The following is a 288,358-nucleotide window of genomic DNA, read 5'->3' as shown; positions in this document are numbered from 1 at the left end:
AGCCATTTTTTAAATGTGCGTATGTGTATACGAGTGTATGTAGTCGCTGGTCGAATTGAGAATTGCAAATGAACTAAAAACGTCACTTTCAACACAGAGACCGATAAATTTAAAGATCTCCTAGAAGACAACGTTTGTTACTAGCCAGCGAGTACGATAGGTAATCGTTCTTTTCGGCCAGCAACATTAGAATTTCGAGCGCGTTTATTTTCCTAAACTTTCTGCAATATTAGCGATTCAAATACCTTATACTATTATATTACAATATAGGCTTAGCTATGAAAAGCAAAATACAGAAAAAAAATGTATAATGTTTATGAAAATAAATAAATAAATGTGTATACTATAGTATTATTATATGATGTGTAAAGACATTTTTCTTAACTAAATCTTTTAACTTTAAAGGGATATGGATAAAAAATTAAATCAATCTGGTACATCAATGTTATAAGACATATGCATATAACTATGTTATATTAAATATATATTTTAAGAAAGAAAACTTTAAAATCCCCAATTTATTACCATGATATAGAGAGTTATGTACACAAAAGAAGTTATGCATTTTGAATAACTTGACTTTAAGTTTGAGCGTACTTATTCATAATGTATTATAGTATATAAAATATATGTACACAATATTTATTTTTATGCATTAGAGTCTATAGAATACTTATTTACTTAAAAACGATGTTTTTAGTTATAAAATTATAAAAAATTTAAAATATATGTATTAATATTCAATATTTGTGTTACTACTATCGGTACCGGTGTAACAGGCGATTTTTACCCCCCTGTAAATTTTACCGAGGGGGTAAAAATCGCCTGAGGTAAAAATCGCCTACCGTAACAGGCGATTTTTACCCCCCTGTAAATTTTACCGAGGGGGGTAAAAATCGCCTGAGGTAAAAATCGCCTACCGTAACAGGCGATTTTTACCCCCCTGTAAATTTTACCGAGGGGGGTAAAAATCGCCTGAGGTAAAAATCACCTACCGTAACAGGCGATTTTTACCCACCTACAAATTTTACTGAGGAGGTAAAAATCGCCTGCGGTAAAAATCGCCTAACATAACCGGCGATTTTTACCCACCTATGAATTTTACCGTAGGAAGGTAAAAATCACCTGAGGTAGAAATCGCCTGTTATACTTAACTTAAGTTAAGTAAGTAATTTTTACACCCTAGCCACCCCTAGGGCCTAGATAGTTATAGCTCCTTTTCTTACTTGAAACAGTTACTTTATTATTTTTAAGACTTCAATTTAAGGTAACTGGTAGGTACTTATAAATCGTTTCATCAAACTTAAATTGCAATATCGAAAATATGCCATCTTAGTAGCCTTTATATAGTAAAATAGGTACCTATAAATTACATTTATATTATTTTTTTACATATGAATAATTCTTTTGAAAAATGTTTACCATACGAGTATAATCATAAAGTATTTTACCTTTATTACCTTATTAGTTATTAACAGGGTTCGGGACAAAATTTGTCCCAATAGAAAATTGGATATCCAATATCCATCATAGATTTAGTGAAACATTGTAGATTATTATACAAATGCGTTTTATAGTGCGGGAAATTCAACTGTACAATTTTACTTTGTTTATTTTTGATTTATTTGCTATATTGACGCATATTTAACTATTTTTAACAATTTATGAATACCTAATAGAATTGTTTAAAATATATTAATTAAACTGTTGAACAATTAATTCCAAAAATTTGTTTTAAGCATAGTTATACTATTTGTTAATTATCTGACGCAAAAATATTACACATTAATGTGATCTAAAAATACTCAAAAAAAGCAATTTGAATTAAACGATAAAAATAATGTAGTTATCCGAGCTGGATATAATCTTAATAGGAGAGCTTTCCTGTTTGAAAACATTAGAAAACATCGAATACTTCAATACAATCACAAAGGTAAAAATTGTATTAATAACAACAAATTTGTAGTTAATATTTACGCACATATAGTAATATTATATTATAACAAATTATGTAAAACAAGAATTTTAAAATTAAATAACTATACATAAAATTATTAATTATTGGAAAATACATCATAATAATATAATAGATATGAATTGAAAATAATAAAATAACGAATATCTCTTACATTTTTTTTAAGTTTGATTTTTAAACATCTAATTAATAAGCTTACTTTAGCATATTTGTTCACTTAATAAATTAATTACAAATTTTTTTATACAACACTTAAAACCACATCAAAGTGTACGTTACCTATATTTCTTATATATATACATCTTTCTGTATGATAAATATTTTTTTTTAAACTAAAGTTTTTGTTAAAAAGTTGCCAAGTGTTCGTTGCTGTTGTATAAACGTAAATTGATGTTTTTAATAATTGAGTTGCAGCAAAAATCTCTACATCAGTACCCCAAACACCTACGAAAATAAAATTTACATGATCCATAATGTTATATTATATATTTAAAAAATGTATATCCATAAAACATAAGTTCTCGATAATTCTGTTGTATTTTTGGTTGTATATAATACATTAGTAAAATAAATCTTACCATCATTATATATTTTATTTTTTTCTAGATAAATATCAATTTCATCCTCCTTGCCAACGTATTTATGGATATTTGTATTAGTCTTGACCACCTAGAGTAATTTAGAAACAAAATTGCTTAAAAAAATATTATTTACATAGATTTTTTCTATTAAATTTGTACATTACATACCTCAGCAATATGTTTACGTATTTCTTTATGGTTTTCCTCTGTGCCTGTTATCCAATATGATAATGCCCTGTATAAACAATTACCATCTCCTAAAATGTTTTTTGTTTCTGCGGGTTCACTTAAAAATTTTCCTCTTCCTTTGAATTTCAAGACTTCAGTTAGGTTTAATTTTAATTGTTCGCATTTTAAAATCTGCCATGGTTTTGCAATTGGATTAAAAACTCGACTTTTATTCATTCCTGAAAGGCTCACCGTGTCATTATTTAAAACCATTTGACTATTTTCTTGTTTTTCAGTATCATCTTTATCTTCATTAACTTCTGTATTCATATTTTCCTCTAATATCTGTCCTTCTAAATTATTTTTTAAATCAACTTCTTTCATATTATCAGATTCTTTAAAATGTTTTAGGTTACTAAGATGTTGTGTTTTGGCTAATGTTTTATTTTTGGATTTTAATGTAACTGTATTTCCGTTGTTAATTGACACAATTGTATAAGGTCCTTCCCATGGTACATATTTCCAACCACCCTTTCTGTCATCTCTCTTTAAATTTCTTACCAAAACTTTGTCATTTTTTTTAAATATTTGACCTGTGTTATGCCGCTTTGAATATGACAGTCGTTGACGTTTTTGGGCCTCTCCGATATTTTTATGTGCGTGATTTTCCATAACGTTCCTCATGTTTATCATTTGATTTAACGTCTTATCAAAATCGTCTTTATTGAATGGATCTTCTGTCTTACATTTATCTTCTTCTTTTCCTTTTTCAATACTATCATCTAAATCAATTGGTAGTATAGCTTCACGTTGGTATAGCATTTTAAATGGGGAATAGCCTGTTGAGGAATGCTGAGCAGTTCGGTGAGCAAATAAAACTCCTTGTAAAATAGAAGGCCATTTATTTACATTGTCTTGTAAAACTTTGAGCAAGCAATTTTTAATTGTTCGGTTTTGTCGTTCGACTAGACCATTTGCCTGTGGATGGTATGCAGATGTAACCCTTTGTTTAGTTCCTGTAAGCCGAGATAGCTCGATGTTAAGTGAATTCAAAAATTCCCGTCCTTGATCGTTGATTTGAATCCTGGGACACCCGTGTCGACAAATAACATCGTCATACAAAAATCTTGCTACCGAAACCGCAGTTTTATCATATAACGGCCTAGCTTCGGACCATTTTGAAAAATAGTCGATAGCCACTATAACATATTTATAACCGTCCACCTCAGGAAGTGTCATTAGATCGACTCCAATTTGTCGGAACACCTATAATAATATTAAATTATAAATTTATATTTCTCAATATAATTAATTTTTAAATTGTTGTTTTGGATTAATAATGTATTATTGTTATTTTTTGAAACACTATGCAATAAAAAATAGTTTTATTTTAGTGTCGAACTTATAAAAATTTCAATTTACCTATTTATTGAAAATAATATTTTCCATTTTTTAATGGATACTTAGGTATAATAATAATTAATCATTAAAATATATAAAGTTACAAGTTCAACAAATTATTTACTATAATATATTTAAAAATTATTTTTCTTCCAGACTATCATATTATTGGGTCACATAAATATTGAGTTCTCATGTGAAAACCACAGAATATAAAAACATAAAACAACCAACCAAAAATATTATTATACAATAATATAATACCTAACTATCACGGTCCGAGATTAAACATTTTTTTACATATTATTTAGTGGTGACCATATGTTTTCATTTTCCAACAAGGCTTTAAATTTCATAGTTTAAATTTTGAGTGAAATGATGAATGTATTGATTATTTTAATGATACCTATGTTTTTTTCTGTTATCATATTTTGGGGCAGTAAAATTTTTTTGATTTTCTACTTCAACATAATTTATGGTAAAAAATTAAACAAAATAATGATATTTAGGAATAGTTAAAAAAATTCCTATGAAATTTGTTTTAACAAAAAAAATTGTGTTTGTGTTTTAGTATAACTAAAAAAAAAAAAATTATATTAATAATACCCATAAATATATGACATTTTCTTCAAATATTCATATTAGCTGTTTATATCTACCATGAAATTTTCTAAATATTTTGACTCTTTTTGAGCTAGTATTGTACATAATCAAATGTTTTTATTATTTTATTTTTAATTTAATTATTATGATAAAACAAAATTCCACTTGGTTATAAAACATGAAAATTTAATACAAGGTTTCTAATTAGATTTAATTTACGTAAAAAAGTTGAACGTAAATCCATAATATTTTTTATGATCATCCGAAACTAGAATTTTAAAAATATTCGCCAAAATCGTGAAAATTTGTAATTTATTTTGAAGTTGAAAATTTATAAAATGTACAATCAATTTGTATAACCTAGGATTGAAGAATTAAAACAAGGTTTCTTATAAAAAAAAAAAATACTGCAACCAATAAATCTAAAAAAATTGTTTACACAATTTTTGTGTAAACAAAGTAAATATAATGTATAACTAAAAAAAAAAAAATTATATTAATAATACCCATAAATATATGACATTTTCTTCAAATATTCATATTAGCTGTTTATATCTACCATGAAATTTTCTAAATATTTTGACTCTTTTTGAGCTAGTATTGTACATAATCAAATGTTTTTATTATTTTATTTTTAATTTAATTATTATGATAAAACAAAATTCCACTTGGTTATAAAACATGAAAATTTAATACAAGGTTTCTAATTAGATTTAATTTACGTAAAAAAGTTGAACGTAAATCCATAATATTTTTTATGATCATCCGAAACTAGAATTTTAAAAATATTCGCCAAAATCGTGAAAATTTGTAATTTATTTTGAAGTTGAAAATTTATAAAATGTACAATCAATTTGTATAACCTAGGATTGAAGAATTAAAACAAGGTTTCTTATAAAAAAAAAAAATACTGCAACCAATAAATCTAAAAAAATTGTTTACACAATTTTTGTGTAAACAAAGTAAATATAATATGATCGGTGGCGGAGAAATGCATTATTGCTCTCTTGTACTCCAATGAACCTCTGCACCAATAACTACATCGAGGAATATTTTAAAAATATTATTTTGTCTACATTCAGGTCTGACAATATAACTTATAAATTTTTATATGTATCATATAATCTTAACTTGTTATCACATTACCTGTTTTGGAACTTCGATGGATTGCATTTCTGGAACAACTTTCAAAGTAGCTGGATTTACTTTCTGACAAGCAGCACATTCTTGAATGAAAGTACGAACGTCTTCTGCCATATGAAGCCAATAGAATCTAAATATTTATGTAATATAACAAAAAATTACATTAAAAATAACAGATTATGTATTAAAATATGTAGATACATACTGTATAAATATGCATTAAAACTTAACACTAACATATTTTCTTTAATATTTCGTAAAATATCAATTAAATTATGCGAAAGCAAAAATTGCTTATGTTGAGTCGTATGTAAAAATTAATTAATTTAATATTTCAATAAAATGTTAACCTTTTTTTTATCAAGCGTTGTGTTGTGTCTCGTCCTCTGTGAGATGATAATGCAGATGATTCTTCACTTTCGTTGGATCCGCAATGAATCATTTTAATTATTTTAATTTTTTCGGTATTATCGAATACAACACGTGCTTTAGTTTTCTTATAAATTAATATTCCATCTTCAATAGCATAAGGTTTGCACTGTTTCCGAAAATTTGATTTATCATTCCGTTTCTGTATGTACGGTGGATAATTATTATTTATTAAAAATTGCATCACATCTCTTAATTCGGCACGCTTATACTTTCGTTCCGTGTCAATATCATTATTCTTTGCAGCATCAATGTTATCGTCAAATTCTAATAAAAATACATTAAAATGTTATAATATACGGTATTATATAATTAAACTACTTTAAAATTTAGCAGGTCACGTGGGATAATTAATAACATCTAAAAAAAAGTAGAGTGTATATTATAAATATTTGGTAAAAATATCAGGTGTATATAACAATTAATATTTTCTGAATTAAAACAAGAAAACTAAATTTATTTTATCGAAAACCGATGTTGAATAAAACAAGGCTGGGCAAGTTAACGATTTTTTTTAACTCGTTAAGTTATTTTAAAATAATAAAGTTAAGTTAAATTAAAAGTTAATCATATTTTTTTCGTTAACTCGTTAAGTTAAAAGTTAACTTTGAAAAAAAAAGTAACTTAACTTAGTTTAAAGTTAAAATTTTCTAATTTGCAAAAATAAAAAATTGCACACATAATATTAGTTTTTCTACGCTCAAGAAAATTACTGGGGAAATTTTGTACAATGAATAATATTTGATACATAAAATTATTAACTAGCTATCAAAAAACCTACTTTTCCAAAATAAACCTCATTAATAATTTGCATTATTCTTTGCATTAAATCTTTAAACAAGACGTAAGTACTTACTTTTAATTCATCTAACCTATAGAAAACGAAAACACTCTAAATAAATAATATTTATTCCCATTTTTTTTAGTAAAATAATTTATCGATATCTTCTACTTCTACATTATTTCTATTTATAATTGCATATTTTGTATCTTTTTCCATGAATACACAATTATTATTACCTTTCTTATAATTGCAATCTTCTAAATTTCCATGTAGCACATCACTATACATATCACAATCGACAAAATCCAAAGAATTTAAATTCTCCCCTTCATTTTCATTTGTTTGTTTGATATCATCCCATGGACGAAACATCCTGCTGAATCTTTATAAAATTAAAATAGAAATTTTTTGTTTTTTCCGATTTTTTTAAAACTATCGCAAAATTTTTACTTTTGACCTCTGTAATGCACCAATGATATACACTTTACGTCTTTACATAATTTTAAAATCTCAATACATTCATCACTTCGTTTGAATCTAAAAATCAGTCTATCCGAATTTGGTATTGAAAACACCGGTTACTATTTAATCCAAATTGTATGGTTTATGCATTTACCGAAAGGGTTAAATATTTGAAATTTATTTGAAAAGTGTATTTATATATCATTAGCTCGTAAAAATATCGATTTATTCCAATATATTTCGGCCGAGAAATTCAGTGTTTCCGAAATTATTAGTGAACACTGCGGTATACTATGCCTATAGTATAATGTGTACAAGTACAATTCTATAAGCCCCAACTAATAATGCCTTTGAATTACAACGATTACTTTCCATTAAATATAATATAAATTTAACACTTATGACTTTTACATACATAATGGTAAGGATAAATATGGGCTCGGGATAATTTACGTTGCTATAATAATTCACTGAATAAGTGTATAATTTTAAAATTGTTTATTGAATACCTCATAGGTACTATATTATTTTTAAAAAAAGCCAAACTGTTGAATTGGAGGTCTTTGGATTTTTTTAACATTCAGCATATTCTATACGACTATACCTAGCAATTAAAATTTTTACGTATTAAAAAATTATTTTACTAAATAATTGATTTAAGGGTAAATAATCAAAAACTATTTTAAAATATGCAATAAAAATCAATAAATCTTAAAAATATGCATTTGTAGAAATAAATCCCAAAATATGCAAAAATATGCACAATAAAGTTTTAAACTTTAACTCCAAACACCACAACACAAATTTTTACTAGATCAGATTTATTCTTTTTACTTCCCGAACAAATATACAATTGCATAAATACCCGATCCCTGGTTATTACTTATTTTATTTAGTTATATTAAAAGTACATTAATTATAATATAATACCTAATTAAAATATTTTTATTTAGGTACTTACCCTTTACGGAGATTATAAATGAAGATTCTGATAAAAAAAAATCGATAATTTAAATATCGTACGCACAACACATATGTTTACATTAAAATATACACATTAAAAATTTGTAACACCGTGTTGAAGTCTTCAGAACGAAGGTGAATACGGGAATGAAAATAATAATCTGAAATTAGTCTAAAATGTCTTTAATGGGTCCTATATTATTATTTTTTGTCCCCTTCTTCCCTCATCTCTAAGATATCAGATATTGACATTGCATTACTTTTTTTTACCAAGAAGTTATAAGCTGTTAACTATAGTATAGTTGATATGGGTATGGGTTTAATGTTTATCAACATTTTTTGGTATGTTCTTTATGCATACTAAGCGCGTCTAACGCGTATGGCTCTACTTACTGTATAGTGTATTGTCACAAGTAACAATACATAACAATAGTCTATCTACCTGTCTAACTATTACGAACCGTTGAGTAGTATACGTATAGTAACGTTTTGGTTATCGCCAACCGCCATTATCGGTTACCTTTGACAGACGGGTCACTGTGACTCATAGAGTATTCTATGCTGTGACTGCCGTACCTTTAATATAATCCAAATTAAATTTTAACCTTATACTATTCTTTGAATTCTTTTTCGTAATTTATTTTATTGAAGTAGTATTTGTGGCGATTTTATTATTATAATACAGGCACATAGCATTGCATAATGTTTTTCACTTTTAACTTGGCTTTCAATGATTACATTCTTTGACAAACAAGACTATAGATTTCTGTTGCGGTTCTCCAAAGTGTCTTGGACTGTTGGATATTAGTTAAAAAGTTATCTAAAACGTTTGCATTTGTTATATATCAGCTATAATACATATGCTTTTCCGGTGTACAATTAGTACACACTAGATCAGCGGTTCCCAATCTTTTTCCCATCACGACGCATTATTATTAGTTATTATAAGTCACGGCACACTTTGGATAAATATTAGATCGTATATAATCAAGGGTTAAGTATTATCTACTTATCGAATAATAAGTTCAAATTGTCACGGCACACCTTTCAAATTTCACGACAAACTAGTGTGCCACGGCACGCCCTTTGGGAAACACTGCACTAGATATAGGTATTATGTTATGCAGTTATTACAAAAGCCAAGGGATAACCATGTTAAATTTGTAACATTAATATGAATATTTATTTATTTTTTTTTTTTTTATTATGATCAATTTTATTTTATGTTTTAACAAATTTTATCATTTTTTTATCGGTAATTACTTACCTAAGTATAATATATTATTGTAGGTACCTAGATACCCTACCTACATAAAAAATCAAATTAAAATGTAACTAAATGGTCTAAATGTAATATTATGAAAAAAAACCATAAAATATTAAGCAAAATGTTAAAATATTAAGTAAAATTGTGTTCTTAATTTTAACATTCTAAACTTCAATAATTGATGTTATAAAAAAAAATTAAGTACATGAAATATACTAAAAAAAATATTAAAAACGGATAAGTTAGTTATAAGTTATAACTTTATAACATAAGTTGGATAGCCACAATAATAAATTTAAGTAGTTCGCTAATTCGATAATTAGGTACCTACTATTATTAGTATTATTCAAGTATTTGGAACACATTAATTAATTTTTGCAGTTTTGTATAATTTCTGGTAAGTAATTCAAAAAGAAATGATCTATAAAAGTAGGTTTTTCTCATAATCTTCTTAAACGTTTAAAAATTAATCGATTAAGAAAAAAAAATTTTTCCAGTGTTTTCAAGCTTAATAAGAATAAAATCGTCAAACATAACAGGCGATTTTTACCTCCTCAGTAAAATTTTACCTCATGTGATTTTTACCTCCCTACGGTAAAATTTATAGGGGGGTAAAAATCGCCTATTACGGTAGGCGAATTTTACCTCAGGCAATTTTTACCCTCTCGGTAAAATTTATAGGGTGGGTAAAAATCGCCTGTTACGGTAGGGGAATTTTACCTCAGGTGATTTTTACCCACTAGGTAAAATTTATAGGGGGGGTAAAAATCGCCTGTTAGGGTAGGCGAATTTTACCTCAGGTGATTTTTACCCACTAGGTAAAATTTATAGGGGGGGGTAAAAATCGCCTGTTAGTGTAGGCGAATTTTACCTCAGGTGATTTTTACCCACTAGGTAAAATTTATAGGGGGGTAAAAATCGCCTGTTACGGTAGGGGAATTTTACCTCAGGCGATTTTTACCCACTAGGTAAAATTTATAGGGGGGTAAAAATCGCCTGTTACGGTAGGGGAATTTTACCTCAGGCGATTTTTACCCCCCCGGTAAAATGTATAGGGGGTATAATTCGCCGGTGACACCGGTCTTAGATTATATACCTGCAACTATGGATTACGGCTTACGCCACAACGGATTGGAATAATTCCAATAGAAAATAATAAAGCCGATATTATCGGCGAATCACCGAATTTGGTGTTCGACATGTGCATGTACGATGTAATTCGTCGCTTATTTATTCACATGTTATATTGTTATATTTTGACCTTGGTACGGTCAATGGATAATTATGTGACGAAATTAATTACATATCACCATATCGAACAACTAATTCAGAGACTTGTCGCTAACATCGGCTTCAAAATAAAGCGTAGCTCCATCCATAGTATATGATCTAAGTTACAGAGTCTCGCTACCTACTCTATATCGGTAATTGTTATTCGAAATGTAGCAGCTATAGATTATTTCACATATTTGACTGTAAATGTTTATAGTGCTTATACATTTACAATATTGATTTAAATTTAATAAATCATATTTGACTTCCAAATAATAGCGTAGTATAGTAGGTACTAATATAACTATTATTATATCTATATCTGACTAACAATCGATATGTTGTATTAACTCAAAATAATATCGAAAACGTAAAGCGCAACTGATGGTTAGGTTAGGTTATATTTATTAAATTTTAATAGTTTTTGGGAAATGTGGCGATTATTCGGATAGAAATGGGTGCTGAAATCACTGTGATCCTCAACATAGCCACTACCAGAAGTTTTTCAAAGCGAACTGCGATGTTAAAATGTAAGTGACTTAATCATTTTTTTGATTTTGAGTAAGTATTGATTTTTATATTTGTTGATATATTGAATTTTAAAATCGTTTAAAAACATACACTGTTTTCATTTACATGGCATAAAATCAAAATGAGTGTCATAACTATGTTCAAGTCGTAATAAAGAAAATAATTCAAGTTTTATTTTTTTTGCAACATTTTACAAAATTTTTATTATTCTGCATAATGTAACTTTTATAAAAAATAAAAATTCTTATTCATTTTAGATTCTGAGTGGAGCGATGAATGTATTGGTTTTACAATGATGTGTGTTTTTTTTTTTTGTGTGTCTGTGTACAGCATAACTAGTCGAAATAATGCTTCAATTCAAAACTTCGGGGGTGGTTTTCTATGGAAAAGTGAATATCCTTGGTGCATTATAGAGGTCAAAAGTAAACATTTTCCAACAGTTTTCAAAAAAATCGAGAAAAACAACAACAAAATGACAGAAAAACCGTTTAAAAATATTAAAAATACATAGGCACGATTTTTTTTTTATTAAGGATTATATATTATTTTAATTAATCCTATAGCATTCAAGATTGAATAAACTTACTTAATAAGTTATTAATTTTTAAAACGTTTCGGTTGTACATAGCTTCTGAATATTAAAATCTTAAGATAGTTTTGATTTCAGAAATGCAGACATAAGTTATTTAGAAGTCTTCAATATGTATTTTAAATATCAATAAATATTTCATAAAGTTAAAAATATATTTATTTTATTGTCATGATTTGAAGCACCATCAGTTTTAGACAGATTTTTGTTGTACCACTCGTACCACATTAATTGAAAATTTAAATTATTCATCAATTATCGTGTCATAGTTGAGTTTTAGATGGCTTTGATATAAGTTAACGTCATTATATTTGTATAATACATATATGAATAAAAAAATATGATAAAATAGTTAGTACCTATCGAGTTTCATAAAACAGGAAGACATTTTTATTTACATGTATACAAATTCTGTACCTACCTATAAAATATAATTGAAATATTTCATTAAAATATAAACTTATCTTGATTAATCTCTTGATATTTGATATTATCATGCTGTAGATATTATTGTATGTAGTTTATTGCATTCATATAATAGAAAATTGATTCATAAGACATTTATACGATAAAATATACTTATGCTATACAGATATTAAATAAATATTAAAAATACAATGCGAATAAAAATTCAGTTGATATCTGTATGATATGATTATATTACATTAGTAGGTACTTATATACTAATGAAATATTTGTAGTTATTCTCGTATATTGTGCACGAACTGTTGGATAATGTTATATTTTTCTCGGTTGTATAAGTCTTACAATATTGAATTTTACTTTCGAAGGTTCAATCACGATTTTCCCTTTGAATATTTCTGTAATTTGTCCCGGAGGCTTTCAGAGGGGTATAAATGCAAAATTATTGATTTTAATTTCCCAAGTTGTAATTTGTCCATTCTCGAATAAATTTAAGTTTTGATAACATTCAAAACATGCGATTCGACTGTTCGCAAGACATTAACAGATTTATCCAAAAAATAAGACTTATCGAATACCGAAAAAATATACAAAAGGTAATAAAAGACCAGCGTGTAAAATATTTCGCACACTCTAATAGTTATTTAATGTGTCGTCGTAAATAAAATATTTGATCGTATGTAGGTCGGCTGTCGTTTAGTGTTTCGGATGCGCTGAAATCGTTACATTTTCATTATTTCACGAAAATCGTTAGATTCATAATTAAAACCCACCATGGTAGCCACTGCAGCGTAACGAGTTCCACTCAAAAGTTTTATTTTTTTATTTATACACAATACACATATAATACAATGAGTAATTACTTTAAAATTTTAAAAGGCAACTCATTTATAATGGTCGTCCGAGTATAATATAAAACTGACCCGAAACAAAATTCCTCAGAGACTAATCTCGGATGCGACGAGGGAAACGAGATAAGTGACCGAGACCGGAATAATTGACCATTTTTTTTTTTTTTTTAAACCATTTTTCATATTCCGTTTAAAATTAAAAACGTTCCTTCTGTTGCACGTGCGTGCACATATCGTTTTACATCGCCGTTACAAATTATCTAATATATTCCTCTTTTGCAGTTTTTTTTCACGTGATTTGATTATTGATTGATCGACTTTATCGGCAGCAAGCCAAGAACACGTAATTTCAGGATTTTTGGGTGGAAAAAATTTACCGATTATTATCCTAAAATCAGAGTTGCTCACAAAATAGTTGGATACCCTTAGATTTAAAAATTATTACTAATCATCACAAAGTTAGAATATGATATCGAGTTTCAATAGAAATTGAGTACTCAAAAAGAAATATTCAGATGATAATAAATTATTTAAGATAGTTATTATCACAGTTCTTCAAATACTCAATAAATACAGCTTGGGTGTCCCGCGAGGATTTACCCATTGTGATATCTCATGAAATAATAGAGATATCAAAATTCTGGTTTTGTCATAAGACTCATAGGGATAAGAACTACAGTTATTTTATTTTTTAATTTTAATTTTTTTGTAAAAAATTAAAAAAATATATTTTTTATTTATTTTAAAAAAAATTTAAAATATCTATATTTTATAGATATATATTTTTTTTAACAATAATGACGTTTTAAAATTTTATTTTCATTAATGTTCTGATTTTTAATATTTTTTCTAGTTTTGACGAAATAAAATATGATTGTAACTATAAGCACACTGAAATCGTTCGGCTGGCCTTTAAGCACGCGCGGGGAGCAGCGTTTCGCATGTTTGATAGCACTACTACGGTGTTAAATAATTCACAATTTTAATTTTCGCAAACTAAAAAAAATAAAATAAAAATCATGAGAATAATTTTAAAATAATACAATTTTAAAATATCAAGATTTTCAGAAAAATAATTTATAAAATTGCTATATTGAATTTTTTTGGAAATTATTAAATAAAAAAATATATTTTTAAACTCTTTTTACTAAAACATTAACATATGAAATTATCGTAGTTCTTATCCATGTGAGTTTTATTACAAAACAAGAATTTTAATATCTCCATTATTTCGGGAGATACCGCTATTGATAAATCTTCGCGGGGTACTTAAAACTAAAGGTTTAATTCATTAAACATTTTTAAAACTCTCACCTGTTATTGTTTGTGTCATGAACTGCTTCACTAGTTAGTAGTTACTCATGATTTGCGTTTTAAATTTAAATTAAATATCTTTACTAATACTATAATAATATATGGTGCTTAACATATAGATTGCAAATTAACAGCCTTGCAACCAGAAAATTGTCATGAAATATTTTTGTCCCATTTACAAGCTTAGGACTGGCTACGGTGAGAAGAAATTCTCTGTAGGCGTGGTTAAAAATGTTGGCGTTTAAAATAAAAAATTGTGATCTTTTAAAAAAGAGTTTAATAGACTTAAAAATTTGTGTTGTCTTAAATTTTTTTTTGTTGTTTTAACTTAGGTAAGGTTAGGTTAGGTTTACAGATTGTAAATTGTCTTTCTTAATAAAAAAAAAAAACTTAGGTAAGGTAAAAATTAAAAAAATTGTGGTTTGAACTTAGACGCACTACACTTTGCAATAAAACGAGAACTAACATTAAACAATATTTTGTAATTTCATATAACTGTATATATGTGATTAACTAGCTATCAAAAAAATTGTTATCGAAACCGGACGCAATACGGCCATTCAACGGACCCGTCCTAGGAATAACGACCCGGAGCCGATACGGACTTATTAACGTCCGACGGGAGCCTATACGGTATCATCCATTTAAACGTATGGAATAATAACGGTATTGCGGCTACCTGAGATCCGTTTTGCATTCAAATCGTCACACGTCTGTCAAAATACCATAGCAATAATTTCTTACATCACGCCATGTCGCAAATATGCGTATTTGAATAAACCATTGTCATCGAGTCCCAATAAAACAAATACTAATGTTTTAGTTTATTTGTTTTATATACTTCAAAATTTGGTTGTTTGTTTGTTTGTTTGGTTTTTATTTTTATTTTTTAGTTTATCAATTAAGTTTTTAAAAACTTCAACACTGTTTAGCTCATTACTCTTGATTTACAAAGTAAAAATAATAGACTTTAAGAACCTACTTAATACATTTTCCCGTTGGCTTACTCAAACTTACAAAACGTCTTCACAACGATAACACACATCATATATTTATTTTATATTATGTTATTATATTGTTGTAAATTCAGTGTGAACTTTTTAGACGTAAGTACATAATGAAAAAAAAAATTAATAACTTGCATGTCAAATATTTTAGTTATTTTATTTAAACAAAAAAATTTAAAAGTTTTAAAAGTAAGTCAATGTTATTAAATAATCAATACTTTTACCATAAAAAACATTACTGTGTAATAAATAACTAGGTTGAAAATGCATTGATCTATGAAATAATAACGAGAACAAATGTCTTACATTATTATAAATAATTGGCAAGAGTTTTGTAATTAATTTATAATAATTAGTAAATAATAATATTGCATTGATAGTTTTTAAATTGTAAAAAAATACAAAAATTGATTGCCAAAAGGCGAAAACCCCTTAAAAACTACGTAAATAAATAATAATGAGAGCGATGCACGTTAGATTTGCTACCGACGATATAAATGGCAATCATAAAGTGATCGCATCACTATCCTTCTACCGGAAAAAACGATCATAAGCATAAAAACTAATGTAACGGATTTTACTTTGTTCAAAATCTTTTCTTTTTTTTTTGAAAATAAATTCTCAGGAAGTAAGTAGTGCGAGGTTATAATTATAATAATAATATATCGTTTTACAGATATTTTTTGTTTTGATCGCCCACCAATAAATCGATCGTTTGGATTGAATATACTATACGTAATTATGTGTAACGATAATATGCTAGTATGTAATAATTTATTGGGGTAAATCGTATAATCTATGTATTATATCCCACACGAGTACAAAACGGAAATGGAGTTATAAACCCTTTTGGATGACAAAAAAATGTGATCGATGTCTACAGATGAATCATTTCGATGCAGAAGTCAATGTGCACCTATGTAAAAAAAATATATTTTTGTTCGGATACGGTGTTATACACAATTAAGTTGTCGTTTGTTATTAAAAAAAAAAAAAACAAAATGCGATTCTGCAGAGTAGATTATATTATGTTTTTAGTTTTTATGCGGAAAAATCGGAAATCAAATTATAGTTGAATATAAGTTCCTATATACGAGTTACGATTTTCTACCTTCTACGTAATATACAAATTGATATATTATGTTAGTTCATATACGCAATAATATATTATTATAAACTATTCAAGATCTTACTTTTTAGAAGGTATTTTAACGGTAAAATTGTTTAGTAAGTATACTTGGTATTGCTATATTGGTATATTCTCGTGATATGAATATTATATATTATGCAATGTTAATGCTATTTATCAATATTATCATGATGTGCAGTGTGTACTCTGTACACAGTATTAGTTATCTCTGTACTTCTGTATTTCTATATTTCACTGTATTACTTATTCTGTACTCTATAAATAAATAGTTATATAATTATTATATTTACTCTGCAAGAATAAATAATAATAATTTAATAAAAAATCTGAAATACGTCTATATTACGTTTATAATTACTCACAATTAAGGGAATTGAAACAGTGATTTTCTGTATTTGACTAACACATTCGAAGCTTAGGATTTTAAACGTTTTATTGCAGTGTACCTACTTATTGATATAGTGAAGCAAAAAGAATTCTTAAACAGATTTAAATTTGTCGTCAAATCTTCTTATTCCTTAGAATCGACTTTCCAAAATGTTTGATCTCATCTCCCTATAAATCCTAAAAAAACATACTACAAAAGTCGTGATTAAATAAATATTTAAAATTGTTGAAAAATGTTATGTTAAAATCAAAAAATCATAAATTTACAAAAGCCAACCTCTAGTAGACTTAACGAAAACATCAAATCTGTTCTCAGAGTTCTTATCGTTATTCGATCATTGGATTGAAAACGTGTTTAAATTCTTATATCCGTATGTAATAGACAAAGGCAAAAAATCACTACTTCCAATTCTCTTGAAAAATTATTTTTTTATTGTGTAACAAAAAATAAAACCTACAGCTATAGTGTAGCTATACACAATAGTGTGAATAATGTCAAATGTCAATCATAATAAGTCTGAATAAAATGAAAATTGTTATTTGTTGTTAAATTTGTGATATTGATGTGCTTATACACACGCTTATAGGAAACACTATACTTGAATACATATCTAAATATCTCTTGTATGAACTAAATAATATCCTTTTTAGATTCATTCTAACTTATCTCATACTACCAAATTATAATTTCTTGCCATATTTTGGTATTTGTTCATTTGGAACGTTCTATTATACACCACACGTTTTTTTTTTATAGGATGATGTTTTATGAAGTCTATAATATATAAAAAAATATATTCAACATCTTGAGAAATGAAAGGAATTACTTAAAAAATGTTTTCATTCTTTTTTTTATTCTTTTTTTTAAACAGTTATGAGCATATGATTTCAAATATTTCTATGATTATCTTAAAGCATACAAATTAAAAAAAAAAATCCATTAATATGCCTTTTACGTTATTGAATTTGGTATAGTATTTTAAATTATCCTCTGAGACATTTTTAGTGTGTGATTAAACTGTATGTATATAGTTATGTGTATAACATGGCCCACAAATCAAATGAACTTATAAAAATTATATTTCGGTTATAAACTTAAAACTTATTCTTATTTTTGCATAAGCACAAACATGAGACAATAGGAAATAACAATTGGTTATTTATCTACACACAAGGTGTTTATTACGGTGGTTGATACCGTAACTGCGGTCACGTTGCATAATGCAGACAATGGTGTTGATATTCTGATTGTTCTTGGGAAGTTATGCTATGCAATTATTTATTATTTTAATGGTTTCCGGAAGGTGAATATATATAAGTCCATTTTTACATTAATATTTTATTACTAATTAATAGAAAACTGTGACTGTTTTATAGCTAGTATGGTAGCAAGGGAAAGAACTATTATTTCCATGTAGACCGCTAGAATGCGCTGGTCCATGTGTCTTGTGACGATTTGTTGTTTTCAACATCATTTCTCAAAAGTCAACATTTCAACAGAAAAAAAAACACTTAGACACCCATCATACATAATAATAGTATAACATCTGATCTCCTAGGAACGTATTTTATATTTTAAGTGCGTCGACCGTTTCGTCGGCAATTGACGTTGAGGGTGCAACATCTCGTTTATCACCCGTATTGCGTGCAGTGATGTATTTGAGTAAAATATATTATATCGTATTTTTAACAGTTTTATAGTATATTTTTTAAAGGGGCGTAGTAACAGTTATATAAAAATAGGGTTTTTCGATAATAATTGCGTAAGATAAAATTACGTAATTACTAATTCTAATTAAATATTATTTGGTAGCTTAAAAACAATTTGCTTTTTTTGTCATTTAGTAAGTCGACGTCCGTCCGAAATTACTGGTACAAAGTTAAAGTTGTTGATTTGATTTGATTAGTTTTTCTTTTGCTTTTACAGAATTATGGTAATTATAATAGTAATGACTAATGAGGTTTTATGAAACTGTTAATCGCCTATAAAAATAAATTAATACAAGCCAGTATTAATAAAATAATATCAAAATATTATTATTTAATACAAATTAAGTTTTTTACTATTTATTATTATTATTAATCCTCATATTAGTTAATTGCAGTTATCAATATATGTATCTGTTGTAACTTGATTATTTCAGGTCCTTGTATTTTCCTTTAGTCATATTATATCCTTTATGAATTGGGTCAGGTATTAATCCGTTGGCTCTTTTCCGATGTATCCTTCAACATCTCCTTCTATTATTATTGTCTTTAGTAAGTTGTCATGCTTCAATAAAATGGTAGATACTATCATCTTATCCTTTCTGGATTGAATATAATTCTATAATGGCCGCTATTCTTTTACCTTGGCTAGTAATTCTTCTTTTGTGACCATTTCGATCAAAGAAATCTTATGCGTTTCCCTAAAGCACTATATTTTAAAGGATTACAAATTATTTTTTTCCGTTGAGTTCTACAGATTATAGTGTTAATTAACCTGAAATTAATTAAAATGTATATTAGCCAACACCAAAACACGTATACTAAAATATTATAAGGTCTTCGAGAATTTTTAAAATATCTTGTCCGTTATTTATAAATTTAGATATTTAGTTTATTTATGCTTATATACATAATAGTACATATACTTTTCAAATTGTATACGGTATTCTAGTTTATAATTCAAAATACGTTAAGAAACCTAAAAATTAGCACGCTTATAGAATTGTGACTAACTACCTAAATGTTGAAATAAACTACTGATTTAAATTTAAGGCAATTTGAAAGTTAATAAAAATTAGTAGGTAGATACTAAATCAGGTTAACTGTTTTTAAAATAAATAATTTGAAATACAACTGAGTAAAACCTTAAAAAACTAATTGTCCAGTCAATTTTAATATAAAATAAAATAAAAATATTTGAGTTTGTTTTTAAATACTTCTTAAGTACCAATATTATTATTATATTGTATCCTTTTTTAAAATGCTTTTTACCAAACACAAAAATTACCTGTCGTTTTTTATTGTAACTGCGTCTATGTATAATGTTAGCAAACGACTAATGACATTTGTTTGTATATCGTGTAAACAGACCTGATTTATTTATTATTTATATATCGTAGCTCCAAATGAATGCATACCGAACGGAAATATTCTCGGGAAAATAAAGGCGTGGACGTGAATCGTTCTCTCAAATAATAATTATTAATTCACTTATGTACTTCGGGAAAAAAGGTTCAGCCGAGAGTTCGTTTTGCACAGTTCATTGATTATCTTATTAAATAAATATTTATTTTTTTAAATAATTTTTCCGATCGTTATGCACAGTTAAACCCATTACGATAATAATAATTATTGTTTCTATAGGCGTAAAATATAAAAGCGATTAAGCGCATACCCAGCAGTACGGTACGGCTATAGTGTAGTATACATAGTATTTATAGTGTGCCGTTCGAATTTAATCGATAGTATTGTTAAAAACACGATAATTTGTTATTTCCTCTCGAATGACCCTTAAAAAAAAGTATACTAATGCGTGAAACCTTTTGTGTTTCGACGTCAATGATGAATTACCACAAAGGTTCAGACGACACATTTCTATGAACCTATACATACTGATATTATTATCACACGACTTTTAAAAATAATAATAAAGCGATTTTGTAAGACACGTAATTCGGTTTTTACCATATCTACTGGGGAACGACTATATAGGTTTTTTTCCCCACAACGATGGTTCCGTTTTTGTAATGTAATTTTTGTAATTTTGTTTTGTTTTTTTGTTTTTCTAATGCAATTACTTTGGCCGACTAATGATTGCACGCGTTTCTCGTATCATTCCAAAGTGAAATAAAATAACGATCGCTGTAAAAAATATTAATATTCATACACAGTAGGTACGTCGTATCTACGGTGTTCGTTTTATTGTATTATGTACCTACATTATAGTTTAAAACGCGTTCATGGTGAGAAACGTTCGAATTACGAAATTCTACGTTCAAACAAAAATAAATCGGTCCGAACTACTACGCAAATGGTATTACTCTAATAGAGGGATGCACATTTGGCTTATGAAATTAGCGACGCGTCAGTAAGTTATTTGAACGCACGCGGAGACAGAACATTTTTCGAAAAAAAATTTCATGCCTCGATAGTCAAGCGTGGACTGCCCCTGCAGGAGACTGTCTATGGTACTTAATACCTATATTAAGAGGATTTTATTCTTTTTATGTTTTGAAACCTTTATGATATTGACTGACTTACTGTTTATAACAATATAATACTATATGTATGGAGATAACTTATTATCATTTAAAAATACAATTTTGTACGCATTTAAACAAATCTTATTACAAAACTATAATTTGCATGTGTAGGTAAGTATACAATACGATATTATTGCTTATTTTAACAGTCTGTAAACACATTGTTATTGTGTTGATACCTAATAATCAACGTTTTAAAAGCCATATCATTGTATTATTTTATTTCTCACATATTTTTATCATAATAATTATTTTAAGTTTTTATTTTATTGTTACTGTACCTAATCTAACCAATGAAATATCAAGATATTACTCAATTATGACTATAAAATAAGTATTAGCTATGACTAAAACTAATAAACCATTAATATAAAAAAGCATGCAGAGGTCAACAATAGGAATGTGGAGAATAAGATATAAAATTGATTAAATTCTAAAAGTGTATTCACACGTCTCTTCTCAGAAATGACTATAGATCCATGTGAAAGAATACGAAACGGTCAGCATATTAAGTTGAATCACAAGACTGAATTTCAACATGCAACAAGAAAGTCACCATTAAATCAACCACCACTCATAAGGACCAAATTATATATAAAAGAGACGAGGACAAGAGCTCATCAGACGGTTTTTAAAATGTGAGCCAGACGGTTCTTAAATGTGAGCTAGTCAGTTAGGACTAAACAAGATATTTAGAGGCAGGTCGTAACACCATTCACAATCTTAGCAAATTGCACCTTAGAGGCAGGCCGTAACACCGCTCACCACACTATTTAACTGTAATTCATTTTTGTATTAAGTGAAATAAACAACATTGTAACTAAATAGGTACATCAAGTGTTCATTACTACGATGATATATGAATTGACGTCAATTGGGACGCAAAATTATAGTTTTATCTTTTTTTTCTGAAAATATAAGTATTTATTGAACACAAACATTTAAAAATTTTTAATTTATTTTTATTCTTATTATTTTTAGGCTATGCTAATGTATTTTCATTTGCACGAGCAACGTCATGTTATTTTCATATTTTTTTTTTTAAATAAAGACTTTTCAGATATTATTTAACAAATGTATAATATGGTTCATAAAAACTTCATAAATGTATAATGCATTGTACTAGGTATGGCCGTGGTTGAATTCTCGCACGGTATTGTACAAAGTTTAATATAAACATGGTATTTTTACACCACTACACGTCACGATACATATATAGTTATTATCATCATAGCTAGGGACCGAGTGTCGTGGTATAAATACGTAATTAACTTATTATATTATTAATAACGGTTTCGTCGAACATATGAAAGTGACACCATAATATATTGCTTTACATTCGGTGGCGGGCCTAAATATATATATTTTATTATATACACGTGTTTGTGCGGTCACGGAACTATATTGCGGTGGCGAGCACCTGCTTAATATTATATTATTATACACTGTGAAATATTAACGTTTAATCATTTTGCCGCGCTTTTCGCATCGCTCTTTCCGCTACTGTATTACACGCGTGTTGGCGTATAATTATTTACTTACCTATCTATACGATTAGAATGGTGCCTAACGCGTGAAAAATAATGTGTCTGCAGCAACTGTACCGACAATGGTTTGTCGATCATTTTTACAATCGATATTTTTACGAAATACGTAATTTGTATATCATCATATTATCGTAGTCAGTAATCCGTCATCTACTCCATTTATAATGAATAATGATTAATGACCAATTATTTGAATGAATTATAACCAAATGAATTAAAATTTCTACAGTTGTCGGTGCTATGTTTTAGATACAGCTTCGCTGTTAAAAAGTCATACGAAGAGTTAATAATTTAAAGAAAAATATTGAATTTTTTTTAATTTTTTTTTAAAGTTGATATGCCTGCCTAAAGCGAGGACACTCGGTAACTAGTATAAAATCTTATAAACTATTTAAGTTTAATGGTTTATTATTGAATTAAAATTTACCACATCTATTACAGCGACCTTATCAAGGTGTACAAAATAATATTATAATAATATTATACATCAGAATTAGATTTGAATAAATAATTTTAGAAATTCGTAAGAAAGGTACCAAATAATAAAGTAAATAAAAATATAAGTGTTATCAAAGTATATATGTAGGTGCTATAATAACAAATTGACTTTTACGTAAAAAACTTATTTGTCTCTTGAAATAAATTAAAATTTGAAATTGACTGTTTTCTGTTCTAATACGTGTTCTAAATTTTTTTTATAGTGTCCCAAGTTCATAGTTGCTAAATATTGATAGATAAGATATAATATTTTTTTAAATTAAATTAACAAATTTAAGTTTATTTGATGTAAATTTTGTAAATTTTATATTTAAGCCTGATTAATATCCCTATACAAAATTTCAGTTGTTACGATTGGATCAATTGAATTAATATTCGTCAATTTGACCGACCTTCCAGCGTTACCGGTGCGTATTATTTCAAAAAGTATAGCTAATCCTATGGCGATAAACACAAATAAATTATTACACTGAAAGTTATGTATTTGTTAGCGACAACGATTTGTTGTAAAATATATTGCTCAACAAGATGATATATGGTCGTGGTATAATATGTTTTTTTCGTTAAAATGCTGAATTAGCATTTTAGATTTGGAAGAAAAAAAAGATGAGACGGCCGTCAGAATATAATATTATACCTAATAATAGTAATAATATATGGTTTTGTTTAAGACGGCGTTTGACGATTGTAAATGCAACGAATAATATTACTATAATATTATAGGATGGAACGCGATAAGTGATCTTATTTTGTTATTTTACAAGTCACAAAATTCCATATGCAAATTAAAAAGCTACCTATTATTATACTCACCGAAATTTTTGCATATTAAACACCAATAATTGAATGTTAGATGTGGATTAATATCACGACATTTTGCTGTGAAACTTTATAAAAAAATTACGCTTACATGATATACGATCGACCCCTCTTGTGTAGTGGACTGAGTTCCACCCTTTTGTTACTCAGCAGCTTAGGATAAGATAATATAAATTATAATCGCTTGAAAAGACTGCGCACGTCCGACCAGGCGGGAGTGACCGTCCCGAAATACATTATTTTTAAATAATTTATAAATTTGACAACCGACCATCATCGAACAAATCGTGATGAACGGTTTAAGAATCGCATTACGGATGACGCCATCTTCCAGATTTTAGACGTAATTTACCGGTTATTTTTCGATATTTTTGGTTTGCCAAAAAGCAACTAAAATAGTATTCAAAAATAAATATCAGGGTGTTCCACAAGTGATTTGTTGTCACCATCTAACACACGCGTTATATAGTGTATTAAATACGTGTTCTTTGCCAAACATACCGATTGATCTAATGAATAAGTGATCGAATTCTAAAAATATATTTGAATTCATTGTCAAAACTACTTTTCCTCATTTTTGATTTTAACTCCTACAACAATTTTAATTATGAACATTTTTTAATAACTCCTTTTTAATATAATATTTTTTAAGAGTTTTAAGGATAATATCAAAAATGTCTGGAAATAGATCTTAAGTATATTTGACATAAAATTCAAATCTGTTTTCAGAATTCTTATCACTTCACTAGGTTTATCAATTAGTGCGTTGGGCAAAGAACAAATCTAAAATCCTATGTCGTGCGTTTATTAGACAAAGATAGAAAATCACTGGATGGAATCCCATTAATTAAATAATTAATTTTTTGAATTTTAAAAATATTTCCACATTTTCTGTGAAATTAACAAAATCAGAGGCCAATTTCACGTAGGTACATCGACCACGTAAACATATAAATGAACAAACTACTATTAAATTGTAGTCATAATAATAAATAATGATATCAGCCCGTCTCCCACGATATATAAGCTATCTGATCGAATTAAATGTTCGCCGTTATAAATATTATCCGTTTCATCGTTTTTCAAGAAAGACACTTGAAGTACAGCCGTACGACATAATGTAGGTTACGGATTAAAATAAAAGGATAAATTTCATAACGAATTAATTGCTGGAGTACCCACACTCATTTATTCTCATAGGTGGAGATCTATTAACTTTTCAAGGGGAGGATAATATTTAATAATAATAATAATAATAATAATAATAATACTAATAAATATATAACTATAAAGAAACATGATTTTTTGATAAAGTATATTATTTTGTATATTAATTTTTTTTTAATTTTACATCGTTACAGAAATATAATTGTATTTCATTAAATAGTTGCTTACAAATATTATCTATTTTAAGATTTTATATTTAAAATATTTGGTATAGTATTAAAAACATCTCAAACAATAATATAATTTATTATACGATTATAATTTTGAGTTTTATTTTCAGAAAACTTTTAATAACATGCGTACGACAGCCTTCAGACATATTATTGGTTCGCGTTTGACGATAGCTGATGAGAGTGATGAGACGTAGGTATATATTACTTATTATGCAATGTGTTATTCAGATTGAATGCGGTCCACACGTCCTATTTGAGGACGCCATTATTAAAATAAAATAATATGATTCATATTTTGTCACTTATCACTATCATTTCACGCAGCACTTATAGCCATTATACGGTTTCGAGCTATGGATAACATTTTTGCCGGACGACTGTCACGAAACGTTGTCAACTATACTGCTCTCAGCCTGGAATGCCTAATACATTATTCTAATACGTAATTTTGTCAAGAAATTTTAGGTATTTCATAATATTATTATTGCTCCAAAGTGTACATCATATAATTCAAAAGTCTTCCATATCACTATATCCTGGGATGGTGAACCATAGATTTCAGAGGTAAGAGAAAGTAATTTTTTTGACACCTAGGCTAAATTTTAATGGCATGCAAAAATATTCATATTTCATTGTTTATGAAATAAACAACTTGTCTTTGAGTGAACGAGTATTTAAAAATTCCAAAAATCATTATTTGAATAAATTCGATAGGTATTATAAAAGAAAAAATGTGTATAAATGGTTGATGAATCACTTTGTAATGTTGAAACAATTCTCAATTATTTCTAAAAAATCTAGCAACTGCAATTATAAAAGTTTGTAACTCACTGCTTTTAGACATAATATTTTGTACTCTGAAAAAAATATGGCTCATCCATAATAACTCGACATATTAAGTGCTTGCCTGAATGCTTATTTTTTACTGTAAAATACTTCAAATTAAAATAGTAGAATAATACACTGCTATATGAAACAGTTGTATGTCGCTAGTGTTTTGTTAGAACATTAAACACTTACAAAATACAATAGAATCTTTTTAGAATACCGTCGACCTGGAAAAAATTGTAAATCGGTACATTCATCATAACATATTACTACCACTTGATTTTTTTTAAGCTTTCATTACATGTTCACAGAATTTTGGCACGGGACCAAAAAAAGTTTGTCTATACCATATGATACAAACTGTAATGTTACACGTGGGCCGTTGTCGATAAAGTCGCAGACTTATTTGTAAGTATAATATGGTACCTAATTTACACGACTCAATAACTCACGTTTTATCTGAAATCATTGTGTATCGTCCACGACGTAATATACTACACCCAGTTGGTGCTATCAAAATTTATTTTTTATACGATTGGGAAAGTTACGAATTTAAAAATATTTTTTTTCCGGCTGACATTTTAGGTTGTTGAGTAAAATCTAGGCAAAGTGTATATCATGCATGATTTTTTGCTTGATTTTTTGCTGTATTTGATATTCATTCTATTTTATTTGAATCTCAATGCAACACAGTTATGTCTTACGTATAACTCCTAAAAAAATATTAGTTATGGGGAAAGGGTTTTAGTGCTAACAAATCCCTTCCATAGAGTTTCTAAAGTAGAACCCTATAAATGTAGACGTAAAAAGTTCAATCATGTATCTACGTAAGTATTTTTGTTGTTATTTTAGTGTTTTTGAAGTAAAAACGACAGTATTTTTATTAACCTAAACATAACAAATTTTATGATGTTTTTACTATTATGAAAATAATAATTGTGGTGTTATTTGATTCAATCGTAGAGGTAGGCACTATTTCCTACGGCTTAAGTTCATATTCAAAGTGAAAAGTGAATAATTAAAATTAAAAGAACATTTATAATTATACTCTTGTCACTCAACTAATTAATCACTGAATGCATTAAAAACTTTTTTATTCATATAAAATTAAAACTCTCGAAAAACTTTAAATATTAAAAGTGTTGATTCTTATCAGCGTTGGTTCGTGCTTTGGAGCGATAAGGTTAGGACCATTTCTATGAAATATACTGTAATATTATATTACAGTAATACATTTTTATTTTTCACATTTGATATTATAATTAATAGGAATAATTCGGTACAATGAAGTACCTAATTATTATTATTGTTAAATTTTACACTAAAAAGTGTCATCTTTTAATAGTTCTGAAAATAAATCCGACAAATAAATTAATATTAAATTTAATCGAATGAAATAAGAATGAATGCAAAATGTACTCAAAAGACTTATTCGTTATGTACTACAAATGCTACAATTATTGCTAAAAGTACTTTACGTTCAATCAAATAAAATTATATTATTTACATAAGTACCTATTCCTAATAAACAAACCATTTAAGTATTTTTATTTTTGAAAAATTTTTTTCTAAAATCTACCTATAACTAAACCTATCAGCTTTCCGCTAATTTGGTAACATAATATTATTGGATTCCTATCATTTAATTTTGTAAAACAAATTGTTTTAATGTGTTAATTGAAGATAACTGTTATTGTAATACACTATTAAATTATTAAATTGACATATAATGATTACTAATAATTGTAGAAAATATTGTTGTTTTAATTATTCATATATACATAATATATATTCACAATATCGTCTTTTTTTTCTTTTCAGCCTGAAAATAAATGGCATGGAGACATTGGAGACCAATTTTTTTTTTCTAACTACGGAACTTCTGTAATAATGCAAACTAACTTGAGGAGTTCCGTCGACTGACGGTTTTTGTCCACTCGTCTACGCATACATGATAAATCATCTACCAATATATTAATTAATCATTACATATTAAACCTACACTGGCTAAACTGTTATATTATACAAAATGTTTTTGTATAATATGTAGATAGTAAATATTTTTTAATAAAAAAAAGTTCTTTTTATGTTTAAAACATTTTTGTTACCCATGTACATCGTTGCGATAGGTGTAGGTACTACATTTATATTATACTGTCTCTTTTATTTTTTAAACGTTTTAATATGAATAATGAATATATATATTGAATATTATTATCCTGCAAGATACTCATTATAATCGTATTTAATTATGCTACATAGACATAATAATAATAATATATTACACGGAAGACTTTTTGAAATTTTTCCTGTTGCTGTTCAGTGTTTTATACTATATAGTAAATATATAGGTATATATACGTACGAATCCAATTAACATGTACTTATATATTATGAACGTTATTCGTTTTGATTTTAATAAATTATGATATATATTATAATTCGTAATAATGCGCCATTGTGCGAGGACATAATATTATAATATATGCACACGATGTGAGATTCATTATAATATTCCGATGTTGTTTTCAATATTGTTACGTTTGAATAATGCGCGTCTCTCGCAAACATTTTGCACCCTCGCATTCCGGTCATAAACGTTCCAAACAGCGTAAAATAAATATCTGCAGCTATGGGGTGCGAGCACCCCTCTAATCGTCGCGGAAAAGCTCACTCCCCTATATTGTATGGACATACGAGCCTCGCGGGTACTGCTGATTACGACGACAATGACTGCACCGACAACGATCATTTGATTCATAATATTTCTGCATTCAAAATGATAAGACTCCCAGATTTTGTTCTCCGTGCGCATTGTTGTTATGTTTGTAATTATTATGATATTATTGTTCTTGGATTGGTTCGACATTTCTTTACTGTTATACAACATTTTCGCGCCAACACTTCAAGGACAACACTGAAATATAACAATAATTAATAACACCAAATATGATGCCTATATATAGCTAGTTTTGAAAATCATATACATAAATGAAAATAATTTGTTCACACAAAATTTTTATAAGTATGTTACAACTTACAACAGTCAAAAATAATAAATACAACAAAAATCGTTTATAATGACACCGTTTGTAGTGACGTACTGGGTTTAATAATTACCTAATATTAAAAGCCTCGGAAAAACTTTCATGTATTATAATATGATAATTTGTTGCATTTGTACTACGTTCTTGTAACAACCAATCACTTACTTTGGAAATATTTAGACAGATATTTCATCTATAATAATTACGCAATATGAGTATTATACTATCGAAACTTTATGAAGAGAGAAAATATTGAACAATCGTGTAAATGAATAATACAAATACAAAAACAACTTTGAAAAAGTAGAAAAGAAAATATAATGTACTTAATATATATATATATAATATGTCATGTCGTAACCACTTCGTGAAATCCATCTTTTTATGAAAAGATAATAATTTCATGAAACACGTTTTTTACACTTTGTGAAATTCAAAAATATTTCACGAAATGGTCACTTTTTCATGAAACGGTCACTCAAATTTAACATTGCGTAATTTTTTTTCACAAAGTGGCCGTTCACTTTGTGTACTGAAATACAACAGCTAACAGGAAAATGAATTGTGACAACGACTGTTACATTTTAGACTACCTTTAAAACAAACACATCTTTTGGTTTGATAAGCACTTTTACACAAACAACTTAACGGAAATGTCTAGTTTGATTATATCCATATTAACCTCGTGCCTAAGTCAAATAATATAATAAATGTTTAAATAATATCTAAATTATTCTATACGACTATTATACTGCAATTACCAGACTATCTGAAATGTGTATATGATATTTATTGGTTTTGATAAAAGTCATAATCATAATGATGATTATAGAGAATTAACCTTGCATGAAACTGTCCAAATTTTAACTGGAGGCCAGGAATTTGTAATTTTTTCATGTAAAAGTGTTTGTCAAACTAAAAGATGTGTTTGTTTTAAAGGTAGTCTAAAATGTAACAGTCGTTGTCTCAATTCATTTTCTTGCTCTAATAAATAAAAAATGTTCACAATACGGTCAATAAATTAATATGATATAAATAAACTTTATTACTATACATAATTATTTAAGTTAAATCTATAAGGGTAGAATAAGTTGTTAAATGTTGTATTTCAGTACAAAAAGTGAACGACCACTTTGTAAAAAAAAAATTACACGATGTTAAATATGAGTGACCATTTCATGAAAAAGTGAACATGACTAAAGTTAAAATATTTTTATTAAAGTCATAAAATATTATATACGTGTTTAATATTATGTACACCTTCCATTGATAAATTGAACTTGTAAATTGGCAAAGGAGATACAATATGGAGTTATGTGTTATTATGATGAAACTAACAATAACAAGTTATGTTAAGAGTCAAAGGATTTAATGACTAGGCCACATAATGAGCAGCGAGAAAACAAAACAGTTTAGGCAGTAATGGAATGGAAATCTCGAGGAAGAATGCTTAGGGGAATACCAAGGAAAAGATAGATTGCCACGTTAGAAAAATATTTCAAAAGTCTTTGAGTTGAAACATGAAGATGAGTAGTTCAAGATATAGATGAGTGGCGTGTAGTAATAAATGTAGTAGAGGTGGCAAACTCTTAGAGAGTTTTCATGCCATTATAGAAAAAGAAGAAGAAGAAAAAGAATATAAAATATATTTTATTATTCTGTTTTGTAATAATTTTTCTGTATTAGATTTTGACTGGCGGTCAATATGGCCTATATAATTTCTCTAGTCCATTGAAATTCATTTTTAAATGATTTCAATTGTATAATATAAAAACGTTTTTTATAAGTCATCGTCATTCGTCGTGTATTTTGTTTTTATTATTTATGATGTATTTTATAAACAAATCGATATCACGAGCCAATGGCGTATAACAGTATAGGTAGTATTGTATTAATTCCGTATCCGCCGCACCTATTTGTACTACGCAAACTTTACTGCTGTTTCCACAATTTTGGGTCAGGCATTAATGGAATTACTTTTAAACTATTGAGATTTCATTGATTTAGCCAAACATTTTTTATTAGGGCCAAAGGTACATTGATTCTGCAACATAGGGCAACAGTTAATTAACCCATTTATTACGCCAATTTCAAGTTGTAAGTTTTTGTAATTCGATATTGAGCTGCTGTTTTTATAGTACCAAACAAATCAACAACCAATCAAATTAGAAAAATATCGGGGGGATGGATCTTTCCAAACGTCATTAACAACAAAATGCAATTTCACCAATGGTCCAAATAATATACAGAATATTTGAATATTACAATTTTGGAGTAACTGCTTAGAACCATTGATAGAGCCGTGCAAAAAGGTGGTGGGGACAAGTGTGATAGGGCGGAAAAATAGTATCATTTAAAAGAGCGACTAGTGTTTAAATTTGTACTTATATTTATCAGGAGTGTCAATGAAAGTTAAAACGACAATGATTATTTAGTATAATAACTATGTAATATGTAAATAGTATAGTATTATAAATATGTAATTGTAAAAATACTCAATGGTAGTATGTATGCATTGTGCAAACATTTAGGAGTATAATGTATATTATGTTGATTGATGAATATTTTACGGTAAATAATTAAGTCAAATGTTCCTAAATATAATGTTTGATTTATTAATAATGTTAAGGGGATTGCAAGCGCCTTACATATTTCATCAAAACAACTCAAGAAACTGACAAAAACCAAGTTACTTGATCACAGTGGTTCGATTTTAAAGATGTAAAGATGTTTGAATCGATAAACAAGTTTAGTTTAGTTTGCATCAATCGAATAATATTTTTAACACAATGTATTTTTAAGATGTTTTTAGTATATGTATTTAATGCAAAAAAATCAAAAAAATCAACAAACTTATACAATTTAAAATATCAATAATTCTCGTCAATATTTTGCTAAACTTGAAAAAGTACTCAGCCCGTTGCAAAATAAATTTGTTCATGTATTCAGACATTTTTAAATTTTCAAAATAGAACGAATGGAAGTACTTAAATTGTTATCGGTCGCTTAGCTATTTCATATTCATGATTCATAAGTTGGTTATGAATGTGTTATATATTATCACTAAAATATGATGGTACGTAATATGGTTGATGCTAGTGATTGGTGAGGAGTATGTATACACTAATGATGATTTACTACGCATAAACTTGTACAACTCAAAATGTAAACACCAATAATATAATTGAACACCTTAAAAATTGTTCGTTAAGGATCTATTGAAATTTGAGGAGTAACCAAGATGACCTTTAAAATCGGTAGGTTGTTTTAACTTTTGAACCTAACCTGTACAGGTGGAATCGATGCTATAATGTTGCCAAAATTGGTGGATCCTCAAATCATTATGATCATAATGGAAAACGGCGACGGTCAAAAATAGTTTTCATTTTATTTTTTGATAATAATCAAGATATGAGATAATGTGCCATCGGAGTTTTCATAGATACGATTTAATTAATATCCGCCCGTTTCGCGCAAACAATGGTAATTCATTTTATTTAGCTACACTAATCCTAATTAAATATACTGAATATTTATAAGCTCTCGATCTTCGTTCGTACAAGCCATAAGAAAATGGCGCATCTCGGCGTCTCAGATCTCCAAACGAACAGAATAATATATAGTTCAATACATCTTACAGTCACAATCGGAAATCAGAATAATGATAATCATCATACTCAACTCCGTTTGTTATTTGTTTAAAATACAAATTATAACTTACCATGCAAAACGGTTGGTGTTCAAATATTTAGACGCTCGTTAATTTTCTGTTGATTCAAATTTAATTCGAACCGTCAAACACAATGGTAAGTCAATTCAAATGCCAAATACATTTATTATATTATACGGGATGCGCAATATTATAAACAGTAAAAACTCTACTGGATTAATTAATCACCCGTCAAATCCACAGTATTATTAAAAAAAAAAAAAACCTATTAAATTTACGTATTCAAGTATTTTGTAATTTTATTGTTCAATAAACCTATTTATTTATAGAGGAAAAAGTGCTTGGTAAATAATAAAATATCGGTTGTAGGTACCTATATCAATATATATTAATATTAGGTACATCACGCGTACAATATCAGTTAAACGTCGACGATGATAAATTAATATAATAAAATCACGCCTCGACTATAAAATAGCGGGCCAATCAGTTTTTGTTTACAACGCACAGTGAAAGAAATCGTCTAAATTTATTTTTATATTTTTCTGACGATATTCAGATAACTCGAAAAGAGTTTATTCGCCGTAAGAACGGTTATTGTGAAAAGTCAATAAAATAAATTATAATAACCGAGTTAGGAAAAAAAATATATAAGTTTACTCAAGTTAAGAGTTTGCACGCAATACGTATATATGTATATATATATTACCTATAATCTATATACATTAAGCAGATATTATTAATTTTTGAAATATATCATAGCAAATACGAAATATATCTATTACGGAGTCAATGATGCGTTGGGTATTTTATTGCTATTCGAAATGAAAACTTCGGGTAAACGGTAAAAGAAATGTGACAGGACCAAAGTCATCGATATCAGTCGTACATAATATCTAAAATAAATTTATGTTATAAAATATTATTATATGTATGGCGTAAAAACGAAAATTCATATTTCTGATTTATGCTTTAATTTCCTGTCTACATGCTCACGATACGCGATCTATTCGTGAAATGTATCTTCAGTTATTATACACCAATGTCGATAAACCCAAGGCAGGGGAGAAAAAAACATTTGTTTAGAAATTATTATTCTTCAGCTGTATACGAGCCGATATCAGTTTTCATCGGTCATTAGTCCATAAACAATATTTTCGGTGAGAAAAATATTTTAAATAAACAATATTTTAACAATTAACTTTGTTATTGTTAGTTAAGAATACAATTTATATATAAATATATAATTTTTTATATTTTAGCATAATATTATATTAGATAATAATATAATTGCATTTACATTGAAGGCCGTGGTTCCTAAAAATAGTTTATCTAATAGAAGTTTTCGTTAAATCAAAGATCACAACGATACGGAAGTTTCAACCTATTATTAAGTGTCGGATATATTTTATATTTGTCAACACTTGAACAACTATTTAGTGTCGATCAAATCGGATAAAAGGACCGCAGCGTGACTTAAACAGCGTGTAGGCAGATAAAATACTACATCGGTCTGAGCATAGCAACTATTGATATTGGAAGTTTAGTTAAAAGTAAAGTAACAAAACATAACAACATGAAACCTAACAAAAGAAAACCGTATCGGCGTATCGCAGCCATGTCCGATACTCGCATATTGCTGCAGTATATTATTGTCGTGCATATATAGACAAATAAATACAGTCACGTATACATAGTATGTATTATATATGTATATAATATGTATGTATAAATGTATGTATATAAATATGTATATAATAAAGTTACCATGATCGCGCTAATATTTTAAAACGAAATGCTCGCCGAACGTAAACCGTGTATCGCACCGTCTAGGTTTTAAAAATGCATTCACCACTCTCCGGGGTGACTCAACCCACACACACCAGCTGCACATCCTGGCATTGCCCATCCGATTTCTACGCGTTCGGAAGCAATTTTTTGTTTTGGCGCGGTCACAACACACAATGGCCAATGCCCGTTTCAGAGAAATCGAACATGGGTCTTTTTTTTCTTTGTAAATCAAAATTTTGCCGGACCCCGCGTGACTTATGGGAAGGTCCGAGGCGACCCCTCTGCGGTCATGTGAATTATCGTCCTAAAAGGTCTGTGCGTAGAATAATATACAGCTCGGCCACCAGCAGCCACCATAGGAGGCGAGAACGCAGGGCAAATGTAAACTCCCCTAAAAAATAAAATAGTAAATTCCCCTAAAACATTTTGCTACCGGTATTACACTTACGCAAATTCCCCTAAAAACGTTTTGCTACCGTATTACATTTACGTAATTTGCCCTAAAACATTTTACAAAAAAATTAGAACCATTTAGCGTAACCCAGAAGACACCACGTGGAGGCGACTCTAGTAATCCTCTAAAAATATTTATTTTTTTTTTAATTGCATATAATATTATATTCCTTTATTTTTATTGATTTTATCCTGTTGATTATTTTTTGATTGAGTAATAATGGGAAACTGTTTTTATGCAATGAAATGTAGTAATTTTTTTTTCTTTATAATTTTGTATCAGCTGATTTAATAATTTTTGTCGCATTTTTAATTTATTATTGTGGCAACTATTTGGTTTATGTATACTTAGTAATTTTCAAGAGCATTCGAAGCACACGGATTGAGAACCGCTGAGAGTTAGAATCTTAAAAATATGTTTTTAGGGGAATTTACAAAATTGTTGGGGAGATTACAGGTGCCCAGAACGCAGACGGTAACCGATAAAACACGCCCGAACACTTTCAACCATTATTTGGGGCTCCGGTTTATACCATAAAATCCAAATAATGACGTAGCAGCGAGGACTCGCGAATCGTTACGATTAAGTCGATCTAAAGATCCACAATTATGGGTAGGTATTTATACTGTTGTTGTGGCTGTAACTACGCTTTTCCGCAAAATATCGTCTACCTATATACACATATATTATTAAGAAATCAAAACTATGGAATCGCGAAGATACGAGTATTTTACACGATTTGGAAAACGTCAGTAGGTACAGTCGATTGTGCGTGGTTTTAAATGCGATGCGTTGGCATTACTGAAGTACATATGTAGATCGTAGGTATATACAATTACATTATTTAATATTATTATCTTAACGTGTAGGTAGGTACATAACTACATACCATTTTGAGAATTAGAACAATTTGCTGTTTTCGAAAAATATAACTTTTAGAAAAACATGATTTTAATTTACACTTGAGAAATTGTTGGACACTAATCGTATTTGATATGATGACTTATATTCATGTTTTTTGGGTTTATTTCTTTATGATTAAAGAAAAGTAATATTTTTGTATTACAACAGATTTCTATGAAATAATATAAGCTTTGATTTGATACAAAAATGTGGTGTTTTTTTATATGGCAACGGCATTATGAGCTGTTCAAAGTTCATAAATGTAATTTTATTGTAGATTTATTGCTATTATAATAATATTAATATAATATATTATAATGAGAGTAAATTAATGTGATGGCGATATACATTATAAACTTATACATTTTATAAATTAAATTTTGAGAGATTGTAGCTAAATAATTATTAACATCTTCAGGATTACGAAAATTTGATTTAATAGTTATTAACAAATTCAAAAGCTTGAACAAGATCAAACGCCCCGAGCGAGAAGTATAGATAGATATAGTGAAATTAAAGAAACTTTGGAAAATGGTTGAAAATAAAATATCTTATCGGTCGATTTAATTAAACTTAATACTTATACGGTGCCAGTAATAGAGCTGTTAAACATGGTGTCTTGTTCAAAGTTTATACGATTATAATCATTACTTTTATTTATAGTTTATAGGCTTTAAAATATAAAACTTTGTTTCTTTTAAATAGTTTATTAAGGGTCAAGAATATCTAAAAAAAAACAGGCACTAATTAAAAAAATATATTATTTGAAGTTCAAATTTGGACAAAAAATAATAATTTTGATTACTTTGTTGCAATTAAAAAATATTATTCTTGGGGACTTGAAATTTATTCGTAAGTGTATTATTATATTTTATACACACAATTGAAATTTTCAAAACATTTATAATATTAGCTTTCGCCTATTTTTACCACGAATCTATGACTGTGGATAGCCACACCATTGTACCTTATTGACTTAAATGTTAATAGGTGACAATAAGAAATTATATGAATATGTTAAAACAATTATTTAAAATAATTAAATATTTATAGTTTTATTATACTAGCCGATTCTCGGAGGCCGATTTTCGTAAAGTACTGCTCCTAACCATAGAAACGCCGATTAATATAATCAAAAAACAAAAGTTTAATATTGAATCTCTAAAAATGTAGCGCGCTACTAAATATTTTTCCATTGCACCATACCCAAAAACATATTACACATAATTCTTCAATTTTCTTTCCAGGGGAAAACCATCTAGTATAGCTACTTATAATATTATATTCAAACATTTTTTTTTCTTTTATGTAGATAGCATTACGACACCCTTTAATGTGAAATATGGAATTCCCGAGTAAAAAAAGTGTACAAATTGGTTCTCGAAAAAAATTGTTCGTCATCACTCATCATACACAAGTGTTTGAATTGGTTATGGGACATATACATACAAATAGGTATAATATTGTATAGAGATCCGACGTATTGTGATTTTCCACCAGCAATTTGGGAAGAATTTTTATCAGCTACTTAGTTCAGCGCATAGTTAACGAACTACTTAATTTAGTATTTTATTCTGTCCACCTGAGTATTGTTCAATTTATCTAAGACCGTGGAGTACAATAATTAACTTAATTAGAAATAAAACCGTCAAAAGGAAAAGTTAATTGGTGAAAAAATGAAAAAATCAAACGACTGTTAAATTTCGATTTTACAGTTCTTAAAAATTGTGTGTCGCAACGATTGTAGGTACACTAAATCAATCGAAGATGCTGATTTAGAATATCATACTAAGTATTCGTTTGATCTCGTTCATATAACTATAGACATACCAAGTTAATTAATTATTGTGCCATTATTTTTCTGAAATAATTTGGAAACAAAACTCGCTCGTTTATATACCAACTCACAGTGGTATAGTTAAGTCTGTACAACATGTCGTTTGAGTTTGAAAAATCACATGTAATAATATATTATTGCTGACGAAATATAATGATAATAAACCGTACGGATTTCGGTTCCAGTTTCAATGGCTGTTTTTAGTTTTAAATGGTTTTTCTATGACTATTGAATTCACAGCCGAACGTTCGGTTCGCAAAACTTTATCCATAAACTTTCAGCGTATATGGGTAGTTATTTTTAAAAACGAACGCCGCCCGACTGAGCCGTTTTCGAATATCCTTTTGAGTCGTTATTATTCGGTGGGGTTTCACGACTGATGTGCTGTGTAGCGACAAACATTGTGTGGAATACTGCAGGGTCCATTAAAAGGGGAAAACCGCATTTTGTTTTCGGTTCAACGTTAAGTCCTGTCCCATTCCTCAGTGAGTGAGCTTATACCACTCGTGGTGTCTTTATTTTATTTTATTTTTTAAACGTCTCGAGCATTTAAAAAAATAAAAAATAAAAAATATGAAAACTTTTCTGCCGAATCGGAAAGGGTTTTTCCGGACAGGGCTAATGGAAAGTTCGACGATAAACGTTCCGGCCGTTTAACACTTAAAACGTCCAAAGGTTTAAAAGTGTATTTTTTTTTAGTCTTATAAAGATGGTAAACCAGACAAGTAACGCATAGAATGTATGTATACGAAACGTTCAACTTTTTAAAAAGTCGGATGGAAAACATAGCTCAAGTTACTGTATTAAATTATGACGAGTTAGAACACGAGCAATGTTATGTTAGGATAATACATATCTTGAATGTTTAACGATTTAAAACAATTGTCAAAAATTTATTTTCTGCACAATCCATGTACGCATATATAAATAATTGAAATTTTGATTCTTTTCATTTTTTAGATAATAAAATGATTTAAACCTTTTTTCCACTTAAAAATTAATTTTTTAATATCTTTGTTTTTAAAAAGTCTCATAACAGTTAAATTATATAATAATAATATACTATTAGCCTAACAGTTTAGAAAATACCCTGTGACTTAATATTATAATGTCTTTAGATATATTTCGGGCAATTCGACAACTTAACGAACCAGTGGATATAAAGTATATAATTGTATTATTTATTCATCGTTTATTAGAACGAATAATGTTGCTTAAATAATTTCCCAAAAGTGCAGTTAACGAGCACACGACGGTCGTGGAAATTTCGTTCGTTATGCATTTTTCATTCACGTCAAACATTAAACGTTTCGGATAAAAATTATTACGTTCGTGTAAGTATAAATATAGTATCTTAATAAGCAAACTTTAAAACGTAGACATTTTTATCAAGAACATAAAATATTATATTCACGATTTCGTTTAAAACTAACCCGTCCCGTTTTTCGATGTTCGTTTCAATTCCTTGGCTCGGGTCCTTCTGCTTTGCTCTGACGTACATTAACTAACTCACCCGACCACGAACGAGGGGTAGATAAAAAGAAAATTCGTTAACACGCGTGTTAGATGGAATTAAAACCGCGAAACATTTGCCGGGAGCTTTCGACGAGGGGGCGTTTTCACAGTTGTGCTTGAAAATATAGTATCGTGTACGACATGCACATTGCGCGTGGTTCAATGGTTATGAATTCGCTTTTGCTATTCCAGCGGCTTAAGCCTGTGTAGTCCTCGTGCGTATTAATATAATATTATAATATGGTATACGGTCCACTTGAAATGCGTTTGACGCGTGTAAGCGAGCGAATTTGAGAGATGATGACTGTACTGCTCGCGGTGTTAATAGAATTCATAAGGACGAAAGCGAAATGAGAACGGTGCCTTTTGTCCCGGTCATCCAAACGTTAAGCCTAGATATGCGTATAACCATATAATAATTACGATGTGGTTCAAAAATAACGGTCCGACTAGACGATGACGACAATATATACCTACCTATTATAATATAATAAGCACTAAAAAGAAAAGCTCGTGAAAGTCAACGCGTTTGAAAGGGTTTGAGAGTTAAAGGGTACGAGGGCGTCGTAGAAGAAATCTTTAAAAATAAGCATGACACGACTATAGAATAGTTTTTTGTTGTAAAATATTACGAAAACTCGGCTCTTAAACCGTGAGTCGCACACATATTATATTTTTTCGTGTCAAAGTTTAGTGAGAGATCCTTCCGGCTGGGTCTAACCTTTTTTAAGTGTAAAATGGACGTATATAATTTTGTTTGGCCGTTCGTTGGACGAACTGCTCGTGAAGTTGCGGCGATGAACTTTCGACAAAAGTCAGTATCGGACCACTCAGCTAACGGGGGTTTCCTTAAAATATGAAATTCGTGTAACGTCGAGCCTTTCTGAGAATTAAAGTCGCAAAGATTAAAATGTAAAAATCGTGCAAGATGTACTCGCTATGTATACACATACAGCATATAGCTGATAACATTATATGACAATCAATTTTCTATTAGAATGTATATCAATCGCATTGGTTGGTGTCCATTTCAGAGGATACTAGCGCGCGTGAAATCCCAAAACTTACAACTTCATTTTACTTTTATAATGATATTGTAACACAATAAATTTAATTACATGGATAAAAATTATTCTGGTGTTGGAGTTTAACTGAATAATAATAATCGAATTTAACGGCGGAATCGAATCGCCTGGCAGCTACTTCCGTTATGTGTGTGTGTTTTTTTTTTCATTTTTATCCACCGACAATACAAACACTTTTGATCGCTTTTATTATATTTTTATTATTTTTACACAGATTCAAGCAGAAAATAAATATTGTTATATTTAAACTACACTTGAAAATATCTATGATTTACCCGGTAACCTTTATCTACATTGTTATGCATTTGCATTTATATGTGCAACTTAACTTTAACAACATTTTTGTTTGACGAAATATTTTTTAGGAAAAAATCTAATTTATTTAGGTAATTTAATTTAACAAATTTCTCTATGATAAGAATTTTATGTTGTCATCGAGACGTATTATGATACGTTAGTTTTATGATTATTAGTTTCACGTCCACTATAAATTATTATGGGTGTACCTATATGTATACAACAATAACAGTACCTAGTTATCATTTTCTTATTTGCGTTACACAATAATTATTTAGTCATCTATAATGACCATAAAATATTATACTTACAATTTGTTGTACTTTGCTGACTTGAGTAAAGAATTGCTAACACACGTTAGCTTAAGTCAAGTTAAGAAACTATTATGTAGTTTCATATAATATTATCCCGAATCATATTTCATATAATATAAAATAAATAAATTATCGAAAAAACATTGTTTATTTATACTAAATTTACTTTTTTTACATTAGGCATATAATATTATGATTACTATCTTAGTTGTGTGTGTGTGAAGAACTGAAAAACTTTTTACAGAGTTCCAGGACACAGAAATTTGAAAAGTTCCTACCTTGGCATGGTCGTATACAGGATCTATACTAGGAGGTTAAGTAAATTTAACGAGAGCTCATTTCTTTTGAATTTAAAGACTCCATGCAACTTTCTTAACTCTAATGTTATAATTTCTAGTTAACTTCGTGTCGCTAATATTTTCATCTATAGGTTTAGAGTTACTTATAGGATTTCCTATTAAATCAAATTAAATGTACCCAATGAATACGATCATTATCGTCAGAACTTTCAAGCCATACTCTGTACTCAGTATAAATTGTAATCGATGTGTTAAAAAAAAAAATGCTTTTCACAATTCAACAAATGAAAATGTTTTGCGAAATAAATTGAGATCTCTGACTGTTGTTCAAATAATATAAATTATACTCATGTGTATTGTGTATAAACATTTGACAAGGGGCAAGGGGCACAGGGTACTCAAGGTGACTAATTTTCAGAAAAAAAATTATCATAACTCTTCGTTCTTCATAGTTTGTATGAATTTTAGAGAGACGGATTTTTTATTAAGTTGTTAAATAAGAAAAATATTAATATATTAGGTATCTTATTCAAAATTTTAGTGCCAACGATATAATAAATGTGTGATATATCAAATAATTGTTTACACAGTATAAAAGTAATTTTAAAACGTTTAACACAAAATTATAAAATACGTAGGTATTTGATTATTTACCATCGACAGTCAAGTATAGACAATTATCAATAGTTATTAATAAGTATTTAGTCTTAATTTTAATATTTAAAAAGAGATAAACGATAAACGTATTGTACCTATGCATAAATAAATATATTAAACAGAAAATTTTTACTAATGCATTTTACATACGCATTATCGTTTATAAATGTTATTCGATAGGTAACACAATGTTCATTATTTTACAATAGGTAATTATTGTTATTTTAATACTTTGATATTATTTACCATAATTTCAACCATGCTGTTTGTTATTATAATTTATTAGGAATTATAATAATCACATTTTACCACTCAAAATTGTGTCATACATTTTTGACCGTTGGCCATTCAATAAATGTTTATATTATAAAACTTTAATTTGAATGGTAAATAATTTTTTTTTTTTTGAAAAATAACAATTATGATTTGATTACACACAATTATTATTACTGAATTTGAATAACTAATACATTATAGAATTAAAAAAAAAAAACTTTTATTTTTACTATTTGTAGAATATTTTAAATGCAATTTATAAAATTTTCAAAAAATTATATTTATTAATTTTAAGTACGTATTAAACATATTTTAAGAGTATTACATAACATAAGGTTAACATTCAATAAAAATATTAAAATATTCATGATTTACTATATTTTTGGTAAATTGAGAACGATCATTTTCTTTTTTAAAAATAATGAAAAAACCATCTTATGTCTACTTGACGTGTTGATGCAAATATGTCATTGATATTTATAATATTTAATATTATTATAGAAGACAATCTTTTGTAGAAAATTTATTAGTCAGATGCTATACATACATTTGTAGTTTTGAAATCAAGGAAAAATTAATATCTTTTGAATATCTATAAATATATTTGAATTAAATTATTAATTGTTGTGCTTGATTAAAAATTCATTGTATTGGTTGTAAACGTTTTCAATTAGAATAAATAAAATAAGAATATTAAATTAAAAACGATTTATTTATAAAAGTTCCCTGTACATATGGATATATTTGAGGCTTAATTTATATTACATCGTATAAATGATAATATGGACAGACTGCAAAGTTTATCATGCTGATAGAGCATTACAATTAACTATTGTGTATGATATAATAGTTAAAAATTATGATGGATAATAGAAGCGTTTAGTAGCCTTAACGAAAAGTTCTAATTCATTATTTGATTACAATAAATAATAATCACATTGACAGTATAATAAAACTAAAAAAAATCGTATTTTTTGTACGAAAATAGAGTTTCCCACTTAAGACTTTAAAATTTTAGGTTCAAAATGTTATAGTGTTCTTGCATGTTACAAGCAAAAAAGTTATTTAATAGAATAAAAAATAGAATGGCTAAAAGCTTTAATTTAGTATAACGTCATGACTTTATTAAGTAACAGAATGTACTTTGGTCATTATAAATGTGATCGTTTTAAAGTTCATATAATATTTAAGCTGCAAAAATCATTTATTTAAATTCTAAACTGTATTTTGTTTAAGTTTTATATTTTTTATACAGAATGTTATTAATATTATCATCATGATATGTAGTCATTTTTTTATTTCCCATTTTATTAAGAGAGAAACCGATTTTGTTTTGTTTGTCGAACATATTTATTTTAAACTTAAATCAAAATAATAATATTTTTTAGTATATTACAAACTTGAAGAGAAATCAAATTTTCATCATACCTACTGAACTATACCTATTCAAAAAGTTTTATTACGAATACAGTAACTAACCACCGTATTTTTGGATTTAGTATGGGTAATACAAGTATAGATATATATAACAGAACCAATAAATACTGGAAATAATCATCTGTCGAAATAAAAATTTCCTCGCGGCTGAGACCGAGAAGTATAAATACCAAAATAAGAATCAATGTCAATTTTCTAAAACATAAAAATATAATGGTATTGACTATTTGTACGTGTAAAGAATATGTGATATAGACTATATTATTGATATTCCAAAATATAAAACCCTCGAATTTCTTCCTTTCGTGGCGCAACCAGAATTCGTTTTTAATATAAAATAATAATATCCTAGCGAGAATTATATCATAACAACGAAAAGATTAACGTCCATTTCCATAGCTTCTCACAAATATAATACAATCATTTTTGGTATACGCATTTCTGGCTCGAGACTTTCTTAAAAGAAACAAAAAAATAAATATTATCATAACAGACAATTCATTTGAATATATAAGTAACAACAATATATATTTTTAAGCAGTACCTACGCACTTACACTGCATCGATTTATTTATTATTAAAAAATCATCTATCTATTGCTGAATTCTAAGAGTTTATTACTTTTATTTTTAATCAGAATTTCGTACAATAAATTAATGAGATTATAGTAGCGTCTCACTTTTATCTTATCTTATAATTAATAAAACGCCACACATTGTTATGTCATTAATTTCAGTTTGTTTCATGTTTCACGAGGGACAGAAACCTAAAAGTCAACTTAGGACATATATAGCCAGGAGAGCAGAAAACATTTTTTTTGTGTCTTAAAATGATCAAATGCCATTCATTCTTCGCATTATATGTATTTTATTTTATTAATGACAATGAAACATGACGTAACAATATATAATATAATTCAGTAAAAAAAAAAAAAAAACGGCACTAGGAATTTTAAATAGATTTTTTTTATAATTTCATTTTTATTTGAAAAAAAAAAAACAATACAATGGTACCCACATTACTATAAAAGTCAATTTGCCATTTTTCTTTTTAGATATTTATGTATAGGTAACTAATTAAAGACAATATTTTAAATTATTTAGTTTTTTTTTACACAAATTAAGTAGGGTCCAGTAATGATACCAATTTATTTGTCAAAAAATGACAATCACTCTTTATTTCTGTTGAATTGTTAGGTATATGGATTAGTTTAAAGTGTTGGGTTATTATAAATCGAAATACGAATGGGTAGTTTTTGGGATATATAATTTGTATAATAAGAATGAAAGGTCCAAATCTATCTACATTTTATATTATTTTTAAAATTATTTCAGTATTATAATTATTACTAGAGTAATATAACATCTATTTTATAGTTTTGTAAAACAACTTTTAAGGGCTATTATCCTTAAAAAAGTATATTATATATTTTAATAACTAAGAAATGATTATTTGTAGTTTTTGATTATGTACATCAAGATTTTGATAAAACCATGTTTTGAGTAAAAAAGGTCGTATAACCACAGATAAATTACAGGTATGCAACTCCTTACGTAGTATGAAAAAAACTAAATTATTGAAAATACAATTTTTGAATATACTTAAATATTATCAAAATTTGAATTTGAATTGATTAATTAGTAATAAAACCAAAACTGTTGAAGTTAGCGTGCTTGGGAATCACCGTGTATAATTGAAAATTATTTAGAAGTATATTCAAATATATTTTAATTACTTGACAATTATTTATTACTCTAATTATTTTTAAGAAATTTTCTATATAAACTCTCTTTGAAAAAGCAGTTAAGCGGCGTTCTCTTTACTGTAATCTTGTATGTATAATTATAACATGGTATAATCAAATAAATTAAAAGGCAAGACCCACTTTATTAGTGTGACCTGACTCAATGACATCGTCTTTCTTCGACCTTGAGACCTAGAAACTTCAAATGAATCGTGAAGGTTCCTTATTAAGCTTAGCATGCGAGAGTTAGTAGTACAGTGTTTTGTCAAGTCAAAGATCACGTAACAAAAACCCATGAATGTATACTTAATTATGCGTTGCCGCTGCAGGAAAATCTAGCAATGTACGGCCGGTGGGAAATGATGTGACCAACAACAATTAATTTCATCATTTAATAATACGTAGTTTTATATTAATTCAATTTATGTAAATAGAAATTCTGAGAAAAATATTTTGTTTTAAAACATTGTATCAAAAATGTATATTGTGATGCGTCGTCTATCATTTGAAAAAATAACATTTAAAAAAATCTTATCCATGAAAATAACAAAAAATTAAGAATTGTATAATGACTACAAATCGTGTAAAAGATCTACATAGGTTTGTTTACGAGTTTATACTTTTAGAGAATATTAGTGTTTACCCAAATAAAACAATTATCATACCTTTTTACAAAAATAATATGCCGTAAAGGTCAATTATTAATTTTCATCATAAATTATTTGGGGATGACATTTTTAGTTTTATTTGTAAATTATTATTTACATACGATGCCCAACCGGGACGGCGTAAAATTTAGTTTAACGAGTGGATAAGTATCAAACGTTTATAATTTTTTAATTACTAAGTCACATTCCGTGTCCCCGCAGCTATAATATTATGAGTATAACCGTAATCTAATTGAAGCACAACGTTTCAACGGTATCCCATGACGTGGCCTCGCTACGGTTTGTTAGTCGCATTACCATAAAAGCTTTAAGTTTATTTTTTATTTTTATTTTTTTATTAACAGCCAGTTTGTGATTTTATTACGTCGGAACGGCACTGTAGAAGCGTGTCCCGATCAAAATATTTTTCGCGTTAATATCCGAATAAGCTCGATTTTTCGAAGCTTCGGAATCTAAAAGAATATTACGACTATCATAAATATTCGTTTTTTAAAATAATTTATTTGTATTATTTTTTACTGTTCATAAATAGGTATGAATATAACGTCATAATGTTCCAAAGAGGATTTTTGACCTGTCAACCTCAACACGATGGCGACGACAGAATCGCATAATTTTATATTATTATACTCTGAAATCTATTGCGCAATACAATTTTATACAAACTATAATATTGCATATTAAATAAACGCCAAATGTCAGTACCTACCTTTTTTTCAGATGTGTTATTAATTAAATAATAATACGAGTATAATATGTTATAATTACACTAATATAAATTTGTATGTAATATTATATTTTAATAATAATAAAATTATATCATAGGATATTATTTACATTATACCACTTAATAAAATAGTAAGTAGTTACTGAAGAAAGAGGAATTAACTAATATTTTGAAGTAAATAATATATATAATTTATTGAAGTCGGAAATATATTAAAGTCTGTCATATTTTAAATAGTTAGAACTTATAAAATATAGTTAGCCAGTGTTACCATATATTTATAAATTATAATTTCATGTAATATTATTAAAAAATTAATAAATAAATATTTGGAATATACGCATTTTAATATTCCAAGAATGGTGAAATATACATGTTAGGGTTATTTTATATTCATAACCTTACATTTTTTATACATTGAAATCCTGAAAAAATCTCTTCCGGAGTATGAAATTAAAGATGTACGATGGTATTATTTAAAAAAGTGATAACCTTAAAAATTATATCGGTAGTAGAAACATGAAGTGTTACATTTTTAAAGAATTTTCCGATCCATTAGGTAAAGAGTGAATTACCAAACATGAAAATCTCTTTTTACCTTTTAATAGTACATATTTTTCGAATTCTGGATTCTGGAAGCTTTAAGTTCAGTTAAAGACCATACTATCAAATACGCCTAGTTTTATACCACTCGAAGAGTATCCTGCGATGATATGATCTTACAAGAAACAAAAAAGTTTTAAAAAAACCACTTCGATTAAAAAGTAATGTTTTTTTAAAATTTTTTACTTTTGCTAGGACATAGTTTTATAATATACTTGTACAGCTACTTATAGTTTATAAGTTAATAACGCATAATATATCATTTTCAAAAACACAAAAAAATGAACTTTGACAATTAATGGTGGAGTGGTGTAAATGTATAATCCCATATACCGTATTGTTCTGAATTCAACCTTTAACAGAGGGTTGTAAGTTTATGTCACAAAAAAAATGTTGTGTTGTTCTTGTTATCTGAAACCTTGTATTGTAAGTATAGCATGATCTAAAATTGCATGATTATCATCTTCGTCAGCATGTGCATCTGATGTTACGCGACGTTTGATAACTGCATCATATATTTTTAATCTGAGTGATTTTTGTAGAAATAACTTTTTTTCCGACTGCCGAATTTTAAGCATTGCAAGATGATAACTATTGATAGTTAGGATAAAAGTGAAACAAGTTGAATTAATATATAGTTTCTATTATTTGTACGCTTATTTTTGAGACAGCAGTTCATTATTGATGCTATCTGAACAAAATGGTAGAGATTTAATTTTCGTTAATCGTGTACAGTGAAAAGTTATTCGTTCTAGTCAGACGTTTTTTTTTCTTTTTACAAGTACAATGATGTTTGACCGGTCTCAAAAAGATCCAAAGATAACGTTGGTCGGATATGGCGAATGAAGAAGGATGATGGAAACAGATAATGCAGAAAGTATAATCAATGGACAGAGAGAAATGGAGGAATTACATTGTTACGGGCTTGCGGCGGAAGACCTTAAAGTTTTATTAAAAATCAAATGCACCCACCCAAAACATTTATCACACTATGATTGATTTTACAATCAGATATTTAAATATATTGACTGTGGTATTTTACTAAGTATTTTGATACTAAAAGTATTCTGTTGTATGTAATTTTATTTGAATCCACGTCATAGTTATAATTGACAATTAAAGCCATCAGTTATGACCCCTCTACCCCCGTGACTATTATTAAATTAAGCTTATGTGTTTTATTTTCGATGAAAGGAAAAGAATCTCAAGATGCCTTGCGTTGTTGTTATCTTTGATATTAAAATTACTATAATACTATACGATTATTGACATATTTTAATTATACAATTTCTGAAACAATACCCATCCGTTATGGTGGTTATAAGCTATAATAAAACATAAATAATCCACAATTCTGTAACTAATGGTTTGTAATATAATTTATATATATATATATATATTTTAGAACTTTCAGTAAAACTATTATAGTTCAACAATTACAATATTGATAGATACAGTGATACAATAAGTAATAATTGGTATAATTAAAATAATGAGCATATGATAGAATGATAAATAAGATAATGATGTCAGATAAGAATAAACAGAACGGAATATTAGTGTATATAGTAACAGCAATTATATGTATAAAATGTAAATATCATAATTATAATTAATTGGTTATTATTATAGGGGAAAGAAAATAATTAACTATGGAGGTTAAATCGGATAGGAATTTTGATAGAGCTAATTTTAAATCAGAGTTTTGCGGATTGATGTTCGGTTTTGAACCAGAAGTAGCAGCCGCATATGACGGGATGGATTGAGAGGGGTCAATGGGGAGGGACTCGGAGGATAAGTTTTTTTTTGTAAATGTGATATTTTTTTTGGAGTTTGAAGACTTTAATTTGTAGCGATTTAGAATGTTTTGGTAGAACTGGCAACCCTTGAAGCTGGCCGTATGATTTTCGGAATAGTGGACGCATTTAGCTGGGCTGGAGTGATCCTTGAAGCAGCTTTCTGAATCACGAGCCTCGCCGCATTTGATGCAACGTGATGGATGATGGCAGTAGTTTTGCGTGTGACCATATTCTTGACAATTGAAACATTGTGGCGGACCGTGTGTCATTTTGTTCGGTTTTTCAATCACTACTTTCGTGTTTAGTAATGAAGTAATGTTGTAGATATGTTTATTATTAACATTGGGTTCGATGTCGACAAAAAAGATTGGGAGAGGACGTTTATTTTTCCTAATATTGCGGACTTGCCTCACTATGTGTCCATTTTCCGACAAAGCGGGCGAAATGTCAGCACTGAGAGTAGAATGATGGAGGTTTCTGATAACGATCCTAAAAGGTCGTTGAGAGCGAGGACGAAAAGTATGGAAACTGGCGTTAGTTTCCATCAAATAATTTGCCAATGCATTGAAATTATCGCGACCATTGGAATGGACGATAAGGTATAAAGGAGTGGACTTACATGTAAACCCCTTGGGGCCGACGGTCTTTATTAATACATCCTTGAATACGGAAATGTTATTGATGTTCCTGATGTAAAAAGGTTGAGCCAAGGGCTCAACCTGATCAGAAGAGAGAGATGAAGGTACAACAGTTATTTCGCGGGAAGGTGGCGCCGCATCAAAAACATAGTCATTGTTAGTGTCAATTGGGACGAGAACAGAGAAACGGTTTGGTGAGGTGAAAGTTTTGTCTTTTTTCCCTTATGAAGAGGAGAATTTGGAGAAGAACTAGATAATATTCTTTTTGATGACGTAGGCGTACGAGGTGGACTTTTACCGGAACGAATCATAATAAGATATACGTCGAAAACGAAAACGCAATTTACATAATTAAAATACAGATAACGGAGCGAACATAAAAGCGTGTGTTCATGGTAAACGTTATCGCCAGACTGATAATTTCTATTTCTATTATATAAATGATACGAGTAAAATAATATTAATAATTTTATTGTCCTTCGCCGTTGGTACTTGTGATTTAGATACATAAATAATGTAATCAACATTGAGAAAATATTATATAAGTAAGTTAGTAGGTTAAAAATATATTAAGCTAGTAAATATATTTTATTTATTTATATATTTACTAGATTGTAGTTCATTCTTTGTGCTTCTTCAGCTTTTTGCCAACATTTCTTATAATGCTGTATAAAATAGGTACCACACTCAACTATATCCTGTCATTAATTGTAAAATAATAAAAATCAAATCTCTTTGAACTATATTACTTATATGGACGCTTAAAAAAAACTTTTTATAGTTTTTTTTTCTCTGAAGTATTTAATATGAAAAAAATGTATATCGAATGTTTTATCACCTACGACCTATCACGCACAGCTTTTAGTTTTTTTACTGCTGACCTATTTCTCTTTTTGAGATCTTAAGCAATTCCCAGATTAGAAATCAAACTGAAGTGATGGTAATAGCTTATACCTACTTATTCGGAAAAACGGCGATTTTAACCCTCGGTTTGGTTATTCACATGGAACACGCATAGTTCAATACAGTGATTGTGATATTGCGCACCCCACACGGATTCTGAGTGTTCGATTTATTACAATACTGAACGACTGTCGATAAACACGAGAAATAAACGAGAAACATAATGTATAAATAAATAAATAATAATAATATTGTCGTCAAAATAAAGTATCTGCTATAATATAAAATTGTTCTACGACTGCTTCCTGTATTTTTTCGATCTATCACGCGTTTAATGCATATTTTCCTTTGTTATAATTTTTTTTTTTACAAGACATTGTAGTTTTCCGGATTTTTCTCTCGAATATCACCTCATTAACAATATATCGTTTAACGATGATCGTTGACGACACAAATAACATAACTACATAGTTGCGAGTGAGTTTCTGTCGATATCTAGATTTGACTTTTGGGGAAAGATCTGCGACGAGAGTTCCTCATCGTGGGTCAGTGATACAGAATGGTTGTATTCACTGTAGGCATGTATGCGGGAATACGATTTTTATTTGACTCACGATCTGAAAACGTTTACGCGACGCTACCACAGTCTGTCATCGTTTGTTATTATTATTAATATATTATTATGTACACGACAAGCCGTTTTATATTTATGATCAAAGTTTGTAAATACTTTGTATGCTGTTGGACATAGATATGCCGTCCAGTATGGCCATAAATTATATACGACGTACGCATTTATTATATAATATTATTATAGAATAATAAAGTTATGTACCACGTATCTTACGATCTATAAAATATTACATCACATAGCACTAAAATAATATTATACTTAAGTAGTTAGGTATATAAATTAAAGTCAAGGATAAAATACTATTTATCACGTTGAAACCGTGTACAGTTTAGAGTTTCAGATGTTACAATAAAACGAATGACTATATCATAATATTCATGTTTAATATTTTATTCATTATTGTACCGTTTTTCATGTTATTTTTATCTTAAATCATTTTTGTAATTTTAGCCCTAATCCTTGCCCGTTTGTATTTAATAAATAAATGTTATGTCTATACAAATATTACAATTAGAATACCTGTCATCTTGTTGTATCCCTGTTGCCAATGTAAGGCTTAACAATTTAAAAATGGAATTGTCATATTTCATCCCATTAAAAAAAAGAAAAAAAAACCAATCGCAATAAGAATATTAAACTATACATTGTTATGCATATTGCATCACTTTTATACTTGTTTCTTTCATCAGTTTAATTAACGCTTGGGGCTTGGTATCTGAGCACATTTCACTAGCTTCCTGAAGGGGGTAAATACAAATTATTATTTTTTTAATTCCATGTGACTTCGTTATATTTAAACGACTTAGAGAAGAATACATACTATTAAAAATTGTATATAAGATATTCTATTATATTCTATAAGTATTATATATGATAATATATAATATGTTTATATTGTCGCACTTCCAAAAATGCTTCTCCTGTCCTTAATATTGTATATTATTAAACAATGTCATATAGTTTAAAATGCTTAAGACACATGATGTCCTAAATGCCAATATCTTTTTTTTTATGATTCACAATTAATTAATGTTAATTAGTTTGAACATATTCAGAAAATAACTTCGAAAAAATAATATTTTTAATTTATGATTTTTTTTTTTTTTTTATTCGGAGTGTATTGGGCAAATGCATATAATCATAAAACAAAAAGAAGTTACGAGTAAAACGAGTGACACTTAAAACCATGAAATCATCTAAAAAATCCACACTATAATGATACACACTATCCAATTGCTTTCCAAATTTGTATTTTAGGGGAGGGAAGAGAGCCACGAGAATGACTGACAAAATGTACGCACACGTACCTACAGTCTTTTAATATTCCATGATTATATGATAATCCGGCACGTCCAGTAATCGTGTCCCTTAAAATAACAATTTCTGGTGAAAATATAAAAATGAATAAAAAATAAATCTAAGTTTTTTTTATAGAAAAAGTACAAATAAAGATGATTTTTAGTTATTTAGATAAGTTTAAATGACCTATAACCGGTGAAAAGCTATATCGGTGATGTGGAGCCATAAGAAAAAATACCTAGATATCAAGTCTATTAAATAACGCAGACACGTTATGTATTTCATAATATTTTGTACTATAAAAATAATATAAATGTCAATACTAAAATAGTAAAATCAGTTTCTAAAACAAAAACTAAGGTTCGTTATTAGCTGGGGGTTTCAATCACCAGATCTTAATTTTAGTCATAGTCTAATAACTGTGGAGTTACTAAGAGTTTTGTTTTATTCTATGATACGAAATAAATGGTGAATTAAATTTAAGTAAATGATATATTTTATAATATACCTTGATCGAGGTGTTTTAGATTTCACTCCAAAAACAAGTAGACGGACGAGACACGTTGACAATATTATTGTCATTGAATCACGTCACGATCGTTGTTAACGGCAATAATATCGGCTTAAAATATTGAATCGAGTGTCATTTGTATTAAAATAAAAAGACTACTTCAAAAAGGTACGACAATGTAATTCATTCAGGAAAATTAAAACTTATTTCTTTTCAAAAATGTTTTGTGTTGTGAATCTTTTTATGAATGTTATAAAATAATAATGAGTCAACACCATTAATCCTATTTATAATCAAGGTATACGTCTGGAAACTGGAGCTAACAGGACTAGCACAGTTGATAGTATCTTATACAATGCTGGTAAACTGTCTCTTGAACTTAGACGTCATAGTAAGATACTTAAATACATATCAAGAATTAAAAGCATGCCTCCTTCATCATATATCCAGCAAGATACTCCACAATTTTCTCTCCTCCAACATATTTATTAATAAGTTATACCGTTAAAGATACATCGTAGGAGTAAACATTATTAGAATTACATATTAAGCAACCAACCGATACACACGTGTATTCTTGGTTTTCGTTGACTATCGCATTTTATAGCTTCCGATAGCAGAATCAAACACCGCAATTAAGAAGTTATGTTATTTTATTTCGCCCCCCTACAACCATAGTAGGTACCTAAGTAGGAAACCTCTCCTGCCAATATGTCCATCGATATGGACACTCTTAACTTAAATAATCTTAACTCAACTTCCTTACAACCACAAACAAATGCTCTCAAATCATCCGCAGAAACAACCTCAAACTCACTATTTCCAAAGAAAGATCAAGCCATAGTATTCAAAACAATTGATGATGTTCCTCAAATTGAGTACATAAAAAACATTCAGTCAAATCCAAACAATATTAAATTCGCATGGCGTATTTCTAACAACAGGTTTTGCATATATATTTCACTAGCAGAACATTGTTGAGCAGATTATCACCAAACAACCATACACTGTCGTAAATAATATAAAAATAACGTACCGCCGTCTTATCAATCTGGCTAAACAAATAATCATTATACCGCACGATATAACCACAAAAGCAATTACTAATATCCCGATTAGAATTCTTTCTTCGATTACATTCATGAAAGCTGGTTTTGGTAATGAGGAGTATGATTATATGAGCAGTTTCGACGACAATTATATATACACCCGGACGACAACGAAAAAATGTTGAGTTCAATTCTAATAAACTTCGACCAAATAGATGATCAGATATTTTTCTCCGATGACACCGTAATGTGTTATCTTTGTAAACAATCAGGTCATACGTCAAACCATTGCAAAAACATTATTGAAAATAAAACAACTTCCAGTCACATCAACAATTACCCATCTCCAGCCACCAGAGAATACGATACAGAAAACCACACACAGATAATACCACATAAACAGAATATACCGGATGTCTCCACCAACTCAAATATTATTACTGAAACCATTCCTCACCCAATAACAAATATAATTACTCAAATCAAGTCAGTCGATCACTGGAAAAGACTGCCCCCGCCTGAATCGATTCATAGTAACCCTGATCGCGCACAGAATATAGTGAATCCTGAAAACAATTCACCTGATACGACGTTAATACAAAACCAACAAACTAACAATGGTACACTCAAAACCATGATATTAAACTCAAATAAATTCAACAAAACCATACAACCAACTTCTAAAAAACCTAAACGCTCAAATTCTATAGAACAAATTGTAAATAAGCTGAATGAATCACTAAAACCTGCCAAATTCGTTTTCAATCAAATACCGAACCTAAAAATAACCTTCTCCAAGCTCAAATATCTTATAGAAAACACGCTTTGTATGCAACATATTATTATCAGCACACTCAATCAATTTAATATTTCACCAATGGAGATGATCGAAATTATTGACACCATTCATCTGGAAATCAATAAACTCAGTATTAAAAACAGGCTCACGAGACTAAACAAAGCATTAGTCAACAGTAGCCTTCCAGAGGACCCATCTCCTCTACAGCAATAAATAAATACCTAAAAAGATAATTTAAAAAAAACAAAAAAACAAATTTGGCTAACATAAACCCTGCCCTTAGAATCCAAACGGCTTAAAAAAAAAAGTTGAACTTGAACTAATTATACAAGATCATAGTCCACAAATAATATGCCTCCAAGAATCAAACTTCAAAGAAAATAAACAGCTAAAACCGTTTAGAAGCAGGTAGAGCTAGTGGTGGTGCGTCTATCTATGTTAAAGATTTTATATCAAGCCAAACCCGTCCACATCCACAGTGAACTAGAAGAAAAATTAGAACACTTAAAGATTTAAATTGTGACCAGGAAATTCATATAACTGACGAGTTTGGAACAACATCCAAACCAAATGAAGTTGCCAAAAAAATAGGTATTTACTTCCAAGACAACTTCAGCGATAAAATTTACAAACAACAATTTATTGAAGGCATAAATACAACAGCAGAAAATATACGCATAAAATCTGATGTAAATCCTCTTTTTCCAGACCAGATAAGCTTAAACAAACCTTTCTCTATAAAGGAAATGGAAGTAGCACTCGTAAAATGTAGAAGTAAAAACTCCAACCCTGACAGAATACCATACTGCTTCATTCACCAGCTAGGTAACAACGCCAGAAACCACCTACTATACATATATAACACGATATGGCGAATAGGAACACTTCCAAATAAGTAGATTAGCGGCATAATTATTCCAATCATTAAACCTGGTAAAAATAAACACTCTGTTGACGGCTACAGACCAATAACTTTGTTAAACACTATTGCGAAAATAATGGAAAAAATTATAAACACTAGATTCATTTGGTTCCCAGAAAAAAAAAAAAATCATAAATAAAGAACAAAGTGTTTTCCGTCAATCAAGATCCACAATTGACAACTAACACATAATTAAATCAGAAATCGACCTAGCTTTCCAAAACAAACAAACACTAGGTATGGTACTATGGTAAGCCTTGACATGCCTAAAGCCTACGACTCAGTATTGAGGCACAGAGTGCTCATACTACTAAGCAAAATACTAGCATACGATAACATGAATAACTACATAAAAGACTTCCTAATTGACCGGCACTTTTAAGTAAAAGTATCCAACTCACTTTCAAACCTCACAGTAAAATGGTATACCTCAAGGATCCTCATTGGCAGTAACTATCTTTCTATTAGCAATAAATGACATCGTTGAAACAATAAGGACCCAGTAACAGCCAACCTATTTGCAGATGATTTTAACATCTTAATAAGAAGCCAAAACACAAAGACGGTAAAATACTTCCTACAGTAAACCACAAAGTGGTAAAAAAACACTTATTTCAAGTTTTCCAGTGAGAAATTTCAATATATTTTGTTCTCAAAAAAAAAAAAAAAAAAATAAACCATAAGATACTACAGATAAAAATAGATAATCAACAGATTCCAAATAAAAATAAAATAAAAATCCTTGGTACGACATTTGATTCAAAACTCAGTTGGTTACCCCAATTAAAATTCATCAAAACGTCTATATTACAAAAACTTAATATTTTAAAAATCATCTCACATACATCTTGGGGTGGTGACACATGATCTTTATTAAAGATTTACAGAGCTTTAATCAGATCTAAATCAGAATATGGATCAACTATATTTTGGACTGCTTACCTAAAATACTTAAAAATGTTTGATACTCCTCTTAACACTGGTATACGTCTCGCATTAAAGGGCTTTAAATCCAGCCCCATTGAGAGCTTAAGAAACTTAGCGAACAAACTACCACCAGACTTAAAAAGAACTTACGCCTTTTTATCTACACAGCCAGAACACTAATAAACATTGAAAACCCTTCAAATAAATATCTAACAAAAAATATAACAGAATCCGAAGATTATCAAATATACTTACAACGCTTAGTAAAAATAAAATCCCCAAATTTCCCCCCTTAGAAAATGTACTTCAATATAAACCTAGAAATATCTGAATTTAAAAAAAAACACCAGTAATATTATGTACAGAAACATTTTTAAAAACACTTTACAAAAATACCCCAACTATAAACACATTTACACCGATGCATCAAAAACAAACCAAAACGTAGGAATATCTATAGTAACCAAAGATTCCACCACTACCTACAAACTTTCTCCAGAATGCTCTATAATATAGAGTCTATATATATAGCCGAAGTAATAGCTATTTACAAAGCAGTACTACAAAATAAGATCATAAACAAAGATTCGTTACATAATAAATATATAATACTAAGTGACTCTCTTAGCAGCCTAACTGGCATAAATAACCTGATAAATCCAACAGACATATCCATACTCATTAAAAAAAAAACCTACGAAGCACGTCAAAAAGAATAAAGATTTCCTTTCTTTGGTTACCTGGACACTGTGGAATAGACGGAAATGAATATTATCAGATCAAGAAGTACATAAAGTAGCCTCATCTAATGACACCCAAATGCTTAATTTACGTACGTTTACAGATTTTAAAAAACTTACCCAGAACATCCTATACCTAAAATGGCAAAATCACTGGACAAAACGAAACACAAAATAAAATAAAATAAAAAACAATATCCAAGTATGGAAAAACCACAACCTAAACAAGAAAGTATTTTAAATCGTCTTCAAATTGGCCTAAAAACCTAATGGCTAGAAAAGACTCTCACATATGTGAAACGTGTGGTGTGGAGGTCATAGTCAAACTTCACTTTGTCATAGATTGCTACAAATATTCAAACTTATGAACAAAATATCATTTACCCAACGAAGGTTAGCGAAGCTCTACAACCAAATTTCCAATCAAACGTCAAAAAACGTCAACTTCTTAAAGGAAATCAAATTATATAAACTTAATTTAAGCCTTTATTAAATGTTAAGTACATATAAAAAAAAAAAATGTAATCTACAACTAATGGCCCAGCTGATGTTTATATTACGTACAGTAAAAAAAAAAAACATTATTATAAGTTAAAATGTGATTTTTCAAATTAATAAACTGAAAATGTTAAACTATTTTAATGGATAAATTCACGATTAAATTCAACTATAGTCAACTACAATTGTGAGATTAATTTAATTAGGAAATTAATATTTTTTAATCGACTTTGAGTTTTTAACTACCTATATAGTATATTGGATAGTTACTTTACTTGCTAAAAGGGCTAAAGATACTTCAAATTTATGTAATAATATATTTTATAGCGCAGTGTAGGTTCCTACAAAACGTAAAACAAAAGCGCCCGTCAAAATTACTCATAAAATTATTATTATATTATAATTTATGTTTTTTTACGAAGGGGCAGCTATGCGAACGCGCATTAAACGATTATTGTGCGTATTATGTACGAACCGGACGTTGCGAAATAGTAAAAGAAAAATCTAAAAAGCTACCACGTTGAAACTGCCCTCTTTTTCGAGTAGGTATTGGTAGGGAGGTACACTCGAGTTTTTAAGCGATATAATATATTATTATTATTATATTTGCGAGAAAAACGTTCCAAACTCTGAAGCTCTGAAGCGGTCGTTAAATACAATGATAGAAGGTAATATAATAATAATACCCTACTTTAGCAATCAATTGACTGAATAAGGTTAAGTGTGGTGAACTCTGTGTAGAAGTTTGACAAATATCCTCTAATTGTGACGGTGAATTATGTATGATGCAACGGATCAACGCGGAAATCACACAGGTCATTTATGACATTTGGAATTTTGAAACATTGACAAATTGAATGAAAAAAAAAAATGTACGTCTAAAATATTTGAAATCATGTCAACTTTGAATTCAATTCATACTCCATTAAGAATAAAAATTATGAAATATTATATGTTGTGGAGGTGACTAATGCCCCAAAACTTGCATATCCGCACCCAAACGCATTCTCGTATCCTCTACTCGTGGTTTTTTGTGTCTCCTGTCCGGCTGTTCGATGTATATTATTTTCTTATTTAATTTTGTAATTATCTTGTCAATATTTTTGCTAGTTTATTGTTTGTCTCCCCTATTTGTGGCTATACAAATCATTTACATATGAACATATTACCTATATTATAGATATTTTGTGTAAATTTTTCCAAAATTATTTTTCCATTTGCATATTTAATAATCATGCTGTACTCAAACACTTTTAATAATAGCCATTTTGAACTTATTTTTTTAAATAACTTATCTCATGCCCCCTTTTTTGAATAAAAAACGCGTACTTATAAATTGTTTATTATAAAAAATTTACAACACTTTTTTCCAATATTAGGTACCTATACATTTTTTTTTGTTTTTAAAGTTTGTATTCACTTATTTGTACTTGAATCATGTATCATCTAAAAATGATGTATTTATAAAATGTTTATGACTGAGCAACTTTAACTGTGTGTGACGTTCATTTTGTTTAATCTGTTATTAATTCATGATATTTTATTATATTTCACCATTTGAAAATCAAAAATTGATAGTGATTTCAAAAATAAATATAAGGGTGAACAAATTAAAATAATACTATACGGATTTAGAAAAACATAAATCTTAAAATTCAAAAATTCAAAATTCATAAAAAGTTAATGCCCTTAGAGATAATTAGTGTACCCATACCCTATACACCTAACCTAATCATAGATTGATCACCTTGTACAAGTCGCAATTTACTCCTGACGTTATAAAATCACACCGTCCGTATTTAAAATAAATGCGTAGTATTTATTTATCATGACTAAAATAACTATAGGAAAAAATTAATTTAAGGTTTAAGTAATTTAAGTGCATTTACAAAAAGGTTATACATTTTTTGAGATGCTCATTTCATTTTTATAGAATTAAAATTTGACGACAAATATATATAAAATATAATTTAATATTTATGTTTGCTATTTTGTATATTTTTGTCGTCAAATTTTAATTCAATAAAGATGAAATGATCATCTCAAAAAATGTAAAACCTTTTTTATAAATGCATTTAAATTACTTAAACCTTAAATTAATTTTTTCCTATAGTTATTTTAGTCGTGATAAATAATTACTACGCATTTATTTTAAATACGGACGGCATGATTTTATGGCGTCATGAGTAAAATGCGACTTGTACAAGGTGATCAATCTATATGGGTACACTAATTATCTCAAAGGGCATTAACTTTTTATGAATTTTTGAATTTTAAGATTACTGTTTTTCTAAAACCGTATAGTATTATTTTAATTTGTTCACCCTTCTATTTATTTTTTAAATCACTATCAATTTTTGATTTTCAAATGGTGAAATATAATAAAATATCATGAATTAATAACACCATTTTTTTCATTAACATTTTAATAAATAAATATATAAAAAAGTAGCACAGATTATAAGTGCACAAAGTTAATATTAATGTACAAATATATAAACTATCATTTGAAGTAAATACCACGCATTTATTTTAGATACGGACGACGTGATTTTATAACGTCACGAGTAAAACGCGACTTGTACAAGGTGATCAATTTGTATGGGTACACTATACATATAGTTCAATATTTTTTAGTTGTGAACTGAACGACAAGTTTCAGTCAACATCAATTTATGTTACATACTAAGTCGAATTTTTGTAATGTATGTAATGTTAATAGCTGTTGAGTGAAATTGGTCATTCAGTTCCTAAACTACTGAGATAGAGTGATGAATGTATTGAATTTGAATTTAATTACAAATTTTTACAAGTGAAAATAGATAATGGGCGTCAGGAGCGTTAATATATAACTTTTTATGTAATGCTTATTTTATTTTATTCATATTCTTTAAAGTAGCTATAATAAACATTCAAATATAAACAAATAATTAAAACATATATTTCCCATATATCAATTATGTATAGTGTATACAATTTGAAAATATAATAATAATATATATATGTATACAAAAATATTGAGCTATAAGATGAAATGTTAATATAGGCATTAAGTGATAACTTAGTCATTGAGACTTAGTCAGTGTGTATGAGAAATATATTTTAATGTAAAAAGAAACAATGCGATTGGTGAATTGGATATTTGGTTTGTGTACTTGTCGGATTCTTTTGAAAGATTTAAGTGGAGGATTCCATCCATTTGCTGCACAAATTACATGATTATATCTGAAATTAAATAATTTTATGTATGTATCGTAAATAAATCATACCCGTAAAAATAATATAGAGCCATAATACTGATTAGCTTTTTTGCATGTTTTTTTGTTGGTCCTATAAAATATAAATTATTATTTTAACCCGTGGTATACTGCAGATATCTAATACGATAGATTAAATCTCTCCTTTCGACAAAATCTCAAATATGCCACTGTCCAGTGATTATGAATGAATATTTCATTAAACACGAAAAATACATAAATCCAAATTTTGACTTATCTAACTTGGTTAGTTTTTTAAATTGAAAAAAAACTTTTCAGACTAATAATGTTTTAAAAAAAATATGATATAACAAAAAAATATCAAAGATTACTGAAAATTTCTGAATTAGTATACTGAATAAAACATTCAATATGGTGTCACGTTATTTACATCGTCGCGATTTATAACGGTATGTTCTTTTAACAATGGTTTTTTAAGTTTCTAATATATTTTAATGATTATTACCTATTTATATTATAAAACCGTACACTTATTAAGTGTAATAATTTATGTATAGTGGCTTAGTGAGGCTCGGTCTTAGAACTAAGGTCTAAGTTTAACGAATATTAATGTTTTGCTAGTATGTACTATGTTATTTTGATTAAATAACTGCTTTGTTTCTATGGTATTTATAAAATATTTTAATTTTATAAGTCTAATTGAATCAGGACATGAAAATATGAATTTTTCAGACAATATGTGAAGCATACTTCAATAGAACTTCCATAGGTCAACTAAAGTAAAAAGTTCAAATGTTTTTAAAACTGAACATATTATGTGCATTTACTTAGGTACTCATGTTATGTATATATTTTAAAAACTATCTTTCATACATTTTTAATACACCTACCTACGCATTTCTTTGCGCATAACATTCAAAACACGTACAATAAGTACTGTATTATACACTATATTTAAATTTGTTATTCTTACGAATTATATTCCAAAAAGGTTTATCTTCGTCCTTTTCAGTTTCTTCAATTTTTATATCAAAGAAGTTACCTATATTTCGTTATATATCAAAACGATAATTTAACATTTTGTTTAAGGCAGAATTAATGGGAAGTATTATATATTAATCCGAAACTATTTCAATTAAAACATAAAACAGTATTGCATTAAAGAACTTAAATACAACGATAAAACGTAAAAACGCAAAAACTAAATATCAACCATTATACATATTCCAATATGTTAGTACAGTAGTATGTACAAAATTAGAACTATATTTTTTAAAAGTCTGACTCTCACTTATAAACAAGTAGCCAAATTTAAAATCAAAAAATGAATAAGCTTGTCTGTAAAATAATAAAAAATATTTGATTACAATATATTTCTTGAGCTTTCGTGTAAAATTGTATTCCTTATTTTTAAATATAACTATGTAGGATTTATGTATTAAAATACATAAATTTATTTATATTTGTTTTATATGTAAGTATTGAGTTAAAATGGGTTCGCTTCAACTCCCAGTAAATAGTATAGGGATACCCACTGTTCGTTAAGGCAAATTTGTTGAGAACTATACTTGATACTTCTGTTTTCTTTTTTGTCATTATTTTTCTAAAATTAGGACCTTATCTAAAAGAAAAACTTCACGCTTGGAAAAATATTGATTTTATGTTTGAAATTGATTGCCAATCAATTTGCTTTAATATAACAGTTATAGGTAATAGGTACAATTTATCTTGCGTCATGTGTGAATAATACAAATATTAAGATGAAACAGCATAATATTTAAACAATTATTTATTTATTGAAAAACTGGACGTGCCCAATTACATAGAATAGTAACCATAATACTAAGAGAATGTTACATAAATTACAAAAATACAAAATATAGAATATTAAGATATAGAGCGAACAGACAATAATCTAATGCCAAGCACTCAGGAATAGTGGGTTCTCATTGGCTAGTTTCGTCATACGGACAATAGGACGATTTTTTTGATAGTTAGTAGTTACAGCGGCTAAGAGGAATTTGGAAAGGAAACGAGTATCTGGAGTAAAAACTTGGAACTCTGAAATTAAGTTTATATAGGAGGGCAGGGGATTCGACTTCATCATTTATAAGTTTAGTAAGGAAATTAAGATTAGCCTGTTTTCTCCTGTCACATAGGGTAGACAATGGAGGCACTGTAACATAGGTAGGTACTCGCGAGGTTGAAATTCAATGTGTAATGCGAAAGCAGCAAATTTCAAAAATTTACGTTTGACTCGTTCTAGTTGACTACTGCCATCAAGTGTGCTAGGATCCCAAATAATTACTCCATACTCTACCACAGACCGAACAAAAGAGCAATATAATGTCTTAAGAGAGCTAGACAGTTTAAATTCAGCCGAAATTCTTTTCACAAATCCTAGAAGCTTCAAGGCCTTACAAGTAACTTTCTCAATATGATTACGAAAAGTAAGCGATTGATCAAAAGTAATGCCAAGGTCAATAACACAGTCACCTGGATGCTTTAGAGCAACGTCATTGATGGTGTAGATAAACATGACACGCTCATTAGAACGAGTGTAGATCATGATATGACATTTAGGGATACTAAGCTCTAAGCCTAGTCCCCGGGCCCAGTGAGCAACAGCATCAAGATCATGTTTTAAGAGTTTATAATCATCAGTGGTGTCGATACGGAGAAAGAGTTTTATATCGTCAGCAAACAACAGAAGTTCGCTGTGCTGATCACATCTTTGATGCCATTAACAAAGAGTGCAAAAAGAACGGGAGATAATAGATATCCGCCTTGGGGTACACCAGAGGTAACACTAGTTGGGCTGGAACAGAAGCCATTTATCTTGACAACCTGTTTCCTCTCAGACAAATAGGAACTGAACCAAGATAATAGAGGCTCACCAAACCCAAGATTATACAGAACGCTCATTAATGCGCGATGGTCTACGCAGTCAAACGGCTTCGCGAAGTCCAAATAGACGGAACCAACCTGTGAATGTTTACTGAAAGCCTCAAAGACGTACTCAGTAAAAATTAAATTACAAGTTGTAACAGAACGCCCAAGACGAAAGCCATGTTGTTCGTCAATAATGATTTTATTAATGGGCCTATGTATGGACTTAAAAACTAATGACGCAAGTAGTTTGGCAAAGTGACTGATGATACTGATTGGCCTGTAATTTATGACGTTCGTAATGTCACCTGACTTAAAGATCAGAGTAACCGAGCTGAGTTTCCAAATATCAGGAAATAAACCTTCAGACAATAATTTATTATAAATGAGAAATAGTTGGAAAACACAAAACAGACCTAAGGTTGTGAATAAAAAAACCTGAGAGCCCATCTGGTCCGACCGATTTAGTAAGACGTAGGCTTGACTCAACATCGGAAAGACTAATATTACACGAAGAAGGAAGATCATATGGTAATCTATATGGACCACGGGAATTAACATTTAAGCTTTGAGAGGAAAAAAAATGAACTAAAATGTTTGGAAAAAAGCTCACACATAGTATTTCTATTGGTACTGGAAATACCATTAAAATTTACAGTAGTAGGCAAGTTGGAACTATTTTTATTTTTCCTCACAAAATCCCACAAAGATTTGGGATTGGTACAAAAGGACGTTTCAACTTGTTTAATGTAGTTATCTTAGCATTTCTTGGAAAGGAACTTATACCAGGCTCGAAGGTAAGAAAAAGTGGAGTAGTCAAGAGGGGACATCGTGGCTCTGTAAGCAGCATGGGCTTTTCTTTTTTGAATGGTCAGCCTTTTAAAGTCATTGGAGAACCACAGGGAATTCCTGGACTTCTTGAATATGACCTGAGGCACAAAATGAATAATACAAAAATGAAGAGCATCATATAAGGCGTTAGTTGCTTCATTAACATTTAAAGAGTTAATTATATTTAACCAATTGTAAGACAATAGAAATTGTTCAATTTTTTCATAATCTGCTTTATTAAAATCAAAGAAGAGATGATTTGACACAGAATTATTCAGAACAGGGGCCAATACAGTATCAGAAATCAAGGTAGGGTGGTAACGATCTTCAAGTACAACATACTCATCAGACCTCACAATAGTCATATTGCATAAGCTGCAAAAGACTAAATCTAAAACGAAACCATAGTGGTTTTTAACCTCATTTAACTGCAAAATATTAAAGTTTTCTGCTTTCTGGGATACAGTGAGCATGGCAACTGGTTGATGTCGAGTATTTTTCACCATTTTCGTCATTTGACCAATCAATACCAGGAAAATTAAAATCACCAGATACAATAAACGAGCAGTCAGTGTAGGTCGTTACGAGATTTTCGATGGTCGATATAGAAAACTTATAGGAATCAACTGTGGATTTAGGATGGAAATAAAAAGTGCATAAGATATAAGTAACTGCATTAAAACAAACTTAATAAATAGTTGTTCTTTTTAATTATATTACAGTGTTGACTCAACTAAGTTGAGTGCAGCTAATTACTACAAATTTATCGTATTTAGAGTAACTAAAGAATAGATAGGACGTCTCATCTTTATTATATTCACAAAGTCTTATTAGGCCTAGGAGATGGGACTCGAGACGTACTGTAGCTGAGTCATATGAAATTATGAAATATACATGGTGCATTTTAGTATAATATAATAAAGTTACTAATACAATTCAATAATACAATACGTTAATACGCTATGTGGTATACTCATCATTTATTTTTAATATTATACATTAATATATTGAAACTTTCATATAACGAAGTCGAATAAGCAACCAAAAAAATTCGTAATATGGAGAAATTCGTTAAATAGAATTACATATATTTATCAATTTTTTTTTTAAAATTAATTATGTATTAATCCCCTACCATCTTATACATATATATTAAACAGTGATTCATCAGGACCAAAGAAAGTATACGAGTTCTAAAATGAGGAAATTAAAACAACTCTCTTGATGAAAGAAAATGTAATAACCATCAGCTGGAATGAAAATCATAATTAAAAGTTATTGCTGAAAAACGGGTGTAAATATAATACAGTGTGATGTTATGATCGAAAATAATGACACGTAAAAATATGTGTTGTATGTGTTGTAATTTGTAGGGCGTGTGAATGATTTTCGCTGATTTATATATATTTATTTTTATTTTTTGTGTTTAAAGCAAAAAAAAAATGCTTCAAATTTCAATATTGAAGTTTAGGTTTCTAATAGCAAAACGGATGTAGTATGTATATACTTTGGGTTGTTGTGATAGTGTTGGTGGTGGTGTAGGGGAATAACACCTCCTAATCCTAAAAAAAATGAAATTCGCTTTACTGTATTGGTTTAAAGTTTTTACCTCATAAGTCGTCATTGACTAAGGTCATTGTAATAGATATGCGTTAAATTTGAATGCAATGATAAATCATTTTTATAATATATACCTAAATAGGGCTATACCTAAGATATGAAAAACAATTCTGACAGTGTGTCAGCTTCTATTTTTTAGGATATTTTATATCCATGCATGGTCGATAAACATTTAGATAAGTACTTAATACTTATTGCATAAACACACTTTCTGAATCAAGCATATGATGACAAAAATAAAAATGTCATCTTTAAGAATAGTCAACTATTCATGTGAAGTTGGAATTCGTTAGTTTTTCTTACAGATATAGATAATATATTACATTAAAAATTTTAGTTATAAATAATATGTATGTATATTATACAGTGAAACTTCCATATAACGAACAACGAAGTCGAATAAGCAACCAAAAAAAGCGGGTAAGTCGTGTATGTCGCTCTGCTGTACAGTAGGTTACAAGTGGGTTACTGTAATGGATGGAATTAAATTTGAATCCAATGATATTATATCATTGTATACAAAAAACGATTCTGAGCGAAGACGGTTTATCTGTCTAGGATATATTATAGATTATTAAAAATTTTCAAATCTTAGATTTAAAAAGAAAATTTTTTATAAATTTCTAGTTTGAAATAATTTGCGAATTTTCGTGATTTTTACATATGTTGTCAAAACTTAAACTTTGAATGCTTAAAAAAAAATTGTGATTATGTATTCCTTTTTCCATTTATTTTGCAACTGCTATTGTAAAAATATGTTAGGAGCCTTGTATTAAATTTTCAAATCTTAGAATTAAAAAGGAAAACTTTTATGAATTTCTATCTAAGATAATTTGAACATTGCCGTAATTTTTACGTATTTAGTCAAAATTTGAACTTTAAATGCTTATAAAAAAAAATCGTGCCTACGAATTTTTAATATTTTTTAACTTCTATTGTTACAATGTGTTAGAAGCCTTGTATTAAATTTTCAAGCTTTTCTACCGAACAAATAAATTTTTATCGATATTTATAGAAAAAAAAACTAAAAAAGTTGAAAAATTAAAATGTCAGTAAACAGCTCAAAACAAATCTAAATATTTTGAAAATTTTATCAAATATATAAAACGCCTATATAAACATTCAGTCAAAATTTCAAGTATCTGCGGTAATTTGTTTTAGAGTTACACCAAAATAAGTAAATCGCTAAAAGTGAAAATCCAATGTTGTAAAAATTTTAATTTCATATGCTCATAAAAATTTAATTTGAATTTCCGGTAGAATTTTTATTTGTGATAAAGATTGAAAAACTTGTAAGGAATCTTGTATTAAATTTTTAAATCTTAGATTTAAAAAGAAAATTTTTTATGTGATTTTTACGTATTTTGTCAAAATTCAAACTTTGAATGCTTATAAAAAAAATTTGTGATTATGAATTTCTTTTATTTTTCAACTGCTATTGTAACAATATGTTAAGAGCCTTGTATTAAATTTTCAAGCTTTTCTGCCTAACAAATAAATTTTTATCGATATTAATTTTAAAAAAAACTAATAATGATCGAAAATTTGAAATGCCTATGAATAGTTCAACTTAAGTCGAAATTTTTTGAAAATTGCATGGTGGATAGAATATACTTATATAAACATTAGGTGAAAATTTCATGTATCTATGGTCATTTTTTTTAACGTTACATCAAAAACCAAAATCGATTTTGTCGAAAAATGAGTGTGCGTAAAATTTCCCGTTTTTCCCTTAATTTTTAGTTTGTTTTTCTCAATTATTTAGAAAAGTATTAAGAATTTTTTACTTTTGACCCCCCAAAGTACCAACTAGATTCACTTTCTGATCGAACGAGGTACTGAAGTCAAAAATCGAAGCATTTTTACTGCACCAAAACGTGATGACAGACACAAAAAAAAAAAAAAACACACACATCATGGTAAAATCAATACATTCATCGCTCCGCTCAGAATCTAAAAGTTGAAAAATTAAAATTTCAGTAAACAGCTCAAAACAAATCAAAATATTTTTTAAATTTTATCAAATATAAAAAAATGCCTGTATAAATTTCAGTGAAAATTTAAAGTATCTGCGGTCATTTGTTTTAGAGTTACGACAACGAAAATCAATAAATGAGAAATCTAGTGAAATTTAAACGCTCATAAAAATTTAATATGAATTTCTGGGGACCATTTTTTTTTTTTATGAACGATTGACAAACTTGTAAGAATTCTTGTATTAATTTTCAAACCACAGATTTAAAAAGAAATTTTTTTATGAATTTCAAGCTTAAAATAATATGCAAATTTTTGTGATTTTTACGTGTTTTGCTTAAATTCAAACTTTGAATGCTTAAAGTTACACTATGAATTTATTTAATTTTCAACTGCTATTGTAACATTATGTTTGGAGCCTTGTATTTAATTTTAAAGCTTTTCTGCCCAATAAATAAAATTTAATTAATTTAAAAAAAACTAATTACAATAGGAAATTCCATATACCTATAAATAGTTAAATTAAGTCGACATTTTTTGATTACTGGATATAATATACTTATACCTATAAACATTCGGTGAAAATTTTATATATCTATGGTCATTTTTTTAAAGTTACATCAAAAACCACAATCGATTCTGTCGAAAACTGAATGTGCACAAAACTTCCCGTTTTTTCCTTAATTTTTAATTTGTTTATGCCGATTATTCAAAAAAATTTACTTTTGACCCCCCCCCCCACCCCCACAAAGTACCAACTTTCTGATCTAAAAAGGTACTACAGTCGAAAATCGAAGCATTTTTACTGCCCCAAAACGTGATGACAGACACAACAAAAACTTTTAAAAGTATCTTTTAATTTAAGTAGAACAAAAAAATAAATAATCTCATCAGAATTGGTCGAGTAGTTTTCAATAGTCTTTGATATTTTTTCGTTATATCATATCTAGCTTAAATGAAAATATAAACAACATAACATTTATAAATACATCACTAAGTAACCAAAAATATAGTATTTAAAAGTCTCCGGATATATTCATTTGACAATTTGACGCTTTCGTGGACAAACCGTTACGTATTTATCAAGCATTTATTTCTTGAATATTGTTATTCACAAAATATTGTGTAAGTACTATTTATTGTTGTGGATTGGAAACATTTGTTGTATTTCAAGATGATGACGAAATCCTTGATAGCTTTGAGTGCCGCTGCGGGGATTGGATTAATTTGGATGGGAAGAAAATATTTATATAAAAAAACAAGAGCTGATTTGAAGGTAAATAATTTATAATTATAATTATGTAAAATATGTTCACGTGTGGTATTTGACTTAGTTTTGTTTTATAAGAGTTAAAAATTTTAAGACCCTTCATCAAATATTACGACATTTAATAATTATAGAGAGTTAAACTTTAAAAGTTAAAGTTACATCTATTTATGGACGTAATCAGGTTATATAAAATATTGCTACTTAAAATTTTAGAGAGAACAAGATCGATTATATGAACTGAGTACTTCGGCTGATGAATCAAATGTAGACAATGAAAAACAAATAACCGATACGGTAAGAAGAACATAATTATTGATAAATGTTTTTTAAATTTAAAAACGTTTTTGAGAAAAACTTATTAATCTCCTATGTATTTATTTTTTTAAATGTTAAAATGTATTGCATACATAATTAAGAATTTAAATTATGTGATTTTTTCAGATTATGCAATGTTCAAGCACTGAGTTGACAATTCCGAATTTACCGAGTAATGAAATATATCCACCTGAGGTAACACTTTATTTAAATATTTAGAACTTACTTCATATATATTTTTTTACCATAAAAATATTCAAATTTTAAACTTACACACATTAATTTCAGCCTCATTCCCCGACGACAAAAATGGAATTAGAAAAACAATCAATAAACCCGGTCGCACTCCTACATCGACTTATACCAGAGATTAAACATGAATATATAATTATTAATGTACTACAATTAATTTTACTGGGAAATATTATTTATGATATTTATTTAATTCAAAACACATGTATATGTTAACATTATACCTACACTGTGATCACGATTTAATATAATACTAAATATTTCAGGTAAATGACCTTATATTGAAATGGGACTTTCAAAATGTGATAGGGAAAACTACCTACATAATATCAGATAAATTTTAAATTTTTGCACTTTTTGTGTGTGTATACATAATACGATTAACATTAATTTAAATTAAAACATTATTTTTTTTCTACATGTTCGATTAGATTATTTTTTTAAAAACATTATTAGTCTGAAAAGTTTTTTTTCAATTTAAAAAACTAACCAAGTTAGATAAGTCAAAATTAGGATTGATGTATAATTCGTGTTTAATGAAATATTCATTTATAATCACTGGACAGTGGCATATTTGAGATTTTGTCAAAAGGAGAGATTTAATCTATCGTATTAGATATCTGCAGTATACCACGGGTTAAAATAATTCTTTTTATGTTGTCTCCATGGTCAAAACATACCGACGAACTTAAGATATGTGCATAATGAAATTATTTTTAAGTCCTTCCATCCAATAAATATAGCTACAAATAATTATGGTAATAAATTAGGCTGTTGGTGAATTGCTGCACGACTTGTTGTTTCCGATGTTGGAGACTTCTGAATATTCAGGTCGGATGATAATAAATTACTCGATTTGCCACTCACCTATCCTTAAAATGTTGTCAGGCCGCAATTATTATCCTATACCTAAAATATTATCGGGCCTGAATTCACCAGTCTCTGACATCGGAAACAACAAGTCGGGCAGCAATTCACCAACAGCCTAATTTATTACCATAATTATTTGTAGCTATATTTATTGGATAGAAGGACTTAAAAAAATTGCATTATGCACATATCTTAAGTTCGTCGGTATGTTTTGACCATGGAGACAACATAAAAAGAATTATTTTAACCCGTGGTATACTGCAGATATCTAATACGATAGATTAAATCTCTCCTTTTGACAAAATCTCAAATATGCCACTGTCCAGTGATTATAAATGAATATTTCATTAAACACGAATTATACATAAATCCTAATTTTGACTTATCTAACTTGGTTAGTTTTTTAAATTGAAAAAAAACTTTTCAGACTAATATTGTTTTTAAAAAAATAATCTAATCGAACATGTAGAAAAAAAATAATGTTTTAATTTAAATTAATGTTAATCGTATTGTGTATACACACACAAAAAGTGCAAAAATTTGAAATTTATCTGATATTATGTAGGTAGTTTTCCCTATCACATTCTGAAAGTCCCATTTCAATATAAGGCCATCTACCTGAAATATTTAGTATTATATTATATATCAATGAGTGTTCTTCGATAAAAAAATCACCCTGTATACACTGGACTAAAGACATACAAAATCATTTAATAAATTATTTATTTATTTTTTTTTTTTTATTAAGTATAAACCCTCGGCGACATCGGCCATTGGGAAAATAATTTATTATTATCATTATTATTAGCATTATTTTGAGTGTACCTATTTCGTTTTTAATATATTTGTTTTAATCAAATTTCTAATTTTCCTCGCATAATTTTACGTTGTTATTTTAACGTTTGATTTGCTCAAGCGAATTGTACATTATATCATATTGTATTTATTTATACACATAATTGTAATTTCTTTGCAAAAGGCAAACAGAATGTGAAATAATTGTATAACAATGTTTATTAATTGATATAAATATTGTAATTTATAATTTAAACTTTTGATGCTAAGAGCGAAAAGCAATTATTTATAGTTTAAACGCTGTCGCCTCTTCTTTAAAATGTACACTTGACTCTTCTTTGCTGTAAGTGACCAATAAATTATCGGTTCAATAAACGATTTAAAATATAACGACACACCAAACTAAAAATGTAAATAAATTCATAAGAAAAATATAATTTTTATTCGAATAAAATGTCAAATATATTTGAATTAATTATACAACTGTTAGAATGAGAGTATTGAGAGTACGATATTATTATACTGTGATGAAAAAAACAGTAAAATGCCAATATGTCTTCCAAGTCAAATATTTCCTTTACCCTTAAATCTTCTTCGTCTTTTCCTTCACCTTCTTTTCCAAATATTTGGGGTCAGCCACCCTGTTCCTCAATTTCCATTTATTACGATCCTTAGTAATCTCCTCAATCTATCCATAAATAGAATTCTTAAATTTTTTATAAGCTGAAGTACTGTGAATTTAAAAATTCAAACATTAGAACATGTTTCTTTCGGATAACATTTACAAAACAAAACTGTGGATCAATACAAATTTCAATAAAATATTACCCTAGATGATTTCAATAGTATTGTATTTTATTAAAAAGTGTTTATAATATGCATATACATATTATACCTATATACAATGTTATTCAAGTTAATATGATTTATCCTACATTTTAGATAATATATATTTTTTCATATTGTAACTTATAAGTATTATGACCAACAAAAATTATTTCTAAGAAAAATATTTAAATATTTAATTAATTATCAAACTCCAGTCAATCCGATTTAGCACAATAAATTGGTCGTATATAATATAATACATAATGTAAGTATCTAAGTAATACTTTCCCAGATAGCATTTTCGTAATGATAATATCTTATTGATATCATATCTATAACATATATATAACATATGTTATATAGTATTTCATGGTATTTAACAGTGTTATAATTTTATTAAATACCTAATATATTCATAAGCAATATCTCAAGGTATTGTATCAGCTTAAACTATACTTAAGTTCGATTCAGTTCTTTCACTACGAGTTTTCACGCTGTGGCCAAAACCCAAAAATATTCGGGTACCTTTGTGCTCAATTTTGTTTTTAAATTACGACCTCTATTCATATGTAAAAAACTAAATGACAATCATATTAATAAAAATATTTTATCCAAAATTTTAGTGAATCTGGTTGGAGCCATGGTTGGTATTCGTAATATCTGGCCGTACCAGTACTTTGAAATGTATTGAAATATTTTGTCAACTGCGAACTACCAACCTGCTTAAACAATTTGTTCATAAAAGTAAAAACAGTGTTGAGTACACCTCAAAAATCTATAAAATCATATCGGAGCATTATTCTGGAAACAATTTATTTCTACATGAAAAATCAAAAATATTTTATTTGTCATAATCCATTGTGTCACGGCAATTTGAGTATATTTTTTATCAAACCAATGTGTACCGTTAATGTGTGACATGTGATATTTTTTTTTTCTCTCTCCGTCTTCATCTATTTAACACATTTTGTAAGCGGTCATATTAAAATAACAGAAGCAAAAACAATCTAATATCAGATTACGATGGCTAAAAAATGTTTTTACAAAAAAGCACTCAAGTTAAAAATTAAAGTGACGTGGTTATTATTTTCCGTCATCGAAACCTGATATGCCACCAGAAAATACGAATATTCATGAGGAAAGAAATGCGTTCTAATTGAGGTTAATAAGAAATTTTTCTTAACAATAAATGTAAAAACGTTAAATAAAATAATTATTGATCATTTTAAATCTTAAATGTTGTACTCGTAAAGAAAATTGTATAAGATTTTGTATACTAATAGTAAAAAATAATATCTAGCGTTTTCAAGCTCAAAAATGTATCATAATATTAACTACGACTTGTACCCACTCATCGCATTTTATTATTCATTAGGAGATTCTAACGACGCCATTTACATTTTATTAAGTCCTAAGTGGCAATCATTAAAAATGCAATTTAGAAGTTTTTTCGTCTCGAATGCACATAGGTATACACAGAGCACATAATAACCATTCGTAGTTCGTTTGATTACATATACTTCATACTGAATACTAAATAATAATTGTATTTATATTATATAAAGGCACCTCTAACATATTTTTATTTTATTTTTACTTTATTTAGTAAAAGTAATCAAAAACGTATTGTGTTTTATTAATTTCGTTAAAAATATTGTTCATCGCCTCATGTTTACATTATTCTTCAGGTCTGTTCAACGATTTGTATGTATTTATTTTTTTGCCGTAGATAAATTTCTTCGAGTAATAATTTAATATAATAGCTACAATCACAGTACGACAACAGTTAAATATAATAATAATTATTATTATTATAGTATAACGACTGCTTTCTGTGTACGTCGAAATAAAAGAGTGAATTAAAATAACATTTGTGTTCGTTCGATGGATAAAAAATATATTATGAATGAACCCATTATATTATATATTATTATTCTTATTCCGAAAGGTTTAATTGCATTATTCGTCCGGTTGCATCCATCAAATAATTTATCGCGTGTGGCAAAAATATTCGTTTTCAGAACGATGTGGGCTTTATATATATATATTTACCTTTACTTAGCTAGCTACTGTACATTAGCTATAATACATTATGTATGTATATTACACGGCGATTGTGAAAACAAATCACTTTTTCGGCGTACATTTATTATTTTTCCACCGCGTACCTACCTGCAACTTACGCTGCAGACTTCGTTTGTTTTTATTAAAACATTTACAAATCGTATTACATATATTATACCTAATACACGGGAATGATAATAATAGTAATAAAATAATAATTGGTCGTTCGCGTGTGTTTATCTGTTGGGGAAATAATAGTCGTCGACTTTTGCATAAAATATTATTATGTTCTCGGGTGACCTATCCTATAGCGTCCGCAGGTGTAAATATATATACTTATTTCTCCGGCCGGGTGTCCGCAAAGGAGTATTACCGAGTGGGTGAGATGGGGTGGACTAGGTGGAGTGATTAATATTGCTTAATGCAAATATCTTGATAACTCTCTCTCCCTCGACGTCCCACTGGTTAATATAATAAGTTATTAAGTATTTTTTTTATAGAAATATGTATAATTTTTTTTTGTCGTATATTAAAATTGTACTATACACGGATACAATAAGTACGTAAAAAATCTTTGATCAAACTACGGAGGAGGAGGAACGTCATTCTCTCATCGCATCACTTCCGTCAAACGTGCTATAGTGTTTATCAGGTTCGTCAATTATTAATTATATAATGTATTATATTACACATTTATATAGCGCGTATATGTTGTTCATATACGTATTATGCAATTACCGCTGCCTTGACTTTTGTGGGCCAAAGCACTGCACTAGCAATCAGTCACTAAAAATTCGTGTTCACATAAAACGAAACACAATAATAGCCGTCACCGTACCTAGGGTAATAAAATGTGCAATAAAACTAACATAAAAACACACTCGTTATATCGTTACCCGTTTACATATTACATAAACATTAAACACACATCTATCCGATCTACAGCCACGCAAATAATATACAAAACAACATAAAGACTTAATTCGACTAAATAATACGCTTATTTATATATACCAAATAATATATAGTTAATAATAGTCCATTACTATATAAATTAAACGAATATTTTACAGTGTTATTATATTGTCAAAGTTTTTGCGTCCATTTGTTTTTCGTATGACAATGGTAACAATAATTATAATATTAACGGCCTCGATTATTTGGTGTAATTTCGTAACGTTGAAGATTAAAATTACGTTCACAGCGATCATCAAAACTTTGAAAACTATGATATTGTGAAATGTGTTCGAAATCGAACAACTTAAATGTATGCTCGTTGCACCAATCGTAATATCAGTAAACATAATATTATAAGACAGTATAACGTTTATGATTTATCGCAATTATTTTTTGTGCATTAAATTTACAGGTTGACTGCTATATGAGACCTTTATGTGGGTCAAATGAAGTTTGCCGAAATGTCTATAAAAAAACTAATGTTTTTGTTAATATTGAGCTGCAGTAAAGCTGTACTTTAACTGCGTTTAAATAATGTGAATTTGTTTCGTGTTCATTATAATCGAACACCAAAAGACATGAAATAAATTTGTATTGAACAGTCCTAATTCATAATATATGGCATATTTTTTGAAAAATCTAGCTAAAAGTTACCACCGTTTATAAGATAAAATAAAAGTATCGTTTAAAAATGAAACTTTGTTGATACAATTTTACAATCTCTGATGATCAAAACACCGCTATAGTCCTCTTAGGCAGACATCGAGATCGAGTCGAATGCGGAATGGTGTCGTTCGCTGTCACATTTTTACATTACCCACACGCTTTGACGTCCGGTTTATATCTTAAACGATCATTGTGCCGTTCAAGTAAACTTTATATTTTGAAAATGTGCATAGTTATTGAATATACGTTTATAATTCTTATATTTTATATGACCAGTACTTAATGGGACCGCTGTGTGCCTATATATTATAATTGTTATGTTACTCGGATAGATGTTCAGCGAGAGTAGTTTGGGCAAAGCAGAGGGTCGTTGTTCACCATTATATAGTTGTTAAATTTATTATACTATAAGAATATAATTTCTAATAAAATTATTTTTAAACATTATGATTATCATCATTGTATAATATTAATAATGTATCCTATAAGGGGTCGGCCAATTAACAATTGTTTTATAATAAACAGCCCACTATATTATATAGAAAAAAATGTAAATTGGAATCAAATTTCCGTTAATGAAGATTATAATATGTGGTAAAATATATTATATTGATAAGTGTCATAATATTATTCTATCAAAGTCTCAACATATTTCCTAGGACAATGCAACAATCCTTATAGTCCGCGTGATTGTTTTAATATAACCTATCAGAAATTTCTTGCCATAAAATTTAAATTGTTTTTGTTTAATAATTTCAAAACTTTAGAAAAAAAAAATGATATCTGTTTATTGTGAACTAACTGCTTAGGACACAAATTTCGGTGCACGTGGAAAAGTCTCGGGAGACCTCAAACCTTCAAATAACCACTCGTGTTTGCGATTATATTATAATACGCTCATACACCGATTAAAAAATAATTTATTCGGTAGGTACATATTATATTATTCAAAGCGAAATAACCACCGAAATGCACGTGTACTATCAGCAACCGTATACCACACAACCGTATACCTGGCCTAGGTTTCTTGGAATATAATTTATCATTGACATTAACGTTGCAATCGTCTTCCCCCTACTGCATTACAGTAATATATGGTTTGGAATTTTTTTCGTGTTTTCGTGAGTATTCTGGATTAAAATCGACGTTTTTATCCCGCGAACCGAAACATTATCGACATTGAAATATATACTATACCAACTTAACGCGTTTTATCGATGCTGGGATTTTCAAATCAAACCCTGGGGCAAGATTTACCGACTTTCGAGCTATACATGATGTATAGTATATGTATACGAGCACTATATAATGAACCTACACCAGAGTTTCATGGTATAAAATGCACACGCGTGGTTAACGGTTAAATGGAGTGTTTCTGGAGAATTTCAAAATGGTATGGGTACCGAAATTACATTTGAACATGTCACATCGCCATCCCCTCTCTCCTACTCATCATACATTGAAGATTTGAAAAATTCCTTAGTTTTTCATAGTTTATTTTTATAGATTAAAATATATCTTATTTTTGAAACTGTTGCAACCAGATTCAAAGAAAATTAAATAACTGTCTGGATGCAGACGATTCAACATTTCCGGATCACAACTAGCAAGGTTTTTGTTACTGTAATAAGTTTTCGAAGCGAATGAACCAAGAACGATCGTTTGCCGTTAAAAAGATTGCCCCATATAATGTTTATTGCAGTCAAACGATTTTCAAACGTTTGCATAATATCTTTGCTTGAGGAGAACTAGTTACGAAAGAATGATGTTTATAAGCAGACTATGGTGTATGTATATCGAAGTACCTATATTATGTAGATCCGATTTGGGACAAACGTTTCATTTTTTTTTTAAATAATAATAATAATAATATGTGCTGTGTGTGAAAAAAGTATAATACAATGTTCACAAACGAGATTTTATTTTTTCTCTCCTATATGTTTTTTTTTTTTTATTATTTGTTTTTTGTCTAGTGTAGATATGTATATGATAATAAAATGAGATTTCTTCTTGTAACGACAACCTCACTCTAGCTGGTCCCTCTGCACGTGTTTCGTTTGAAGTTGAAAAACTTCTATTTAAACGTCGTTTCCGAGTGTGGCCGTTTGTCCGCGCATATACATGCATAATATTACGTATAATGCAAGTTTCTAGCACCGAGTGTTAGAACTTATTTTTCACATTGTCGTAATATAAAACTAGTTAGGAAAGACAAGTTTTATTAGTAGACTAAGCATTGAGTAGATACATTTAAATATTACGTATTTATAATATATTGTGCACAAAATACGAATTGTATGTACATTTTATATAAAAAAAATATTTAAATGATTGTCTTCAAAAAGCTAGGCTTGTGGAGGAGACAACAGTGGTTATTCTATAGGCGCGTTTCTATTTTAAGACAACTACATAAATAAATCTTATCAAACTATTCAAATTAAGTTTAAACAAATAAATAAGTAATAATAAAATAATAAATTATCGGACTGGGACAATATTTAAGTACAGTACAAATGTATAGATTTGGGTTTTATAAAAAAGATTTCTTAATATACTTTTTATAATATTCATAATATTACTATAAAATAATAATTGCCTAGTAGTTATATCGTACTCCATGCATAAATATATTTATGTAGACCTATATTAAAAGGATCTTTTTTTCCCAAATTCAGTATTATATTTATTTAATCTAAAAACATTGTTTATATTTTGGCGAGTGGAATAATTATGTTTGAAACTAACCTTTTAAAAATGTATAAAAATATAGATTTGTTAGTACTTCTTTTGCATGAGATTTCTCCAAATTTAAAATATTATAAGTACCTATTATTTAGTAAAACAGTATTCGAATAAAGTAATTGAAGTGAAATAAAACGATTGTGTCGCTTTAATATGTTATAATCACTAATGCCGTATTGATTGATAATTATTTTCATTCGAAAAATAAAATAATATAATGTAAGCAGTATATTATTAGGTACATGTATAAATGAATTAATTACATATTATGTATGATGTGTGCATATCTATCATTAATTTCTTACGACATATAAATGTATATTAATATACTTCTATATTATATCAAGGAGAAAACAATAAATGTTTTATTTTTCTCTTTTCACAAACTATGAATTACACAAGGGCCACCAAGAGATGTCCTGATAATTTACAGTTATTTTGAATTTCGCAAAACTTGGAAACATGAAATTTAACTGAATGACGACTTTAATACGAAGTATCATCTAAATTTAAAAATATTATTACGTTTTTAATAAACATCGAGGAATATAATATTACATTATTATATTAATTATTAACCTCTGATAATTTTCATACTTTTCAGTAAGAGGAAATTACTATTTTTTTCCAATAAAATATACTGCAAAAAATATAGTTGTACACAATATTATACAATTAATCCCGATGGACTATAGATGTATGAATAATATATATAAATACAAATTTGTATAACCTTTGTTCGATAAATTAAAATACTACGCTATTGATTAAAATGATCCAGGTAAGGCCTAATTCAAAATGTGCACACTATGAACAGATGATAGATTAATAACAATCATTAATAATTATAGCAAAAATAACTTCTAAAGTCTTGACCATCGATTATTACCGTTTTCAGAATCATGGAACACATAATTATATACGTTTTTTCGGATCACAGCCATAAAATAAGACATATTATATATTATATGTATATGATATATAATAGTTTTAATATCAGTATATTAATTAAAAGAAAATAAAATAAGTGTACAGTATAAGTATAAAGATGACAAAACTAAAATTTCTTCTTTTTAAAAAATGTTTTTATTATTTCTATGATATCTGAATTTAAGTCTTAGGCGGGACGATTTTCCAAAGTTCACGGTACCAATATAAATGTTCCGTCTAACACCCGATTAAGTACCACTGTTCTAGATAATATAAAAATCAAACAAAGAATAATGTTATGTGTATAATATTATAATACAATGTATAACTAATAGATAAATATGTAAATTACTTATCAGGATATTTATTTCGTTAGAAATGTTTAAAGTAATTAGTAAACCTTGTAAAGAAGAAAAATAACTTACGTGAGTTATTATTAAATATAATATATAGATATAATGTTAGAGTACTTAATGTAGATTCTAACAATTGATCATAAATAAGCGACAATTTTGTTGAACTTTTTCGTATAATATTTTTTCACAGCCATCTGATAATAAGATCCTAAACGCAAGATTCTGTTATGACATTTAGACGTTTTGAAAATGAAATACGACTTACACTCAGATAACATAGTATTTTCTCTCATTGAGTATTATTTTTTTTTTCACGCTCAAAAGAAGAATCTTGTAAGAAAAAAGAGGAAGAGTATAAATTATATAGTTCAACGAGTTTCATATTCGTTTAAATGGGACTGCCTACTCGGATTTTATGATATTATATATGTATATAAAAAAGTACATTTACTTCGAGCTTACAAAGTGTACATATTGTTCAATATATATATATATATATGTAAGATGTAAGTAGGTAAATACATGGAATACATATTATGTGCAGTATACATATTATATTATATACGCTAGTTGTCAACGTCGTAGAAATAGGAAGATAAGAGTAAGTAAGTGAACGTTTTATTCAAGCATTAAATAGTTTAATACTTTAACTGGCGTTAGGATTTTAAATAAAATATGTCACGATAAATATTAAATACGTTAGTCTTTATTATAATGTTATACCAACTCTTCCAATAGGTAGGTAAGTTTTAGTACTTTATAAAAATTACGCCCAAGCATTAACATATGAAACTGTGTTGTTCGTTGTGTAATTCTTTCGGTAATCCGGATTATATATAACTAGACGCACTTATAACACGATTTGCAAAAAAAAAAAAAATGTTAATATTGTTTTTGTCGCATTATCAATGGATAAAATTATCTTTTTATTTAAAAAAAAAACCTTCAAATGATTCCCGAAGAATGTTTATGGTAGAATATTATGTTAGATAGGTACATATTTGATTAAATTATTAATATTGACAACATTAATGCTTGCTTTTAAACTAAGAACTAAACTATGTATTCTTAGAATGGATATTTCACCATTTTATGAAGTTAATAATATTACCAGCGTATTTTTTTAAACACACCTACGTTTAGTTTTTCGCATGGTATTTACACTTTATTAACCTCATAAATTAGGTTAGGTTAGGTTAATTATATATCATATTAAAAGTGTTCTAATATATTGGATTGTATATTAATATTAGATATATGTCTATCGCATAATCGCATCCCTTTCGAGTCCTGATCAGTAATAACAGTCGTAATAATACAAATTAAACTAATAAAAACGAATTAATTAATATAGTTTACTGGAATGTAGATACCTTTAGTAATAATTATAATATTTACTTATTCACATAATATTTTTATTTTATTTTTTATCTCCTTGTTTCTCTATGCACAATTTAATTTCGTTATGCTGATGTAAATACAGATTACGGAACAAGCTCGGTAGGTACTCCTAAATTATTTTCCGTATCCGTTTCGTGTAAAGTTATCCATATTGTGTAGGTAATTACGTGACGTGTAAAAAATATAGCTCCGTACTTCCGTTTTATGAACTGAATAGAATTTCTATCCCTTTCACTAAACAGATCAGAACAAGAAATGGATGCGACATAGGTACATAATTTATATGATAAAATTCCATTAATAAGAAAATATTCTCTTTATTTGAAAGTTTAAGATTTTAAACATTGCGTAATAATTAAAGTTCATGTTTCAAATTAAGCTCAAAATATTAATTTATTAATAATAGAGTTTTACATTTTTGATAGTAAATATTAACTTTACTAAGATTTTATTTTAGATTCTGAGCGGAGCGATGAATGTATTGATTTTACAATGATGTGTGTTTTTTTATTTATTTTTGTGTCTATGTACATGCTAAGTTGTCGAAATAATGCCTCGATTTTCAAGTTCAGTAGTTTTTCTGGTTGGACAGGAATCTAGTTAGTGCATCGGGGAAGTAAAGTTTTGAAATCTCTAGTAGTTTTCAAAAGCACAGGGAAAAAAAATTTAAATTAAGGAAAATAGGAATTTTTACGCAAAATTTATTTTTGAGAAAATCAAATTTTTATATTGAAATAACTTCATAACAAATTACCGTAGAGACATGAAATTTTCACTGAATGATTATACTAGCATTTTCTGTACTTGATAAAATTTTCAAAATATTTCAATTTTTTTAGTTATTTATAGATATTTGAAATTATTCGATATATTTTTTTATGTGAAAGGGTTGTATGTCTGTAATTATAAAAGATAGTTATTTAAATTATATTAGAATTGTTGTATAGTAAAACTATAGTCAATATTTGTAATTAATTTTAAATAACAATATTAGAAAAAGTAGAAAAACAAAGGTAAATTTACAAAGAGTATTTGAACTTAAAGACTATGGAAAAAGGTTTGAACATTATTAAAATTTTCTTAAAAGATTGATTTTGGTTAGAAATGAAATAATTTTGGAGATGTTTTCGTTGAGTACTTCGATGGTATTGCTAAGTTGTTTTTTATGTCCCGATACTTGATGCAATCAATGATAATTTGTTGAACTGAAAGGTTGGTGAGACATTCGTCACAAGTGGGTGTTGGGTCTTTGCTAATGAGAAAAGAAGTGATTTAGAAATGAATGTCCGATTATGCATCTCGTAATTATTGTAACTTCCTGTCGTCTGTTGAGGTAATAAGGTGCGATCCATTTATTTTTATTTTTCTTTATTGTTTTAAGTTTATTGGAAGGAGAGATTTATGCCATTTTATGTTTGATAGAAGTTTTGATGTCATTAGTCGGTAGATCGGATATAGTTAGGTGGGGGAGAAATCTTGTTGGAAGGTCAGCTGCCTTGTCAGCCATTTCGTTGCCGCACTGAGCGAATCGCTTAAAATTAGAATATCATTTGAGATGATGGTATTGGCTAATACGGTAGCTTCATAAATGGCTAGGGTTTCAGCTGAAAATATGCATGATTCAGGTGGGAATTTATGGAGCAGAGTGATATTATCTATGGAAATTACAAAACCGACTCCATGTGCGGATTTTGATGCGTCTGTAGATATGTTCATGTAGTGTGGATATTTGGTTTGGATCATATCATAGAAAAGAGAGTTGATAATATTAGGGTTTGTATCGTGTTTGATTTGTTATAAGACCTCAGTATTGACATTGATTTGCCAAAGCTAAGTGGGGTAGTTTGGGTATGTGATTTTGTTTTTCGTAGATGTGAAAATATTAAGGTTATTGGTAAGTTTGAAGAAGATGTCATATATGGACGGCAAGGTTTTTTTTATTGAGGCTATTCTTCTTAAAATTTGGTTGTTGAAGAAATTGTTGTATCCTACATGGTTTGGGGTGCTTTTCCTTTTAATTCCAGAGTTTAAGAGTTCCTTTTTTCCGAGTAGGTTGAGGGGAAGTTCAACGGCATAGCATAAAATGCTGACAGTGGGACTGGTTCTGAAGGCCCTTGTTTATAAGTGAATCCCTTCATTGTAGATAGGGTTTAATGTTTTTAGGAGATTTTCTTTGGTTGTAATGTAAATTTGGGATCCATATGGTATTTGAGATAAAATAAGATATTTATAAATTATGTTGAGTGATTTCATACTGGCACCCCATGTATGGTGGGAAAGAGATTTTATGATGTTCATTCGTATTTTGTATGAACATTTGAGTTTTTTTAAATGTGTGGTCCATTTGAGTTTGTTGTCGAATGTCATTCTAAATATGCAAAGAGTTCTATAAAAGGGAATCGAAAAATTATTGAGGTATAGTTGTATAATTGCATTAGGACTAGTGGTAAAAGTAATGCATTAGCTTTTACTAGCAGAGAATATGAAACCAGTTTTGTGTGACCAATCTTGGAGAATATTTAATGAATTTTGTAGTATTTAAACAGATGTTTTGATATGTACCTATTGTCTTCTATTTTTTATATACATTGTATTCAGAAAATAAAGACAACTCTAATAAATTTTAATTTATTCAAAACGAACATTCCACTTTTATTTTAAATTACGTCAACAAAGAAGATTACTTACAATTTTAATTACGAGTTTTTTTAATATTTTATAATATAATAATTAGCAATAATAATATAAAAACATATTTCCCTTCAATGTCTGTATACTTAAATTTGTTTTATTTATGAATAATTATTAGTTTACCTTATAATATCGTATAAGTGATATGCATAGCTAATAGAGTTGTGACGTTTGAGATATAAATAAATAATAATGTACAAATGAAAAAGACAGGTTAGATCTTGTTCAGCGATGTGTCGGATGCATGTTACCAGCAACCTGTCATTACATTTTAAATTCTTATCTCAATTCAATGAAATTCGTATAACCTTTATAGATAACCGCTAGTGGTACTGACGTACACACACCGACTATTTATATATTTCAATGTTGTAAAATTCATAAAAACCAATTTAAAATAAATAACTTAAAATAGTTATCATTTCAAGAAAAATTTAAAAACTAAACAACTAAAGAAACTAATACTATATTTGGAAGATATAAAAATATCAGTGTTGTTACTTAACTCAAAATAACGATTTATTATTATATACTTCTCCAATTTTCAATAAAAATTGTACCTATAATTTTATTCGTATTTTTTGTACCTAAAACCTATATTATTGAGTTATAATGGTAGGTATTAATCAACTATTTACCTATATCTGATTTGTTTTCAAATTTTTATTTTTTTATTTCGTGTAATATGAAGAAGATATACCTACATTTTTTTTTTATATTATGTTTTGTATTATGGGCAGGGTGATACATGTATTGCTTTTACAAGTAGGTGTTTCATTTTTTTGTCATCGCTGATCACTTTTTGGAGCAAAAAAATTCTTTGATATTCAATATTGAGAGAAGTTTATCATGGTAGTAAATTAGATCTAGTTTGTACTTGAAGTAGGAAGGGGGATCAAAAATAAAAATTCCCAGTACTTTAAAAAAAATTGGGAAAACCATTGCGGAAAAAGAGAGAAATATTTTTCCAAACCAGTTTTAGAAAAAATTGATATTGTTCTTTTGATGTATATACAAATTGAATAACTGTAGGCTTAAAAAAAAGTAAACAAATGTTTATCAAATATGATATTACCATTTTTGAATTATTACTCCTCTTGTATACTATTTATAGGAATCTTAATTTTTAGATTTTTTGATATTTTTTGATAAACATTTTTCTCATAAACTAACACAATGTGAGTTCCATAATTAAGATCTAAAGTAATGCCTCTATAGTAAGTAATAATATAAAATAAAATAAAGCACATCTACTTTTAGTTAATAAATAATATGGGAAGGTATATTATGTACACCTAAATAATAATATTATGATATGTTGTGGTATGCATCTTTAATGCAATCAAATATGATTTGTGTGGTATTATATAATATAATTATATATATACATATATATTTATATATAGATAACTTATGTTTAAATAAAGCGAAAACACGAAAACTACTCAAATCAAAGGTTAGGCGAGACTCCATTATATTATATTATTATCGAAAAGAGACTTCATATTATAATGTTACGAAACGACTTAAGAATACTTAAAATATAATAAACATAGGTACAATTGTATGATACGTACAACAGTGTACTAATTATGAATGATAAATAAAAAAGGGGAGGAAACCTTTCATAAAATTGAATATAATATAATATAAAATGTATACACTTCAGTCAAACACGAACGCTCGTTGCAGTAGTGGTGAACAGTGTTATAAAAAAATTAATACACAAAAATTTGCAGTGCATATATATTATATATATATATGTACATTCGAAAACCTTATTATATAATATGGCGAACGTACACAAAGCGCGCCCAATACGCGAGCGGTTTGCTAACGAGAAGTCACCGTTTGCCCTTGTGGAATACGCATCTTGGATTACTGTCAGACGTCTTGAATTTTTGTCCATAGAATTTAGAAATAACGCGGTGGTGGTTCAATCGATATTGTACGGTCGGAATACGAGGACGCCGCCACCACTGGCGATGACATAAAAAACGATTAAATGTTTTATAGGTATAACATATAATATAATATAATACATATATAGATGTATAAATGTATGCATATAGAAAAAAGAAACAAATAAAAAAAGCCATCTAACCGTGTACATATTGTGTAGAAATAAACGGACAGACGACTTAAGTTGAAAGTACTAAAAACATTTGAACTTGCCGAACCCGAATCAGGTTAGGTTAGGTATAGGTAGAGTTGGTAGGGTTTAGGTATAAGGTTGGTACTTTAGGAAGAAGTTATCGGAAACGACTCTACGGTGAATGGATATATCCGGGAATATTGAAAACAAGGAAAAATTAAAAATGTTTTCGGCCATCATTTTTATTTGCTATTATAAATAATCACATCATGTCTTGATGCATATTCTGTATTATTTTCATGAATCATGAGCATAATATTACATTGTTTTATAGGCTTGTTATAATCATTTATAAAATTATAAATGTATTATGACATTCTATTTAATAAAAGATAATTATTGATCACTAAGAACAGAACTATATGTACTAGTAAATGGTAACTAACTGGTAGACGGAAAATCTACAGAGATTATAAGATGTTCCAAACTTCTGAACAGAAATTTAAAAATGGATAAAAATTCAAACAAATTATTTACCGAATACATTTATTCATTGTTATTGTATACGATATAGATAACACTATAGGAATGCCGAAACAATATATTCATATGGTTATATTATGGTATTCACTTTGTGTCCTATAATTTCTAGCTCCTTATTAACTTAATCTATTCGCTAGTTACGATGGATGATATGTACTTAGTTATATATTTTACATCAATAGCCGCGTAGCTATACTTTAGGTGTCGCTTTAAAATGAACTCTTGTAATATCCCGACTCCGAACTTTTAAATTTTGTTGATTCCACCTGACAGACAAATACATATTCAAACCTAATGTTATTTGTTCATATTTTAAGTAGTAATTATACTTACCTAAACGCTTTTTAAATTTAAATTTAGCTAACAACTTGAATATCGAAATTAAATACACAATTTTTTAGCCTTGAGATGCGATAACTTTAATTTGTTGCAGCAGTCAATTTATGATTTTTGCAAATTCACCAGTGCTTCTGGAGAAATGCTCAAGGTACAGGAATAATTTTATAATTAATTAAAATATTATTTTAAAAGGTAGTTTAATTATATTTAAAATTAATAAATAAATTTACGGTACGCTTAAGTATCAGATAAGTTAATCAACACTATTTTTTTAATCTTATATTTACGCATTCAAAATCCCAATTTCATACTTTCAATATATACAGGGTGTTCTGCAAGGGTTTACCAATTGCGATATCTACCGAAATAATGGAGTTATAAAAATTCTGTTTTTGTAATAAGACACACAGGGATAACAACTACGATTTTAGCCCTTTTTGTAGAGTTTATTTTTCTGGAAAATATTGATTTAAATAATAATATAATTTTATTTTCATTAATTTCCTAATTTTTTTAGTTTTAAGAAAAATTGCGAATTTTTAACACCATAGTGTTATCAAACATGTGAAACGCCGCACCGTGTGCGTGGCTGTACAAGTACGTCCGGTCGAACGATTTAATGTACTTAGTTAGAATCAGGTATTTTATTTCTTCAAAACTAGAAAAAATATTAATCAGGAAATTAATGAAAATAAAATTTTGAAACATTAATATTTTTAGAAAAATAAACTCTTCAAAATGGCTATTTAAATTTTTTTTGGAAATAATTAAATAAAAAAAAAATTTTTTTTAATTTTTACCAAATTATAAGATAAATTAAAAAATGAAAAATCGTAGTTCTTATCCGGTCGAGTCTTATAAAAAACACAAAATTTGATATCTGCATTATTTCGGGGGATATAGCAATGGGTAAATCCTCACGGGACACCCTATATAGTGTATACCTACTGGAATTCTCTAAAACTATAATGGATAAGATTTATTTTTGTGAATTTAAGATTCAAAACCGGTCACCTAAAGAATTAAGTTTTTAAATAAAAGTAAGTTCTATAGAAGTCGGAATCCGGACTGAAAAACTATAAAGGTTCCTTCTAATCTTGGGACGACCAGAACGCACGCACACAAGGAATTCCCGGGTTTTTCGGTCTACCAATTCGCTGAGAGAGAGAGGGTATGACATATATATGTATATAATTGTGTGTATAGAGGTGCGGTCATAGGTATATATACGCATATAACATATATATATTTATACTATATGTATATTACATATATATATTTATATGTGTGTGTGTGTGTGTATGTGGAGTGCGAAGAGATTGAGAGACGATCGACGAAATAATTCGACGTACTCTGCCACGAGGGTTCACATCGGTGGAAAGAGCAGGGAGGTAAGCGGGGATGGACTCGATATCTTATTATTCGATCTAGCGGAAGAACACATTTATATATACGCAATACGCATGTATATACATATTCAGCGGAAGTCACGAAATCAAAACTGGAAGGGACGGTAAACACGTACACACGCGTATAATATGCATATATACGTGAATATTGTACGACGATAAAAATCAGACGTTCGTGGGAGCGTGAGGAGAGACTAATGGGGCCTGGTCGGTCGGTTTCGAGTCTGAGATTATTTTGGTGAACGATTTTTCGGGAATCATAAACGCGTGGTTCGTGGAGTCGCGTCCGAGTTGAATATTCCGTGACCGCGGTCACAAATCGCAATCGTCCAAATACCTACCTACCTAATATCATCATAATATACCTACAGCATGATTCAACAGGCACGATGTCCACCACCATTTTTTCATTTGATAATGAATCGATCTCAATATTGATTTTTAATTGTTCTATTATACTTTAGGACCATACCATTGCAGGGCACTCCTGAAATTGTTTGAAAAATATATGCGTTAAAATCATAATTTGAATGAATTTATTACTAAAGAATACTGGGGAGTATGCTTGGATAGTAACCTTCTAGATGTATCGCCACCGCAGATTGGTCCTCATATTGCAGGGTCACGGGCTGTAATATTATGAACAACTTGAAGTACCTATATGAGTAGTTACATAACAATGATAATTTACCGATATGTGATATTACAATGTATAATATGTACATAATTATCCCTGGATATTGCATATGTTGGCATATTTTTTCTTTTTTTCTGATGACCTATGACAGCTGAAGCTATATCAACTAAAATGTTGAGCCATAATTTCCATGTCAGTCGGGATATACACATTATACTAGCATTTACATTAAAATTCAATTTTTTCAACATTACTAAAAATTTGATATACCTCATATAATATAATATTGCATTGTAGTTTTCTTTTACATTTAATTTGTCTTTTATATAAAAAAAAACAACAAAATACGTATAAATATTATAAGCAAGAACTTTTATAAATAATAACCTTATACCTCTTTAAGGCACGGTGTTTTATAATTATTTTGATCTATATTGCACAGAAGAATTTTTTTGGGAAAAATCATAATTTAAGTGGTAAAATAAATTATTGTTCTAATAAATAATAAGACTTTGGTGTTAAAGTAATTGTAGGTGAGATGACGTATGTCCCACCATGCATGAAGTGTATAATTTTATATTATGATATATTACTAAAGTACACAAATATCATGAACATTTTTTTTTATCATAATATATTTATTGGATACCTATTTTATTAGAATAAAATTATGTAATGAATGTATTGTAAAATTTATTTGTATAATTTTGAGATGCAATTGCCATGTAAAATATAAGTATTATAAAAAAAAACATACATATCTTTTAGGAAATTATATAGTATAAAAAATATTGAACAGACTTATAAAATCACAAATTTCATTAATATTTAGATGAGAACTCATTTTTGAAACACTAAAACATAATAAAATATATTTTAGAATAATGCAAATTTAAAAGCAAAAACGGATAATTGTTTTTTTATAAATTACACTGGAAAATTAAATGTTTGGAAAATTGTATTTACCTACACCATTTTAATAATATGCATCCATTATAAAATATGATAGTTATTTATATTAATATTATTATTAAATGTTTTTTTATACATATAATAAAATATAAAATAAATTGTTAATTTATACATATTACGTGTACCTATGTGCTTATACATTTAAATTTCCCAAACACTATAATATAATTTTTATATAGTATAATATTATAGTACACGACGCGCGACGCCCGGATAATACTCACGTCTTTACATGCTGCACGGTGGGAATGGTGGGATATAATTTGTACTCCCGACTTTTACGTCGTAACAGACGAACCGCTATCGATAAATGATTTCATTTGCACTGAATGACACTATAGGTACATATATAGTCCATCATATGTTATAATATCGTTCATATATATATAAACTATATAGTGTAATATAAACCAATAAAAATATTATGAGTGGCTAGCTATTGTGAAAAAAAAAAAAAAGGAAAACCAGCTAATAATAACGATAAATTAATTAATTTTCGATTTATTCTGATACTAATATGTACATAATAGCCTATTAAAGCTATTTATATCGTTTAGTGAAGAAAAATAAATACAAGTAATCGGGAAAAAATATTTTACTAGGTGGGTTATTTTTCGTACCACCGTGCTGGAAATGTGATTTTCGAGGCGGGACAACCGGTATCCCATCGTGCCTGAAAGAGTTCAGGTTTGTAAAAATGGTCACAGCAGCAACTGTAAAATATATTAATATAAATACATTTTAGAAGATGGTGTCAAATGATGGAATTTTATATAATTTTATTTACGAACTATATAATACAAATCATTATAAAAGTTGTCAAAGGCATTTGGATACATGTTTACTGTTGTGTGGATTTTTATAGAGCAAAGACACCACCCGTAGTCTGATTACTATTATCATAAGAATAGCATTGTGTGGGACTGTCGTGCGTGCGCGGAAGAAAAGATTCGGTGGCGGTTATAGGAGAAACTCGCAGATCGGCGGCGAGCGGAGGAGCGTTGTCGGTCGTCCGACCATTGTGCGCGGGCAAGACTGCCGCTGCTTCCGCCGCCGCCGCTGACGTTTGCGGTGACGGCGGCGCAGCGGTGTCGCTGGAAGCAGGGCGACAGAGGGTGCCAAGCGGCTCGGCTCCCTTCGCCGCTATCAGTGTTCAGTTGTTTCGGTCGAGCTTTACGCGTCGCACGCGCACAGACGTTGTGCGCCATCGTCGTATTCGTCATCTATCGTGGTCGTGGTCGATACCGCTCCGTTTTTGTTCATCTTACGTTCATATTTTGCATTTTATTTTCTCCTCCCGTTTATCGACCGACAGCACTATTATCGTCCCTATCCCTCATCTCGCTTACGTAAAAGGTACTAATTATCATCATCATCATCATCATCGTCTGCATTATTAATTGTCTGTAACCCGTTAAACATTATCCAACAACTCTTCGATGTGACGGTCACCGACTAGTTTGATTTTTACTGCAGGTACGGTATTTTGAATAAAAATTATTTAAAAAAAAAAAATGTATATCAACTATAGGTAGTGAAAAAGATATAAAAATGTATTTTATTGATTAAAGACAATTGTGAGTGTCACTTTAGTTTGAATAGATACAATATTTATTTATTTATTGTACCTAGACGTCGAACAAATTGTTTGTATGAACATCTTAACTGAATCACGACATATCGCTTTCGAATCTACTATGCTATTAATCGTTAAAATATCTTACCACCACCAACGTCACTGTCGTTATTTGACATCGGTGGCTTTTGTGCACTGCATAATATATTGTATTATACCATTCACATTTAACCGTTTCTTTAAAATAGCATCACAAATATTTGATCAATTCATAGATTCCTTCCATAATACTGTAAATCGATTTCCATAAATTGTGTATAGTTTTATGTAATGTACGTTTTCTCTATTAATTAATATTTTTGAATAATAATAAAATTACCACCTATCATTATTTTAGAAGATGAAAAATTAAAATGTCAACAAAATATATAAATATACGACCATGACAATTAACACTATATTTTAAAGGTGTATTACAGTACCTATTACTTTGCATATAATCATTGTATTGTATTTAATTTTAATTTTCTATTTGTTATTCAGAAGACATTTAGAGCAACATTTGAATAACAAACATTTTTTTTTTTGTAACATTTATAAATAATATTGTTCAAAAATTACTCTGAGAAAACAATTACCAAATGGCGAATCGTAGCCATTTCAGAAATCAAGAGTTCTCCCCCATATATTACATATGAGCCAATTTAGAGATTACCACCTGGGCGCTGGGCTATTCCCTAATGGGAAATTACTTCAAGTAGCCACTTTAATATTTCTTCATAGGTATTTCTGTATGTTTTTTTTTTTTTTTAAAGTTCCAATTAAATAATATAACTTTTGTTATTTTTTTTATACGATTCATAAATTAACTACGAAATAAATTCTGTATAAAGTTAAACAGTTTTATTGTATGTGATAACATACGTTTAAGCGATAACTAATCAAATTATTCAATTATATCCTTAAGCACCTAATAGTCAAAGTAAATATGTTATATTTTTATTTTAAAATACAGATAGTATACTGTTAAACATTGCAATATTATACATTTTAATTATTGACAGAGTTACGTAAAATAAATTTATATTTATCTGGATACAAGTGAGTTATTGAATATTTATAGTTAAAATCTTGATTTCTCATTATACATTCCAAGTTTTTTTTTAATGAAATTCAAATAATATTAATTATAGAAACTTTTAACAATTAACTTTTACTTAAATTATCATTTTTTGGTAAATTCAACGAAATTTCCAAAACAAAATTATAACTAATTTTAAGTCATTATTGTTTAATATACATATAATATTTTTCTAAATTTATTAATTATTTTTTTATAAATATTGATAAAAAATGTTTAGATTGATAAATATACTTGAAAATTTAATAAAATGCTCTTCATAAATAATTATAGCTGAAACCTAACAATCTATAGAAATATAGACAAGCGCAATCTTATGCTTATATTCATTTTAAGCTAGTGTCTTAAAAAATAAAGAACAACTTTTTCTGATAAATTTAAAGTAGTCTGCTTGTCTAACAGGTTGTCTAGAGTAACACAGTATACGTTTAAAACATTATGTTTTTGGTTTATTAACATTTATGTAGTTTTCAGATAACTATATAATGTATATGGTACTACTAATAGTTAGTAGAATAAATTAAATATATGATAAAATATACTTAGTTATGTTTACACGACAAAATCCTTTTTCGTTCCAATTCATTGACTTGTTTTTGAATTAAAAATCTAACATGTTCATTACAGTAATCTAATAAATGACAAAAAACAGGCTTCTACTGTACCTGTTCTCTGTACAGAGTGGTTACTTTATATACATGGCCAGTCCTAAGTACTTACTTGCTTATCTTTTTGATTTAAAATTGTATTACGTTGCTTGTTATTGTAACTAGTGAAATATAATAATCAAACATTTGGGTTTCTTGGATGATTTTGGCTGGAGTGTTATAGAGATCCTAAAATAATAAATAAAATAAATAATTAACTATTTGTTTTTGTTTTATAAATAAATAATTTAATTCACCTTTAATTACAATATATTAAAACCTTAGATCACATTTAATTTTATTCAGCGTTTACCATTAGTTTTTTTGTTGAACGGAGTTATCTAAATAAGTTACATTTTTATCTTCGATAATATTATTAGGATTTGTATATAATTGCATTAGGTATTGTAATATCCGTTTTTTATGTATCGGTATGAGGAAAAACAAAATCAATATTTGTCGAGATAAATACTGATTGACGCGTAGAATGTACAAATTAAAAAATTAAAATTAAATAATTACCATTATAGTTTTGATAAAAAAAGTATTCTTTTATTTATGTTGTAAAATTATTTGTATAATTATTGTTATGTGTTTGGAAGATAAAAGATTTTGACGGATATCATTGATTGTTGTACCTATGAATGGTTCTCTGAACTAGCATTTATGAAAACAATCCTATTAATATTAAACTTATTAACAACACTTAATAGATTTATGTTAGTAATATTACTATATTATTATAATATAAACCACATACAAAGCGTTGGCATTATTAATGCAATAATAGCAATAAGTTTATAAACTTCAATAGTTTAAGACTTTAATATTAATTACCCAGCAGACTTAATTAGCATAAAATTGAATAATAACAGCTAAAATCGTCGTCGTAAAATAAACGACTATAGTAATATTATGCACGTCATATATAGGTATATGTTTGCATTTGTTTTACAGGATTCAGATTAATGCGAATCGTCTGGCGAGGTATAGATTTATTTTAAAACACGAGTACTTATTTAATAATAATATGACCCATTTGGCTATGTTTTCTATCACAATATCAGCTGATAACAATATGATATTAAAAACTTAAACATTATTCTATTAGACAACACTACTTGAATGTTTGAGATACAGATGACGTTTGTAAACATATCATCCAGTCTAATTACAAACAACTCGCGTGGGAGTTACATATATCGTGTACCTATACATGCTTACCTTTGGCTAACTGATAAATAATAAAATGTTACTACTCGGTTGCGGCAGTGACGATTCGTATAAATCTGTTTACTGTTGTAATATTACTTACCTATATGTAGTGCAACGGTAGTGTTATACCCTTATACCTACGCGCAGTTTTATTAAATATACTTAAACCATAACCATCTATTAATAAAAAAAATGCGTGTTTCGTTGATGAATGTGAGCTTAATTTTCGTTGGAATTGTTGATTTTTTTCTGTTATAAAACTTCGTAAAGAAAAACACACCACTTGAGGATAAATAAATCGCTACCTAAAATAAGCTTGTTTTGGTTGTTAGTTTTCTTCGAATCTATTAAACGTAGAAAATTTTTGTAGCCATTACATTATCACGAAATACGTATTTATGATGTTATACATATTTTATTGTATACAAAATTGCTGAAAAATATTATGTACCAAGTTACTTATAGTGAACGGTATAAAATCGTCTCGAAAAATAATAGTAACTGATATTTTATCAACATCTCTGTAATGACTGTCGTCGGAATATTATATATTACGTATATATATATTATATATACGTAATTACGCGTCACACGATGCTTTGTATGAGCCATTATGCCATTTTGCCAAATTTCTCCTCTAGGTAACCGTCACCAGGGATGATTGACGAGAATAAGATAGATTTTAAAATTATATTAATTATAATCATTGTGTCACGACTATGCGCTTGTACGTGTATATACAAAATTTCGTCTCGCAGTTGCCGCCACGCTGTCTCCTCGCTGACAGCGAGACGTCGGCTTTTTAATGGAGAAATATGCGAATAATCCCTCAGGGGCCCGGTGGGGTTTATCGAAATCATTGTTGCCAAAGCTTTATATAAACCACACTCAATCGTAACACGGCAGTAGTACATTATAACATTATATTAATATTATTATATTATATGCGAAACCGAGGCCGCCAAGTTGTTGCTTCAACCTGGCTCCGAATTATTATTGCACTTAAACCATGGCGGTGAGGAAGATGATTATGATGACGACGATGACGACGACGACGACGACGATGATGATGATTACGATGATTATCAAGATAATATATATGTGTGTGTGTGCAGCGGGGTGCAGCGGCGCCATTGCCCGAGGTACTTTCTGCCCTTCCCCTCGCCACAACTGAAAAGCTGGTCCCGGTTCTCGCTCGTTGTGGGTCGGATGGACGGTTGGTAGTTCACGAGAAGGACATGGGGTGTTTACTGTTTCACATTATCGTCGGTATCATAAAACTTGCCGTTTGGGTGCGAAAGAAAAACGGACCGAGTTAAAGAACAAAATATGCCGCGCGAGGGTGGCAACCTCCTTCACGGGCCGGCTGTCGTACCCTAAACTCTCCGTCGTCGGTGATAAAATTAAAAGTATAACAGTATAATGTATATACGTGTAACGAGGGGTCGTTCTTTTACGGGAAAGGGAACAACAAACGAAATGCGGCCCCGCGACCCGTCATGGATATTGCAGTGCTTTCAAATTGAGAGCGACTTCTGTAGCTGTAGTAAACTGGAAAACAATATTTTTCTTTTAGATTCTTTCTGGCATTAGGTTCTGTTATTTTTTTACTATTATTATTATTGGGGCTCGTTTGGGGATCTAACCTTCTTTTGAACCGCAATAACAATTTACTCGTTACATATAATATATATATAGACTATCATTGTGTACTTTGTTCGATAATATATAGGGTAAGTCTATATAGGAGGAGATTACCATGATAAATTCCATGACAGGATTTAGTGTTATCAATTATGATCAACATAAAACAGGTTTATCGAATGATGTTTGAAAATGCATTGAATTTGGAATTTTGAGTTCATAATTATTTTGATGTTGTAAATATCAAAAACGTTTTTTTATCCCATCCGGTTTCTAAACTACCTAATAATTTATTCAACAATTTAATTTACAATAAAATTTTTAATACTTTTTCCTATTGAAGTATTGATTGTAAAGTTTTAATACATTCTTAATTGTCTTACGTTGTGTGGTTTCTAAATTTTTATGTAAATTAGACATTTAAAAATTAAAAATTAGTTGAGAAATAGAGTTTGTAATTTTTAAATCTTATTAGAATAATTTAAAACTATGTTTAAAAAGAAAATAATAACAGACTAGCAATATATAACGACAATATTAAGAATTTAAGTCCTCAGATCTTAGTTCATACAACTGGGCTATAGTTCTTAGTTAGTATAAATAACTTAGTTAGGTGAACTGCAAGATGTAAATACGTGCGATGTTCACAGAACCGTATTTTTTATTTTTAATAAAGTACTTGATATTTTAGTCTGTGTTTTGTTTTTATGCGTATACATGCGCATAGAAAGTAATCAATGTATATGACAGCTGGTTATTAATTATTATTATACAAAGCACTTTACTTTATAAAATTATTTTCAATTTTCTCAGCCGTTAATATTAAACTTTTTTCTTTTAAAAATTTAGTGGACAGAAGGAGATAACTAATAATAATAATAGTAATAATAATAATGATACAAGTACTCCATTATTTTGTTATTGAAAATTAATTGAGAAGAATCTGCTCAATTTTAATGCACACTTCATTTTCAACAACTAATTATGAATTATGATTCCTTATAGATATAATGATAATTAAATTATTATCATTATTATTATTATTATTATTATTATTATTATTGAAAACCACAGTGTGGTGTATCTGACATCGCGTGTCTATAAATCTTTCAAACTTCCGTTCGAGTAATCCATTCGGATAGTTATAGCCTATAGGTCTCATAAACACTGTAAAGTTTCAATTGATGCACGAAACTACGAAATTAAAAACGCAGTTACCTACCGGAATATCGTTTCAATAAAATATGTTTCGAAATGTATCGAATAAATACGATATTGAGCCATCTATGTTTTTTTCATTAAAACTGAGTGCCGCGTTTAAGGTAGCTTCTAAAATGAAAACAACGATTCGACTCGTACTGAATGTATATACATCTAAAAGCATCGTTATAACACGACGTACGCATAAGCGTATAAGTTATTATGATATATATATATAACCGGGTAGGTATATGTATATACTTATTCACCGAGTTACCAAGTTACAAAATAACATAAGCTGCGAATTGTTAACACTTTTACAAATTAAAAACCATCAAGAGTCTATGTATGGTATAATATAATCTAACACTGGGTTGTAGCATTAATACAGATAAACAACATTATATATAAAAAACTTTGATAGACACCTGTCTGAGTGCATACATAATATAACGGTAATAATTTGTATATTATTAGCTTTTCTGCTTAACGTAGATAATTTTTTTTTCTCGATAATAATAATAATTTTTATAAAGTTAATTTTTTTTTTTTTTTAATATCAGAAACCCATGACATGAAATTTTGATGTGCATATTTTTATATGCACAGAATAATAAAATTGTTATAACGTTGAACTGTGATGAATTGTGTAAAAATCTGGTTAGAAATACTTAAATCCACTATATATATAGATGAATAATTTTACATAATAATTGACTTGAAAAATATTAAAAGATATAATTAACATTTAAATGCATCGATATTTAATAGGTAATAATGGACTCGAATGAAAAATATGCAAAATAAAATTCATAAACGCCCAAGTAATTAAAGTATTTAGATATTGATCTCTTTAACTTTAAGCATACCACTGTTTACATAGGTATTAAAATTATAAAGGTTAGAAAATTTTAACTTAAGCATCAACTAGGGTTTTTACAACAATACAATATTGTGCATATGTTTTAAAAGACTAAAAAAAAAATCATTGTCAATATAGTGCAAAGAATTTGTTATTTAAATTATTAATAACAAACTTTACACTTGAATTATTCATCTTTTTAATAATTATGTTGAAAAATTAAATATTTTTATAAATTTACTCAAATAATTTTTCTATTTTTAATGGTTTAAAGCTTATCGTTAACTATGTGTATAAATTGATGATTTCACGTACATAATTAATTTATTATAGAAGATTAGTCACGATAATATTACGTGAGATTGATAATTTAACGAATAAAATATATTAAATTTTATGAAAATACGCATTTATTATTAATTATAAACACATTAAATGATACAGTCACAGTTTTTATGTAAGTAACTGCTGAATACACTATTATAATTTTTTAACAGCATAACTGTACCTAGGTACATTTTTGTGTTTTTTTTTTTATTATTTTTTAGACCACTTATTTATTTTTGGAACTGTATTTTCCCCAGATAAAAGTTACTTACGTTAAATATAGCATTTATTTTAAACGGATAATAAATGTTCAACCAAGTAAAATAAATTAAATTCTAAACAGACTTATACTTTGATGGTATTAATCTCCCCCGAACTCGGCATCTACTTCGTGCCGGTCGCGCGTCTGTATGAGTACCTTGTGCTGTGTGGGGTAAATCCCTTCCCCCGGACTTTTTCTCGTGTTCCGAAACCCCTTGGAATAACGTCGGTTACAGACAGCAAAAGTCTAAATCGAATTACCACTAGCACACTACACACTCGGAAATTTTGATAAATTAGTAGCCCGCCAAACAAGAACAAAAGACCGTGTATAGTCGATTTTCGTACACTGACCACGTTGCAATTTGTCAGACTTTCATTTAAAACCATCCTGGAAGTTTCCCCCAAGTTTTCGCGTGTGTGCTCCCACCCGCCGTTTTCACACATTCCCATCCATATTATATATTTAATATATATAGCCGGCTCATTCATTCGTCAGTGACGGCCGAGGGCACGGCAATTGATGTCAAACTTTTTACACTCATCTCCGAACATGACATTTCTTCTAGTGTTGGCACGTAGAAAAACATTTCTAAAACGGCGTGGCTACGAAGTATTTGCCAGATTATAATGATTAATGGCCCGGGCGGGATAATCTGATTACGGAAAACGAGTTTTTAAAACTTCCAATCATCCGTAAGGCTTCGTCCTCCAGAGGCTTTGTAGGCTAATTTTAATTTTTTTTTCACCTCTTGTTTTTAAACAAATACGGGCACGCTTTTAATGATATGACCGGGACTTCATCGAGGGAAAATAACCAACAGTTTTTTTTTTTTATAAATTTTTTCGGGGATTTTGTAAGGTAATTAGGAATGAATACCAGACGGTTCTTCAAAAACTGAATAATACGTTTTTTTTTGTCATGAGCCGTTTATCGGGGATATAAAAATGTAATTATAATATCTATGTGACCGCAAAAACAACTCTACTATTGGATATAATATAAATTGACAAACTAAAATTTTGTTCAAGCTAAATATTTAATAACAGCTCAATTATAAACTTCCAGATGCAATGCTTTTTATTATTATTATAACAAATGATAGTGTTAGTGTATCACAATAACTGATTAAAGTTTAAATGAGATTGCAGCTGGAAACTACGCAATGACTATATACCAACTATGGTAGATAAATTACTTTTTTGTTTCGATAATTTTCTAACTCTGTATCCAACCTAAGAACAGTAATACGTCACTTAAATCGTTCGTAGTAAATAACATCGTACTACCACACCATTGCCCAACGTTCCTATTATATATATTTATTACCGAATGTAATAATAACACAAACATGAAAATTTAGTTTTTCTCATAATAGTTTGTATAAAAATACCCATTTGTTGAACAAATTAAGAGTCGTGAACACCTGATCAAACCATAGAACAAAATTAAGAAATTATTTGTTTATTTAATAAAACATTGCATATTAAAAAAAAGCGTAAAATAATACTAGTTTAAATTATTAACAGACAAAAGCATTGCCTAATACAAAATACACACGTTAAATTTGTTTTTGACACACAATGTTTTAGAATATTTTGAACTTATAAAACTATACTAAATTATTAAATATTTATCGACTATCAAGACTACGAAAAACAATTGAAAGTATTATGTATATTAACAGCGGCGATGACAAGAAACTCGGGCTTAAATAAATAGTATTCAAGTATGAAAATTGAAAAACAAAAATAAAAACCATAAGTATACATACATTTCGACTAAATTTAAATAATCCCACCATATCAAACGAGGAAAGTTTTCAAATTTTCGTTCGATACATGGATGCATTATTATTGTACGATAAAAGTCGTTTGCGCATTAGAATACGAGTATAAGAAATATTATCATCGTCACTGCTTGACTCGTCGCAACGTCTCTATTTGAATATAGTATCGGTATTATACGTATATGCATTACAGTACCTAACCTAACTTGATATAAGACACATAATAATAACCGTGTTTGTGAATAATTAAATATTAATAGGTACATATAGTACTGTTTTTCTCGCTTAGGTATTACAATGTATTTGTACATCGCATATAGAAAAATAATATTATATAGGTCAACTCTTATTGCGTTTTCGCATTTCCTGACTGTAAACTCATATATATATAATCCATAGTACCTACACAACAGCTTCTTATTATTGGAGCGCGCGTATTTGAACGCCCCGAGCGATAAAACGCAATAATATAATAATGGGCTTAGGTGTGTTGAAGTGTGAATTGGGGAAAAAAATTGCGTTAGTAAGATTGGTTGCTGGTTTTTAAGCAGTTTCTGAACTCGCCCTGCCTGCCCGCGGTGCGCCCCCCGCGGAGGCAAGGGAAAACCCCGATAAACCACACGCACGCACACGCGCGCACACAACAACAATGCGATGTATAATAAGTTTATCCCGCAGTAATCTCTGTGCACGAACGGAAAAAAAAACACCATGTGTGTGCACCGCGAATTGAAAAAGTGGGCGTCAAAAGGGGTCGTGACGTGTAGTTTCGGTGCCCATGTGTGCTGTGTTTTTTATTATTTCACCTCTCCCGAATCGGCTGCTGCCGGTTATTGTCTTCAAAGGAACAGCGGAAATGAAAATCCATCGTCTGTAACGCAGTCTCATCGGAAATATGTATCATAGTTTTCGCATGCTTCATATTATTGTATAAAATATATGAGAATTATAGAGGTCATGACACTATGACTCGGTTACAATTGTACTTGCACAAAGTAGGCTAAAAAAAATTATTAATTTCAAATTTTACTATGATTTATGGATATAATGAAAATGTTCCTTAAATTTATGAAATAATTATTTATTAAATTGTGTTTTAATGTATTCCTATGAACAAATCTTTTTCCTGTTGCCAAATATTTTGTAATCATATTATATTATATTAACTAATTATTAATAAAACAGAGTTAAAATTTACATCCAATTTTGTTTTTTATTGAGATTCGTTTTAATTTCATCGTGAGTTCAATATTGATTGCAGGAAATTTTAATCACCAAAAATGATGGATAGTGAGTCAAAAAAAGTATAAAGACAATCGATGTGTAAGCGGTGTATTATACTATTATATATTATTATTATGTACCATACACTACACAACTCGTCGTATCGTCATTGTGTCTAACATAATATTATTATTATTATTCTGTTGCTCCCACGGTTCTTTATTAAACGAGACGTTACAAGGAGTTTGATTTTTTTTTATATACAGTACGTTTTAACAAGGATAAGGGACGTCTATAGCGATTTCATATCCGTATTGAATGTTGTATAACGTTTAAGCATAGCTAAGTCGTGGTATACAAATTTATTTTTAAATACTCACAATTTTCTATTAACATATTTCTTATAAATTCATTCAAACACAAGTATCCGCGGATTCCATCAATGATAATTTTCAATAATGAATTATTTTGCATATTCATTGACTAATTGAAAATTTCACCCAAGAACTTTAACAGTCCACAAATGTTTGAATATAAGTTTGAGCTTAACGTAGCAAAAATATTCTTTCGAGCTTAAATTAATATTTTACTTTCATGATTAAAATATAATTATAATTGTACAGCAACTTCATTCTAAGTAAATGAAAATCTTTTTTTAAAATTAATTTTCATTTAAATAATAATCTTTTTTTTCTTGGTTTTCATAAAAAAAATATTTAAAAGTTATACCTGCTACCTACTTCATAATCATTCGGCATGTGACAATAGTAGTTAACCTATTATGTACATTAAATTTTATTGTAAGGAAATTGTGTATGGACAGAATATATACTTAACAAATGAAAACAAATAAAATATATTCATGTTTGTATTTTATTCTGCTTTTAAAACATTCGAATTTCGGTGAATTATTTTTCCCAGTTCAAAATTAGAATAACAAACATTTTTTTAGCTTCAATGTAATCGGATAAGAAAATATAGATCACAGTTCAACCTCTCCCTATTTGTCTGTGAACATGAACCAAATAATTATGTGATAACCGATTAACGGCCACCCGTCAACAAACCACATGGATATAATATCTGCCGATTCGGCGCGTGCGGCACGTGTACACATACTGAAATAAAATAACATATAAGTGTAATATAAGTGCAAGGGGCCATATTTCGAAATTTCAGCGGTGGCTGAGCGTATCGTCTCGACTGTCTTACCGTATTGTTTTACTTTGTGATATCATAACAATACTACGGCGTGTAAATTAATGGCGCACGGGACGCGGGTGTATATAGAACACCGCGATGACCAGCCGATTTGATGGCCAAATTTTCTCGACCGGCGCGGCGGCAGGCGAAGACAAACAACCGACGACGACCGACTATACAACAAGGCCATTTCGTCCTGTTATATATATTATATAATAATATACACGTGTATTGTATACCTCTACCCGGGCCTGTTATTCCTTTTCGCCGCCCGCCGAAAGCATTTCCGGTCGGAATTCGGAACTATATATATATATGCGTGCGAATGATATTTACGATTGTGGCCTTTTGTTCCGACCGACGACGGACGCCACCACCACCCCGCAGTAAATCGCCTTGCCCCCTTTATATATGTATATCGTATGTATATGTATGTATTATACATTACTCGCGAGCGCGCGCGCGTGTGTATGTATATTGTACATCGTATGTACGTCTATTGTGTATACGCGTGTATATTATATCGACGACGGTAGTACACGGCACATAAAGTTACACGTCGTAAACCCCCGAAATTATTAGGTCCCTATATGCTGATTCCGGTAATGTGTGTATATAATATATAAGTGTGTGTATGTGTATATGTTCATTTCTTTTTTACGCCCTCGTTACTTTTCCCGCGTGTTATTATACGCCGGGTATATTACCTATATATTGTATGTGCAGTGTTTTATACACCCAGTGAGTCTAAAATATTTAAGAGCCGTTCGAAATTGCTCTCTTTAAAAAAAATCACCTCGGCTATATTGTATATTTGCGTTTCATGTCTGTTAGCATAATAATGTATGAGACTAAAACGAAGTGCGTACAACGAACGAAGGTACTCCCTAGTCGATGAACTCTATTATTTTATTTTTTTTGTTTTAAAATAGACTGAATTATAAGATAATAACTGGAACGGAAAGGGAATGATTATTGTAACGAATTATCAGAGCTCAACTCATATTTATTGGCATGATGAAAATTTATTTTATTTTTTTCGACAGAGGGATATATCATGTTAAAATAATAGTTTAAAGTGAGTCATTTTAAGCCCCAGGAAAAACATGAAAAAAATCACCCCAGTGGTTGGAGCGGCCCGTTCTCTTGGTGCCCTAAGCCGACAAATAAATATCGTTTTTTTCCCTCTTTCGAATATTTTAGATAATCATTACACACGGAGGGCAAATAATTCAATTATGTTTCAATCTACCGCCCCAATTTTTGCTACTATCATTTTCCCTCCCCCTTATCGAAAGGATTGTGTACGACGAGACAATCATTAAAAACCACTTATCGAGTAGTAATGGATATTTTTTAATCTGACTAGCTATGTATATAGCATGTTATATAATACATGCTGTAGAAGCTATATGCGATCGCGTTTTACTAGTTTTCAAACCAAATGGTATATTATATTATAATATTATATAGGTACGTATGTTTTATAGATAGGTAGTTGAAGCATCGGATTAATTTTTATCGATAACGCATGCACATGGAGCCACGTGATATAAATTTTTTTTTTTGACGTTTTCAAAAATACATAGTTGAGTTAAACATTATAATCTTCACGGCACGGTGGTCGTGCTTAATCGTTTGTGAAATGAGTTTTCCAGTGATTTATTTTTAAAAATATGATATCGTGAAAAGCTGACGAATTGAATAACAGCAAAATCCCGTGATCAAAATAAAAAAATCTGAGAAAATATTTTATATAATATTGGCAGTGACTAGAATTTTGTTTAGTAGCCATATTATGTAGATGCGCGCACACAGACACGCGCACTTGCTTTTAAGTATATATATTATATAGGTATATGCTCTTGCTATTCAAATGTATAATGTATCGTGACAAAAACAGCGAATAGAGTTTTGTTTTCTACGTTTGTTTGACCAAAAAGGTACCAAGGTAAGTAGTACTATATGCATGGTATTACACACGTCTGGGTTGTAAACTGCTGGATTTTTTGCGATCATTTTTGCGAGTGGAATAAAAATAAAAAGTTTCTTGAATTTTTACGCTGAGACAAAGACTGCCGGGATTGACCCACCGAAAAATGGGAGATAAAAATTGTATAAACTTTCGGCCATGTTCAACTTCGGCATTGAAAAAAACATGAGTTGGATTAAACCACGAAGTCGGACGAAGCTTTTGAAAGTTTCTCTGTCCGGAAAAGTATATATTCCTATAAGTAATATGTATAGGTACACACTTTAAAAAGTCATTGGGAAATGAACACGTTCACATACGTTGGTCCCACGCTTAAAGTTCTCAATATAATACTTACTACTTTATACAAACAACACTTTATAATAATTGCGTTCAATGTTTCATTAATTTATCATACATACATACATACATAATGAACTACATATATTCAAAATATATTAAATAAATCTGTAATATAATGTCTGTTAATTTACTTTACTATTTAAAGTAGTGTATTGCCGTGTAAGAGTTTGAGCGTCATTTATGTAATTCAATATTTTTCTTAAGCTGAATCATAGAATCTCCAATTCACAGTACCGAAACTGTAGATCAATAATAATATTGTCTTAAAACAATTTTAGTGTTGCAAAATTAAAAATATTTATGATTAAATTTAGACATGAAAAAACTTATTGTGAACACACAATTATTAATTTTTAAAAGGATACTTATATAACAAATAAACGTTATTATTTTTTATTAATAATAATAAATGATTTTGATTTTATAATTGATAATGCTAAACGATTAGTTCAAAAGGACCTATAGCTACTATTTTATCCGAATCTGTCAGGTACGATTCATACAATCGTATAATATACCATCATTTGCTAAGATTATTTTTCTTCTTAAGAATTTCACGCTCAATCAGTTAATCTTTTTACTTTTAGTTAAATGGCTAAGCAATTTGAAATTATTTGATATAATATGAATAATCATAATTATCGAAATTATATAAAATTGGCATAAATATTATATATTATAATACAAATGCAGGAATTCAAAATAGATCTGCGAACTGTTCGTAATAATTAATCTTAACGAGTGAATAAATTATATTATAATATTCTTCGACTTCATATTTATTATTATTATTGATATTATTTAAATTTAATAGTTTTTACTTACATGTAACATGCAATTATAGGTATTATGACTACAATATTATACACTACAGTCTGCAGAAAAGGTTTGTCGTGTTTGAAGTACCTATATAATAACTAAATGTATTGTAATCAACGTGTATAAACGTAAGTATTATAGCGTAATAATAAATAGTATAGTTATACAACCGTGGAAAATCCGATTGGCTCTCAAAAAAATTGATACTAATCCAATTAAGTGATGATGAAAATTGAATGGGAGTAAAAAATCAAAAACAAATGCACGATGAAATTAAAGTGTTCAATGTACATGCTAATGCAGTATATTATAGCACCTGGCCACCTGTCCTGACACCCATTATAGTCATTCTATCTACCTATAGTTATTATTCCTACCACATGTACCAGTCACCATCAACTATGTTAAAGCGCGTGCTAGAATACCGTTGTATCGTCGATGTAAATCATGTCATAAATTATAAGATACGGATGGATTGATCCATCATTTATCTGGCAATGATATTTTTTAAATTATCTTATTTGTGTTTTTGTAAAAAAATAATAATAGCGTTTTCATATAGTTTGAAATTATAAGGTTTGAATTTCCATTTTTTTTTCAATTTATTGGTTGTGCAAGAAAAAAGATAGAGATACACTGTTGTATTACTAATGTATTTAACTCTGCCTGACTTTCATTTTGACGGTGTTTTTCACTGTGGTATTAATCCAACCGTCTAAATATTGTTTTACATAGACGAAAACGAAAGGTGACGAACAAATTTATCTACTTGGATAATAATTTGTTGTGTATTTTACATCATATACATCATAAAAAGTCTTAAGAGCTTATGCACGCGTGCTGTCAATGTCCCCACCTCCTGAAATTCAAACGCTTGTATATACATTTACATACTATAAATATACAATATGTATATTAACTGCAGATTCATGTGGTGCATACATCTTGATTATTAATCGGGTAGTTCGTCTCAGCGTAAGATGAGTTATATATATTTATAGTAATAATATATAGCACCTTGGAATTCCGAACGAGCGATATATATATGATATATATTATCACGTTTACAGCAGTGGCAACGAAGTAGGGTATATATTATACGTTTTCAATGTACAGCAGTGTAAGTATACGAAAATTAGTACATTTGAACATTCTAATGATCACTGAGATAAACAAACTTGTTGAGAAACTTAGAGCCGTAATAATTCTCTTTGCTATCCATTTGTAATATTATTTCGTCTGCACCACCGTTGCCAAAGTATACGTGTTATATATAAATAATAATATACGCGAACATCATACGTGAAATCGCTTTTCCACTTTTTAGTATCGTTAATATCGTATTCGCTTTGGATTCATGTTGCCAATTGTTTGAAAAAGATACTAAGAGACAGATAGGGACAGAGTAAAAAGATAGAGAGACACAGAGAGACATACTGCATACAGAGATATAGACAAAGCGAGATAGTTAGATGAAGAGGGAAATGAAATAGACAGACCGAGAAGGACACAAACAAAATACCCAAACTTCCTTCATCGTAATATAATATATAGAGCAACTGAAATTCTGATTATCGCCATAGATTCCATACTCCATTTTATTATCGATTAACAGAACTCAATGACATAGCTATAATTTTGAAAGTAAAAGAGGGGGAGGAGTTATCAATTGATGAAAATTGGCAAGACTATATAGGTATGTTGGCAAGCCATGAAAGTTCTTAAATAAGTATCAACACATATTTGAAGCAGTCAATCGAAGTGTACTCGTAATTAAATTAAACAATTTATTTATAGTCAATAACAAACTGCTAGGTAAATATCTAATATTCTTAAGCCTAACAAATAAAAATAAATCAAACATTTTTAAATAACCAATTTTGTTTTATAAAATATTTAAAATTAACTGCAGTAAGTACTAAATAGTTCGGGTTCTAAAGATATGTATCCATTTAGTCTTAATTTATAAGCGTATATCGTTTCCAATAACAAATTCCAACAGATAATTAAATATTAAACCATTTTCACAGTAAACAACTTGTTTTTTTAGTGTGCTAAACACTGGTACTTTAGAAATGAATTATGTTGCAATTTGAGAGTGTTATGTCTTATGGGATCAAAAAAAATTAATTTAAATAGCTCACGTGAAATATTGAAACTTAAAAAGTTGATATAGTTAAATATATACATAACAACTTTGTTAAACGAACTACCCACCATGCAGGTTGTCAAAATACACAGTATATATATTCAATATTGATATGTATAAGATTGTTATAAAATTAAAGTAGATAATTATATAAATATAATTACAGTATAATAAAAAGTTAAAGATAAAATATCTAATAGGTAGAATTAATAATTAATTCTACCATAAAAACTATAACGGTAAGACAACTACCGTGAATGAGTGAATGATTCAAATGAAAAATATTTTCAAATATTATATTTGATTTACTTTTGGTGGATTACTGCTACAGACTAACAACTAATCACATGTTTGGAGGAAATAAACTATGATCGAAATAGAAAAAAGTAAAACATATTGAAAAGACAAATTTAATTTAATACAATAGTATGTATAGCCGTAAAAGTATCCGAAAGAAACGTCTCAAGCCAATATAACTTTTAATAACTTAATTCACTATAGTCTGGATTATTTCAAGCTCTTTCAAAAAGTTTATGGTCATTGCAGGAATACGTGTTATGATTATGATAATCTGGCTGGCCCTATTCCGCGTAGTATTGCCTATTCTGAGCACGATCATTCGTCCAGATTACTTGATATACACATTTTAAAAATAATAACCAAATAAACTTCGGAGTGAAAATCATTTATTCTAATAACTGTATTTGTTATATTTTATGTAATAAAACAAAAGTGCGTTAATATTTATATTGTATATTACTTTTTTTTCTTAAATAAGCCGCAGGTAGACGATTTCGAGAAAATTATACCCAATATTAAAAAAATGTCTGTTTTAAAAAATCAAAATTGCCTTATAGGGCGTAGACCAATACTTTCATATACAAGAAAAAATAGATCAATATTATTAAATATATTTTTTTACAATCGAAATGACCGGATAAACACATAATTCGATGCATATATAAGTGTTATGTATTATAAATATAAATAATAACATAAACGTATTATATAGACATTTATTGTTGACAGTATAAATCGTAATGACGTACAATATATTTCTACTCGCTAATAACCGATGGACAGTCCCCACCGATCGTAATATGATACTTATGATTATTGTTAGTATAAACAGTATAGGTGTAATATCATATAATATAAATGCTGAATATGCAACATCTTTTTCCTTAAAAAAAAATATATATATATATAAGTAGTATTTTGTGTATTGCTTAATCGCTATGTTAGTGTGTTAGTAAGTTTAATTACATTAATTATAATCACTTGGAGAATATCGCTGAGGTGGTTTTCTAGATCTAATTGGTCTGGGTGTTTTATTTATTATTATAGTATCAGGATTTTGTTTTGCACCTACGGTTTCGATATTTTCAGTATTTTCATTTATTTGTCTAGTGGGTGTAAGTGAAATTGAATTATTCGCTGGTGTCAGCGATTTATCAATGAGTAATTGATCATTGTGTCTCTTCCAAATAGTTCCGTCATCGAGCTCTACATCGTGTGTATTACAACTAATGGATTTGATAATTTTACCCTTTTGCCATTTATTGTTATTATTCCTATAATCTCTAGCTAAAACATTATCACCTGTATTGAATGATACTATCCTATTACCACCATTGTTTATTTGTGATATTTGTCGTTCAATAACCACTTCACTTGTATTCGGCATTAACGCGTCAAATTGTAAACGTGTTGATCGACCTAACATTAGTTTAGCTGGCGTTTCTCGTGTTGTTGAATGAGGTGTATTACGATACATCAAAAGAAATTTATTTAATTGGGATTGTGCAGTCGAGCATTTTTTAAAAAAATTTTTTATTGTTTTGACTGCTGATTCCGCACAGCCGTTTGATTCTGGGTGAAATGGAGCGCCTGTCATATGCCTTATACCTAGATTTTTGCAATATGCTTGAAATTCAAAACCAGTGAAACATTTTGCACCATCTGATGTAATTGTTTTTGGAATTCCAAATCGTGCTATCGTTTCTGAAAATTTTTGGATAACAATTTCTGCTGTCATAGAATTTATTTGAAATACTTCTAACCATTTTGTGGTTGCGTCAACAATGACAAAAAAATATTTATTTTGAAATGGACCAAGAAAATCGCAATGCACTCTAGTCCACGGTTTTTCTGGCCATTTCCAAGGTGATGTTACAGATTTTGGCGGATTTTGCCTGACATTAATACAATTGTCGCAACTTTGTGTGATATTTTCGATTTCTTTGTCCATTCCTGGCCACCAAAAGTATGATCTCGCTAAACTTTTCATACTGGAAGAACCCATATGACACGAATGAAGTTCCTTGAGTATATTATTTCGAAATTTAGCTGGTATAATAACACGGTAACCCCATAATAGACATCCCTGTTCCACTGCAATTTGAGTTTTTCGTAAATTATATGAATTAAGTTCTAAATTTTTAGAAAAATCACTATTCCATTCTCCTGTTTTGACTGCGTTTAATACTTTGGCGAGAATTGTGTCTCTACTTGTTTCAATTTTTATTTTAGACCAGTCTAATGTGAAAGGTGATTGTTCGTGAATAAAATTAAGACTAATACATTCTTCATTATGATTTTCAATTTTTAATTTTGAACTTTTTATTCGTGATAAAAAATCGGCTGTATTATCTTCGGATTTTACATATTTTATGTCGAAATCGAATGATGATAAAACATAGGCCCATCGTTGTAATCTATTAGCCGCGTAAATTGGGATACCTTTCTTATCACCGAAAATATATATTAACGGTTTATGGTCGGTTTCTAATAGAAAATGCCTACCATATAAATAGTCATAAAATTTCGTAACCCCGTAAATAATTGCTAAAGCTTCTTTTTCAATTTGTGGAAATTTACATTCTGACTCAGATAGAACTCTTGATGCATATGCTATAGGTTTTTCAGTACGATCTAGGTACACATGGGAAAGAACTGCGCCTAGTGCATAAGATGATGAGTCTACAACGAGTTTAATCGGAATATTATGATCATAATGTGCCAATACGGGTTTCGAAATTAAAATTTGTTTGACTTTATTGAATGCTTGGTCACATTTTGGTGTCCAATTCCATTCACTGCCGTTACGTAAAAGAGTGTACAATGGTTTTAAAATATTTGCAGCGTTTGGAATAAATTTTATATAATACGTAACTAAACCTAAAAATGATTTTAGCAATGTTTTATTTTCTGGGACAATGGCATCGTTTATAACATCTGTGTGTTTTGTTAGTGTGTGTAAACCATTTTCATCTAACCTGTGACCCAAATATTCAATTGACTTTTGCATAAATTTGCATTTATTCAACTTTACTCTTAAACCTGCATTTGACAATACATTTAGTAATTTGTCTAAACGAGCATTGTGCTCTGTGATAGTGGAACCTGCAACAATAATGTCGTCTTGGAATATACCTATGCCCTCAAGACCTGCTGTTGAAGTTTCCATAGCTTTTTGAAACTCCCCTGCTGACGACTTTATTCCAAAAGGGTTGCGTGTATAGCTAAATAAACCTTTATGTGTGTTAATAGTGGTATATTTGCGATCAGATTCTTTAATAACCATTTGTTGGTATGCGTCTTTTAAATCTATTTTCGAAAAATATTTTGAACCACTAATATTTGCATATAAATGTTCTATTTTTGGAAGAGGGTATTCAGTCCCTTCTAATACCGGATTTATTGTTATTTTAAAATCACCGCAAATTCTAACCGTGCCGTCTGGTTTTAATATTGGTACTATTGGAGTTGCCCATTCGCTGTGGTCGACGGAAACTAAAATGTTGCTTTTGATTAAACGCTCAATTTCGGTTTCAACTTTTCCCTTTAATGCTAATGGAATAGACCTATGTTTGTAAAATTTAGGTACTGCCCCCGCTTTGATATTTAATGAAATTTCGTATTTGTTAAAAGTGCCTATTTCATCTTTAAAAACATTGTTATATTTTTTTATAATACTATCGACACTTACGTCATTTTCAATACTAAACAAGGTAAAACATTTTATGTTTTTTATATCATTTCGACCTATTAATGGAGGACCACCATTGTCGATAACATAAAGGCACATTGTAAATTTTTTATTTTGGTACACCGAATCGACAAATATTTTTCCTATCGGTTTAATGTCGTTGCCGACGTAATCAGATAGCGAAATGTCATTTTTTTTTAATTTGATATGACTAAACAGTTGATGATATAATCTTTTTGAAATTACGCTATGTTGTGAACCGGTATCAATTTCGAAGCTTACATTATTGTTTTGTACAATTAAATTAACTGTAAACGGTTTTACCGCTTTATTTTGAAAATTTTGATCAATTATGGAAAAAAAAGTATTCGAAAGATCATAATTAACTGTTTCGTCATCATCATTATTATCATACAAAAATTTATTTTGTGTTTTTATATTTTTCTTTTCTTTCATACCCTTTTTACATACGGTGGACAAATGACCTTTTTCACCACAATTGTTGCACTCGAAGTCCTTGTATCTGCAGTCTTTTTGAAAATGATTGGAACGGCCACAAATCCCGCATTTGATTTTTGACTCCTTGTATGTGTTGAACCCCTTCTTGGCAGTATGTCCATTATTTTTTTGTTGGTACTTCAAGTCTGCGTATTCTTCTTTTTTCCAGCCACTCTTGTCATTTATTGCAGCTTCTTTGGCTGTCGCGATTTCCATTAGATTTGAATATGTAACTCCAATTTTTGAGGCATCCTCTTCTAACAGACGATCTTGGATTGGTCCTGAACCCATTCCGACAACAAATATGTCTCTAATGACTGTTGTTAGTTCCGACGAAAACCCACATTTTGAAGCAAGATTTTTGACACGTGCACCCCATTGGCACACCGATTCATCTTGTCTTTGTTTAGCTTGATAAAATGTATACCTAGCCGCGAAGTACGATTTTATTGGTTTGAAATATTTGTTCAAACTTTTCATTAGAGTTTCATACTCAACATCGTTTGGCGTGCTAGGAACACATAAACTAAAAAGTACTTTGTGAATTTCCTCACTGACTGATGATAATAGAATGGCTCTTTTTTGAATATTATTTTCGATGGCATTTGCCAAAAAAAAATTTGTCAATTTTGACTCAAAAATTGTGATATCCATACCTGTTTCAAAGTTTCCAGGTGACCCAATAACTTGATTGAAGTTCGTTATGGATTCTGTCTTAGGAGTTGCCATTTTGTATTAGTATGAATACAATACTTGAAACTTCTAATGCACTAGTGATTACGATTAAATTATTATTTTCTTCGTCGCCAATTTGTTATGTATTATAAATATAAATAATAACATAAACGTATTATATAGACATTTATTGTTGACAGTATAAATCGTAATGACGTACAATATATTTCTACTCGCTAATAACCGATGGACAGTCCCCACCGATCGTAATATGATACTTATGATTATTGTTAGTATAAACAGTATAGGTGTAATATCATATAATATAAATGCTGAATATGCAACAATAAGTATAGTATTAAAAATAATATTTATCAATAGTCTATTTAAAAAATATTTATTTGAATTTTGAATTGATTAACTAAAATATAAGGTTGCTTTTTTTTTTATTCAAACATAAATAATAATATATACTTTGGTCTTTATCTTTGTCCAGGCTCCTGGGAGGATTTTAACTGACTGACTAAATACTATTTAAGAACAATAGTAATATGTGATCTATAACAATCTTGAATTCAGACTTTTTATTTGCATATATTTTTTATTATTTTACTAACCTATCTTTTGTCTTTTTTAGTTTTGTTTGCGTTTGCTTAAACAATGAATATTATTATTAAATATTAATTTAAAATAAATCTATTAACTACCTATTTGATACTAATGTTTGTCGAAGCCACGTTGAAACCAGAAGTAGCTTAGGGATTTCAGATAATCTTTTTGATGAAGATCATAGTCCAATTGAAGACATAAGCAAACCAATTTTTTTTTTTTAATATTAACGTAATTTAATGTACCTACTTAAATATACAGTTAATGTTATTATTGTTGTAAGCTAATAATCTTAGTTGATGATTATATAATCCAATATAATATAATAATATTATCGTTCTCATATTTTACGGAAATATAACTGAGTGCTCAATCACAATCATTTAAAAAAAATTATAATATTTGAGATTCGATTCAAATGTACACTCGTCATCACAGGGTTATAATAGAAACAATAATATTATATCGTGTTTGATGAGTACGTTAAAATGCTGTTAATTTTACACACATATATAGATATGAGGTGTGTATATTATCAAAAAAAAACAATACATAATCGACCGCTGTCAATCCGTTTTAAATTGAAAAATTATCAATGTGCCAAATACACATATTTATTAGGTAGGTATTTGATTATTAGATAATAATTAAAATATATTTAGTTTGAAATTTAAACATATTATGTCCTTAATTATATGTGTCTGGTTTTAATAAGTTCTTATGAAAAATTTTACTCAATACATTTTTATTGTTTTTATAATTTTATCAAAATGCATTTAAATATAATATATTATGAGTTATAAACCTAACACATCTTAAACATTTTCATCAATAATTATAATTTTTTAAATCAATTTAAGAACCTATATAATTAATTATTAACTGTGCAGCTTTAATGTTTAATATTTAATATGTGATTTTGGGTGTGGAATTATTAAAGTTAAACCTTATACATAAGTATATAACCCAAGTCCCGTTTCGAGTAGGTACGTTTGTTTTTCGGTACATTGTCAGCAGATTTGATAACTAAGTCTGAAAATTTGGTAGGTGACGAATGGCAGCATCTATAATAACATCTGTAATAAGATGTTTCCACTTACAATATAATAATGATAATAAATAACAAAACAATTAAAAATGGGGATGACATCACACTTGCCAACATAATGAAATAGTTTCACATTTTTTTTTATCGTCCCCATATACAAAAGCTGATAGGTACCACCCTACTATAATACATGTTTAAACCGCATATTGTAATGTGCAGTACGCTGTATGTTATCGTCGTAAAATCAACCGCGAAATTTGTACGAGACTCGTCGTTCGTATATTCGGCGTTCTCATTGCTCACTCACACACTCACTCACACCGTTTTTCCATAAGATTATATTAAACTCCGGGGGTCGATAAACTATATAGTAGTAAAAGTCGCGGGGTGCAACACCATCAGCACATGCGTTAGCGCAGCGTGCAGAGTAGTAGCTGGTATTTATAATAACGACTCGACGGTCTCGAGTTTTTCGGTGAATTTCCCCGGGTAATTAATGCCAACCGTTTCTGGCGTGGAAAGGCGCCTGCGGGACTTTTTCGGGCGGCAAAAGAAAATAAACGAAAGAGTGAATAGCCCCAAGAGTAAAAGTAAAAATAAAATAAAAGAGACTACAAATATGATGTATATACATATAGAAGCAGAATGAGAGATGGGCGATCGAGGGGGCCGAAAGGGGGTGGAAAAGAAACTACTCTCCAACACTAGGCGTTATAGACACGTGGTATTATATTTTATTCAGATGCAGCTCACGTCTTTGCATTTTTTTTTCTTGGTATCTACTTGCTCTTCTCCCTTACCTCAACTACCACCGATGTTCACCCCACACGCTGCCGGCGGCAATACCGGGCGTGTATACAATACTACTATGTGTATAGTATTATACGGTCCTGCCGCTATCACATATAGGCACTATTATACCCGTTGTACATGTTTATTATAATATATATATGTATATTCGAGTATTATACGGTCGCCACTTAAGAGATTTCTCGATTGCTTTTTCGCGCAACATAAATTCCGTCCGAAAACGAAACGGCAAACTGCTTACGGACGCCGCGTGGAAAACAAACAAGAAAATATAATCATGACCGGTCCCGCCCGCCTGCTATGCTATACGCTGATATTCCGTTTCCGGGTCTTGTAACGACCTGCGATGCTCTTACATAATGCGTATATGTATATGCACGCACTTCCACTGCCGCCGGTATCGACATGGAAATATATTATAACGTATTCCCGGCAGACACCGGAGCGGATCCCGTACACAGGCGTTGGTACCGATGAAGTCGTATTATACGTCTATATGCACATACAGGGTGATTTATTTAAGTGGGCGCACTAATTATCTCGAAAAGTATAAACTTTTTTCCCATTTTTTTTTTTTAAATTTCTATGTTTATGTTTTTCTAAATTTAATATCGTTGAACCCAAGGTAATAAAATAAATAAAAATTAATTTAAGATTACGATTGTACTTTGAACCCTAATCATTTATTAACTTATCGACTAATTCGACATACCGAATTACCCAAGAATAATAAATGATAAACTGGAAATATATAGTGACAAATTTATTTTAATCACAATTTCACAAATAATTGTTTAAAAATTAAAATAGTATCACCATATAATTATATCTTATTACCACTAATGACCAAGGTATATCTTGAAAGTCTGTGACTGGTAATATGATTATAATATCGTGCAGAAAGAGGAGCGTCTAAAACAGGAAAATGCATCTCATATTTTTATTGTAGACAAACTTATTTTTCAATGGATGCCAATTGATGGTGTAAGAATCTTGACAGTGAGCATAAAAATTAAATGACAAACTGTAAATTATTATACCAACAATAATTTTATTATTATTATAGTGTATTATTTTATATAATTAAATTTAACAGGTAATACTTAAAATAATTTTTCTAAAATAAAATATTGGAGAATATTGTGTTAAAGGCGTTAAAGCACAAGAAAAATGTCAATGTTTCAATTTAAATAAACATTTGAGTCATTTAATTATTTTCGTGTGTTGATTTGATATAATATTGATAACAGCATAACATAATGATAGTAGACAAATCAATCAATTTCATACGCAGTAGGTATGCATGAGGTGCATTCCTGTGTTTAGACGCTCCTGCAGAAAGTAAATAATAAACACCTATATTTAACTTAGATTAGATCCAGTTATCAATATAATTATCTATTAATTCGAAATATATCAAATTTATCTGTTATAGATCCTATTCTTTACAAAATAAATGAAGAAATAATATAAACATGCCACATTTACCGACTATAACACCTCTTTCAAACACCAATACTTTGAGAAGCTGTAACTCGCAAACCAATAAACGAAATATAAAAATTTTGACGCGTAAATTTATAGTAACAATGGTTTTATTAATTCATGATATTTTTATTATATATTACCATTTGGAAATCAAAAGTTGATAGAGATTTCACCAATAAATATAAGGGTAAAAAAAATTAAAATATCATACGGTTTTAGAAAACACAAACCTAGAAATTCAAAAAAAAAAAAAAAATTAATAAGAAAAAGGTAATACTTTTCGAGATGATTAGTGTACCCACTTAAATGAATCACCATGTATATTATAATATTTTATTATTATAATCAATTGAGTACTTGTGTGCGTACATAATTATATATATAACCTGCATGGAAGTGTAATGGATATGATCACGAGACAGCTATAAATAATAAATACATAGGTATACCTAGTAGGTATGTCAGTAACTTATAAACTACCCAAACATCACCGCAGGTGGTCATTGGATGAAACAACTGAATTTATAGGTGTGTTAATAGCATATTATTAATGAGTGAGTAATTAAAATTCAAAGGCACAAGTAGTTTCATACTTTTATTATAGGTAGTTTATGATGACGAAAACAGCAGCTGTGATCAACAGTAAAAACTTGAACCGAAATTGAATACATTTTATGGTAGGTTGTCAATACAGGTTAGGTCATTGGAGACCATTGTGAGATTATTCAGCACGTGTGTATCTATATGGAATACCTACATTGTACTTGCAAATAACCATACTCAAATACTATTCCTTTGATGTTCGTCCGAATACTGACATCTTTCGGTTCAGTTGCGCTACGAACCGAACCATTCATAAACATCGGGCACACATTCGAGTTTCGATAAAATTACATTATACACATTAGTGCAAAAAACATCGTTGGTTATTTTATGAACGATAGTACTTGGTATTTATACAATATAAAAAAATATATATTATAGTGCTTTGCTAAAATTGGTGATATGCGATTATGCGATTATTTTACGAAGGTTTTCATCGAATTTCCCGACTCCCTCCATATTTTATCATAATAGTATATGAATAGAATTAATTAATAATAATATTTAAATTTATGACGGAACTGTACATATTATAAATATTTTATATCCATACAGAAAACCTGCAGCAGCAATAACTAATATAGCCATTCAGGTAAATTTGTCCATTTACCTTGTTTATCCTCGTGGAATGTGTGACAAGCCCTAGTATCGGCTGGACTGCTGAAAGGTGATCATCAGAACTCGTTTTTATATTACAGAATTCTGTAATTTATATAATATAAATATACAAACAGTGAAGTAAAAACGGTTAGTGGTCATGCGTTAAGATTCACGCCTGGAATATCGTCATCGCACACTGTAGATAGATATAATAAACACATTAAAAAAAAGGTCGAGGAATGGGTTTGAAAAATGCCCAATCACAAATCGTACGGTAGATGAATAGAGACACAAAGAAGACGGCCACGATGACTTTATCGTATAATAACAAAATATAAGATTAAAACGTACGGTATTTTATACTTTATGGCCAAAAGAAAATATCGTGGTTTTCTACTAGACGAGATAGTGAAATAATAACTATGCCATAGAAAATAATTAAATGCTCACCTAAGTCGTGCTTACCATTTAGCGCGGCCGGAACGCGCAGATATAGAACCTCACTATAAATAATCGAACATATGGGCGGTGTAAGGGCATCAGTATGCGAATTCCACAGTGAGGTTGTATAAAACCAAGATAAGCTCGGCCTATAGAGTGGTAAAGGCTACAGTGGTAATACCACGATTCCGGGACATTAAAAATGTTGTATAATATAACAACAAAATAATTTATTATAAGCAACGTAAAAGTGTCTCGCAGTGATGTAGGCTATATTGACAAAAAAATACAGTGATGTAGCCTGTCTTGACAACAAAATACAATAATCTATATAATATTGTTTATCGTAATCTACTTCCCCGGACTATCTATATATTAGAAGAAACGAGTAAACAAAAAGCACACTCTATGTTTTTTAAGTTTTCCATACACTCATTGCTTGTCTACTTGTATAAAGTCTATGGAGGCGACCGACCATTTATCATTGCTCACATATAATATCACAGTAAAATTAATATCAATATTCGTTTTACCGTGGATTGTATTATATTCGTCGAGTCGCATTTTACGTTGACCATCTGTCAAACAGCGAATAGGTACAGTATAATATTATATTTTGGTCTAAGTTTGTTTAAATGACGTGATGGTCACTTGTAAGTCTAGCCACTGTCTAATTTTCGATCGAACAGTTTTGAAGTTTCCGTATACGAGCGCGTATGTTTAAATATTGTGTTGTGCAGTGCGATGAAATTCCGGGCGTGAATTTTGATCAACTGTTTTCGTGACGCCACTTGAAAATTCACAACTGAATATTTATTCTGTTATAACGTAGTGCAGAATGACAAGATTTCACAGAAATAATGAATTTCGAACGAGCTATAGGATGTACCATCCGTTTCCCGAGAATGATGTGCGAGTCTACTCGTAAAGGTAGGATAATGTTTTGTACATCCGCGGGCATATTATTTCCAGGTTTCTCGTAAAAACATTAAATATCAATAAAATTTATCCCGTCTCAAGATCAACTTATTATTTTACATGTCTGTATTCATGTATTATACTAACGTATAGGTTTGGAAAAACCAATTAAATATTCAATAAAAGAATAATATTACAATTTACAATACATATTATGCTTGATATATAAGTGAAATACCTATAAAATATTTGTCATATTTAATATTATTTCGTATTATAAATGACTTTATAATAATGAACAGATAACCAATATTTCGGAAGTATAAAAATTAATTTGATTAATCTCAATATTAAGCAGATAAAGCCATAAAGGAATCTATATTATGATTTTATGTTTACAAACACAATAAAACACTAAAACAAAAAAGTTAGAGGATTATATACTTTAGTGTTTTTTTTACTTCAATTTAAAGATATTTAATCATTATTTTATAACATAAACAGTTGGTTATATGAATACCGGAACTTAACAGTCAATCATACTAATTGATGACAAGGATTAACTATAAATAAAAATTATTTGATATCACAAATTAACATTCTTATAGAAACGTCGATATTTTTAAATAAACAAGTCCAAATGTTTTACAGTTTTTAATGATTTTGTTTCTAACTGGAACAAATGCGTATAATACTATAAGCCAGATAAAATATATACATCTATAATAATATAGTTATGGTAGAGGAGCAATTCGTGTGACACTAGATTAACCACAGGCCGTGCCGTATAACGCATAATATGAAATTGCATCATTTTTTTCCTTTTCTAAAGGCTAAACAAAAACGTCCCTTCAGTGAACTTGGTCTCATCCAATAACTGCCAGCAATCTCTGATAGTATATATGCATGTAGGATGCCATCACACAATGTATGTTTATATTTATATAATGTATATATACATTGAATACATATATGCGATGTCTCGTAGGATTGCACTGCATTAGTATTCGTGCAAATAACCCATTAATCATCTGCCACAGCGCTCATTAGAGTCACAAAGTTATATACGGACGCGCCGTCGCGCGTCACCTCAAGTCGAGGGTTTCACTAGGTAAACCGTCATCGTCATAGTTGTCTTTATTCGTCAAGAGACTTGCATTTGACCCAATGCATATCATTATTTTAGGTCTGGAAAACCGAAAACGTCTTAGTGACAACCATGACAGAGTGTGTCTGGTCCAAAATTAAATTTCTCTCTATTTAAAATAACAATACACTATAATAGTTCAATAATTTAACATCATAGTCCTCTTATCGAAACAATAAAAGTAATACATTCACACACATATGGCGTAATATTGACATGATAATAATTTGCTGATTATTAATAAAATCGTTCGTATTCCATTATTAGTGATCGGATTTTAAATAGGCATCAACACGATAGAGAAAATTTTGCAGTAATCGTTTTAAGACCCCCCACCCCTATAAATAGTTAAAATTCACATGGGTATGCACTGATTGCACTGATCGTCATTGGATTCGGGGATATCGTATAAACATAAATACGCTTTGAGGTATTAATTCATTCTGTAGTTAATTTCCTCCAGCTAATGTATAAGGAAGTGACTGTTGCGCAGTAAGACAAGACATGGTGCCGGTTTATTAGTATTACTATATTGTATGACATAATAATATCGATATTAGAGTAAGCCCAGAAGTTCATACCTGCGCGATAACTACGTGTGCTCGGTTAAAGGGCTTTGCTTCTAGTCCAGAAGCGAAAATCCCGATAGTGGAGCACGTGAGACCGATCGAAAGGTGCGATACGAGCGTGAAATACTAGCAGCGTGTACGGTAGCTCTATCGGACTCTCGGGGAATTGTATATCGTGATAATACTATCGACTACCCGAAATCTTTTCTATTTACTACGCGTTACAGACTTCGGTAAAACATATACCTACCTGCGCGTGCTGTGGTTTCAACCAAGCACTGGCGCTCGTTGAAATAATATAATAAAATCTGCGCCGTATCTGAGTTATTCATTTTAATTCTGACACAACACGCTTGTCAGTTTACCCACGGTAGACGTCAAAAAACAATAATAATGCATACTATAATAAATTAACGATAATATTATTATTATTATTGTGGGTGTGCAAATATATGGGCGAGTGTCGACCCTCGTATAAACGAAATGGTTTTGGGTTTTTGAAACATGTTATTCTCTTTGAAGTTATACATGATTGGAGAACCACATATAACGATAGTCGGATATTGTACATCGTGATATGAGTCTACCAATACACACCCTATATGCGTGTAGCACATTATCTAAATTGAATATTTTATATAAAAGCGGGGAACGAGAAATGTAAGTAAATCTAATCAACTTGAAGATTTAATGCTATTTATTGGATTTATTTGAAGTCGTGGTATCATTTTGAATTACACCGCGAACAAATGATAAATTTCAATGTATACCCCTGGCGTAGGTACCTATTACTCTCGATCCGTTATTTAAGAATATAATCGGAGATTATTTTTTCAAAACCAATTCAAAATTTTTCATCTATATTTATTAATGTTTTTTGTAAGTACTATGTACCTATTTTAATATTTTAACCCATTAGATACATATGTAATATTTGTGAAGGCTATTTTCTGGATTATAAGTTATTGTAAATTACTGATTTATTTTAAATAAACAATTTGATAATCTCCAACAATGGATTTTCGAATAACAAATATAACACTAAATCACAAACTGATCGAAATATTTTATCGCTATTTATCTAGAAAGTATTAATTTATTTTTCTTAAATACAATTTGTTTAAAAACTTTTTGGTACATACATATTAAAAAAAATGTTCTCGTTTATTTTGTAATGGTTTAATAAACTTATCCAGAGTTTTAATAAATTAAATAAGCAGATGCATAAATTTACCCAAATACGAATAGATTTTGACGTAAAGTTTAATATAACACAGTAATTCTTATAAAAAACCTCGGCTACATCTCACGAAATTTTTTTTAAGAAAACTGTAAATAAGTCGTCCCCACGATGACGTTTGTTAGCGAGGAAATTCATAGTTTTTTTTTCAAGAGAAGTTTTTCGTTTAAAACAAGTTTTGGAATAAATGATTGCGCAAACTCGACGTATTCAGTCATAAAAGTTTGTTTTCTTTTGCCAGCGACACAAAACTAAAATAATAATTCTGTGAGGTTGCTATTCTATTCTTAAGAATAAAATAATATAGAACAAAACAAAACAGTATACCTCTCTGAAACGACGACTACTGACTCTCATATAACTGTGTTATAATGCTCATAAGTGTACATAATTTATTATTATTTTTTATATGTTATTATAACTTATTATAACTAGGTTCTAGATCTTATCTCGTTATCTCTTTATCATCATCATCGAAAAGGTTACCAGAGTAATTTATATACATTATATTTTAATTATTTATATTTAAATTATATGCATCCTAATCGAAAATTCATTAATTAATTAAACCGTGAATCTTTTTTTTTTTTTTGTAGTGAAATTTTTAAAAATTTGAATTCCTCGTCCCCGTGACTACGGGCGACAGTTGAACAAACCCATATGATAGAATGCATGATACAACAACTATATCTTTAAATATTGGATTTCGTATTTTCCATTAATTGTTTTATTTTAATGCACTAGAGCACGAAACTATATACTCATAAAACAATATTATATAGTAGAAAATCTATGGGCATGACTTAAACTAAATAGTCATAGACCTTAACTTCATATTGATTTTGCTTTTTAAAACAGTTTAAACGTTATCAGTTGTTAAATTATGGTTGTATGTTAGTGTGGCATAATTATACAAAGCGTTATAACATTTAATACATTAATAAAATAATAATAATTTTACTATGATAAAATATTATATAAATAGTATTATTTATTTTATAATTAATTCCAAACGTAGCTCGTAGGTTGTTTGTTAAATGTTAATTCAATATAGGTACCTGCCACACATTATGTATTGTTTTTGAACTTTCTGCCTACTGTGGTTTAATATTTTTTCGCTATTGTCTAAATAAAAACTGATAACAGTATTAAAAAGTGTCTATTACGATGGCATAATATGATGGTGCATCCATTATTCGTTCCTTTCTGTGTGTTTGAAAACACGAAAGCCGACCAGTACGCAGTGTATTATTCACAAGTGTAGGTATATTATATAGGTTAGGTTATATACACTTATGTCGAGTTGTTAACATGCTATTATTATTATTATTATTATTATTATTATTATTATTATTACTATTATTATTATTATTATTACTATAATAATAATAATAATAATAATTATTATTATTATTATGTATAGCAAAAACGTTATAAGGGATAACGATTCCGAGGGCGGCTCTAGCTTTGCGGACCTCTACACAAAGAAAGCTAATTGTCTACCAATAAACGCTTGAAACACGAAATATAGTGCTAATCCCTTAATCCCTGAAACGTGCTGAAGTTCTGTAGATAGCATTTCATCCTCCCCCGACCAACTCACAAATCCCATACCGCTAAAGGTGTGCCCGACACTACACCACCTGTATAAGCGTGTGTGGGTATTGTTGTTGTAGGTATAATATAATGATAAAATAAGTGCTTACGTATAATGTACAAATGATAGTATGATATTATGTTTATGTTTATGTTATAAATATATATATATATAATATTATTTAACTATCACTACCATCGTCGTTGTCTTGGCTATAGTTGACCATGTACACGGCATCAGTCCCCCTCCGAACCCTCCTGGGACTATACCCCAACATTATGAGGGTGTCAGATCTGCGTTTACTGCGCTGACATTACGTGCCTATTATCTTCTGCTAATGGTTGTTGTTTATTTTTCACATAAATATTTATATTATTTTGAAGCGGGTAATAATATTCGTGGTTAAATGAGATTAACACTGTAAAACCAAATTGTTTGATACTGCAGTAGTGCAGTTATAGTTATTGTAAAATCGATGCAAACCGTAAATACGTTTTGTGATTACCTACTTGAAAAATCATTTCATGGCATTAAGGTGATTTAGTTTGACCGAAATGGGCTCTGAGAAATTATAGCTTTCAAATACGAAACGAATTTGGAAACAATTAACACATTTTGGTGGTAATAGTTTTATTTTACTCGTATTTTCGTATTTATTTTATAATTATTATTACATATTATATCTTGGTATTATCAAAGGCCAAAATCATCAAATGTTTATCACTTCATCAATATTTTTTGATTACATACTTAATCATTGTTCGGCCACTGGAATTTAGTAATTGGTAAGGTTAGGTTCAGTGCTGTAGCTAAATACTTGTGTGCTCCGGTGCAAATTGGTGTAGGACGTGTAGGTGCCCCATAATTTTATGAAATACCTAATTTTCTTTTTTCTTTGTTGTATATTTTAGGTCACATTATCAGATAATCGGTAAGGGCGTAAGGCCCTTTCAAGATTAAGTGCCCCGATGCATTGCACCGCCTGCACCGGTGGTTTCTACGGCACTGGTTAGGTTAGATTAGATTAGGTCTGTAGTTAGAAAGATTTAGTTCATTTAGCATGTATATTTTCTCCCATTTTTAGGACTTGGATAAACGTATATTTGTTTTATGCAGCTTATTCGTCAATATTTTCAAGATAAATGTTTAAGGTTTTATGAAATAGTATAGATATCAATTTATATTAGATATTCAATCGTAGATAATTAGAATTATTTAGATATATTTACGTCACAATTTAAATACACAAGTTATATGCTAATAATAAACATACAATATATACCTACTAAATATAATTATAAATCATATTGAAAGGACGCATGATTAGATAACTCCTATAATACAAAGAAATATAAAAATAAAAATAAAAATGTAGGGTCATAGTCAATTAAATGTATTACCTATATATTGATATTAACTATTGTAAATCAGTAAATCTCTATAAATATTACAATATACCTAATGTTAATATTTTATATAATAAATTTATATTGTTATGTTTCTCTTCAACTCTATACTTCTGAGTAAAATAATTTATTTGATTAGATAATCCATGTTATACATATTAAGAATTGTAAAAAATTATACACAAAATTAAAATCATCATGCTTATATTAGAATACTGTACCGAGGAATACGTCATATTATGTATTAAATATTAATCAACTAAAATGTAATCATTTTTATAAAATATAATAATTAATATTTATAATATTATTCATTATTAATTTCAAATTTCCGATATAAGATATAGCTTATAAAAATAAGACTTTCAATATATGTTAAATTTAATTTGTATCATTATTTTTAAATATAATTGTAAGCAAATAAGCATTAAACTTACTACTACAGTACTTAATTGAATAAATAAACTCATGTCCAAAATAGCGTGACTTATAAATTATAATATTTAAAAACAGACCGATTTCCTTTCAAAAATTAAAACATTTCCAAGTTTATATAAGCACCTCGACGCACTACAATTATTATTAATTACTTGATAAACTACCGAATCGAAAATTATGTTTACAAGACCACTTACTGATTGGTAGTGTAATTCCCAGTGGTAAAATAATATCGGTGAGTTAAAATTGGTTAAACACCAGGAATGGCTGCGATGGCGTTTATGTATACTATAAGGTAGCGTTTTACTCCGCATGCACACTAAGCAAATGTTACGTCCCAATCCTTATCTTTTTGGAAAAAAATACAAATTCATAAAGCTTCCAGCTACTTGAGATATTATATTCGTTGAAGATGTGTTTTAATTTTGTCAATTTATTTATTTAGTGCTTATTTGGCTTAAACCCTTTTTAATTGTACACCGCACTCAGTTATATTATTTTACATATCATGCAAAGATCCAATCATTTTTTATATATTTATTTAATAAATATTATTTATGTCGTGTGGTATACATACACTATAAATATTTAATTTATTTTTGGCATTAAGATCAGTGGATGATAAATAATAATGTTAAATTAAATTTTAATATCGATATAATATAGCATTTCATATTGATTGGGAACGCATTAATAATCATTATTATAATATATTCATATTTAAAAGCCTATACTAAGGAAAATTTAACATAAAAAAAGGTTTATCATTTATGGAGTTTAACGTATTTTTTAACTACAGTCTAATATCTTACTTTTTCAATTATATTTTCACTCTTCTGCTCTACCAAGAAAAAGATACGATTCTGTTGAATTAAACATGGCATATTGAAAATTAATGGTATTTACAAGAGTTCATGCATGGGATCATTACATGCATAAATGTCACAAAGTGTTGTAGTTTATCAATATATTACTACTATATTGTAGTGTGGTTATTTATAACCATGAATGATTTATAATATTGTATCGATATTTTAATAGCTAATATTTTTTTATTTCTGAAACAGTACATAATTATTGACTGTAATATGACATATTATTCTTCAACAGTTTCAATAAAAAGTGAATTTAAATGAATAAATCAACAAATTTCGGTTACATATTTTAGATTCTGAACGTAGTGATAAATTTATTGATTTTTCAATGTTGTAAGTGTTTTTTTTTTTGTTTCTATGTACACGTTAAGTTGTCGGAATAATAATTCGATTTTCAACTTCAGTAGCTTTTCCGGTAGGAAAATGAATCTAGTTGGTGCATTGGGAAGGTCAAATTTTAAAAATGTTCAGTAGTTTTTAGAAACACCGGGAAAAACAAAAAAAAAATTAAGGATAAACGGGAATTTTTACACAAAATCAATTTTTGAAGAAATCGATTTTAGATATCGGTGTAACTCTAAAAAAAATTACTGCAAACACATGAAATTTTCACTGAATATACTGGTATTTTCTATACATGATAAAATTTTCAAAATATTTCAAAAATTATGAAGTTATTAATAAATATTTGAAATGTTCAATCTTTTTAGTTATTTTTCTATAAATTACAATAAAATCTTATTCATTAGGTTTAAAAGCTTCAACATTTAATACAAGGCTCTTTATATATTGTCACAATGGTAGTTAAAATATATTAAAAATACATGGTCACAATTTTTTTTAATAAGCATTGAAAGTTCGAATTTCGACATAATCAGTAAAAATCATGAAAATTCGCAATTTATTTTGAGTTAGAAATTCATAAAAATTTATTTTTTTAAATCTAAGATATTAAAATTCTATACAAGATTTTTTACGAGTTTGTCTACTTTTATAAAATAAAAAACATCGCCCGGAAAGTCAAACTACATTTTTATGAGCATTTGAATTAAACATTGTTTTTTTTTAAATATTTGTTAATTAATTGTTAGTTAAATATTCACTCAATTTCTCGTGTACCGATAAGGATTTTGTTATTATTCAAACAAGAATAATTGTAGAAACTTGAAATTTACACCGTATGTTCATTTTATATATTCCTATATTTGATAAAATTTTCAAAATAAATGTCGATAAAATTATATTCATTGGGTCATAAAACTTGAAAATTTAATACAAGGTTCCCCATAAGTTTATATTATAACAGTTGGAAAATATTAAAAATACAAAGGCATGTTTTTTTATGATCAGAGATGCTGTAAGCTATACAACTGATTATAAATAAAACAATGTTTTTGAATTGGATAATTATAGTTAACAGTATTCTTTTTTCACTTATATTAATGTTATCATAAGCTATGTCATTTTATAAAGTAAGATTGAAAAGACAAGACACTACCCTACAAATTATGACATTGACATGGGGTCAATATCGTTGTGTTCAATATAATAAAATTATGTTTCTACTTGCTGTGCATTACGAATATAAATTAATATCAATTTTTTAGATATGTATGATATATTAATATCTAATCTTGTCATATCTATCAATTTATGTGGTATCATTAAATTAATCCTAATGAAAATTGATTTTGTAGATTTTTACTACCGAAAAATTCGCGTAGCGTATCATTCACTAGAATAATTCACAAATATTCTCGCAGTAGAATAATTTAAATACAAGAATGACGACGAACGTATAGGTTCGAAACATAGATGTATGGTTCGAAAAAAAAATGTTTTTTTTCTCTTCATATGACCATTATATAATAAATTATTTTCGTGTACTTACGGGTACATTATACATATATAGTTAAAACCTTACCAAAAACCATCGAATTGCGTTTTTCGCTCTCATATTATAATATACTTCTTGTAAAAAATAAATTGTAAACTGTATATTAATGTATTATGTAGCATATTATTATATCAGTAATATAATGTATATATTTTTTCGTAAAATGCAAGTTCTCATGAGATACATGTTTTATTCATACTAGGGCTTAAATATTTAATATTGTCGTAGTTTACAGTTTATCATCATTCGTACGCCATATTAGGTGGGTAATGAATTGTGGTAGAACAATATTCCGAATTCTAATATTACCTGTTCTGCAGTGTTATATAGTTGTATAGTATAAGAATCTAATAGTATATTATATATTCTGCAACAATCATAGTACACCATTACATATTATATCGCAGAGTTTAGTAATATGTCTTCTGTTATTTTATGTGTTATATATAAATGGCTATTGTGTGTAGACTATATTATTTTATCAATCCATTCTAAACTTTCATTAAAATTTAAACTAAAGCATAATATAGCAGCTTTAATATGTATGAAAACATATAACCAAGAAGAAAGATATAAATAAGGAGAACGTTCGATTTAATTTTTGGCAGCGTGTATGGTCGAGTTGTCATTATAAGCGAAGCATTAAAAGAATTTTATTTTCGAAATAAATAAATTTAAAAATTTATTTGAACATAGATTAAAATGCTATGTAATTTCATTAAATGTGTTGTAGACACACCGCAACTTACATGTCCTATACGTACTGTTGTGTGTGCAGACTAAATTTGTAACACATAATACACGTTAGTTAAGTAAAATATATATTTTATTTCAATGAAAATGTGTGTTTTATAAAATTTTTCCGTCGAGGAATTCGCTTAAAGTATATTGAGAAAATTGAAATATACTGCAGGAAAAAAACCTTAAACTGAAAAAATATGTCAGCCATGAAAATTGTCGCTTATAGATAATAAATGCGCTCGTAAAAATATATTAACATTAAATAATTATTATTTCAAATATTCCAAATTATTTTAGACACATCAAAATATATTATAATATTTTTATACTTTAAACAACTTATACCACCAATGTCGTACAAACAGCAACTCGAAAAGCGTAATATATAAACGTGTAATGTATGTTTATGACATATTATTAAAGGAAAGAAGTAGGAAAACGAAAATTTTTCGTACCTTTATGTATTTTACGAAATTAGTTTCGTGGAACGCAGAAGGGTGGTTAAGAGAGAAATACGCAAAATATATATTTAAAAATTGGAAACTTATTTCTGAAATTTACAGGAAAGAGATTTAAGACAATTTTTTTATGCGATGAGATTATTCGATAATTATTATTTTAACATTAGAAACATTAGGAATTTAAGATTCAAAACTTTAAAATTTAGTCTTTTGTAAAATTTATGTTGCTTTACTTATATTTTTTTTCTTGTCAGGTCCTTATAAATATAATCATGATAATATACAATTAGCGGCTAAAAGTTATAAGTAAAAAATAACATTATGAAATATTTCAATGATAAGTTAATTTTATTAATTGACAGGTAGCAGTATACTATACATATAGTGATTTATCAATGATTATGTTATAGCAGTTATAGTCTTTATTTTTTCCATTATTTTACAATAATATGCATTTACTTACAATATTTGTTTACCATTCTCCCTCCGGTATATTATATTATAATTTATAATATTATGAATAGTAAGGTATTAATTATTATTTATTACTAAGAGTATATTGCCATTGAATAATAAAATATGCTTGTACAGAAATAACTGTGATCAATGCAAGACCATATTCATACCATATGACATGTAGAGAATTATAACAATGTTTAGCCCCGAAAAATATGCAAACGACAACTACGATATTATTGTTAATAATATATTATATTTAACGGTTGTCGGGTTTGTGATAGGTGAATGGGTATAATGTTTATTTCATTTTATCGACGAATCTGCACAAACAACTCAACACATACTATATTTATATATTTCACAGTTAGGTTTACATATAAAAAAACTCACGTTATACAATAATATATTGATGTACAAAATATAAAATACTCGCAAATCTCAGAAATTGAAAGTAATGTCGGTAAACACAATTAATGGTGCCGTGTGCGAGAGGGGCCATTAATTAACATTATTCAAATGTTGGTACCTAATATAAGTCACCTACCTAACCTACATTACTCCGTTCTTCCACGGTTTATGGCCAGGTTCCAGTTACACGTCTTTGGAAAACCTTTGGTGAAGAGTGTATCGGGGAGAGTTTTTATCGCCATCGATAATCGATCGTCATATCTAGGTAGGTACCTACCCCAGTTACGTGGACTGAAAATTATAGGCCAATAAAAAAATACGTGATCGTATATGATTAATATTTTGACCATATTCATGAATGATAAAAAATGAGAGACAGACACAACAGTTATACTGCGCCACTTATAACTCATATTCATTTAAAAATATGTATTTATCACATATTTCAATATTTGTCTATATACTAAAAGCCAAATGAATACCAAGCTTTATTATATATATTTTGTATTCATATTTCGTATAGTAGGATATTAGAAAAACGACACTTTTCGTTGCAGTTTATTTATTGGTTATTTTTTTATAATAATTTATTTACCATTGTGTATAGGAAATATATTTTATTTTATTTATATTACCGAATTTATTATTTTTATTTTTAACATCCAAGTATATCACAAATATCGTAGGTAAGTGGATTTCTCAGAAATGAAATTGTTATCCGACTACAAAGTGTAGTAGCCATAAGCATAGAGCTATAATAACATTGTAATAATAATGTAATAAACTTTTTTATTATTATTTCTATTATTATGAATGCTAATATAATAATAATAAGGCATGTTCATTTTTCGAAAAAACCATCCAGTAACAGCACTTTTGCCATATATTATATTAAACTAAAATGATAAAACGTGAAATAACGGGGTTTAAAAAAAAAATTTCAACAACGTCAAGCCATATATTATCTGAGTTTATTATGGAGGTGCATAATATCTGAACTCAAATGATTATCCAGTAACCTATAAAATAGTATAGATATCTATTACGACTGTAGGTCAGCAACTGAAGTATTACCCACATATTTTTATAAATTAAACAACAAAGCAGAGATGCGTCTTTGAAATTGTGTCTAAGGATCCAACTAGCTTAATCTATCCAACTTCCGGCTGTTTTTATTATTATTGTTATAGTTATTTCCACCGACGATTTGCGATTGTTTTATATCCCGTTCAAAACAACACCCTCGTGGGGGCGTATATCGATTGCGCCGAAATGACCTTTTTACCTGTGAAAAATCTATTGATTCCGCCGGCTATCGACTCCGCCGAAGTTTTCTTTTTATTGATTCCGCCGGTTAATATTTGTAAATTATTTATTTTAATGAAAACAAAATATAAAAGGCTTAAATTAATATACAATTAATTTTCAATTCACTCGTAAAAACACTCGTAGTCTTAAATTCTGCGATTATATATGTGATAATTATATTGATGAAACATCAAAATTTAATCCGAAAATGTGGGCATCTTCTTCAATTTCTTCCGAACGAACAACAAATAGTTGCGAATCGTTTCATTCGAAACTTAATACCCAATTCAATAAAGCACATCCTAATATATTTTTGTTTTCGCATGTATTAAATTTAAAAATTCAAACTGATACATATATAATAATAAGAGCGCTCGATAATACTAAAATAATTAAAAATAAAAATTATGAAAAAAAAAAAATATGTAGAAACAATTTTTGAAGACTATTTAAATAAAAAAATTGATAGATTTAAATATATAAAATTGGCATCTAAGCACTATTCTGAAAAATAAATCAATTAATATCATTATTACATTTTAATTATTATTTACTATTATTTATTTTATTTTACTAAATAATTTTTGCATTTTTGGCGTTTTTAAAATAAATTGTAGAACATTTGATTATTATTTACTATTATTTATTTTATTTTTACTAAATTATATTATTTTTGCTTTTTTGGCGTTAACTAAATAAATTTTATATCATTATTTTACTATTTTAATACATTTTACTTACAAAAATGTTTGAATTATTTTTTGAAATATTTATATTTAAACTTTAAAAAAATTGATTTAAACATACATAGTCGGCGGAATCGATAGCCGGCGGAATCAATAAATAAAAAAGTTCGGCGGAATCGATAGCCGGCGGAATCAATAAATAAAAAAGCTCGGCGGAGTCGATAGCCGGCGGAATTGATATTAAAACGGCGGAATCGATAAAACCCCCCTCGTGGACGTCGATAATGATACTGCGACTGTCACGACTCTCCATATTTTGTGATAACCATTTGCACGATACCATAACACTATCTATTGTAAATTTATGATTATAATATCGGTATATTAATGAATCACACTAAATCGATTTGTTATTTATTAAAACTGCTGCCATATTTGCTCTGCCACGGCTCGCTGACACGGTAAAACCTAATGGGAATTAAAAATTTAAACGCAAAAACTATATTAACGATTACCATCATCGCCCGTGATTACGTCGAAATGCATCATAATATCGCGTGTTCAATGTATTATTATTAATTATTAACCAGCAAATATTTACCCCCTCCGAAACGCACATTAGTTTTTGTGCACGTTTTTATCATGTTCTCAGAATTTTAATTCCGTACAGCAAATTATAATGTTTTATCGAGTATCAAGGGTTGATATTATATTATTATAACTATACCTACTATTTATTTTGTTCATAGAAATTATTATCAAGAATCGCCGAATCGACAGTTATTAATTATTATTATGTTTGACAATGTTTTGCAATAATTGGAAATCTATGGTGTAATTATAACCCTGATTCTATACGGAATTTAAAATTATTTGTTATAAATTTTTTGATCATATTTTTTTTGTTCTAACGCAGAAAACGTTATTATTTTTTCTCGCCGTAGGACACTAGGATGTATAAAAGTTTTATGCAGCACCTCTGCAGTGTAATATATATTTTACAATATTGAACGGAGAATGTACCTTAAAAATAGATATTTTTTATTTCTTTTGAATCACTGAATATTCTCGATGAATATCGCGAAAACAAATATCGAAATTTTTAAATAAACATGTTCAAGTTTAATTCTTAACCATAGATTACTTTATTTTCAAATTTTTTAAATATACATAGACGACCAACCATTTAGCACCTGATTAAAAATTATTCAATTGCTTATTGCTGTTTACATATTATTTTATAAATTATAATTTTGTCTACGTTTGTTTATCAAGAGAATAATGTGTTAAAAATATTTTCATTATTTTTCAAAATATATTTGCCAAACAAAAATAGTTTATGTGCCTAGGTTTTTATTGTATTAATTCTAGTACAATAAACTCAGCGGTAGGTTTTGTTAAAGTGTGTACAACGACGTACGCTCGTGTATATAAATTGTAAAATATTTCATGACCCGCATGTAATAATAATATATGAATATGCATTATTACGATTTGTTGTGCTTTATTTTTATTTTGTCTGTGTTCAGAGTACACTGAAATAAAAACAATTAATACTCTCACAGAATAAATTCATCACACCGAAATATTTTTAACGTTTGTAAAAAATAATAAAAACCAAAATAAGTTTCTATAATATTTAGTTAATTTATTTTATTACCGACCATTTCTGTAGTGGAAAAAAAAGTCAAATTAAAATATTATAGATATACATTATACATTGTAGTTTGTACTGTATACGTATAGTTTTATTGCCAGTGCAAATAATTTATCTGTTTTTGACAAAATACACTGTGAATCCCTTGGTACAATTAACTTTTGTACTATATTGTTGTTGTGTTATGTGTTTTCGAAAGGCTCATGACCTTTTGTGGAGGGTGAACGATAAAAATATAATTTAAAAGAATAATCGTATACACTAATATATTATAGTATAGAATCCTATAAGAGAAAAGGAATGTGTATTAATGTATATAAATATATTGATATAAGTCGTATCGGATTTTATATGAAAGCTGCTGAAGGTATATAAATAAAATAAAATATATGATTTTGGACCTTTGAAAGTTTGCTGGTCGTTCTGATAGGTCGGCCGCAATTGCCGCGTTGTATACATTATCAGCTATTGTTCGGCTTTTGGTCGACAATCAAAATTGGCTCCTATACATATACGTTCGCATTAGTCACACCCTTTGGTTGTTTATAGATTTTGATTTTCGGGACAAAATAATATATGATATAATATTATATTTCGTATACCTATTCTATAAAATTCTTGTCATATTCTGCTCACACGCTTGGTTCCACTGATTCCTGTTTCGAGTTTTCAAAAATGCAAATAGTAAATAGAAATAAAAAAATAAAAAATAACTCTGATGCTGAGATGGCATAAACATCAAAATGGCATAGATATATTTTAATCATACGATTAGTTATACGAAAATTATCTACTTTTACGTGTTTCGCGTAAAATCTGATTTTTAGTTTTATATTATTTATTAAAATGTATAATTTAAAAATGTTGTTTTAATTAATAGGCCACATAATAAAATACTATAAAAAAAAAATCATATTCAGGTGAAAAATTATGAGTTTTTCTTATTTCAAATAAAATAGAATAATACGCGCATATCGTTTCACTGCATAGTCTTCAAACTTTTGACTCGAATTTAATGATCAGTTTTTTTTTTAAAATTCATTTGAATGAACGAACGGTTTTGTGAGGCGATAATTTTCAAACTGCTCGTTTGAAGTCCAAAACTTTAATTGGCAAGTCATTAAATAAACGAACGTAATATATATATATACATATATAAACGTTTGTACATTGTTATTTCCGTGAATTTTGCGACTCGTAAAAAAAACTTTATTTTTCTAAATGTTTACAAACGGATGGACATTGGCGATCGATCGTCGTTATGATATATATTGTACACATAAGGAAGTGACGTTAAACTGAAATACCTATAATTATTTTGACGGCATCTTTCAAAAGTTAACGTTAAGACTATTATGTCCATCAACCATGGTTATTGTATAGTACGCACAATTGAATCAAACGATTGTAAATGCATTACGTATTTAATGCTTTATAATTAGAAAAATGAGGTTAGGTTATAAAATAAATAAACATCGATTGCAAACCCCTGGTATTTCAAGTTTACACATCTCGATTATGGCAGCCGTAGATTGATATCACGATACAAGGTGTAGGATATAGTTGTTTTATTGGTTGAGCTAACATATTCGAACAAATATCGGAGAGAGCGAAACAAAAATCATCACATACTCAAGATACTCATTGTGTAGTGACCAACAATATTAATAAATTATTATTTGTAAACAGATAAAATAAGTTAAACATTTATTTGGCACTTATGTTATTATTTCCAGTGGTTTTAAATTGAAATTGCATTAAACACATAATATAATTATGCATAAATCCAAATTTCGGCTTACTTTAACTTGGTCAGTTTTGTAAATAGAAAAAAACTTTTGGTACAAAAAATGTTTAAAAAATAATAATCTATCCGAATATGTAGAAAAAAAATAGTGTTTCCATTTAAAAATAATAATGCAAATTGTATTGCGCATGTGCACACCAATAGTGTTACAAATTTTAAATTTATCTGAAAATATGTATTTAAGTACTATCTATCACCTCCCGAAAACCCAATTGCAATACAAGGTCATCTACCAGACATATTTAGTGTTACCTTAAATCGTAATCACACTGTATATTAAATTTAATATTGATAATAAATTAAATATTTTTATTTTCATGTTGTTAACTTAATTCAATTTATATAATTCTATTATACATATTCAATTTGTATTTAATTTATTATCACTCATCAAATAATATGCTTTTGTTAGGATAGTGAAACCCATCTCATTATATACTCTCGGGCATCCTAAATTGTTTGCATAATATACGTAATATTTTTTTTATTTTTTTTTATTAGAGGAAACCCATGGCAACATTGGCCATTAGATGTTATACCTAGTATTATGATTATATTCAAGTTTCATAATTAAAGTTTTTTATCGCTTGAAATCGCTGTAATGGGCACTTAAGCTATGCCTAACAATAATAATACGTATGTTCTTCTATCTGCTCTGAAATCATGGTGGACACCATATTTTACTCTTTTCACTGCATGTAATCTTTGGGAAACGATTTTCAATTTTTTTCTTTTTGTTACAATTCATACATGTACCAGTTGTACCTACACAATATATTTTGCACCATGAAACATTTCAGTGCCGTTTAAAACAGTGGATTTAATGTTACACGCAAATCACGATCCATCCCATCCTAATGATGTTCAGGCATTGGTTGGTTTCGTACTTTCAATTCTCTTTCCTTTTTTTCTGTACGAACGTAAAATTGAATTTCCGTTTTTAAATCACGGTCCTCCAGAAGTTTTCGTTTAATCGCGACTTATAAATGTTGAAACACAAATTATTTTTTTCAAAGTCCATGTAACTTTACAATATATATGAACATTATTATCGATCAATATTTTTCTGTGACACATTGTACGAGTTAGTTTTATAATCGGGTTCTACTGAATTAAGCATGTATAACTGAGTATTTCACAGTGTTAATAACGACAATAAGATACGTTTCGTAATAGTTATATAATTATTGTACACTCGAATTTTGGTCTTTGGACGAGTATTTTGATTAGAAACTTGTAGTGAATACTATATGCAGTTTTCAGTTCACATCCAATATAAAAAGTTACGATATGGTCAGCAAAGCGAAACCAGTATCAAACGCCAAGTACCCGATCTCTGTATTTTATACAGTTTATTTTATTTTTTTATATTAGCAGTTAAAATAAACTTTTAACACTTTTTACGTGTAAAAAAAATGTCTTTATTACTATTGTAGATGGTACATTCAACAATTGCGTTGGCAGCACTGGCACGGATGCAGAGGTTACGCAAAAAAACAAAAGGCGTAAGAGGAAAACAGCTTCTTGTTTTCGTCAACTTTTTATGTGCGTTGTATTTTTTTCTCCACTGCGTACATAAACTTCTCGCCACACATTTATAAAAATGAGACTATAAGTTCACGAGATTAATGTCTTATTTATACTTCTAACAGCGTGTCTGTTGCTCGAAATCGTTTGAAGTAAGGAAGAAGGATAATATACTTAAGCCACTATATTGTGTAATAACGTCTGTCATTAACACGTATCAATTAGTTTCAGCTGTTGTAGTCCAAGTCCAAACATAATAATTATTAAAATAATTGTATAGGGAAGGCAAGTAAATCGATCGTCGATTCGTAAATTATTATTATAGTATGACAACGGTTGGCTCGATGTCCCGACGATTTGGTGTATATATATACGGTTACTTTTATTATTATAACCGTTGTATTCGTTATTATTTATGAACGGCAATAACAATACAATGGCAGGTAACTAATAAACTTCAAATTCAACCACGTCCCAACACGATTTGTGTGTAAAACTATTACAATGCTCTCATGATTGGCGGTGTGTATTTCCATTCGATTATCACCCCTGCAGGTGAAATGAAAACGTAATAATTGCATATAATTTTATTTTAAGCAATAGTTTTTCACTTCGGCGGCGCAATGTATTTTTATACCATTATGATTAATTATATAAAGAAATTCAATATTTTCCATTATCGTATTGTTGTATATAATATATGATACTTTGTTCATTAAATTCATACGCTGAAGTGTCCTTTTATATGTCATGCCTCCGACAGACACAACAAGCTGTAATTATAGATAGGGAGGTGGTGGTGTTAACATTTTGTATAAAGTTGTATTAATATATTGATAAGTAGTATTATATTATAATACAGACTCACGATCACACAAACTCATATTCGTTTATACGAATCAGTTGATTATGTTCGAAATCTTTCTTTTCTTTGTAATAAAACTTTTAATTCCTTAAAAACTATCTAGAGTATAATAGATATATCATGCAATAATACAAACTTTAGAATTTCAACTTCTCTATACGAAGTAATCTAGCATTGGAACCTTCTACACAGCTACCAAAATTTTTCTACTACCATTAATCATTTTATGTTTAAATATTACATTATATTTATGTTGGGAAAAATATAATCACACGACGTCTTATATAGTCAATTAATAGTTACACTATAACAATAATAATATGATAATATTAAAGTGGGATCATTATCCCGGTATTTTACAATAATTTCTGAAATATTGGCAAGTGATTTAGATTTATTGGGTTACTTTAAACAATATTGTAAATATCCCAATAATAATACACATACTTAAAAGCCTTCTTTTTATCCCCCTAGTTGTGCTGATAAATCCTTCATTTTATTTTTTAACTACCCGTGACAATACAGCATTATGTTAACAGTCAAATTTAAATTCTCCATCAATTTTGAAAGCGTAACATGGCCACATGGGTAATAAAGTTGTATTCCGAAAGTTATGTTGTACATTTGTTTAAAACGTCCCTTCGGGATTTGATTTATAATAATGTTATATATGATCTGTTAAACAATGTTATATGTTATGTAGGAACACACGCATATTGTATTGTTTTTGGAATACTTTCACACTTCAAAATATGAAATTGCATTTTTATACCTCATATCGGAATCGTTTATGAGTTTATGATTATTTTACAATAATATCATAATATTGTAAAATATGCAATACTTTCAAATTGTATGTTCGAACTATAAGTATAACTATAGTTTTTAGATCATCTCGTGAACGTTTCTCGCATACGTCTTGTAGTTTTAATTTTTTGTGTATAATGACGTGCTTTTTGGCGCCCATACAAAGCATGTAAACTAAAGTGAAACTTAATAAATAGGACACCATACATAATCCCTTTTATATATAATTTGGTGGAAGGGAATAGAGCTTTTTTTTTGTGTGTGTGCGCGTTCGATACGAATCTACACGACCAACGGGGGCTGCTCGCCGATAAGAAGCCGCTTCCTCCCTGGAGAAAATTATAGGGGTGCAGGTGCGTGGGTTGGCCAACCCATACATTTTCGTGCGGTGGTCAAACGCCACGGTAAATCATATATTGTACAGTATATTATATTTCCCTCTGTACATACGTCGTGTACGCAATTTGTGTTATTATGCGAAAATTATTATAGAAGAACATTGCTCGTTTTATATTATTTTTACTTAGAAAATATATATTTTTTTATCATTATTCCACGAATACCGATGACATGCAAGAGTAGAAAAAACATCTTTCCTTTTTAGTGTACCAAAATATTTTTAGGAAGTGTTATGATATTATATGCACTACCTATACAGATAGGTACCCACCTACTTTACGGGACCGGGTGGCAGTATTGTGCTAAACATTTCCCACCCGTTCCAGGTTTTTTGAACGGAAAAAAAAGGTACCTACCTACTTATAATTTATTAATAATATCATTTTGATATCGTCTGGATATTGTAAATATTTTGATCTTATACGTCGCGTGAAAACTGTATTGCAATTACACGAAATTTGCGAAATCCAACCCAATAACCCGTGAATTTAATAATAATATACTCTGCACGCGGTGAGTGTATCGCTATGATGTTACACTGTAACAGTAATAATATTTTACTTACGCTCTCCGCCTTGAACTCAAAGTCCAAGTATATCGCAAAAACTCGGTCTACAACGATATTATATAATATTGTCTAGTCAAGTATTCACGCAACATTCTATTCAGCTATCCCCGAATATTTCATATTAAATATGTGTTGGGTTAGAAAAGGTGGTAATAATTAATATTTTCTAAGAAGAATTATTAGTATAAGGTATTTTTTTATTATTTTAAATTAACGACGAGCAATGTGCCTGATAAAGTTTTAAAAACAAAAACGGACTAGCATGGCTTAGGAAGTGTTCATTCAATATTAATATAATATTATTGTTTGCTGATTTATTTTAATTGATGTGATACAAAAATGTTTTTTTGGTAGTTTCCTACCTAAAGTATTATCGATGCACATTTTTTTCTCGTATAATCACATGTTTATAGTTTTTACTTTGTAATTTATGGTCTAGAGATAATTCACGCTCGTTTACAGAGAAATCGATGAGTTATTTATGTAAACTAGGTTTGATTTGATTTTCTTACTTCCATAATAACATCAAAATAGCGTGTGCAATTTACAAGGATGGCACCACATGCAGAAGTGTTGTGTCCGCCTTACAAACGTAAAATCATTAGACAATGGACAATATTTGGTTTAGCAGAAAAAAATTGATGTTTTTAGTTTTAATATTAAAGAAAATTGTGTATAAACACTATTAGAGAAAATAAGAAAATTCTCATAGTCGTAGGCATTTTTGATGATATTTTAATTTCATAGCGATCTGTATAAAATATTTCTGTAATTTATCATAATTGACTTGTTTTAAAATTGTATTAATAATTGCACGGTGCTCTAAATAATACATATTGCTTTAAATTCGGTAACAGGTCAATAAATTCAAAATTGACAATAATGTTCGAACTGACAACATAAGATTGGTTCTGCTGAACGCAGATGTACCTACTATAATACGTTTACGACGGAGACACACGTCATGCGGGGTTTGTCGTCAACTTCATGAAATGTTTTCGTTTTTTGTGTGTAAAAGTGTAGGAAATAATTCTTTATCGTACATACATGTAGGCTTTTACTCGTTTTCTGGTATATGGCACGGTGTAACCTACCTATATATTATTGTTAATTAACTCTATTGTAGACACATGGAAAAAACAACATTAAACGTGAATATATTATATTTTATTAGGTGACTAATCAAAAGTAAAAAAACAGCCTTATTGTCCGATCGGTTTGCGGTAAAGCATTGTTTTATTTTTATTTTTTCAAAAACAATCTGTACAACAAGCACTTTTAGTAATTTTGATATAGAATATATACATAATTAAAAAAAAAAAACAACAACTTTTAAGGAAGTCACCCTAAGGAAGTTACCCTTTGGTAACACCTAAGAACTTATAGTTGGATTTAGATCACTTAAGGAGATCTCGATTCCAATTTCGTTTGAGCCTTCGAGGAGGGTTGCCTGGGATATGCAGTGAAGCCATATCTTTAATGAGAGGATTAGTTCTGGAGTTGAGTTGGGAGTGGAAACGGTGGTAGTAAATTTTGGCGTAGTCATTGACATTAGTTACTTTGAGGTCGTTGTGAAGTGACAGGTTTGTCATGTATCATGGAGCACCAGTTAAAGTACGTAGGGCAATGTTTTGGAAAGATTGGATGGGGCGAATGTTTGAGGGTTTGGCCATCCCCCATATTTGAATACCATACGACCAGACAGGTCTGATCATTGTATTATACAATAACATTTTGGTTTTTAGATTAAGTTTAGATTTAAGAAGAGGTCGGAAGAGATGGAGTCTACTGTTGGCAAGTTTTCTTTTGTTTTGGAGATGAGGTTTCCAAGTTAAAAGTTTATCTAAAATTATACCTAGATACTTTGTCTCGTTCGAGATAGGTATACTTTTGTCTTTAAGTTTAATGGTAGGGCAAATGCCAGGGCGTAGAGTGAAAGTGACTTGGTAAGATTTACTCTCGTTTATACTAATCATCCAGTTATTGGCCCAGTTATTAAATGTTCTTGAAGGTGTTGTGCAGCTATAGTTATGTCACTATTACTTGAGAGGATAGCAGTATCGTCGGAAAATGTAGCAAGTAGAGTGTTGTCTGTTTTAGGGATGTCCAATGTAAAGATGTTATATAAGTCAGGTGAGAGGTTGCTACCTTGTGGGACACCTGCTTCGATGTTAAACAGTGGAGAGAAAGCATTGCCGTGTCTGATCTTGAATTTTCTGCGTTCTAAATATGATTTTAGGATAAGGTATAGTGGAGCTGGCATAAATTGTTTTAGTTTGAATAGAAGTCCATTATGCCATACTTTATCAAACGCCTGTGCAACGTCGAGAAAAAGACCTGTACAGTATTTTTTATTTTCGAGCGCAGAGGCAATCGTGTCAGTTAGACGGTGTACTTGATGCAGAGTCGAATGTTTTGATCGAAAACCAAATTGAGTATTAGGCATAATACTATGCTCAGAGCATTGTATTATTATAAATTTATAGCAGTATCAAATAAAACACAACAAATAGTTTCGTGTACCACTGTAATATTATTATTATAACCGTCGTCCAGCGTCCGTTCGCCACAAAACCTAACTTAAAAACCGAAAATTCGGAATTGTTCCTTCCACGCACCTCATCGATGTTTACGGTTATGTACGGCGTCGGTGAACTTGTAACTGGAATTTGGTTACTTCCGGATTAGATTATATCGATTCCCCGTCCGGTCGTGATGACCTAACCCATCCTCATACCGCTAAACATCAATGTGCTCGCTCGAAACCATCGCGAAAACACTGAAAACAAAATATTTAATTATATTATTATAATAATATAATACCTACTATAAGGCTATACCGAATATTATGACGTGTACCTACCTAACTACGGTATTACGCGACGAGACTGCAAACTATTTATTCACCATTGAGATGAAAAAAATTCCTCGTCGTCGTAAACCCGCAGCTACATTTTCGGTCGTCATTCGTGATATCGCTGTAATATAATTCTAAAGATGACGAACGAATCACAAGGGCGTGGTGTGACGGAATAACAATACGACAGCGGCCCGCGTGAACTTAATGAATCCGTCGGGGCGTTTTCGATGGAATCCCCTAGTGGCGAAATCCTATGTTATACTCATTATATTATTATTAAACAATATGTATACGCTCGTCTCGCGTGGTTGTTGTTATCATTATTATTATTATTGTGATTAGTATTATTATAAGTATATAGTGTAAGTATTATGCGGTGTAGGTATAATAATATAATAATAATATGTGCGTGGGATTGGGTTTTGGGTTTTTGTTTTATTTCGCCACCCTCGGTCCTCATAAAATATTACTATCGCCTGCGTCCCTCTGGTCTTGGTGTGTAATGTGTATATAACATAATAATATACATGTATTTATATATATAAGTGTTGTTTATGAAAAACCGGAAAATTGTCGAAAAAAAACAAAACTATAGTGCACCCGTAGTATTCACGTTGCTCGCCACCGCACGCACACCACGTCAGCTCCGTCACCTATATACTACCACACCACTATGATCGCGGTCTGCGGTGGTAGTGTAACGGGACATGATAAATCGCACGCCTCCGGTCACGCTATACCATACATACATTATAATACACACACACACACACACACACACACGCATATATTATATATACGATTTCCTCACGTCACCTCTAACCACGACATCCACCCAACCCCCCATCGCCACCCATAGTGTACACGTTCGAGGGTCGTACCTCCAGTGTGTGAACGTATAGTTAATACCTGTATAACACATACCTCGTCGTCGTCATCATCGTTGTCGTAATAGGTGTGCGGAAATTTAAAAATATACGCCAAGCACAGAAACACACACACATTAATATCGTATTGTATTGTAATATTTAATAATAATAATAATAATAAATATTATTATTATTATATTATACGGTGAGTGACCGTTATATTCATCGTCATATTATATAGAACCTATACGTGTGTTGCAAGCTGTAGTCGGCACACTCTCTTTCGCCATGTCCGAAGTGATTGCGTGCGACCAATTGCAGTGGCAGTGACCTTGTACCTATATATATATATATATATAATATATGTGACGTACGATAATGTATTCTATAGTATTATAATCCAATATGGTACCTATATTATGTATATTATTATATTTTAATATTATGTAAGTATAATATGCCGTTGCCGTCCGAACGCGCGTGCAAATAGGTACGTGTTTATTTGGCCTGTCGACTTTTTTAACGATTAAGACATTATGCGGGCGTGTCCAGCCTACGCACACACACACACACACACACACACACAAATACAATATAATAATATAATATATGACCGCTTGCCGTGAGCGATCTATCTTGCTTGATTACCGTTTAATTTAACAGCGCGGGCACGGATAAAAACCAACCCTTGTGTACCCTCGCGTTTGGGTATACTACTCCTCCCCCCCCCCCCCAATCACCTACCCTAAGGCTGACCCGGAATCATCGGGAAAAGGTTAAGTATATAACAACAACACGGAGAGATAAGGTCTCTCTCTCTCTCTCTTTCTCTCTCTGCGTTTTGGTGATTATCGTATAAATTGCGCCCGAATCGCGTTTCACGATTATTGCGTATAAAAGCCACCGGAATTATAATGGGTATTAGAGGTAGGTGGGCATAAGTACACGCTGAGGCCAATCTACATACGACATGCGTTAATTTATTTTGTACCTAATAACATATTATATTGCATATTATTATTATTATTATTATTATTATTGTAATTCCACTGTGTATGGTATTATATATCGTATATCGTTGTACAACACTATTATAATTTATATGGATTATATTATATATTACGAGTAAAAGAAAAAAAATTAATACGTATACACGCTGTACTAAACGATCGGTCAAAGTCGGTATCATCGCGGGGTTGAGAATGAAAAAAAAATCTGTTTTGTCTTTTAAATACTAGACTATATAATACGGTTCTGTCATTTCAGCATGATTATGTGTGACGGATGAGTCGAAAGTGTGACGCGAGTGGAGTCGAAAACTATACGACTTTCGACATAAAACCGAAAGGAATGTGTAAGATTTGGTCGGGTTTGTCTAGCTGCAGCTCGGACTTGAAGTAATTTTCCCTTTTCGATTGGATTTGCCACTTCGACCCTTTCGCCACGGCACCTGCCGTTTCCTATTTTTCGAATGAATTGATTTTCTCGACTTATATATACTCCGGTCCAATCTTTATGTCACGATTCGCGGACCGCCTCGACGAATTCAAACCGTTGAAAAGTTTTCCGATACGGATGAAAAATAATATGCAGAAGGTGTAAACCGTTTGAAAACCGTGGCATTAGTAAAAATAATTCGATTCAATGAAAATGTTTGCTGACATTTTTTGAAATCATTCTATTGTAAAACTGTTAGTCAGGTAAAAGTTTAATTACGACTTTTTTACATTTTTATTATCTATAAAATTGTATTATTTATAAACGTATATACGAGAAAAATAAATTTAAAATAAATGGTTTTTAAAAATTGTAGTTATTGCAGGTTACTGTTAAGTGGTCCTTGATTTTTGTAATCTATTCTTCATGGACACTAATTATCAGAGTTTGGCCAAAAAGTAAATAAACGATACATTTATAGCTAATACGATAAACATTTTTAATACAATATAAATTAATATTTTTTAAATATTCAATTGGCAATGTTGAGTCGCATAAAAAAATTATTTAATTGTTCATTAGAATTAATTTTTAAAAAACGAGTTCTAAATAAGTTGGGCGTAACAATAGTGGATATATTAGTTTTGCAATAAAATATAATAAAATTAGTATTCATCTAATTATACTTAAGATGAATAATAATGATAGTCTAAAGTACCTACCTATATACATCTTTAAACGTTAATTCGTTAAACAATAATTTTTAAGGGTGGGTGGCTGGTTACCTTGGCACCACAATATTTAACAATTTTATTAATTATTATGATAGATGGATACAGTCGTATATTATACTTATAGCAACAAAAGATAATCAATACATAATCATAAATAATTATTAGCTGACATATCAAAATTAATTATATCACATATAAGCTTAAATAAATCTCATTATCTCTGGAAGTAGAAATAAAAACATATTTAAACAATAATAACGTTTGAATATCTGATACACATATTTTATTGATAACAAACATTTAAAGTACAATACAGTCTTTTGGAAATTGCAATAGTTGTCGTTTAGGTAAAAGCTTCCATAATATACTAGTGGAAAAAGTTCATCGTCTTAAAAAAACAAATGTTATCTGAAAATCTATTTTTAGTTCGTCGGAAATGTATTGTGTTTCAATATTCTTCGTTGTTTCTTATTGTTTTCAATAATAATCGCACGAGAAAAGAAAATCGTAGTTTTCTTCTATTTTTTTCATATTTTTCACCGTTATCAAATTCAAATGAGGTTCCCAATATAAAATATATATACAATATACATACATATATATATTTCTATTATATAAATGTTGATGTATTATACAATATATTATACATATCAAATTTTTGAGTTGATGATATAATAATATACTATTGTTTATGCTGTTTATGTATGCATATGATTGAACTCAAATCAACCAGACTGTATATTCAAAAATTCCTTGTCTGCAGTCACAGATGAGGGAACTATTTTTCATGATGTGAAATTGGACATTAAATTTACAATGTCATATTATTAAAATTATAATTTATTTTATCCACCAAAAAACTGTTACATAAATAAATAACCATATGAAGAATTTTAATTTACAAAATAATAAATAGAGAAGGATGCTAAAGATTTTAGTACGTGAAAATTGAGGACCAGGGTGGCCGAACCCAAATAGTTGGGAGAGAAGGTGAAGGAAAATAATAAGAAGAAGAATAAATTATAATATAAATATGCAACCTTGAATAAAAACGTTTTTATTCATCTACTTTAAATACTTATTCCATAGTATTAAATTACTATTAAATCTTTTAAATATCTATAATACATTACATAGCTATTCGTCGCATTCTGATTAGGAGTTTTGTTGATGCACACATATTTAATATATATATTTGCGTTACATAAAGTGGTAACACGAGTATTTTCACTGCTATTTATTCAATTTAATAATGATTTTATTTAAATAAACTAGATTTTTCGCATTTATAAGTAAATACTCTGGGCTAAATTTTCAAGTACGTGGATTTGTATATAATATAAAAAATAATATGTGGCAAACATTTTTTTCAGATAAGAACCACAATTTTTAATTAAGTTATGAACATTTTTTTAAATTATTACAAATCGAAATAATACGTACAAGTATTTTATAAAACATAATACTAAGGATAATATTCCACAATAATTCTCTTGGATATAAAAACTATGATTATTTTGGCTATAACTATAAAGTAATATGAATAGCATTTTCAAATTTATATTTCCATGAAAATATTCTGTTTTATCTTTTGATGGGGTACGTTATGACATTTTTAAACTAATTATTATGCTTTTATTTTTATTTTCAGAACCTTTTCAAGATCTCTGGATTGAAAAATTTTTGTGAGGTAAGTTTATGTAATAAAATACTAAATTATTAATGAATAGTTTGACTTATGGGTGTGATTAAGTTTCTTGAGTATAATATGATGATTATTAAAAATGGCATAGGTACAGCAACAAAAATGGAAATGTTATTATGTAATATATATGATAATGTTTTGTTCATGGTATATTAAGTGTATAATATTGTTTAAGTATGCGTGTAACATAGGTATAAATATATATATATATATATATATATATATATATATATATATATATAATTTTATTTAATAAACGCCCAGCGGCCTTTTAAGTTGAAAATAATACAAAAAGCGTATCAATAAAAAAGTAAATAAATACTGAAATGGTAGCTTAACTAAACAAATTAAATTAATGATAAATAGTTAATAAACGAATCAAAAAATATATAGTACAATACAAAAGAGAAGGTGGGCTTCAAGTTTGCTTCAAGTCAACAGTAAATGCCAAAAACTGAGAGTCGTGTCGTACCAGGTTAGCACTATTAATGAAGAAGGAGAAGTTGCGGCAAAAGTTGTACATTTTATTGAACCTTTGAAAATAAAATAGATGTATAAAGGAACATTTTTCCACGACTTTTCTGATTTTTTCGTTATATTTCATTGTTTCGTCAAAATATAATATGAATACCATATACGAAATCGAGCACACGACGCATATGATTATAATATTTTAGGCGTTTTATTTAAATCAAAACGTAGCCACTAAGTAAGTTGAATCTTGTTTAAAACAAATGTGTCTACTCTCACGCATAACAACGAGATGTGTATGCTATGTCATCTATATACTATTTATAAATGTACCAAGTTAAAATAATACTGTTTCTGCAACGACGGAAATGTATAATTTTAGGTATATCATTCAATAATAGCGGTCGCATGACTCGTTTAATCTCATAAACTTTGGTATCTATAGGTGAAAATAATTATAGTATTCGACATGCCATGCGTTTTCTCCGGAAGTGTATACTGTATCTGTGTACCAAATACACCGTATCAGTACCTATATTCACCTACACAACATTGCATTTACTAGCAAAAATACGAGTATATTCGTTTCAATAACGCACGGAAATTTGTAATAAAACGTTGAATTTTGGCAATTTGTATATTTAATATTTCCGTGATTTTTATCGCTCGTGCACAGATGGTATACCCCGGATGAAAATGAAAACGTACCAGTATAATACGAACAACGCACCGGGTGACGGTGGGTATGGATTTTTGGTTCGGCGGTTATAATATGGTGGCATAGGTGGCGGCGATGACGCCGACCCAGATTGCGCTTTGCCAAAGGATATTTTATTGCCCTCGTCCCCGGATCTGGCAAGGCAACAGATTTACAAATCATTTTTTTTCCTTTTCGTTCCGGATGGCTGTATATAGCGGGATTAGATAAAAGTAATATAAGTTATTTATCAATAATGTGTTTGGTAGACTGTTTTTATTTATATCATACCTATATATACTTACCTAGGTGCCGAGTTACACGAAGTATACGCGAAATTATTAGTTGATTCTATTAACTGATATTATCCACAATAAATCATCTGCGGTCAACACAACTATTTAATTTAATATTATCGTGCGCCAACGAAACAATGGCTTTATATATAGCGTAGTGATCAGATAAAAATGTCATTTCCAATAATATCATGTTTTTCTCTCGATACAAGGTATAAAAACGGATATTTCAATTCACAATGATATTGCGTAAATGTCTGGAATAAAACAGACCTCGAGTTGACTATATTGTATATTGTTTGGCGATCGTAAACCCATGAAGTAAACGATGGTAGGGAATAAAACGAACATAAAAACTGAACAGTACCATAGGATTACTCCGGTTTAGGCGCAGAAAAATTATGTAGAAATTTGATTCGACAAAATGCAGTCGTTAGAAGATTGTCATCTAAATTCCAAATGAAAAAATTCGAAGAGCAATTCACTTTTCCTTACTAAAATATATGTAGCGTATTTTATTATACAATTAAGTGTACATAAACAATTTACAAACCAAAAATGTTCAAATGATTTTCTATTGAGTTACCAATAATACAGTTCGAGAACGTATAATAAATGAAAATCATAGCTTTAAATTTACCTAACCGTTGATATTAGTACCTATATATAAATAATTCGTCATTTTTCGTAACGGTAACGTTTATATACGGTGTGATTACAATATTAACGAATGTCCCGAAATAATCTACACTTTATTTAACAATTAACGTCGAATTTGTATATAAAAATAATCATATTGTTTTGGACTCAACTTTATTATTATACATATTTAATAATATATTGTTTTTTAATTCTAAATACTATATTTTTATTCTTCATTAACCAATAGTAAAAACTTTGATGATTTATTTTAACTTCCAAATTATGTTTTAAACGATGTAATATAAATAGATATTCAGAGTAATATCGCAAGTTTAATTTATAACCTTTTAAATGACATGCGTTTGTTTTCAATCTTTAACGGGGATTATTTTGAGAACTGAATCAGAATTATTTTCAAATAAAATCTATTCTAAAGCTGTGTTAAAGTAAACTTTTTTGTTAATCGACATTCATGACAGCGTGCAGTCTAAAAACTATTTTATGTCGACATTCGTTTAAAAACTTATTCTATTTATATGGGTCTTATTGAATTATTATTATTTGATAGTAGTAACAGTTATACACGCATAACGCTATGTTTTTAAAATAAATTTTATTCACAAGTACTGTAATAGTCAGATGGAATAGTATGTCCAATTGATTTTCATATAATTTTAATGGTTATGTAGGCAATTCAAAGTTAAGAGTTTGACGTCTAATCGTACCAACGCGTTGTGCAAACTACTATTTATTCGGATACCATAGCAAATAAATAAGTGTATATATATATATATATTACATCTGTGCCACTATTACTACCGTGGATATCTGGTCTGACCGGGATCGGCATTAAGTGTCCGGAACGGAATAGAAATGGGGCCTGTTTGGTGAAATAAGTCTTGGCAGGTACTCCAATGCTGGGAACTTGAGCGTGGTCTCCCAAACATATATTCTCCATCTGAAATATACCCGAGGGTTTTCTCTTCCATCAGACTATTATTTTTTTTCTCCTTAACAATTCTTTACACAACAAAAAACTGTTCGTTTAGATAATAATATGTACACATGACCTGTATACTAAAATAGTGTTTTCATTTATTTAGGTAAAATGTTCGACTGACGTACACCCACTAAAAATAAAATATTAACATTACAATAATATAGGAACAGTAGGCAGGGTGCATATAACATCAAATAAAATAAGACAAAAATATTGACTTATTATTTATTTTTCGTTAAATTAAAATTTTTTTATTAAATACTATTATTTTATGTTATTATTACGGTCGCATAATTAAAATCTAATTTAATTGAATTATAGCTATTGTCAATGATAATAATATTACGATATAAATTATATAATATTATTAAAGTTTATAATATATGTTATATTATTTTATATGAGTGAAATATAATAATAAACTACACTGATAGCAGTATGACAATATCCATACAACAATAAATTATTGGAATCGAATGATCCTAAAGTTTTCGGTAAACATAATACAAAACAAAAGACAAATGACTAATGAAAGTTAATAAAATGATTACATTATAAATGTATGTAGATGAACTAAGTTTGATTGTGCTAATTTTGCTCGGTAAACGATAATAGAACATAATGAATAATGATATTGTATTCTTGTGTTGAACGCATACGGTATTGTTAATGAGCTTTAGCCATTTTATGTATATATAGATATACTTCCCGAATAAGTCTGAATAATTAAATATACTCTCATTTCAAGGGAATCGTCTGTAAAATAACTCTAAACTCTTCCTATATATCAAATCTTTGGTTAACAACTAACAAGTTTATCACAAATTGAATAAATTTATATTAGACGAAATAAACTATATTTTATTAGTTTAAAAAAAAAACCATTTTATCATTACTTATGTATTATTCTTATTATTATGATTATTACTCCAAATTTGGTATTCTTAGAATACAAATAAGAATCCAGAAGTAGAAACGTAAAAACAACATGCAATGTGTACGAATTCATTTCCACAGATCGTCTTGCCCGATCATAATCCGGTGTTTCTCTGTTTTCTCTGGTCTACACACGTTCTGTAAACGATGGCCATTAACGTCTTTCAAAAATATAGAACGGTCGTTGGGTGGAAGAGAAGGGTGATTGTATGTGTAAGTGCAATTGTGTGTCGAAAGTAATCGTGTATGGAACTATAAAGCTGTATCCGCCGGAGAGAAGATTGCGAAGGATTGGGTGGGGATAGAATAGTGGAGAAATGGTGAAGTGTGGTGCAAAACGACACACACAGAGCTTGTGGAATCGATAAAGTCATAAAATAAGTTCAACACCATGGATGGCTGGAGAGAGTAAGGGAAAAGAGGTAGTGAACTTCGAAGAGACGAGTGGCACGATGGAGTTGTTGGGGAAGGGGGATAGTACCCTCGGGGGTGGTGGGGCCAGGGATAAAATCTGACCGTTACGTTCTTATCGATGGTAGAAGGAAGCGTCGTGTGGTAGTTAGTGGTGAAGGAGGGGTAGGAGGTGAGATGAGAGAGATAGTGCATGAAACAAATTCGTGCGAAATCCGGCTTTTCCTACTTATTCTACTGCGCTCTTCTTCTTTCTTTCTCGGTCTTATTTTCTCACTTTGTTGAATCTATCTAATGTATGTGTGTGCGTGCATGTGTCTGTATCTTTGGAGAGTATGTTTTTTTGTATGTGGTAGGTCTTGCGCGCCTCTGTGTCCCGATGAATTATTTGCCCCGAGAGAGTTTTCATAATTATAACAAAAACACAAAAGATCTTCTTATTCCGTACACAGACATTGGTGTACGAATATCCTTATATCTTTAGTTTCAAGAATGAAAACGTTGATTAAAATCCATAACTTTACAGATATAGCTAGGTGACATGAAATCGAGAAATAAGAATATTGCAAACACTGTAATAACATTTTTAAAGTAAAAGACGAATCAAGTACGAACGAAAGTTGCTTATTTCTCTAGATGTGAGAACAGATATCTGGATAATGATATTATATTTTAAATAATAATGCACCTTGGATATATGTGTTTGTACCTATATATATATATATACACATATATATATACATATATTATACAAAGCAAGCCATGATAGGTACCGCAAGTCGTCTGTCCTTTCACTTAATCACTTAATCTAACTACCTTTAGAAATATAAAATATTTCAATGGGGTCATCGTTATATTGGAGGTAAATTATAAATCGATTTGATTTAGGAAAAATAAAGGATAAAAAAAAATATGAAGAAACTATTATCACAATAATTATATAGCTTTTATTTAGCTTTTGGATTGTAGCCAAGACGGACAAATCGGTTTCATAGAATCTGCTAGTTACGTAACCAAAATGTTTCTTCTCAAAATAATGCGTTTTTAACTATTGTACCTACAACAAACATATACAAAGATTACGTTTACAAATTGCTCAACAACATCATTGAATTGCATAAAACGTTAAATAACAATCAATACTTATTTGAAAATTTATCTCTAACAATCAACGAAGAAAGAATAGATAGTACCTACAAGTCTGAAACAAATATAAGCAATTCGATGTCCAATTAAGATATAATCGGTGAATATGATCCAAATTTGAATTCAAATATTTCCTACATTATTATAAATCAAATACATTCATTTTAAAAGACTATAAAATTTGTATTTTTATAAAAGATAATTAAATATCAATGAGCAAACTATCTTAAAGCACAAATGAATGCTCTTTTTCAAATATTATTTGGAAACAAATAAAAATTAGTTCAAGAACTTCAACTATTTGTTTTTACTCTAAAAGTTCTATTTAAAACACGAATTATTTAAAACAATTCACAACATTTTAAATTTCATTTCTGATATTTGTATTACATGAAATAATAACTGTCTTAATATTCTATGGTTGAATTAAAATCTACCAATTTTTATTTTTCAATATTGAAACTAAGTACTATTATTATTATTATTTAATCTGCCATTAAATTTAGATTGCTGTTTTAATCGTAGCAATATTGTGAAATTAAAATTAAAAATTTTAAATCAAGCTATTAAATATGATTTTATTTAAGTGTAAAATATTTTTAATTAACATATAATACTTATTTAAACTTTAGTTCGGTATTTACTACTGATAAATATTCAATATTGACCAGTCTATTAAACCCGTACAAAGTAAACAAAATATTTATAGCTTCACTATGATAAGAAATGAGATTTTCGCTTAATAAGAATAAAACATTTATTTTCGAATAGTACACAATATGACGACAAAGCATATTTGAATAAAATTGTGAACGTTATTGTTTACATATTTTCGAGTTTTATTAAACTCTATATACGTGAACTACAAGTGCTATGGACATATTTAATTTTATATTCCATAGATTCTCGATCAAAAATACAACGAGCTTATATCAGTTGTACCCTACAATCTACATATTAATATACTACTTTTATGATGAATAGGTACGTAAAGAGAAAAAAATACATAATAATTTGGAAGCCAAATAGAGATCAATATGTGAGTATAATAATATATTCCATTCGGCTATTCAATATTTATGTTATTTTGAATATTTCAGTGGACCATGTATTGCGTTTACAATCAAGAAAAATTTGAATTGAAAGGGATAATATTTTCCTTTAGATATCAAAACCATAATAATTGTGAAAATAAAATTTTTTTCTTTCTGTAATTTTTCCAATGAAAAAGAATGAAAAAAGAAAATCAAACGCAAATACATTCAAAAAAAAAAAAAAAAATAATAATAATAATAATACGAATATTTTCGTCGCATTGTATCTGTTATTACATTTTCGTCATTAGTTTTGCTGTTGTTGCCACAACAGATTATATTATTTCGTGTTTATTTTTCAAATTCGACACAAGTATTAATTCGTATTTATTTTTCGCAATGGATAGTGAATTTAGTGATTCTAGTGATGATATTAGCAGTAAGCAACGTACGCCTAAGAAAAGAGTTAAAATGGGATATTTTGAAAAAATTTCTTGCACTACTTGTTACCGGGGTTACTAGAGTTACCGATATTTATCCAGGAAAAAAGATTAAAGTCCATACTTTGTTTTTTGATAATAATCAATTACATTTCAAAGTTAATACATTTTACTAATATTGTAGTTAATAAAATATATTTTTTGTTTGATTATTAGATGGGTAATAGAAGTCTATAAACTTTATTTTTGCAACCCTGAAAAATTTGTTCAATTGTTTGGAATTTTCACAAAATGCTTAAATTTAATTATACATGATTAGATTTTTGAAATATTTCAATGTTATAAAATTATTAATAGATATTTAAAATATGCTCATTTTTATTCGATCTATGTTGATTAAATGTTTTTAGTCATAAATAATAATCCTTAGGAATTTCATATACCTATATTAATTTAAAACTATAGAACATAATATTGAAATACATATAGGTAATCAATATTTTTTTAATAAGATTTCTAATTTAAAATTTGAACGACATTAGATATTTACGAAAATATATGCGATACGATATCTAAATCACGCTTATTTAAAGTATAACATTATGTTATGAATGTTAAAAACCGTTTAAAATATTCACTGATAAACGTATCAAACAGCCTCTCAACCCATTTTATTATGGTAATATAATATCTTGTACTCAGTCTATTGAGATTATTTAATAATATTTGTTATTGTATTCGTAAATAATAGTCATTACAAAAACGCCTACTGGGTTTTCAGAAAATATGCCGATTATGTTTTTTCACGTTGAATTTACTACTATGTCATATCGGGTTATTTATTCATGTTATTTTTATATTTATCAGCACAACATAATAATGTGATTATTATAATATTACGAATCGCTCATGCCTTCGAATGCACATTTATTTTTGTCTTCGATCGTCATCGAAATCTCGAGTTTATACGCTCGCAATAACTCGATTCGAAATAACTGAAGTGCTTAAGGCGGCTTAAAAGTGAAGGGTCTCGGGGAAACGGCGCATATTTCCAGAACAGATGGAATAAATGTATACCAAAATTAAAAAGCGTGATACGTTTTCATCTGGAGTTATTTTTCATTATTTTTCAGATAAAGCATAATGAGTAACACGGGGTAATACATAGGCAAAACGGGTACATAATATTAGAACGATGTTCCGGTTAGAATGATGTTATACATAACTTTTTTTTAAATTGTAGTAATGATTGCAATGTATCTAATTAACTCGTAAACCTCCAGATAATTGTAAGCATATTTCTTTTAACCTTGGATTCTTTTATTTTTTTTAAATTGTAGGCTTGTCGTTGAGATGTATGCACGTTTTATTTGATCAAAGAATTTGTGGAAAGTATTTTAAAATTATTATATTATGTGGTTTAATTTGACGTCAGCTTAAACATGAAGTGTTTTGCACCGTACTAATCAGGGAGTATTCGAAAAAAAATCTTAGTATATTCGATTCGAATACTTGAATTTTGTTCATAATAAATCAATCACTCCAAATGAGGCACTGTGTGTACCTATAAATTGAGTGAACAATTTTTTTAATGCTTTGACAGGATTTCCGATTTATTTATGGGTATTGAATGTCAAATCATTGGTAATTTTGCTACTGTTTTGACGGAATTTCGAGTTTCGAGTTAATTGTATAACCAAAATAACTCAAATATAATTAATAGGAACTTATGTCCATACTATTTTTTTGGCTTCATAAATTTTGTGAAATTTGAAGGTTTATTTACATTACAATATAATTATGGTATTTTATTATAATATGATGTACTTATAATAACACAATATCCGAAGAACTTACTAAGTGCGGAACAATTTAATTATTACACTGCCCCGGAGCAACGTTTAAGAATATTTAAGCACATCTCGACCTTCTCGGTGCTATGCTCGATTTGAGTGTTGTTTGATAATCCCGGTTTTTCGGAAAAAAACATGCCAATACAGCAATACAGTGGAAGAGGGATAAGATCGTTTAGCGGAATCGGCTTTAGTATTTACCATCGCTTTTGTATATGATTTCAGTGTATACTGTATATGCATCATTCGGTGCGAGTGTGTCCTGACTAGAATTTGATTAGTTTTCGACGTTATAGTTTCAACAATCGATCCCGAAAACTGTTCATACAACAGTATTGTAAATCGTTGTGCACCGAATAAACCGCAGTGAATCCGAAACACTCGATGACTATCTTGTCTCTATGGTTGGTTTCGTTGTTGTTTTTTTCCACGACGGTGTTCCAATAACACTTTACCGATGACGGCGATTCGATCTGAAATGCACTGCAATGGATGCGCACCACACACACTCTCAATTCTCTCTCATCTCACACATACACTACACACATTCACACACACAAACATTGTTAACTTTAAAACGCCTGAGATTAGAAAATCAAAACCTCAGATTGAATTTCGCGAGAATACATATAATATACTGATGGTGATAAAAGTTTCACAGCTTAACCGGATAAATTGCACGCATTTAGGACACGACAACTTTAAGGACTATGTTTATATCTCCGCCTGCGACTCATTATAACACTACTAACGAACACTATTAAGGCAAACAACTTATGTACGTCCGCACAGTGCGGACTCACCCAGTGAAAAATTTGAGCGCTCAAACTCCCATAATGCCGTATAATGTGTGCAGATACATTATCATTAGGTATATATGACGTTATGTCGTAGATGATTGAAGAACGGTAGTAAACATTATTAAAACCAAATTGTCCGAATAATGTTTTAATTCTCGGCGGATTTTTCCCAGTCGACTTATTGCCACGTTTTCGATTCAGTAGTTCTTTTTTCATTAAAAATCATCGTCGTCATCATCAGCAGTGAAATCAGACGTCATCAGTGATCTCGTCAAATTTATATTATGCATTTATGCCCAAAGCTTATCCGAAGCGAAATGATATACACATCTCCAATATAATATTAATTCCAGAAGAATTCTTTTAGTACGTTATTGCACTGATTATAACACGTCTATGTGTGTGTGTGTGTGTGTGTGTGGTTATCACGCGAAAAATCTTAAGTCCCAGCCCGTGTTTATTTGTACAAACAACTTACTTGTAATAGATTCCATACTATCTCTCTTGTCTACCTGTTAATGCAACAGGCTTAAAATATTACACTAGGTATTCTATTGTACTATTACAATTTTATTATATATTTTTGTTTTTATTTTAGTATATTTTGAACCTTTATAGTATTCGTGTATAATATTATGTTATCGTGTTATTGTTTTTTGGTTGTAGTATTCAAATGTGGTTATTAAAGGTGTTGATTACAAAAATTAATGTAAAACGAAAACGTAATAATTATTTATTGGTTTTTAAATTTGTATTATTTTTAACTTTATACATATTTATTAACTATCAAATATAGTTTTTTACTTTTTTTAAAAAATATTAATCAATTAAGTAGGTATAAAGCCGTATAGGTATGTAAATTGAATTATTTTATTTTATATTTGTTATTTTTTATATATATATCGTATTTTTGAAAACAATTTGAACTATTCTTTTTGTTGTATGTGTCGTGATGTAGAAACTATTGTTTGATGCTACCAAACTACTCGGTTCCTATAAAGTACTTAAATTAAATTACAATATTTATTATTGTTGGTTTTAAAGGAAGGTCTATCAATGAACAATGTTCCCGACACGTGTTGGATTTAATTTTAACTCATTTCCAATCGAGTGTGTAATACCGTAACAAACTAAAGGGACGGATATTTTCTGAAAAAAAAAATGATAATAACTGTCAGTTGTTTGTTTTTAAATGATGTTCGAACAAAATGTATGACGCAGAAACAAAAACCCAAGTGCTCTTTGAAACCGAAACTAATGATTTGACATTATGAATACTTTACAAAACACAGTAGTCATATATTATTATATCATTGCCGTCGGAAAAGGTCAGATTTTCCACTTTCGTATAATTTATTTGATTTAGACAGTCCGTATAGTTCTGAAACAAGTCTCCAAACGACCAGAGGGTGGTTGGGGTGTTATTATTGTTATTGGTCATTGTTTAAGCCGCTGACGAGAGTAAACGCCCTACGGTGACGTCGGAATGTGCGTCAAATGAAAGGGTGAAAAATAGCGTCAGAATTTTGAATTATTCAAACTCATTAGGGGTTCGCCCAAAGCCATCAGAGGCGAACAGAGTGAATTTGTTTAACACGCACGGCGCATGAAGTCACTGAAAGCGTGATTGCTGACATCGCTGCTGCAGTGTCTCAAAAAAGGTCAAAAACCATCAGTCGTGTCATTATACAATGAATCGAATAAAATAGATATTTCACTTTGCCGAGTTTATTTGTGCCACGCAGTCGAATCTAGTTTAAGTTGCAGCTTTAAGTAAGCATTCGTCTGTTTCAAAATTTTTTGAAAAATAATGCAATTTACTGGTATTTGTTATATGGCCATCTTTATTGGCTTGGATCTTCAGACCTAATTTTTGGGTTCTTAGTATAGAATTTCATAGTTTTCGTATAACTTTCCTTTCTGAGAATACGTTGGTATAAAAAAAATCTAAAATATCTATACGAAATAGAACTGAAAGTTTTAGTTAAAGAAAAAACTTTGTTGACAATACTAGCATTACAGACATTTTTGATGAGATGACATAAAAAAACGACCGTGTTGTTAATATTTCTCAATAAAATGTATGGAAAAAGTCGAGATTCGTGATGTGTGCAAAAAAAAAAAAACTGTCATCATAAAAACTATCTAAATCAAAAATTTAAAAGTAAAACAATAAATAGTTTTTTTTTACGTGGACACCAATGTCTATATAATAATACGCTATACATATTATTATATACTTCACTATATTTTCGTATTTATCATATTTTAGTATTGAATATTTCATGTTTATGCGGTTTGTCTGAGCGTGCTAAAACATTTCTCAAAATTTTACATGTTACAACACCGCCGACTATGATAAATCATAGTGTTATAATATAATAAGAACATGTTCGTAATATAATTATCGCGAAAACAGGCTGCATATGTATTTATTGTTACTACAGTCGTGCGCAGTTTAACGTAATTATTTTACATTAAGAATTTTCAGTATACGGTTTTGTAGTTTGTATGCTATAGGTACAATTATTAAATAATATAACAATGTAAAAACATTATAGGTATTATGATTCGCTTAAATGAAAATAAAAATTTTGAAAGAAAAAAACAAACTGATGATAATATTAAAGGTTAATCAACTACAACGGTAAAATATGTATATTGTGGTTGTTCTGAGAAACGGGTACAACTAAATGCGTGAAACTTACATGTATTATAGAGCATCGTTGGAATTTTTAACATAATTATTTGAGTATTTTACGCTCTGGTTTATTTTAACAGATTCGTTCACTTTATATCATTTTTTTATATGATAGCGTTTATCATAATGTCGAAGAGTTAAATAATAACTATAGTATTACATAGGTATAGTTTATAATACGTACACGAGTAGGCGATAGACGATAGTATGCCATCGTTACAGTTACAAACAATAATATATTATTTTAGGTATTTAATCGTTGGAAAAAAATTGAAAAATATAATACCGTATAATATCATATATATGCCTGAATACATAATATATTGCGTTTCATATACCTGCTATTAGTATATTTTATTCAATTTCGAGTGGCATGATATTATAATTTTGATAAATTTAACTATAAGGAGTTTTTTTTAGCTTCGATGGATCAGCATTTGGCCGTTTTCCAGATCTTCGAAATGTTACGACTTTTACGTGCCACGGCGCTAACAAGACATTATCTGATGGGCGGGCGTGGTATATAAATAGGTAGGTAAGGTAGAATATATAGGTATAGGTGAGTATAGTTAGTGTATATGTTCCATTCAATCCCTTCACTTCCGGGGAGAGATGACTTCTGTACGTTTTCTGGCGAGGAACATTTTAACAACAAACGCGTAGCTCCGAAAAAAAACGTACTTCCGGCGAGAAACTTCGTGGCCAGAGTGATTAACAATTTAGTCACGAGGCCGTCTGTGCTAAGTACTCGCACGGACGTTCGCTCCCCTAAACTGCCAATGAGGCTTTAATGCAACAATATGATACTCTGGTGCCGTTGACACGATGTTTTAATAAGTCACAATGATAAAAAAAAACCTAAAAAACAAAATATTATTAAATAATATGCACGTGCAGACCTATAGAAGTCACGGAATTATCGCAATTAAATAGGTATAGGTATCAGTTTAGAATCAATTTGTTTTTTTTTCATATTTCACAATATTTTTTCTCAATATTAATTTCAAAATTATTTGTGTCATAATGTAATAATAAAATACAAATCATACTAGAATATTAGATTATGATATCTATTTATTTATTATTTTTATTTTCGTTAAGATTTTATATTGTCTTAAAACCATTCGCCCACGTCTGGAATTAATATTTTAATCGTTTAGAAAATTACTAATTTTATGTATTTTTGAATACACCATAACATTTTCACAATAACAATTATTTTAAAACAATGTTTACATTTTCCAAGGCCAGTTTTTTTTTTTTTTTGCTATATAACATAATCATTACAAATGCTTCCATGTTTTGTTTTTATTTTGTAGTTAGTACATATGCCAACCACTTGCATATTTTTTTTTCTACCAATAAAATTTGGAATTCCTGCTATTATTGTTAAAAGAAACACCTAGGTATAGGCCTATAAATTATATTAAGATCTAAAAATCTAAGTTTTAATACTGACAACTTAAAAACATAATAATAATATGTTTGCCATAAAATATCCATTGTTTATCGAGTAAAATTGATTAAATAATATAAATTAAGTGTATTATTCAACTTGCATGGTTTAAATGGTTTAAGTCGAAATCGGTCAAAGTTTATGATATTAAAAGTGAAGCAATATCGTTATAGACTACAGTGTATTAAAATTTGAATATTAGAGCAGAAGTGGCAGAAATGCAGAAATATGAGTGATATAATATAATTCACTAGGTATAATAAACGTTATTAATCTACATTCTTGGATTAGTAATAATTGGTTGAACATTTTTGTTTTAATTTTTAATTAAAATATACATACATTTAAAGTAAAATAGTTAAGTTATAATTGGAATATATCAACATAATTTTATATGCAATTTATAAAAATTGAAATATTCATTATGTAATGAATATTGTTAAGTTATATTTTTTCCAAAATATATCGATATAATGTCTGTTTATATTTTTAAGTATCAATAAACTGAGTATCCTAATTTGATCATACTATATGTTATTTCTTACGCTGACTTAAGGCATGTTTTTCAAATTTTTTACCAATTTTAGTAAAATTACAAGTCAACTAAGATAATAGTCGATGTTATGACTTGCAAATGTATTGCTATACCTGTTTTATTATATTACTTTGGATTAGTAGTTCAAAGTGTGTTTCACATAAAAATAAATATTTTACAGTTCAGTTATTTTCTTTATTAAATAATAAACATCAATAATTTTAAACGTATTTAATAGTTGTTTTAACTGTCACTTATAACCAGTCACAAATTTCCAAAGTAATCGTGTAGGTTAGGTTAAGTACTGTACCTGTATATATATATTATATATGTATATGTATATGTATATTGTATTGCCCGAAACACAATAATAATTTTGTCGTAACTACCTATATAATATACCTAATCATAACTTGTAATCAGTTACAACCGATCGAATAACTTGTCCACAATTCATATGATATACGCGTGTGTGTTTTATCGCGTTTAACATATTATTATTTTGATGCTAAAAAATAAAAAACAAAACGTAGGCGCCCACCGAACACATATCACCGAAATCATTATCGATTATTATTAATCGCTTCGTTCCGGAATAATAATATCATAATAGGTAGTATTGTATAGGACGTGGACGGATCGCTGGAGCTTAGGCATAATACACCGAACTTGTACGCCTCAGCAGCCGGTCCGAATTAAAAGCTCGTATTGTATGCGTGTGTTATGTGTATATTATTTTCCGTCCCGAAATCGTATTTTAGGCGTGTGTGATAGGTATACACGTACACGTATATTGTGTGTGTGTGTGTGTGTGTGTGTGTGTGGTTGTGTGTGTGTGTTGTGTGTGTGTGTGTGTGTGTGTGTGTGTGTGTGTGTGTGTGTGTGTGTGTGTGTGTGTGTGTGTGTGTGTGTGTGTGTGTGTGTGTGTGTGTGTGTGTGTGTGTGTGTGTGTGTGTGTGTGTGTGTGTGTGTGTGTGTGTGTGTGTGTGTGTGTGTGTGTGTGTGTGTGTGTGTGTGTGTGTGTGTGTGTGTGTGTGTGTGTGTGTGTGTGTGTGTGTGTGTGTGTGTGTATAATATATAAACTCACGTGCCCACACAGCGAGTATTGTGTACTTGGCCGGGGCCGGAGACCTTTTTATTTTTTCCCCACGCATTTTTATAAAGCCGCTAATTGAATACGGTTTACGGTTTAAGATTCGGGAACGACGACCGCACGACGAACAGTGGCGACGACCGTCAACCGTTTGGCGACCAACGTCCCGTGGAAAACGGTTATATATGCGACCTTTTTTTTAATTAATTTTTTTGTTTTTTTTTTTTGTTTTTGATACATTTCATTTTTTATCCACATAATGTGTGCTTGTGTGTGCAGTTATATAGGTATTATATTATTATAAAATACCACCTACTATATATACCTATATATTGTTATTATTATGTGTATACTGTATATAATATATGGGATGTAAAGTACTTATGTGTAATTAATAAACGACCGAAAAACAAAACGAGAACGTGCGGTGGGGAAGAAACAAAAAAATATAAATAACGCACCTCGTGTACGTATCTATACGTGTGTGTTTCATGTTACAAAAATATAATTTTGCATAATGGCACCTATCTCCGTCACTCTGCTCGTACATATAGGTAGGTGTTTACTATATATATATATACAGTATACACACACACTAAGTAGTACACATATCAGCCCGAATATTATATATTATACTATTTTATAATATAATATTATTATATTTTTCGAATTGGAACGGACGGTTCCAACTCGACTCGAGGACAAAAGGTTTTCATATTTTTTATTTTGTTTTTTTTTGTTTTAGATTTACGCGTTTCCCGCGAGGCCACATGCCATACCGACTATTACTATTTTCCCACTATATTATATATGATTATGATATGATATATACGCGCGGTGTTCGTTTGTCAAATTTCACGAATTTCACGGGATTAAAATAATAATACATAACTGCTGGTACGGAAACACGTCACGATATCATCGCGGTGCTATAATATACCGATTTTATAATATTATCATATTTGCAGTATAGGAACACACGACGAGATGCGATATCATATTATATTATTGTGTCCTATGCTCTCGGCGGGACACGTATTTATTATTTAAAACTTGTTTATTTCGACTACACCGCGCGCCGCACCTGAAGTACACGTTAATTTATGGGAAATGTTTAAGCGCCCGAGGTAGACGTATAATGTTACATATATATAGGTTATACCGTGTATATACCGCGTATCGTATACTACGGTATATTATTATTATTATTGTTATTATTATTGTTTTTGGATGTAATATCTCCTATAGTTTATACCAACGATCGTAATATGCGAGCGCATATTATTATTTTGAGGGTAGATGATGGTAAGTACATGTTTCTACGTTCCGTGGTCTACTGCTGCTACAGTTGTAGGGACACCCGCGCGTTCTATCGATGGTACTATACTACTGTATTTCGAAGTCGAATTAAAATTTTATCAGGTATAATGTATATATTAGGTATTAGGTAGGTATTATAATGTACACATGACTTTTCCGTACATGAAAATCGGGAAGGTGGGGGGAGGGCAACTTTGAATGGTCAAAAGTTTTAGGAATATTGTTTATAGCATCACACGTAGCTCTACGCAGAAATTTCGACAATTATTCATCCCCCTCTAACTAAATATAATTTGCAGTTCTATGATGTATCTTCCACATATGTGATAAATAAAATTTCGTATTTAAATTTGAATTTCTCTATATTTATACAACATCGCTCTGCTATAAACATAAACCGTATACACCTCGTCTTAATCTTATAAATGTTTAATAATATACAACAACCGTTTTAAGTCCTAAAATACCTCTTGTTGGCCAACAATTATTTGTTTTTTTTTAGTCTATTCAAAACTTGATCGTAGCCGATTGGCCATTAATATTATAAAATAATTTTACACTTATGCATGAAGATCAAAAAAAAAAAATTACAAGCCGAGAACAAATCGAATTCCTAAATTGTGGGTTATAGTTTTAAAAAGTTTGCGAATTGGTGTAGTTTTTGTATTTATATAAATACAAAAATTACACCAATCATCTCTACTACTGACATCGTATTAGATACATTGCAATAAATATTTAACAGTTATCCTCCCCGCTCCATCTTCAACCAAAATCTTAACATAATTATTTACCGATTGTTACACGACTGTATAGCAGTCACGACAATTTAAGATTTCATCAAAAAATGATGTATCGAATTAATCGTTTGAATTCTGCTACCAGGTCAAAAACTATATGAGTATTATAGAAATTATTACTGAATTTATCGTTTTAAAAAAAAAAAAAAAGAAGCCATAAACGGTTATTAATAATACTTCGCACATATTTTCAAAGCAATAAATCAAAATAAATTCATTTTAGTAGCAAAATACTTGGTACTAATCTCCTGGGACTTATATAATCCTTACCAAGTGGGCTGTAATAAATACGAGATTTTCATATTAAAAAAAAAATCACAATAAATAACTTCTTGACGTTGTGGTTACAATTACTACGTTCCATAAAAAAAGCTCTCCGCAAGTCAAATAAAAAACGTTACTAGAGTGTAAAAATCGATATTTTAAAGTTTATTTCATGTTATAATTCCATCACTAGTTTCTCTTCGCGTACAACTGCTTCAGAATCAATTAAATCGAACAATATTTATTAATTTGTTTATTTGTTTATTTACGAGACAAGGTATTTAGGTTGGGTTTGTAAAAAACATAACACAATATATACAGAAGTACAAAATAATGTTTTTAGAATACGGTTAATAATTATTAACAAGAGATAAAATTTAATTAAAAATATGAGTATTAAGAATAGATAAAAGACTGCAGCAGACCTACCTGCACAGGACAGGCTTATTGTATTAATAGTTAGTAGCACACACTGAGACGGTCCAGTGGGACCATATAGACACAATGACAGCTCAGAATCAAAAATTGTTGCTAAATCGGTTTTTTTTGATTTATACCTACAGATTTAGTTATCATACTCTTTATAATTCAAGCTCACAAAAAAATATAACGACCATGCAGGACTATTGTGTTTAAATGATTGTCCAAAACTTAAAGCTGTAGTAAATCTATAGATTTTAAACAATAACTTGTTACCTAATAGTGACTAAATAGCACCTTTTACTTCTTAAGTAATGTGTTAAAACCAAAAGGTACTATTTGCTTGACGAAATGCTTGACTAATTGCACAAATTTTATTTATTAATAATGCTACCATAATAATATGATTTTTATTTGACATGCTGCTACAATAATCATCACATTTGGATTTGATCTTGACAATTTTTTTTACCCTGTGTTTTTTTCACGCTTGAGGAGGCCCAATATATTGATTGCCACCTACAAGAACAACATTTACTTTGTTGATTTCTATATTTGATTATGATTATAAATTTATAAAAAAATAGAATTTTAACATATCATTATTACAGTTTAAAATTTATAATGACGCATTGATCTGAACAGTTCGATATAGGTAATATTGAGAAAGCACTTTTTGCTACTATAATATTATGATTTTTATGCATAAATGAGTAGATTTCACGTAGATGAGTCACATCGTTGAATATTATTATATAGATGTACGTCGAAAAAGCGTTTTAATACGATTCCATTCAAAAAAATAATATTCCAAATTAACAACTAAAAGAAACTCTAAAGTTTTTTCTTTACTTTGAGTACTATTATGGTTTTTTTTTCCCCGGGGAAAATGATTTCTTTAACCCGTTTATTATCATAGTGCGTTACTGTGGAAAATAATATTAAGAAATAAAGTGGTAGAATAAAGTGACTAATCCGCCGTTTTAAACCGCAGTAAATCTTCACGAGACACATTGAGAAATTTAAAAAGCGCATTTTATTTATGATTTTCAACTCCAAAATAATATGATACGTATCATGCATCGCTAGTTTTTAATATAAGTATAGTCATAATACAATATTAAAAAAAAATCTCTGTACAATTTTAAATAAAAGTGTTTAGTTTTTTAATGTATATTTTTGAACTGTAAACAGTGATTCAAAACTTTAAGCTGTATTCTTTTCTCGGGCCAAAAAAAAAAAAAATTATTATTATTAAAATATACTTGTTTTAGTGCTACCTACGCCATAAAGTTGTGATTTAATTGTCTCAGTTGGTTAGTCAACGGTCGAAGTTTATATTTTTTAATACTCCAGAAGTTTGTTTTGTTGTTTGTGCAATTGGTGATTGATATATAACTTAGCGATCGGACTACCACGGCGTGGACATTTTTTTTATTTCTGTTGTAGCTACTCCAAAGCTTTATAAATAATACTGCGAATGTAATAAAGTTGTCATAAAAAATACGTTTTATCTTCCCTGCAAGAATAGCGATCACGCAATAGAAATTTAAAGCAAATAGTTGAAAAATTGTTCTATGAGATATCAAATACCATAAACGGCATGCACTATTATGTATATAGGTGTGTGGTATTTTAATACGAGTAATAATCCTTGAAAAACATTGTTAAAAAAACGTTTGAACTAAAACAAATAACATACCTACTATTATAAGTATCTTTGATTTATTATGTTTTTATTAAATCCGGGTAAAATAATATAATTCAATAATTTATTGACTGGGGAAAAATAGAGGAAATATACAATGGTCAGAGTTTTAATTATAAAAATGTATCAATTAAACAGGCTATACATATTAAAGTTGCATCAAGAGCGGTCGTATTTTTATATTGTTTTAAAATATACATTATGTATAAACACAGGTAGATAGTTATAGGTACTGCCTATATAATTTCATGAGCAACAAAAGATATCGAATTTTGGTTTTCACCGATATTATTGTTGTTTGTTAACGTAACGATAAATTTAAACTTTTCTCATTAGTCTATAAAGTTTAATTACTAATCATTATTGGTAAATCTGAATACTGTCCGTTGGTAAACCCCTAACAAAATAGTTTGGTATAGATATAGTTACGGCTTACTCGCATTACTACCGAGAGTTTTTTGACGAAATAAACGATAAAATAATGTGATAACTTTAACGTTGATTTTTTTAATTGTTAATTCAAGAAGTAATTGAAATATTACTGGTGGTGTGTATTATTTATGGTTAATTTATAAATATATTATACATTGATACATTATTCATAATATTAAGCTATCGAAAAATCAATTTACTGATAAAGTGATATTTAAGGTTATCAAAATCGGCACCTGCTTACGTTTTGTATATAGGATATTATATTATATTCTTAGTTCTTACTGTAACAGGCGATGTAGATAATATTCTGGAAATAATTTTATTCCCTAGGAAGTGAATAAAATTCTTTGAGCCTTTATCCGATGAACAAAATATATAATTTTACATTCATTACAACGTTGCTTTAGAATCCTTAAAATTATAAGAATTTCATAAGAATTATGTAAATGAATGTCCTAAACAATCTTTAGTAATAATAAGATATTATAGCAAATTGTATGAACATACAATCTATGACACGTGATATAAAACATTCGTTGGGCAAAAAATGGGATAACTTTTTGAGAATCAGTGAGTTTATACAGTATCACCGAATGACCATAATATTTCAAAAGTTTTACTGTAAAATGTATATATAACATATAACTTAAAATTATATTTAATTTGAAATAGTTTGTTGTATTGCAATACATTTGAATGATAATAAACATTTTATTGTATGAATTTAGTTAGTATAACCCAAATGTGTACCCTTATTACCATGCAATATTTAATAAAAAGCATCAGGCATAGATAACAATCCTCAATCGATATTAATATTTTTAGAATTCCTAGACGTATCATTTCCCCTAAAGTCCTATGAATAAATTATTAGAAGGAATTTTTGATAATGACTACCCATGGAATAATATAAATGTCTATATTTAAAGAGTAATTATTTCATTGTTGCCTATTTGTTATTGATGGTGCTAATTATCATTATTGTCCGTTACATATAATATAAGAAAACAATATTACAATACCTATAAAATGGTTTTCCACTTGATGTCCCCACAACGGGCCAGTCAAGTGCTAAAGTGACATGGCCTTATAACATTTCAACGTTGTTGGTCATTTAGTTTGACGTCATGTTAGATCATTCGGATGAAATAACTAAGTGAATCAAATATTATTTATTAAAAAAGAAAAATTAAATATAATAATCCAGATACTAAATTGTGTACGTCCATCAAAATTCCATTGTTCGCGCGCCATATTTATTTCCGTACGGATGGTTATGATTATATTCACCGCTTCGGTCTTATTAAAAGTCCTGATAAACTATGGATCGGTATTGCTAACAATAAGAAAATAATCATGCAAAAGTAATGAGAAAACCAATCTCCGGAAATGGAAGTAGGTATAAAAAACTAAAAATATTAATACAAAACCTGCATTGTGTGGTGCGTTGTGCAATAAAAACGTGTACCTACTGTTCCTATAATACTATTATAAAATACTTCTCATTGATTTAAATAAAATATATTTTGTTAATCATTATTCCCAAATTCCTAAGTCTAAATAAATAATTGTAGGTAACATAACAGTTTTGGTCTAAAATAATATCTATGGTGGTCACTTCTTATTACTCCGCAGATTAAACTACCTATCGGTAATAAAAATAAATAGCTTAACTAAATCAGTTAATACAATTATTTGCGTCGCATTCTATGCCTACTGACTGGCATAATCTAAATCAAGTTTTTACGATGGTTACTATTTATTTATGAGAAATAACAATAAAAAAATTGATTTTTTTGAATGCCACTGTTGCGAAAACATTACAGTTAATTCATGTGCTTTTTTTCCATGGAAATCCCTTTGGGAATTTTTTATTTTACCTTATAAATGCGTCTTTAGAAAATAAATGTACATTAATTGCTTTGCTCGACATTCAAACAAATACAATTAGTTATTACTAATAGTAATATACATACATTATACCATATTCTTGAAAATCAAAGTTGATTGCATTTTTACATGCAATGGTTTACAATTGAATTAAAATTGATAACGTAATATTTATGCATTACAACCGAGACCTACTGAACTTATTAAATGGAAATTAAGATTATTTTTAAAATCCAAATCATTATTGCTCACAAAACTAAAATACCGAATACCTAAGTGTTTGTGTGAAGGGGAGGGGTTGTGGCTTAAATTTTCAACAATACCTATGCATATCACAATGAGTTGTGTTTTTAAAATTGTAAAAAAATGAAATTTTAAGGTATGTTGTATAAAAAACAGTTGATACATTGAAAAAATCGAAAGTTTCGTGAGATTAAAAATAATTAACCCATTGGACCACTGTTGTATACTACGGACACTATTTTATAGGCATCATATTATTATCATTATCGTATACAAACTGACAACAATTATTATGATTATATAATATAGCTATACGATTAAATTCAATTTCAAATAGGTTTATACGCATGTTATGGTCCTGATTGAATCAGGGTTTCTGACAATTTGACGTGTGGTTTTTGCGTTTAATTAATTAATAATGAATCATGATGTACCCTCTGCATTGTATACCTAATACCAACCTGAAAGCGGGATATATTAGCAATATGTATAGTATATAATACATTATACAGTTATTATGGTATATAATAATATCGTGTATTGGTGTAATATTCAACCGTTTTAGGTAACCATTAGTCGAGTACAACTACTTGCGATTGCGGCGTTATACGTATAGAAAATATTGATCGTGTAAATCATAAATTTTGTATCTAGCTGAATATACGGCATGATATTATCACAGAGGATAACTATTTAGACAATAGTTTAATTATATAAAACAAAGTCGTTGCGTTAAAAAAAAATCGATGACACAGTAATTCGTGCGGATATTATATAGATTTATATAATAGTTATATATATGTACCTATATTGTATATCTACCGTAAACATTAGTAGACTCATAAATATTATAATGATATGTACCTAAACATTATTATTGATTTATTTATAATTAAACGTTTTTACGACGAGAAAACCGTCCTTATTTACTTTCGCTATTATTTCATAATAATTGTTTATATTATTCGCGTATTATATAGATTTTACGTCACTGTTTTTTGTTCGGTTATTTTCTCGTGCAATTCAAATATACATAACACACATAATATAATGTAAATACGCGAAATTTTCGTTTAATCATCATGTTTATTATAACATTATCATAGTAATAAAATATAATGACAATAAATTGCAAAAAATTATTATTTTTCATCCGTATCGTTTATAATAACACACTATATAATTGAGTATATTATATCAACAAAAATATAAATTCAATAGCTCAACAAAAATATGTATTGCATTTATGTGTTTTTGATGTAGTTATATTATTATATCTATTTGTTATGTTACTATATTATGTACATTTTAAAATAGATTAAAATACTCAATAAACAAATACCTAAGCAATAATATCATAAAATTAATATAACAACATCGAAAATCTACTTAACAAAATCGATTTAAATGTTAACCTCACATATTTTATAACATAAAGTAGTCGGACCGTGTACGTTTTTGTATGGCTAGCAATTCAAATTCACGTAAAAACGTTTTGAACTTTTAAATTACTTGTTTAATGCCTGTATAGTTGTACAGTGTAATGTTTACGTTCTTTTTATTTTTTATTTTTCGCTCTCGTTTATTCGTTACGTTTTCCTGTATTGAAATGCTTTTTGCCGAAAACGAACGTGACTACATATTATACAATATTATTTGGATGCATATATACCAATGAAAGAAGAGAACGATTTTGAATAAATCAAAAAACGGCAATAGAAATATAGGTACAACATCTCGTCCTCACTCCCTCTTTCACGGTCCACAGACGTGGCTGACTTGAAAATGCGAACGACCGCGATGTGGAAATGAAGTTTGAATAAAATAAGAAAGGCTATCGCGCAATATTAAATTTTAGATTTAAATTTTAAACACAGCATCTCGTACTTTGAACACGTAGCATATTTTTTCGTGAAACTTAATTTTTTTTTTTTTAACTAAACAAAGAATATTTTCATAGGTAAAACTGCCGTGTGATCGAAGTAATTGATTAAAACAATTTTGACAAAAATGACTTTGATGCACCGAAAGTACATCATTATAATAATATATGCGGTTAATTTCACTCTGTAGAAGTTTAATTTAATAATTTTAGATTGCATTTCTTATATGGAATCACTTGGATTTTATTATATTATGCATTGATATTATTCTCTGGTTGAAAAACTTTTATCCTATTGTGTGAAGTTTGTAAAGGGACATATTTTTAAAACCTTTTTCATTGAAAATGTATCCATATAAAGTAAACACATAAACTTACAGGTATTAAATTATGTTTAGATATATAACAAAAAAATTCATAAATGCGTAACGTTTAGTTTTTCAAGTGAATGTGCGATAAAACGTTTGAGAAGAAGTTAAAAATATATATTTATAGAAACTTATTTTGTAAAATTATAACGAATAAAAAGTTTTAAATATTTAAACGTTTAAAGATTTTCTATTTTTACACAAAAAAAATTAAGATCGTTTATGAATAAAAAATAAAAAATAAACCATGATGTAAAGATACAATTTTTTATAAAAGACAATGTTTTCAGTATACTTATTCTTGGTGATCATTCTGAATTCGAAAATAGTTCAAACTTTAAATAACTTATCATATTATTAGCAATACCTAGTTAGAATTATTTAGTCTTATCATTATTCTTTTGATACATAACGTATTAAATATAATTTATGAACTAAAAGTTTAAGTTTCTTAAGACTTAAATCACCAATATATTAATATAAAATATGCAATATAATTATAACTTATATTTTTTAATTTAAATATTGTTGTGATATTATATCATATTTGGGTTTAAGACTTAAGATTTTTATAGAAAGATAATTTTTTGTGTGAAAAACTGTTGCCCAGTAGGTATGTATTAAACTTATATAATATATTTTTTGGCGTCGTTTTCAAATTTATAATTTACATACATTGCATGCAACATATAAAACCCTAACTCTTTCGAAAACTTAAAAAAAAATTATTGTGATAATGCTTGGTCCATCAAATTCACACTCAAAATAATACGAACTGACAAGGACAAAATAATTTAAACACAGAATTCGTCAAGTAAAGGTAAATTATATATTTTGTGACGCAAAATAAAAACTGTAATAATTAACACTAATATTGTACATCTTCGTCATGTTTTGAATACAAAATTATATATAAAAACTATACTGGGTACCCCACGGAGATCTGATATTCCGACAAAGGAAATAACTTTTGTCCTAATCAATATCAAAAAAAAAAAATGTTTTTTAATATAATGCATAGATACTTGCACTACATTTTTGGTATACATTTTTTATTTTTTTTTTTTTAATATTGAACATAAAAAACTTTAAAAATGACTAAAAAATTTTCCAAAACATTCAATAGGTACAGTCATTTATACATCTTATTTTGAGAAAAAATTATATGATAAAAAGTTTATTTAAGTCAAATGGCCGATGTTTTAATTTTTTTTTTTTAAATCTCAATATTCTCGTTAAGTAAATTACTATCTAGTTTATGTTAGAATAGAATTTCAAAAAATATTAAAATTTTTATAAAAAACATTTTTAAATAGGTACCATATAACACCTTGGTAAATTTATATTTTTTTAAGTTATAATGTTTCTAACAAAAACGATCGTAACTTACTTATAACGAGAATATTTATATTTAAAAAAAAATATAAAAAGTCAACCATATGACTTAAATACATTTTTTTAATATATACATTTTTCTCAAAATAGGATGTACAATTTGGGTATATTGGATGTTTCAAACATTTTTTTTATCAATTTTTAAGTGTTTTATTTTCAGTATTAAAAAATTAAAAAAAATTAAAAATGTAGCACAAGTGTCTATGAATTAAATTTAAAAATATTGATTAGAACAAAAGTTATTTCATTTGTCAGAATGTTAGATCTCCGCGAGACACCTGTATAATATGTGTATTTAAAACAACTAAAACTGACTTTATAATGTCAAAAATATTCGTTTGTATATTATATTATACTTGTTTTATATTTATCTATAGATTTAAACAATAATCCAAAGGGCAACGACTAACTCTCGTACTTTTACCGCAATAAAATTTAATAGATTATTAGATGATAATATTTGATGCGAATTGAATGCTATCAGCCAACTTAATAACATTATTCAATAATGCCATATAATTAACTCATTACAATAACCTATACCCATTTTATCTAAACTTGCAGAGGCAAGTATTGTTCTCAATCAATGAAAAATAAAGGATATTTATGAAGTTTGACGTTTTATAAATCGCACAATTATAATATTTATAACAGAAATCGGTATATTTTATTGATATTTGATACACATAACTTTCTATTCAATCATTCAATAGTCAAATTTAGTTTAATGACTATAATATTATATAAGCAACCTATGTCATTATTGGTTTTAAGCACTTTTTAAAGTAAAGCAATTGTGTTATTAAAATACAAAGAATATTTTCCAATATTAATGTAGTTAAGTTTTCTAAGCTAAAAGCCTTGTTGATGATTACTAGAACTTCCTGTTGTTCTGAGTTCCTTGCCAGAAAACCATATTTTAAAATAAAAATTAATTAATATAAAAATTAATTATTAAATGACAGTTTTGCTTTAATTTCTATTTTCGTCTCCAAGCGAAATGAATTGATACAAAAACTCTAGAGTATAATCAATACCTTACGGAGAAAAGAAAATTATTTTGACAAAAAAAAAAATATATATAGTAATAATAATAATAAAAATAAACTTTCACAGGCTTTTAATCGCCGTCGAGGAATAATCTTAATGTTCAGCGGCATCATCTATAATCCTTGTCGTAAAAACAGAATGAATTATTTAAAAAATATATTTTTTTTTTCACCGTCTAAAAATAATAACACTATCCAAGCTTGAAACTTCTTCTCCCTCTCAGCGATACAATAAAGACGTGGCTTTAAACTGCTCGAACGGCGTGGCGGAGGAAACGATGTAAAATGATAATAAAAATATTTTCAGTTATCAACTGTAGTAATATATATCGAAATGATTTATGATATGATATTACTAGCGGTTTTTTCGTTTTATTTTGAATACGGCGCCCCAACTTGTTCAGCCGGAAAGACAATATAGTTTTTTTTCGACGACCAAAGTTTTACTAGAAATATTTCCTTCCGTTATTTTTTTTACGCAACATCATAGTCGTAAAACAGTATAGGAAATTACTTGTCTTATCATTCATCGTCGGTGGCTACTAATTGACTTATAATTACATTTAAAAATGATAGAGATTTCTTGGAACCAATATACCGTAACAATGTGCAGTGTGCGTAATATTATGATAGTATATTTGTGCTGATAATATAATTAAAGTGATTATAAGTATTATGACGGTGTCTTTTTATTATTATTGTGAACGGTACTACTCCGCGTCACACAAATACAATCCAAATTAAATTAAATTATTTTAAGGCAATCCAATCGAATTTTGATATATGTATATTATTATGTATTTAGATTCATATCGCCGAGGATGCAATCACGTTTATTACGTGACTAATAATATTTCCAGTTAATTGAAAATCCATTGTACATACTTACCCCCATGTCGTGCTTTTTTTTGTCAAGTATCCAAAGGCATTTTCAATTTTAATGCAGTTTTGAAGGTCCCGGAATTGATTCAACATTTTTTATCTTTTTTTTTTTACGAAAACATGTCTTTTGCAGACTAAATGTGTCGATCTGCAATTTTCGTAAGTGACTTATTTTTTTGGTTAAACCGGGTTTACATAGGCACAGCAAGATTTCCAATAGTAAAAGTTCCACTCGTACATTATGTGGTATACAGCTATACGTACCGATTCGTTTCTATGTCCGGTTACGATACGGATCGGTAGGTTTCACTAACATATCGCACAAAATTAAAATTTTTAAACGCTCCATATGGTTTATAAAGCCACTACGTATCGATAAACTGTAATTGGTTTTTCTTGAAAAATGTCGATCGATTTGAATAGGCTGGTTAAATTTCGGTACACATCAAATAGTTCAATTGAAGAAGAAATTTCTAAAGTTTTTAAGAACCGGAACAGGAACATTTTTTAGAATTTCTGTAGTCGTCGAATTACCAACCTGTATTGAAAATAACATATTATATTATAATATTATTAAGTACATCGGAATGACATCCGTTGATGTTTTTCGTAACAAAACGATTTTGTTGTTTCCAGCAGTTTTGTATAGAGACGAAAAGGGAGTTTGTCCCTCTTCGGTCGCACATACCCTCACCAATCCACTCACACAAATATATAGTCGCATATATAGACGATAATCAGTGTGTGTATGTGTGTGTGTATGTATGTGTATGTATGTGTGTGCCAACAACCCGAGCGAGACGGATGACTTTGCTCATTTACAGTTGACACAGCGGCGGCGGTGGTGACGACGATGACAGCGACAGCCGCCGCGCCGCTGCCAAACTGCGGAGGGTAATCGACGGAAATAGCGTCTCCGCCGCCGCAAAACACATTAGAGAGGTAAGGGGAAAATAAATAATAATAATAATAATATGTATGTTCGTACGCCCCCGTCCGTCCATCCACGTAACACACATGCGGTATATAACGTCATTTTTCACAGAGCGACACGACGGGTACCGTTTTATCCTACTCTCCTCCCACCACTCTTAGGCCAGACCTAGTATTTGGCGACTCGTTCGAAAAGAAAAAAAAAATGAAACGATCGTACCTACATAATATTTATATAATATATTATTATATCATATATATATATATATATATATATATATATACGGAGGTGCATACCTATATACGAACTCGACTTTTCTTTCTTTCGCCGGTACGTTTTTTTTTTAATATATACCTATAATATCGCATTATACTTTTCACATATTATTATTATTATACACTCGCGTATATACATATATCATTATAATACAAGTCATATTTCCCTGCCCGCAGGGAAACCCATGTCAAACGACGCGGGCTTGATGTCTTTTCATCCCCGAACTACCTCCACCATTAGGTCGTACCCGTTACACCCCTGTTACATATTATATATATATACACCTAACTTAATGTCCAAAAACGATAGTATTTGTCATCCGAATTATTGCAAGACGGTTGGATAGGTGTTTGTAATATCATATTATTATTATTATATAAAAACTTGCGTTTTACTGAAATTTTGCCAGTTGACGACACACTCCCAAGTTATCTATATCTTTTCTTTAATATATCATACACTGCACCTCAAATTCACAAGTGGAATACAAAATCGTGTTTTTTTTTTATATTATATATATATATATATATATATATATATATATATATATATGTCTTTTTGAACACGTCACCATCGATCTCGAGGCTATGAATTTTATGCATTATACGATAAAAACGCCGCAGTTCAACAGAATATTATGATAAAATATGATAATATAATATTATAATAATAATTGTTGTGTCGTCGCGTCCATTTATGTCATATTTTTCTCATAGTCGTTGTAGTAATAAACATAAAATGATAACTAAGAGAATGTCAGAGAAAGTGGTTTTAAGATGATTATTAACATAGGAAATTATTGTAAAAACTGTTTTGGAAAACATAAAACCTTGTAACTATTGTTTCTAGCTAATCGTCGAAATTAATACTATTTTAGAGTAATTTACAACAATTCTCGTTTCTTTTCGGTTATTGGTATATTGACGGTTGAGTGATAAAAAAATTATATAAATGTGTAAACATGGTCAATCATATTATTATTATTATTATTATTAATAATGAAATATCTGCCAAGATTAATTTTCGAGCAAATCATAATATTGTAGATAACAATATTATCTATTTGACATATCGCCTGCTTTCAGTTTCAGAGGTTCTTGGATTTAAATATTTAAGATCATAATATTATATTGCATTTATTTCTATATTATAATAATGTTATTATAATATGTACCTACCAGATTGTGTGTGAGACTTAAGTATGATTTATAAAATCCCCCAGCCAAATTCAGAGCATCTTTGTTTTAAATAATTGTAAATACTTTGGTGGTTCTATAATGTTTTAGTCATCACCGTTGCTTAGCTCAGAAAATCCAAGAGTATTTGAAGAGAAAGGTCTAAAGGCTTATATTCTAATATATTTTCAAGAACTTTTTAGGATGAAAAAAAAAAATACTAAAATGAAAAAGAATTTCGCGAGGTACATAAAGCATAATATTATCTTAAGCTGCCTAATTAAAAGTTGTACAATACATATCATAGATAAAATACTCTTGGAAATTTGGAAATGGGTTATTTTCGACATCATGTTCAATATCTTAAGTGCATACGGGTTATTTCACTAGTATGATCTTGTTTTTTATTATATAGGCCATAGGGGCCTATGAGATTATAAGTTATAATTAAGTAAGACCCCTCATCTGCTTTCGAAAATTGTTTTTGTAAATTCACATCTGTGTAACAAGGTTCGACCGGATGACACGACGTATGTAATAATAATTTTAATATCTACATAATATTCTATTCTATAAGAGCAAACACAAATTATATGTTAATCGTGATGTGCAGTCGGATGATATACATTGTTAAGTGAATCGTCGTCGTTTCATGGTTTAATCGTATTCTCCTTCCGGTCGCGACGGTCTTATACTGAATTATTGTATCTTGCCGCGACTAATGGATTATAAATCTCACCGGAGGTAATCACAATCATCGTTATAAGCAATGTTATAATATTGTAATATTATGATATGTAATACTATAATGTGAAAAATTATCGATTATTTTTGTTTAGTTGTTCGTCTTGATGTTTATAAATACGAATATTTGTTTATTTCACGATAAGGGTAAAATAAAAAAATAAAGCGCGCTGCAAAGTGAACGTATAACAATAATTGGCTGTTTGCGTGTTTATCTCTTTTACAAGGAAACAAGAAGAAAAAACCTATTATACCTAATATGTTGTTGACTTTTAAAACTCCCTCGTTCAAAACCGCGTGTTTCACTTGGTATTTGTACAAGTGCACAGGCATTAGGATTTTCCACCGCCCACGATGATAAACCAACCGGCCGTTACCACTGTTGTAAAGGTATAACCACTGACTATCAAATATATTACAATGCTTTTACACCGCATCGACACGAAAGTCTACTCAATAAAATATAATATCATTTTTGGTAGTGTTCCAAAAATATTAATACCGTGATTAACAAAATGTTTATAATAAATTATCTACTAACTTTCTTCACTCCATCATTTTGGAACCCATTGGAAACAACAAAATATTGTTTTTGAACAAGACAAGTAGATACCTATCTTTATTTGATTGAAGTTATATGGATAATAAGTACTTTATGATAAGTATTTTGTGCTATAATATTTTTTTGTAATTTTCTACGACTTTGCCGTTCAATAGCCTGCGTATATTTTCTTGCAAAATATTTTTAATTGTTTGCAATATTTTTCGTTTAAATCTATGACGTTAACAGTCGTATGCTTTCCATTCAATACAACGGACTGTGAGACCTGTATCAATCTTTGTATTGATAATATAAAGTACCTAGTGTTTTGGTGTCACATTAATATTATGTTCGATACTAAAAAAATTAGAGTTCAAAAAAACTGTAACGTCGCCAACACACAAATTAATTACACATTATTAATTTTCTTCCTCGCTATCCAAACTTAAAGCTGAGCTCTTTGGATATTCAACTGTAGTAGCCGGTAGTATTTCACTATTACTTTGCATTCAGATATTGTGATAAAGTTCTATCAAACCAAAATTATCGTATCATACTTAAAATATTTATTACTATTATTTTTGGTTAATAGTTCTATATAATAATATTATGCGAATTACATCCTTGTTTAATGATATAATATATTTCGTGTAAAAAAAAAATAAAAATAAAAATGCATTAAAAATCACACGTATGATAAAAATATTAAAGCCTGTTCGATCGCCGAGATCGCAGACAACTATTATTTACTGCACAAAGTCGTTTTAAGTCAAAACCAAACACTCCGAACGAATCCATTCCGTGTCATTAATCATGTACGTAATATATTACTCCGCAGCCGTCTACGTTGTATAATATATATATATAATAACATAAATTTGCACTTGATGAATAATCGTTATTTCAATATATATATATATTATGTAATGTATACAGAGTGATTCATCCACAACCTAGATACTCGTTCAGATTTCAATTTAGATGGATAAAAATATCCTCAAAAACAAATTATCCGCTTTAAAAAAATTTACAGGAAAAATTTACGATTTAAAAAAAAAGTTATGTCGATAACACGACACGAAACTCCCTAATAGATTACTCAAACAAATCGAAGCGTTTTGAAATAATATTGTCCTCGAGTGGGAAGTATATTTTAAAATTCCCAAAAACAGAATCCGAATGAATTCGTAGTCAGAGGGGAAAAATTCTTTTGTCACTTTTGGTTACTATCTGTACCTACGTGACTTTGAATTTTATCAAATGATCCATTGAACAATGCAATTGATATTTAATGGAACCGAAATTAAGTGTATTCATAATAATATGTGACGCAATGGCGATGGGCGATGACAGTGCACGTATTATTTTATCTAAATAAGTACCTACCGAAACGACACTTGAAACATCGCGTAAACGGGAGCCTATACCAAAATCTGTTTAGTTTGTGTGTAAACTATTATTAGAGCGTGTTTGTTCAACTGATTGCTATATCGAAAATGTGTGCATATACGATTATTTTAAATACTGTGTTTCGATGGGAAGCCGAAAAAATAAACAAACAATAAACCAATTCGTTCAAGTTATGATTCGAATTTTATTAATAAACATAATATTCCCGCGGCCATACAAAAAATTGTACTTAAAATAATATTAACAGAACATTTTGATAGGTTTTTATTTTTTTCCACTGTAATAGCTTTAGCGTAGTATTGAATTGAGTCCGGTAGACAGCGGGTCGAAAACTATTCAAGTTTGTTTAATACAAGTAAATGTGTATCGTCAATTAGAATTTCTATATCCCGAATCGGCTGCTAGCGTTTTGAAAAATTTATATTTTTCTATTAAAATACTTGAATATTGAAGACTTTTTGCCTATCAAATGATTACCACGTATGCAAAAGCGCCTTCGATTTTTAACTATAATAATAAACAGTTTTCCAAACTTATACAAATTAATAACTATTAAACAATACATTTTAATATAAATTTAATTTTACTGAACATCGCTGTGTTAACAAAGCATCTGTTATACTTCTGCATTAATTTTATTAGAATTATTTGTTTCGATAAAATTCCTAGAAAAATGTTCTACGGTGGTGGGATATAAAACCGTAACGTTACAATAATACATTATCTACAGTAATATGAGTTCTCGTCGTGTTATTAATATTTTCATTACATTTATACATATATGTGCTTATATTCGGGGCTGTATTGGCAGTGCATCAAATAAATAAATATAAAAACCGTAACATAGAATCTAAAAACAAGCAGTTTACAACAAAACTATTATTGCCTTAAGCTTAAGAAGAAACAATGAATTACGAACAAAGGTCTAGTAAAGTACATTTTAAGGAATCGTGAAAGAGAGAAAGAGAAACGATTTACAAATGTTAGGGCTACACTAGCCTTAGAAATGAGAACACCAATCCCGAAGGAAGGCTTAGATATTATATACCATGGTATATTTAATAATATTATATCCTTTAACACACAAGTAAATAGTTCCGTCATAATATAAATTTGGAATGGTTACAATCTTTATATCGATAATCTCATAGATACCTTTATTACTACCTGTATACCTTAAAATCAAATACATCTGTCTATGGGTACAAACATATTCAGTGGGGTTTAATAATGTTCTTGAAAAAAAAATCATTATTTAATACCTCCTGGAATCGTTTAAGGGCTTTTTCTATAGTATCAACATTTCAGTATTACACTAGTCGTCTTGCATTTATCGAATAATAAACGTATATTATGGTGTATAACATGTGAATTAGGTATGATATCGAATATAATAGTAGTTGATGTAATTGGGGCTTCTGAGTTCGCTTTAGTGAGAAGATGAAAAAAGTTTTACCCCCAAAGTTCCGCTTTCAGATCCATCGATTACCATGTACGCTTCTGGGGAAACGTTCCCCAACCTCTGACAGACTGAAATTTGTCACTCGCACAAAACAACTTTTGATCGCACAACTTATGTAAACCTCTTTTTGTACAAAGACTAAAAGAAATTTTCAAGTAATTAAAGAGCGCAACTATCTGAGATTATAATTAAGTAATAATAATAAAAAAAAATTAAGTAGGTAAGTATGACAATTAATAATTATGTAAAAATGTCTGATCGTATTAAACTATTAAGTCTCTAGAATTATATGTAGGTTTTTCTATAGTGAAGAAAAACAATTTTTTTATGTTTCAATCGACAAAAAAAAGTACTACAAAATTGGCAACCAATATATATATATATATATTTTTAATATTATCACATCAGCCAGTGTTGTGATATAACTCGATAAATCATTTTATTCTATGAAGAATAAAAAACAGAAACATTTACCAAAATTGGGTGATCAAAATATTTGAACTTTACCTAATCTGATAAAAATATTTTTGTGACAGGAACAAATTGTCATAAAGAAAGGGGGAGGGGATGGTAGTGCATGTGATTTCCTCTGAAAGGTTATAAAAGCGGTTATCATCGAACTTAGTAAGTAGGACTTTGGCCTTGGATGTACAAAATTGTTTTCATCTTTATGAAATAGTGGATTTAGAATCCCCAAGTACGTATTAGTATTTGATATGAGTGTCTATATCTATTGTTGTGCATTTAAAGGCAGCATATTCTGGGCATATTTATGAAATTCTGGTTTATCTAGATCGTTTCGAACAACACTCCAATTCACTTCATCCATCATGTACTATTAATAAATACAATAATTTAATACATTATTCTCTGATATACTCGTAAAGCGTGTCGTATTTACGCGATATGCAATCGTATATTACGTTCTTCTTAAAACAAAATATATAAATGTTTAAGCATTATTACTTTGTATTACCTAACCATAAATATTTTGTTTAATACTTTTGTGTAGTGGACTGAGGTATAAAATAAATTGTGAAATTGTGCATATTTTTCATGATAGCATACTATATAGTCCAGTTATGCCATTAAATACATATTATTACCTTGACCAATTAACGATAAATAATTACTATGATAGCAAAAAATAATACAAATAAACTAAATAATTCAAGAGTATTTTATTTAAACAATTTTTTTTTCAAGTTTTCTAAGCAATAATTATTAATTATACTGTTATTCATTTATTTTAATTTTTGTAAACATAATAGATGGTAATTAAATCAGCTTTTAATAAATTACTTTGAACGTTTATTGTTTTGAGGTTTCCAAGTTTTTGTCAGTGTCAAAATTTTGAATGAAATTTATAAGTCAGACATTTAATATTAGTAAGTATCTGCTCTCTCAATTACCTATAAAAAATAAGTTAGAAATGCTTCATAGAAGTTTTAAAACTAGCCAAACAAAACATTTTATATGTATCATTATTCATATTTTATATGAAATCTTAAACTTGGCTGTGCAAAAGTTCAAATTAGCCATAAGTGAAAATAAAGTTCAACAAATTTTGAAAGTTTTTCAATTATGTCCAACAATTTACCAACAAATTTATCGGATGGGTTATATTAATGTTAGCTTATGTTGCTATGTCAAGTGTTCACGACAGAGAATACGCATACATATTCAATAGATGGAGTACCTATATCTATAACTATTTATTTTGTAACCTCTATTCTTCTGATATGATCACAAATAAAAAAAAAACACATTCAAAAATCAATTAAATATAATTATGGAAAAATTTACTGACGAAAATTTGTATATGCTTAAATAAAGTTGATTTTACAAACTTTGAGTTTGCATTTGCAAATATTTAGTCAAGTTCAGTATAGTTCAATCGGTAAAACTTCAAAAATTTCTCTGAAGCACGGGTTACTTATTTTTTAAGAATAATTCAGGAACAGGCGTTTTATCTTACGATGATAATTAGAAATATACAAATTTTAGTTACCTATAGTCAAAGACATAGAAATTTCGAAACGGCTTACTTTAAGTTAGCTTACGAATACTTACAATCATGACTTGGTACTAATAAATGAGAAAACTTGAAATTATAATTTTGAAGTTGGTAGACTAATTTCATACGGACATACTGATATTTTATTTTAAATTTTTATAAAAACTAGTAATATAATATCACTGTTGTCTATTTATAGATTATACATAATTGTCATGATACGTAGATCGGGATTCAGACTCAACTTGATCCGCTTTTGTATTTACTGCGATGCTAAAAAATGTATTTTAAGTCAATATTTTATACAAATAAGAAGGTAACTTTACATATGTATACCTAAAAGATAAATTAATAATATTATAGGTTTCATCGAGTTATTGCCGGTCATTTACGCAATGATGATGATGTATTCTGCTTCCTATATTCATTAAGATGTGATGTGAACGTACACAATACCATAACAGATTTATCAAAATCTTCTCCTGTCAGTTAGGTACTACACGTGCATGGCAATTAATGAGCTCCAACTGAGATATATATATATATATATATATATTTTAACATATTTATTTTAATTTGTACAATCTGTAAAAGAAATTTACAATAAGCACAATGGAGGGTTGTATAGAAGGTCATGGTTGACTTGATTGAAGAAGCTATTCAGTAATAACACTTCATGACGAGATAGTTGTGATTAGTGAGCTAGTTAACTAATCCACTAATTGATCACGACACCACCTACGTTTTAAATGCAGGCCAGGGTCTTCCAGGATTCGTGAAGAGAGGTTTTGGATGAGGGGGTTTCGGTGATTTGCAGGTTTGAGGTGAAAGCGTTTATATTGAAAACTGGAAAACTGAGATATAACCATCACTTTCTTGGTGGTGATGTTTACAATCTATTTAAAAATAACGACTGCAAATAACGTGTGTTGTAATTAGTGGTTAGTGTTGAGGCCTTGAGGGGAGTGGAACTTATGTTGTGACTAGTCCACTTCGAGGGCTTTCACTACGCATATATCTAATATATTATTTTAAAATATATTTGAGTACTGCAGGGTATTCGTTTTTTTTTTCTACAACACCTCAAAACCTGCACAGATAATAATAATGTTAAGCTAACCCCGTCTCGGGTTTTGTTTATTCTCTCACTGAACAGGAAATTTCCCAAGGATCTTGCGATACCATCTCCTTAGATTTATACTCGCACTTCCCTTATTTCAATTCTTTCCCATGATTTGCCACATTTCAGCGGCAGCTGCAGAACACAGTAGAAAACGGTTGGCCGAGGGCCCCGAGATGTCCTTCTTGTCGGCTCGTGGGCGCTATCGCGTGACCAGATACGGTTTCTATGTCATCTGCTTCTACGGATTTCCTCCGTTCTGTAAAAAAATAAAAGTAATATATTATTATATATAAAATGTCCACTTTACAGTGATTTATGGTTACACACACACACACACACACACACACACACACACACACACACACACACACACACACACACACACACACACGCGCGCACAAATATATTATATATTTTCAGGGTGGAAACTTTTTTCCTCCTCTCGCTTGCTTTCCCAAATACTTATATATTATAAACACATTCTATATAATTTATTCAGACGGTCAAGAAGTTTTATTTATGTGAAAATTCCGGTCGGAACTCGATGGAAAGACGAGTATTTTTCCGAAATTCGCGCCCAGGTCGCGTCCGCGTGATTATACAGAAATGGTATTTTTATTTTATTTCTGTTATATATATATATATTTATTCACCGTTCGTTCTATACACTTTTTGAAACAAGTTGGATCATTAATTTATGGAGACAAATGCCTCTCTATACCTCTTCCCTCGTCACCACCGCTGCAACAGTAGCTATGCTGCAGTTGCAAACAATAATGGATATTCGCTCTTTGTCGTTCGTTGCCGCGCCACTGGCTTTGTTTCGAATCGCAACTCAATACTTTCCGACTCACGAACGTCCGTTTGGAATTAAGAGATGAAAATATATACCCTACCGGCCGTATATAGTTTATCGATTTTCAGTTGATATTTATTATTATTATTGTTCATTTTCGTTTCGTTTTTATATATATTATATATATATATATATATATAGGTGTAGCTAGTATACATATACGGAAAACGGCTGTTGTGACCTATAATAACACTTTGTCCTCCCTTTTCGCGTTCCGGTCGAACACATTTTTCGTAACCGAGTGTTGCTGAAACGTTGAAAGCAATATTATTTTTTTAGCCCCACGGAATGACAGTCTTTGCGTAAAGTTCATGGCATTTGAACGATTCATTTCGCTTTACACACTACGCTCGGCGTCAAGTTAAAATAGTTTACCATAATATAAATACAGTGAAACCTCTATTATAATGCACACTACTAAAAAGTAGACAATTCTTAATGGTAGACACTTTAAAATTCCACAATACAAAGACTTATCGAGTTTACCTATACATTGTAACATAATCTAGATAACAGAATAGATACTCTTAATAGTGAAATAGCCGTAATGATATATGGCTTACTTTCCATCAATTACAGACTTTCCTCGTCGAAAGTAAACAGAAATTAATTCATTTGTATTTTATGTTTTTATATAATTAGTGTATCGTGTTCCAATATATTATATAATATAAATTAATTAATAAATGTACTAGTATTGTGTCATTGATCATTAAAACTAGGTAATCTAAATGTATAATGTTGAAAATATCAACACAACACTAGACATTATAGTGTGAGTAACTATATATATATATATATATAAATTTATAATGACCAATGATAAAAAAAAAAAATGGAATAAAAGAGAAAAATTAAAATTAAAATACAATCCTACTTACTATGAATAAATACTGTGAAAAACGATAAATACTTTGTGAAAAAATAATAAAGGGGGTCAGTAGACTTTTTCTAGGTATCAAATTAATAAATATATTGTAAGGAACAAAATACGTTTGAAGACACTCAAACAACAGATTTTTAAAAATACGATGAAATGGGAGTACTAGCATTCATATTTTCATTAATTAAATTATGATGGTAAGAATTATATAAGTAGCAGAGTAGGCTAAATTATTGTTTTGAAAAAAAAAATAATCAACATTGTAGAATATGAATCATTTTTGAATATTTTTTCCGTTTTCCTAATTTTTGAGATGATTTAAAAATACAAATTTAAAATTAACTTCAACTATAGTACAGAATTTATACTATTACATATTCAAACTAATGTAAAATTACTATTATGAAGTAAATTGATTTTCCAAGTTTTGTAAGAATAACAAATATAATAAATAGACACTTATTTAGAAATAACACAAAAGGATTTTAAAATACCTAGGTATGACTTACACGAGAAAAATTATTGTTTTTCAATATTATTTACTGAATATATTATGCAGAAACCATAATACTCGTAGTAGCTTTATTGATCGTATGAATAATTAGGTAGAGCGCAAAGTGATTAATTTTTTTTTATCTTCTTATAAAATAATTATATATAATCATAATTCTAAGTCTTATCTATTGAATTTCAGCATGCATCATGTGTACACTATATTTATTTTTTTATCTTTTACTCAAAAATATTGTTTTAAAAGGTTCGTCATAATAATTATTGATAATAATTATCGTATAAATATCCCTCTATAATTTTACTAATAGTATTAACTCGTTAATATTGTGATTAAAAACCACCATTGTTGTGAATTTTCCATTAAGATAATAATAATAAAAAAAAAATTTTTATTTTTAATTATTAAATTAATATGAAAAAATAATCAGTTTTTACAAAATGTCCCATTTTTTTTCAGTTTTGAAAATATACACAATATTCCATACCTACTCTAATTATTAATTATTATATTCGATCTATATTGAGTCCGGGATCGATGATATTATAGGTATAGTAGATTTTGAGAATAGCAATGATTGTGACACACTCAACACGTATTGTTTAGAAGATAGTTTACAGCCACTTGCTCAACTTTTATTTATTTATATGCATTTGAAATTCAAATTTTGACGAAATTTAATATTTAAGCGAAAAATAATCATTACTTATTAAACTGATTTTATTTGATTAGATGAAATATTCATCTTAGAGACTTGAAACACCTCACTTTTCCTTAAATTATAAATTTCTGAACACATATTTTCAAATTATTTGTTTAAGATATTTTTAACATAAGTCCATAGACCTATATATACAAATGTATGGTAGGTACGTTGTGACGTTGGTATATTACCTTGTAAGTTGTTGTATAAGTAAATAAAAACAATATGCAATACTATTATATGATATTAACAATATAAAACCCTTGTAACCCAATAACCTATGTCACCGAGGGGAAATTTTTGTTAGTAATAATAAAAAAAAAAATTAAAAATATAATGAAATAATGTTTTTGAATAAAAAATCCTTCAACCTACAGCATTACAAATTGAAAAAAGTGACTAATATTATATTCTAGTATTAACTATAAAATTAATACAAAATATTTTTAAAAAAATTATTAAAAATAAGAGTTGGGAGACTCCGTTAAGGCACATATACATGAGCGAACATAGTTCAGCGTTTAAAGTGAGATGACTCGAGTTAGGAACTCATGACCTAGTGTCCCCAAGAAGTGCTTCAAGATAATATACTATTATCACCAATTAAGGTTTGATCATAACATATTAATAATATCTCAGGATTGATCATAAAAATATTTCTAAATGTAAATACGTGAAAGTAAAATAGTATTTTATTGGTACCTAATTACTCATTGTATTATACGCACAAGTTGCGTGTAATATTATGCTATATAATACCCACATAAAAGATTAATTACGTTAAATATTAATTTGCTCATTCTATGTATAGAATCTATAAGCATTCATAAAAAAAAAAAAATGGTTGGATATCATTTTATTTCATAGAAATAAGTAGGTATGGGAAAGCGAAATAGTTACGTACGATAGTTAGACTATAAACTCTAAGATAAAGATTTCTAAACATATAATTTAAAATAAATGAATGTTATTAAATATAATGCTGTACTCTGTTTAGAACATGTAAATAGTAATATTTTATTAAATTTTGTTTTTGTAAATGCATATTGCTATTATGTACCTACTTGTTATTTTAGCATCTATTTTATTAAATTTTAAATGAAGAATGAGTTTTATGGTTAGGTCTTTCAATAAATTAGGAATTGAAATTCACCCAACAATGCAGAAAACGTTACAATTAACTCAAAATGTAAGAAGTTTCCTCATAGGATAGAAATTCTTTATTGATGAATTTAATTTAATATTATTTCAAAGCGATATCATCTTTTTTTCTAAAAATATACTAATTATCGATTTTATTTTAAAGCTAAGTCGATTTAGACGTAAACAAATTCGTATTAATAATTATTATAAACAAAAATAATATTTATGTTATGATGTTGAGTAGTTATATTTTAATTTTCTGTTTGTTTTTTATTTATCAGTAGTTCAATTTATCATATTATAATTGACTAAAAACTTGAACTATTGCTTTTTTATTTAAACGTAGTTTTAATATTTACATTTCCCATAATATGTATGCCAATCATTTTAATTGGGGAACGTCACTTATTACGCTTATTGAAATTAGTATCAATGAATTTGACAATTTGATTGTGTCTGCGCCTTTTATTTTATAGACAGTTTTTGGTATATCACTGTTTTTATTTCTTAGAAAATGCCTTAATCTTATTTTTTTCACCCAATGGTTTAAGGTTCTGCAGTCTTATATTTGATTGCAACTTACATGTGAAAGTTATTTTATATTAGTTAATAGTAATTGTTAAGCCTGTTTTATGATTTATGGTTTTATTTAATTATTGAGTATAAACAGAGTATTTGCAATATGAATTAATGTCGTTGAAATTAAAAACCGTTTAAAATTATAATGAGAATCAAAACACACTAATATTGTAACATTAGTTTCTATAACTGTTTATGAGACGTCTTCAAATTTCAATATCTAGTGTATTTCAAAGAGATTCAATCGAATCTTGCTCATTTAGTAAATCATATTATTAAAATTAACAAATAAGTAATTATTTAATTAATAAGTACATTGAGTAAATATATTATATAAAAAAACAATGATTAGGTAATTTGTAATAAAAGCAACGAATACTATCATAACATGTCATACAGCCTTATGTATTTCGTTACCTATTTATTTTTTGGGTCTTTAAAAAATAATTTAATATTCTAAAACTAATAATAGAATAATGTTCTGAAAACTGGTGATGTATACACGCAAATTTTCGTTTGAAGGAATTAATCTCAACTTTTAAAGAAAATCATTTTGTGATTAATGGTAATTTAAATTGAAAATTATATGAATTATGTTTATTAGAAAATCGATAATATTATAAAAGTAAGTTCACTCCAGACAGGCTACAAATCCATAATCTAAGGTTTTTTTGCATGTTGATAATTGAATCCAAATAATTCAAAATTTCTGATTGAATAAAACGTGACAAGATTATGTTAAAATCGAATTACTTCCTAATCTTGATAGCAACAATGACCTATTTCTGTAAGACTGTAACCAAGAATTTAAATTATAATCTGTTTTTAAAAATATTACGTTTATATTTCGTCATGTTCTATGTTTACTATAATACTATTAAACTATTATGGTACTTGAAACTTGTATGTTATATATTATTTTTGTTAATAAAAATAAAAATTGTATAATATTAGTAGCTACTTCAAATTTATCAGTTAAAGCGATATTATGATGACATATTAACATCATAAGACACTTTCTCTATTAGCTACAATGTATAATTATAGCGAAATATTTAACAATTTATCATATATTGTAGGGTGTTAAAATCCTGAGCCATGCAGTATTCATGCAAGGAAATAAAAATAAAACGTTTTCGAATTTATTTTAATAAAAGACACAATATTACAGTTGTTTTCTGTGATAATTAAAAGAAACATATTGTTGTACCTAATAACAATCATATACTTAAACGCGAAAATATTTTAAGTGGTTGCATATAATGTATAATATGTATGTAGTATATATTTGTATGTGAGTAATAGGTAATTATGATATTCAAGTTAAGCTATAATAATAAATAATAATAGTTAGCCAAATAAAATGTAAATTTCGGTATTTAAGTCATTTAATTTCGTACGGTTATAAAGTTATTTCACATAATTGGTTCTGGGTGATAACTATAAAAAAAAATATTTATCGATTACAAAGTCCGTAATCACAACACCGAACACCACGTCGTCGGTCGGGTCATGTTCCGTTGTAGATATTCACGATAAGGTGTATTATGTATATATCACTAACTCACACTAACTCTTGAGGCCATCATATCTACTCGACGGTGTCTATGAATTATTTATCGTGCCTTTCTCCTTCTCTCTACTTCACGTCATGACCACAACAACTTGTGTGGGACAATGTAGGGGTTGGTCCCGCCGGAGGACCGAACGGCGGCCGAGAGGAAGGTGCGCTGCTGCAGTGCTGCTGTTTTATATATAATAATAATAATACGACGATGGTTGTCACGACCGACACGAAAAGCCTCAGCGGAGTAATTATTATTATGCAGCCATATCTACCAGTTATATAATATATAATATATCATATACGTAAAAAAGGTGTTTATTTGAAAGGTAACACTCATTTTCAAAACAATTATCAAATATTTCGGAAGTATTTTTTATAATTTTACTATATCACACTATTGGCAGAAATAAAAATCTTTAAAAATATTAATTTAAAATTAATTCGTATTTTATGTCATAGATATTTCAGCTAATCCATTGTTTCGAGGTTGCTCGGACGTTATATTAAATATTACAATATCATGTTCAGTATAATATCTCAGCAATAAACATTATTTTCTGAATTTAACCGAAATTTAGGCTTCACAAAATATTGTCTAGACGCCAGCATAATTAAATTTTGAACTGTTTCAACTTAATAATTTTTTTAAAGAACAGAATTCATGAAGCGTATTATAAATAATGGAAATGAAAAATAAAAATAATAACAAAGCTACAGTGTTGTCATCACAGACTTTGAAAAATCGATTATGATTTAATTATATTATTTGCAAATTATAAATTACCAAAAAAATATGAATTTGGCCCTTAAATCATGTAAGTACAACTGAAGATACATTCCGGGCGCGATTGCTAGTGAGTCACTACCTGAGCGCTATCTTGAGTGTAAAACTTCAGTTGGAGTTTTTAGTTGGACACGTCCACGAATAATAATATAATATTATGGTTTCTAGCCTGTGTGTATCTATAGTCATTTTACCTTTAATTAAGTGAACGATTTATCGTTTTTTTTTTTTTTTTTTAGAAAAATTGATCAAGTATTTATGATTAACGTATTTTATTACTCTCGAATTATATATATTTCTCAATTTTGTATTTTAATATGAGAAAATTGCTGAAGTTATGATCACCCTATACTCGTATATTATCAAAACTATATCCCACCACTCCCAACCACCAACCAGATCCACAACTTAACGCTTCCCCGCGTGCGTCATCTGCACACCAACATCACGTTGGCCACTTCACCAATTGGCCCTTTTATTCTGATTACCTATTACTTATTATTACCGTCGTCGTAATCATCTCTCAATTTTATTTTATTTTTCGTGTTATATAACTGATAATTTGATTAGTTTTTTTTCAAAACGCTTATGCTATATAAGTTTTATCCCGAGCAATAATTATATTTAAAATAAGATGCGTCGTAAACACGTAACCCTGTTAACTATTATTATCCAATAATAAAGTTGGATAGCAAACGAATTCTTATTTGTCAAAACTCTACATCAATCCGACCATAAATGTACATCTAATAATAGGTATTTCTATCAAGGGGTAACAAACTAAAAATCTGGTATATATATAAGACAGCTGTATAAGACCAGCTGTAATTGACAGTCTAAAAAATATAAAATCACTTCGATTGATCATAATAATGTTATTATGTATAACACCAACGTCGTTGTGCGGCGTAAACGAATTTGGTATATTAACCGAGATTGTCTCGTATTCGATAATAATTATCATTTTACCGCGGCGTACCGGCCCCTAATTGACGAGTCTATTATGCGTCCTATAATACAAGTGACGCACAAGACTAATTTCCGTATGATGTGCGTTATTATATTCCGTCGAGAGTTTCGTGACAATGATTTAACCATGCTGGGCGAAAATAGGGTAACATTTACTTGGGTGTTGGGACCCTATATATTACGACGGTTCATTAGGGTGTATTCCCCTTCCTCTTTATTAACCAAATCAATCAATTCAATATACAATATGATTATCACACTTGATTTGACCGTCAAGTTTTGTTCTTGTGCTTAAGTTATACAACGGATTTGTGAATCCATCTTGTCGTGTGATTTTTCGAAGTCATTTGTTATGCTCTACGCGTGACCGAAAAAGGTCGTTCCCACTATATTGCATTCTGAACAGCTTACTCCAGTTATGCAATAAACTCGAAGTTATTTGACAAACTCGTTTACAACCATAGATTTTATTTTATCGAAAATTGTTGTAAAAAAAAGTACCTATAAAATAGAAACTAGTTATTTACCTATTGATTCACGTTCTGAGCAATACCTGTCACGGACACATATATCTATTTTCAAAAACTCAAAACTAACTCGTATTAGGATATTTCAGTTTATGAATGTACAAGATATACGTCTCGCCGGCCACGCTTCTAACCCACTCTAATTAATAACGTATATGGAACATATTATTGTTTTTTTATATTTTATGCGACTATACTATACAGCCAGTGGCGTAACTACCGGGGGGGTTGGAAGTGTCAAACACCGGGGCCCAAAGACTGCAGGGGCCCCTGGGCCCCAGCCTAAATAAAATAATCTATTTCCATATTTGATAATAAGTTTCACAATAAATATAAAAATCATGACATTTTGATCATTAATATTTATATACCTATTTATAATTTATATATAATGACTAGTACAGTGAAATGATTGCATTTATTTTGCATCTTTTTTGTGAATGCTTATATACAGTGATGTAGTCCTAAAAAAAATCATGGGTAAACGCCTTAATCATTGTAAAAAAAAATTTGGGGCCTACGCCCTACAACCCCCCTCCCCCCAGTCATCCCACCATTATTCGGTACTTGTACTATCCAAAATCTATTTGTCTATATAATATATAATAGAACCTCATAAATTATGATTGATATATTTTAACCTCATTTTTTGAATACGGGTAAACAAGGATCTAAGATAGGTATCTTTAAATCATGGATAAACGTAAACCCAATCAACTGATCGAGATTCGCTTCTATATTGTTCTATGACAATAGTAAACAATTTACGACGCTTATCTTTTTTTTGTTATTGAATATCAAAATTTAATATATTATACTACCCAATAATATTTCCTAAATAAATTTTATTGCCTAGGTATAATTGGGTAAGGTTAATACGTATGGTTCATGCCTTCATGGTCAGTGTACCCGCGAACCACGATTTTCGTTAAAGGTACACGCATGACGCATTAATCTAAAATTGGGAGGTGAGTACACGCCGCGGTGTACCCTACACTACACCACTGCTTATAAATATGTTTGGTTTCAGTGTTAATTCAAATACATTTTCTTTTTCTTAAGTGAAAACAAATTTAAAATATTTTTAACAATATAGTTTTCATTATATTACTCTAAAATATATAAAATATTAAAATGTACAGTATATAAATGACTAGTGTAGTCTTAAAAGTTATAATTTTTATTTGTTTTTATAAGAATATTATGATTTATGTTGTTATTTGGTTGGTAAAACTTTTAATAAATCTATTAACTTAATTTTAATATGTGGTATTCATAATGAATAGTAATTACCACTTCCATTTCAGTAAACTGATTAGAAACAATTGTTACAACTTACAAGTGTATAAGTATAAGTTATATCATTAAATACATTACTTATTTTTTTCCTTTTGGCAATTTATCATTTTATCGACCAAATTTTTTTCACAATAATAAGCATAAATAATTTTAATTAGGGCCCCTTAGTTAAAAGTGACACTAGGGCCCCAGTTAGCCTAGTTGCGCCACTGTATACAGTCAAGTACTCATATTATTATATACAAGTAATATGTATATAGTAAAGTGTCGGAAGATCCGCTGAGGCCGCGCACGTACTTCCGGTCGAACTCGTCGTCAGTCATTGCACGGGGGGATTGTCTTTCATTGAATTTATGCCAACCAAGAGGGTAAATTCGTTGTGCATGTGTGTCTGGCCTGTAGTGCGTGACCCGTCAGCCGAGCGGTCTACCACGTTTAATTCGGCTTAATTGACATTCTGTTGGATTCCCAAGGCATGTTGGTGGCGTTTACAGCGACGGCGGTAGTAGGGTAAAGTCAACGACTATAATACGCGAATATTCCACCCACACACACACACACACACATGAGCTCGAAAATTTGACAAAAATGGCGGACGATAATTATTCTCTATACGGCTGTCGGTGAGTAATGTGTTGTGAGCGTAATATATACTCATATATATGTGTTATATACGTACGTACCTATATATAGTCATAATATTATACAATATTGTTTTATATATAAGCGCAAAACGCGTATAACTCAATTAACGCTGACCAGGAGAATATTGTTGGCAATATTTCGAATCGGTTGGTCAATTGGACAAAAAAACGAAAGGGGTAAAAGTTTTTAAGGGAAGAGGAAAAATATATATAAATATAATTCTAGCACTTCACAGATGGGTAGTGGTGGTTGGTGTGAGGTTTTTCTTTATACTATGCATAATAATATAATATCGACTTAATTAAGCCAAGTACAACCGATTCTCGAAAGGTTGCCTCTAGTGTCATGGCCATAACGATAGGTAATAATAAAATGTATTATATAGAAGAAAATATTTATTTTTTTCAATCGGGTTTCCGTCTGGAGATCAAGATTTCCCGCATTAAATATTATTTTAATTGTCTCGATCCCGCGGGAAGTTTTCACAGTTGCTGGCAGCTGTAGCAGACTGCGCGCAACTTTATAGTTATGTTCAGATGATGATGTCTGTTGTTCATTAATTGCATTGTTCCAAGATAGAAGCGGCACAACTCGATATTATAATTTTTTTTAATAATAAAATATTAAACTCGAAATGACTTACTATATTTACCGACAATAACTGGACCGTGCACTGACTGGTTCATTGGAGTTTACGAAAATCTATATGCATTTGATGAAAAAATTAAAGTTAAAAATTATTATTGTTTACGATCATGGAAAACTAGATGACACGGAAAAAAATGCTCATTGAATCATTGCGTATATAATAAATTATTATATATAATAATAATATATATTTTTTATTGTAAACAATTTTCAGTTTTTTCTCAAAAAATATTATTTTAAAAGTAGCTTTATTTTTTTCTTTGCAGGGACAGCGTTATGATGATGACTCCGAAACAGATGACTGGCAAACGACGTTAAATATAAAACAAACATGAAGTATTGGTTGGTTTTCATGTTGTCCATCTGGCCGGTTGCGGTCTCATCAGGTAATGATCATTAATAATATTTATGTTATCTGTTTAATACGAGTTTTGTGCTTATACGTATGAATGAAAAATAGCATCCATTTAGATAGACACTAATAAAGGGTGATTTACATTAGATTATAAATCATAATACATAATACAAATAAAAGGACTGTAGTTTATATAAGAATGAGTTTTTAATGCTTATACTATCTTATTTGTTTTTATTTTGCCTATTTATTTTTGTGAAATATATCGACATATCGATATAAACTGTCACTATCTGAATGTGCCAATATAATTTATATAATTTTCATTATATAGACATTTTCTAGAAGAGGGGGATAATGATGAGTTGTGTGTATCAAGACAAATCACCTCTGCAGGTATTATATTATTATGTTTATTTTACTGAAAACTATATATGAAAATAACAAGGAAAATGTAATCTTAGTGTAAAAATTTTATGATATCTAGGTATTTTAATCCATTAAAAGGCTGTAAATATCAAAACATTAAAATATTTTTTCTTAAAAAGTTGAAAATATACTCGAAAATTTATTAAATTAACATTGTAAACGCATTTGAGATGTGAAAATGTCATAGTGTTAATGGTCACATTAATGACAGTGTTAATAAATAAATTTCGATGAAACAATTTTGTATGAATATATATGAACTGCTTACTAAACTATGTTATGTACAGTTATGCTTCAGTATTAACTTAAAGTTAACGTTAATAACGTTTATAACTATAAAAATAATGTAATGTGAATAAAAAGCTTATTTTATGCTAGAAGCGTTTAAGTCACAAAGGTGAAATAAATAAAACAAAATATAAATTGCATTCTGTAATATTTTTGGGTTATTTTGGCTAGCACTGCCCCCTATAAAAATCTATAATATAATATTATTTAATTTAATTCGGTTCCGAATGTCGTAATGAGCGAACGTCTGTTCATAACAGTAGGCTCGCTGCTCTCTTTATCTAATCGTAACCCTTCTTGACTGCTTCGTATATAATAGTAATCAAGTTATTATGTCACCTCAACCTAGCGTGGTTTCTTCCAAAAATACAAACAAAATAAATCTCTCTACTTCTTCCCTCTTGTCAAAGGCAGAAGAAAAGAAAACCAAATTATTCACAAGTTCAAATCGGTGCTCCGTTCTCTCCAAGTGCGACGACGTCGATGCGAACACATCTACAATCAACGTCCAAATCCGCAACTGCTATGACAAAACAAAGGTACCGCCTGTTTACATTAAAAATGTGGGTAACATATCCGCCTTCATCTCTAGTCTTTTGACCAAACTTGACACATCAGATTTTTTTTGTGAATCCACGCCCTTCTATATTATCGTCTGCACTCATTTTGTTGAACATTACAATCAGTTATTAACGCATTTAGAGGATGATTACAATTATCATTCATATCAGCCAGATTCTATGCGCCGCTACGCGTAGTTATTTGAAATCTCCATCCAACTACTGTACTCGAAGACATCATCGCCAGCCTTTCAGAATTGGGCCACCACTTCACCAATATACACAACATTAAGTGATTTTCGGACAAAACGCCCTTGCCACTTTTCTTTGTTGATAGCCAAAAAGCTATCAACAATTCGGATATATTCAAGATTGAGTTTCTTCTTAGCTCAAAAATTATTGTTGTAAACCACATCCACCAAAAAGCCCTCCACAGTGCTATACATGCCAGTCTTACGGTCATACTCGAAAATATTGTCATCATGATCCACGTTGTATAAAATGCATTACTATAGTTTTACACATGTGGAGAAAATCACGTTTTAGGTTCCTGTACCAAGCCACACGACTCTCCAGCCAGATGTGCCCTATGCAATGGCAGCCACACTGCCAACTACAAAGTTTCCCCGATTACAAAATACTTAAACGTGTTACTCCTCCAATTAGGCGAGATCTTCCCATACCTACTCCTTCACCAAAAACAATACTACCAAAACCTCTTTTGCTACCAATCAGCATTCTTATGCTCAAGCCTCATCTTCTGGTCAAAACTATTCTAAGCTTCCTTCAAATATTGAAACTTTATCATCCTCCTTCATTTACGAAATTTCTAATATCATAAAACCCCTCCTTTCATTGCTTCTAAGTAAGTCTCAATTATCAACAATTTAAATATATCAAATCGTGTTAATCACGTTATACCTCTTTACTTACTATCTGTTCATTACCTGTACTTTATGCTATTCAATACTATGTCTTTGTTTTGTTTTCGGCTATAATTTTATTTTATATTAGTCGTAACATAATTGCTATTTTTGTATAATTGTTAAGCTGTAACAGTTATTCTAGAAGCTAATAATAAAAAAATATATTTATTATTTAATTATAACAGTTATATTATATTACAATAATATTCTGAATCCAGTTAATTCAGTTGTACATTTTAAAATTAGGTAAATGGTTTAAAATATTAGTTATTTTTAATTGCGATTAACTTCCCTGGAATTAAATTTAACTGTTTGGTCCTAGTAACTAGGATAATAGATTAATGTAGTGATTGAATAAAATAAAACACATACATAATATTTTTCAGAGAAAATTAAGAAATTTAAAAAATATTTCCACAAAATTTGAGAAATATATTAAATTATTAAATATGTTAAATTAAAGTATGGAAATATTCACATTATGTAATTCTATTCGGTATTATTTCACTTACCAAGTCATAAAAATATCTTTTTTAGAAATGTTTGTTTTCAAAATTTTAAAACGTCCTAAAAGCATTACCTACTTAGTTTTTAAGGTTTATCAATATTTGTTGATAGTAAATTCATATTTTTCAATCAATATACTGTAAGCACATTTCAGTTGCGTGTTTACGTATAACTATATAGATACCACCCAATATAGTTTTATTCTATCATGAACCGCTCATTATTAAAAAATCAGTGTTTTTTTTTTTTTTGAAAAAATATATTTTTACCGTATTATTTGTAATAAAAATAATAAAATTAAAAATTACCTTTTTTAATATTTTTTTATTGTTACCTATATTATATTTTTAGTAAAACTACGAGTCCATTTTTAACTTAATGTTCTTAAACAGAATATTATTCTAGATATATAAAAATCAAAATTGAGACAAATTCATTCATATTTTTTTCCATATCTTATCTACCTAATCAACTGTTATAAAACAACGTTTTATATTCTCGTCACTAAACCTTTTAATAATTATTGCCATCAAACAAAAAAAGATGAATACTTTTATTTAAATATACCATCTTTATTTGTTTTTAATTTTGTAATAGAATCAGTATTACTAGTTATTCTAATTTAAACTTTTAATATTATTCAATATAAGTTTGACATATCAACGTTTTAACACAAACACTATAATTACACGAGGTCTAAAATTCTTAACTCTGATAATTAAAAATAATATTGAGTATATTATGATTGGTTGTATTGTGCTTTATATTTCCTATTATTTTATTGATTAACTATTTAAAAGCGTTTATTATTATTCCTAAAGTAAATACAAATAAAATAAACTGCTATTGTAAGATTACTATATTATTATTACTAAACATACTTTTTTTTTTAAAGAAAGCTGTCCTTTAAAAACGAAAAAAACGAGTAGAGTACTTATACCTACACCTATATTTCATAGTTTCTAAGTGTACGAATGTTTAATTTTATATTTGAACGCATATGTTTTTATCTTTAAGCAAAGATAGATTTATGTTAACTGCATGCAACAATTTTCTACGATACTTTCTTTAACTAAATATATGCATTATAGTTAGTAAAGCTTTAAATCGCCTTAAATATAAAATATTCTCTTAAATTAAAACTTTCCATTTAAATTAAACTTTTAAAGTCATTAATTATTTATATAAAATGTACTTACAATTTACGATCAACATATTTTATAACTTTTGAAAAATATATCTTCATGTGTGTTTTATAAATTAAAATTTAACAACACCTTCATACAAAATATTAAGTAATTTGGATTATTATTAATTACCTGAACCCACAATGGTTTAAAAAATATATAATTACTAGCTGATCTCTATGCACTTCGTTGCCGTTAAAAATACCAACTCTATATGATTAAAAATTTGTGTTTAATTTGTTGTTTATTACCCGGCTAGCCATGCTTAGTACTTCCCGTGGATTTTCCCTATCTTATTATCTTAATTTCCATTAAAGATTTTTTTAATACGGTCATATCAAATACAGGAGTAAAACTATGTTTAGTCATAATATTTTCTTATTTAGCTTTGTAAAGGTGAAACAATTTTTAAAATGTATAACTATTACCTAATAAAAAATTACAAATTTTTATTTAAACTACCAATCGATCTTTTAAGCATAATAGTATGGAAATGGCGTTATTGTAACAAACAAATAATAATAATAATAATAATAATAATAAAAAAAATATCGATAAAAACTTTTGCCATATAAACGCACGTGCCATGAAAACAAATAATAACAAATTCAGGGATAATAATTTCTTTCACACTAATTATTATTATTGAAACTAATAGAAACCATTTAAAAATAAACAAAAATTTCAAAATGTCTGTTTGTGCACTTCCCGGGGTTGGGTCTATCACTTTTCAACTTAGCCTACCTTGTACCAGTATGTTAGGTTACCAGTAGGTATAATACATTCATGCACCACGTTTCGTCGCAATCGGTCCAGCCGTTTAGGAATGTATGAAGGGCAAACAAACAGAAAAAATTCCATTTATATATATATATATATATATATATATATATATATAATATAGATACGAAATCACAATTCATTATAAATACTACGTCTACATACCTATACATAAAATATATGAATTTATATATTTTCTTCATTTTAATAAAAATGTTTAACCTATGAGAGCCATTGTTTACAACAATACAGTGTGTTCAACGATAAAGGTAACACGGAATATTTTGAACGCATGACCTTGTATGCAATTCGGGTTTTTTGTAATGCGTAAAGGACATATAATTACATTTATTTTTGATAAATCTTGATTTTTTTTTTTTAAATTCTGCGCATGCGCAACAATATAATTTTTTTTTAAATGGCACCTCCCATTTTTGAGTTCAGATTTGAATTATGTGAATTTTTTCAAGCAACTTTGACCTTTAAAGTTTTGCTCTATCTTAAAAATTGACCGATTGAGATTCAGTGTACTGTCATAAGTACAAGTAATTTACATTACTTCTACAGAAATTTTAACTCAAATTTCTTGTAAATGGTATAATTTTGGTTAATTAATTAAACAAACTAACACATATCCTATTATTTTAATACAGTTTTAAAACAAATTTTGATTTTATTGAACAATTAAATTATGTACAGGTGAGTTTTGATTAAATTTTACAATTCATCGTATAAATTGCTCGAAGTTGTTACCGTTATTTGTAATGCATGCTTCACACCGTCGCAATACTTCTCTGTGTGTCGCAGAAAATATTTGTTCCTCGGTTAACTGTGCACACGCAATAATTATTTTATTTTTCAAATCTTGAAGATCATTTGGTGGGTTAGAATAGACAACCGTCTTCAGATGTCCCCATAAAAAAAAATCCAAAGGTGTCAAATCTGGTGATCTTGGCGGCCATTGTACTGGTCCACGAGTGCCCATCCATCTATGATTAAAAGTTCTCTCTAAATATTCGCGAACAATTAATGCGTTATGCGCAGGTGCTCCGTCTTGTTGAAAAAATAGATGTACGCGAATGTTTAGTGGAACATCTTCCATAAAAATGGTGAGTTGATTTGATAAGAAGTCGAGGTATCTCGTACCAGTCAATGTGCCATCATAAAAATAAGGACCGAGTAATTTGCTACCTACAAGTCCACACCAAACGTTTGTTCCCCATACGTGTTGAAAATTGGTATCGTTTGTCCAAAATGGATTACTATCAGACCAATATCGATTATTTTGTTTGTTAATAATACCGTTATTAGTAAATTTGGATTCGTCAGTCCAACAAATGTAATCCAAAAACTGTGGTTCCTCTTGAACTTGTACCAATAACCACGCAATAAACGTAAGCCTTCTCTCTGAATCACCAAGTACTAAATTTTGAACTAAGTTTGGCCGATATGGATGATACTTATTTTTTTTCAAAATCGAGTGCACTTTTCCCACGGATACATTAAGTTCTCTTGCCAAATGTCGCACGGAAGAACGCGGATTAATATTAATGTATGCTAATACCTGAATTTCTTCATCATCATTGGCTTCATGTGGTCTTTGATTACGGCGGCCATTACCATCTCTACTCGTGAATTGTCCGTGTTCTCTCAAACTCATTTCAATTCGCACAAAAAAGTTGTGAGGTGGGTGATATCGATCCGGGTACCGTTCTGCATACAATCGTGCTGCATTACGCGAATTTTTTAGGCACTCGCCATAAATTAAGAGCATATCTGTTTTCTCACTGAAGCTCACCATATTAAACGAAAAATTAATGTGACCCAAACGAATGACAAACCACATTTAACAACAATTGTATCATAAGTGTGAGCATTGAGCAAATTTAGAAATAGTACCTAACCAAAATTATCGTTTGTTAGATTACCTACGACATTAAGATAAAATAATCTAAGGCATACAATAAAAGTCGATAAAAGATAGAACGAGAAAAGATTTATTTTGTAGAAATATGAAACCAATATTATTTGTTATTAATACTATGATTGTTCGGGACGTTCGGATGAGCGATAGCAAAAACGCAATAGCGATAAGGCGATAATTTGTTTTAAAACTGTATTAAAATAATAGGATATGTGTTAGTTTGTTTAATTAATTAACCAAAATTATACCATTTACAAGAAATTTGAGTTAAAATTTCTGTAGAAGTAATGTAAATTACTTGTACTTATGACAGTACACTGAATCTCAATCGGTCAATTTTTAAGATAGAGCAAAACTTTAAAGGTCAAAGTTGCTTGAAAAAATTCACATAATTCAAATCTGAACTCAAAAATGGGAGGTGCCATTTAAAAAAAAATTATATTGTTGCGCATGCGCAGAATTTAAAAAAAAAAAATCAAGATTTATCAAAAATAAATGTAATTATATGTCCTTTACGCATTACAAAAAACCCGAATTGCATACAAGGTCATGCGTTCAAAATATTCCGTGTTACCTTTATCGTTGAACACACTGTATATACAAATACGTATCTAATATAAATCAATATTGTAACGTTATTATCTTACGCGTCGTTTAACTTATAGGCATTTCGTATATTATGAATATCTAATATTATTAATGTATACTTTTGTAGTTTGTAAGAAGCAAATACCTTATACAGGCTATAACAAACATTGAAACTCTAAACATTAATTATGTTAAATTCTTAATAAACATTAATGTTCGTAAATCTTATATTCTTTAGATCTAGAAACTATTGATAACGGAAATTAAATTGATATTTTCTTCTCTAGTCATGACCAAATTAGATAGAACATTTTTAGCAAAACTACCCAAGTTATACTTATTATATTTAAATATTTTAAATGTAATAAATATAACAAAAAGTTAAGGATTTGTTAGTACCTACAGAGACATAAATTATAATATTAGGAGATAATAGTTTATAATAGATTATAGGATAATAAAATTGAATTTATCTTAACATTTCTTTTACGTTTCATATTATAATACCTAGATATAAAGTTATTAAATTTTAAGTTTCACCAAAATCACTTTAAAAAAATCTTTACTGCATTTTTAACAAACATCTAAAATATAATTCCAATGTATTTTATCATATAATTTATAAATGTATTATAAGTTATAACGGGTAAAATTATACAATATCCATTTCTCTCTTATCGATATAAATGGATAGTTTTCTCGTGATGTTTAGTAAGTTCTTTCGAACGAATTTTAGTCCAATAAATAAATATTGGTAAGTTTATTTTCATAACTAGGTACTTAATGGCTGCAGTTGGTTGTCTGTCTTAGAAAAATGAAAATAATTAGATAAAATTGGCCGAGAAACCAGCTATACAATGTGCTGTGAGAAAATAACAAAATATATTAGGACGTCTGGTTATAATCGCATTCCTTTCTAAAAATTGTCAGTTTAGAGTATTTTTTTATCTGGTGAAAATTGCTCTTTGACATCCAAAACTTCAGCTGGCTTATTCTGATAGAATGAAATCTACTAAAAATTTGAATTTTATAAAATGTTGATATGTTTTATATTGACCACATAGGAATCCATATAAATTGTCAATTAATTTTAAATCAGGGATTCAAGAACTAAGGGTCGTCCGTGGCCAACTTGGTCAACACCTGGCAGTAACATCTGCAGCTTTTGCTCTACTGTATGGTACATTTACAGTAACAATAGTTTATAACGATACTTAAGGGACCCGGGTGAATGACCATTTTTACTGACTTAAAACCCTTTGTGTTTACTAATCATATAATATAATTTCCATCGTTATTTATGGTTTCAACCAATAATATATTTCTGTTTTAAGCATAATAATATAATATATCTACCTAGATAGTTAGATATATGAATTTTAAAACATGAAAGGAATTGCTAGAATCCTTAATTTATTATTTGTCAATTTTTTGTTCTTTTGTTCATCATTACTCTAAGTTCAAAGTTGTGTATGTCAACGTGACTACCTAATCTCATTTTTTATTGATTAAATATTTTATTATTATTAAAAATAATTATTTGTAATTGCATTATATTCCGTTAGTATGATATTAATAAATTAACGCGCCTATTAAGTAATATTCAATATAATTCATGGAATTGTTTAAAATCACCAATTTTTATTTAAGAATAATAAAAAAAAAATTTGTTAAATTGCATGATCATAATCTATATCAAAATCTAAGGTTCTTGTTTATACTATCAATATTGTTTAACACCTAAATTAATTTTTTAAATTTTTATTCATAGTACATATATAATAGGTATGTAATGTCTTATCCTTATTACGTATAAAACCTATATATTATGATCACGTATATTATAATGGTTATTAAGAACAATCTACTAATATTTTTTTTTTTTAATGTTAGAGTAATTAAATCTTTATAGTATATTATATAGAGATAAAAACATGATCTTCTCGTCAATTTTTCAACTTTATAAAATATATGACAGTTTTGACGCTTATATCTCAGAATTCGTTTTTACTGTACATTATCAATTTAAGAACACAAATTATGTCTATGTTTTTAAGTTTGACAATAAGCAATAATAAGAACAATTAAATTATATAAAAACTCTATCTACGAATGTAAATTTAGGGTTAAACGTGTAAGGACCAAGAATGATACGACAAATACGTGTTAACATGTATCATATTCTCTGAATGTGATCAGATAACAATATATAATGTATTAAAATATTCTATTTAAAATAATATTTGTTTGTGATAATCGAGTGTTTTATTATTTTACAGGCCAGTTGGGAACTGCTTATTAATTTATGACTTTTATTTTTAGTAAAAAGTCATTATTTTTATCTGTAAATATTACAATACATTATTGATATTTTTCTATGGGAATTGAATTTACAATAAGCACTCTGCAATATAATGCTGTTTAATGTTTGGGAAAAGAGAACGTTAACATGGAAATGAACAATGAGATAAGAGACGATTTTACTACCTTTCCTACCCTATTCACCGAAAAGTTGATATCGCAGTTACACTACTGAGATTGTAACAAATATTTCATTATATTAAAATGCATTCATCTGGACATCCCAAAATTAAAATTAAAATATATATTCTAACTTTTAAACATAACAGCAGTATACACAATTTATACATTTAAAACTTTAATTCAATTAGAGTGAAATATTAAAAAAATGTTATCTGGTGTTTTATTATATTAGGTTTGTTATGAGTATTAAAATTTAAAAAATCACGAAATAAAAATAAATGAACAAATATATTCATTTATTCTAAAAATGGTCAGTTTTTTTAATTAAGTGGCTTGGTGACTATTTTATGATCGTTTTTTATGATTTTTATGTATTTTTTAAAATCATTGATCAATTTGAAAATATGTTATGTTACAATTTAACTTTAACTTTAACTTTAAATTGATTTTCTAATATAGAATATTCCGGATAAAACTGTTACTTCGGTTTTACAACATTGAAAAAAAAATCATAAGTATGTAAAAAGTACTTTTAATCATAATACGTTAAAAAAAGCAATAGCAACAACAAAAAATTAAATAAACAAATACTGCATTTTTATATTTACTTTAACAAAATATCAACAAAAAATTAAATTAATTGTTGTTTAAATATTAATCATTTTGTTTCTATTTAATATGTATAATGGCACAAATTTAAATACTAAAAATTAATTCTTTATACGAATGTTCGTAGATAGGTTCTCGCAATTAAAATTTAGATTATTTCAATGTTAAATTTAATATAATATAATCTGAGAAAATTTTATATCCTATAATTAGTTAAATAATCCACTAAACTTTTTTTATTCGTTTGAGTACAAAGCTGACCTATCTCATTTCAAATGGAAAAGTCATGCTAAATAATGGCTTTTTTTTTCTTATTCTATTCTAACTGTTGGTTAAAAGGAATTACACAGTTATGACTAACTAACAAATGTATAAAATTATCTTTTCTAGAACCCAGATGCTCTCAAAGAAATGTTCAATTAATTCAATCAATATTATTACATGATTTTAATTATAATTTTATCTTCTTGATATAAATTTATTGATATTCATTAGGTGATTTTACCTAAGGTTTATCTACTAGAGCGGAAACACAATATAACGTCCATGTTTTTTTTTATATCAATCAAGTTGGTTGTCACGATTAAAAAAGTGTCAATATTTGTTTTACATAAGTAAATATTAGTGGTAATGTGGTTACTTAAATTTGTTTTGAAAGTAAAGACATTGAATTAGTTTTTTCTTACAATCAATTAATAGTAGTTTTTTGGTCATATTTTGTTCATTAACCAAGTTAGGGTTATAATCATAAATATAATTGAAAAAAACTCGTGTAAATAGTAATTACCAATAAAATATATACGATGACCTTAAATTAAACTAATTAATGATTAATGAGATAGTGTTCACAATTTAATTGTCAAAATAAACAGTTAAAACTTATATATGTATTCCAATATTTCATTTTTAATCAATATTTCATTATTTCATACTCTATTAAAATGTTATATTTACATCATGGTTAAAAATAAAGATGATTGTTTGTGTTTAGGCCATGTATAATTTTATTAGGTCAGTGATTTACGAATTTATTCCACTTTTATCCAAAGATACACTGTGTTAAAAATGTGGCTATTTTTATAGTTTTATCATATAGGTAACATTAATGTAGTATACAAATTATTAACCTTGTTAGATAACTTGAGCTATAGTTTTAGTCTTAAGTAGACGAAGAAGACACACAAATAATAAGTTTGATAGTCTTATTATAGTTCATCACAAAGTTGTACTCTTGTTCTCCCTTGCAAGTTTGCATGCCAATTAATTTCATTGGAGCGTGACCCTTAATTTATTTAAATGACTGGAATTTTGGTGGCATTACCTTTTTAAGGGTTTTCAGTTTTTATACTACCAAGAATAGTTTTATATATGTATAGAAGTACATCCTATACAAGTTTATATTGCTTCCTCATCCATATCGCCGTACTTAATTATAGTGTATACTAGTATAATAATATATTCTTCTATTTTGTGTTTATATCAAATTCCCCTTCGGGACCATGCCAAAAGTCGTATTTTATGCAAATAATAATAATAATATTTATATACGTTATTATTCCTTTTTGCATCGTATAAACTGATTCATATTCTTGTTATTTTGTATTCAGCTAATAGACAGCAGCGTAGCAAGGAGTTTAATGGCCCTATGCGATACTTTTTTTTATCTTCTTGGAGTTCATTCGACAAATTTGAACGCATTTATATCACCCACGTATAGAAGCCGCTTCAATAAGAAAATAAACAAATACAAGACTTCATTTCTTTCGTTTATTTAATATTAGATTTTTATGCAGCCCATTAAAAATCTTCCCCTTAATGGAATTTAATTTTCCATAAAACGAAAGCAGGTAGGTAATACTATTTCAGAGCACACACATTATGCCAGACAGAGTATTGAGAATCATTAATTCGACTAAAGTGCAGTTAAATATAAAGCTTATTCTCGCTAAACATGGGTATCTAAAACTCTAAAAGCATATGGTGCAATGGTTCAAGCAATTTGTTTTGCAACATAACAAATTCACTCTTGAGTAAATCTATTCTCCTATTGTTATTTAGAAACGGCACTTTGGGGTCAAAATAATCACATAAAGTTGATAGAAATGTTTAAAAAAAAGGTTTTACAAACAATAAATTATTTAGTTTTTACAACACAGTATATAAAATAGGTCAAATTATTGTTTTAACAAAAATTTACATTAATCATGAAATAAAACAAGGTGTAATATTTAACAGCGTTACTTACAACATTATAACATTATATGCTGTACACTAGTCGTAGGTTCGTTATATATATTTTAATAACAAAAAACAATATGGTTAAACAGTTAAATTTTAAAATTTACTTTTCATAAAGAAAAAAATGTAAATACATCATGCACTTCAAAAATCCTTATAAAAGCACATGCCATAAAATATATATTAAAGCATAATTGTTTTATATTTTTTCTTGTCACAAATATTATATAATTAATTAAAAACTTCCTCTAATTAATTAAAATACGAATCCTGAATCATTTCCTTGTATTTTGACGTTTTATTTGTAGAAATGAGAAAAAAATTGTTGAGCAAAAATTATCTTATTAATATATAGGAACCTATTCAATAATTATTCTCCACCACAGAATTTAATAATTTTACCAAACACTAATTTTCATAAAAAATATATATTAGAAACATTAACATAGGTAGTCATTGTTTAATAGTGTAATATTATATCATGATATAATTTTATTGAATATTACTTTAAGTGTAGTTATTTGAAAACATTAATATTGTTGGTTTATATTTTAATGTGACATAGTTTTCAAACAATATTTACAACTAAAACATTATGCAATTAAATTTGAATAATAACAACAGTATAATCAATACCAATACCTACTTTTTTTTTTTTTGTAGTATGAAGTTTATACATTCTGGATATTATATTATTATATATATATTTTTTTTTTTTTTATTGATCTATTTGTTACAACCCGGCATCTTAGGCCATTAGTTACAGTTTTTTTTTCTGATACTTTGTTACATAATTGTATTTACATTTACATTTACATTATATTTGTTTTATTAAATTAGTTGATTTTAAAAAATTAAGTATTTTCCTGTTTTGGTCGGGATCCGGAATTATTATTTTATACCCATAGGTACCTACGCTTCAAACGGCCGTTTTTACTCCAAAATAGTTGTTTTATATTAGGTATGTGATACATTTTTTTATGGGAGTATTATCTATTTCAATTCATTGTATTGAATTAAAATTAATATGTACTGAATTTTTGATTTCTGCGCATTATACAAGGTAGTTTCGTAATATATAAAAAAAATCTACAGTGAACCATAATAATTGTCTAATATAATATAACTATATAAATAATAAATATATAACAGTAATTTCTAATCAAAATAATAACAATAATCATTAATATTGTGGTAAGATGTGGATGTAGTTCAATGATGATCGGAGGTTGATGAGTGAGGGAAAATAGGTGAACCGCGGTTAGTGTGCTCCATTCTTCTCCTCTCAAAAATAAAAAATAAACGCTTTTAAAAATTCCAACGGATTGTATTTAAACGCGCTTGATAATTACTTGGGACAATGACCGATCACAAAAATCACCATTATAATAATATATGTTTAATACAAGAGAAGTTTCGTAACTCGAAGTGGTGTATTTATGTATATTTTATTATTATAGTGCAAGGTTGAGGTTCTACATATTATAGTGCTGCACGTATCGTCATCACCGGGGTCGGTCGGAGCTTGTCGCGAGGGGTGGCCGAACGACGTGATTACGACCGGAAGTCGTGGCCGGGAAAATCGCAATCGGTCCGCTCTCTGCTGCAGCTCACCGAAAATCTGAACATCCTTTCGCCAGCACAGCCTCCGCCTCCGTACGGTGCAGTCGGTGGACCCCACGCGGCGGTGGCGATAGTGCGAGAAAAACCCGGCGCACCACCGCCGCCGTTAATCGGCTTAAATGAAACGTATTAATCGTTTTAGGGCGGCCGCTCGAGTGTTCTAACCGAATTAATATTTAATTTCCATCCCCCGAAAAGGTTTTCGAACGGGAAGGAGCTGTCGACTGTGTGTGTGTATAATATATATTTTTAAACACTTTTGTATTATAACGTATAGGAATTGTGGATTTAAGAGTGGCGGTGTAAGAGAGTCGTACGAGGCAACGGCGGTGTAAGAGAGTCGTACGAGGCAACGGCGGCGACGATGGGTGTCTAGTGTCTACGGCGTGTACGCGCAGCGCGAGTAGACTACTGCGGCGGCGATGACGACGACGGTGACCGGAGCGCGCGCGCGTATCGATCACCTTTCTCTGTCTCTCGCGCGGCCGCGCAAACACCCACACGCGCGCTGACGAGCGGTCGGTCGCTCACACCGACAAACCGCTAAAACGTGAATTCAGCGGCGGCTTTGTCGGTAACGATGAAAAACGACGGTCGGCCACAAAATTGTATACGACGGACCGTGTTATTAAATTACGCCTATCCGTGGACACACGTCCGGAAATATATATATATATATATATATAAGTGAGTGAATGATTATAGAAGTATAGGTAAAATCATAACAATGTACTGACACAAAATATCAAATTTATTAGCTAACAAAACGACACCCACGGTTAGTATTCGCGATCATGAGTTCTAAAAGGAGAGCAAATCGTTTATATTATGGTTTTAGATTCAAGTTATTTTTATTTTTTATCACGTTATCTTAAGTACTTAATGCTTAATAATATACAATTTAGTTTGCATAATATGTATTATGTAAGCACATAATAAATAATATATATATATATATAGGTATTATGACAAATTACTTAAAAATTATACAAGAATACATTATTATATGATTATTGATGACAAACGTGTAATCCAGGCATTATGTTCTGTAAAAATAATTTAGACGATAATTTGTAATAAAATATTTTTTGATAAAATAAAAGTGGTCTGATTACTATTTTATTACATTGTGGAATTTTTGAAAAATAATTCATGTGCAACTGAGGAATGACAATTCTGAATTTTATGTTTTGCAGCATTGGTATTAGTATTACTAATTAGTAATTATTAATATTACCTACTATTGGGTTTTTTCTTTCGGGTAAATATATAGATGTTACTGTCGGTACCTACTGCAGATATTTTCATAATATGTACTCAAACGAGGTTAAAATAACAATACCTACTTCATATAAATACATGTAGAATGATTCTTTAAGCCAACTCCGCTATATTTTATGCTTAAGCTATACATTTATTTAATACTATTTTATGTATAATGAATTCATTAAAAATCTTAATTTGGCTATTCCTGTACTGAAAATCTTACATACTTATATTATAATATAGGTACTTCGGTATATGTTATTAAAATATGTAATCACAATAAATGATAATCTTCAAGAAAACTTTATGCGAGTAGTTGTATACAAAATAATTCATTTTGAAATAGCGTCATATTTTATTATAATACTTAATAACACCTAAAGTTTAACTAGGATTTTGCTACTTATCTAAGTGCACCTTAATATTAATTATTATGCAATATGTTGTAGCTTATAATATGACTATTGTAACGTACAATTTATGGTCGTAGAAGCGTATGAATAATAAACAAACTCTACAAGAGACCTATAAATAACAATACCGTAAAATAGGTGAAATTGTATCTTACCTTGATGCACTGTTCTCGACTAGAAACCCTCGGAAAACAGATGATTTGTTTTTTTTTTTTTTTGGACCTAAGATGATAAAGCACGAAAATATACATTTATTATACAAGACTTGTTCCGCCTGAATTTAAACAAGGTGCATGCCACAATAATTATTAATATGAAACGTAGGAAAACGGTTTAATCGAAAATTAAAAATGGCACAGCAAATTTCGAAGAATAAACAGTCGTCGAGCTCGTTTCTTCCATGATAAACCGTCAGGCCGAACGGCGTTGAAAATATTGTGGTTACCAGCTTACAACTGTTATACCGTATAATTATTTGAAAAATGAACAGCAGGCAAACATTATTATACCGCAGGTTAGGTGATTTCCATCCACACGATTTCAATAAGTTATTTGGTAATGGCCAACATCGAAAGCGATACCTCCCGTTGGTCTTAAAAGAAAACGAAGGCCGCCGAATGCGTACATCGTCGATTAAATTCCGGTGGAACAAATCTACAGCAAATGTTAACCGCGTCTTTTGGTTTAATGTGTCATCTGTTTCCGAGGATAATAAGCTGTAGGCGTTTATAAGTAAGTCGCATAATATATTAATATGATATTATTCACATGTTCCTCATATTATAATCTATTATTATTAGGACGGACGCATTTGTTTAACGGTTATCTAGAATTTATGGTAGTAGCACATGACTAACTTCGTTAAATGAAGTGTAAAAATGTGTATAGGTATTAAAAACTTGAAATAATGGTCGCGTGATAGCTAAGCCTTAAACGCCGTAAATAAGTTTCTTTTTTTTTATTGGAATGCATGATATAGCAGGTGCTTAAAAATGTCAAATATCAGAATTTGAATCTATACGAAAAGTTTATAAGCATTACAATTGGTCGAGCGTGCTTTGTAATCTGTATGCATATTACGGAGGCCATAGACGTATATAATATGAAGGTGGTACAAGGTGAAGAGGAGAGGGTTGGTTCACTAAGGAAATTGTGCTGGACGGCACATTTTACATTCTCGTATTTGCATTTATAATTTTTCGTATAACGAATATTATAATTTTGCTACAAAACTTAATTTATTTTCTTGTTATTATTATGCACCGATCATAATATTGTAACGACAAATTGAAAAGCAACGTGCCCTGAGTTCCTGAGTGCTATGGTATAATCATATTCCTCGATGTTAAAATATGTTTATTTTTTGGTTGTTAAATTTGTCTTTCACATTTAATTAAATTGTATATGATATTATTATTATTTAATTATTATTATTATTATTTCGATATTTTTAATGTCGAAAATGTTCATTATTTATTAAAATATGTTGGTTGGAGACAAAATAAAATTATCACGAGGGCGTGAAAATTCTAAACACGTGTCCACTCTATTACTCGCATCAATAGCAGACAGTTTAATTATAATATTTTCATCCTTCCGCGGCGATCACGGAAATCAGTGATAAAATAATGGTATCCGGTGATAGCGCGCTAGTGGTCGTCGATTATTGTGCGAGTGAAAAAAAAAGGTGCACTCTGCAATCTATTTCGTGCGTTTAAATATGACGGATTTTTAAATGTATCACACGCGCGTGAAGCGGAAATTTTTTTTTATTTTATATAACGATGACTCATCGTCTCATAATTCCCTTCGCTTTACACCACTACTGGTTCATCATTAAAGCTCATCCATCTCTCTCTCTCAAGGGCCGTCGTCTGCGGCACCGCTGGCCTATACTTTTTTGCTCTTTTACGCCGCACTCTCGACCCTCCCCTAAATCAAACCCGTCTCTTCCTCCATCTTCACTCGTAGTTAGCAAACGACCGCTTTCTATACACACTCACACACACACAAACTTTTCCTTGCAGAAAAAAAGAGGGAGAAAAAGTACCATCCATAAAAGCCAAAAACAATAGCTCGGTCCTGACGCGTGGATGTATACGATCCTTCGATTTGTTGGGACGATTTGTCGACAACGAAAGGAAAATCTGTACGCTTACACACACGCACACCCCTCGGTATGCACAATAGAAAATACTGGTCAAAAAGCTAGTATCAAACTCTCCGTCCGGACTATTATACGGTTAAATTTTATGCGCCAGTATTTTATTATTATTATATAGTTATTGTATACACATTCATCCCCTCACGGGTCTAATGAGATTACCTGGCGCGCAGCAAACTTTGATATAATTTCCCGTACACACACACGTGCGCACGCATCAGCTAGGTATAAAGCATATAAACCTAATTAAACGATATATGCGCCTATATTATATAATGTACGCTCGCGAGCATCATCGACGAAGACGAATTAGACGGGCATTTTCGTTCGTTAAAACGTCTTGCCGCGGTTAATTGAATTTCCTTGTATAGACGTAGCACGGCGCTATCCGATTCCCAGGATCCTCTGCAACCGTCGAAAGTCCCTGCGCACTTATTCCCTCGAGGGATTATACTATTATTATTATTATTATTATGATTCGTTAACAACGGTTTCCAGTTACGCCATCGCGTATTCCACGAGTATTAATTATACAATTATTATTATATTATAAATGCATATTATGAAGACCTGTGATAGGTATACGTATACCTAAATATTATCGTGAGGTGCATTCGTCACATTTGACTTGTATTTATTGTTTTTGTAATATATTATATAATATAACTATTGCGTCTAAACGCGTTCCTTTCGAACCCACACTCGGAGTCATCATGATAATATGAAGGGTAGGTACAGATGAAACCGCGATAAGTGCTTAGCGTACATATAATATGACATAAAATAAGGGTACGCAGGACGCCGCTTTCCCAATACCCACATTACTGTTTGTCTATAACACTCGTGAATACAAGATTATTATTGCTGTCGTCAGAACAATAATATACACGACGTGGATGTACACGTAGGTCGTGTCGTCTTCCAGTAGATATACATTTTATGTGACGTGATCGCTGGACAAGGGACTCGTTGATATAAATTGTACAAAATATTAATGTATACGAGAGTGTTCGATTTCATCGCGTGGCCGAGCGTTATCTGTCTTCGGTACACTATCCACCACACGGAAGGTATGTGTGTATGTGTCGTTTGGTGTTCAATTTCAGGTGCGTGATATAAAAGTGATAGGTTAGTTATAAAATTAAGAGCCATATCGAAACGACACTTGAACGCGTGACGTGTAAGCTGTTACATTTATGTATCAATTCCTATAAATAATACATCAACGAGTGTATTTCTTCCGGGGCCGACGATAATATAATAATTTAATATAGCAGCATATTATTAATCAGAATTGCATCTTACGTTAATACATTTTCTTATATACCTACTTAATATTTCTATTGACTCTAAATATATTTAATGCAAACATAATAAAATATAATTTATTTTATATTATTATTATAAAATGTAAAGTATAATGCATTATAATAAGTAACTCAATCATTCATGCATCAATTAGTGGAAAATTATTACGATTTAATTTACAAAATTTAAATATTTTGTCAGGAATAAGCAAATTTTGCCTAACAATCACTATGGATACAAACTAGTTGAAAGTTAGTTTTTTTTTTTAAAAAACGTAGTTTGATAAAACATATTCATAGTATCATAGTTTAAACTGAGTGCATAAATTAAAAAAAAAACCATTATTATTTTTCGATTAATAACATTTAAATGCTGGTATAAGATTAATTAAAATTGAGACTATGTTAACTTAACCTAGAACACAAGGCTGTATTAAATATATAAATATTAATTATAAAATTTTTGATTATTATATTTTACAACATACTTGTGTTATAAATTGTTCTCTATTTTGAATATTTATATACGAATACCGCTTTGTAACATTAAATGTTGATCACTCAGTACACAGTGTGGAGTTATTTTAATAATTTTATTATATACGATAACGATATTACATTCATATAATATACTACCTACCTACTACCTAGTATGTTCTGAGTACAACGAATGTCTTGAGAAAGACCAATCAGAAACATAATATAATATAATATTGTTATGCATTTCAGTATAGATGCTTTTATTTCTTCTTTTTTTATTTAAATTTACTATCGTAAGTGTCATCGGTGGGTGGCTTCTTCATTCAAAATTTCATATATTGTCATTGTCATTAGCTCATACTCTTATTGTGCCGATTGCGTACAGATTGTGTATTATTAATAAAGAAAAAAAAATTTTATTGAGATACCACTGAAAATTTATCTTAATAAGTAGTAGATACTCAATATTTTCATTATTTGCTTTATTCACATAAAATTAGACCGACTTCAATTACCATAAACATTTATAAGTGTGTAGTAACATATATATATATATATAGGAGACTAAGACCTTAGGAAGATAACGAGTATAAATTAGGGACAAGCCTTTTCTTTATTTTGTTTTTTTATCATTTAAATGACCACTATAGCATTTTTTTGCAAGACCAGCTTTTGAATTCATCATAATATTGCCAATCGAAATATATATTTATATTTTGCTTAAAAGGATTTTCTCACGTTTCTGAGCTTTATAATATAAATAATATAATGCATTAATATGCATAGGTATATAATACTATATATTATATATCATGTAGTTTTACAGATTTCATCTAAATAATACTATTATTATTATTATAATATTTATACAACTAATCCACAAAAAATATGATTTCATTATTATAAAATAATATTAATAATATTATTTACGATGTATATTAATAATGGTTTTTCTATATATACTTAGCTTAATTAACGTTGGGAAATGTTCTTATTTAATATTTTTTATTGATATTTACTGTGAAATGCATGTGAAATTGATAAAATGCTATGATCGAATTAAAATGAGACTTATTCATATATTTTTTATTTCCACCGGCTCATATTAGATATTCACAAAAATATAAAAAAAAAATTTATTGAACTTCAATTTTAAACGTAACTCGGCTATTTTCTATTAAATCTTGATAAAAGTCCGTTTTGTGCATGTTATATTTTATTACATAACATGGATTTCATTCAGCATTAACAATGACGGACTGTAGTAGTAATCCATGTACAAACACTATTATATTTTTGTAAATGTGTTTATGTGAGCAAAAACCTAATGTATGTAATTCCAAACCTAGGTTTCGGATATAGCTAGGGTGGTACCTATAATATATCTTTATAATGTTGTAAGGCAGCTGCAAGCTTTTTTTATGTCATATAATGTACACAAAATTATTTTACTTTCAAATTAAAATTTAAAAATATTAAAATTATCACAGTTTATATTATGTTAAATCTTGCCCTGTTAAATATAGTTGGTTATAATTTATTGTTAAAGTTTCGGGACATTATATAAGATACACGTTTATGTATATTAATATATTATACACTTATACTACACAAAAGTTGTTAAAAAAAAAAATAATAATAATAATTACTTTTTGCAATTAATATTATAAGATAACAAAATTATCATAATTCACAAATTCTGTAAATAATATAATTTAGCAACTTATTATTTATTAATTTTCTGTAACGTCATTAATTTTTTGAATTTCATTAAGGACGCTTTAAGTTGGATATTTTTTTCTATTTAATTGATTAAATTAATGAATAATGAAATAAATACATAAATAAATTGTTACATCATATAATAGTATTATTTACTGTGTGTACATAATGCACTATCTAACGTTGGAATCATTCCAAAAATGAGAATGTTAATTAATTTGAAAACAATAAATTTAAATGAATATCGATAAACACGTTTTTTATGGTTGTATACTTGTAAATAGTTTAAATCTTAATAATTTATTTATTGACTTTATCTAATAGTTTTAATCAGAAAGCAATATTTCATTATCTATAACTCTTTCACCATAACATAGTGTTATAGGTACAATACATAATATAAATATTATACAAAGTACCTACTGTCTTTAAATCATATAACATTAATTACTTTGTATTTCTCGAAAATCATGAAATTGATTTTCATAAATCATAAAATTCTAACTCAAAGTTAATTTTGCTTTAAAAATATAGTCTATTAATTATTAAAACTTGACTGTATGTCTTACCTGCATTTTATTATAAAATTTTTTATTTTTAATAGTGCTAGAAAAATATATTACGTACCTTAGTCTATTAACTAAGTGAAAAATCAATAAATATTTCATCAAATTTCTTGAATAATTTAAATATTATTGATAATGATGTTTATTGTTGTATTTTTTGTGAATAATACGTAGAAAGTGTGGATAACACAAAATCATAACTTGAAGAGGTAGTAGGTACTTCAACTTTTTGTGAGAATAAAATTATTTCGAAAACCCAGAATATAATATAAAAAGAGAATCGTACGAGTATGTTAGCTTTTGGATACCAGCTAAAGATGGGTATAGAAAATTACGAATAAGTGAAAATGATATAATAATAAGTGTTTTCATGGTATAAATTCAAAAAGTTTGTCGGGTGAAAAATAAAATATTTGGATCAGTGTCACCTAACTTACTTAGAAATATCTAAGTTATGTGATTTCCGTATTAGTATAACCTTGTGTGTATAGTGTTTGCACAGAATAAAATAATGTGTATATAGTTGTGAAATTAGGAACATAAGTGACCTTTAATAAATGAATAAAATATTTTTATTTTTAGTATAATATCCTTTTTAACATTGATAAACTATTTAAGAATATTTAAAATATTGTGATGACATATAGGCTACCTATACATATATTAAAATAACTGTTCAAGTAAATAATAAATATTTAAGACATTTGATAAATACAATATTGAATTTTTAATCACATAATAAATACATAACGATTTGGTATGTCAGAAGCATATCCACCACTTATCTTGTTGTTTATAGTTTAGATATAGTGACTTGGGTAGAGATATAAATGTCTCATATATTCTAAGAAAACTCTTCTATCTACTTCAATAATATAAACTAGTAAGCAGTCTTTATATTATTATTAATAAACCATTGCAATGCGTATAACTATTGATTAGATATTAGGTTAAGACACATAAAATGTTCAATATAAAGTTCCCTTTAAGAATTTGAAACTAAAAGAAAGTATTTAGCTAAAAGTATCAAAACCAAAACGGAAATTTAAGATTGTAAAGAAATATAGATTTTGTTTAAAAAATATCCCTCCATATGTTATATTATATTTTATATCTCTATAAATGTGCTTAAAATATGAAAAATATCCCATCGAAGTAGGTTGTTTATTTATTTTTTGAAAGCAATGTTTAGAAATCAGTGATAAACTCCCCACTTTCAGAAGTAGTCAAACCTTATATAAAAGGTTTATGCTCTTTCCCATGAAGCTTATGATCAATCAGGTTGACGAGGGAATATACAACCCTCTTTAATGAAATTCGGCTGAGATACCGATTTAGCCAACAAGAACCCCACGTCTACATTTATATATCAAAATCAACCCCCTACGTCAAATAATGAGATATGTATAGCCCTATACGCACCATTTTGAGATCGTTTCTTCTTTAAACCCAAAAATCATTTTCAATGCCTAACATGTACTAAACCTAATCCAAATTTTATCATTTATCTACCAAATTGTTCTATAAATAAATTAGCATTTATATATTGATCGCATTTATTAATTAATCGAAATTTTCACGGAAACTAATGCGGGATGTCAATAATTGGTTTTAGTGGTTATATATATATATATATATTAACTCAACACAGACTTTCTTTTGGTAAGACTACGGAACGTGACTCGTGGACAAAAAGGGCCTGTCGGTTTGTCAGTCAAAAAGAGTATACGATTAAAGGGAGTTTTTCCATTAGTTTTATTGAATTGAATTACGTATCTGATACAGTCGTGAACAAGAATGAAGTATGTCAAAAATATCCAGAAAACCACCAAAAAATTACATAATATATATAATAGTATATAAGAGTATATAATATAATACAGATTAAGTTTCAATTTATTGTGTATGATATAACATATTATATATTATATTTGGTGTAGCAGCGATTGAGGTAATGGCGAATATTTTTTCAATACCGCCTGACAACTCACGTGCACTTGACAGTTTGCTCCTGATAAGACTACTCGATGATATTAGTGACTCCATTTGGGTGGGGTGAATTTTCCTATTATTATTTTTTTTTTTTTTATATATATATAACTATTTCACGCACCCTTTTAGTATTATACACCTACTCGCTAATGCAAGAACTTCCGACAGATTGTCGACATATATACTACCTGTACCGTTTTATCAATTATACCCCAAAACTGCGGACCAAAAACAGATCAGAAAATAATTTCTTCAGCATAGTGACAACAGGCAAGATAATTTTTGGGGGATTTGATGGTGGCAACGACGGTCCCTTTATGAAGGAATTGTGCGTGCGCCGTGATACCGATCTGTTGTGTGGTTGACCAGGAGCTACCATTACGCAAATTATAAATTAAAAACTTAACATAAATATCTTTTAAATAATATTATTATTATTATTCAATTATCTTTAATTGAATATTTATATGTTCTGTAGAGGGTTGCAAGTTCCCGACCAGATGGGAGGGCGTGTGGTTTCAGTCCGGTATCCGGCAGTCGATCATCGTGATGGCCGACCGGTTCAGCATCAAAGGCAAGTGTGTGGACTCGGACGGTGATAAGTTTCTTCTATCGGACGAGTAAGTTGAGACATTTTACGTTCACATTACATCATATAAATATTTTATAATTTATGCACGTATAAACAATATACATATTGATATTATATATACCTACGCAAATGTCACTTCGATTGTTATAATTATCGTTTTTTTTTCGTATGGTGATTGGTGGCAATGATCCAAATTTTACCGGTATTATCATTATACCATAATAATGTTTAAATTGTTATTTGTTAATATACACACATCTATAATTCGTAGTGCTCTGTCAAATATATATCATCGTTTTTCGTTTAAGTATGGAATTTAATATGAATTATGGATTCTAGAAATGAAATATTATCAATCATGAATATTATTCTATTATTGCATTAAATAACGTCACACAAAATACACACATGGCATTATACAAATTTTCTCCTTTAGTCACGTGATTTTTGTGTCAATAGCTTTTACGAGTTCAAAAGATTATTCAGCCTAGCATTTTTACAAACAGTTCCAAGTATGTACCCTACTCTTTCCTCGCTGTTTTCCTTGTTTCATTAATATAATATACATTTTTTAATGAATTAAAAATAATATTTTCATATTCTGCTATAAAAATATTTCAAAGAAAGAGCTAAGTTACAGTCTAAGTGAAATAATCATAGTGAATATTAATTGTCAATTAAGTATTTTTAACAATCGTTAAATACTCGTTTTAAAGAAAAATTTAACTCAAAACCTGCTATCGTAATATTATATTATAATATGTGATAGAAGTCTATAATAGTACTATATTAAACTAAGAATAATGCAGTGAAACTGCTATAGATAGATTATCTTCGAAAGCAAAATACATTAAAATATATTTTTAAATCCTAAGCAAACATAAATATTTCAATAATACAACATGAAACAGGAGTAATCTCTGATGATTAGCGGGCAATCTTAATAGAATTAGAGGCGGAAAGGTACTTACTATAAAAAGAAAAAGATTTAAATATAATGAAAAAGAAATCAACCATACAAGAAACCAATGAACACAATAAAACATTAAGAAACTTAGTTTTTAAATATAGAAGAATCAATTGCATATTTTCAGGATAATCAATCTACAAATACATAGGGAAAAACGGAAAATAACTTATTTCTTTAAATACATACTGGTAATGATAGTAATAATCTGAGAGAAGAATAAAATAATAAATATATTTCGGTATATGTAAAATGTATACTCCTAATTTATAATATTTCGTAAGTTCTCGATGGACCTCATACTTAATTTCCGACAACTGTTAGTATGTGAAATAATATAAAGGTTTCATTGTATTCATCTTAGACAAAATTAAAATAAAATTTGTAAACTAATTGTGAACAAATAAAACGCTGAAGCTTTGTAATGTAGAGCTGCAACATTATCGAAAGTATATATTTCAGTATAAAATCGTATAAAATAATAACAATTAGTAATTTATGAATATGTTATTTTATTTATTTTGCCTGTTCATATCATAAAAATAGATATCACTCATAAATACGTGTATTATGTACGAATAACTTCACATACAATAACATAAGCAGATCAGATAAAACATTTGCCCTTAGTTGTTGTAAGCATGGCGCTTTTATAATATAAGTGACAGCATTATTTCTTTAAAAAGGAACACATAAAATATATATATATATTTAAACAACATGTGTTTCAATAGATCTGTGCGTTATATAGGTCACATTATATGGAATTCGGTGTTATACTATAATATTACGTTTATAATACACGAAATCAGATCACTTACATTATATTATTAGAATGATTGTACCTACAGGACACAGGTATGATAGTATTGTTTTAAAAATTATATTTATTTAATTTTTCTGTTCAAACAATAGGTTATATCTACGTATAACATTTTTGTAAAAATTATTTGTTTTATTTTTATAGCTAAATATCGTCCTGCTGAGAATAACAAAAAATAAATAAAATAAGTACGTCAAAACCAGCTGCAGCAGGGACTGAATATAATATATTTTGTATGGCAACTGATATTTCATTTTATTTGGTATTCTGAAGTAGGTAGTTACTGTATAAAAATGTGGAATACTGAGATTTTTTTGGTGGACTTATAAAATATCAATATCTATTGTTATTTACTTAAAATTTCAAACTGGCACGTAAAGAAAATAAACGCTTTTTAAGAATATGATAGAGGGTATCAGTTATTAGGTAGTGGTGGAAATTTAGTATTCTAAAATTTCACGAAAATAAATTATACAAAAATTACTTACAAAATAAATGTACGCAATAATTTTATTTTACTTTTTAAAAAGCACAATGAAATTAGTACAAATTATATCACCGTAATTAATTGCATTTTAAACTACTAAGGTGCGTTTGCAACTCTCTGTGTCATATCGTATTTCATATATTATTCATTATTCACTATACTAGTAACAAAATGTTGGTATTGTGTTATCTGCAAAATTGAATATATTCAATTCTGTACGACATATGGTGAGCTTTGAAAGCAAAAGATGCCATGACAGCATAATATGTTGTCTTCGTTTTACAAAGTTATAAACGTATAACATCTCTAGCTTATTTCTGTTGAACAGTTTCAATTTTGTGTTATTAGTTTTAATATAAAGCCGAGTTTACATCGTATAGTATAAAGTAAAATATATTGAAATTGTTGGTTACGTGTTAGTGATATTTTTTTGCTTCTGTATTTTAAATACAATATGAAACACAACATAATACAACATAGTTTAGTATAAATCTGGATTTAAGGTGGATTATTGGTCTTCTATTATACTCGTTCTAGCTGAATTACCCGTCGTTGCCGGGTTTATTAATTGTGGTTATCTTGTAAGATTAAATATTGTCTAGTTAAATTAAATTAAAATCAGATTGTTTAAAAAAATATGTCATATTATATTAATTGTTTATTAAGCTGATTTTTATCGTTAATATAATATTTCTCTATTATCTACATTAGCTGTAATTTCCTGTTGGTGTCACAATAACTTAATTCGTGGACTTACTAAATCTAGAGCATGCCACATACAATTGGATACATGAAAAACAATCTTCTCTAATACCTATCGACCCCTGCAAATTTAGTTTGCCTTTGTGTTTTGTTTATTGTCATGGCAAATATACTTTTACAGGAAACTGCATTCTCTTGAATTGGAAAGGATAATCTGATGGTATCTTTGGCATGCGAGGAATAAGAACTGATTCACCTTTTGCAGATCTAGTCTTAATAAAAGCTTCAATCAAATTTTTTTATAGACCAATAATCTATAGACGTGTCCCATTGCACAATTTTTGTGGACCAAGATTTCTATGAAGCATAAGGACAATCAATTATTAATATTCATAAATGTAGTGGAAATCCAAGAGTGTTGAGTAAATTAAGAAATTCAACGGGATAATTAACTGCATCATCTACTTCCAGTACTGAATTCACTGATCTGTATTCCATATTTTTTGCTTTGAAAGAGTCCAATAATATTTTCTTTATGTTTCTTGCTGTATCATTTTTTGATGTCAATACGGCCCTCTCACAAAAGCAGTCCATTGATTTATCTTTGATGTTTTCGATGCCTGGATATATTTTGTCTGAGAGTTCCTTTATAGTTTTTACAACAGTACCTAATCCGGTCGGCAAAGTAATTTTTTCTTCATATTCCGGATATTTTCCATCTCCTATTTTTAAGAGTAACTCTGTAAACTGCCTAGCAGGTTTGTCTCCTTTTAAATGTACTAGTATACTTATGGCCAAAGAAAATTTTTTCTATTAGAGGCCACAAATATGAAGACTTGATGTGGGCTACAATTTCATTAGCTCGAATTCCTCTTGGTACGACTGGTAGAGTTTGTTGAAAATCTCCAGCCAGCAGTACTGTGACTCCTCCCATTAATAAATTCGAATTTTCCAGATCCTTCAGACAGTTGTTTAAAGCTTCAAACCCTTTCTGATGAGACATTGGACTTTCATCCCAAACTATTTTCTAACAGTCCACAAGATCTTGTAGGAGTTAGCGAACCATATTCTTTTAAGCTCATTCCACCTAGTTTCAAAGCAATATCCTCAATTAATACCAAACATTTATTATAAAATTCATCGTCTGTTATATTATTTTGCATGTATTGTCTATGGTATTGTCGCCAGATATCGTCTGAAAAATCATCCTAAATACTTATTCCAAAGCCTTAAAGCGTCCGATGGATTGCAAAATATTAATATTACACCGAATAGTCCTCTTATTTTATTAGGTGAACGGCATACTGCTGCTTCTTAAACTAAATTCCACTGATTTTCATCTTATAATAACCCAAGGGCTGTACATGTTGCTTAAAATGTCGGATATTCGGTGTTGTTCACAGTCTTCAAAAATGAATACGATATTAGGCCTTTTACCTGATGAAGAAGAAGACAAAGTTGTTAACATTCAATATTCTTTGGGTGGATTGAATAAACTCTACCCAAAGCTGTATCTTTCTTAACTCCTGACCAACCCGTGATATTCTGGCCATATTAACATCCAACAAATTTCTTATTTATCCACACATAATATAAAGCAACTTGTGGATAAACCAATGTTCTTTCATAATCATCAGCTTGACATATCAGAAAAAAAGCCTGAGTTGTAGATGGATTTCCTGTTCTTTCTGTGACATTATCTGCTATAAAGTAAACACATTATTCATTTTCTAAATGAATACCTATCGTGTATATGAAAACCTAAAATTTTCCAAGCTGCTTCGGAACTACTGATATACCTGACACTTTCATATATTTTTATATCATCTGTATTGTCAGTTTTTCTTAAACCAAACACTGCGTGATCGTTACCTTTTGTGACATATTTGCATACATTTTTTTTTTTTTTTTATTGATCTATTTGTTACAACCCGGCATCTTAGGCCATTAGTTCATACATATTTTATTGAATTTATTGAACTGGTTATCTCAACATTTATATAAGCAATAAAAGTACGCAGAAAAATTGGGTTGTATGGAAACAACCCACCTGTTATCCAAGTCAATCGACTTAATACTCATTTTGGGACCTCCATTATTTGTAGATCACCTTCTATATTTTGGATGGCTTCTTCTCTTCTTTGAGTTTCTTTAATGAGGATAACTGGATAACATTTGCTGCAAACACCTTCTTTCATGCGAGGAGAATTTCTGTTTAAAAGTCGACATGGTTCATGTATCATGTTGGACTTTACTACCTCGTACTATAAAGGATTTATAACTGGATTCGGAATCTCAGCATATACGAATTTATCCATTATAACTGATGATATTCGATTCTCCAACCATAGCAATATATTGTGTATGTGAGGTAGTCCTCGCTTCTGCCATTTAATGGAATTTATATGGCACCTCATTTCCCAAACAAATCACCTTTTGTCAACAAATCCATTAACTTTTAAATTAAAAACTCTTGCAATGATGTCTGGGCGATGGTAATGTTTTTGTCCTGGTAGAAGTGCTTCTTGGATTTCTTAAAATTTTGGATTACACGTAAAAGTTATGAATAAATCTGAGCGGCAATAGTGTCAAACGTACGTAAATGCATCTTGGGATTGTCCATGCATATATCATGGACCTCCTATAAAAGATTATGGAAACACAACTAATGTTTTAAGTATATCTTGTCTTCCAACGGCATCTTTTAAATGAATATCTTTTTCTGCTATAAACTTTTTTTGATGATTTCTGATAAATTTAATTTTTCAGTCTCTATTTTTGCGTACATATCTACTAAATATTGATTTAACAATGAGCCATAACGAAGCAAGTGATTATTTAGTTCTTTTCTAATCATAATGCTGTATGAATAAAAGTCAGAAGCTGATACAGTTTTATCCTTAGTGGGAAATTTTTATTTGCATTCTTCTGAGTATTTTCTGTAAGACATCTATCGAGTCTATCCATTTTCTCCATAGCAAAACAATAGAGGGTATTCAAGTGCGTCGTAGGATCTGTATAATTCACTTATCCGTTGTAGTCGATTATCGTGTCTTTGAATGATAATATCTCTTTTTTCAAATTGCTGCCCAACTATTACTAAAAATACTTTATTAGGCGTTGCTGTATTGTAACAACCTTTGTGTCCATTAGTAGGTTTTCTATCTGCATTAATAGCCACCTTAAAATTAGTTGAATGTTGACTTGTATTCTCTACTGTGGTTTTAAATTCTCGTATATACTTATTTTCAGTATGCTAGTATGCAGCATATTTTTTAGCTGTTTGACTGATGCTTATTTAACTTCTGGATAAAGAAAACATCTAAGTTGAACTTCTTTTTCATCTTCACCAACAAAATATATTTGTAAACATTTTGGATTTTCCTGAGTGTTTTGAATCAAATTACCATACAAATGTTATACTTGGCCTTGAACTATAAAAAATGGCGTAAAACCTTCTTCAACAACTTGTACTTGTACGTATACTTACAACCATTTAATTTTACCTTTAAAGGTTAAATTTCTAAAAATCCTTTCTTATATTATGGTGGAATTATAATATTAATCCATCCTGAAAATGTCAAATAGATTCGTCTTGTGGTTTGGGCTCTACGGTGATCCCTCCGGAGGACAAATTCCTTTATATATATGGATGCAGGAGTTATCTGTGTTTTCATTGTTTTATTAATCAATATATGATCATTTTCAAATGTTGATATATTTTGATATACTCATATCTCATTTTAATATAAAAATACTAATAAAAACCGAGAAAAACCTATGTAAAAGCAATATAAATTTCTTAGTTGTAAGTTTGATAGGAGATAATTTCTCAATTTTAAAACTTACAATACAAAATTAGAACTCCTGAATACACATTTTTATGTCATACTTAGGTAAGAGCTGGTAAAATACATTATGCGAGAAATGTCGTAATTTTCTACGGTACCTTAAAAAAAAAGATAAAAATTGAAATTGAAAACGAAATTGAAAATAATAATTGAGTTTTTGAGTATGGATACTATTATTCAATGGAATTAACAATAAGCCCAGATTTTCTGCTAGTAAAACTATCCATCTTTAAAGATAAAAATTTTAACTATCCAGACATTTTCCAATGATAATATAGTAGTATTTTATTAATGTAAAAATTGAATTATTTCAATATTACCCGAGTGCAATCAACAATCAGATAAAATTATTATAATAAAATATGAAAAAAAAGGTTTGAAAGTTTGATTACAATAATTCTAATAGCCATAAGATTATTTTTAAAACTAAAAACACAGTAAATATTTTAATATGCGTTAGCAAAATATAAAATTTAATATATTATATGTATAATGTATGTATATATATTTTTTTTTGTAGTCAAATTCTTATATAATCTCCGAGTTAAAATCTGTTCAGTGAGTTAGATCATCATTTAATCTTTCTAAACAAGTTTTCCACGAAAATTGTATTTGATAAATGTTTTCCATATAATGGTAAAATTGTTCTAGTATAATAATGTAATGCATTTACAAATGTGATAGTCAGTAAACGACTCTAATTCTATTTATCAACTATCTCGTGACTACTTGAGAAAAAAATTATCTAAAATATATATAAAATAGTGAATATGAATAAATCTATGAAAAAAGATTAATATACTTTGTTCCGAAACTGATCAATATTATCGAATAATTATTGTATTAATGTGTATGGTATAATTAAAATTATATATTATATAAATATTATGCATTGAGATTTTAAAACAAGTTTTTGTTGCCCATTTTTCTTCACTCTGAGTCTTTTGAGTTAGATAAAATTTACTACATTAAGTACTAATAAATAATGATGTATATTCTTAACTTTTTAATACAATATATTATAGGTATTATGTTTAGTCATCTTCATGCTATAGATATACTCGTGCTAATAATAATAATAATAATAATAATAGCTGTGGCCGTTTAAACAAAATAATATATTAGCCTGAAGTTAACAACATGGACGCTTTTCTCTAAATCAATGAAATTATAGAGTACCACCAATATATTAAGGATTTAGTGTGAACCGCTCTCATTAAATATTTGTACAAAGTTTCTTGGAGCGCCCCTTTTGAAAACCTCCAAGTCCCATATTAATATAATGTATACGTTATATTCTTGGTAAATGTCATCGAAGGCGATAAAGTTTTCTTTATCTATTGACTTGTAAGCGGGATTCAAAGGACACAGTTCTCTTTGCACCGGGTGAGATATGTATGTAAGTGCCACAGGCGCACTGCTACACGCGGTGTTAACTTTTTTGAACTCTACAGCGTTGTTGTCATAACGATATCCAAACCCAGTAACCTAAAACTTGTTCAACGAATATGTCCCGGTGAGACGTCGATAACTTCCCCGTGGCTATTAATTTCCGTTATTCACCGGATCGACATCGGTCTGCTGGTTCGCACGTTTCGCAATATATTATAATTTATAATGATATAGGAGGAATATTGGATAACAGTAGTTATGTTCACAGACTTTTTGCTTAAAGGATATAATAATAATATCGTATCTGCGAGAGATGCAATTCGGTTAATAATTTAAATAGCAATTTTAATTTGTCAAATCTCGAGACTCTTAGCAAATATCAAAATGAAGGAGTGTTTAAACTTATTACATATAATAATACTTTAGAACAAACATTTCAGTCATTTAATTTCTATATTTAGCTAAATTTGGATTTTGTATCTTTTAACGCAAAATACTAGTAACGAATGTAACTCAATAAAATACTACCAATAATAATATATATATATTTCATATTTAAACCCAATTTTTACTATCTACTTTTAGAGCTAAAACTGCAGAAAATTAAGGCCCGTGATATTATAGGTCTAATATTACTAAGCTCGGTTTTATTGAAAACAAAAAAATAATAATAATATACTTAGGTGGATTGACGCCAAAAGGATTTTATGTTCATCGGAGCATTACTTTATTTATGGAAAAGTCAATAGTGTTATAAGATGAATTGGGTTGCGCTCCATACATGGCGTGTTGAGTATGGAAAACGATAATCGTAAAACGGATCGTCTCCCATCCCATCGTTATTTTTCAGCCCTTAAATATACCTACATGCTGAACACGTAGATATGTTATATATCTGTATATATTTTCTTCGTCTAACCTCATAATAATAAAATTAGTAGTTTTAAAATATAAGTGTATTTAATAAAGGTTCGGTTCGGATTATGCATTTAAAAATCCAAAATATGTAAATAAATAATGTGTAGTAAAAATATTATGATTTGACTTGTAAATTGAAAAGAAATCTGAATCATTTATGCATTTAAAAGCTCAATTTGTATATGTGTACATTGTTCGGTATTCGGTATAATCGTTTAGTATATAAATTTGGGTTAAAATCAACACAAATAATCATTTTAAATATGAAAAAGTCGCAATTAAAACGATGCATTCACATAAAAAACACCATATTATATAGTTTATTCAAAATCTATTGACGTATCTTTAATTTTTTAAGGTATTAAACCTATCAATGGAGAAATTTGGCGAATTTGTCTAAATAAAAATATTTTGCATTACATAATATTAGATGATATACTGAAAGTTGTAACTGAAATCTTAAAAATCTTACAAATGTTAGAAATAATAATTATTTTATAATTTTTGTTAAAAATTAGTTAGTATTTTGAAATTTTTTTATAGTTTAAGTATTGATTATCATAATTAATATTATTTTAAAACTATAATTAAGTAGAAAAAAGTTATTATCAGATATGTTTTTGTGATCACAGTCGACAGCAGCTATATTTAAATATAATATTATATAATATATATTTTTTTAAATATGTCCACTTTCATTTCATTTTTTTTAATAGAACTTTATTTAAATTTTGATTTTGATAACTTTTAAGTACACTTAATAAAGATCATATTTTCAAATTTCTGATACTTTTCGTATTATTTAAGGAGTGTCTTGTTAAGATATTAACTTTTATTTTTCAAACTTTTAGCTGTAAATAATTTAGCAGACGATTATCTTAAAAATGTTGATGTATATGAATCAAAATTCTAATGAGTATAGTTTCAAAGTCATTAAAATATTTATACTAAGGATAATAATCCTTAAAAATGGTTTCGTAATAATAAAAACCCTATGTGATAATATATGTAGTATTGGACCATTTTTACAAATTATTTATATTAATAAATCAATATAGTAAATTAGGTATTAACTTTTTAAAATCTTCTAAGCCCTATTAAAATTTAAGAAGGTTCTATTTGAAAAAAGATTTTGTATTGTCATAGGATCATCCTTAAGTGGTACAAATAATCTCAATAGTTCAAAAATATGGTTTACAAATGTATTTAAAAATTCCAAAAAATGGGATTCGAGTATACGCATAATTCAAGCATAAAAATCATTCTGTATATATTATTTCATAATATAATAATATGCATAATATACATACATGTGTCTACTGTATAAGACTATAGGGAAAGAGTGGGTACTATACTCCTTCGTTGCTTTTTTTCTCGATAAAAACGCATTACGATTTAACAATCCCTATTCTGTCGATTCCAATACATTTGTCTCGGTGTACACGTGCGTTAATGATTTTAAAAACGAATACATGGCTGCCGTGCACGTTAAATTTAAACCGATTTAAAGATTGCTTTAAGTGCATTTTTCTAAATACTTATAAATACAAACAAAATCGAATTTCGGGTAATATAAGCTTCTTGGAGGCGTTACATGTTTGATATTTCCACAAGTACCTAATTGTATTATGTCATTAATGAAGTTCGTTTTTTAAGAATAAATATTTCGCTGATTTTATTACAATACACATAGTATTTCGTAATTTTGTACGCCGATGAAACGTTATAATACCGCTGTAAACAACACGAAAACAATCCATGTTGTCTGCCGCTTGTGTTTTTCCGATCGAACGCCATTTCCGAACGTTTACCTAAGGAATAATAAATATAGGTAGAAATATAATAGATATACTTATTCCTACGATTTGATATTGCACCAAAAGATGATGGACAACTATAATAATGCTTAGTATACAGTAATATTAGTACATTGTCATTCTATTATTATGATTACTACCTATTATTGTTGTTGTTGTGTATGATTATAGCATACGATATAGCCCGTATGACGAAAAATATAGCTACGACAACAATAATAATACATTTAATATTATTGTATAATATAATATATATTACAGCTATTCGTATATCGTTTTTTTTTCACAGGAAAAAGCCGTGTTACCGGTGCGTGGTCATTCACGAGAAACATCACAACGTTCTTCAGTACAAAGAGAGTAAGTCGCCGAGATATTATATTGACATATGTATTGTTATTGTATGTTGGGATAGCGGAAGGATTAGGCGCAGGTCCCGAAAAACATAGCTGCCAAGAAAAATCTGACTGTTTGTTCCCTTTGGTATATATATATAATATATATCATATATATATGTGTTTAGATGTACTAACTTAATATATACGTGAAACAATCGATAAAGACGATGTTTATCGGTCCGTGAAACCGGAAGAGCGATTCAATTTGTATTTATTGATACGCTATCGTGGTCGTAAGGAATGCGGCTAAAAGGATCTTGTGGAGGAGAAGAGAAGAAATATGAGTAGCACTAAAAGTATATAATGGTGGGCGTTTGTGTGGGAATCGCCCAAATGTTTTGACGGCGTATACAAAGCAAGCGAAAGGATTAAACATAGGACGTAATACCGTCGTGGTTGCAGAGGTATCAAAGGGCTGTAGGTATATATAGACCGTTTACCGTAGTGGATTTCTCTATGTGGCTTTCAAGTTTTTGGGAATAAGTTCAAGTTATAAAAATGATCACTAAAAAAAGTAATTTGAAAATCAACCAACTATTTATAAGTCATCAAAAATTTAAAAAAAAAACTTAAACTATATAGGAAGCCCTTTGCATTGTCGAGTGTTATCTATTTATAGTAAAATTTCGGGTTGAGTAGAGTAAGCACATAAAATATTATAATCTCATTACACGATCGATGAAATTTTACAGCATTTTGCAACGAAATGGGTACTCTGAAGACCATTTGTCCACTGATCACTGGCGATGCCCTACTGTACTCCATGTTCAGGGAGTCCGGAAATCCCATGCAATGCCCGTTCAAACCACCTTACACGTTCACATACAACCGCGGTCATGGTGACTGCAGAAATCCTATTTCCACGGTAGAAGCTTGTACCCAGGACTCTAGGCTGTTGTTCCGTTACCAGGCATGTCCGGATGTCGAAGGATCGGAGAGTGCGCGTGAGTATTTAAAATAATATTTAATATTATTATAGTGGAACCTCGATAACTCGATGGAATGACTAGGCCCCTATATTTTAATATGTTCATAAAATTTATTTTTATAACTAGTACTCTTATTTTTTTTTACCCTGACTGATTCAAGTTATCAAGGTTAAATTGTTGTATAACATTTATCATGCACACAATGTGGTCTATGGACATTGAGTAATATAGAGAGGCCGTTTTATAAATCACTCTATATAACGAGTTGATGCATTAATGGTTTCTATTTTACAGTTTGATTAATTTTATAGAAACAAAATATATTGTAAAGCTACGGTATGTAATCTGTTCTATAATATTATGCAAGAATTCATAATTCATTATGAAAATATCATAAAGTAATTCTTTATATTACTAAAATAATCCATTATTACTCCATTGAAATAAGGTCATAATGCATCATATATACTCGCCGTACTCTATTGTACTACAATATTTTTTCTAAAAGTATGTACGCTATAAAATAGAAACCATTTTCATTTTAATTTACTGATGGAACAGCCTATACAAATCAATACCTATGATTGAAATGAGCATAGATATAGTAGATATAGAAAGAACAGGACATCTCAATGTGAATCGCATGTTGATTAATATACTAGAAAAACCCCATAAGTTACCATATTTCTGGTTAAAACCATTATTACAGTGGTATCCAGATAATTTTTTTTTATTCAACCAATAAAGCATAATATAATAATATTGATAAAATAACGGTATGACAGGCAACACTAAACACTGGATTTATGTGTTAAATAAATTATATACGTACTATCACTAATATCAATAGACAATAGTCACGTAAGGTTTCCAAGTCACTATTATGTTTAACTTGGTGTTTGTTAGTCATGGGTTTTGGAGTCGAATGTCCTATCCATAATGTATTATCTATGGAAATAAGTTGCCATGATGGCCAATAATTTCTAGACTAAAATATTGTTTGTACGACCACTATTATCGTAATTTGTTGTTTGCGCAGTAAGTGTTGTTCAATGACGACGGTAAATATCAAAGGCACAAAAAATATATCTATGAATATTTATTTCTTTGATCTTTATCGAGGAAAAATAAATTATAAAAAATATAATAAATTAATGTTTAAAAAATATGAACATGTTATTTAAAATTAGATAAATAAAATATGATTTTACAAAAAAAAAGTTTGAAACTTAAATCGTATAATTATAATATTTATGTAATATTCATATAATATTTTTAGCTAAAAGTTGTGTAAATGTGGTTTTTTGTATTAAACCATCCGATGAATTTTTCATTCAATCAGAATCTTAATACGATAATTCTTGTGATATTTGCATACAAGAATCTCTACTGTTCTATCAATTTTAATTATTGTTCAATTATTTAAATAACTAAATTATTATTTAGGAATATTGGAAACTTATTGAGTAATAGAGCAGTCAGTATCGCAGTTATATTACTCTCAAAAATAACTACCAACATATTATAATATGTAATAACTTGTACACGGTCAGCAATGCATTAGTCATCTGATTTATTAGTCTACGTTCATTAATAATGCAAACGACGCGAGGCATCGTCATTGCCATTCTAGCATACATTATTTGTCGTTAATCAACAATATTTTCGTACACAATAACTAAGTTTTACCAAATAACGTCCAGTGGACATTTTTGAGATTGCACGCCATATCCATACAAATATAGACTTATTGCAGGCAAATAAAATAAACAAACGAGAATATAGTAAAATTGTAATCTAATTTATTTACTTTAATTTACTTATCAAGCTAAACAACAAAATCCACATTTTCAGCTTCTCTTGTAAGTAACGTACTCGTAGTTTCATAAGTATAGTAGGTAATATATAATTACATAACCTAGGTACGTTATAATTTGACATATTTATAATATATTATACTATGTTTTATTATTATTATTTTCTCTCCTTCTCTAACTTTTAAGTTTTCAGACTGTTCGCATATTTTACCATGTCGCCACATCGACCGCGTTTTGTGGCAATTTTAAGTTCCGAAACCATACTTGAAAAACACGACATGAGAAGCGTTTTAACCCTGCTGCTTTAAAAAGCACATGCTTGCAAACTTACGTTTCCACAAATATAATATAATTATTATTGTTTCCACTAAAATTACCTGAAACCACGCTTGATTGACGACAAAAACCGCAAAAAAAATATGTTAATATCATATTTAGATATCAATCATCAAATGACCACTGTACCCAACTCCGAATTTGTAGACTTCCCCGCAAATGTCGTGATATATAGCAATTCACTTTCAGTACCTATATTATATTTATATGTTGTTCTATAGAAATATTCAAACTAAATTTAAGTACATGATTACTATATTAGGATCTTTAATAAAGACTCGACTGGTCAAATTACTCCCCTAATAATTTAAACACACCCTAAGTCTATTATTATTATTATTATTATTATTATTATTATGGAAGGATTATTTGAAATTCCAAGCTATATATTTTATTACTAATTTAACTGTTTTAATAATTTACATAGACGTATATGTTGTTTTTTTTGATACATTTGAAAAATGTATCTTAATCACAATAAAATAAAGCAAATAACACATAATGTATATAATATATTATTTTTAATAGTTTATTAAAAATAATTTGTTTCATTGGAAATGAACACTACAGTAAATATTTCAATATCATAAACAACATTTTTTGTATCAATAAATAAAAACTTTATTTATAAAAATTATGAAATATTATTTTCAATTACGTATAATGTCTAGTCGAAGAAGTTGAATGCATTGCTGGTTGGAAAGAGGGTTCGTACCGGTTCCTAGTGGGTAGGGTTCACCACAGCAACGGTATACCAATGTCAACAGAAGACCGGTTCAAGTGTTTCATATACGAGCGAACGACATCTCAGAGACAACTGAAAGGTGGTTCTGGTGCTTCCGGAGACGTTGAGTACAGAGTGGCGCAATCCGGCGACGCTACATGCAGCGGTCTTTTCAGTCCTCTCGAAGGTTCCAGGACTATGATATTGAAAAAAGGTAGGTCTTTATGTAAACTTGGTATGTTAATTTCAAGAATGAATGAGTATTAGTAATCAACAAATATAAAATTAATTTAATTTCTCAAAATAATATTTTTTCTTGTTTAAATTTGGTTTTAAAATACATAATACATCATGTAAAATTTTTTTCATTTGGTATTAATTTTAACATAAATTTTTAGCAACATACAATATTTAAACGCCAACATCAATGCATACCAAATAAACATTATTTATTTAAAATAAAAACAAAATAGTAAATATTTTTATGATAATTATATTATGCATTTTTCGAACCCTATAAACCCTATAGCTTTAAAGGAAAATTTACTTTCAAAATAGAGTTCATGTTTGTTAGAAATATGAAAAAAGTTTTTTTCCAATCTTTTCCTTATTTTTTATTTAAATTTATTCCATCTGTTTATACATACAAACAATGCCTGATAAGGATGACATGATAAGCATTTATAAAAACAAGAATCACATGAAGATGAAACCATTCATAAAAGAACCTCAGAAAACTTCCTATTTCAATTTTTTTTCGTATTTTAAAAGGTTTCTAGACCAATTTGTTTTTGATAAATAAGAGGGGGGAGTTAAAAATAAATCGACTTAAATTCAAATATAAGATATCAATTAGTAATTTTTCTTTAGTTCATTTTCAAATATTAATGAATCAAAGAGTATAAATAATACCAATGGTATTTTTGGTACTTAACCAAAATTGATTTATGTATTGAATTTTCGAACAGAGACAATTGAAACGAAATGCAGCTTTCCGTTGTGGCTGACTGAAAACCAGAGATGGCGGACGCTGAATCACGGTAAAACGTTTACGTTCCTTCATCACCACAATAACAACACGTTGAAACTAGTGTCCAGCTCGTTAGATCGCGTGTTCGCCGCGCAGACCATACAGGCTTCACACCAGTTCTTCTACAATCAGCCGTTGGTGGCACCTCTGCCCGGACACGAGATGAAATTCTCCTGTCAGCAGGAAATGGAAGATATACCACACCGGTTTAGGGTGATGGCGCACTATGTTACTGGATGGTAAACAACAATATATAATACAATAATATTATGGATGAAAAATCGTTATAGTATGATGATAAAATAAAAAAAAATTTTAACGCACCTGCATATAAGATAAAACGAATCCAAAATGTTTGTGTTTACCACTAAAACTTCTCATCCCTAATAATAATAATTTATATGTCGTGTGATTCGTACGTTTCTCACGTTCAACCAGTACATTATGCTGTCTTTGTTTTATTTTGTTTCTTCCCTAGCCAAAGTGGATACATTTGTTTGGACTTCCATCGGAGGGCACACGACTTGGCAGAACTTCAAATGGGTAAGTTACCTACACCATCACAGATACGGTCACATGTGGGTCAGCTCAATAACAGTATAATAATAATAATAATATGATTTTTTTTTCCTTAAAAATCAGGTCAGCCGAGCAGGAGACCGGAAGACGCGTGCAACTCCCCCAACTTTGATGCCCACGCTACGGATTCAATTACGCTAGTGGGTAAGTCGTTGATTGCAAAAATATTTCAAGTGTTTGCCGAGAGACCGAGTGCAATTTCGCGTTAACCTTCTAAAACAAATACTGATAGACTGCAGGGTGTGCGGTGTTTACAAATAATACAGTACGCATGATGAATATCAAACGTCGAAGTTCAAAATCTAGTTAACCGACTGTATTTTTTTTTTCTTGTTACTAGTTACCTACCTAGTATTATTATTGTTTTATTAGAATTCTATAAAAACCGTTCAAGCTATTGTATTCTGCAATATATTATGCATATTTTATATTAAATCGAATCTCCCGTGTTTGAATTGAGTGAAAACACCATCGATACTGTTGTGACGGAATAAAAAATTGTTGTTAAATTTCTGAAGTAGTAATTTTTCCTTAAACAACAGTTTATTTTCTAACATTTCTCTCGTATTTGACGTGTTAGAACGTTATTTATTTAGCAGATTCTGATAAAATAAATTTGTTATAAATTGAATTGGACATGATATTGAACTAAAAACTAAAAATATAACATTTTAAACTTGATTTTATTAGTTTTTTTTTATTCCAATTGATATTATACAGAAAAAATAGTTTTTGAAAACGAAATCGCAATAATTAATTATTTTTACTATGGTATTATATATTTTGGATAAATACATACTAAAATTATATGTTTATAATGCAGTCAACTTTTGTGCAAATCTCACATTTCCTTACTTAAATGAATACTGTAATTTATTATGCTATCTTAATAATATTATATAAGTTATTTTTTGAGATTTTTAAAAAAACCTACTTCTAAGTTTATTATAGAATGTACTTTTTTTTATTACATTTTATTCTTATATTAAAGCTGAGTAACTGTTTATTACATTTTATTTATAGCTTCCAAGTCAGACTTTCGAAAATGCCCTTATAAAGGAATTTACACGATAAAAAAAGTCAGTAAAAGCATTTCGTGGAACGATGTATCTTCGATTTTACCGAGTAAAACAAATCTAAATGTAAGTACAATACAAACAGTCAATATAACTAGTGATCATTTTTTCCAAAAAAATTTAGGAAACACAGTTACTCCTGGGCAAATGAGAATTTTTTGGAAAAAGTTATTTGCATTATTATATTTTCAATAAATTATTGATTTAAATTTTTAGATTAAATATATTATAATTATGATATTTTTAGAACCTATATCCGTGTTGATTAATCATTATTTTCTAAATACAGCATTTTACCGAAAAGTGTCGACAACTATAGTAGATAAATACAGATACAGCGTAAATTAATACATTTCTATTTTACACTTTACTGGATACCCTTCTTGTTGGTGCTTATAGTTTCTAACTTAAGTATTTTTTTATGCTGAAAACGCTAATGTAATCATAATTCAACGCTTGGCTTTAGTTTTAAAGCTTCAATAATTTCAAGTTACTCCATATAATTTGTAGTTCATACTCATAATATAGTTAAATTTATTACTAAAAATTATTTAAATTTAAAATAACGTTTTGTTTCTGTCCATTTTTTTAATTGTGGCTTTTTACACTTATAAATTATTATAAGCATAAATAGGTTTTTAATTTCAGGGAAGTATCAATCTAAATTTTTTTTAAATTATGTTTTTCTAGAAATCTACTATTTTTTCCTAATTTTATCATATTTTTGGGGGCTTTGGATAAAAACTGCTTTTTTCATACATTTTCTAAAATTTTTACTCCTACTATTAATGTTGAAACATAGTACCTATTAAATTCGTACATTTGTTTCTAGTTACCGGTGGACTTGTTAACTTCTGACAATCATCCGTCTATTATATTAACTACGACATTGTCACCTTCACCGAAACGTCACTCTTCCGAACACTACGAGAAATCATCAGACGATTGGAGTGTGACGTACAAGAAGTTACAGCCCGATTTGCCAAGTCTAGTGAGATCCAGAAAGAACATTAGCAAGGAATTCGAACGGCAATCGGAATATGACGATGACGACGAAGTGATATTGCGCAGAGTCAAAAGGAAAGGCCGACGGATTTTGAGCAGCAAAACAGTTACCGACGAAGAATGCAAGTTGAACTTAACTTCGATTGTGTTCTCTTGTGGATCCACCGACTCGATAGAATTAGTGGCCGAATGTCCTCAATTAACACACATACGATCAGGTACGAATAACGTGTAATTAAACTGGCAACCCATTAGCCTAATAGTCTCGTTGTCAAGTAGAGTTAATACGTTATCGTAGGAATTTAATATTTCAAAACTAAACTAGTAGTTCTCGGTATACTTATAGTCTTTAATCTTTATGTCTGTTGCTGTTTATGTAACTCACATAATGTACATCCTTATCATAGTATTATGATGTAGTGATAAACGTCGTAATAAACAAATAACATACAGACATACCTACCGTGCATTCTATTTAAAAATACTGTGGTGTTATTTGTGTTATATTTAAAAACAAAATATATTCAAATATAATACAACCCAATGTCTTAGTAAATACAAAGAAACCTAAATTTACATCAAATATACGCAAAAAATTTAAAAAATATTGGTTATCAATAATTTATTTTCATTCTGTGTATATGGAAGCACAGACGTGAAACAACCCTAAAAAGTAACATAAAAAAAAATTTTAATTGATATTAAAAATAGATTCTCTTCGGCCAACCATCCAGGAAATGATGAAAATAATGAACTTTAAAGTAATTTTCTACAACACCATCAGACATCTATTATGATTTTACAATCTACAAAGATGCTTTATGGCGGTATAAACCAGGAGTTTCAGATTTTTTGTTGCCAAAAATAGTTCCACCTACAATAATATTAAAATCCACACCGTTTCATGTCTAAATTCATAGTAGTCTGTAAAAGGGCAAATGAATTATTTCGATGGTAAATTTGACAAAGGTACGAGTTTTATGTATAATCTAACGCTATAAAAATGAAAATCATATTTGAAAACGATTGATTATAATATAAAACTATAAGACAAGTTACAACCTCGTGAAATTGACGTGTATACGTCAATTAAAATCCCGTCAGTTTAGTTCATGGTTAATGTATCGTAATAATATTATGATTATATTAATATTATACGTAAATATGTAATTAAATTAATTCGTGTATTCGCAATTTTTTTTTTTTAAATGAAGAAATAAAAACTTTGGAATAGGTGTTGATATGATAAATTAGATACCACTTTATTAATCGCTTATAATTTATTATTTCCCCTATCAAATTATTTATTCAAAAGCTTCTTTATACTTTCAATTGAAATTTCTACGCATGCCATTCATAAATAATAAGATGGAGTGTCTATAAAATCCTATTATTATAATTCCAACATCCATCGATATATTTTTTCTGCTTAATACTAAATTGTTTTAGTTTATTTTTTCATGTTATATTAATATCGATATTGCAATGGATTGACATATGTGATAAATTGATTGTGTGCCAAAATTGAATTATTATGACGTAGGTACCTACAGGAAATTACGCTTTAACGCCATAGCAGCTAGTTCATCGTTAAAGTACTTACAATTATTTTATCGTTCAATCTGAACATAAATTTATTAATATTGTTGTTTTTCCATAGTTTTCATCTTAACTAAAATTGATGTATTCTAACTACTGTAATATATACTATAGGTTACCAAAATAATAGCGAATAGATAACATAACTAACAAAAGTTAATATTTGAAACACTATTTTTTATTTAATTATTTTATGGTTATATAAGTTGTTATTTTTTCTATTATAACATTTTAAAGTTGATTGATTTTTTTAATGTCTAAAAATTGATATACTTTATAAACGACATAAAAGACATTATGTTTCCTTGAAACATAAAAATATTATCTTTAAAATAGTTTTATAATATTTACGCATAAAAATTTGTTATAGATAAACCTTTTTTTTTTAATTATTTTTATGTGTATTGATGGCTTTTGTATCTACACATAATTTGACAGAAATGCAATAATTTTCTAAAATTAATTCACTAACTAACTTAGCGATAGCTTTTTTTGTGTTATTTATTAATTCAATTTTACAAAACTTAAACTATACTTTGCAATATTTAATAAATACATTTTTTAATTCACAAAACGTCGATCGTAATCATTATAACTTTTATAGAAACGTATCAAAATAACGTCATGTTTTTTTTTTTTTTTTTATATTTCAAGTAGAATATAGGAAATAAATAGTTCAACAATAGAAAAATATACTTAACTATCTCCGTCATCTTTGTTAAGTATTATTAAATTTATTTGAGAAAGTAATAGTCTCGTCAAATGTCTTTCCAACTAATAAACATTTTATTATTTTAAAAATTGTTTCAACCATTATTTATTTATTTTATATGTACCACTATTGCGTTTTATAGTTTCTATGTTGTTAATTTTATTTTTGACCAGGTCACGAGTGAAATTTTATTAATTCCCTCATCCTATATTTTTGTAATAATTATTACTCACGAGAATACACTTGAACAATTAATATATTCATTATTATTAGCTATAGGTAACAGTTGAATATTTTAAATTATATTTATTAACTATGGAAAAAATAACATGTTTAACTGCAGAATTTTTGTTTAAAGGTCTAATCGATACATCTCAATTCTGTTTGAGTATTAAAAAAATGTAAAACATTTATTTACCAACAAAAATTATAATATAATCAATTTTGTAAGTATCGATAGACGTTAAGTATATTATTACTTTAATTCAACGTAATAAAAGTTCATAATAGTTTTAGTAAGTAGTTAATTTAACAATAAATAAATAAAATTGTCTAAAACAATGAGGAACTATTGTATAACTACGGTTATTAAATCATTGCAATGTTCAATGCATTATAATTAAAAAACTTCATTATTCTAATAATTCTCATAACTCTAACGTAGTTTGAATTTAGTTCACACAATAAATGAAAACTTTGTTATTGCTCTTTACCCATTATATCTAAAACAAAAACTCTTATCTGTAATATTAATATTAACACTAACAAAACATATCATAACATAACTTTTATAAACAAACCAAATACAATTAACACTTTTATCAAAGATCTTTTTATTAAACTGAATACTGTCCTTATTAACTAAATAATAATATAAGTAGGTATATAATGTTGTTACAAAAACAAACAGGAACTGAACGAACTGTATTATTTGTTGAAATTATACTTTTATTTGTCACGTCACGATGTTTATTTTTAGAACTTCCCAAACGAAGCTTATGATTTTGGTAGCTTTAATTGCTGAACTCAAAAATTGTAAATAACTTTTCCATATTAACACAAATACCAATTTAGTCGCTTATAAACAAAATCGTCAAAACACATTACAATCATTTGACTACAGCACTATTTATTCTTGGGCACACACGCATTATAAATAGATTTTTGTGGGTTTGTTTTTGAGTTCATGAATTTAGTTATTTAGTTTATTTCTCAACTTTAAATTTAAAATATAATATTTTTCTACCGTACTCTATGAATACTTTGCGCGTTCATAAATATAAACTACGAATATTAATTAATTTTAATACACTGTAGACTTTTGTTAGTAATGAATTATGAAATTAAAAAAAAAATTGTTTTCATCTATGCGGTAGCTTGTATAAAAACATGGTTTATGTAAAATGTTAACTTTTCAATTTGTATACAGTTTAGAATTTTAAAAATTGAAATCAATACCTGTATTTAATTTTTTTTCATGTGAGCTAAGTTTTGATAACTTTTACTAAACCTTCAAAAACGTTTAGCTAAATTAGTAAAGTCACTGTTTTAAATATTATAACTATCGATACCATTTTCACCCACTAAATACTAGTACATAGTAAAATCTAATTTTTTTTTTTTATATTATGTTACCATACAAATATTTTTTCATTCGTAACTATTTATCATGCAACTATCAACTGCATTTTTATATTATTTTTCATTAATTCTCACTGTTGAGTTTATAATATGCTGCATTGTTACAAAAGTGTGTCTTCAAAAAAACACAGGATCAGTGCACTGATTAAATTATGTAAACGTATCGTATTTATAAAATGAATACCTACACAATATCCTCAATTTCTTTTTGTCTTATAGGTATTCTATATTCAAAAGAAATGTGTTATTATATATTATTTTATATTTTTTTTAGGTATAGTATCTAAACATAGTGTATATTATAGTATATTATTATGATTATTATTTTTATATTATATTATACAATTCATTTTTTAAATAAAATATTATTTCTGATAAACGACAGTGATGTATCAAATTTGCCTACACAAAACCCCGTGCTACTTTTTTTTAGAAAACAAAATCCAATATAATTATTACATGAATGCAGAACATAATGTCAGTTGGTTTAGAATTTATATCCTGACAAATAGTTCAGTTATAATTTATATTTCATTATAATACGCTAATTTATTAGGATTTTTTATAGCCTACGGGAAATAAAAATAATTATTTTGCATGGAAACTACCATTTCGTTTATAAACGGAATATTAAAAAGTAGGTAACATTCATTTCCAGATATGACTCAAATAATAAAAAAAATATTGTATTTAATTTGATTTAGATTAACTTACTGTGTTATTTAAAACTAACAACATTAACGGGATTGTTGTTTACAAACTAGGTACTATTAAATTCTTTTGTAATTCGTTAAAAACATCAAATGCTTTCAGATTAATTGTTATCGATAAATATTTTTTCGATTTCCCGTTATTCTGTCCCAATGTATGTATATTTTTTTTTTCAAACATTGAGTTTCAAACGTAATGAATTAAACTGTAGGTTTCATTCGCACGAGTAGGTATATATTTTAGTTGAAAAATGTTAACTTCATTTTTTGGCACACTATCCTGAAACTTTTCTTCCTGACCACGTCACACACATACCTTCCAAAGCACGGAAAAAGCGTATAAACAACATGGATTTTCGTGCTTGTTTAACACTCTATGTTTTATAACAATATACTTAATTATGGTTCGAAAAAGCAAAATGGCGAATAACATTTAACTTAATTTTTGGAAAGCTTATAACTCTCTTAAGTCCGCACAAGCCGATACACATTGAATATTGGACGGTTTATTTTCGTTAAATATTTTCCAGTATTATTATTATTATACAGTGGCTCGTAGTGGTGGCCGACCACTGGGTTGATTGTTGTAAAACCTTAGTTTCTCATGCCTGCAACAAAATCGCGTTGGCCGTCGGAAAGAGTGATCGGGCTAATGGTGAATAGGTTAGGGATACCCCTCCGGTGAGGCGCATACCGGAAGTCCGTTTGAAATTTCCGGTAAGTGACCCCATGGTTTGCGAAAACGGCAAAGGAATGGCCTATTGAGTCAAACGGAGAGTTATATAACGGAAAACTTGGTCGTGACGTCGGAATTGTGTACGGAACATGTGACACGAGTTGATCCGGGTCCGGAGACTATTACTGTGTGTAAGTGTGTGTATTTGTGTTTTAGTGTGTGTGTGTGTTTTTGTATCCTTATGTGCACAGACACAGCGAACAATCAATTCAACCGAAAAACCACCAAAATAATAACAGAGTTCGTTTTATATTCAAATTATGTATATTTCGGTCACTCATCGATTTAACGCTTAGATTGTTTGGCGATTGACGTGAGTTTGTCTGTTCTTGTTTGTAAAAAATGTCAAAAAATTCACTTTTTTCCTTTCTGTTATTTTATTTTATTCTTCGATATCTACTCGGAACTTGTGTGAAGCAAGCGTAAAGTTTTCAGTATGAAGATGGATTAAATTTTTGTGCAAGAACTTTTAAAGTTATTCTTTTTTCGAAATAATAAACTTGAAAATATATTAGATAAATTCACGTGAAGGTTGTACTTACATTTCTTACAGTGGAATTAAGATAATACAAATTAATTCTATAAACGTGAGTATTGTGTATATTATGAAGATAAGAACTAATATTAAAAGCTAATAATCCATGGAAAAAAATGTTTTTTTTTTTTTTAATCGGAAAATAATAATATTTTCACTATTCATAAAACGAAAATTGTTTAAAATAGGTATACTTACAATAAACAAATAAAATATAACTATCATAATATGCACCATAAAATAAAATATAATTAGACATCGTATTTAAATTTTAAATACTAATTAAATCAATTTTTATCATTTGTACGTAATATATATACTAAATCAGTAACGATATAATAAAGATATATCGGTTTAAAATGTGTACATAATGTAATATCTAATAGTTATTACCCATCTCTATTTAATTATAATTTTTATTAACTGTTTTATTTAACGTAAATGTTTATGTATGAGAACTTAAGTATTAACTGATAATTTATTAATGCGAGGAAATAAATATTTTCCCATAAAAATGATAAACAAGGGCCATTCTTACAATGCTCGGTTAGTGCCTGATAACACTAACCGGAAGAATTTATCATGAGTTAACCGATAGAATTCTACCGGTTAGTCTTAACCGACACTTAACCGGACATTGTAAGAACGGCCCTAAATCAATGTTAGATACCTACTGTATATGAATAACCTATTGGCTGTCATGATCGTAGTTAATATGAGCTGTTTGAGAGAGATTCTCAGCACATTGGTTAATAAATTATAATACTTGCTGGCTCTCAATCATCAAAGTAATATTTTGATTTTATCAATGATGTAAATTTCAGATTAAAATAAAATACAACATCCATCATAAAAAAATAACTTTTACTGTTAGATATGTTTCATAAAATTACATTTAAATTAAAATGTAAGTACATGTAACTTACAATTAAATCACTGCATATGAAGTACTGCAACTCGCAAGTGATTCAATATCCATATTCCATATTATATATATGTATATATATATATATAATTACTATAATTACTTCTTAAACATGTAATTAAAAATTAAAAACAATTTAAATGAGCTTAGAAGAAAAATCTGGTTTAGGGAGTAATCAATAATAAGACAGATTTTTAACTGTTCAATTTTTAACTTTACCTTTTTTTGACGGCTTTTTGTCTCAGATATTATATTTATGCTTATTAAATACCTAAAACGGACCTAATATCATCACAAAATAAACAGAAAATTAGTAATACTTACCAGAAATATATATATATATATATATAATATATACGAGTATATTGTATATATGATAGTAATACGTATACTCATAAGTCATAATACACTCGTACGCATAAACTTATGTTAACACCATAATATAAGCGATATAAACATATATTTATACATTTTACTGTTAATAATTTAATATGTATATATTATACTGCACATGCATGCATATATAATAATATTATTTGCCATCATATTCACTACTGTATTTTTTTAAATTTTTTTTTACTGTCTTTCTCTTATAGATAGATGGATTTGATAATTTGATCGAATTTCCGTTTATATATTTAGTAAATATGCATATACTGCAATTTATTCAATAATAAATTCATTATTTGACTATATGAATCATAAATTTATGAATTACCGCAGAACGCGTTATAGTATTCATTGATTTCCAGAAGATTTTATTTGTAACTCGATAAATTTAATCACAAAAGTATACTACTATGTAAAAGATAATTTATCCTCATGTATGTTATAAATATATTATATTTATGCGCAAGTGCAAAGAGTCACATAGTTTATACAACAATGAGAACAACGCGATTGTGCTGGTGTCCATATAATATACGAACCCGGAGAATCTAATAGCCGACATTGGAAGTTTTAAATTAAAAACCATAACAATTTAATACGTCCGAAAAATTTTAATTGTTTTTTTTTAACAATAACTACAAATAAAAGCGTTGTATTTTATGAGTTCAATGATATTAATGGTCACGGGAAAACATTAAAACAACTGCAGTATTTTGTTTTTTTTCATCAAAAATGAAAAAACATTGCACTTTTATATGTTAAATCTGACCTTGACATTTTTTTTTTTTTTTTTAATCAGCGATATAAAAGAGATTTTATTATGTTATATTATGAAAAAAAGATTTTTTTTTTTTATTACCAAATGAGGAAATCTATCTATTTACAAGTGTATCAATAGCTCTCATCTGATATTATACGCCTTGAACGGAATTAAGGGTGGCAATACTTATTAATAATTAATTTATACATTTGAGACATTTTTTATTCTATACTTTATTTTTTTTGTTCGTCTAGACCTTTAAAATATTTGATACTATCTAATATTACATAATTCTTGAAAATATCCTCACAAATAAAAAATAATTTTATTGTAATACGACTTTCAAAGGGAGTTAAAATAAAAAATGTTCAGAAATAGCTGTTGACGTACGTGTTGGTAATTAGCTAAAATACCATGCGTCCGCACCTTAAAAAATATATTTATATTAAAATAAATCACATTAACTGTGAAATTCGAGCTCGTTTCGTAAAAATCGACAATTTCCGTAAATATTACATAGTAAATGACGTTAAATGGAAATTAACGTTATACGTTGGTTATTAACTTTATTGATCAAATACATAGGTAATTATCGTTAAAAACTAGAGAATCACGTTAATTACCAAATATACAGGTAATTGATGTTATAAACCAGATATGCACGTGAGTCTCAAATATTACATTTTGAAAAATTATGTAAGTACCTAGGTATTTATTTTTAAAAATAGAAAAAATGAATTATTATTAAATTTATTTCTTTTTCAAGTTGTACTGCCATGACATTTACTGTTACATAACTTACTCTTCATCAGTGATTGGTTTTCTTTGGTTATTGTTTTTATTTAATTAGTACCATAATTAGTTTAGCTATCACCTACTTATCATTACTCGTTGGACATTATTTTATAAATCAAAATTTCCCATATTATACGGTTATTAACGTTATTTACTAAAAAATAACGATAATTCCCACATTTATTGATAAATAACGTTAATAACCTGCGAACATCGTTATTTTCCGATATAATATAATCTGCCGTAACATATATATAATATTGTAATCGCCGCCGAGATTTGTCTAAAAAAACACATGCTCGTACTCACAACGACCAAGAACTGAATCAAAAATGTCGTCACGATGACACCTTGAGCATGAAAAAAAAAAACAAGAAATCACACTTTGTATGTCATATAAGGTATTTATGACGCCTGTCTCGACTGTGTGAATGAAAACAATCATGACTGACAGTTACGTCACATTTCACTAGTCTTCGTTCGATTGAAAAATATTTTCAACAGATTCATAAATACATTGTTATTATTATTTTATTACGCTTAAGTCATGTACACAACCAGTGCGTTTTTTTAGAAAACATTTTTCTATAGCATCTGACACATTCATTTTCCGTTTCAACTCTTGAGGTTTCCAAAAAAATGTATTATTCTTGCATTATTATTACTATTGTTTAGAATATTGTCAGTATTGTTGTATATATACCTACCTAAACTTTACTGATTTTTCGAAAAATATTCGAATTTTATCCCATAGTGATTGTGTAGGTTTAGTAATATTTATAAAACGTCCATGTATAAATATCAAACCTGCAATAGTTAAATATTTATAAGGAATTTATATAGTTTTAAAAAATCACTAGAGCAGTATGGTAAATTTAGGAAAAAATGTCTGGGATATCTCCAGGGATATATTATAATACTATGATGTCATCCCACTTCTTATATCCAAACTTTGAACAATAATAAATAATCTACTATATTATAGGTCGGTTTTTCAACGTTTATTTTGTGAATAAAGGAGTTCAGGAAAGAAAAATTGATCGTTGTTAATATTTTTTTTTTTTAAATATATATTTGTAAAAAAAATCACTTTAGAGAAATTACAATATGTAAATATTTTGTTGTTGTAAATATATAGTATTGCAAAATACCTTTCACATCATGATATGAATATAAATTATTAGTACAATTTATTTATTCAATAAAAAAAAATACAAATGAACTAGCAGAGGGAATGAGTGACTTACGCTATAAATTGTACCCTTAACACTAATAGTTGAACCTATATATTTCGGTTTTTAAAACTTTTATGATTACAAATAAAATATAAAATATTACGTGTAATATTTAGTCAGGTAAACATATTATTATGATATTTACAATTTGTAAAATGCCAATATAACAAAACCAGTTATACTTTTTAACTCATCATAGCCCTCAATCTCGATATTGTTTAAACATGTGTCATCGTGGACAATAAGTTATACCTACATATTATTAATGATATTAACTATTATTAATTCAGAAACTAGTCGTTTTAATTTCGATTTCAATACATTATCATTTTCAAAATGGTCTTCCTGCAGTATACGTCTTTTTTAAGATTTTAAAAATCCTTGTTCAAATGAAATTACGTGAGCATGGTTAGTGAATCTGTATACATAAAATGTGTTAAAACATATTATATAATAGAAATAATAATATTGATGTAATAGTTTCATAATATTCAGTGTGTTTTCTGGAAAAATTTGATTACATTATTAAAATATGAATTGTTGTACGTGATTTAGTAAGCTACGTGCCGTCGTTAAAATTTCATAACGTTTTGAATAATTTATCGACACTTTTGGAACACAAACTCGTTTTGTTTAACGAGCTTTATCTTTTTTACTCGCGAGTAAAATTTATAATATATATACAATGCGCAAAAGTAGGTATACCTGTATAAACTTAATATAGGTATATACTATATATGTATATAAATAATCATTTACCAGTGTACCACCAGCCACCAGGCACACATACATATTATGTATCATAAGTTATAACCTATATTTGAAAACCTCCCCATTTATAGAGGTCGTTTGGTGTATGATATAATAATAGGTACTTTATGCATAGGTATATGTGTATATATTATCTGAAGTGTACTCTATAAAATATAAACCTTGAGTTACAAAAACGCTCGAAACATGTCACCAGTTGTACCCATTATGTATACTCCCCGCCACGTGTGCACGCTGTATACACACACGCGTAACTGGAACTGCAGTGGTGTGGTAAGTGGTTTGAAATGTTCTACTAAACATTGTCGTCGCACTGTTTTGCCACAACGTACCGAAACGGCCTAAATGATAGATATATTAGTTTATGTTATCATTTCAATCGGCCATTGGGAAATAATAATAAAAATTGCTATTATTTCCGAACGAGTATACGTTTATATTTTTATATTTTAATATGATGCGTACAACATTTAGACAACCGGGCTAGTAAAACGAACTTTAATATTCTTTATAATTTACATAGTACCGATTTAATTCAAAACCGATTTTAATTGTATTTGACAAAATACAGTTCACACTACGAATAGCTCGTCGCTATTTTCACGAATTTCAATAGGTAGGTATATATTGTTACCACACAATATAGGTACCTACAAGTGATGTATAATATGATATAGGAGTAGCACATGCAACCGTATAAACGATCAGAAATCGACATGACTTCCTGTTAATAATAATAATAATAAAAAATATTTGCTCTATCGATTTTTGTTTCGTGTACTTTGATCTTTTGCTGACAGATATTGTTGCTCGATACTCGCCGTCTGCTGTCAAACGGATCTTGCGTAGACAAAGTAAATGTACCCAACACGCATAATCTCGTGAAATCAAATTTTCGAACCAATACGAACTCGTTATTGTATTATACTTCCTTCTCTTGCGAATCTTAATAATTAAATATTAAAATGCGGCTTATATTTGTCAGCGACGACCGTAGTTCGTGAAATCCGATTTCAAACAGAGTAATATTGAAGTTAAGCCACACAGAATTTGGATTTTTTTTTAACGCGATGAGCACGTAATAGAAGATATATTGCGCGGAATCACTACAGCAAGTCGTATCTATACCTCATATTCTCGTTGTCAACTACGATGCGTCAAAACTTTAGAATTGGTATTACTATGGTACTTGGAGCTTCTCGGTAAAATTTGTCAACTCTATTTACTCGAGACGGTTTATCGACATTTGCAGTCGTATCCCTCTGCCCGCTCAGCAATCAAGCTTGACTTTAAGATACTATATATTATTATAAAACTACGCTGCTAACTATGTCTGAGTGCATATAATAATAATAATATATTATAATATAATACCTATATACATAGGCGCAAATAGCGTTTGAGATTTGGGGGGGCTGAAGCCCTAGCTATTAAATGAAGCATTTATACAAGTAATTATTACCTAAATATTTTTTTAGTACAACATATAGGTATATCGTGTACTGTGTACTTAATTATTACAATATTCACAGAAAATAAAACTTATTAAATATTGTTTTCAAATGTGCTATCCTATTTCATCTACCTACTTGTAATAGTTCTCAAAATTATACTTATAATATATACCTAATATACATTATACACCATACACCACATTATTTTTAGGAAAACAATAGGAATTATTAATACTGTAAGTATGTATGGCTTTAGAGCAACAAGTACAACAAAATAATATAATTAAAGAACTATATTTTTATTTAAAAAAATGTACCCAATACATTTTTAGAGTTGAATTCTTGAATAAAATTTGTTTATTTACGAATTACGTAATCTAAAAAATACGAACACGAATTTTACATCATAAACTATAATTTTAATACTGATAAAGCATAAAAAAAATTTAGCAAGTGTTTAGGGGGGCTTAGCCCCTAAAGTCCCCCCTATTTGCGCCTATGCCTATATAATACAAATAGACACCAACCGACTGGCTACCGTACCGCCACAGGTCTTAGCTGGTTAAATATATATCGAACGCCATCGACCAATCATCTATATAATATCGAAGAATCTCTAGAAATTTCAACTTGCAAATCATTATAATACGGACTCGATATTATTACAAAATTACATATCATTTATAATTGTGCGCTATAACCGAACCAGGTGTTTATTAATGTTTCCTTTTGGCTAGATATGCTTCATGTTATATTTTAACATATATTTGGGTACGATTAACTTTAACTAGTGAATTGTAATGTCCCACCTAGTGATTGTTTTAAACGTTTTAAACATGTTGTGTTATATATTATAAACGATTCATTAATAACATTTCCTAAATATGTTCGCGATATAATTATTTCGATGATGCTTGCGATATGGTATAATATCCATTATTGTAGTGTGATACCACCATTAATCAAATATACCTGTTACACTCTGTATATCACATCAGACTAAATGACCACGGATGGTTACAATTACATTGTATTTGTATTTGTATTTGTATTTGTATTTTTTTTCTAATACCGACCCTATCCATAATAATATATTTTTATTCGGTGCTAAATAATTATATGCAACTACTATTGTGAATAAAATAAATAATAAACAATGTCAAAAATAAAATCTCAGACATCCACCATAATACAGGAACTGTAGAAATCGTTAATCTGATAATAAATATAAAATAGTCACAATTATTATTCTCAATCGCATATAATAGGAGTACCTAATTACGTATGGTGATTGATGATGAATTAATGAATATTATCGAAGTATTAATATCTTAGCTACAAATTGTATGTTCCACGAGTATATTATTATAAGACTGTTGTTTTAATTTTCACTAAAAAATACCTACTCCACAGAATATAATATTGTTATATAAATTATAATATCATTATCGAATCGTTTGATAATATCAAGGGAATATTTTGAATTAATTTTCGGTGAATGGTCTGCAATACCACACCTGCCATTGACGACAAAAATTTCAACTACCTACTTTAAATAAGCAGATGCAAAGCTTGAATTAAAGCTTGCACGATGCTTGCGAATCAAATTTAAATTAATTCGGATTTCTACCAATTACATAGCGAACCAATGCAATTACTCCGACGGCTTCATCAGTCAATTGGACAATAATAATAATAGTAACAAAATCGTTGTGATCGTGAAAAGGTTTATCGAAATTGTGAGAGTAAAATCAACGATAACGATCACTTAATTAAGTTTAAATATTTTATAATAGGGATATAATACAACAGTTTTCTAACGGATTGAAACTGATTCTTTGATTTATATCAAGGCGTTTAGATATAGGTAATTGACAAATGTGATCTTATTATTTTTTTCCTCTGAAACTCGGTAATCATATTTGGCTTGTTACGTTCAGTTGGGTTGTAACTGGTATAATATTATAAAGTCTATAAGCGTTGTAATAGAACCATCATTATTAGTTGTATATAACTCTTGATTAAATGTCTCTACATCCAATTACAGAATCTGAAGTGTACCTAATTAGGCTAGCCTCAACGCATGCAAATACATTTTTTTTTTTTTTAACTCGTCTCTTACTCAATATTAACCGATGTTGAATTTTTTTTTTTTATAAAATGTTAAGAAGATAATTTTATTTTACATTTTTATGAATATACATTTTAAACAATAGTTTCAAAGTTAATATATAAATATATTCCATATGATAATAGGATTTCTACGATTTAAAATTTAAAATTATTTCAACATAATATATATTTGTCACTTCAAGTACTTATAGGTATTTAAAAATTGCAAAGGTCAAAAAGTGAATGATTTCATTATTTTAAATACCATAGAAAAAATGGGGTAAGCACTGAGCATTCTTGTTAAATCTTAATGCATTACAATAATTATATGTAAGCCACAAATTCCTTGTTGATTGTCCCATATTAGTATAACAACTTTAACCTAATTGTATGGCACATGTTTTATTGGTCGTATTATAAGACAATAACACAGTTGTTTTCTACTGCACTCCAATTAATCACATAGGTACATAATTAACAAAATATATCATCATCGCATCGTTAAGTATGATTATAGGCACGTAATTTGTATACGTATTTGTATTAAATAGCTAATCTGATGATGTGAAGACAATAATTAGTTAAAATATTACTGTTATCGTATCACTTATTATATTATAGTCACATCTTCGAATGGTTTTCACCTTACGGAAATATTAAAATGTTATAATGGATCTCTTGAAACAATGGATGAGAAAAAGGTGAAGAAAGATTTATCTTTCAGTAGTAGGGGGGAGGTTGATTTTATTCTCATTTCCTCAAATCACCCAGGTGTTTCGGCAATAAATAAGTACATCCGTACTATTTAAAAGTGTAGAAGTCGGCAAACCACGACCATCAACAAGTTTTTTACAGGCCCACTAACTTCAGCGAATAATCCCAAAACGAACTGATTATATTATTATATTAATTTTCTATGAAGTACAAAACATGTTATTACATTCAATATTAACAAGACTACAGTAATTTTTTTTATATTCAGGGGAAACAAGTACAATATATTTTAATTAATCTTTACAATTCTCTTAACAATGGCGTTCCAGAGAAGATAATAACTTATTTATTATATTATGTAAATTTATTATATGCGCTACATAACTTTTTTTTTCAACCGACTTTTCGTAAAGCTTTGTTTATAATCATAAAAACGCAAATCAACAATGAAGTATTTTTAAAATCTTTATCATGATATAGACAAATTTTTAGTCTCAAACCTAAGAACCTAACGTGAATAAACTAGCTCTGAACCGTTTAGTACAACTAATACTCACTAATCAAAACTAAATTATTTTTTGTCACTTTTTGTAACTGTTAAATAAACAATACAATTCAATTTATAATTTTCATTATTAATTCTTCAATAGTTATTATTAATTAATATTTTATTTTTCTATTCAGCTGCTTCCTTTCTCCACACCTATTTCATAAAAGCCAAAAGGAATAAGTAAAATAAAATATTTTGATTCTTATGGAGGTAACATCCTAACAAAATTGAGAATCACTGGACTTAAACTACTATGACGATATTATTTGATCAAGAACTTTATTACATCGATCAATTTTTCGAAATACAAACAACGCGTAAAAATTAACGATATTTTAAAAATTTTATTTCTTCAATAAAATCAATCAAGCCTGCCTATTTATCCTATTTTGTTTATTGTAAAACTATTTTATACAGATTATACAAATTAAAATATATAGGTATGACAAAAAAATAAAAATTAAAAAATTATTTATATTATTTAAACCACTACAATGTGTTATTAATACCACTTTCTTATTCCCATCCCCCAAATAAATATATTTGGAGATCTCTGTGATATTTTGGAACGAAACATCTGTTTTGCAATTTCCACGATCGGCTTTCCTAAAATCATTTAGTTTTTTTTGTTTGCAGCCTACAAGTGTCACGGGGGCTGGAAAGACAACGGCACGATGCACCAGATCATCAGCAGCGACTTGCCTACGGCGGCCGGTTGGAAGAAGCTGTATTGTCTTGCGTACGTCAAATGGCCTCCGGACCGTCTGCAGGTGTTCGTATACGCGGATAACTGCAACCCCGACAACAACCGTACCACGGCCACTGGGCCCGACGAAGGGCTTGTTTTGTCATTTAACATTTCGCTATCACCATCTGGTAAGTCTGGTTCATGTATAATATTATTACTAAACACCAGATTTAGTTGCACTAAAAATATGTCAAAATTACAATGAAAATAATACAATTATTTCATAATAAAATCATCTAATTGCTTCAAAAAAAGTACAAATTGCATTATATGATTTATTCTTAAAATATTACAAAATGTATGATTATTATTTATTTTCTTATAAATTATAAAATAAAAAAGTTTTTGAAAGTATTTAATAATTAAAATAAATTATATTATTTTTCTGAATTAAAATTTATAATTATGTACATTTCTAAATTTTATTGTATTCCTTAAAATTAAATTAGACTTTAATCGTAAAGGGTAATAAATTATTGTTATCGATACTATTAATAGCCTATATAAGTCCATATCTCAACGAATATCTATACTTATATTACACCTTTATACTTCTTAGATCAATTAATAATCTAACCAATAATGAAAATCCACAATATTTTTATTATTTTTATATTATAAAATTAGTTAAGAAATATTGATTTGTACATTTAATAACGTAAAATATACAATTCTCAAAAATTAAAAAACATTGAAAATCGCAAAAATTGAAACATACAATTAAATATAAAGACTGCAGTTAATAAAAAAAAAATACAAATACAAATCGTGTACATATTTGATCAAATTTGATTTATTTTAAATGCAATATAAATTAAATCCAGTCTTTAATTATTATGTTCTATACTTGTCGTCATAACCTTCTTATGTTCTGGATAGTTGCGTTTTAGAGAAACATCATAAAAACGTTCTAAAAGTGATATTATTATTATATTATTATATACTAAAAATGTGACAGCCTCATTACCGTATCCCAAATGGTAATATATACTGTTTGTTGGCTCTCTCATAGCTCGGTAGAATCTGTCTTCCAATTTTCAATAGCTATTTTTATATATATATATATTTTTAACGGTACAGCGCACAACAGAACGCACTTACCTACCGTTTTTAGCTGAAAATGACTAAATACGATAGCGCACTAACTGAAAAAATGTAAAATCACAATTTTTCTTCCCGGTAAATGAAATTGATTTACATTCACGAACAATTTAAATAAATAATGGAATGTTATACCTTACACGCGTGGTTATACGCAGTTAATTCGTTATTATCGACGAATTTCATACTGAATTCAAAATAAATGAAATATAAATTGTATTCAAAACATTACTGTATTATACTCATACCTACTAAATACACAATTTTATTTTACATATTTTTACATAAATTATACATTACAGTAAGCATTACCTAACAATACACAAAGATTGTGTACTTAATGAAAAATTATGGCCTTGGCATTTTATGCTAAAATATTATTTTATATTTTATAATATAAGAAAATAAATTTTAAATACCATACACATTTCTCGTGCCCTATTTTATATGAAGGTTATCTATTTGGTTTCTTTCGTATTATATATACGGAAATTGTTCCATTACTATAATTATTGGTATACCTTTCAAAGTACAAATAATGGTAAACTTTTTTAATTATGTTTTCGGAATTTTGGTGCATATTTTCTAGCTCAAAAATGCATTTAAAATTGTATGCATATTTCATTTTTTTTTTTTTATATACATTCAATTCATAGCCCTAATTGTTATGCATAATAATGCCTAAATATACGATAGACCACGGTACGATAATACATATTACCTATTACCATTCCCGGTATATTCTCACGCTGTCCGTCGACTACAATAATTGTCGTTTCGTAACCGCACGTACCTATTTTAGGAAAGTGCAGCAAACGAAAAAAGAATCCATTACCATTTTAGTGCAGTGAAAGCAACTAATAACTATACATCATCCATATAATATATACCATATACCGCAATAGTTCATGCGTACGAATAGCGAATTCCTGCTGGTCCCGCCGACCTATATTATCCCGTTTCAAACTTCTAAGCCGATTATTCTCGTTCCTCGTACAATAAATATATATATTATACAAGCCACCCAGAGTGTAATAACCTGTGAGAGACGTTATTTTTTTCTCGTTTTATCTAGTCACAACTTTTTTCTCTCTTTCTGACTTTTATTATTTTATTGTTTCTACACCTTTATACAGTCGCCTAAGACCACGGGAAACATCATAATATATAATACATTGATACGTTAATATTACGATTATATGATTTTTTATAATGTTAAAAACAATATCGTGACGGTTCTATATACACCCGGTATCCGTTTAACCGAAAAATGAGATAAAAAAAAATTATATTCGTCTTACCCTGGTGGTAAAATTCTTGCTCGATTTAACACCACCGCTGAATGTAAAAATGTAAAGTCTTAGAGGTAAATCCGTCTTTTTGAACAGAAATATGCACTGTACTGTCGTTATGATAACATACGTGTGATGGCACAAAATATGGACGACAAAAACTCAATACATTTTTATTATAGTATGCACAAACCATCACTTTTGGTATCCAATTGAATTTTGAGAGTACAACGACCAAAATTAATGAGTTGTACGTTATTGTAATATTATATTCGTGATGACCAATGATATGAAGATATATCTTGGCAAATATTTCACACTGATATCTAAATTCTTTATAATAGATCCTATAATGAGTTTTATGAATTCCGCCGAGTGGTCTAACGAGTCGGCTGTGATTCAGCCGGACCGGGTTCGATCCTCGACCACCGGGCGGCATTTTTCTCCGGGCAAGTCACGGTGTCTGGAGAACAAGTGCCGCCAACCCCCACTCCAGGGCATGGCAGAAACCTACGGGTGCCCCATTAGAAATTCTGCCAAACAAGCCTCCGGTGTAGGTTAGTACACCCAGACAATAGCGCCATACGAGTATTTTTATTTATATATTTATCATATATATAGTATCATATATTATATTATATTCTTAAATGTATTCTATATTTTTTATTTATGTTGATGTAACTTTTGAACAAATTTACTGACTGTGGTATGAGTTATATCAATACATTTCTTGAGACTTGGAAGGTATTTATAACGTTTTTTTAAACCCCTATTGGTAGCTAAAAGATAGCTCACACAATTAATATAGTTCTTAGCTCATGAAAAAGGAATATATTTTTTTAGTTTTTTTATACGGTTCCCATTGATTACAGGTATAATAATATACATAACTGTAATAATTAGAAGAAATGTTGTATATACCTACAGTTTTTTTTTTTTGCGGTTGGTTACAGAATACCATGGATTACCTACATAATATCATAACATAGGTATTTATGAATTAAAACTATATATTGTTTGTTAGTAACCACTTAAAAATCGCTGGATAATTTTGGGTTATTTTAATTTTATGGTTTACATTATTCAAATAAAGTTTTTGTGGAAAGAAAAATTGGGTAAGTTGCTCACAGAAGAGGCCCTGCACGCACGAGGTTCTTGAGATCTATGATGAAAATGAAACATATTTAAAAATGGTTGTCATTGATTAAATCTTTTGCGATACAGATTATAATAGTAATCGTAGTAATTAGAATTTTTTTTTATATAAATGGTTGCTATTGGTTATTCAGGCAGATGAATTTTAAGCATGCATAAAATCGTGGCTTTGAATAAAAAAGTTATATCTTAAAACAAATATGAGAGTTGAATGTATATTTATAGCTTATATACTCAAAAAGTAATCGACTGAATTTTTGAAACTGTAAAATAGTTCTTTTTAGTGATATTAGAAAAGTGCAGTTTAAACCACATAATTGGATTTATAATAAGTGCAGCTATATCGGAAATAGTATATTCATTTGTCCATCTCGATCAAAGCGGAGTACCTACAATGACGCTAATCTCCCCTTCAAGTGAAGTACACCCAAACTAAGATACACTTACATTGTGCCATATTTTTAATTTTTTCACTGGCAAATTCTGGTTATTAAATGGATGTTGATTTATCTGAAATTAACATATACTCAAAAACTACTGAACCTCTTTCAACAAAAGTTACATCGACCAATTCCTTGAGACTTAAAGAGTATTTTCAGCAGTTTTTTCAACCCCCATAGGTAGCTTAAGGTACCCATTCATTTTTTAGCCCACCAAAAAATAATACTTTTTTTTAAAGGTTATCATTGGTTACATATTATTAAATTACTATTACAATTAATAGAAATATTGCAAATACTTTTTTTAAAAATATATATTTTTTAAATACAAATCCTGCAGCACGGTGACACCGATTGGACAGCTACTATATATTATATTGTTTAAATATTAGTTAAACAGTGTTTACAATGAATAACTATATAATATGTGTATTGTATATTGTGCATTATGATGTTTTAAAATATATGTTTTAATTTTGTGTAACTGAATTTTTGTTTTATTATAACATTTATTGTTTTGATGTTTCAGGTGAAAAGCTGTGTAACGAGGTCAATAAGTCGACGGTCGTCGGTGCTACCTTGACCATGATAGTGGTCGCCGTCAGTCTACTCTTCTTGCGGCAGTCGGACACCAGATGATTTTCGTTTTGAATCACCCAAAATCGAAAAGCCGTAATACCACCGCCACAGAAAATAATATTATTGTGTGTATAGTGTATACGTCATTGTTTCATTGTTTCCTTATAGCAAATGCATTTTGACAAAACTTTATTTTTTTTCTACATAGTGTAAATAATAATATTATACTAACACACTCTTTCACACACAAACACAAACACAAATGCGAGCGCGCAAGCGATTATCTTTATTATAGTTCTTGGCATGTACAGAGACGGATGAAAACGAAACATATTTTGTGACGCTATTTGAGATATTATTTTGAAGAAAAAGATTTACGCTGTAATGATAATGATATAATCGACCGCTTTTTTTTTTTTTTGTTAAATAATAATATAATATACGTATAATAATCTGATGATGATGATGTATAGTGTATAGCGTATACGTATATAAGACTGATCGCCGTTTTCATACCTTTCCGTAGTCTCGTTTTGTTCGGTTCGAATTTATGTGTTCTGGGGGGGGGGGGGGGGGATAGAACGGAGCGCGCGTGATATCCAGCAGACGGCCGTTTCGACGGAATAAATAACTCACTAGTGCCGCCCGCGTTCTAATAAAAAAAAAAATGCTGCTGCAAAAATCCATAGTATATACTATTATTATAAAATAACATTATCAGCGCTAAATCGTGTCGTAGGTACGCCTATATATATATATGTTTATAATATTAATATATGTAAAGGTACTATGCCGCTATTCGTTATCGTGGGACACGATGATGATGATGTTATGATATGGTCCACGATGAGAGTGGAAAAAGGGCCGATGACGACGATGAGGGCGTACTCGAACGTGGCACGCATTATATTATATTATATTATAATGATATATGGCAATGGGTGATAGGGGGTAGAGGAGGAAAGGTAGCATGAAAAAAATAGAGTGCGAATCCGTTTTATCCCTCGAGCAGTTATAATATTAGAACTATATAGGTATATAAATCGTAGTCGATGAAAATGATTTCGAGAATTCGTATTCGTCGGCGGAAACGGATACGAATCGCGCGTGACGTACTGCAGCGATAATTTCCGACCGGGAAACTCTGTAGGAGAAAAATGTTACGTATGGGTGCGTCCTGTCACCCACTTGTTCGGCGCACATCGAGTTTAAGACACTATTATTATTGTATAATAACTTACTACCTATAAAATAGACAATTATTAAAATACAATGTAATAATATGATATAGTATAATATTTTAAAAACGAGTAGGTTAATGATTTTTCTGTTTTGTTTTCTATTCGTCTCAAAAACAATGTGTGATGGAAACGCGGGCAATAATATTTTTGTAGATAATATAATACAATTATAATAAATTCTGATGTATACAAGCGTAATAATCATAACAGTATGTTACGTGTTAAAAAAAAAAAAAAAAAAAAAACCTAGTGATAATTTATTGAACGTGTATATACACTTATTATGTTATATTATTATTATTATTATTAAAACACAACGTTATAGTATATACCTATTCTACTCTTTTAGGTACTGTAGGTCTGGGATGACATAATCTGTTTCGTCTCTCCTACACTCATAATAAAATGTAATATGACGTTTATATATTATTATGCTATTACCTATGTCCTATGGGCTATGATATAATATTATGTATAAAAACAGCGTGTTTAATGCGATAATAATAATAACATAATACAGTGTTCACTAATATAGCAATAATGTTGTAATTTTTCGTGATTTTGTTAATTTTCGTATCGTTTAAAACGAAATTAAAATAATATATAAAAATGTACCTATAACGGTGCAATACCGAAGAGCTTTATTATTTTTATTATTATTATTATGTTAAGTAGTAGGTACTATAGTAGAATAACTTATACACGGAAGAGCTCACCCAGGTTCGGCTAGATTATCGTGTTTCGTTTTGAATTAAAAGAGTCTTAGTTGGCTCTTCAGTCGCAAATAGCAACCGGTAATAAAATATTTCAAATATTAATTTTATGTTTGTTCAAAATGTACGTCCCTATAACCCTTACTCGGAATCAACACATAAGCATCTCAATATAATTTCTACTCGACTTACATTCGAAGCGTACATTCAAGTAACTTCAACACCGTAACAATCTTGTGTAATAATTTTTATTTCACTTCTCGTATTTAAATGGTAATTCTTCGTCGACACGCAATTTCACGTATCAATTAATGATTACGTTTTATTAATATTGCGTCCCAACCAAACGGACAAATAAACTCTGTCGTTCACAATGTTTTAGTATAGTAATATTACTTTAATTTTATATTTAATAAAAAATATATTAGTCAAATTATGAGTAGGTACGCTACATCTTATCTCTAAAAATAAATCCGATATTATTTTCTAAGCGATAATCGTAATTTTCCGAAAACGTTATGGCGTTGCGCTATTTTTTATTTTCGTCTCATTCGCTGATACCTACATCATTATTTTTAACCTCCTACAAATCGTTATTATAATAAAATTGTAATACGCGTGATATGACCACCTGTGAGACCGCATATACTGCTGAAGCGTATACGCTATACAGTAGAAGATGCCCGTACCCACTGCACGGGAATTAACGATTAATATAATTAATATTGTAATGTTTATTTTTCAAATATTATGAGGGGCAAATCGACTGATTGTGATAATAGTTTTACGTTTATATGAAAAAAATAAAAAAAAAATTATAATAAATAAATGAATACTTAATAATAATATTGATTTTGATTTGTAATGATTTAAAATGAATTTATAAGCTAGTTGACGGCTGAGAGTAATTGAATTGTACAAATTTCGCAATGAACTTGTGATGTTCTTTTTTTCAATAACATTTTAATACATTTTTGTTTTTTTTTTTATATATATAAAAATGTATTATGTTAGACCTAATCATGTTTAGATTACGTAATTAGACGATAAGGAAAATGACGTACAATATAAATTTAGTAAATTTGTTATTGTAATATTATTTAATTTTCCTTATTTTTTTTTTTGTATAATTTTATGAATAGTAATAATTGGAATTTAGGTGCCTTGTTTAGCTCGTTGTTAGAATCTTCTTATCTATTTGAGAGTACAAAATACTGATTTAAAAAAATGCACAGTTTTCGCTGAGCACGCACACGGCGGTTATATAATATTTTAATATGCGTGTGTACGTGTGAACGAGTGTGCTCCTATATTTATACACACTATATCTGTTAGTCTTATTGCTTTATATAAAACAATATTTACACGAAACGAATATTTTGTAAACTCTAAACGAAAAGATAAATAAGTACCGTAATATAACTATATTATTTACAATATGATAGATTATTTTTCGTCCGGCCACGATGAACTCGACGAAACGACTTCGAGATTACCGACACCGTTCTTTTCACACTCAATCCTCTTTAATTATATTATTCTCATAATTACACTTCGGCAGAATATTGCCTTAATATAATATCAATGATAATTGTTATTAAATATAATATATATATATATATATATATATATATATATATAGTAAATAATATTAAACTTCATAGTTCAAACCGACACGGTCGATGATGATGTATATTTTTGAGCGATTTTTACAACACTAATTAATAGTTAATACGCATACGGCAATAAATACGATACATCACTCTAAAATAAAACGGCTCGGGGCCAATTCAACGCGAGCGTATTATATTTTCAGCATACTATACACTGGAAACGTAATGCGTATAATAATCTTTTTTCTTATCGACCGTATTGTTTTATTCTAAGCACAAAGATAATTAAAAAATCATAAGCAACGTGGTGACACACTCGAATACACCACATGTTACATGCATTATTATACAAAATATATTATATATACCTAGTTAAATAATATATATTTAAGTCACAGTTAATAATTAATAACAATTTGTTACCGATGTTTTTATTCATTTGTTTTTTTTTGTTTGTTTTTTTTTTATTTTATTGTTGAAATATTTTAGAATTAATTTGTATCGTTTAAACGACTAGGTACCAAATATAATATACAATCGAAATGTAGATTAAACTATTAATATTATTATTATTGTAACACGTTTTTAATTTCTTGTAGCTGAATTAATAAAGATTTTAGTTCAATATTAAATAAATTTACGAAGGTAACTACATAATAATATTATATGATATTATTTTATGTTATTTAAGTCTGTTGTCCGAAGTCCGACAAATGCAGACCTAGATAAAGTAAGCCACCTCCGTGTTTTGTTTCCATCCACTATTCCATTGGCCTTCCACAAAAGTAACATAATTTTTAGCACGTCTGTTTGGTAACGCAAAATATTATGTAGGTACATAATAGGTTATTTAAAAATATAATTGTATATTTTATAGCGTTACATTTTAAGGAAATAGCGACTTAATAAGTTATTGCAATTTTTTCGGAATTTTTCTCAAATCAAAGTAATAATCTAACTCCAGACTAAAATATTATTTAAATTTACATTCAATTAACCTACACGTGTGCACCAGAGATATTAAATGCTGCTACCAAAACGAGTTGTTAGCCTTTAACAATCTTTAATAATAATCAAGGAAATGTACTTCCATTTTTGATACAAGGTTTTTTTAAATAAAAATTCGAGTCTTTAGAACAAAGCATAGTTATTAGTTAAAATATAACAATGGTTGACTGCTTACCGATTTTTGAAACTTCTAACAAACCCCATGTAATAATAATATTGTGTTACATTTAAAATGCTTTCTATAACATTGGCAAGCGGCAATAAATGCATACAGTGCTTTAAAACTTTCAATGTATTCAATCTGATATATCCACTAGTATCTTTGATTATATATTTGTGCAGTTCTTCTTTCAAAAATATTTGCAAGCAATGTGATATTAAAGCCATATTATTTTATGCCAGATTTTATCTGATTTGAATGATGACAGTTTGTCTTAATAAGATAAGAAAAACGTTTATTTAAGAAAATAGTAAATACAATGATACAAAATAATATAAATGTAGTACTTTAAGTATATGTCTGGATAATAAATAATAAAAACTTTAATGTTTAGCATTGATCGAAAAAAAAAGTGTCTTGAATAAGGTACAAAAATTATTAACATTTTTAAAATATGAATAAATAACATTAAAATCTAATATTGTATTATTATTTTTAAACAAATCAAATACACGAACAAAAAATTAATAATTGAATAAAAAATAAAAAATGGAATTATTTAAACATTATACAATTTATAGATTATATAGCTTTTTAAACAAATAAATAATTATGAAAGATTTGATTAAATTTTAAAAAATTGCAGTTATACTTAACAATTAACAAATCATAAAAAATTAATACTATACAACTTAAAATAGAATTGAATCTATTTGATATTTTACAGGTGCCAGTTACGGTGCTGCAATGTATCTCTCTAGAATCACCACAGAGTTCTGACGGAAAACATGTACCGGGATAACATCACAGAATAGGTGAAATCAGAATGGACACCAATAATTATTTTACATTGGCTCTTATGGAGAGTACGGTAATTTGAGCTAAAGTGCCACCAGTGTTCACAAAAAGTACAATGACAAAAATATTGTACGCAATAATTTTGTATAGAAACATATTCAACGTTGGCGGTTTATTTGAAATTTGGTTATGTTATATTATTATATTTTAGAGTATATTTCATCAATATCAGTTAATTAAGATCAGTTTTACCAAAAAACTGTACGCGAAATACATACATATTACATATATTTCTATTCTATATTTGATTTGAAATGGAAATAAATTAGATTCATATACTTTTTAGTAATAAATAATTTTTATTCTATATTTTAAAAAACATAAATATTTGCAAGAATTGATAAAAATAAATTTAATTAACAAACTTACTATAAAATTATAGGTTATTTATTTGATATTTAATGTAGCAGCCTAATGTAAAAATGTATTTTCTTCATTATGCAATAGGACCAATATAGGTAATTGTAGATGATATCAACCAATAAATCAATAAGAAAAATTAAAAAAAACAAACATGATTTAATAACAAATAATTTTATTTACAAAAACAATTGCAAATAAATAATAAATAAACTATATAGGTGTATAAAAAATCTTTATTTGAACCATTTTATTTGGTGTTATATATATTATTTTAATAAAATATGAATAAACAATGATATAAACATAATGGATGTTTTTAAATTAATAGCTCTAAAAAGAACTGTTTTAAAATAAAATAGCACTGCATGTATAGCAAGCTTGTACAAAAGAAAGCAAATAGAAAGCAATAGCACACTGCAAAATAATTTTACAAATGTTTTAGTACAATCAACTTTCTATTTTTCAATTTTTTCTCAGACACCAAAGCTTTATTCAAAAATTTGATACCTGTAAAAATTCTGAAGCGTGTAAATAAATTTATTAAATATGATTTTTCAAAATTTTTACATGGATGATCATAAGGTACATTACAAAAATCAATTTTTAACTTAGCCCCAACACCTTCCTCATAGGCAATACAGGGAATGTTATCGATGAAAATATTTTCTAGCTCATAGATATAATTATAAAAATCATCATCAGGCATCATCAAATTTCCAAAAGTGGAATGGTTACTAGTTGGATATGCTTTGATAAATGATAGTAGAAAGGATTGATCCAGTTGTTTTTGATACTGAGCATAGTCAACACAAACCTGACAAGTATGTTTTTCCAGACATTTTTTCATTAAATACCCACATACATAGGTAAAGGAGTTCCTTTCAGGAATCTCTAAATGTCTGTAGTCAAATGTACCAACAGGAATACCTTTGAATATAAATAATTCTTGGTTCGGTTCTTCCAGAATAAGAGCTTTATCAGTGGATGGCATAACAGAGCTTAATATTTGGTCAAAATCATTAATACAATTTGCACCAGGAGAATGTTGAAAGTAATTTAAATAAAGCATTTTTTTAAATGCCCATATAAATTGAATTGGTGTAGGATTAAAATTATTGCCTTGACTTTGGCGAAAAGTACAGAATAAATTTTCCAGGCAGTCTTGATTAATCCTACCAGTATAAAGGACATAATCTTTTTTTTTAGGTGCATTTAAAGAATTCCATAACATTTTTAAACCAGATATAGAAGTTAACCAACCATTGATAAAGTTCATACGCTTAGTTTCATCTGAACCTTTGAATTTATGAACAACTTTTAAATTTTTAAAAACATCAGCCATTTTATTTAAATGAGTGACTTGGGCTTCAGTGTTTTTAAAAGGACGATTGTATTCTTTTCTTTTAGGAACCTTAGAAGAATTGAAAATGTCGAATAACTTATCCATATCATTTATAAAGTCTATGGTGAATTGGGCACACGGTGGTAAAATACCAGACACTAAACTAATTGACATACCAGCAGCCACAGAACCACTAAATACTTGGGAAGCTAAATAAACTCTCATTTTTTCGAAAGGCCCTGGGTATATAGGAGCATAATTTAATTTAGGTGCTAATCGAAGATTACACCCGGAATCATAATTATAAAATGAATTAAGATGGTCTTTAGTGACAACATTATCGTTAATTTGAAAGTTATGTTTAAAAAACATATTGCGGGTTGACTTTATCAAATGAGGGGGATAAAAAATATAGACAATTGATTTTCCTTCAACATCAAAATAAGGCTTACTAGGAGAAACATAAAGGCTTTTAGAAAACTGCATAAAATTAGTGCCTTGGTCTGTAATAAATGCCTTAATATTGAGTTTGATATTTTGGAGACGACAAATTGTTGACAAAATTATGTCTTTCAGATCAATACCATTACAGCTACTTGAAACAAGAAAATAGGCAATTGGTTGTTTCCAGTTATAATTTATACTTCTCAGCATAAGGACCAAAGCATACTTAGCAGGTTCATATTTTCTACGGTTAGAAGATTCATGAAAGCCAATTATTTTGTCTCTATTAACTCTATAATACAGATTAGTTTTTAATGCCATTTCGTCAACACACAAGACACAATCAAGCCAATCACTTTTAAAGTTATGAATTTTAAATGAAAGAAAATTAAAAAGAAAATCATTAAGACCAGGATTGATTTCATACTTACTGGTGATTCTCAAAAACAAACGAACCAACGAAAAATCTGTAGCTCAGACTAGCCGTATGCTACATAAAACTAGAGTTCACAATAGTTTTGTTGTGTGGCTACACTGGTGGCACTTGAGCTCATTTCGTCGATTTTGGAGAGTGTCCATTCTGATTTCACCAATTCTGTGATAACATTTCCATTTCGTCTTTTTCCCCATCTTTTTATGATTCCGTTCGCGGCCACCACAGCAAAACAGCTTTCTACAGGCGTTCAGAACTCGTCTCCCCAGTGACGACAGAAATTACCAGGGCTAGGATTTGTATGCAACAGCATGTTTTTTTTTGCGACTTCTGATCGTTGATTTTGTCAGTAATGTCCACGAATCACCTCATGATGAGATAAATGGTGATGTTTTTATTTTGCATGTTTTTCATATTTTGGATAAAATGCATATTAATGCATATATTGAATAAAAATAATATTATTGCATATTTCCATTATAAGAATGCGAAAAATGAATGTTTTATAATATATTTCGTAATTAATATTCTAAAAATGGCTTAATAGTAGATATTCCGCATTACGAAAACGTATTAAATCATTTTATTATTGAAACTATAAATGATGAGGCGTCAGTTATTCTTCAGCAATTCACGAGAGTGCATCGATTGTTATTTTTTTTTCTTATTTTCTGTTCGTCCGTTATTTTATTTATTGCAGTATGGCTGGCATTGCATATGAAACAGCGGTAGGTGAGAAAGGTAAACCTATAATAATCATTGAAGGTGCGAAATTCCGTTGACAGAATTTGCTAGCAAATAATCTAGTTGGGTGGACATGCAGTACTCATAAAACATGTGAGTATTTTTAAAAAATTGACGAAAATGGCACGTGCTTGAGTGATGTTTATTGATCCATTGAACCACTAACAGGTATAGAACGCAATTCGGAGATAGTTGCTCTGCCCAGGGGCGTTCCGAACGGAGGGGTAAGGGGGGTGCCTACCCCCCCAAGATATTTTTGTCAGTCGGCAAATTGTAAATTTGGTGAAAAACTTTACACAGTCGGAAAAATTTCATTATATAGTATCGTCGTCACTGATTGTGTTAAAATTGTAGATATAGTATTATTATTTATTATTATAAATTATATAGACCGTAGACACTATAGAGTATAATATAGCTTATTACTAATGAGTTGTTTATGGTTTATACTGAATAGCGACTGTAAATTTAATTTCTGGTAATACTACTGGACGGACTACGGACTGTACTGTTTAGATTGATTAGAATGATCGGAAATATTCTCAAAATACCCGTGATATACAATATAGTATATACTGTTATCGTGCCCTCGGCAGCCTGCTGGTATATGTGTGTGTGTGTGTGTGTGTGTTTAGATTTGTGTTATTGCTGATTATTTAATATTCTACGTTGGCGATCGCCGGTATAACATAAGTTCCTTGCTTATTCTTTTTCTAGGAAGATTTCTTGAATGTAAGTATTTATAATAATCATTATTTATTATTAAACGTGTTTACTATTTTAAGGCAAAAAATGTAGGGATACAGTAATTACTAATTTTTAAATTTTTAAATTTTTAATAATTAAAAAAAAGCATGCGTGTTAAGAAATATTATACCACGAGCATTTCGCATTGTAAAGCTAGTACTAACATCACCAGTGTCATCTGCATCCAGCGAACGTTCTTTTAGTCGTTTGAAATTAGTTTACAACCACTTACGCACGACAATGAGTGACGAGAGACTTGATTCTTTATTGGTACTATTTTCAGCTCGAGATATTGTAGATAAAATAAATATTCGGGAAATCGTTGACAAATGGTCTCTCCTCAAACACCGGCGTGTGAAAATATGAGCTACAGACTAGTGTTTAGTATTAATAAATAATAATTAGAAATTGTGTGACTACTGACTATGTATAATAATATTAATATAAATTGTATACTAAATATATATGTTTTTGTTTTTTATATAAATTATAATGATGATAACTATATACAAATTTAATAAAGTATTTGAATACGTACATTTGTTTTGTATTAGCATTTTACTCATACATAAAAACATAAGTATTACTACATTTTTTTCTCGTGATATTAATGTAGTCGGCAATTTTTCAAACTGATACCCCCCCCCCCCCCAAATAGGGAAGCCTCGGAACGCCCCTGGTTAGGTATACCTATCTATATTTATACAAAAGTGAAAATATTATTGCAAGTTAGATTAATTAAAATATATGTTTTGATAGGTTTATTTGTAAAATGAAATATATAATACCTACGTAAACAAGTATTTTATTTTTTCCGCTATAGTAATATAGGTATTATGTAAAATGTGTGTAAATAAATGTTTTATACAGAATGGGTATATTTGTATGTACCTAACAGGTAAGGTTCCATACTAGTACATATAAATTATATTATAATGTTATATACCTACCTAACATATATAATAGATAGTGTAACTGCAAATATAGGTATTATAATATTTTATAAGCATGTCTTATAGGTGAAACTTGTTCAATGTGTCCATACACAATAATTGCATACAATTGTTATAACGTATTATAGATAGGTATAAATAATATATTAAAGTAGTAGATACCTTTAAATACCTTATACTATTGCGACTCGTGAAACATGTAACGATGACAAAACTTAAGATATAAAAACGGCGTTCTGCAATTGCAATAAGTTAAATAACCGCAATAAACAAAAAACTCAAATAGGTAAAATAATGTAAAGGAAGCAAAATGGTTTGGGTACCATGTTTTCTGTAAAAAAAATAACTAATACACAAATATACACACATATTTAAATAATAGCTTTGAATTTGAAAAAGGAATAATCTATTAGCTGATTGAAAGAATTAATATTTTGTAAGTGAAATATATGCACCTACTCAGGATTATTTGGAGTAAATATATATATGATGGATCTACCACATTATTAATAATCTGATAGATAGATTATAAAAATATGCAAGATAAAGTGTTTGTTGAATAACTGAAGTATCATAAAATCATATAAAAATATAATACGATAATAGTAGAGTTAATATTATAATACTTAAAGAAATTATGTTATAATAATATTAATAATATAATAATTTTCAATATATAATTTATAGCCTTACTAACAATACCAATTATTTCTGTAGCACGCCTATGTGATATGGTCTTAATATATACAAACTAAATAATACCTATCATGTTTATTGTGGTGTTGATGCGACAACGCGAAAAAGCCATGATATAAGAGTACCCTTTTAATGTTGCGTTTGATGTTCGCGCTAGACATTCGACGAATGTGATGTTTGTCGGTAACCGATCGGTCGTCGTCGGGTCAAATAATCATATAAACGGTGCAAGTTTCAGCCTCTGCAGTCATGGGTAGATTAATGTAAAACAAAATACGTCCAAAAATGGGTAAACGCATGCAGCTGAAACGTGTCTGAAAAAACACGCGGTCCATATTATTTTGATAATAATTTATCATCTCAAAGTGATATAGCCCTATTTTTACTGTTAATTGTTATTAGGATGATTTTTTTCAAAACGTTGACACATTTATAGATAGTTCGACGTTTCTATTTTACGGGAAATGTCGATGAATGATGTACTCAAACGTGCTATACCTATATATTGTGTAAATATACCCAAATATGGTGATGAATAAATGAAAAAGTAAAAATATTATATAATATTAGTCACAGAAAAGTTATCGGAATCAATTGACTAGTTTTCAATTGTCCTTGGTAAAAATAATAACAAACATGGTGATAATTATTATATATTTTTATCCATGACAACAAAATACTAAACTGTTTATTAATTAACTTACAAAAAAGACAAATCATTATTTAGTTTAGATTAACGTCTCAGCGATTAATTTTTGTACTTTATTAATTAAGATATTTAATTTCGTCAATAATATGTTAACGAAATCGTATATAGTGAGTGTTGCGTTAGGCACAGTTGGATTAGCTGGAATGTGTAGTTATCTGTGGAATCGATCAAAAAGAACATCTGCAAGTGTAAAGAACACAGAAGATTTAAAGGTATACAAATTATATTTTTGTCGAATATGTTCACAAGTGGTATTAATAACCACTGTGATAATGCAATAATTGCATTATAATTTACAGGTGGCGAGAAAAGAAGGAAGCAAGATATTGAATTTATCAGCAGGCACATGGGGAAATACTCGTAAACACAAAACTTCAACGTCCATAAAAAAATGTTTAGATCACATGAAAGCGAAGAAGAACACTCACCAATTATTAAGAGACTCTGCTAATCTCATTCCGATATTAGCTAATGTGGAATATTATGCAACGAACCCCGAAAAAGAGAGACAACCTGAAATTGTAATGGTTAGTAAATAATGAAACAAACAGCATCCTTTTCGAGTGATATAATATACTATAAATAAAAATACGTAACGGCTGCATTAAAACGTAGCAGATTTTGTACCCCTAAAAACGTATAGCTGCTTAAAACATTTTACGTCACTCACTCAATATATGATATTATGCCAATTACCTATAACCTATAAAATTGAATACAACATCTCTCGTACGATAGAGTAAAATAAGAGAATACTCTTTTGTTGTGTGACATTTCTGATTTATTTCCAATCATCGAGATTGATAGATATATTGAGATGAACCCCGATTACTCGACACGAACTGAAATTCTGAAGATTAGTAGATTCTGAAAACGATCCTACATATTTCTCCGTCCTTGGTTATAATAATTATCCTAGATGCATTAATAATATCCATCATGTGTTTATTTTGTAATTAAGCTATTACATGATAAAATCTTAACTAATATTTTTTACGTTTATGATACCTTTAAGCCTGAAACAAGAACGTTTAATGAAAATGATCGCACCTCCACCATTACGATATCACTGGGTTCTAAAGACATTCAAAATGTAATGTTCCCGTTGAATGTCAATCCAAGTGTTCAAAGTTTTAGAATTGATTATCGACAGCACAAACATATCAATGTTCTTGCTTGGGTGTAAGTCTTTTAAAGTTTTCCTACGATTCGTTGATTAATACATAATTTTTTTTCAATTAATAATAATATTAAATTTAGATTTCCGTCGGTTTATGAATTAAAAAAAACCATTCGGTATTCCATTATACCACCGACAATAAATAATGTGAAAAGAAATATAATTGTATGCTACAAGATTAACTTCCAAGAAAAGACATTAACGATGTCTATTCCGAAAACGATTAATTTGCTTAGTATATGCGACCCTCGGCCCGATACGGACATACCACAAAAAACCATAGAGAGACGTTCAGATAGAGCTTTAAAAAATATTGAAAAAACACTCAAAACGAATTCGATTGGAAAAGATGAATACTCAACGATTATTGTACGGAAGGTAAAATAGACAGTTCGATGTACAGTATTAATAAATGTATGACTCAGGTCATACTGTATAGACTATGTTACGTCACTATGACAATATTATAATTTTAAACTCGCATTGTTTAATTTTAGGCTGATATACCACCGGAAATTAAAAAAATGAAGGATCCGGTGGCCATCGTAAACGAAATTTATCCATGTATTGACTTCCATCATGCAATTTTATCAAATTCTCCGGCAACAGTTAAAGTAACAGCACAAATCTGTGAGCAAATATTTGAAGCAGATGGTAATTTTTTATATTTAAACATCCATATATTTAACAATAATTGATATTTCAACAAATGTTTTCGAATGCTCTAAAAATTACATTTATTTTAACTCAGAATAAAATGTGTATATAAAATAATCATTTATAATTGGTATTAATTTATATTTTGTAGCACCAACAATACAAGAAGCGAAAAACAATGTATGCATTGACGCTTTAGAAGTATTCTACAAGTATGTTTATTTACAATATTTTCTATTTTTCTACCTTTTTCGTTCATAACATTTACATGAAATTATTTAATTCCAGCTATGAACATCCATGTGCATCAAATGACCCTTGACTGCAAAAACAAAACTTCAATATAGTATCGCATACTAAAATCCAATTTAGTATACGTAGTAGTTAATTGGTATTTTCAAAACTTAGTAGGTAAGGTTAAATCCCCATAGTGAAATCATTCATTTTATGAACCGGATTAATAAATAATTAATATAATTTCAAATCTTTTTTGCCATAATAACATTATATAAATCATAATTAATTAAAAATAAATAAATGTTCTGGTTATTTTTCCAAGCAAAAAGGAGAATAACGTATGACAAATTAATACAATTCATTATTATATTTTTAAATTAATAATGAATTATATAGTGTCATTATGACAAAAATGATTTATCAATAATTTATTTATGATAAAAATGGACTAGAACACAATCTCATATATTTACGTTTATATTTTCACTGAATCATGACGACGAACGGTGACATGATACATTCCAATTTTTTTTAAATATTTTATAATCCCCAATTGTCTAAACATAAGTTAATTGGTACCTACCTTCAAAACTTATGATAAGTCACATACCTATGTAGAATATGTCACACCTCCAATTTTATATCACTAATTTCATGAACTAGATGGGGATGTGACATATACATAATATTATATTATAATATATAGTAAGTAACTATTGTAAAAAAATATTGAAAAATATAATAGATTAATACTATAATATAATCATTTGTCGTTTTAATGCAGAGATATAATAAACAGTTAATAAATTCTTTTCTAGTCCATTTTTATCATCATTAAGAGGACGCCACACCCGCATGTGTTGTCTCCGTCTTACAAACGTATAACATAGCAAAATCTGTTTAGCGCGGGACAACTTTACTCCCTTTGTATTTATAGTAGAATTACCAAAATTCCACAACGCATAGGTAAGAACTTTATCTGTGTCATAGCGTCGTTATTTTTTTGATAGCATAAATATAATTAAAGTTATAAGCTTAAGAAAATACATTTATTTTTTATTTTTTCATTAAATTATTTAAAATTATTGGTTTGTGCTATCAAAAAAATAACGACGCTATTACACAGAGAGAGTTCTTACCTATGCGTTGTGGAATTTTGGTAATTCTGCTATAAATATTGAGGGAAAAAAGTTGTCCCGCGCTAAACAGATTTTGCTATGTTATACGTTTGTAAGACGGAGACAACACATGCGGGTGTGGCGTCCTCTTAAATATTGATTTAAATTCAAATCATTATTGTCTTAATGACATTGTATAATTCATTATTAATTTAGAAACTAAATATTATACATAATATACAAGTATAATTTATCTACTGTATTAAAATATCTCACATTTTTGGTTTGAAAAATATACAAATCAAGGATTTGAATTTATATAAATAATTTATTAATCCAGTTCATATAGTAAGTGATTTCAGTTTGCGGAGTATTTTTTTTCAAACAAATCTTGTACAAAAAGTTTTTATCCAATTATAAAATTGGCAAAGTTACAGTATGGTCAAATTTAATATTTATGTAAGTATATAATCTGCTTTTAATGACATTTTAATAATGTTTATTTTATAATTGATCTACCTATTTTCGTATCACCATTTACTCTAATTATAATCACTTGAGTAGATTTTTCGTCTATTCCTTATAAGTTATTATTAATCTGGTTCATTTATTATAAATTGATAACTGCATTTGAATAATAATAAGTTATCGCCATAATTTAACAATATTTATTATTATTATTATTATTATGCAATAAAAAAAATTATTATAATTTATAATGTATTGTTGACTGAAGATCAAATAAAAGCAGCAACATCACGTGAATTTTTGAGACGTTTGGAATCATGTTTGAAACATCAAACTTTGAACAATTTATTAGATAAAATGTATCAATAAAGTCAATAGTAATAAGTTCTAAAATTGTTAGATATGTTTATTCAATAAAATTTAAATAAATTATTTAAAGATTGAGTAAATAACCATAGTAAATAATTTATTTTAGTCTTCTTTGTATGTATGTAGCCAATTAAAAATATCAAAAATAGTTAGCTCAATTATAAAATGAACATTATTAAAATGTTGTTAAAAGCAGATTATACGTACATAAATATTAAATTTAACCATACTGTAACTTTGCCAAATTTATAATTAGAAAAAAACTTTTTCTACAAAAATTGTTTGAAAAAAAATAATCTACCTGCATCCGTATAAATAATTGGTGTTGCCATTAAAAAAAGTAAGTGTTATTGCGCATGCGCGTACCGAGAGAGTTACAAATTTGAATTTTGCCAGACAATGTGTATTTATCTCTTACCTCTCGAAAACCCCATTTCAATCTCAGATCATCCGGAAGAAATATTTAGTGGTACCCCATATCGTGAACACACTGCATATTTTATATAATTGTGCCTTTTAATTTGTCATACGTTATTTCTCCTTTTTGCTTGGAAAGTTATACAGAACATTTATTTATTTTTAATTAATTATGACTTATATAATGTTATTATGGCAAAAAGATTTGAATTTATATTAATAATTTATTAATCCAGTACATAAAATGAGTTATTTCACTTTTTATTATTTTTTTTCGTATGTCACTATGAGAGTAGGCACGAAAGCCTTATAGTTATTTCACTATGTGCATGTAACCTTACCTATTAAGTTTTGAAAATATCAACTATTATGTAGAAAATTGGATATTAGTACGAAAAAGGTAGAAAAATATTAAATATCGTAGATAAACATGTTTGTAGAATAGTTCCAGAGCGCCAATGCATACATTCATTTTGGCAGAAAATATCAATTATTGTTAAATATAAAAAAATACCATATGCTTAAAATATTTGCTCATAGATTTATGCTGTTATCATAGCCACTCGGATCCTTCATCTTTTTAATTTCTGATGGTATATCAGCCTAAAATTAAAGAATGCGAGTTTAAAATTATAATTTTGTCATAGTGAAATAACATAGTCTATATAGTGTTGCAGTAAGTTCTAAGTTTTACCTATACATTGTTTATGACTTAAGTCATATATTTATTAATACTGTACATCGTACTGTCTAACCTAACTGTACAATAATCGTTGAGTATTCATCTTTTCCAATCGAATTCGTTTTCAGTGTTTTTTCAATATTTTTTTAAAGCTCTATCTGAACGTCTCTCTATTGTTGTTGGTGGTATGTCCGTATCTGGTCGATGATTACATATACTAAGAAATTTAATTGATTTTGAATAGACATCGATAGTGTTTTTTCACTGAAGTTCATTCTATAGCACACTGCAGTTATATTGCTGTTCACATCATTTAATTTCGGTGGTATAATTGAATACCGAATTGTTTTTTTAATTCATAAACTGACGGAAATCTAAATTTAATAATAATATTAATTTAAAAAAAAATATGTATTAATCAATAAATCGTACGATAACTTTAAAAGACTTACCCAAGCAAGTACATTGATATATGTGTGTGCTGTCGATAATCAATTCTAAAACTTCGAACACTCGGATTCACATTCAACGGGAACATTACATTCTGAATGTCTTTGGAACCCATTGATATCCAGTGATGCAGTTTCTTTCATTATTTACTAACCATTACAATTTCAGGTTGTGTCTCTTTCACGGGTTCATTGCATACATAATATTCCACATTAGCTAATATCGGAATGAGATTAGCAGAGTCACGTAATAATTGATGGCTGTTCTTGTTCGCTTTGATGTGATCCAAACATTTATTTATGGACGTTGAATATTTTTGTTTACCATTATGTATTAGCATTTTACTCATACATAAAAACATAAGTATTACTACATTTTTTTCTCGTGATATTAATGTAGTCGGCAATTTTTCAAACTGATAACCCCCCCCCCCCCCCCCCCAAATAGGGAAGCCTCGGAGCGCCCCTGGCTCTGCCCCCGGGACGGAATTCGGTCTTCAATTATGAAGCCATAGGGGGCCCGGGACGGAATTTTGTACCAGCCATGGTAACTAAGAAAAACAAATAAGCAACACGTATTGCCATAGCACTTAATTTGTGAAAAATAAAATGAGGTAATGAGCATGCCGTTTAATCAATGTTATTACTCTATAGTAGATAATGCGTTAGCGTTAGTCAAAATTGTATTGTTTTATTTGGCTACATATGATTCGGTATAATGATGAACAGCCACTTGATTCAAATAAAAGAAAGAAGTATCGTTTTCCTTTTATTATTTCCTTCTAAACACCATAATGTAATCAAAATTATTATTGAGTAAAAATACACTACTTGGCTTTAGTCTAGGTTATTGGTTATTTTCCCGATTTTGAATTGAAGGACTTCTTCTATTATGTTTAATTTCGAATACAATTTTTTAAATTGTTCTTTGATCCATATAGTTCTGTAAGATACTCAAATATCGTTGTGGAACTGTGTGTTTTACATGTACCGTGTTTATCGTTTGTAATTTTGTAATTTTTGTTTGGGATACGGCTGCCCATATTGGGCATGCTTATTGTTATTATTTATGTGTATATTAGAAATGAGCTGTAATTTATTAGGGCGGATGTGATTTTCAGTTGTTCGTAGACTTGGTTTAATTTTTTTTTTTATGAGTTTCCCATGTTAATTTTTCATCGAGATAACCTCAAAGATATTTAATTGATTGATCTTTAATATTAATTTTAATTTATATGAAAAATAACACGGAGTACTGTATAGGCAATTTTGATACATCAATGTCGTTTTTTTGAAGTATCGTATACTTTATGATATTTTATATTATACCTTATTTTTTTTATATACAATTTTAATATAATTGTGTTTTGAAATATGTAATTTAATAATAACCCGTTTTATTGAAAATAAAATATATGACAAATAGACGTAGTAGAAACAAATATTAGTTTAAAGAATACCTATATTATGTTTAAATAATATTATTAGGTCAATGAGCTTGTATATTTTATATCTATGAACATAAATTATTCTAGTAATAAAATATTAATTAGTATTATTTTATATACTTTAATTAAAAAATATTTTTAGTTTAAATTTCAAACAATCTATTAAAATAATTTATTTACATGAAATATAATAATTTTAGCTATCACTCAACCCCAAATAATTATCACCCAAACCATAATCCTATAAGTGAACCATCTCGTAAGTCCTCACTATAATCTCAATGAGTTGATAATCATGTATGATGCATAATATATTAATATGTCTCATAAATCATGTCAAGACATAATATAATTTAATTTTTTTAGTTTTTTTTTTATATTATAAACATTTATTTAAAGATAAAAGATCATAAAGTAATAAAATATTAATAAACCTACACATTTTCTCAACATTTAGTTAGTACATTTTTGCAGTGAAAATAATATATTAAGGAAATCTGCTGGTTATTATTAAAAATCTTAACGTTAATGTATTATTTCACAGATGGCATTGTAATCATTATTTATATTTTATTATTTTTTTGGAATTGACGAACCCCATAGCTCGTAATTATCATTGTATATGACGTCTCGTAAAAAATGTAATACAAATTACAATATACAGATAGGTAGTGATTTCCAAAATATGCATATTCAATAGTTTCCTGTAAGATGGTCAACCTAAAGTTCACTACTTTTTATTATTATTATTATTATTATTTTTTTTTTGCTATGTCAATAAAAAGTGTTTCTGTTTTGTCAAGGTTCTTTTATTTGCCAATGACTTCAAAACATTTTGTGAAATAAACTCTCTATAACAGATTGCAAATAACAAGACTGCATAAGCTGCGTGTTATCTAGATACTACCACATTGGTTGATAACCTGTGAAAGTTAAACGTATGATGTGTGCAATTTACGAATATTTTGAACGAAACGACCAAGACGGTTAAGATGCAATGAATAATATAATTAACGCAATAACTCATTGGTCATTGACTAGATCATAAAGAGCAGACTAGGTGTACTACTTGATAGCTTTATGGTACATTGATTTACAAACAAATAATTAACATTACTAGCTGATCCCGTGCACTTAAATGCCCGTAAAAAATGGCAACTCTTAAAAAATTATGATTGCACGACTTCTTTATGGTGTAACTCGCTGCAGTAAGTGCAACTTACTTGGTAGGCAATGTTCAAAATATCGATTTGATGCATATTTGTACAGTTGCTCCTGACTTGCCCGAATAACCAAAAATGGCAACCAATAATAAATAAATAAATTATTTCTAATTATTTCTCCTATAACCAATAGTAACCAATTATAAACAAAAATTTCCAGCGAACACCTCAACATCCCCGTTTCAGCATCTCTCCAGATGATGCAGGTAAGAGGGTGAAAAATACTTTACGACCTATTTTCTATCATACCTACCAAATATACAAAAAAAGTTTCATACTAATTGGTTTAACCGTTTCGGAGAAGTTTTGTTACAAACACGGTGACACGATAATTTTGTATAATGTATAACCTTTTTATAAATGCACTTAAATTACTTAAACCTTAAATTAATTTTTCCCTATAGTTATTTTAGTCGTGATAAATAAATACCACGCATGTATTTTAAATACGGACGGCGTGATTTTATGACGTCACAAGTAAAATGCGACTTGTACAAGGTGATCAATTTATATGGGTACACTAATTATCTTGAAGGGCATTAACTTTTTATGAATTTTGAATTTTAAGGTTTATGTTGTTCTAAAACAGTATGGTATTTTAATTTGTTCACCCTTATATTTATTTTTGAAACCACTATCAACTTTTGATTTTCAAATAAAATATAATTAAAATATCATGAATTAATAAAACCATTTTTTTCATAAATTTACATGTCACCATTTTTATTTTTTTGTTGATTGGTTTGTGAGATACAGCTGTGCGGCTGCGGATTCCCCTGATGGCACGTGAATGGCGCGGGATATTGCCGGCAACCTGTAAGGCCGGATAATTACAAGGTGGTGGATGGATTTGTAAGGAAAAAGACTCGGATATTATAATTTTAGTGGACTGTATTGAAACTAAAGATTATTACTAAATTTACAGATAACGGGACGGGGGGGTCCTTAAATCTAAGACTATATTAACAGAATGAATTTTACAAAACATCGATATTTTTAATAATGACATAAATACAAAATGAACATCACCGGATTTATCCCTGGATGACCTGACGACGTCCGACGATGTAGTTCATGAATAAGCATGGAGAGCAGGCGGCGAGGGCACACACGAGACGCGAGTACAAATGGCGACGGGCCGTGGACGTCGGTGACGGCGAGTGGCGCACACACGACGATAGTACAAACGGCGATGGGCCGTGGACGTCGGTGGCGGCGAATGGCGCACACACGACGTGAATACAAACGGCGATGGGCCGTGGACGTCGGTGGCGGCGAATGGCGCACACACGACGATAGTAAACGCGACGTTTTTAATAATACGACAACGCGAGGTCGATGGCGGCGAGGGCACACATTACGACGACAGTAAACGCGACGTTTTTAATAATACGACAACGCGAGAAACAGACAAAAACGTAAAACGAAAATTAAAAAGTAACGTTTCACATTTTAACAAAAACAAAAAGCACGAGAGCGAACGAACGCACACACGAAAAACAAAACGATATCTTATCATAAGATAAGAATATTGTTAAGAAGAGGCAACGCCGGGTGCACGGTAATGATCAACGGGTGAAACGACGTAAGCGCGACCGGTTCGTTGACATAAACATCGCGGGGCGGGATCACAAGTTCACCGCGACACTCGTCAAGCGCTGATATTACCGTACCCAACAACAGCTCCTCAAAATATTAGTGATTTTTATTATTTTTCTAATAATTGTAAAGACCAAGAGCTAGTGAGAATTCGATATCATTGAATTCAAAGTAACAAAATAAATAACGATTAACTAAAGATTAATATTGTTCTTTGAACCCTAAACATTTATAAACTTATCGACTAATTTGACAAATCAGATTTATTTTGTTACTTTGAATTCAGCGATACCAAATTTAGGTATCACTAGTTTTCAGTTCATTACAATTAGGTATTGCTAAAATAGTAAAAACCACTAATACTTCGAGGAGCTGATAAAATAAAATAAAATAAACCAATCAACGGAAAATAAAAATGGTAACACGTAAATTCATGAAAAAAAATGGTGTTGGTAATTCATGAATTCATGATATTTTAATTTATGTTTCCAAATCAAAGTTGATAGTGGTTTCACCAATAAATATAAGCGTGAAAAAATTTAAATATTATACGGTTTTGAAAAACATAAACCTAAAAGTTAAAAAATATAATAGTTTTCAAGATAATTAGTTTAACCACTGACATGGATCACCCTGTATTTAATCATGGAACCAATTATCCAACAACAATTTTAAGAACACCAAAATTATTCTTTTTTAAATCACTATAAATTCTCGCAGTATAATAATTTGATTTTTTTAATTTAGTAATCCTTTTAGCCACTGAGATTGTGTGTTGGATGTATTTGATTTGAATTGAATGACAAATCGTTGCATACAAAAATAATTGATTCTGGATTGTGAGGGCGTATAATATAATATACATTTTATGTAATGCTTATTATATTTTATCCATATTTTAAAAATAGCAATAATATGGATTTAAGTATAAAAAAATAATCCAAATTCATTGAAAAAATGATGAAAATCAGTTGAATATACTATAGGTACCTCGACATGTACCATATAAATCTGATTTACGTGCTGAAACTTCATTGTAAAACAAAAACCTTAATTGTAACTTATACGGCATGTACGGTATATACGAAGTAAAACATAATATGATGCAAATTGTTATGGAAACAATTTTATGTATTAGATAAAAAAAAAATTGTAGGTATTTATTATACTAACATAGTTTATATTCCAAAAAACTCATTGGTACATTGTATTTTATATTTATACATTTAATATTGAGACTAGTTTTTTTCTTTTAATTCATAATTTTTATAAACAATTCAATGCGATATTATTGTGCTTGATAACCTATCGTGGCTTGTTTCCAACATTTTTCATAAATTTGAATTTTGTATGGAAGTATGAACAGAAGTCGTTGGAATCGATGGCCGATGGTGTCTATGTATTTAAATACCTTTTATCAAAAAGGATATTTTGATTGAATTGATAAATGCCTCCCCCCCTCCACAAACACACTCTTATACGTGTATATTATATAGTGCTTCACCAATACCAAAGAAAGTATACGAGTTATAATTAGAGGTAATTAAAAAGACGCTCTTGACGAAGGAAAATATAATAACCATTACCTGGAATGAAAATCATAATTAACAGTTATTTCAGAAAGGTGGGTATAATATATTATACGTCATGGTGATGTAATGATCGACAATAATGACACCTAAAAATATGTGTCAGCAATTTGTAGGCTATGCAAACGATTTTCGTTGATTTATAAATTTTTATTTTTTGTGTTACCGACACGAATATGAATAACCGACACTTCAAAAAAAAATTCTCATAAAAATCGAAAATTTCAGTTGTCTATAAATAACTCAAAAAATTTCGAAAACTGGTTTTGCGTAACAATTCCCGCTTTTCTGTCATTTTTTTTTTTCTCGATGTTTTTGAAAACTGTAGGAAAATGTTTACTTTTGACCTCTACAATGCACCAAGGATATTCACTTTTACATCAGAAACCATCCCCAAAGTTTGAAATTAAAGCATTATTTCGACAAGTTATGCTGTACACAGACACAAAAAAAAACAAAATAAGTTAGGTTAGGTTAATACAAATCACCCTGCCAGCAAGGCTAAAATGGCAGAGAAAACTGTAAAGTCAATATGGACAGTCCTTCTAGAAATATTGTTACCACCCCAGGGGCCTCGGTACCCCAGGGGTCAGCAGTAGTGGGTGGATCTGGCGTAAAAACCGGTTCCATCGTAGCGGACCCACTACGGTCGTCATCAAATGACCGTGAGAGCGCGGGGCTGACCAGCCAGGCCCCCGTTACTCTTAATGCCACTAGCGCTGAGATAGTCGTGCCCACACAGGGGCATATAAAGTATAAACAAAAAAACAAAGTACAACGTGGTCTAAATTATAGAAATGATATAAAACATATAAAATTTATAACGTAGGTTGACCCACAGTTGAAATCTACTCTATTATACTTTGAAAATATTTTCGTGTTTGAGTTTGCGATCTGACCCACACATCCCCTTGAATCTCCAAGCTATAATTCCTAGTCTATTATATTTATATGTCTATGATATACATATACATCACTCGTACAGTGCCATTTCAATAATCAAATATTCATATTGTAAAAATAAAATGTACAATCATGTCAGGTTATTGGCCTTCACAAAAGATCTTTTACTTAAAAAATGGAATAACCTAATGAAAAAGACAACATACTTACAGTTTCATATAAAGTAATCAAAAAAATATATTTAAGGGAACATTAAGCTTAAATATAACTTATTTTCAACTAAAAGCCTTATCTTGTCGTACCAAATCTAGTTTGCCATTCTTCTCTGTTAAAACTTTAA

General features: G+C 28.8%; 2 protein-coding genes across 2 annotated transcripts in view; one reads left to right on the top strand and one right to left on the bottom strand.

Annotated features, from left to right (window-relative positions):
• LOC149057246 (uncharacterized) overlaps positions 1–212 on the bottom strand; it is a 2,046-nt gene extending 1,834 nt beyond the window's left edge. Inside the window, exon 1 of the mRNA XM_089223792.1 lies at positions 1–212. This exon is cut by the window's left edge and continues 1,834 nt beyond it. Within this exon, the coding sequence (XP_089079918.1) occupies positions 1–6 (6 nt within the window). The 5' untranslated portion in view covers positions 7–212.
• A 92,276-nt stretch (positions 213–92,488) lies between these two features.
• Positions 92,489–267,884, top strand: LOC107170472 (uncharacterized). The gene is made up of 14 exons (XM_089222992.1): positions 92,489–92,825; positions 149,837–149,875; positions 199,120–199,239; positions 223,740–223,881; positions 235,100–235,167; positions 235,898–236,149; positions 238,959–239,225; positions 239,980–240,280; positions 240,520–240,584; positions 240,684–240,764; positions 241,644–241,762; positions 242,529–242,919; positions 258,977–259,216; positions 263,606–267,884. Exons 3-14 carry the CDS (start codon positions 199,185–199,187, stop codon positions 263,713–263,715), a joined length of 2,091 nt encoding a protein of 696 aa, XP_089079118.1. The 5' UTR covers positions 92,489–92,825; positions 149,837–149,875; positions 199,120–199,184; the 3' UTR covers positions 263,716–267,884.
• Positions 267,885–288,358: the final 20,474 nt, after the last annotated feature.

Source organism: Diuraphis noxia, unplaced genomic scaffold, assembly GCF_037042655.1.
Source record: "Diuraphis noxia isolate RWA-SAM2 unplaced genomic scaffold, SU_Dnox_SAM2 contig0003, whole genome shotgun sequence".
NCBI classification, from domain to species: Eukaryota; Metazoa; Arthropoda; class Insecta; order Hemiptera; family Aphididae; genus Diuraphis; species Diuraphis noxia.
This window is presented reverse-complemented; position numbering and strand designations above follow the sequence as displayed.

Bases quoted from the DNA above. Each gene is read 5' to 3' on its own strand.
- LOC107170472 (XM_089222992.1), top strand. From the start codon at position 199,185: ATGAAGTATTGGTTGGTTTTCATGTTGTCCATCTGGCCGGTTGCGGTC. The intron at 235,168-235,897 runs GTAAGTCGCCGA...GAAATTTTACAG, and splicing joins CGTTCTTCAGTACAAAGAGA to CATTTTGCAACGAAATGGGT. The intron at 240,281-240,519 runs GTAAACAACAAT...TTTCTTCCCTAG, and splicing joins GCGCACTATGTTACTGGATG to CCAAAGTGGATACATTTGTT.